Here is a 288,358-nt window from a genome sequence, read left to right on the forward strand (position 1 = left end):
ATACTATACATTTTATTATTTTCAAAGGGCTCTATTTCAGCAATTTCCAAGGAAAGAATGGATCATGAAAAATAGATCAATGGAATGAAAGAAAGAAAAATGAGCAACGAAGTTACTGTATCCTAATTTTGGCATTTCTAGATATCATCTGCTTTTAACATCCAGTAAAATAGTATCGTCAATAACGTTATTTTACGCGGTATCATCCCTACCTCGAGCATGCGTAAGAATATTTGATTCGGCGAAGACAAACCGTGTGGTACTCTGCTTGCCAATAATCCATTATGCAATCAAAATATCCCTCAAAGGAGCTATACTCTCAACTCCCAACTCGCAGCAATAAGGTTTAAACAGAACTGTCAAATCACACATAGATTTTATTCATTGTCAATGTCATTCATTGTATACAATTCGTTGTGCAAAAATTACAATGTAACTAGTAAATTTAGCTTTTATAGTTTGCTACTGAGTTATATTTATTTATTTATTTTTTAATAATTGACATAACAAGTTTTTGTAATTGTGACAATATTAAGAAAGCATTTAAACTACTGGGTGTAATTTATGTTCCAGGCTATATGCATTCCTAAGCTCACATTAACATTTTTTATATAAATCATTTACCCAGGAATTACGTTAAAACTATATGATCTTCCTCCAATGGGAAACAGGCAAGCTCCATAGCGAACCGTAATAGGCCGAGACCCCTATGCAGGTATATAAGTTGTTGTCACATGGTGTACACCGCAGACCCACAGAAAACTTCCAATATAGAACAGACAGTGAGCTACCATACAATCAACATGTACTTTTCAGCCGTGACCTGTCTCTGTTCTACCATTCTGTTCGGTGTCTGTCATGGATTTTTCGGAGATTTGTTCGGAATGGGAGGAGGAATGGGAGGAGGAATGGGAGCAGGGGGAGGAGGGATGGGAGGAGGGATGGGAGGAGGAATGGGGATGGGCGGTATGTTCAACATGATGGCGATGGGAGGAGGCGATAATTACAACTCCATGATGGGTAAGTAATGTTTATTTAAAAAAATATAATACTATTTATCTAATTAGCATAAGGATGTCAATGAATATTATTTTTATTTAAAGATGTTACATCTCCGACAAAGAGTAATTATAATCGATCGAAAACAACAATAGGCCATTGTATATTTCACACCATACCAAAAATTAATACTTCCTAATTTACCAACCTCCAAAATTTGAGCTTTGACAAAAATAATTTCATCCCGAAGAAATTACATTTAACATTTGGGACGTAACGTTTGTTTTTATTAGCGATCATTTCTATTTTAAACGTGGACATTTATGCAAAGAGTAATTAATGCTAAACATGCTAAGGCCATTCGGCTGTGAAAATTTCCCCATGCGTGTCATTTTATTGTGTGTGTGATATCTATAGAACAAGTGAAAAACAAAAACAAAACAAAACCGCGGAAATAACCCCGCATAGTTTACCTATCGAAATCGCGAAATTAAAGCCTCGCGAAAATACCCATGTTTACAGTATTAATTGTTTTCATTTGTTGGTGTTAATCAGATACATTTCTGTACCGTCTGCTGTCAGGTGTTGGTTTTTGTGTGTGTGGCAATTTGCTCTGCATTCTTGTATATAATTATATAACAATGTATTGCGCGGTTTATCTACCTTCTCCTTGTTCCTGCATTCCTTTATCAAATGTTCAGATTGTAAATGGAAGATTCAACATGAACAGATACCCTAGAATATACAAACGAATCATATCATATCCCATAATAACAACATACCTATCTACGGAAGAAGAGAAGTTATCATCTTTTAAAACTTGTATCTTATTCAATTTGTATTTTAGCATATAAAATATGTTTAAAGCAAATGTACGGATAATAAAACAACAAAGAATACAAAAGTAATCATTTAACTAAAAATTAAAATGTAGATTTACATTGAGACTCATGAAAAAATCCAAGGAGAATAAGAATATGTGTTCCGTGAGAGTAACCGTCTTCTCCACCACCATTAGTTAAAGTGGTGCCAACGGAACAACTCGCCATGTCATATCAAACACGTCTGACTTCATATCGCATAAGGAACTGGAATACTTCTAATGGAGATAAATAATTACGCGATGCATACAAGTATAACGTTCGTCGTTATAGAGTATAAATGAAAATAATCTAATCTTGCTTATAGGAAACGTTTTCATTGGCTTAAAATTGTATGTTATGAACCCGTAACGCAAAGTTATTGGCTGATAATGTAACGTAATATTTTTTTAGGAAAAATAGTTCATCAATATAAGTAGATTTCCAAAAGGACTGCCTACAATTTTAAGATAATATAGATAAAACAAAATACAAGAAATGGAGACAAATGAAGCGAATTAGACTTGCTACTGTACTGAAACTGGATATTACAGATGTTGCTGTTTTTGGACAAAGGAAGGACCGGTAATTTGGGACGATTATTATTTGTTTGATTAAAGATATTATTTGATCAGTTATTGCAGTTGAAAAACTTAGTCTTTGTGCTCAAGATGCAGCAGTATTTACTGTTTATACATGTATATTTACTTTTTATACATGTTGCGATTTCCCCCCTTTCTATTAAGATTTTTGTACCAGCTTTTATATTAGAAATATATTCAAAATATAAAACTTTTGTACCCGATAATCTACTAAATGTAACACTTTTAAATACTGTTAAACCTATCTCACACTAAAAGCAAGACTGATCCTAAATATTACATTTTGTTTCTGATTTTATTCTAGATATAAAACACAATGTTACCAGATTTTATGATGAATAATTCTTTGTCCGATTTATTCTGAATACTAAATATAAAACGCTTATACCTGGTTTTATACTCTTTCATACCTGGCATACTGACAGTGTGATATTTCTAAGTAACAGATATACCTCAACGTTCGGAAATGAAATGTTTGCATGAAGCACAAAGGAAGGCAATTTTCGATGGAATTTTTAATGGGGAAATATAGATGTTCACTTTTTTTTTAGGTTTGACCGAGAACTAGTTTTCTTGCCATTATCATCCTATTGGGGATGACTTATTTCATTGTGTAATTTGAACGTTGGACGTGTTCAATGCTGGTGTATATCCACAGGTGTGTATATCCACAATGCCTCCATTATCATTCCTCTGTTCTCATTTTAACAAAATACCATATTACAGATGTCACCGACCAAGCATAAGACGAACGTTCCAAAACACTATATTATTATCTAGTTACTGGAATATCTGTTTTGTGCTCGTTTTTCGTTTTTTTGTTACATTCAATACTCCATAACTTCTTTCATTTTGCTCATATTTTGCCTTTTAATTATATGTTAGCGAAATATCCTGTGTCGGGCGTTAGTGCATTAGGTTAGTAATAACTGGATCCTACCATAATGATATTTTACGCCACACCTTCCTCGCACCATATGCATGGACCAACCACCAATCATTACAGCTGTAGCTATTAACGTGACTCTCGAGACAGTTTTTCACATCAGTTAGTGTTGCTTAATTATATTACGTGTGATAATAATGATATGCTCTCACGAAAAAAAAAATTGCGAAATCTGTCATCTTAATTACTTCACTCTGTCTTTGCCACAGAAACACGTCATTTCCTGAAAACATGAATTAGCTAACATATCATCCAACTTAACAGCTACTGTTTGAGATCGTACTCGTTTGCCATAATACCAACCTAGTGTAAAGATCCTTTAAGCAAACAATCCCCCACCCCTTGGTTTTTTTTCTAGATTATTATTTCCTATGGGGTTACTGACGCTGTAGTATTTTTGTTGGCCTTTTTTGTTATAGATTTCTTTCTTGTTTATTTCCTTGTTTGTTTTTATTTTGTATTGACGCTTTGGCATAGCTTGGGTGTTGACAATGTAAATATTGTGCGGGCTGACGCTATGTTTGGTCTTATGTGTTGAATTTTTATGTTCTGATGCTGTGGTATATGTTGTGTGTAAAGGTTATGACATATCCTGTGTTATGTTTAGTGTATTAACACGGTGTATCGTTTAGTGTATTAACATGGTGTTATGTGGCTAAGTATGTTGTCTTGTTTAGTGTGTTAAAACGGTGTTATGTCTCTTATGTTAACACTGTGTTGTGGTGTGTTAACAAGATGTAATGTATAGTGTGTTAAAATGGTACTGGTTTTATCTACAGTAAAGCTGCTTCCCTCCAATACCATACCTTCTGACAGGAAAGACTCAACACTTGAATAACAATAATAGTATTTATCAACTCACGCGCACAGCTCAATTTTCTGATAACCCAACTAATTTCATTCGATACAAATTTTATTAATTGTAAATTTTCAACCAATCACCTAAATGAATATTATTTAGATATATGTATATTAAATTAAAAACAAAAACCCACGTGCACTGTCGGAGCGACTATCGCTGAATGACCAGAAAGTCACATATCACGTACACAAGCACGTGCGCTACTCGACCACGACGCCACCTATTCTAAAATATGACACTGAAGGAAAATAATTATCGGCTAATTCTGTTCCATCAAACTCCGATAATTATATTATATATCGCTGGATGGCGTGTTTCATCTTGTCTGGTTGCACGCTTAAATTCTTCCTTGGTAAATATTTTATATAAGAATATACATGTAGATGAGGTGGTTGGCAATGTCTACAAAGGGATATTATGTTGCGTCCTGTATTTACTCGTTGTCAGAAATCCTATTTCAAACTAGAAAGTGCGTTTTCATATTATTCCATGTCTGCAAGTACTCAATATGTACCTGTATTTAATTATTCCAGTATAATTCGTAACAGTAACTTACGATTTAGCAGGTATTTTGGGCACATTTATTCAGTTCTATAACGGCGATAACGTCGTATCCTGCCGATCCTTCTACTATCCTCCATAGAATTGCAAATGTAAGAATAGATGAAATGCATGCTTCGCCAACCGTCTGACATAATTCTGTCATATCTTGCACGGTCTGTCGCCTCCAACAAACACAAAGTTTCGTCTACAGAACAGGTGAGCAAAGCTCTAGCCTAGGTCAACAGTTCAATGGAAAAAGTGTTTTCTACCTTATTTAAATACAATGTCTGATCCAAACTTAAACACTTCAGATTTCATCCTTAAAACACATAACATTCTTTACAACTGTAAAATAAAAACAGCAATGAAAGTATATATGTATACTTCAATGCTGAGGCTTGAAAAAGGATTGTATTAAAATCACCAAAAATATTGGCACTTTCAGAATCACAGAATCACAGTCTTTTTTCACAGTCTTGGTGTCGTTGAAAGCTTGGTTTAAGCTTATTGTTGACACTTTTTCGTAATTTCTAAGGAGTAATGCTAACATCTCCATGCGTGGTTACATGCTGGTTGCGCATTGATTCATTAATTTTCCCAATACTTTTTTCGCATCAATAATATTGCACCTACTAGTTGTGGATGTATACATGTAAATTATATACAAATTGTCCTTTTTAGTTTTATATATGTCAAGTTCATTAATAAGTAATTTGCCCCATAACTTAGTAGATAAAAGGTGGATAATAAAGAAGGGGAAGTAACTCCTTGTAAATATACAATCAGCCTCCTTAGGGAATAAACACAGTTCAGTAAATGAAGAAACTGGGTAATCTTAAGTATATATTTAACGTTGTATTCGGTGATGCCTTGTTCCGCATCGAAGTGTGGCTCAGTGTATGATAAAAAATAATCCAATGAGCCATGATTAATCCTAAGGTGGAGTTACGTTTATTTTTTAGAATACTGAAAGATTGTATTGTCGGTGATCTTCAATAAAGCAAGTTCAATTATGAACGAATTGCATTCATCATTATATAAATGACACTACCGGTCCATAGTCCTCTTTATTAGCTGATGAGGTTAGTCACATCCCATTATGTTTTATTTGGGTCCATTTTGATTTCACTGACTTCACTTCTGAAATTGCACATTTTGGATCCATGGCGATACCAATAAGCATTATAATGTCATTTTATATTAAATGTTCAACATATGTTGTAACTTAAGATATAAACAACAAACATAAACACGATATCAACACCTTTCTAAACGAATTGGGAGTTAGATACACAGGAGTCGAAATGAATTAAACTGTACTATATATAGCCACGTCGGTAATGCTAAAGTCTAAATCGGAGGCGACCATAAAACTCGAAATAATTATATGGAAGAAATGTCAGAATTTGAATGTGGATATTTCATATTATCCAATATTAAATTCATATGATTTATATTCAAAGTTGATTTTTCCCTTCCTTTTTTTACAATCTTTCTTATATCTTACAACAGCTATGTTTTTAGTCACAGTTAATTTATTTTCGTTTTGATAGAGTTGCTTAGAACCTATATAAAAATGTGTCGCAATCATTCTTTTATTCAAACAGTACACTCCGAATAATAAAACACTTTACGTGAATGGTTAGAAACATCGCTTAACTACTATTAAACGACAGGAATTCCTTTTTTAATCTGCTACAGCGGCTACCGGTCAGAGACTCTGTCACAATAATACATATCTTTGGTATGAGGTTTTTATGGGACACGACTTTTGACTATTTAGATAGGACCTGTTAGACAATGAATGTCCAGAATTCTTTTTTTGTGACAAGAATAAATGTCAAAACACTTGTTTGAAGACGTAGATATTCAGACTGTATATCTAGCGCCTGGTTAGTCTGGAGATAACAAAATGTTTTATCGTAGATTCTTTCAATGGATTTTAATTCAACATAAAGTTACGTCTCTGATTTTACAAAGTTGTATATTGGGTACATTAATTATGTAAAAATATTAAAAAAAAAAAAAATAATAATAATAATATACAAATTATATATTTTTTAATAATCAATAAAATCTTATCATAATACGGTATGATATTATAATTCTGTTAACCTGATACACAATTGTCTATGCATTGTGATTCGAATTGTAGTGATTAATATGGTTTCATGATTGTATGAAAGAATTTCTCTGTTTTTGTAGAAAATAACCCGTCTCCCCAACCGTCATTCCAGAAGATTATTAGTATGTCATTGAGATTTTTTCAGCAAAAATACATGCAAAACTCATATAACAGAATAATTGGAGAATTCCATTGATATAGCAAAATAAGTGTAACAAACCTATATCACAGTATGTTCTCAATATTTGTCAAAAATACATCATTATGTGTATCAAAGCCATATTTCAGTATATTTTGAATATTGTAAGGATATTTTTAGAAATACATTTTTGTAAATATGTAAATATCATATTTAGTATCTGGGAAATTCCGTTTTTGAAAATATGAGTAAAAGGCCCCCACATCTCGCCCGGAAGGACGCCCATAGTTACCCATGTACAAATAAGACCCATGCTAATCATATACCACACACACAGTTATGATATAACCTCGGTAGTATTAATGATTCACCTCTTCTCTGACTTAGTTTATGATGGATTGTCCACTGACCGATGTCATACGCCGGGTTTGGTGGTCAGGCGAGATGAAACCTATATTTCCCTACCGCTTGGACACACACTTGTCAGATGAATAACACGGTCCACTTGTACATTAGATGTTCTCGTCATGCTTCAGTGACCATAGTATATATACGTGAAGGTCACCCTGAGGTAATGATAGTGAAGATACTCCCATAGTAAACAATACGGACATTGGTCATTGTCGTTTGATGCGGAAGTGCAATTTTTATTGTTATTTCAGTAATTATTGAAGTATTGTGTGTACCTTTTTTATTGTTTTTTTCTCTAGTAGTTATATAAGTATTGTGTGTACGTTTTTTATTGTTTTTTCCCTAGTAGTTATATAAGTATTGTGTGTACCATTTTTGTTGTTATTTTTTCAGTATAGAAGTATTGTGTGTACGTTGTACCATTTTTATCATTATTTCAGGAGTTAAAGAAGTACTGTGTACCATTTCTATTGATATTTCAGCTGTTATAGAAGTATTGTGTACCATTTTTATTGTTTTTTCAGTAGTTATAGAAATATTATGTACCATTTTTATCATTATTTCAGTAGTTATAGAAGTATTGTGTGTACCATTTTCATTGTTGATTCAGTAGTTATAGAAGTACATTTGTGTATTGTGTGAACCATTACATAGTTGTTTCAGTAGTTATAGAAGTATCGTGTACCATTTTTATTGATATTTCAGTAGTTACAGAAGTATTTAGTTATAGAAGTATTTTGTGTACCATTTTTATTGATATTTCAGGAGTTATAGAAGTATCGTGTACCATTTCTATTGATATTTCAGTAGTTACAGAAGTATTTAGTTATAGAAGTATTTTGTGTACCATTTTTATTGATATTTCAGTAGTTACAGAAGTATTTAGTTATAGAAGTATTTTGTGTACCATTTTTATTGATATTTCAGGAGTTATAGAAGTATCGTGTACCATTTCTATTGATATTTCAGTAGTTACAGAAGTATTTAGTTATAGAAGTATTCTGTGTACCGTTTTTATTGATATTTCAGTAGTTATAGAAGTATTGTGTACCATTTCTATTTTTATTTCAGTTGATATAGAAGTATTGTGTCTACATTTTTATCGATATTTCTGTAGTTATATAAGTATTGTGTACCATTTGTGTTGATATTTCAGTAGTTATAAAAGTATTGTGTGTATATTTTTATTGTTATTTCTTTAGTTATAGAAGTGTTGTGTATACAACTGTTTTTGTTATTTTAGTAATTATAGAAGTATTTATATACCATTTCGTAGTTATTCCGCTTGCTGTAGATCCTTCCATTGCGGTATAATGAGGTTACAACACGTTCAGAGAGACTATTACATTATTGGGTCACGTGACCACCATTATTAACTGATAGTGATAACACGGATTGATGTAATAATAACTTAACAAACTAGTAACAACCAAGTGACAGTAAACCAACACCAGTTACCATTGAATAACTTGGCTGTACTTCATTTAATGTAAACATATATAATCAATAAGTTTGACCAACGGTCCTACGCATCGCTATTGCTGACAAACTTGCAGGGCTTTGCAAATATGCCAGCAATATAAATATGTATAATAATTTCATACCACTATTTGGCAAAATGTATAGTTTGTAGTTGTACGTTATAGTTATATATCTGTGTATAGTTGTTATCAATGGTATAATTTTGGGTTTATCCTAGTGGCGTTTCCGCCTTTATTCTATATATTTGTTTAAGGATTGTGTGGCGGTAGACTGATTTATATATATGTTGTGTAGCGGTAGAATGATTTATATATATGTAATACATTATTATTTTAGAACCATCTAGTTGCCATATTTCAACGTATGCGTAAAACTTTTCAATGGAATATGATAGTTTACAAAATAACTGCTTTTGCGTAAATGTATATCTACTTCAGGATTCGATGGCGGTTTTTTCAGATTTGTACTCACAACAGTTTTTTTTTTTTACTACAAGTGACAGTTAATCAAATAAATAAAATGACTGCATGACACTAAATTTTGACGTCATCAACACTAATTATAGAAAAAAACCAATACACATCTGTTGTTATTTTCAAATTATTATAGAAAATCAGTAAATACTGAAAATGTAGTATTTTTCGAAGGAAGAAATTTTGGCGGTCTTACCGAAAGGTTGAATAATAGTGATAAAGACACGCACACTCTAGAGCCATAATCTAAATAAACTGCAACTTACAGCTTTTTTCGTCCTTCTATAACTCAGTGGTAAGTAATACAATACTTTTCAACACAAGCATATGTGTTTTTCTAGGAAAGTATGAAACTCCAAAGATTTTATTTCTAAATGTCGTTGATTTTTCCTTTTTTTTTTCTACCCCACATCAACAAGCAGTTAAGACCATTAATTTTGTAGTATTTTAATGTAGTTTTCTATTCTATCCTGTAAACGTGGGGGAAATCTGCGCTAACCACACATATGTCAGTTGTTCATGTAAGAGTTTATCACACGTACAATTATATAACATGTAACAAATAGCAAGAAGTAAGAATTCCCTGAAAATCACAGTCATGCATATGGTTTGGATTATGATAACGCAAAATTAACCCTCGCGTAAGATAACCACGTTTACACTTTACGAATGTCTTTACAACACAATGAATTGTACACTGTACCAATGGTAGATAGTGTGAATGATATAATGGAATATTTTTACCAAATGAAATATTTTCTGAACTTATTTAACCGTAGTTTTGAAGTAAGATTATCACCCTTTGTGAGTTGAGATAAAAACGTGTCATAAGTAAACGTGATGACAGACTGACCAGTCCTTCGTGCACCGCAATGTCACCTTGTATTTTGTTTAAATAAATCACATCATATACGACCCAGTGCAGCGTTATGGTGTGTGATCAAAGGTGATGACCTGGCAAGGTAACCGAGGGGACATCTGCCCAAACCTTGTAGCTTTATTTTGTTAAATTTCATATAGATACAATCTCGGGCTTAACGTGTTTTTTGGTCATTTGATTACTTGAAAAATATGAAAATAGATAAAAATCGTTAATTAAAAATAGATTAATAAACACATTCTTTTCAACTTATGTTTCTGTTGCTACTTGTTAACTTGCCCCCTAATATACAGTCCATTAATTTTGGTCTTTGATACTGCTGCGGAATAAGTGAGTGATTTATAAATACGACCACACATCTCATGACCTATAAGGATTGGCCATAACGTGCTGGTCAGTAAACGCCGTATGACACCGGTCAACTCAGCATCACTTTAACTCTGATAACGATGTCTCCGTTTGGACGTAGTTTTCTATGTGCCTTTGCGATTTTAATATCGCCCTGTCTAGGATTTTTCGATATGTATGACTATTACGACAGTTTCCAAGGTAGGTTACATCAATATTGGTTATATCTGTCCTACTGACTTTTGATAAAAAGGTTAATATGTTTGATATTGGATACATGTGCTTCCTACATCAATATAGATAGACAGGCCAGGTTGTCTTTTAATGGAAGCAAACGATATTTATCCTAGGGACTTGCCAAACACCAGGTAATCCTGATAATTACATCTATTATATCTTGATAAATGCTGAATTGTGGGTAATGTAATTTTTTTCAGACATTAAAATTTTTATCAATCTTGCCTTCGTGATATGAACGTTAACGTAAACGTACTAATCTTGGCGAAATTATAAATGAACGGAATACTAAAATGATATAACCGATCAATTTTGCATGTTTACAGAATACACCTTTCTGTAAATCATCAAAGTTGGATTAACTCGAAAATCATTTTAAGTCTTTAAGGACTGTTGAAAAGACTGAATGAAGACAAGAAATACGCTTTATAAAGATTTTTCTTATTGTAATACGAAAATCAGCTAACCGGACTACAGTAAATATGATACAACTGGTAGCATACAATTCTATGACTCAATTGCCGTCGACCATCTTGATTTACCATCTTAATGTTCTGTTAAATGTATTTAGTGTCGCTAAGAATCTATTCTGGGTGACATAACAAATGATGACGTCATATCGACACTAAAAGAATGTGAATCTATCAACCATCATTAGACATATTTGTATCTCATTTATATCTTGAATTTTCCTAAATCATAGTCTTCTGAACGAATGACGTAAAGCTATAGCGAGTGTTGTTTGAGGCGATGTGCAAAGCGTTGACCTAACATAGTTATGCATGGTGTTTGAATCGTTATCATCTGAATGATTTATCCTAGGGAGTAAAGTGTGCTATCTAAGACGATATGTAAGACGTTGACTTAACGTGGGTAAACATGGCATGGGGAATGAAGTCACCTTTAAGAACAGAAGACCGAAACGAAATATGTAATATTCGGTTTTTACAAAAAAAACCCAAAACGTACCAGCTTATACTTAGCTTAATTTGATATTGTTCGATAATGATCAATTTCGAGTGTTGGCAAACCTTGTCACTTTTGAATTCAGTAATCTTCTACTGTCGAAAGGTATAATAATACGCAAAATATATTAATGAGAAACACGGGAGACGATAAAAGGGGCGACAATAAAACAATGATAAATAAAGGGATCATTAAAAGGGGGAGATAATTAACACGCGAACTGATTAACAAGGAGTCAGAAATCACAACTGCATTTCAGTGAGTATTGATGACGAAATATAACTATTAATTAGTAACATTACATAGATATCATATTAGGATGTTCTGTCAAAATGGTTTTATTACAGGTAGATTCATGTTACTCCGCCGATTTGAAAGAAAAACTCTGAAATGATTAACAGTCGATAAAAACAAGAAACAGCTTATAACGTAACAAATTATAAATTATAAACCAGAGTGTACTTACGTCATCAACTGTTTTGCTGTTTATTTAGAGGAAAATAAGGTTTCGTCTCATGTCTCCATAACATAAGAAAGTTATAGCTTAATTTACACAATTCTTGTGAAAACTTTCTTTATTGAAGGAAACCTTTGTCTTAAAAATCAAACTGCCTCTGTATCAGCCAATCAAAAGCGACGTTACAAACAGTCATTCTTCACGTTAAGGGCTGATAATATAAAGCCAATATATAAGCCAATGGAAATGCTTGTTGCAAGCAAGATTAGATTATAAGCAAATCTATAAAGGACTTTTTCTTCTTAATAGTTACTTAAAGTTGTCATATGTTGTTACTAAATGATAAGTTTCCACATAAGATGACCATGAATCAAATAAAATTGTGACATTAATATACGTCTTGTGTCAAAGTATATAATGTCAGTAGTCATCATCTATAAAGGTCACTGCTGATGGACAGTTGGAGCTGTGTGAAGTAAGAATGGTAACAGTTCTCATAATGTTTAGTTTATAGAGTCGTTAGTGAGAAGTTAAAACACAATATCAATGTAATGGTCGTGGTTATAAAGTCGTTAGTGACAAGTTAAAATATCACCTTATTGTTTAGATCCTTGTTATAATATTAAATAGTTAGTGACAAGTTAAAATATAATCTTATTGTTTATATCCTGGTTATAATATTATATAGTTAGTGACAAGTTAAAATATCACATTATTGTTTAGATCCTGGTTATAAGTTAGTGACAAGTTAAAATATAACCTTATTGTTTATATCCTGGTTATAAGTTAGTGACAAGTTAAAATATCATCTTATTGTTTATATCCTGGTTATAATATTATATAGCTAGTGACAAGTTAAAATATAACCTTATTGTTTAGATCCTGGTTATAATATTATATAGTTAGTGACAAGTTAAAATATCATCTTATTGTTTATATCCTGGTTATAATATTATATAGTTATCGACGAGTTGAAATAGCATATTTATGCTTATAGATCGCGGTTGTATGGAAGTTAAAATTGCTAAATAATATATATATTTTAAACCTGTTTAAGATGTACATATTCTGGATATTTGATAAAAAAAAATAGCTTTAATGAAATCACTAAACAGTGCCAAATAAATGTATAAAATATCACGTTGATATTATGAATTGTTTTTGACTGTATACTTATAAGATTATACAAAACACCAATGGACAAGATCCAAGCTGATTTACAAGGAGTATTATACAGGTTATATGTAAAGTTGAAGAAACAGCTAATCGTCGGGAATGATATAAAAGTATCCGCAGAAATAGTAAATGACAGATTAAAAGTATAGTTCTTATGTGTATATTCATTAAAACTTATCAATAGTCTGTATTATCTATATTGATTCCAACAAATCATTTCATTTATCGTTATAATTCCAGAACAAAGATACGGTTGCCAAACAGAGGGAGGATATTGTTTAGATATGTACCCACCACCAGCATCCGCAGGTGGCGCCGGTGGTGAGCAACCAGAAGTTGAAATGGAAGGCGGAGCTCCGACCGCTCCACCTCAGCCAGCTCCTAGAGCCCATGGAGCCCGTGGACATCATGCTGGGGGTCACGGAGCACCGAAAACCCCTGGAAAACCCGGCGCGACCGCTCCTCCGGCCACCCCGGCACCACCCCGAAGAATGGTAGCAAATCCTATGCATTACATCCGCCAAAACTGTATGAACTTCGACTTTGATTATTTCAGCTGCGGTAGGACAGGAGGTGTGTGCTGTTACCAGAGGCCTTGATCATCATATTATCTTCACACATCAGGTACGGTTTACAAGTTCGGACAGATGTACAAAAGGACTGTACACTTTATATGGGCTGGTCGATCCAAACTTCTTACGTGGTTCATTATTGTAAATGTACATATTTTAGTGGTATTTTTTTTTTTTTTTAGAAATTTTCAGTTTTATTGCATTTTCAGTTTTTTATCAGATACTGATTGCTCTACATTCAGTCATGTTATTCCATCTAACATCGTATTACACACTGCGACAGAAATAACACCGTACTGCACGCTCGTGCGAATGTTGTGTGATGTCGCGTAATTTCAGCTAATCAGACACGTGTTCACCGAATTATGGGACAGTGCAATACGATATTTTGCCAATGATGCGTTATTTATGACTCTGTTGTGAATATTACGGAATAAGATACCATTGAATGGCATGGAATCATACATTTGACATTCGGTTCTCTGGTTTTGATACCGAAATGTAGTAAAACAGTTGTGTCACTTTGTTTCTATAGATATTATCAAAACAAAGTGCCATAATTCTATAAGATTTACATTGCCTATTTCTTTTAAGATATGTTGTATACATGTATATTCATTTTATGTTTTCAGTGCCATTTAACAGTTGATGAAACTGCTCACTTGGAACAACTGGAAATGTACTCCAAACACTCATTTTCATGAATATACTGGACGCCTTCGATATTTAAACACGTGACTCAAACGATACCTAAAGACGCATGCAGTGTTGTACACGATACATGGGGTGTCCAACGTATGATATTTAACTGTCAAATATGGAATAATAACTTGTATATATTAACAGACTATTGTTTGTTTTTTGTATGGATTTATCTTAATAAAGATTTGTATGATTATTCAACAGAATTATTAATCATCGGTCAGAGGTCCAGATATTTTGTAAGTAAATAGACACCCTGAGACACTTTTAACATACTTTTAATTCTAAAACATAATAACAACATCCAGACACCACTGTCAATACACATACTACATCAATACTAAGATTTGTTGTCATAGAGACAGACTATCATAATAGTATACTCATCATTGATGAATACTGAAATATATTTATATGACTGCCGCATCAGAACATCAGTTAACTTGACATAGCCAAGTCGTATGGATTATTGAATAATTCAATTATGTTGTAACAAACATTTCCATTGGTTTGTAAGTCACGTTTGATTGGCTGATACAACAGCGTGATAATTTCTAAGAGAAAAGAGTCCATCAATAAAAGTAGATTTTCACATGAATTACAAATTAAACATATGGACATTAGGTTGAAATTAAAAGATTTAACTTAAATACATTTTCAGTTATGGAGCCATTACACAAAAAATATCCGGAGGGTGCTCTCATAATCTGCAACTGCTTTCCGGTTTACTTAAAGTAAACTCCGTTAAACGCCACAAAATAAGAAGAATTATCAAGTTAATCCTTAATTATACTTTATCACAAGATTATTCCCTGTCGCTCTGTCATTTGATATAACACAATATGACGTCAGGATTAAGACAATATACGACACCATTTAAGAACAACAGACATATAGCAAACAACGTGTCATTAATGACGCTGGAGTCACTGAATATGAGAATCAGGAATCTTAACTTTGGAGTTGTTCAAAATAAGTTGGTTTGACGTTAATTTCCTCAATACAGTTTCGTACAAACTCTTTATAGCAAACTAAGGAATTTATCTTTTGGAGTTTTAGTTTACATTGTTCATTACTCAAATAGGAAACGTATATTTATATGGAAATAATCTGTAGTTCTATGAATATCGTTTGTCCTCCCAACAGAATGAAACAGACATTAAAGTCAGTTAACGCTAGCACGACATAGTGATATTGCTCTACTTCTTGCGAACACGTTTTATCTAACTAACTGAGTCTTTTTGATTGAACTCCTGACAACGTGGATTATAAATGTCTCTGAAAAATATCATGATCCTACAACAATCTATGGTCCTCTGGTAACAGTTCGCGAAAAAAAGAGAATTAGACAATCTGTGGGTTAGAAAACAGTTCTCTATTCTGCATACAAACATATGCAAGAGTAAGTAAATAAAGTCTACACAAATACCTATATAATGTTACATAAAACGACCAGTCCAGGACTCGAACCTTGAACCCCCGGAATCTAGAGGACGCTCCAATCATTTTATAAGCCTGACCATCGGTGTTTAGTCTAGTCCAGTTCAAACCAAACGTTAGTCGGCCAGTCAAATTTGCGATAAATTCAGCAAATTTTTTATACAAAAGTGTTTTGTCAATTACTGATCAACACCGGACATTTATTGATATCTTTAGCATTCCGTTTTTTTATTTGATGATACTGAATATTTATGTTGGCGTACTATATGGAGTACAAGTGTCATACTCTACCTTTAAGTTGAGGACGACATATATGCCAATGGAGTAGTACACTATATTCAGTCACCTTACGTATTATTTTTTGCAGATTATGACAACTCTTTCATGCTTATAATTCATTTGGAACATTTTAGGCGACAAATGTAACAGGAGAGGAAAAATACAACGACCAGACCTTGACTCGAACCCAAGCTCAAGTCCCGTTCTGCTACAATAATAACATATTCTAATGCTATTAAATCATATAAAGATGATTCATATTGAAATATACAATGTACGTTCAAATAATCTTACATCATAAATATTAAATAATAACCTGATAAAACATAATTCAATACAACCGGATCATAAATCTTAAACATGATAAAGTAATGTTATCTTCAATATACAATATCACCTTTCGAGCGAATATTGGTACACCAACATGACTATCCACATTTACTCTTAAACGAGTTACACAGTTACAAGATACTTGTCCTTGTAATGATTTTCTTCATAGTTTATGAAGTTATTGTTTGCAATAGAACATTTGACGGGGAAAAGACACCAGAAATATTTGTCCGATGTCCTTTCCAGTCAATACAAAACATCTTGCATAGCAACACATTTTGTAAACAAGAGGTTCATGGACCATAACATTCACCCTGAGTCATCTAAGAATGTATTTCAGTATCCTGGCTTCGCCCATGAACACCTGGGGGTTAGTCAAAAACTAATATGTGCATACCATCAAACTGCTTTTCCATACTGATAATTCTAAACAAGTTTGAATTATGTTCAATGGCAAATTAACAGATGATGCTCAAAATGTGAATTCCCTTTTATGAACTATAGTAAAATGTATCCCTTTCCGAGGGGCAAACGTGAGACTCCAAGGTCATGCAATTCACAATTATGGTAAAGCACTTTAAGATCATTCCATATATGAAGAGTATTTGATTCTACGACATCTAGGTATTGAGAATGTTTTGAATTTCAGTCAATTTTATACAAATCGTATACGATGCACAACTGACCATGGATGAATCAAAACGACGGACAAAATGGGATCAGAATAGGTAACCTCGTCTCAGGTGACCTAAAAAGTACTTGCTCATTGTTAGACTACCAGATATTGTTGCTAGTAGTGTTTTAGAGTCTATCAGATATATTCCATGGCGAGATCGTAGTTGTGGCATATACTTGGTAAAGAAGGGGACATTGATTTCCCCAAGAACGTACTATTTCATAACGTTCACAATTTTGCACAGGTTAATTTCAGAAGATGCTACTAGATCAGTCACTTTCATTTGCAAAGTAGTCCGTTTCTGCAACATCTTCGCTAGCCAAGGCTTCTGATTACGTTTCACTCCACGTGGAGTGAAACGTAATCAGAAGCCTTGGCTAGAGAAGATGTTTCTGCAATGGCAAGCCGTGATAAGTTTACAGCGTGACGTCATATATTCGCGCTAGCCTAAACACAGTGCTAGTGACGATCTGAATTAAATAAAGATTCATCAATAAGTGATTAATTCCTCGCCTTAAACAGTGACATTTGGTACTTAGATATATTCGTCCTTGCACGGAATCCAGGGTCAAGTTATCCTATTATGATTGATGATCAGTTTACAATCAAAAATTAAATATCGGTTCATCAAACGACAGCGGGTTCCGTTTACTACAAGACTCGCTCATGAACCTTCGTCGACTTCCACGTGAGAACCCCCTGGCCTTCGGGTCGTAACACTTTGGGTCAGATATCATCCGCTGGAACGTGCTGCGCCGGAACATTACACTTCTCATCCTGGTACTAGACTCGTCAAATATAATATCATTGTCAAATTCCATGAAAGCATTGTCTCCCTCTTCGTCTTCCTCAGACAATTCCTCCGACTTCTCCTCTTCGTCTGATTCAGATGTCCTAAACTCACTTACAGATTTCTCCACATATGGTCTGGCTAAAAGTGTCGACGCTATGGCCGATATAGTTTTCCAAGCAAACTCAATGTCGTTGTCATTAGCGTTCTCAGCACAAAGAGCAAAGCGAATGACGTAGTTCTTGTTGATCAAAGCAGGAACCATGTGTAGCTGACCAGATTCATTGATGAGTCTGTTTAACTTCTTTGTGAGTGAGTTGGGTCCCTTGAAATACAAAAAAAAAATTATAAATAAAAATTCAAAATAACAGCAGTTATAATATGACAGGGAGTTAGTAATCATGTTTGATGTTTGTATATGGTTGTATAACAATAATAGTTAATCCTGCCATTCGGTCAATACCTTCAGTCGGAAGCAAACAAGTCCCATATGAACAGGCGCCGATACTTCAAACCTGGCATCATTCTTCACATAAGTTTCAAACAGCTTAGCAAGTTTGATATGCTGCAACAGAAAGAAAAAACCTGGTAAACCTTATAGAAATATTGCTTTTCATATAAAGAAAATCACATTTACAGATTATTTTCTTGACAACCACATATTATATGAAAATTGGAGTATTATATATTTGTTTTGGTTCATATCCCCTTCCTTATAAATACTTGAAGTTATATACCTGTAGTACACAACTTGAAATCCATTACCGATTCATTATCCATACATACACTTGAAATTATGTAGCAAAGAGAACCTCTCGAGGATTTCAAACGGCAGAAAATATTAAAAATGGGCCTGAATATCGGCACTGCATCACAGATTACCTCTCTTTATATAACAGTATGTTCCTCAAATCTCGACATTACATTGTAGAGTCATGTGGTATAGACATTAGATTACAAATTCATTTTACTTAACTTCCTTTATAGACTTAGTGTTCTGTGGTACAAAACTTGGTTTTACATAACAGATTAAGTTTATCTACCTTCCTTATATATACCTGATACGCAATGTGGTACAGAACTTATCGTACCATAACATATTCATTTCTGTACCCTCTGGATATATACCTGATATTCTGTGGTACAAAATTGGTATTTACATTACAGATTAATATCGCATACCTTCCTGATATAGGCCTGAAGTCCTGTCACACCGTATGACCTGATCACAAACCAAAGTTTTAGAGCTCGGAATCTTCTACTTAATGGGATCCCCCAATGCTGGAATATAAACAACATGTCTAACCACACAGAGAATCGAACACTCGTTTACATTCCAAAATGTCTGTAGAATTTAATACTTGATTGCAAAATTAATAAACAAGTTAACAAATGATCCATCAATGAAAATAAACATAATTAATATTTCCTTGATATTTTAGACACTGTATTGTATATACATGTAGTATATATATTATGTTATATATATTGTATATAATACATTGTATGTTGTGTGTTGTATATAGTATGTTATATGTAGTTATAGTATATTGTATAATTATAATATGTTGTATATAGTATATTGTATATAGTATATTGTTTGTATATAGTATATAGTATGCTATTTATAGTATGTTGTATATAACATGTTCTATAAAGTATGTTATATGTACCAGATAATTGTAGTACTAGTTTATAGATCATCCATCACCTAAACATCATCTTCTCCCTCCATACTTCCAATCGAGGAAATTTCGGGTATCAGTTGATAAAACTGTATTAACATTATTGCTAAATATAGATATATTTTCATTTATTTATGATGAATGTGTGATATTATTTGGTCATATACATACCCGTAGATCTATAGTTTGGTCTGAAACAAAAACACGAACAATTAAGGTGCGGATTAACTAGTTGTAATCGCTAAATTATTGCCGTAATACACAGCTTTGACTGTCAGGTACTAAACTGGTTTGACAGATAAGAAACAATAGACATATGTTGACCGAGAAAGATATGTATGGTGTGACAGCTCTGTTCCGTTTATAGGTAAGGCTGAAAGCCTGACAGAGAAAAAACACTTTTCACTTTGATATCCGTATACATTCCTGGAAATTGTAACAAAAGAGTTTTTAAACCTTTTTCCGTTTTTCATAAAAATCAAGATACGAATGCTTGCGCCCTTAAAAAATTGATATCAAACGGAAATTAATCGACAATACTTTTTTGTATGATACACGTGTATATACGAACCCTCGTGTTTGTGTTGTAAATATAATGGATCTACAGTCATTGATGACGTCAGCAAAAGTCTATCTCGAACCCTGCAATGTACATTTTTAAAGTTTTCGTTTAAGAGGAGATAACTCGTGAAGACCTTGGCGTGTTCTATACAAAAAAATGGTCTCGTCCATTGGCAATTGGTGATTTTTACTAACATTCGTCATAATAATTGATATAATTATAATGCTATTTATGATACATTGAGTCACATTTAATAATATTAGTTACAATGTTTTGTTTCACATACAAATGGACATTTGCCTGTAATTTACTGAACAATATTTATCAAAATAGCGAACAGCTGAAGTTTACATATCTATAAATGATACTTGTATTTGGCCTTTTTGTTCAATATTTAACACAGTTACCACAGACAAATCTACATTGGTATTTGCATTCATTATGGAAATACTTATCATAGTAGTGATAGTTGGATTCGCGTTACTTTGATATTAGGCATTTGCATTCATTGGCAGATATTTACCATAGTAACGAACAGTCGAAGTTCATATATCTATTTTGACATTTGCTTGTCATTCAACTATCAGTACTTACCATAAAAGGGAGCAGTCGAAGTTCACAAGCATCCATTTGTTAGGGTTACAACTGAAAGATGTCAAATTCTGAAACAAACAAAACACAAGTTCATTTGATATAATCAAAAATATTAGTTTTGCACATGATAGATATCATAATACAAAACAATGCGTTGTATCAACTCTTAAACATTAGAATATATGTATTATTGTGTCACCATGTAGTGATATTTTGTTCCACCGAAGTATATAACAAGTGTGCTGAACTGATATAAAGACTGAATTTTGTTTTGTGGAGTTTATGGAGTGATGAACTGAGTTTATCTGAAGACAAACTTAACATAAACTGCCTTGAATTCGTCACAATACCATGACAGCAATAAAAGGCAAGATTCAATCCTTAAAATTAATCTTATTTGATATCATATTTTTATCTATAGTTCGCGTACCTCTGCTCCTTTTATTAGGTACTGGAACTCCGGACAGATGAGGGCGTTCCCAGCGTATGCTGCATCCACGTGCAGCCAGATGTTTTCTCGGACACACACCTCTCCCAGCTCGGCCACGTTGTCAAAGGAGCAGCAAGCAGTGGTGCCCAGGGTGGCACATACCTAACGAGAACAGAAACTGGACATTACCAGGCCATTCCGATATCACATCTTCAAATCACTATAAATAGAGCGTGTTGAATAAATTCTGAATCTGAGTAAGTGCAATATGATTGATATACATGTATATGATTTCTCGACATTTCAATGGTAATTTGAGTCTTAAATATGTGTATATTTGTTGTTTTGCAATTACTTCTTCTCAGGGATTTTCCAACTTAAAGATAAGATAATCCATTCACAAATTTATTTTGTAAAATCCTTCCATTTAGAGACTAATTTGTAAGATATTTCCATTCAGAACTTTTAATTCGTGTGTTCGAGCAGCAAAATATAAACGGTTTAATGTTAAAACTGTCTTTAGCACTGAATTGTAAATTAATTGTAATTAATTAAGGATACAGAATTGTAGAAAAATATATATACATATACTCGTTATCTTGAAGCCATTGGGGTCATGAGAAAAATCCAGCTACCCCCCCCCCCCAAAAAAAAAAAATCCCGAGGTAATCAATTATGATTATAACAAAAGTGTAGGAAATGAATAATTACTTCCAGTTAAGAGCTATCAGAGTTTAATACATTTAGTCAGAAATAATAGGTGTTACTCACGTAAAATGGAATGAATCCTAGTTTTTTGTCCTCCTGATTGATAAAAAGAACAAGATTTCATTAAACACCAAAATCAACATTAGAATATCATACGAAAAGAAAACGATCATTACAGGACAGTTAATGACATCAAACGTTTGGCATCAATGGGACCAATAAACTGGTATAAACAGTATTTTGATATGTACGTAGTAAGTGGGTTACTACTTAGGTGTTGCTTTGTTGCATAACGGGCTATTTCAGCGAGTGTAAAAATTAGCTTTTTGACATCAAAGTAAAAGGATTTAATTTCAGCGTGTTAATTCTCGCGGCTGTCCAACATGAAATTCTTATTTTAGCGGATACTTATGTTTAGTACCTTATTTTCATTAATAAGCAATAAAAGATGAAGAGAATGCAAATCTATTTTTAAAATTTCTAACATAAATTATGAATGATAAAAAAAAAGAGTAGCGGATGACCGATTTGCGAACATATCGGTCATTTTGGCATAATTTTGCCGCTCACCTTTGCTTTTTATATGTGTAATGATGTGTTTTTAAGTTCATTTTAAGAAAATAATATTGAAGTCCACCCACAGAGGTGAGCCCAAATATTTTGCCATGATTCTGTGTCATTGTCATCTGTACGTATATAAAGCAAAAAAAGCTCGCAGCATTTAAGGTATTATTTATACATTGTATGGAAAAGGAGTGGAGTAAGTTTTTCCTTGCCATGGGACACAGAGCAAAAAATACATATTTTTGATATCAGACAAAACAACAGTCAAAGCCAATCACTATACCATTTTGGTCGGGAAAGTGTTGGGTACCCACTCGTCAATTTGTGTATTCAGACTAAGTCAACCCCAAACAAGTAAGAACATTAAACACTCTATAGGTGGGGAAACATTTAGCTTTTCATATCCAAGCGTTTCAAAACTAGTTCTTAATAAGCTAAACTTTGCACCTCGCTAAAATAACCAGTTATACAGTATATGGACATGATGATAATACCACGTTCTACTCTTTAACAGAGACAGTAACTTACAAAAGTATGTGATATCTTATATCTGGAAGACGATTGTTGTTTAAAGACCAAATAAGAAATAGGTTTGCTTCTTTATTTCACAGCGTTAATGTTTGTAATTATATATGCCCATAATTATGATCATGTAATTGTGAAAAGTTTTCTAGACTTTCGTATGTAACCACGTGTATTGAATTTTATGTTTGACATTTTTGTAATCTATCGCTTTCGCCAGACAAATTAGTGTGAATAAATAAAAATAAAATAAATGATTGAAAATTGCAATAAAATCGACAGGTCTTTTCGGCTACACTCCTATAATTCAATACTGGTTGTGACATATGAAAATCATTTTACAATATTTACCATAATGTTTTATAATGATAATGAATTGTAATGATATAACATTATTAAAATAACAAAACACAATGACATGAGCTCATTGGATATTAAAACAGAGTCGAACAGTCCATTAAAATTAAAATACAAACTAACATGAGTTGTAGAATATAAGACTCTTTCATATGTGTATATGTAGGATAGGGACATTCCACCCGAGGGGTCACAAAATGTGGTGAAACCCGAGGCTTGCCGAGGGTTTTACCACATTTTGTGATCCCGAGGGTGGAATATCCCTATCCTACATACACACATAATGAAAGAGTCTTTTTCTCTCATATCATTACCGAATTTCTGGCGAAAGTGTCCCTCAGCCATCCATTTTCTTCAATTTTTTAATTTCTTTATTTGACGTTTTTACTAAATATACTTGTGATATTCTGAAAGATCATACCCTATTTTTAGCAAACAGTGTTTGCACACAAATTTCATTCATTTTGTGGTTAAGTGATGAACGAATGAACAATTCGCCGATAAAAATTACCGTAACTTGACCGACTTTTACGTGGCCGTGATCAAATTGTCAACATCCGAGAAAAAGAAGTTCTATCAACAATACTGAAAGCCAACGCTGAAATGAGTTTCCCAACTTCACATATAATTTGATTTGCACCTCGACATATTTAATCATTTCACAGAACACACTGTACTTTTAAATGTCAAGTCAAATTTTTTTTTATAAAATACTACGTCACTGCATGACGTCACGACTGTCATTGGAATTCCATTCATAGTTCAATGAGAGTGATGTCGATCTCGATCGCCATGACGCGGCGATGTTTCGTGGCTGGTAATTTTAAATTCACTGTGATTTTGGCAACTTCGTGTGTGAACCAGCGAACAGTGACTCTATACGAGTATTCGATCTTTTCTGTGACATAGGATTATATGTGTTTAACCGGTTGTCTTGATGGAATGACGAAGGTAGGTCAGTCGATAGGCTAACGATGATCATATTGAAAGGCTAGGGTGGCAGTTAGTTTTCATGGTTACTCTACACAAATATAGACTCTGAGTTACAATTGAAATAAATATTTTTTATATGAACATCGAGGGGTGTCATTTTTACCGAATGTTCGTTCATTTAAGAGCCAATTCCCAACTTCCAAATACACAGGTTACTGAGTAGGCCTAACAGTTACTGACAGTACCGTACAGTAGAGTAAACAAATTCCAGGGCCCCCTGCTGACGCAAACGGAACCATTTCATAGGTTGTGACGTTTGACATTTTCTTTTTTATATTTTTTTATGTATGGCTTTTATTTTACTTCCTGTCATTGCCAGGTGATTGTGTGTGTTTACATGTTTTTAATGACAAATGACAAATCTGTCGGGTAGGCAAGTCTGTATTGTACTGTAACTGTTACAACAGGCCTGTAACGTTAGGCGTAGTCTAACTGTTTGTTACAGTAACGGAGTTATATGTTCGCTCAGATGAAATGTCTAATCGTTTAACCGTGTAGCCCTATTGATTTACTGCTGATATGATATATATTTATCTAAGAATGTATGTATTTTTATAGTTAAGTCCAACGTTTCAAAACCGACACCGACGATAAGGACTGTCGGATGTGAACACAAGCAGACGACGTTGTGAGAGTTGTCCCCCTTGAACGCAGATTAATCCGCGCGCGTGAAATGCTATGTAAGATAGATTTATCTTACATAGCTATCTTACATGGGCAAACTCTATCCAACATGGCGAGATATGAGAGAATACTGTATAATATGTAATGATTGCGGCAATTAAATTTCGCTACATTCGCGGTCCTTAGATATAACACGAAAATAAATATCCAGCAAATATATATTTATAAAAACAAATTTATGGAAGTGTTTCATACAGAATGATCACAAGACGGTGATTTAGGAAATTTAATACCGCCGACAGGGGCAACTGCGAATATAAGTCTCGTGACAGGTTATACCTTACCTGTATAGCTGTCTCCAGGACACTGTCTCTCAGTGACAGGTTGTACCTTACCTGTATACCTGTCTCCGGGACACTGTCTCTCAGTGACAGGTTGTACCTTACCTTTATAGCTGTCTCCAGGACACTGCCTCTCAGTGACAGGTTATACCTTACCTTTATACCTGTCTCCAGGACACTGTCTCTCAGTGACAGGTTGTACCTTACCTGTATACCTGTCTCCGGGACACTGTCTCTCAGTGACAGGTTGTACCTTACCTTTATAGCTGTCTCCAGGACACTGTCTCTCAGTGACAGGTTATACCTTACCTTTATACCTGTCTCCAGGACACTGTCTCTCAGTGACAGGTTGTACCTTACCTGTATACCTGTCTCCGGGACACTGTGTCTCAGTGACAGGTTGTACCTTACCTGTATACCTGTCTCCGGGACACTGTCTCTCAGTGACAGGTTGTACCTTACCTGTATACCTGTCTCCGGGACACTGTCTCTCAGTGACAGGTTGTACCTTACCTTTATAGCTGTCTCCAGGACACTGTCTCTCAGTGACAGGTTATACCTTACCTTTATACCTGTCTCCAGGACACTGTCTCTCAGTGACAGGTTGTACCTTACCTGTATAGGAGTCTCCAGGACACTGTCTCTCAGTGACAGGTTGTACCTTACCTTTATATCTGTCTCCAGGACACTGTCTCTCAGTGAAAGGTTATACCTTACCTTGATACCTGTCTCCAGGACACTGTCTCTCAGTGACAGGTTGTACCTTACCTTTATAGCTGTCTCCAGGACACTGTCTCTCAGTGACAGGTTGTACCTTACCTGTATATCTGTCTCCAGGACACTGTCTCTCAGTGACAGGTAGTACCTTACCTTTATACCTGTCTCCAGGACACTGTCTCTCAGTGACAGGTTATACCTTACCTTTATAGCTGTCTCCAGGACACTGTCTCTCAGTGACAGGTAGTACCTTACCTGTATGGCTGTCTCCAGGACACTGTCTCAGTGACAGGTTGTACCTTACCTGTATAGCTATCTCCTGGACACTGTCTCTCAGTGACAGGTTGTACCTTACCTTTATAGCTATCTCCAGGACACTGTCTCTCAGTGAAAGGTTATACCTTACCTTTATACCTGTCTCCAGGACACTGTCTCTCAGTGACAGGTTGTACCTTACCTTTATACCTGTCTCCAGGACACTGTCTCTCAGTGACAGGTTATACCTTACCTTTATACCTGTCTCCAGGACACTGTCTCTCAGTGACAGGTTGTACCTTACCTGTATACCTGTCTCCGGGACACTGTCTCTCAGTGACAGGTTGTACCTTACCTTTATAGCTGTCTCCAGGACACTGTCTCTCAGTGACAGGTTATACCTTACCTTTATACCTGTCTCCAGGACACTGTCTCTCAGTGACAGGTTGTACCTTACCTGTATACCTGTCTCCGGGACACTGTGTCTCAGTGACAGGTTGTACCTTACCTGTATACCTGTCTCCGGGACACTGTCTCTCAGTGACAGGTTGTACCTTACCTGTATACCTGTCTCCGGGACACTGTCTCTCAGTGACAGGTTGTACCTTACCTTTATAGCTGTCTCCAGGACACTGTCTCTCAGTGACAGGTTATACCTTACCTTTATACCTGTCTCCAGGACACTGTCTCTCAGTGACAGGTTGTACCTTACCTGTATAGGAGTCTCCAGGACACTGTCTCTCAGTGACAGGTTGTACCTTACCTTTATATCTGTCTCCAGGACACTGTCTCTCAGTGAAAGGTTATACCTTACCTTGATACCTGTCTCCAGGACACTGTCTCTCAGTGACAGGTTGTACCTTACCTTTATAGCTGTCTCCAGGACACTGTCTCTCAGTGACAGGTTGTACCTTACCTGTATAGCTGTCTCCAGGACACCGTCTCTCAGTGACAGGTAGTACCTTACCTTTATAGCTGTCTCCAGGACACTGTCTCTCAGTGACAGGTTATACCTTACCTTTATAGCTGTCTCCAGGACACTGTCTCTCAGTGACAGGTAGTACCTTACCTGTATGGCTGTCTCCAGGACACTGTCTCAGTGACAGGTTGTACCTTACCTGTATAGCTATCTCCTGGACACTGTCTCTCAGTGACAGGTTGTACCTTACCTTTATAGCTATCTCCAGGACACTGTCTCTCAGTGAAAGGTTATACCTTACCTTTATACCTGTCTCCAGGACACTGTCTCTCAGTGACAGGTTATACCTTACCTTTATACCTGTCTCCAGGACACTGTCTCTCAGTGACAGGTTGTACCTTACCTTGATACATGTCTCCAGGACACTGTCTCTCAGTGAAAGGTAGTACCTTACCTTTATATCTGTCTCCAGGACACTGTCTCTCAGTGACAGGTTGTACCTTACCTTTATAGCTGTCTCCAGGACACTGTCTCTCAGTGATAGGTTGTACCTTACCTTTATAGCTGTCTCCAGGACACTGTCTCTCAGTGACAGGTTGTACCTTACCTTTATACCTGTCTCCAGGACACTGTCTGTCATTGACAGGTTGTACTTTACCTTTATAGCTGTCTCCAGGACACTGTCTCTCAGTGACAGGTTGTACCTTACCTTTATACCTGTCTCCAGGACACTGTCTCTCAGTGACAGGTTGTACCTTACCTGTATAGCTGCGTCCAGAACACTGCCTCTCAGTGACAGGTTGTCGTCGACGTCCAGTTGCCGTAAGTGTACAAACCCCAGCATCCCAGCTTTCTCCACACAGGAATGTGACTGAAACATAGTGTTACAATTTTCTCTTATTCGTAGATAAAGGTCCTAAAATTCCTTAAATTAAAAGTTTTAGGAAAGCATTAGAGAATTGAAAGGATGTTCCTTTTCTATGATTTTCCTAAACTCCAATTATGCTTCCCTATAGTAAATTTAAACTTAAAGAAATTCTCTAAATTAAGGGACGTTGGTGAAACCAGTCTTGTTTTGACTGGGATAATGAAATATTATATATGACATCTGGAATTCAACCAAACTTAAGATACTTAAATTACAGGTCCCGTATTTATGAAACCATTCTAATGCTTAAACATGAAATATAACCCAACTTACTTCAAACTCCCTTAAATCATGAAATAACAGTTTAAGAGAAAACCCGAAACAATGAAAATGATATTTAACTTGAGATCTTTCAAAAATTCCTTCCAATCATTGAACAAATATTAAATCAGATGCAAAATTCATTACCAGAAGTCTGAGCACAAAATGTATATTGGAGCATGTGCACGGGGTCCAGGTAACACACTCTCTCTATATATATCTAACACACTCTATATATATATATCTAACACACTCTATATATATATCTAACACACTCTCTATATATATATCTAACACACTCTCTATATATATATCTAACACACTCTCTATATATATATCTAACACACTCTCTCTATATATATCTAACACACTCTCTATATATATATCTAACACACTCTATATATATATATCTAACACACTCTATATATATATATCTAACACACTCTCTATATATATCTAACACACTCTATATATATATCTAACACACTCTCTATATATATATCTAACACACTCTATATATATATCTAACACACTCTCTATATATATATCTAACACACTCTATATATATATATCTAACACACTCTCTATATATATCTAACACACTCTCTATATATATCTAACACACTCTCTATATATATCTAACACACTCTCTCTATATATCTAACACACTTTCTATATATATATCTAACACACTCTCTATATATATATCTAACACACTCTCTATATATATATCTAACACACTCTCTATATATGTATCTAACACACTCTCTATATATATATCTATCACACTCTCTATATATATCTAACACACTCTCTCTATATATATATCTAACACACTCTATATATATATCTAACACACTCTATATATATATCTAACACACTCTCTATATATATACCTAACACACTCTCTATATATATCTAACACACTCTCTCTATATATATCTATCACACTCTCTATATATATATCTAACACACACTCTCTATATATATCTAACACACTCTCTATATATATATCTAACACACTCTCTATATATATACCTAACACACTCTCTATATATATCTAACACACTCTCTATATATATATCTAACACACTCTCTATATATATATCTAACACACTCTCTCTATATATATCTATCACACTCTCTATATATATATCTAACACACACTCTCTATATATATCTAACACACTCTCTCTATATATATCTATCACACTCTCTATATATATATCTAACACACTCTCTATATATATATCTAAGACACTCTCTATATATATATCTAACACACTCTCTATATATATATCTAACACACTCTCTATATATATATCTAACACACTCTCTATATATATATCTAACACACTCTCTATATATATATCTAACACACTCTCTATATATATATCTAACACACTCTCTCTATATATATCTAACACACTCTCTATATATATATCTAACACACTCTATATATATATATCTAACACACTCTCTATATATATCTAACACACTCTCTATATATATACCTAACACACTCTCTATATATACCTAACACACTCTATATATATATCTAACACACTCTCTATATATATCTAACACACTCTCTATATATATATCTAACACACTCTCTATATATATTCTCACCAAGAAGTCAACATTCCTTAGCAAAGCTGAAAGGAAGCGAAGGCCTAGAAGAGAGAAGTAAGGAGAGTCGCGCGGGGAAAGAAGGAGGAGATATGAGATGGAGACAAGTAGGTGGGAGGCGAGGTCAATGCGAATGGTGGAGCTACGTACATACAATGGACAAGGGGATATACATAGCGAGGGGAAGCCAATGAAAGAAGTGTGAGCGGAAAGGGAGTAGTGTAGTCGAACAGGTCGGAGATAGTCGGAGGCAAAAGGGAAAAAGTCAAAAGGAAGGGAGAGAGGGGGGTGAAGGACGAGAGGGGTAGAGGAAACAAAGCGATACACGCGAAGGTACTAGGTTATAAAAAGGTCACAACAAAGTGAAGTGAGTTTAACGAGAGTGAAGGTAGAGGGGAGTACAGATAGGAAGGAGAGGATAGCGAGTACGATGGAGAAAGAGAAAATGATAGGGAGAGGAACGCAGAGGCAAAGGGGAAATCGGAGGGGACAAGAGGGAGGCAAAGGACGGGACAGAATACACAAAAAAACAGATGGGGAAAAGGGAACACAAACGTTTGAACCATGGTCGGGTAAATGAACCGAAAGGGGACAACCGAGGTGTATGAGGAAGTTGGTATTAGGAGAGAGAAAGAAGGACTAAGTGAGGGACGGAGGTAGACGTTGCGAAAGCCGTCGGTGGAAGAGTAGGACGGGTAGGCGGGGAGACAGACGGGGTTAGAAAAAAAGACGGGGAACGAAAGACGCGCAGACAGGAGGAGACATGGGAAGTGACGAGACGGTGAATGGAAGAACGGAGAAGAAAGGAAAGTGGAAAAATCAAAGAAATAACGCATGAAGATTGGATGTGGTAGGCGAGAGAAGAAGCTATTGAGAGAGAGAACCGAGGGGAGGATGATAGGAAGTCACGGGGTAGAGGGAGGAGGAGGACAGAGGTGGCACGGGGGATGGGAAGGGGGGAGGCTGGAGGGAAAAGAGGGGGGCAACGGAGGAAGAGGGGATACGGAGGTAGCCAAAGGGGGTAGAAGAAAGTGAAATGCAAGGGCGGGCAGCGTGCCTAATAAAGGTGGAAATGTTATAAGGGGAGGGAAGGATGACGTCGAGCACGGGGGAGGAATGTTTAGCGGGGGAAGCAAGATGGTGTACGGGCGAAACAGTCGAAAGATGTCAAAACGAGGGTGGAAAGAGGGGTTAAGGTGGAGCTAAGACGAACTAAAAAGGGGGAGGAAGTTAGGGAGGGGTCGGCACACATAGTAGGTAAGAAGTCTCAGAATAAAGCGGGGGAAAGGATTACCCGTATGAAGGAGAATTTACCGATATGAACCAGGTAAATAAAGGACAAATCGGCATAGAGGAAGGTGGGTGACGATAGCAGGGGGGGAAAGCGTGGGAGAATGAGAGAAGCGTTGAGCTGTGAAAGAGCCACGAGGGGATCGCGAGTAGAGGGAAATGTGGAGGCACGTTTAACACACTCTATATATATCTAACACACTCTCTATATATATCTAACACACTCTCTATATATATATCTAACACACTCTCTCTATATATATCTAACACACTCTCTATATATATATCTAACACACTCTCTCTATATATATCTAACACTCTCTCTATATATATCTAACACACTCTCTATATATATATCTAACACACTCTCTCTATATATATCTAACACTCTCTCTATATATATCTAACACACTCTCTCTATATATATCTAACACACTCTCTATATATATATCTAACACACTCTCTCTATATATATATCTAACACACTCTCTCTATATATATCTAACACACTCTCTCTATATATATCTAACACACTGTCTATATATATATCTATCATTTTGCGTACACAGTTGAAAAATACTATACTGAATCTGTTTCTACTTCAGCCCTATGAATGTGAGTCCTTGAGAGTGTCGATAAAGAGGTGCGATTGCATAACAAGGGAGTGTGGTCCCAGAACTAGCTAAGTGACTACATTCCTTTATAATACCGCTATGTGTCGAGTCAAACTAACGGAGGAAACGCCACATCAAATAGTAAGACAAGCACTATAGATTGGTGAATTACAACGCTATCGAATATCACAGGATGAATTTCACATAAATATTATCGCAAAATAAAAAATAAATCAATACAAATTGCCATTGAAATATCTTTTGGATTTGGTATAATATCTTTAACCTTCGAAGATGAAAATAAAAACTAGATACAACAGCTGTACATACGAGTTTGGAACAATAGGCCACCAGCTTGGGGAGGTTAGTATCGTTTCGGATCAGTGGAGACATGCTCTCTCGCTCCTGTAAAGCGTGGTGTCTGGCCGCTAATAACGTCACTAGAATACATTCACTGGCCGAGCCCTGGAAGTAATAAGATGCTTGTCAATTAAACAGATTTACTCCCTCGCATCTGCCTCTTTACCTAAAACATAAATAAGTCTGTATATCAGTATAAGGAACAAAAAGAAGATTCCTTGAAATTTAATTTAATTGTTAATCTATCATATAATGATCGATTCATCTAGAGTTTACACGATATCACTCAGAGCAATGTTAAAGATGCAATACAGATGACAGGATATACTTTGCTTCTCACAAAAATGGCACCCATGGTATAGAAATATGACCAACATTGCCAATCAAACACAGACAACAAACAAGAAACAAAACAAAACATAAATAAATAAATAAATGAACAAATAGATAGATACATAAATAAATAAATAAATTAAAGTCCCCTAAATAATAACTTATAAGACAGAAATCTACAAAACAAATAAAAAGGTGGCGTACGGATTTTTTTCGGGATGCAATTAATTATCTTTTCACTTTAAAAGATACAAAGAAAATCTCAAACGTTTTGAGGGCTGTATTAACGGAAACAGCTGGTATAATATAAGATATGTAACAACCTTTCCTTACTTTCAATCAATCATAAATACTCTTTAGTATTCCCGAACTATACATTGATATTAAACAGGAAAACTGTAATATATATATCGTCTGATAAGAAGTTAACCTTTGTTTACTATTTTTCTCTCCAACGTGATTACAGCGAAAGTGGCGGGAGGAGAGAGGTTTAACGCTTGCGTACACATTAGCCCTACGATGAGGATGAACCCACACGAGAAAGGTACGATGTTACATCATAACCATAAAAACGAGCCCATCCTCCTGTATCGACCACACAGAAAACATATGTTTACATCGAATACTGGCGATAAAGAAAGTATCGGGATCCTACAGCACCTGTGAGATGAATGAGGCTGTGGGTAATTCCTTTGTCAGAGGCTACAAGTCGAAAGATTGTGAATGATAACGTGGGAAAGCATGCCTTCAACAGTATACCACAGCAGGTATGATCTTAAAAACCTGGACAAACATGTTTAGTTTGGTTCGTACACCTGTGATGGTAAGATATTTTACATTGATCCTTTGATACTGTATAGCAGAGGTGTGCAGTTTGTCATTATCATGTTTCATGTATATAATTTGGTGGAGATAAAAGTGGACAAATAGTGCAGAAAATTTAATCGACCCAGCCACCAGTTATCCGATTGTCCCAATACATAGCCTCGTTAATCCAGCCACCACTAATCCCAATGTCCTAATGCACAGCCTCAATAACCCAGTCACCAACAATACGATTGTCTCAATACACCACCTCGATAGTCCAGTCACCAACAATACGATTGTCCCAATACACCGCCACTATAACCCAGTCACCAACAATACGATTGTCCCAATACACAGCCTCTATAACCCAGTCACCAATAATACGATTGTCCCAATACACCACCTCTATAACCTTGTCACCAACAATACGATTGTCCCAATACACCGCCTCTATAACCCAGTCACCAACAATACGATTGTCCCAATACCCCGCCTCTATAACCCAGTCACCAATAATACGATTGTCCCAATACACCGCCTCGATAACCCAGTCACCAATAATACGATTGTCCCAATACACCGCCTCTATAACCCAGTCACCAATAATACGATTGTCCCAATACACCACCTCTATAACCCAGTCACCAATAATACGATTGTCCCAATACACCACCTCTATAACCCAGTCACCAATAATACGATTGTCCCAATACACCGCGTCTATAACCCAGTCACCAATAATACGATTGTCCCAATACACCGCGTCTATTACCCAGTCACCAACAATACGATTGTCCCAATACACCACCTCTATAACCCAGTCACCAATAATACGATTGTCCCAATACACCGCGTCTATAACCCAGTCACCAACAATACGATTGTCCCAATACACCACCTCTATAACCCAGTCACCAATAATACGATTGTCCCAATACACCACCTCTATAACCCAGTCACCAATAATACGATTGTCCCAATACACCACCTCTATAACCCAGTCACCAACAATACGATTGTCCCAATACACCACCTCTATAACCCAGTCACCAACAATACGATTGTCCCAATACACCACCTCTATAACCCAGTCACCAACAATACGATTGTCCCAATACACCACCTCTATAACCCAGTCACCAACAATACGATTGTCCCAATATACCACCTCTATAACCCAGTCACCAATAATACGATTGTCCCAATACACCACCTCTATAACCCAGTCACCAACAATACGATTGTCCCAATATACCACCTCTATAACCCAGTCACCAATAATACGATTGTCCCAATACACCACCTCTATAACCCAGTCACCAATAATACGATTGTCCCAATACACCACCTCTATAACCCAGTCACCAATAATACGATTGTCCCAATACACTACCTCTATAACCCAGTCACCAACAATATGATTGTCCCAATACACCGCCTCGATAGCCCAGTCACCAACAATACGATTGTCCCAATACACAGCCGCAATAACCCAGTCACCAACAATACGATTGTCCCAATACACCACCTCGATAACCCAGTCACCAACAATACGATTGTCCCAATACACCACCTCTATAACCCAGTCACCAATAATACGATTGTCCCAATACACCACCTCTATAACCCAGTCACCAACAATACGATTGTCGTCCCAATACACCGCCTCTATAACCCAGTCACCAATAATACGATTGTCCCAATACACCGCCTCGATAGCCCAGTCACCAACAATACGATTGTCCCAATACACCGCCTCTATAACCCAGTCACCAACAATACGATTGTCCAAATACACCGCCTCGATAACCTTGTCACCAATAATACGATTGTCTCAATACACCACCTCGATAACCCAGTCACCAACAATACGATTGTCCCAATACACCACCTCGATAAGCCAGTCACCAACAATAAGATTGTCCCAATACACCACCTCGATAAGCCAGTCACCAACAATACGATTGTCCCAATACACCACCTCGATAAGCCAGTCACCAACAATACGATTGTCCCAATACACCACCTCGATAACCCAGTCACCACCTATCCGAAAGTCCCAATTCCATATCTCGATAATCCAGACATTACTAATCCACATTTTCCCGTCCCCAGCCTCCATAACTAGCTAGTACTTATCTGAATGTACTATTACGCAGTCACCACTTCTCCGATGGTTCCGATACCAAGCCTAATGATTGAGTCGAATTACTGTGAACCTAATTAATACATATCAATTTTATCATTTTTAATGATATCAGCCTATTGGTAGATGTTACAATACCTGTATGACACCTCCACCTTCCCCAGATCCGTGGAGGAAAAATTTCGGAAGTCCCATCATTTTACCTGTAAAGGAAATATTTCTAATTCTCTACATATATTAACACAACAACCTGTACATTTCACCAACCAGAAACTGTCGCTGATATAGTATCAGTTAGTGATTCCTCCAGATAGTGGTCAGAACGAAATACGGATGATATAGTATCAGTTAGTGATTCCTCCAGATAGTGGTCAGAACGAAATACGGATGGCTGGTATAAAAGCAGGAATATTGCATTTTGACCTTATCTTGATATACACTCGAACTTTAATATTTCGAAGTAACTTTGGGTCGTTACTTCGAGACACCAGTATATTCATGAAGAATTTTACTGCAGGAACTGAATGTTTACTTCGACTTAATCAGGGTCTTTGAGCTATTAGAGTTCGAGATAATGAAGAAATTTGACTGTAATTTTAATGCATCAAAAATAATCAAGAACATATTTCAGGCGAATATTTGTTCTTTAGTGTTAACCGAGCGAATCCTACCTAACCAGTCCATGGTGATGGCCTCCAGTTCTGTACAGGCGGGGCTTGAGGCCTGCAATAAACAGTATGAAGGATTTAATTTACATAAGCATTAAATGATAAATATTGTGTGCAGTGTTTGTGCTGATAAATACATTCATTAAGATGCAAATACAAATAAATATAGAGGAAAACGAATTTCGGTGCTTCATTATGATTAATTATAACTAAAATTGGACGGTGCCAAAATAAGTACACAATAGACGAATATATCATATGACATAAAGTGACTTCAGTTAAGAACATATGTTGTGAAACCAGACCATCTTATCAACATGTTTTTTGTGATACAACTGTAATACTTCCATAATATTTTCTGCAACACATTCATTATGTTCAATGACAATGACGAAGTCAGTTCGCGTTAAAGTATTACAGATGTCGAGTAAACATGACATATTAAGAACTAATACGGGTGTAATTGGTGAATGTAATCAATTAATATCGATTGATGTTTTCAAACTTACCCATGAAAAACCGATACATCCAATAGCATCTGACAGCATATCTCCAAGGATCGACGGGTAGGAGTTTCCAGACGGGAAGTACGCGTGGAAATGTGGATGTTGCCAATGGGTTATCTGAAATAGGGTATATATCATAATAATAACGATAAGTTATCTGAAATAGGGTATACATCATAACAATAACAATAAGTTATGATGAATTAAAGGTGATATATCATTATGTGATATGCGATGTAATCAATTACTATAAAGAATTTAAAGATACTTGACAAGTAACATGTAGTCACGTGGTATAACAAAAAGTCATATAAAGACAACATGCAGACGACACTTTATAGGGACCAACCAACCAATTGTTTTCCCATAGACTTTAGTGTTAACGTTTTGGAGTATTTCATTCAAATTCTTGAATTCAATATGACAATCATGGTTTATAACAAAAGTTTAGGGTCTGATATAACGCCTAATGAAAAACAAAAGTTGGGTCCTTCAGCTCAAATTTTCTCCATGGTAGCCATTTTGAAAATAGGTGAATTTCGCAGTAAAAATTCTCAAAAATCTTAAATGCTTACCTGTTTATTATAATTACCTGAACGTCTGGGGGAAAAAATCAATCGGACTTACGAAATTTATATCAACATTTCTTATTGATAGTTACCTATCAGGCTACATATCTATTTTCTCACTTCATAACATACTGGCCAATCAGTGGCTGCCAGACATTTTATCCTTGGCTCAACTTTCTATACACAGGGGCTGTTTCAAAAATATATATTTTTTTTCAATCGGTTGGTTGTTCCCTCAAAAGTAGTCACGTGGTATTAGAAGAAGTCATATAAAGTCAACATGCAGACGACACGTCATACGTAGCCACGTGGTACAACAAAAAATCATATTAAGAGAGATAGAGAGACATATGACGACACTGTATATGTGATACGTGGTCAAATGACAAAATATATCACGTGTTACGTAAATAGTATGTGTATTGATGATGTACGACGGTAATTACTAATAAGTGATTGGTCTGTTATAAGTGTCCTGTCGCAGTGACGTACACTGACATCAGACAAGGATGTGTCAATCGACGAGATAAAGACCGTGTCTTTCCTGTTGTTCTCTTTAGTTGACCACAAATTGATACAATATCCAGGGACTAATTCTTACAAAAATGCATGAAATGGCACCCACGGTACAGGTTTATATGTAAATCATACCAAATCATGCTCTTGAAATGATTTCTTGCAATGCCGAAAATTACATAAAAATTGAAAGCGGAGCGCGACATAATATCTTCGGGATTCAATTAATTATTTATCCGTTTAAAATTTGAAAGATTATATAAGTAGCCTTAATTATAAAACTTTATCATAAATAGGGTCTAGTAAGTAATAACGACGGTATAAACCAATATAGGTACTGGATCCTAACAAACAAATGTTGGATGCGTATTACTAAAAATAGATAATTGTCAAGTAGTAATAACGTCAGTACAGACAAGTAAATCTGCCCCTTTATCAAAACACAGGTAAATTACATACGATCACATATAGACATAGAACATGGAACAGTTACACAAATATAGTAGTTATAAACAACAATAAATATCGTATATATATATACCAGCCAATTCTTGTTTTCAATTGTTCATGCTTACTCTTTCTTTCGTAAGTGATTCCTTTAACTTAAAACTTGCCATGGACAAAACATCATTAGGAGTAAGGGAAACACATAAGAAAGTTAAAGTTAAGTTCTGCGATGCCTTCCTATGAACATTTTAGTTAAGGAATTCTCTAAGTTAAAGAATGTTGCTGAAACTGGGGCCTGATTTGTTTTTATCATTTATTATGTTATGGTAACCATTACTTATATGTATATGTTTATTTAATTTTTAGTATATACATTTTTCTTAAATTTCCTTAATCGAATACGCGTGCATTATTAATTAGACATAGATCACATCATAAAAGAACGCTTACTTTGTAGTTTAGTCAAATTATGTTTTAAAAAATTATTTGCTTGAGTGATGGCAAAAGATGTTCTTTAGATAGCAACAGCGACCTTGTCTAAAAGAAGCCGTTAAGATTATAACGTTATTACAAGTGATTTGATTATCATTTTACAGCTTTGTGCTCAGCGTAACTTTATTATCTTATCTTCGATTAACGATTGTTTGAACATGAAACAATACAAAGGATATTTTACCTATTAAATAACAGGAAGATCAATTACAATATCATTTTTCTGAATCAATAGGCCATTAAGAATTTATTTTATCTTATGGCATCGATCTCCTTTTTAAAAGCGACCCAAACTGTGATGAATATTTTATGACAGGTAATTCAGTCAGCTTAATTTGTACTGAATTATTGAATGGCGTTGTGTTCCTTTTTGACAGATGTGCAGGTGATAATTTTACGCCACACGGACATCAACCTTGGGGGTTTTAGGTGAGGTATTCAGGGAGATTTGTGTACAATCATACAAATGAAAAACGAATAATACGAAGTTGACAAATCATCTGTACCCCTATCAATGTAATTAACGTTACACATTCGTTATATACTGTATAATTGTTAAATTTAACGGTGCTAATATTTCGTGGTTGTCCTAGTACGAACGGGTTCGGGGGTAATACATTTCGTGGTTGTCCTATTCGTTGAGTATATTTTTTCGTGTTTAGTGTAATGAATCATAAATTTCATAAAATGAAATCCCCCACAAATATTACCAACATGTATATATATATATTTCTAAACCAAAGCCTAATATGTTTTCACTTTTGTTTGTCTTGTAAAATCCCTCAAGTTAGTTGATGTGAAAGATTATTTTAAGTCCCGGTGGTTTACCGTTAAATCATATTGATTTTAAATTGTCTCTCCATATATTTGTTTTAAACATATATATATATATATATTTAGCTCCGTTTAGATTTTGATGTTTTCTCCTTAATTGCAACACGTTTGCTACTTTATTTTTACGATATAGTTTCAGTTATTATTTTGATATCAACTGAATATTCATTTGTTTGGCTTCTTTTTGGGCGACATGAAACTTCCTTTCTTCATATCTCTAGTAAGCTATTATTGTATTATATTGTATAGTTATGCATCAATTAATATCTTTAATTGTGTGAAATACGATACATACATTGCAAGTACCATTAAAAGGGAATGTGACGTCAAAGGTAAAACAATAAATTAGAAAAGTGTACACACGATACACAAGATATTATGACCCCGGAAACTGAGTATATGGAAGGATATGTAGGGTTCATTGAGTACTGACCCCAGGCATAATCGTTCGCTCTACGTCCTTCATGATGTCGTCGAAGCCCTCACTCATTTCCGGAGCTGTATCCGGTAAGAGGTCTTTTAGGTAGCCTGGTTCTACTTCCGGTATAACCCTGCGATTGTTAATGTTCTCCATGTAATCAGCTATGTAATCTACCATCTCCTTCCCCTTTTTTCGGAATTCACACGAATCCATTGTGGTCAGGTTTCTGCAATTACAATAATTAAATGATTTCTGTTCAGATATAAAACGGATATAAACCATATGTGTGCCGGATATCAGTGGAGAAAAGTATCAATATAAACTCATTTGACCCGACTACACACTATTAATAGATTACATTGTAGATATATTTCTATGATTAGCAATACACATCATATGGATACTGCGATATTGAACATTTAAAGAGCATTTGTTATGCTTGTAAAATGGCGTATCAAGTGTAAAATCTTCATTTCAGGTGGTTTTAAATGTCCAGCAAAACCTACCTGATGTTTTAAATAAAAAGTTAGTTTGATATATGATGTTATTAACTGGTTTAATTGAAACATGACACCAACATGAAGAAAAACCCTAAAAACATCAAACAAACAAACAAAAAACCACATGATAAAGACGTCATTTCTTCATTTCCAGTTTGTCCTAGCGTAGCCCTGTTGATGAGTGTGTGTTAAAGGTTAAATTAATCATGCATTTGTTAATGTTTCAACTGAATCAACATTGTTCAAAGTCATCAATCCATCGAATAAACATACTTGCCAATCTAAAGTACAATATAATTGATTCTTTGGGGATTGGTAGTTTCATTTATCAATGGTTGTTAAGATAATGAAAAAAACAATGGTTGTTAGGATGATGAAAAACAATAGTTGTTAAGATGATAAAAACAATGGTTGTAAAGACAATAAAAAAAATCTATTATCATTTATATGTGCAAAACAGCAAATTGTTTCCAGTTTTCTAAGAAGGGCAGTTTTTTTTAACTAATGTTGGCTTGAATCCAAAATTGCACCACTACTGTAAAGAGTATAACAATCCTGTCACTGGATTGTTTTTATGTATATTACATTTTATATCAACACGGATCTGATGACACTAGGTTGTTTTTATGTACATGTATATTACATTCTATATCAACACGGATCTGATGACACTGGGTTGTTTTTATGTATATTACATTCTATATCAACACGGCTCTGATGACACTGGGTTGTTTTTATGTATATTACATTTTATATCAACACGGATCTGATGACACTGGGTTGTTTTTATGTACATGTATATTACATTCTATATCAACACGGATCTGATGACACTAGGTTGTTTTATGTATATTACATTCTATATCAACACGGATCTGATGACACTGGGTTGTTTTTATGTATATTACATTCTATATCAACACGGCTCTGATGACACTGGGTTGTTTTTATGTATATTACATTCTATATCAACACGGCTCTGATGACACTGGGTTGTTTTTATGTATATTACATTTTATATCAACACGGCTCTAATGACACTAGGTTGTTTACATTGATATTAGAAGTCCTCATATTAAACACGCGCATAAACCACACGTGGGAATGAGGACACGTTATTGACACTGCCTTGATTAAAGATCTATGCATGTCATCACTTCATATCGTGACCGTCAAATCTGTGTCGATTCGTCTAAGCTTGAGTTAATATTTCGAATTTTGAAACCCCGTGACTTATTTTCATAAACAATTTTTGATTACATTACCGTATAATAGTTATCATTATTCAAATAAAACAATACATCAATATATCGCTTTTGGGCTGATTTGTTTTGAGGCATTTTTTTCAGGGTGGAATCAGAAATTAAATATGTTCAAATGACATTATAAAACGGTACGGAAAAGTCATATTATAGATATAAGGTGACCATTATGGTATATACTTTAGGTAAATATCATATTTAAGATGAAAGTTGATTTTTATTGTCATACTGGAGGTAACTTTATTATCATACTGTAGGTAAATATCATATATTAGATGAAAGGTGACCTTTATTGTCATACTTAAGGTAAATATCATATTTTAGACATAAGTGACCTTTATTGTCATACGTTAGGTAAATATCATATTTTAGACATAAGTGACCTTTATTGTCATACTTTAGGTAAATATCATATTTTAGAAGTAAAGTTACCTTTTTTGTCATACTGTAGGTAAATATCATATTTTTGATGTAAGGCTACCTTTATTGTCATACTGGAGGTGAATGACAAATTTTCGTCAAAAGATAACCACTATTGTCATACTATAGATGTATGCAATAATCTTGAATAAAAAAGTTACAATTAGTATCATAGTGTGTGTAAATGTCATATTCTAGTGGTAAAGTGATGATTATAAACATATACTGTAGGTAAATGTCATATCTGCATGTTATACGAAACTGACCATACTTGTCATACTATAGGTAAATGTAATGTCTGCATGTTATACAAAACTGATCATACTTGTCATACTATAGGTAAATGTCATGTCTACATGTTATACAAAATTGACCATACTCGTCATACTGTAGGTAAATGTCATGTCTACATGTTATACGAAACTGGCCATGATTTTCATGCTGTAGGTAAATGCTATATGCCCTACTGCAGGTAAATGACATTTTTTTGTTAATAAAGTTACCTATATTTGCCAACTGTTGATAGATATTAGTAAAGTTATCACTATTATCATATATAAGGTAAATGTCATTCTTTATTTGTAAGGCGACCATTATTGTCACACTGTAAGTAAATGTGTTTTATAATAAAGATTGGTTTTTGATAGGTTAATTTTTAGCAAACTCTGAAGTAAAAATTACGAAGTATATCCAGTATTCTTTGGTAATGAAACATTTTAAGGGAGTACTACATACCTTGATGCAGAATCTTTGATATCCAAACGTGTATTAGAGAATATCACTTCCAGTAAACCAAGAGTTCACACGAAATAGTGTAAAACCTATGTGCATGAGGTAACGTTTGGCAGGTTCTGTGATCCGTGCGGAGTGTAACGTATGTTGTAATAGACGTGCCTGAGACATCTTTTTATATATTCATACGGGAACAATTCTTATAATTAGAGTACATACGTATAGGTAATCACCTTGAACCTACCATCCAATAAAAGGAAACCGGAAGTGATACGCACATATGGTAGTAGTGTAATATATCGAAAGTGTACCTTCACCGGAAGTAATCACTTCCCACGGCACAACAGGCAGAGGATCGGCTTTATAGAAATGTAGAATAGACAATATTATTCTAGTCTTTAAAATACAATATGTCTACCTCGTTAGTCTGATTTTTTGTGTGCGTGAATGTTTGAGAGTTAATGTGTTGGATTAAGAACTCGATATTTTTGTGAATGTTTGAGAGTTAATGTGTTGGATTAAGAACTCGATATTTTTGTGAATGTTTGAGAGTTAATGTGTTGGATTAAGAACTCGATATTTTTGTGAATGTTTGAGGAAAGTTAGGTGTGGAGTTAAGAACTTGACATTTTTGTGAATGTATAGAGTTAATGTGTGGAGTTAAGAACTCGAAATTTTTGTGAGTGTTTAAGAGTTAGGGTATGGTATTAAGAACTCGACATTTTTGTTAATGTTTAAGGGGAGTTCGGGTTAGGAGATAGGAACTCGACATTTTTGTGAATGTTTAGAGTTAGGGTATGGGGTTAAGAACTCGACATTTTGTGAATGTTTAAGAGTTAGGGTACTCGACAGTTTTGTAGAAAATCATACTAGATACCAAGCGTAGTAACTTCAGTAATATCTATGATATCACACACACGTATGTAGTAATATCTATGATATCACACACACGTATGTGCTCGAAAATCAACTGTCTGATATGAATGATTATTTCGAGAGTGAAATAGAACGTCTTCCTTCTGTTAGACACGTTTAAAATATATCGATGTGCCTGAAAGGGTACTTACAAAAATTATTGAAAAAATATCATTACCCTGGCAAATGAATGATATTGTTAAATATACATACATAATAATAAATATTTGTTATATTCAGGAAATTTTATCTATAATGGATGAATCGGCAGGCATTAGGAGATGACTGTATGACACCCACCAGCTTATCAGAACGAACTCCAGATATCGTGTTATAAGTTAATCTTAAACAATAAGAGAAACATGATCCAGACAAGACTTCAAAAGAGTTAATTAACTCCTATCTGGTATATGTCATTCGTCTACCACCTTAGAATTACGACAGATGGTTTTAGTCAATTTTACAATGATATGTACCATACACTATGTATATCACTAACACATTAAAACATTGTTCGTGTAACAGAAACGCTTCTTTGTGTATTGTACATTCTAAATAAATTCAAACATTGACGTGAATATAAAAATTCAAATGTATTTATTGACAATCAATATTCCGTAATATTCTGTAATCTTTCTATGGAACAATAAAGAAAAAACATTTTCGATCTATTAATATAAATTCATAGTAGGATGTGGTTTATTTCCGGTAAAAACGTAATTTATCATTTAATGTGATAAGAGAAATATAATGAGGTAGTTCAATATTAACTAGAAGTTTACTCACGTAAAATGCACACCTGCTGTAACTGTATACTTACGATATGCTGTGTAAACGTTGTTCATATACCCGAACAGATTCATCTGTGTGTTGTTATAACACATTTTCCCCTTTATATATAAGCAGTAGGCGTAACATGGATGTAATGCTGCCTCCATTTGAGTGAATGAAGATTGTTTGTACTAAATTTAGATTTCACTGAGGAGGATGTTCTAACATAAATTATTTATCTGCAATTTTTGACGTAACAGGTATCACGTTTATAATTTGAACGTCTTTGATATGTTTTATTTATATGTGTAGGAAGACAAGACAATCAAGAATTGTAAACAAAGTAGTAATTTGAACTTAAAATCAATAATTGATATTTTATCTCAATACTATTAAGTTACGGAACTGGTAAGGAGATACAATTCGCATGTACCGCGCCTCATGCTAGAATAAAGTTGTGAAACAAATTGTATGGTAAAATGTTATAAATATACCCAATATGAAAAGGTATGACTTTTAAACGACAATTACAGACAAAGAACTTGTTTACGATAAGTATTTGTATAGTAAAACACTAGTGTAGGGTTGACTTATGAATGGACTCGTGTTGTTCGTAGATTGTATTCAGGGGACAGTAAAAAGGATTGGTGATAGTCCTCTCTCTATACCCTTATTGTACAGTCCTCGGCGTTAATTCGTATTCCGTTATCCATACATTAAGAACTCTCTTAAACGAATCTTTATCTTATAGCAGTGCGCGTAAGATGTACAGTAGACATTATTTTACTGTTTTCTCTTAAATTTTGGTTTATCTTACCTTTTTGTCGTATTAAGATTTTTTTCCTCTAAAACGCGACTATAACTATAGATTTTATACTCATTCAACGGTGATTTCTTCTTATGGATATTGGAATACAACGTTAAAAATATTCTATAAATATATTTTCACGGTTTAAAAACAATGTTTACCTTGGTTGATATATATAAACAGTGCTACACGGAGAGCATGTGACGAGACAGCACAGCGTTCTACTGTCGAGCGATAGCATGCATACTTGTAGGTCCTACCGAATTTTAATGTTATTGTTTTGCACTGATTTCATTAAAAAACATGGTAGCGGCCACTTTTGATTTTCGTTATTAAGTTTTTTGTTTTATGGTAATCATTCTTAAAATATTACGCCTGATAATATTTTCCAACAGTGATTTTTACAGTTAAAGTCACATTAAAATTTTTGTTATCCCCAGGTACCCAGAAGTAGATACCTCTTCTTTAAACAGTGTAAAACGCCCCCATATATTGTCTGTAAATGGTCGTTAAAGAGGAAAGTAAGTTTTAATTAATTTAATTCCTCTGGAATGCATCACCGAATGTTTCTTTAGCATTTAGCACCTTAAGATTTCAGAAATTCTGTGATATCGAATATATGGTATGACTATATATAAATGGTGAAATCATGCGAAAATATTTAGGATGAGAAACATAAGAGAGAGTGTTTGTCTACCTATAAATAGACAGATGAGGTGAGCAAGTTTATGTCAACCCACCTTTAGGACGATAAAGTATTGGAGGAAATAAGAAGGCATCTACAATTAAGAACGATAAAGTATTGGAGGAAATAAGCAGGTTACTACAATTGAGGATCATACAGTATTTTAGAAAATAAGCATGGAGCAAGATAAGCATGAAGCTACAATTAAATACTATATATATATTACCACCATATTCTACACTACGGTATAATTCTGTATTATCTTTAGTATACACGTTCTAAAATTGTACTTAACATTTTATATGCTACCCCCTTTTCTAAACCTGATAATAAATTGGATTTGTATCCGGATTTGAACACCTCATCTACATTCATCTATTGTAATGACGTCATCCGGTTACGAGTTGATGTTTATCGTGGTCCCCAGACACCCGGAGTAAGCTGATAGGCTGGGATAGATATCTTTGATTCAGTATATAGACCATTTAGGACAATAGGTAGCGGTGTCGGGGAACAAGTGGCAGGGATGTTAACATCCTCTCTGCAGGGATTGGTCTTAGAATCAGTCGGTGTACCCGGATATGGGACAGCCGTGGATTCACTGATTGGTTTCCATAAGTATGATTCACTGACTGGTTTCCATAAAATGAAATGAAATGTTGAAATGACAAAGTAAATTTTTCCTTCATAATTATATTTAATAAAGCTTAGACTAATCTATCGATGTATATCATTCTAGTAGACGTCATAGTCCTGTTTGTCCAAGTGTGTCACGTTTACCTATCATTCAATTAAAAGCTACGGAGTTACGTTCGTCACGGGTAGATAAGCAAGTCTAGGCGATCAACATCCCTCCAACTTACATATTCAACATATTTTGAAATGTTATTAAAAGAGACCTAAAATAATTTATTTAAGAGCTCATCACATTAACATTATCGTTGATTGATGATCGAATTAAACCTAATAGTGTTCACTTAACACGTGGTATACAGTATTGTCACGGAGGCCTGTCATCTAACTCGGAGACATCGGCAGTAACCGGATCCACCCGGAACACCAGCTGATGGTGGCGATATTGATAATGTTTTTTCTTATCTTTCTATCTTATTATTCCTCCCACAGTACAGCGTTTGATAGGTTAATCTGGTTTTGTGATGTCAATATCTCCTAAATAAGACAACTTGTCGAATATCAGGAGCATTTAACCGTGTAGTACATGTATATTTTTTTTACAGCTGAGTAAGATTATAACGCACTGTGTTACACCTGTATGACGTCAATACTTTAACAGATAACATTAAAAATGCAACATTTGAATAATTCTGAAAACCTAGAAATCAGCAAAACATATTTATTTAAGCATTAATGTCTTTTTTTTTTTAGTTTCATCGGGGTATGAAACAAATTTTGTTTGCAAACTTCTGTAAGAATCCGCTATGCGGATTCATACAGTTTGCAAACAGAATTCGTTTCATACCCCAATGAAACTAAAAAAAAAAAGACATCAATGCTTAAATGTAACAAATATTGTTCATTTTTAAGAAAATATTCAAAATAGTTATGCTATTCCTTATCGAGGTAATTATAATGACGTCAAAGGCTCTACAATAAGATATTATCTCAGTGCAGAAGAGACAAATATAAACTAATCTATGCAATTATTAATTCAGTATAAGTCTGACGCGAGTAAAACTATCAACCATCACTTTGTGAAACATCTTATACCTTTGATCGATAATTTGAATGTTCATTATTTAAAGCAAATGTAAGTACATGAGTAAACACGGAGTTTACCTGAGGCAAAATGGGGTTGTGGAGAACACAGAACTGAAAGGAATGCTGTTGGAAATAACCTCTGATCTACAGGGATCGGAGTTTGACGCAAGAAATAATTTGGTTAAAACTATTAAAAGTCTTGCCATTTCGAAAGTTAAAATTACATTGTATATTAGTCAAACCTTTTGGTCCTCCTATTTCCGGATATTCAGCATGATGTTCGTAATCTCGGATATTCCCTAGTTATTATGGTTTGTTCCATCCTACCTACATGTATGTCACTCCACTCATAAGAGTCTACGACTTGTTGATATTAATATTGTGATTGGTTCATATAATAAATATATCATTCTATTTAGTTCCAGGTTCCAACAAACCCTAATGTATGGCTTATGGATAAGAAACCTATAAAGTTCACGGAGCGACCAGATGAAGGATTTAATGAATGTGTTTAGCGGACAGTGAATGAATGTGTGGCTAGAATGTGTAATGCATTAATTTTGATTAGTATTAATCAAGTGTATTTAAAGATATATATAGAATAGATCGTTTATGAATAGTATATTCTAATGTAGCAACATTCATCTTACTCTTAGATCCCTAGATCTGTATTTCTTCCTTTGTGATATATATTTGTGGACAGGGCTTTTATAAGTTGTTAAAAACGTGTGCCCAATCCAATTTCGTTTAAACAATAAAATGCGTTTAATTCCAATTATCTAGTTTGTTTGGTCTCTAACCACAATAACTGATTATTCTCACGGTTAATCGAAAAATGATTGATAACATCTTTGCATCAATGTATAATGAGTTTTAAGTCATTTAAGTTTTGTATAAATCTGGTAATCCCTGGAAAAGGTAGATCGATCGCCTACACAAAATTAAAAAGTACCATAAGATACGTGTTACATAACATACTCGCCTACACAAAATTAAAAGTACCATAAGATACGTGTTACATATCATACTCGTCTACACAAAATCAAAAAGTAATATAAGATACGTGTTACATATCATACTCGTCTACACAAAATTAAAAAGTACCATAAGATACGTGTTACATATCATACTCGTCTACACAAAATTAAAAAGTACCATAAGATACGGGTTACATATCATACTCGCCTACACAAAATTAAAAAGTAATATAAGATACTTGTTACATAACATACTCGTCTACACAAAATTAAAAAGTAATATAAGATACTTGTTACATATCATACATGTATGTTGGTATACCCAACTAATGTTCTTAAAACAATAATACCGAAATGATAACGAAACCAGCTGAAATTCGATAAACTGAGGGCTTGTTTGTTTGTTTGTTTGTTTGTTTTTTGTTTAACGTCCTATTAACAGCCAGGGTCATTTAAGGACGTGCCAGGTTTGGAGGTGGAGGAAAGCTGGAGTACCCGGAGAAAAACCACCGGCCTACAGTCAGTACCTGGCAACTGCCCCATGTAGGTTTCGAACTCGCAACCCAGAGGTGGAGGGCTAGTGTTAAAATGTCGGGACACCTTAACCACTCGGTCACCGCGGCCCCAAAAACTGAGGGCAAAGGTATGAACAAATATAAATTTAGATTCGCATGGGGAATCCTAAAAAGGTCAAGGATAAGACCGGGTGTTTCGGAAGAGTAAGCGTCCTCTGCTTCGTCAACAACACCCGCCATACAAATATAGGTCACAGCGACACGCGTCATACAAATATAGAGGTCACAACGACAACCGCCATATGAATATAGGTCACAGCGACACCCGACATACAATATAGGTCACAGCGACACCCGACATACAAATATAGGTTACAGCGACACCCGTCATACAAATATAGAGGTCACAACGACAACCGTCATAAAAAGGTTAAATCAGGGTTTAAATGAGGGTGGTGCCAACGGAACCACTAGACATATCTATATCGCAAAAACAAAAAGAAATTTTCAAATGAGATCATGATGTCGACCACACCACTCTCTCGTAGTCTTCGTCAACCTACATTTTAGGTAAAATCCGGGTTACCTATATTCATATCACATGAGAAAAATCATTTCGAAATGAGATAATGAAATACTGTTAGTACAAAAGCCTACTGTTTTTGAGAGTTATCAACTTGAATCAATGCTCTGAGGATAAGCAACATTCACCATGATCACCATAACATTTGTGAAACATCTTATGATGATTCATATTTGTCATGATCACCATGACGTCTGTAACACATATTAACATCATTCACTTTTGTCTTATTACTGTAAACATATATATTTTAGCGTGAATATTATTTTTTGCAACTTGTTTCGTAATTGTTGTAAACTAAATGAAATTTACATTTGAAATGATTAATTGTAAATATGTATATACTATGTACATTAGTCACATGCTATATTTTATCGAAGCAAACTTAAACTAACTTCTAATAACGAAAATGACATGTTCTGAGGAATTTATGATATTGATTGATAATTAACTGGTACATGTATATTATTTAAGCAATCACTGGTAAGGTAATTAGGAGACATGTTTTCATTATTTTCTCCGCATTATTTAATGTTACTCCAACAATAAAAAGTTCATTTGCTCGACATTTCCCCCATTGACACAATGCTAAGAGGCAGCTACCACCATACGCATATAACACCCTGTGCCTCAGGCTATAACACCCAGCCGGTCATGTGACATTAAAACCCCCATAATTTGTTGTTGGTTCAGTTTTCAAAATTGACGAAAATAGGAAGGCAATGTAAATATAAGTATTGAACAATGGTCTTAATGTTGCTATAGTCGACATGGCAGCAAGATGTATGTTGGGCAAATGTCACCGTTCCTATGGCATTTGCTCACCATACATCTTTGCTGTCATATCGAGTATAACAACATTAAAACCACTGTTCATTGCTTAAATAAACTCCCATGACGTACCTTGAGTGTCCGTATCAATCTGATAATTCCACTTTCCTCTCAATTGTTCTGTTTAGTCTTTGTTCAGAATGAGAACCATCTCCTTACACAGCTACATATAACTACATATTATAACCATGATTATGGAATACTGAAGGTGTGACTACATACGAATCTCTCATTGGAGAGGAGCTGGAGAGGAGGGTTTACAGTCCATGACACTGGACCGGATCAACCTATATACCAGTCCTCAGGAAATGTTAAGATTGCAAGGCATTCCATTGAGTAATGTGTACTTCTATAATGCACATTTATATTACAGTAAATAGTCCCTGAATTCTGTTTGATGTTCTCTGCTATGATGCTGTGGTTTTATGTTGTTTTTGTTTTCTCATGAGCACGTATGTCTATACAAACATTGCTGGTGGCATGTATTTTACACAAGTGGAAATGTACTATTTTTTGCCTGTTTTACGAGGAAACGCATCACCACAAGTATGTGCGTTCCATCGGGATACTCGGATGAAGCAGCTAGCTAACCTCCCTCGGTACACGTCAACAACTTATGTTTTATCAACATATATTATATATACTGTTTTACTTACGTGGTTACTAGACTGTTCTTTGAATGTCATACTACCAATTATGTCACACTAATAAAGTGTCGTCACACTTACTTGTGAGGTCAAAAAACAGGTGCTTGAGGTAGCATATCTCTCCTATCCCTACCGATAACCAAAATGTAAAAACATATAAGTTTATATTATATATCTATTTTATTTTATTGTTATTATTATTTTTGTTTTCAAAATCCTTGTTAGCAGTGTACAGAAACAAGAAAGAATACCCACATACTAACTAAACCATAATTCAGGCTCAAAATCGATTAAACGAAGGCAAAATATAAACAAACGCGTATACATATAATGATATGGAGACCATGAAAACAGGACCAGGTGCTCCGGAAGGAAAAACGTCTTCTGCTTCATCGACGATACCCGCCATACAAATCTATGTCAAACTTGAGTTAGGTCACAATTTCAAATGAAAATTTTGGTTGTGACATTGGAAGCACTAGGCATATCAACAATCATCAAACACATCTGACGTCACATCGCATAAGGACATAGATTATTTGATCATGATGTAGACTATAAGACTTCCCTATGGTCTTCAGCAACCTGCCTCTCTCAAAACATTATGTTCTTTATTATTTCATGACCTATATACCGTATATAAATAAATTACTATGGATTTAAGTTACAGCTACAAGTGAGTATAGTACAACACTCGATAGTTATAAGGGAAATAGTCTGAATTAACTAGATATGGTTAAACTTTTTTCGATTCTCATTGGCTAAAACATGGTCACATGGAGGTAAATGATATACGATTATTGACTTTTGTAGAAGTGTACATGAGACTATACGGACCTGGTCAAGAGTTTTGTTCATCGAGGCCGAAGGCCAATATGGCCAACTAAAACAAAAGAATTAAAAAAATCCCAGACAGGCAGACTGAGCTTTGAAACTTAAATATGGCCGTTATAGTTTTGTTGCACTCGAAGTATTTTTCCGGGTGTTCAACAAGTCTTTTTTCTTCCAAATATCTTGTAAGTCCTCTTCGTTTATTGTAGCGAAACGTTGTTGGGGTATCTCGTCTGCCATATTATAAACAAAGTGATGCCGAACAATCGTTTGTTTCCAGCATTCTGATTGGCTGTTGTCCAAAGTAACACGTTGTGTGATTGGAGGCAAAGACTGCCGACCTGTTCGTGCTATGAATGTCCACAATGCCTGAGGAATTATCCAGCTGATATATTTCTAGCACAAACACGTCTACTCACTGATAAGGTCCTTGTGAGGGAAACAGGAAATAGGCCAATGAAATATAAGGAAACACTCTAACCATATTACAATTTGATTTGTAATACGCAAAGAAAAAAAAAACCATTAACGGCATTGGACAGTTGGCGTTGTAGAGCCGAAAAAAAATCGACATCGAAACTGAAAAAAAAAGTTTGCTCAGCGGGGAATTTGAAACATAGTATATGTCTGTTCGAAATGTCTTTTTATCTTTCTTCAGTCGCCTCCTTAATCTAATAACATCACTGGCGAGTTCTAGAAGGGCAAAACAGCCGTATGATGTCAATAACAGCACTGACGAGTCATGGAAAGGCGAAACAGGTGTATGATGTCCCTAACATCACTGACGAGTCCTAGAAAGGCGAAACAGGTGCAGGATGTCCCTAACATCACTGACGAGTCCTAGAAAGGCGAAACAGCTGTATGATGTCCCTGACATCACTGACGAGTCCTAGAAAGGCGAAACAGGTGTATGATGTCCCTAACATCACTGACGAGTCATAGAAAGGCGAAACAGGTGCAGGATGTCAATAACATCACTGACGAGTCCTAGAAAGGCGAAACAGCTGTATGATGTCCCTAACATCACTGACGAGTCATAGAAAGGCGAAACAGGTGCAGGATGTCCCTAACATCACTGATGAGTCATAGAAAGGCGAAAAGGTGTATGATGTCCCTAACATCACTGACGAGTCCTAGAAAGGCGAATCAAGTGTATGATGCCAATAACATCACTGACGAGTCATAGAAAGGCGAAACAGCTGTATGATATCCCTAACATCACTGACGAGGCGTAGAAGGGCGAAACAGCTGTAAAGTGCAGTTTTATTCATTGTTTCGTGTATGTTTTACCCTCTGTGTGTATTGATGGGTGCTAATAGCTTGTGCATCTTTTGTAAAATCTTTGGTTCGACTAACTGAAATCTGAAAATTTGTCGGATGTTTAGCGAAGCTAAGTGACAGTTCTCAAAATTCGATGGCTCCCTGAACAAACGTTTGTATAAAATGGATTTGTTTTATAGAAGTTTATTTTTGAGATTAAATAACTATGTACACATCCTAGGATTACACAACATAATGAATTGGTCTATCGATGATTACCTGGATAAACACAATGTACTCTTTTATTATCTTCAAATTGATTTTACGCTATTCAAACATTGAAGACAGTTTAAGATAACGCGCATGCGCATTTGGGCAATACTATTTGACTTATGCAATGATGAATCTAAAAAAATGATACGGATTATCAAGAGAATCAATCTAAAAAAATATATATATTTGCTATTTTAGGGTGAGGTAAACACGACGCGATTTCCTTGTTTACAGTCCTTGCAGCTGTGACGGCCAACTGCTGTACCTTTTTACACGCTAAGATGAACACGGAGTTATCGGATGTTACGTCTATCAAATTCCCATATGAAATGACATCATAATCAATAAGATCTAACATTGATAAGAGACATCAAGACCTCTCTGTAACATACTGCATGATAGCGACTCATCATCAGTATCATATACCGTATGGCGAGTCATGTTAATGAGTATAATTAAAATATTAGCGTTCAGGGCCCAGTTGATCAAAAGGTGATTAGCTTAATAACTTGATTAGTGAAAATCTCATTTCTACTTTACTTCAAATCATATACAGTGTATGTGTATATCCTTCAAAATCAGCAGGTCAAGAAGAGACTGGTAGGTGTTATAGTTTCAGAAAATTTTGTCAAAATAGTTTTACCAGAAATTATTTTATCAAGATTTTGATGCTGTTGTTAAACTGTGATTAGCCTAATACCTTTTGAACGACTGGGGCCTGAATTCAAGGGTAAACTAACGACTGGGGCCTGAATTCAAGGGTAAACTAATTCTAACAGGTTTAATTAATTTTAGCGATTAACCTACGTTAAATTCCAGTACATTTTTTGTACCTTATTTTCGTCAATGGCAGATGTGCCTTGTGTCCTGACATAAAATACATGTATCTCACATAGCAAAATCAAGATGTATCGTGCTATTAATAATATAGCCTCTATTAAATATTGGTGGGGAATATATATCTCACTGTAGTAAATTATGTACTAATAATTTTTGGAAGGACGTTTTTCATGCCTGGTATAAATTGACTAACTCTAAGGAAATTAAAGAACCCCAACAAAATTCATTTTTGACTAAGTGCATTTGGCATAATAAGGACATAACTGTTGCTGGTAAACCTGTGTTCTATAAATCATGGTATAAATCAGGAATACATACAATTGCAGACCTTCTAAAGAGTTCAGAGGACATAACTTTCTATTCATTTGAAGAACTTTCACAAAGATATCAATTACATACAAATTTTCTTCAGGTCCAAGGATTAATATCTGTAGTTCGGAAATGTCTGCCAGATCCTCTACCCCAAAATATCCCACCAGTTATTCGCCCTTTGCTACCTCCTAATATACAGTGTTTTCTCTCAAGTATCAGTGATTCAAAACTCTTTTATAATATTTTCAATAAAACAGACACTGTTGCTACTGGCAAATCAAAATGGAATGAACAGCTCTTATTTGAAGAAAGAGAATGGAGTAAAATATACAATATTCCACGTAAAGTAACAAAAAATACTAAACTTCAATGGCTTCAATATCGCATATCTCATTATATTCTTACCACCAATTCTAATTTGTTTAAATATGGCATAGTAAATAGCCCTATGTGCACTTTCTGTAACTCTGAAAGAGAAACAATAATTCACTTGATGTGGGAATGCCAGGAAGTGCAAAATCTATTACAAAATTTTGAATCACTGGTAGATGCACTCTATATTCCTTTTGCAATAAATAAACAGTCTTTTCTTTTTGGACTCACAAACAATAGTATTAATGCAACAGTTGATAATATAGTAATTCTTATCATCAAACAATACATTTATAGAACGAGGTGTCTTAATAAATCCTTAAATGTCAACGCATTGGCAAACAACATAAAAGATTACTACAATACGCAGAAATTCATATCAAACGGTCAGAATGATATTTTCAAAGCAAAATTCGCGAATACTTGGTGTAAATGGAAAAACCTTATTTGTCTTGATATTTAATAGCCAAAACTTATTCCTGACAGTTTACAAACACTATTATATTATATTTGTAACTAAACCTATGCCACTATGAATATTACTCCCCACATCTCTACCCTAAAGGAAACTCTTTTTAATTTCTATCTCTCTACAGAAATAAATAATTTTCTCTTTGTACATGTATCCAAATTAACCGCAACTATTCTCCTTGTTTCTATCACCACTTTTTTTCTTTTTTTTTCTCCTCCTTCCCTTCTTCCTTTCTCTTAAATATGTTATGTTTCAGTGTGAGAGTGGATATACTAGTATGTATGCATGGGTTTATGGGTGTAAATGAAACAATAAATGAATATGAATATTGATACAATGAATAAGTTTTAAAATGTTGTATGTGAGGATATATGTTTGTATGTAGGAATATATATTACGTACTCTATGAGTGAATGAGAATGCAATTGTAAAAATATGAACATTAATGTAATACTGTCGCTGTGTGTTATGTGTATGTGATTATACATGTATATGTATTATACACCATGATTTCAAAATAAAAAATGAATTATAAAAAAAAAATATAGCCTTTTCCTAAGTCTTTTATTTCATAAGATCTGGAAGCATCACTTAATTAGCAAGAAAAGTTATTATGTGTTGGTTTTAAGTTTATTTAAAGTAAGTGATTACTTAAAAAGCGGATTAATGGACAGATTATTTTGAGAGATTCTTGACAAGTAATAACAAGCTTGTACATGTACATCAAACGCATCCACTGGACAATGTCCTAGTTCACCTCTCGATAAACAAAAATCACTGCCTGTCTTCCTACTCCCAATGTTTTTTTACAAACAAATTAGGTGCACTTTCTCAAATGGCAATTTGTTGAAGGATACATACTCAGAATCAATTTATTCAACTTTTCTTTTCTTCTACCCCGGGTTTTTGTTTTGATAGAAGTGCGTATACCATATTGCAGAGCTACATGTAAGTATTGTTTCTAACTAACGATTCAAAAAGTTCTCAGTTCTAACGGAAAGATTGTCATATTTCCTGTTTAAATATGACGTCATTACCAAAAGCGATGGAAAAGGTTAGAAACAGATTTCGTGGGGTAAATGGTCTCGTCATTACATAATTACGATCTATTTTGGTGTACATGTCGTGAGAAACACAGCCGAGTTCTGACCGAAATATAATACGTTATAGTAAGTAGGACACGCATATACATGTAGTATCCTCTACTAAAAATGGTCGACTTTGGCGCTGGAACGTTTAAAAAATTCTGGTTTTCCTTTATAACTATACATACTGATAGGATGGTATCTATTTACTGTAAAAGCCCCGACTGGTTTCGGAAACAATAAAATTGTTGAAAAAGTGAAAGTTTCTGGAATATGGTAATTTTCCCTAACTGCTAGAGTTATTAACTTTGCCGTTATCACGCCTCTGGTGTCAAATTCAAAGGGATTTTAACAAATGAAATCAATTATTTTATAATATATACATGTATTCATATATTTTATATTAATCCTTTATATGGTTGAACAAGTTGATGTTTATTTACTCGCTCTTTGCATCAGATATACATGTACTGATATACTATCATACTGTCATACAAACGCCCGGACGATCCTCTCAACTGTATAAATCCACAACCCATTATTATACAACAATTAACAAATCGAACGAAAACAATGGTTCAAGATATGTTATTGGTTTATTGTATACGTACACCCCAGTCACTGGCGATCTAATCATTAGATATGGAAGCTTTACAGGAAGATTTGATTCAATGTAGTGTGTATTTCATTTGACATTTCATATACGAATTGTTATGAATATTAATACGCGTTGCTGTTGTTAACATACATAAAATCTACTGATTAATTCAGTGGAACGTCATTGATATCATTAGGCAATAGGGACTCGTAACTATGTTACTATGGTAACGCTTATGCTACATTTGCGATTGAGGTACTGATTCACATGGAAACACATGGTAATACTGATTAATAATCTCACATTAAGTTCAATAAAAACACGTCAAGTAGACATTAAAAAATCATCTAAAAATGTTCAAACACCAAATCAGTACCTTTTTAGACTTCAAACTTTATTTATTTTACACAAAATGCGAAGAAAACGTTACATGTATTTCAACTGATATCAGTCACTTTTGTTGGCCCGGATGGAAGCGCGCGAGGGAGTACGTCTTAATGTGGGAGGAAACCGGAGTATCCAGAGAAAAACCACGTGGTCGGTCAAATGACCGCTTACCTCTTCATCTCCGATCGAGGATTCGAACCCCGTTTTTCCTAATGACATCTGATCGATTAATCTAGGGTTAATATTGACTAAATAGGGTTGATACATTTCAGGTCGAAGTCTCCTTTTAACTCTATATATTATGTCTTGGCTGCATTCATGTGACTATGACTGAATTGTGTCAGTCACATGATAATAAGAACACATGTCATTTTCACTCTCTTTTGCTCTTTTCGATAGTTCAAATTTTAGTAGTTACAACAAAAGCTTGACGAAAATGCGGAGATTTTGAAAAAGTGATAATTTTCTAAATGTGTGTATTTATGAATTACTCGAAAACAGCGAATATTACCAGAGAGAATCTCTCGAAAATAACAACCTTTGCAATATCAAAGATAACATTTCACAAAAAGTTTGCACAAAAATGATGTACTCTTCGCCAAACTAAGGGAAACAAAGAGTAAGAATTAACACTGTGTTTCTAATTCTTCTGCGTTTTTAATTTTATGCATTCCTATAAAACAGTGAAAAATATCTGGTAAATTCCCACGAAAATAACAACCTCTACATTAATGAATATCTTAGAATACTATTCAACACAATGAAAAGAAAGATGCTTACCGTTGTAGTATGCTCAATGGTGTGTTCTTCCTATCACGTGCACACGCGCCACTTTATATGGAAAGTCCAAGACTGGAGGAGTTTGGCAGTCGAGAGTCTGAACCAACACTCTGCGGGTCGTCGTCACCTGAGGACGAAGTGGAATTTATGTGATTAAGTAGTTATGTCGGTGTAATGTCTCCACTTCGTTAGTTCGCCATGGAGATCTTTATCAATGATAAAGATTCCGGTAGCAATTACACACGTGTCCAGTCTCGTATAACCTACCATAAAATTTAATGCAGATCGGAAATACAGCGTGAAGAAGTACCGTGGTATTGACATATTAATTTACCAATCGTCTTTGTACTATCAATCAACATTACGTGGGCAATTGGGTATTAAATAAAACTAGAATTGAGTCCCATAAACGAGCGGTCGACAACATATGGCCGGTGTCGTGTGCAGAGGTTTATTGATGAATTCAAGCGAAAGGCTCTGTGACAGTTAGAAACACAACCCCTTACGTTAATCAGCCATGCCTCGTGTGGGTGTTGAGCAAATCTATGTCTCTTTTATAAAGAATTGTCCTGGAAATTCTTCCCTAATCTTAATACATAAAATATGTATAGCTATTTATATGGTATACTGTTTAATTGGTTTGTAGTCCTAGGTTACGATAACCCTGTATCTATAAAGGTAACAAAGAAATTAATTCGTGAACTAAAAATGATTCTAATATGATGGTCATACTGACATCCGAGCTGAACCAAGATTGTACCACAGGTGTAAATAAATAAAACGTCGATGATTAGCTATCTTACTGTGTACGTACACTCAATCAGACGTGATGTCACAACTGATGTTCGAGGAAATGTTATTTCCGTGTAACTTCCTGTGCTTTACTTACAAGTCGACACTACTTCCGGTGTTACTACTTCCGGTGTTCAATGACGATCGACACTACCTCCTGTCTGATATATGTTTTGTTCTATCCTTGATGCGGAATTAAGTGTATGTCATTTCACCGAAAACACCTTCCTTCGTCCAAATTTTAGATTCCGTTTGAATTTTGAAAACTTCATATCATAGTATTACAAGAAAAATACACGTTTATATTTTCTTTATATAACTATCGCCAGACCATACTTGATTCCGATATATCATAATCATCCATTTGCAGTATTATCACTCACAATAGCAGGCTGCTGGACTTCAGCATAGACTTGATTGTGACGTCATAATGGAAACAGCTGTATGACGTCACACAGATTCATACAATCAGTCAGACACCATACACACGGTGATATCGCGGTGCGGCTCCAGTTATCCGTCGTCTGTCTGCCATCTCTTCCTTACATGTTAAAAGTGACGAGGTTTGGAGTATTCCTGGTAAACGTGACGTAAGGCTTACTGGCGGAACCCAAAGTGGAAACAGGATTTACATCTTCTTTCAAAATCTCCCTAAATAGAAAAGCGTGACCTTATTTGGCATGGAGTATTCCAAAATCAAGGGTATGCACTCTGGTATCATGAATGTGTGCCTATCTTTTCCTTGGGACATAAGGATGTTTCCAAAAGTAATAAAGCAGATTTAAAACAGATTTCATTAGGTAAACGTTTTCAACGTTGCATGACAGCGATTTAATTTGGTACATATTTTGTGAGAAACACAACCAGGCTCTGACTGAAATGCAATACCTTATAATAAATGGCACACGTGTGTGTGTGTCTTCTACAACACAATCGTGTTCTATGCAAGCCTTTTATGTTTGTCTTTGTTTGTGTGTGTGTGTTTTTGTTTTTTATTTTTTGTTGTTTTTTGGTTATTTTTTGGGTTTTTTACAAGAATTTCTTTAAATTTGCATATAGCATAAATAAAACACATTTTAAAAATGAAATAACAGTTGATGACCACGTAAGGTCAGGAAAGCTACGTGTTTCCAATGGTATTGCAATAACTATCGTAATAGTATGCCACAATAATGACCAGCATGTATACCAATATATAGTTTGATTATTAAATTGATGGATGGGAAGTTTCCTTAACGTTATATCACAACGACATAAGCGACATCATTATCCGTGGTTATTGGGGTTTTAGCAAAAGTCAATGTCTTTCTTAACTTCCTGGAAAGCCTACAGCCGGAGCTGTCATTTCGTCAATAAAAGCTTACGCGCGACCTTTTTTTATAGCTGAGTCAACTGGAACACAGCAGAGTAAAGTATCTTTTTCAAGGATACAACACAGTGCCCGTGCCGGGATTCGAACTAGGGTTCCTTCAGTCACACTGCGTCCTGTCACTGGGTCACAGTACCTCCAATATACCATCATAACAAATATATCACGGCCCATTATGACGGGTGTCCGTCTAGAATGCAAAAGTAAAAGTAAAAGATTTAAGGATTGAATTAAGTTATGTTGAGGTGTATGGGGGTATAAACCTCAATAGATCTTGAGACAAATTTGTTATGAACTGCGAAACCTTATTTTTATATTTTTTTGATATTTTTGTACAATATTTTGTCCTTGACAAATAGGGACTTGTGCAAGTCTATCACAGAACCTACCGAAATGTACGTCATCACTCTTCGTCTACATATGGTCATTACTTTCAGGATTTCTTTTGTGAACAAACTTAATAACGAATTAAAACAAATATTATTTTTAATGTAATTTATTTCATATAAATATGATCACTTTTGAAAAGGTATTAAAAAATATAGTCCCCTACTTTTGGAATGACAAATGTATTCCTACGCCGGACTTGATATAGTTCATTGAAAAATGACTTGAGTCAACTGTGGTAGGTTCATTGAGTCTGAATTAAGTGGAAATATATAAATATTATGAATATGAATTGATTTTTGTGAGTGGTCAAAGATCAGATAGGTCACAGTATGGACGTTTAGGAGTAAATTCATCTAGCTACCCTCTTCTATGCAACTATGCATACTTATAACGTTATCAATTCATTTAATGCATATTCAGAATTAGTATTGTTAGATATATGCATTTCATTTATACACATGTTCCAATTCATCAGAGTGCTTACCCGTTAAAATTTGAGTGCGCATAAATTCCGCACGACAAAAAGAAACAACAAACACGTGTACAGTAAGGTAAAAAAAAAACAACAACAACACCTGTTTCCGATTAATTGCCACTTAGCATCCAGAATGTCCTTTTTAATTAGAACTGAAATTTGAAATTGAACATCAAACTCCATCCAAACCATCTGGGTACATCGCTTCATTTCATAATATGACTCGAGGCAGATTAAATCACCAAAACGTCAATTGAATTCATAATCAAATATGCAAAACAAAGTCATATGAATCTAAAAAAAACTGTAAGGATATCAGTTACATGTGTAACATCCTAGATAACGCGTCCAGTATTCATTTACCAAAGAGTCAATACCATTGTATAGTACGGCGGGGTATTAGGGCCTTTATAAAACTGTATGTATCTTGTACGTACAACTTAGTATATTGTACGTACAACTTAGTATATTGTATGTACCACTTAGTATATTGTACGTACAACTTAGTATCTTGTACGTACAACTTAGTATCTTGTATGTACCACTTAGTATATTGTACGTACAACTTAGTATATTGTATGTACCACTTAGTATCTTGTATGTACAACTTAGTATATTGTACGTACAACTTAGTATATTGTACGTACAACTTAGTATATTGTACGTACAACTTAGTATATTGTACGTACAACTTAGTATATTGTACGTACAACTTAGTATATTGTACGTACAACTTAGTATATTGTACGTACAACTTAGTATATATAGTACGTACAACTTAGTATATTGTACGTACAACTTAGTATATTGTACGTACAACTTAGTATATTGTACGTACAACTTAGTATATTGTATGTACAAACTTAGTATATTGTACGTACAACTTAGTATCTTGTACGTACAACTTAGTATATTGTACGTACAACTTAGTATATTGTACGTACAACTTAGTATATTGTACGTACAACTTAGTATATTGTATGTACAACTTAGTATATTGTACGTACAACTTAGTATAGTGTACGTACAACTTAGTATATTGTACGTACGACTTAGTATATTGTATGCACAACTTAGTATATTGTACGTACAACTTAGTATGTTGTATGTACAACTTAGTATATACAATGTAGTGTACGTACAACTAAGTATGTTGTATGCACAACTTAATATATACAATGTACTGTACGTACAATTAAGTATGCTGTATGCACAACTTAGTATATTGTACGTACAACTTAGTATCTTGCATGTACAACTTAGTATATTGTACGTACAACTTAGTATCGTATATGTTCAATTTGTATATGGTACGTACAACTTAGTATCTTGTATGTACAACTTAGTATAGTGTACATACAACTTAGTATATTGTACGTACAACTTAGTATGTTGTATGTACAACTTAGTGTCTTGTATGTACAACTTAGTATCTTGTATGTACCACTTAGTATATTGTACGTACAACTTAGTATATTGTACGTACAACTTAGTATCTTGTATGTACCACTTAGTATATTGCACGTACAACTTAGTATCTTGCACGTACAACTTAGTATCTTGTGTGTACCACTTAGTATATTGTACGTACAACTTAGTATCTTGTAGTATAGTGTGCGTGCATCTTAGTATAACATCAACTTGCCGAGTATATATTCGCATCGCCAGCTGTCAGACATGGAATTAGACATGTCAAATACTGTATAGTGTATAATACGGAGACCTTTACGTATAACTTGTGTTGATTCGACAAAATCAAACTAAACTTATTGTCATATAAATGTCGACATTATTAGGAGATATCACAACATTTTTAATTCATGACTAAATCATTCACAATGGCATTTAAACTTAATTTAGATCTTATCTTTCCTCTCTAAACATTTTCTCCTTTCTTTTTAATGTGTTCCTTGCCTCTAATTGAGCGTTCGACACTGTGAGGGAGGCTAGTTGAGCGTTCGATCCTGTGAGGGCGTCTTTGGGATCTGTTCTGTGGCCGAGCTTTAACAGAGCCTGTGAGGGCGTCTTTGGGATCTGTCTTCTGGCCGAGCTTTAACAGAGCCTGCGAGGGCGTCTTTGGGATCTGTCCTGTGGCCGAGCTTTAACAGAACCTGTGAGGGCGTCTTTGGGATCTGTCCTGTGGCCGAGCTTTAATAGAGCCTGTGAGGGCGTCTTTGGGATCTGTCCTGTGGCCGAGCTTTAACAGAGCCTGTGAGGGCGTCTTTGGGATCTGTCCTCTGGTCGAGCTTTAACAAAGTCTGTACCAATGGCAGTTGCTACTCCAGCTTAGCACTTGGCATTTCATGAGTAGGACGACTGGTTTGCCTGTTGTCAGTATAATGCGACCAGGCGGGGTGTCCTGTTAGGTGTACAACAGAATGCTTCGGTGAGGTAGCACTATAAAATCGGCATCAGCTCCACACTACCACAAAGAGACAAACACGAACATCCTGTAACCTCCAAAAATATTCATACACAGACACATTCACAACACACATGCATCTCGGACACATGGGAAATTGTTCTTAAATGACCACAGCTCTTGATAGATCGTCAAACAATACAAATCAAATAAAACTAATTTGTCGGAAATAAGCCCTTTGCTTAAAAAGGAGACAGAAGAGTTGTCTCGAGTTTGAACAGAGGTTTTCAGAAGATTAAACTCGTTGGAGAAAGTCAGAAACTCCAGTGATAGTTACATCAGAGATCCCCACAAAGATACATGTATTTGACATAATTTCAATGAACTTCCAATGGATTTGGTGGGGAAATGTCCCATCACACTCAGCCAATTTCCCAGCATATCCGACCACGTCCTGGATTTTAGATGGCACAGTGAGAATGAAGTAAGAACTTGTACAATATAGTAAGAACTTGTACAATATAGTAAGAACTTGTACAATATAGTAAGAACTTGTACAATATAGTAAGAACTTGTACAATATAGTAAGAACTTGTACAATATAGTAAGAACGCAGTAGAAACCGATTGTGGACGTACAGGGCATAGTCTTCACGGACCATAGTAACTTGAATGGTGTGTGGTACACCCGTGGTGAGCGCGTAGAACGTTATAAAAACGCATTCCATGGCACGTGGTACACGCATGATCATGCGCGTGGTAAAGTTTCTGTCACAACCGGCCGTACGTCCACTCCATTGGGTATGCACGGCAATAAAGGCCAATTGACCCAATGGTCTAGCATGGTCTAGCACCGCCCATAAGTACGTATGATAGATGTTTAGCTTACAAAAAAAACAAACTCTACAATATCCAAGTATCGCAAAGGAAGCACGTGTGTTGTGCTCGCAACGCAAGGGACACGCATGTGCAAAACAATCAATGCGACAGTTAAGCTGTGTCTACATGAGCATTGAAAGTAAGAGGTTCGTCAGGATAACACTAGGCGTCGTATGTCAACGAGCGTTCCTGACTACTCGTGTGTCGTTATTCAACGAGCGTTCCTTAATAATCGTGTGCCGTATGTCAACGAGCCTTCCTGACTACTCGTGTGTCGTATGTCAACGAGCGTTCCTTACTACTCGTGTGTCGTATGTCAACGAGCGTTCCTTACTACCCGTGTGTCGTATGTCAACGAGCGTTCCTGACTACTCGTGTGTCGTATGTCAACGAGCGTTCCTGACTACTCGTGTGTCCTATGTCAACGAGCGTTCCTGACTACTCGTGTGTCCTATGTCAACGAGCGTTCCTGACTACTCGTGTGTCGTATGTCAACGAGCGTTCCTTACTACCCGTGTGTCGTATGTCAACGAGCGTTCCTGACTACACGTGTGTCGTATGTCAACGAGCGTTCCTGACTACACGTGTGTCGTATGTCAACGAGCGTTCCTTACTACCCGTGTGTCGTATGTCAACGAGCGTTCCTTACTACCCGTGTGTCGTATGTCAACGAGCGTTCCTGACTACACGTGTGTCGTACATGTATGTCAACGAGCGTTCCTGACTACTCGTGTGTCATATGTCAACGAGCCTTCCTGACTACACGTGTGTCCTATGTCAACGAGCGTTCCTGACTAATCATGCGTCGTTATTCAACGAGTGTTCCTGACTACACATGTGTCGTATGTCAACGAGTGTTCCTGACTACTTGTGTGCCGTATGTCAACGGCGTTCCTTACTAATCGTGTGTCGTATATCAACGAGCGTTAACGACTACTTGTGTGTCGTATGTCAACGAGCGTTCCTGACTACACGTGTGTCGTATGTCAACGAGCGTTCCTTACTACACGTGTGTCGTATGTCAACGAGCGTTCCTTACTACATGTGTGTCGTATGTCAACGAGCGTCCCTTACTACACGTGTGTCGTATGTCAACGAGCGTTCATGACTACTCGTGTGTCGTATGCGCGTCTGTCGGACGTGTGTCGCAGACTGCCGCACGTTCTGCTTATCACCACTACTAAGTACGCTCATGCAAAATATCAGTATTGAGGCACACGACATACTTACGCCGTCCTAACCATTAACCAACCAACCTTCACAGGTACTCACCTTGTCTGTCAATTTACCCGAAATAATCATTGACAGATCTAGACGAGGCGATATATCTCATACATCCCAAATACACAACAAAAACCCACACAACAAATTTCACGGTTGAACAAACTTCGTCCATGATAGTCAAGTGTTGCATTAGGATGGCCATATGTTACATTTTAATAAGAACAATAGAAATGTTCTTGATATAACATTAGGTGGGTTCAGTAAGTGTAAATCATCCGATAGCCATAACGATTTAGGAGCGATATTTGTTTTAAGAAAACGAATGAAGCTCATGCAAAATTATATATATATATATATTATATGGAAATCATCTGTTTGATTACATCTGTATACGCTTCAAAATATAAAGGATACAATGTTGATTGTCGTGGTTTAATCATAATAATAACATGTTAATACAATATACCCGTAGTTACAGTGTAGTTTGTAGTGACAGTGTAGTTTGTAGTGACAGTGTAGTTTGTAGTTACAGTGTAGTTTGTAGTGACAGTGTAGTTTGTAGTGACAGTGTAGTTTGGAGGACAATGTAGTTTGTAGTGAGCGTAGGTTTTGTAGTGACAGTGTAGTTTTGTAGTGACAATGTAGTTTGTAAGGTTACAGTGTAAGTTTGTAGTGACAATGTAGTTTGTAGTGACCGTCGTAGTTTGTATTGACAATGTGTTTGTAGTTACAGCGTATTTGTAGTGACAGTGTTGTTTGTATTGGTTTGTAGTGACAGCGTAGTTTGTAGTGACAATGTAGTTTGTAGTGACAGTGTAGTTTGTAGTTACAGTGTAGTTTGTAGTGACAGTGTAGTTTGTAGTGACAGTGTAGTTTGTAGTGACAGTGTAGTTTGTAGTTACAGTGTAGTTTGTAGTGACAGTGTAGTTTGTAGTGACAGTGTAGTTTGTAGTTACAGTGTAGTTTGTAGTGACAGTGTAGTTTGTAGTGACAGTGTAGTTTGTAGTTACAGTGTAGTTTGTAGTGACAGTGTAGTTTGTAGTGACAGTGTAGTTTGTAGTGACAGTGTAGTTTGTAGTTACAGTGTAGTTTGTAGTGACAATGTAGTTTGTAGTTACAGTGTAGTTTGTAGTGACAGTGTAGTTTGTAGTGACAGTGTAGTTTGTAGTGACAGTGTAGTTTGTAGTTACAGTGTAGTTTGTAGTGACAGTGTAGTTTGTAGTTACAGTGTAGTTTGTAGTGACAGTGTAGTTTAGGTAAGTTGTAGTAACAGTGTAGTTTGTAGTGACAGTGTAGTTTGTAGTTACAGTGTAGTTTGTAGTTACAGTGTAGTTTGTAGTTATAGTGTAGTTTGTAGTGACAGTGTAGTTAAATACAGTGTAGTTTGTAGTGACAGTGTAGTTTGTAGTTACAGTGTAGTTTGTAGTTACAGTGTAGTTTGTAGTGACAGTGTAGTTTGTAGTGACAGTGTAGTTTGTAGTGACAGTGTAGTTTGTAGTTACAGTGTAGTTTGTAGTGACAGTGTAGTTTGTAGTTACAGTGTAGTTTGTAGTGACAGTGTAGTTTGTAGTTACAGTGTAGTTTGTAGTGACAGTGTAGTTTGTAGTTACAGTGTAGTTTTGTAGTTACAGTGTAGTTTGTAGTGTACAGTGTAGTTAGTTACAGTGTAGTTTGTAGTTACAGTGTAGTTTGTAGTGTACAGTGTAGTTGTAGTTACAGGTAGTTTGTAGTTACAGTGTAGTTTGTAGTGACAGTGTAGTTGTAGTTACAGTGTAGTTTGTAGTTACAGTTTAGTTGTAGTGACAGTGTAGTTTGTAGTTACAGTGTAGTTTGTAGTTACAGTGTAGTTTGTAGTTACAGTGTAGTTTGTAGTGACAGTGTAGTTTGTAGTTACAGTGTAGTTTGTAGTTACAGTGTAGTTTGTAGTTACAGTGTAGTTTGTAGTGACAGTGTAGTTTGTAGTTACAGTGTAGTTTGTAGTGACAGTGTAGTTTGTAGTGACAGTGTAGTTTGTAGTTACAGTGTAGTTTGTAGTTACAGTGTAGTTTGTAGTTACAGTGTAGTTATAATGTAGTTTGTAGTTACAGTGTAGTTTGTAGTTATAGTGTAGTTTGTAGTTACAGTGTAGTTTGTAGTTACAGTGTAGTTTGTAGTTACAGTGTAGTTTGTAGTGACAGTTTAGTTTGTAGTTACAGTGTAGTTTGTAGTTACAGTGTAGTTTGTAGTGACAGTGTAGTTTGTAGTTACAGTGTAGTTTGTAGTGACAGTGTAGTTTGTAGTTACAGTGTAGTTTGTAGTTACAGTGTAGTTTGTAGTTACAGTGTAGTTTGTAGTTACAGTGTAGTTTGTAGTTACAGTGTAGTTTGTAGTTACAGTGTAGTTTGTAGTTACAGTGTAGTTTTGTAGTTACAGTGTAGTTTGTAGTTACAGTGTAGTTTGTAGTGACAGTGTAGTTTGTAGTTACAGTGTAGTTTGTAGTTACAGTGTAGTTTGTAGTTACAGTGTAGTTGTAGTTATAGTGTAGTTTGTAGTTACAGTGTAGTTTGTAGTTACAGTGTAGTTTGTAGTTACAGTGTAGTTTGTAGTTATAGTGTAGTTTGTAGTTACAGTGTAGTTTGTAGTTATAGTGTAGTTTGTAGTTACAGTGTAGTTGTAGTGACAGTGTAGTTTGTAGTGACAGTGTAGTTTGTAGTTACAGTGTAGTTGTAGTTACATTGTAGTTTGTAGTGACAGTGTAGTTTGTAGTTACAGTGTAGTTTGTAGTTACAGTGTAGTTTGTAGTTACAGTGTAGTTTGTAGTGATAGTGTAGTTTGTAGTGACAGTGTAGTTTGTAGTTACAGTGTAGTTTGTAGTTACAGTGTAGTTTGTAGTTACAGTGTAGTTTGTAGTTACAGTGTAGTTTGTAGTTACAGTGTAGTTTGTAGTTACAGTGTAGTTTGTAGTTACAGTGTAGTTTGTAGTTATAGTGTAGTTTGTAGTTACAGTGTAGTTTGTAGTTACAGTGTAGTTTGTAGTTACAGTGTAGTTTGTAGTGACAGTGTAGTTTGTAGTGACAGTGTAGTTTGTAGTTACAGTGTAGTTTGTAGTTACAGTGTAGTTTGTAGTTACAGTGTAGTTTGTAGTGACAGTGTAGTTTGTAGTTACAGTGTAGTTTGTAGTTACAGTGTAGTTTGTAGTTACAGTGTAGTTTGTAGTTACAGTTGTAGTTTGTAGGTTATAGTGTAGTTTGTAGTTACAGTGTAGTTTGTAGTTAGAGTGTAGTTTTGTAGTTATAGTGTAGTTTTGTAGTTGACAGTGTAGTTTGTAGTACTAAGTGTAGTTTTGTAGTGACAGTGTAGTTTGTAGTTACAGTGTAGTTTGTAGTTACAGTGTAGTTTGTAGTTACATGTGAGTTTGTAGTTACAGTGTAGTTTGTAGTTACAGTGTAGTTTGTAGTTACAGTGTAGTTTGTAGTTATAGTGTAGTTTGTAGTGACAGTGTAGTTTGTAGTTACAGTGTAGTTTGTAGTGACAGTGTAGTTTGTAGTTACAGTGTAGTTTGTAGTTATAGTGTAGTTTGTAGTTACAGTGTAGTTTGTAGTTACAGTGTAGTTTGTAGTTACAGTGTAGTTTGTAGTGACAGTGTAGTTTGTAGTGACAGTGTAGTTTGTAGTGACAGTGTAGTTTGTAGTTATAGTGTAGTTTGTAGTTACAGTGTAGTTTGTAGTTACAGTGTAGTTTGTAGTTACAGTGTAGTTTGTAGTTACAGTGTAGTTTGTAGTTTACAGTGTAGTTTGTAGTTACAGTGTAGTTTGTAGTGACAGTGTAGTTTGTAGTTACAGTGTAGTTTGTAGTGACAGTGTAGTTTGTAGTTACAGTGTAGTTTGTAGTTACAGTGTAGTTTGTAGTTACAGTGTAGTTTGTAGTTACAGTGTAGTTTGTAGTTATAGTGTAGTTTGTAGTGACAGTGTAGTTTGTAGTTACAGTGTAGTTTGTAGTTATAGTGTAGTTTGTAGTTACAGTGTAGTTTGTAGTTATATTGTAGTTTGTAGTTACAGTGTAGTTTGTAGTTATAGTGTAGTTTGTAGTTATAGTGTAGTTTGTAGTTACATTGTAGTTTGTAGTTATAGTGTAGTTTGTAGTTATAGTGTAGTTTGTAGTTATAGTGTAGTTTGTAGTTATAGTGTAGTTTGTAGTTACAGTGTAGTTTGTAGTGACAGTGTAGTTTGTAGTTACAGTGTAGTTTGTAGTGAATTGTAGTTTTGTAGTTACAGTGTAGTTTTGTAGTTATAGTGTAGTTTGTAGTTACAGTGTAGTTTGTAGTGACATTGTAGTTTGTAGTTATAGTGTAGTTTGTAGTTACAGTGTAGTTTGTAGTTATAGTGTAGTTTGTAGTTACAGTGTAGTTTTGTAGTGTAAATTGGTAGGTTGTAGTGACAGTGTAGTTTGTAGTACAGTGTAGTTTGTAGTTATAGTGTAGTTTGTAGTTACTAGTGTAGTTTGTAGTTATAGTGTAGTTTGTAGTTACAGTGTAGTTTGTAGTATAGTGTAGTTTGTAGTTACAGTGTAGTTTTAGTTACAGTGTAGGTTGTAGTGCAGTGTAGTTTGTAGTTAACGGTGTAGTTTGTAGTGACAGTGTAGTTGGTAGTACTAGTGTAGTTTGTAGTACAGTGTAGTTTGTAGTGATAAGTGTAGTTGTGTAGGTTTGTGTAAGTGTCAGTTGAGTTAGTGTAGTTGATCAGTTTTAGTAAGTGTAGTTTGTAGTTACAGTGTAGTTTTAGTAAAGTGTATATGAGTTTGTATAAGTGTAGTTGTAGTTACAGTGTAGTTTGTAGTTATAGTGTGTAGTTTGTAGTTATAAGTGTAGTTTGTAGTACAGTGTAGTTTGTAGTTACAGTGTAAGTGTAGTTTGTATGACAGTGGTTAGCGTTTTGTAGTTACAGTGTAGTTTGTAGTGACAGTGTAGTTTGTAGTTAAGTGTAGTTTTGTTAGTTAGTGTAGTTTGTAGTACTAGTGTAGTTTGTAGTTATAGTGTAGTTTGTAGTGACAGTGTAGTTTGTAGTTAAGTGTAGTTTGTAGTAATGTGAGTAGTTTGTAGTATAGTGTAGTTTGTAGTTACAGTGTAGTTTTGTATAGTTGTATTGTGTTAGTGATTGTATACAGTGTAGTTTGTAGTACAGTGTAGTTTGTAGTACAGTGTAGTTGTAGTTATGTAGTTAGTATGTAGTTTGTAGTACAGTGTAGTTTTGTAGTACAGTGTAGTTTGTAGTTATAGTGTAGTTTGTAGTTATAGGTAGTTTGGTATGTAGTTGTAGTACAGTGTAGTTGTAGTTAGTGTAGTTTGTAGTTATAGTAGTAGTTTAGTAAGTGTAGTTTGTATTAGTGACGAGTGTAGTTTGTAGTGTAAGTGTATTGTAGTAAGTGTTTGTAGTTACAGTGTAGTTTGGTTTAGTGTATTGATAGTGTAGTTTGTAGTTACAGTGTGTTTATTGTAGTTGTAACAGTGTAGTTTGTAGTTACAGTGTAGTTTGTAGTGACAGTGTAGTTTGTAGTTACAGTGTAGTTTGTAGTTATAGGTGTCGTGTTTGTAGTTAACTAGTGTAGTGTGTAGTTACTAGTGTAGTTTGTAGTTATTAGTGTAGTTTCGTAGAGTGACCAGTGTAGTTTGTAGTTGATACGTGTAGTTTGTAGTGACAGTGTAGTTTGTAGTAGTGTAGTTTGATCAGTGTAGTTTGTAGTACAGTGTAGTTTGTAGTTAGTCTAGTTGTAGTTTTGTAGTTAAGTGTAGTTTTTGTACAGTGTAGTTTGTAGTTGTTAGTAGTGTAGTTGTATAGTGTAGTTTGTAGTTATAGTGTAGTTTTGTAGTTATTAGTTTGTACTGTGTTGTAGTTACAGTGTAGTTTGTAGTGACAGTATGTAGTTTTGTGTAGTTTAGTGTAGTTTGTAGTACAGTGTAGTTTGTAGTACAGTGAGTTGTATAAGTGTTTGTAGTTACAGTTGTAGTTTGTTAGTTACAGTGTAGTTTGTAGTTACAGTGTAGTTGTGTACAGTTTGTAGTTTGTAGTTACAGTGTAGTTTGTAGTTAGTGTAGTTTGTAGTTATATGATTGTAGTTTGTTTGTAGTTACAGGTAGTTTGTAAGTTATTTGTAGTTACAGTGTAGTTTGTAGTGACAGTGTAGTTTGTGTTAGTGTAGTTTGTAGTTACAGTGTAGTTTGTAGTTACAGTGTAGTTTGTAGTATATGTAGTTTGTAGTTACAGTGTAGTTTGTAGTTATAAGTGTAGTTTTGTAGTTACAGTGTACGTTTTGTAGTTATAGTGTAGTACAGTGTAGTTGTAGTGACAGTGTAGTTTGAGTGACAGTGTAGTTTGTAGTGACAGTGTAGTTTGTAGTGACAGTGTAGTTTGTAGTTACAGTGTAGTTTGTAGTTACAGTGTAGTTTGTAGTTACAGTGTAGTTTGTAGTTACATGTAGTTTTGTAGTTACAGTGTAGTTTGTAGTATAATGTAGTTTGTAGTTACAGTGTAGTTTGTAGTGACAGTGTAGTTTGTAGTTTGTAGTTATAGTGTAGTTTGTAGTGACAGTGTAGTTTTTAGTGACAGTGTAGTTTGTAGTTACAGTGTAGTTTGTAGTTACAGTGTAGTTTGTAGTTACAGTGTAGTTTGTAGTTATAGTGGTAGTTAGTGTAATTGGTAGTTACAGTGTAGTTTGTAGTTACAGTGTAGTTTGTAGTTACAGTGTAGTTTGTAGTGACAGTGTAGTTTGTAGTTACAGTGTAGTTTGTAGTGACAGTGTAGTTTGTAGTGACAGTGTAGTTTGTAGTGACAGTGTAGTTTGTAGTGACAGTGTAGTTTGTAGTGACAGTGTAGTTTGTAGTTACAGTGTAGTTTGTAGTGACAGTGTAGTTTGTAGTTACAGTGTAGTTTGTAGTGACAGTGTAGTTTGTAGTTACAGTGTAGTTTGTAGTGACAGTGTAGTTTGTAGTTACAGTGTAGTTTTGTAGTGACAGTGTAGTTTGTAGTGACAGTGTAGTTTGTAGTTACAGTGTAGTTTGTAGTTACAGTGTAGTTTGTAGTTACAGTGTAGTTTGTAGTGACAGTGTAGTTTGTAGTTACAGTGTAGTTTGTAGTTACAGTGTAGTTTGTAGTTACAGTGTAGTTTGTAGTTACAGTGTAGTTTGTAGTTACAGTGTAGTTTGTAGTGACAGTGTAGTTTGTAGTTACAGTGTAGTTTGTAGTTACAGTGTAGTTTGTAGTTATAGTGTAGTTTGTAGTTACAGTGTAGTTTGCAGTGACAGTGTAGTTTGTAGTTATAGTGTAGTTTGTAGTTACAGTGTAGTTTGTAGTTACAGTGTAGTTTGTAGTTATAGTGTAGTTTGTAGTTACAGTGTAGTTTTGCTAGTGACAGTGTGAGTTTTGTAGTTATAGTGTAGTTTGGTAGTTACAGTATAGTTTGTAGTTCCAGTGTAGTTTGTAGTTATAGTGTAGTTGTAGTTTATAGTGTAGTTCCTGTAGTTACAGGGTAGTAGTTTGCAGTGACAGTGTAGTTTGTAGATTATAGTGTAGTTTGTTAGTTTACAGTGTAGTTTGTTAGTTTACAGTGTAGTTTGTAGTTACAGTGTAGTTTCTAGTTTATAGTGTAGTTTGTAGTGGACAGTGTATTTGTAGGCAGTGAGTTTGTAGTTACAGTGTAGTTTGTAGTGACAGTGTAGTTTGTAGTTACAGTGTGGTTTGTAGTTACAGTGTGGTTTGTAGTTACAGTGTAGTTTGTAGTTATCGTGTAGTTTGTAGTTACAGTGTAGTTTGTAGTTACAGTGTAGTTTGTAGTTACAGTGTAGTTTGTAGTGGCAATGTAGTTTGTAGTTATAGTGCAGTTTGTAGTGACAGTGTAGTTTGTAGTTACAGTGTAGTTTGTAGTGACAGTGTAGTTTGTAGTGACAGTGTAGTTTGTAGTTATAGTGTAGTTTGTAGTTACAGTGTAGTTTGTAGTTACAGTGTAGTTTGTAGTGACAGTGTAGTTTGTAGTTATAATGTAGTTTGTAGTTACAGTGTAGTTTGTAGTGACAGTGTAGTTTGTAGTTACAGTGTAGTTTGTAGTTACAGTGTGGTTTGTAGTTACAGTGTAGTTTGTAGTTACAGTGTAGTTTGTAGTTACAGTGTAGTTTGTAGTTACAGTGTAGTTTGTAGTTACAGTGTAGTTTGTAGTTATAGTGTAGTTTGTAGTTACAGTGTAGTTTGTAGTTACAGTGTAGTTTGTAGTGACAGTGTAGTTTGTAGTTATAGTGTAGTTTGTAGTTATAGTGTAGTTTGTAGTTACAGTGTAGTTTGTAGTTATAGTGTAGTTTGTAGTTATAGTGTAGTTTGTAGTTACAGTGTAGTTTGTAGTTATAGTGTAGTTTGTAGTTACAGTGTAGTTTGTAGTTATAGTGTAGTTTGTAGTTACAGTGTAGTTTGTAGTTACATTGTAGTTTGTAGTTGCAGTGTAGTTTGTAGTTATAGTGTAGTTTGTAGTTGCAGTGTAGTTTGTAGTTATAGTGTAGTTTGTAGTTATAATGTAGTTTGTAGTTGCAGTGTAGTTTGTAGTTATAGTGTAGTTTGTAGTGACAGTGTAGTTTGTAGTTATAATGTAGTTTGTAGTTATAGTGTAGTTTGTAGTTATAATGTAGTTTGTAGTTACAGTGTAGTTTGTAGTTACAGTGTAGTTTGTAGTTATAGTGTAGTTTGTAGTTACAGTGTAGTTTGTAGTTGCAGTGTAGTTTGTAGTTATAGTGTAGTTTGTAGTGACAGTGTAGTTTGTAGTTATAATGTAGTTTGTAGTTATAGTGTAGTTTGTAGTTATAATGTAGTTTGTAGTTGCAGTGTAGTTTGTAGTTACAGTGTAGTTTGTAGTTATGATGTAGTTTGTAGTTATAGTGTAGTTTGTAGTTATAATGTAGTTTGTAGTTACAGTGTAGTTTGTAGTTATAGTGTAGTTTGTAGTGACAGTGTAGTCTGTAGTTACAGTGTAGTTTGTAGTTACATATATTTCTCTATTCAACTTATATGCAAAACCAGGTCAAAGACCTTAGAGATGTCACAGAATACCATAAATATATGGTTTTTTTCTGTTCAAGCAATGTTCCAATGACTTGATATCCAGTAGCACAATGATCATGCATAAAACCAGAGTGACATTTCTATGCGATAATTATATCAATGTTAGAAAATTACTCTCTAAAAACAGCAGATAAATAGGAGATCGGCCGATCGTTACAGGGGGGATGCCTGTCACCTTTATTAAACAGTGGCATGACTTTTGTTATTTTCCAGGGGGGTGGAAAGACATCTGTTGATAAGGATAGATATAAAATAATGTCTAGTGGAGTACGAACAGTCTGTGAGGTATTTCTTAGCATATGATGACTTATTCCATCCTAACCCGGGTCTTTTCTGAGATTCGTTACTTGAAAAAAAACCTCCCAAATATCATAACTATTTACTCTAATATCATTAAAAATAAAATTTTGTCAGACTTTGGTGCAACAATAGGAACCTCAGTGTCACTGTGTACAAAAACAGTCATTTACATTTAATTAGTTAGCTTGATATCCGTCATAAGTGATAACATTGTCAGTATGTGGATCTACAAGAACAGTCATCTACATTTAATTAGTTAGCTTGATCTCCGTCATTAGTGATAAAATTGTTAGTATGTGGATCTACAAGAACAGTCATTTAATTAGTTAGCTTGATTTCCGCCATTAGTGATAACATTGTCAGTATGTGGATCTACAATAACAGGTATAGATTGTGTAGTTCCAGATGACTTCAGCAACTTTTTGATAAGTTTCCAATTTCTTCGTCGAAGTTAAACGTTAATGTTTATTTATGCCATTAATATTCTCAAATTTTGTGAACACTTTGTATGTTTTTCTAATACATGTATCACTACGCTTACCTCGTGTATGTCAATGATATATTTGGTATCAAAATAACTGCAAACTGATACACAGTAAACTTATAATTGATTTTCAAAAATATATACATTAGCTTGTGAAAATAACCATTTCATTAGGGTACCCCCTTCACTCAACCTGGTGTTATGCAAGGAGGAAGACTTATCATTTATGTGGTTATGGTTCATTTCATGCATCTACAAATGTTGACTCCACATTTAGGAAAACATCAGTAAAACGTTCACAAGCTATATCAACTGAGTTGCAGTTTCGAAAAGGTCGTTCCAGTTAGTGTTAGAGGTAAGATAATTAAACATAGGAAAGTCAACACAACGCTTACATGTAAATCTAAGAGCATGGATGATAAAGATGATGATGATGATGATGATGATTATGATGATGATGATGATGATGATGATGATGATAATGATGTTGTAGATGTATCTGGATGATGATGAGGATGATGATGAGGATGATGATGAGGATGATGATGATGGGGATGATGATGATAGGATTATGATAATGTAGAAGATTCATATCCTGATGATGATGATGATGATGATGATGATGATGATGATGATGATGGAGATTGATGATGAGGATGATGATGATGGAGATTGATGATGATATACTTTAATTATGATGCTGAAGATGATGATTATCATACATGGATGATGATGAAATCAAGGTGATATTTTGATTGTATACATAATGTTGATGGTGTGTATGTGTGTGTGTGAGAGATTGTATGTATTTTTTGTTTATATGCAAAAAATGGTGAAAAATAAAAAATTACAAAAAAAATCAATCTAAGAGCACAATGAATATTAATACACACAGTACAACTACATGTTGTATTATGATCACTGAAGGTCAACCAACTGGTGTTACAGAAGCATCAATAAAGGAAATAATGTCCTATTATGAGCTGACTGGGCTCAGCGATAGACCACGTGACAATAAATGACGTGTGAAAAAATTTATCTTAAAACTCATCCTAAATCTGTATTAAAATTATTAGCAGTTACGTTATTTTCATGCATTCTTACGTACATAGATTTACAATATATACATATTTAGTAGATATTTGAGCTTACTCATTTTCTAATCAGTTTAATTTCAATCTTTTTCTTTTTAATTATAATTGAAAATTATTTAAAAATGTAATATGGTTTCTGCATAATACATTGAATTTTTCATTTATTTCATTTTCATTTCATTTAAGTTCAATAATATGTCGCCTATTCGATGAAACATTCTTGATTTAAGCTAAAATTGTATTAATTAACCGACGCGAAACATGGAAATGTTCTAGTATTTTTATTAACCTACAGAATGTATGCAAAGTATGAATATCTCTGTGTCATGGAAGCATGCCAACCTAATTAAAATCATATCTCTCATATTACACTATGTTATGGATGAGTGAAATGAGAGATATAATTTCAATTCGATTGGAAGTATGCATATTTTTGAAATTATCCGACGCGAAAAATTGGTATTAATGCATATTGGTGATTTAAACCGGCATGAAACATAAAAATTGTTCATATCTCAATGTCTTAAAATTAATATACATTTGTGTAGATCAATAATTATATTGTATGAGGAAGAATCACGCATTCATTTCATGACGTCGGACAGTGAATCTATAGCATCATCTCTCGTGTCGCTTTACTATAGAAATGGTTGACATGTCTCCTGATCAGTTATCTTTGACAGATAATTCACAGGAAATCGTGCCGTATACTCAAGTTTCATTTAATTTTCTCAGAAGCAAGAACAAATAACTTTTCGGTATAAGGGAGGTAACTCGTACTAAACGGGCACCTGCACAATGGGAGCGTACCGAATTCTTAAAATTCCTGAAGTGGGTATGTGTACAGATATAAATTGACATCCTTGATATGTGAGGCACTTACGTATAAACTTAACTGGAAACCAGTATTACAAGAGAAGGCACTTCGAGAACATCCGCAGGGGAGAGATTGACCGGATCTGACGTCACACATCCTTGCGTGCCATAAAAGGAATTTGTTTGCATCGGGGAAAGTGACAGTACACAGCCACCGTGACATTTGTGAGTTTCCCTTGGGAGAGGACGAACCCCTGCTTGTCAGCACCCCTCCCTTGATATAGTGTGAGTATTGACACGGACTGAAAAACTGACTCCTGTATGTGAATAATTGTGTTGAAATCGGGAGTGAATCATAAGAATAGACTTTGTTGTAGCACATGTATGTGTACATGTACAGTAGATTTAGAGTGTTATGATGTACAACTCCTGGGGGTGTGGCGGTGGCCGTGTCTGTAGTCACCTTTGTAGAGTGGTTTGTGTGTTGTCGGTCATTTTCGTTTGGCCTGTACTTTAAGTAAACATCCACTGTATTGTTATAAGCCCTTGATCGCATCGTGTCAGATAGGATTAACTTAGTATTTAACGCATCTATAATACTAATTCACGCCAAACGTTTCATTAGAAAGTGGCCATTATACACCTAGTCCGAGTTTCCTCCGGCCCTTACACCAGACAGGGACATTTTGACCAATAAATGTCTGTCGAACAGTCTGTAAGATGCATTGAATTTATAGGTGTCTGCTGTATACTATATATAGGGCCCCTACACCAGACATCTGTCTGTCAGATTGTCCAAGTCTGGTGTCAGGGCCCCTACACCAGACATCTATCTGTCAGAAGGTCCAAGTCTGGTGTCAGAGCCCCTACACCAGACATCTATCTGTCAGAATGTCCAAGTCAGGTGTCAGGGCCCCTACACCAGACATCTATCTATCAGAATGTCCAAGTCTAGTGTCAGAGCCCGTACACCAGACATCTATCTGTCAGAATGTCCAAGTCTGGTGTCAGGGTCCCCTACACCAGACATCTATCTGTCAGATTGTCCAAGTCTGGTGTCAGGGCCCCTACACCAGACATCTATCTGTCAGATTGTCCAAGTCTGGTGTCAGGGCCCCTACACCAGACATCTATCTGTCAGAATGTCCAAGTCTGGTGTCAGGGTCCCCTACACCAGACATCTATCTGTCAGAAGGTCCAAGTCTGGTGTCAGGGCCTCTACACCAGACATCTATCTGTCAGAATGTCCAAGTCCAGTGTCAGGGCCTCTACACCAGACATCTATCTGTCAGATTGTCCAAGTCTGGTGTCAGGGCCTCTACACCAGACATCTATCTGTCAGATTGTCCAAGTCTGGTGTCAGGGCCCCTACACCAGACATCTATCTGTCAGATTGTCCAAGTCTGGTGTCAGGGCCTCTACACCAGACATCTATCTGTCAGATTGTCCAAGTCTGGTGTCAGGGCCCCTACACCAGACATCTATCTGTCAGATTGTCCAAGTCTGGTGTCAGGGCCCCTACACCAGACATCTATCTGTCAGAATGTCCAAGTCTGGTGTCAGGGCCCCTACACCAGACATCTATCTGTCAGAATGTCCAAGTCTGGTGTCGGGGTCCCTACACCAGACATCTATCTGTTAGAATGTCCAAGTCTGGTGTCGGGGTCCCTACACCAGACATCTATCTGTTAGAATGTCCAAGTCTGTTGTCAGGGCCCCTACACCAGACATCTATCTGTCAGAATGTCCAAGTCCAGTGTCAGGGCCCCTACACCTGACATCTGTCTGTCAGATTGTCCAAGTCTGGTGTCAGGGCCTCTACACCAGACATCTATCTGTCAGAATGTCCAAGTCTGGTGTCAGGGCCCGTACACCAGACATATATCTGTCAGAATGTCCAAGTTGGTGTCAGGGCCCGTACACCAGACATCTATCTGTCAGAATGTCCAAGTCTGGTGTCAGGGCCCCTACACCAGACATCTATCTATCAGAATGTCCAAGTCCGGTGTTATGACCGGGTCCACGGGAAACTCTGGCTACAGTAAGCTACATTTCCCCTCCGGGAGATGTGGTAAAATGTGCTCTGAAATTTCTGAGTCAGGTTAAACAGGTTGAGTACATTCATTGTTTGTAACTGGGTATACTGTACCCCGTCTCAGTGTTTGTAAATGGGTATACTGCCCCCCTTCTCATAAACAGTGACACACATATGACTTACTTGTGCTGGGATACCTGACACATATACAGGGAATTGTGCAGATTTACACACATTAATGCCATGTTGTACGGTACAGGTGAGGGATAGCTGTAAACCCATATGCAGGACAATTGTCCATTTATGAGAATTTATGCATAATCTGTTTTTACAGCTATTGTCAAAATTTCCTGTATCTCCTCATATGATGAGGACATAAGACTAATAGAGGTTTTGTTATTTCCAATAATGCCTCTACTTTGGCTCATGCTCAGGACCTATGGCTATCTACAGCCTGTGGAGCTCCCTATCACTGTCGATAGGACAAGTCTAATCACAATGACACGATTTCGGTTATTCAACAGTTCAACAATTAAGTTGATTATATCATCAAAATTATTTTCAACCTGACAACCTATACCCAGCTGTTTTGAAGTTGCAACCCAAAACAATTGTTAGCCTTAAACAATCACACAATTGTGTAATTGTCATAAATTTTGTTGCACATACTATGTACCATCAATAATGTTGTGATGAACCTGTGTGACGGGGTTATTACAACTCATTGTTCATATTAGGATGGTCACATTGGTGTTCATGTGGGAAGAAAATCATCTATTATGTGTGTATCTTTGTGTGATGTAGACAGAGAAATCCTAATCGTCAAAGTCATGCATGTCAATTCTACGTTTGGCTACCTATATCTCTTTGGGAGAATAAACAGATCATCATATCAAGCTTATTTATTAGTTACAATGTTGATAAAGTTTTCATCTTGAAGTCAATTTAAACATGTTTCATAAAATATCATCTGGATTGAAGCTACTTGTTGATTTTATATACAATTCAACCAGTAGGACTACAATAATGGAAGGTTAGTTCAGAGACCTACGTACATAACCCATATTTTCCTTAAATTCAGGAAAATTTGTGTTGATTTTTCTTCAGTTTGGGAAAATAACACAAAATTGGTTAGGAGAAACGGCCTGCTTTTAGCTCATGGTAAGGATGTGGGAGTATATTTTTGTAATGTTTATGGTTATATGGAAAATATGTGGCTTAAAATGCAAGCACATTCCATGGGCATGTAATAAATTAGTGATACATTATGTGTGTTGTAGTGTGTCTCTGGGAAAATGTTTGATTGGGAATTATGGTGCATGCCATCATAAATGTTAAAAAGGCAGATTCTGCTCATTAAACATTTCATAGATCGACGACCAGTGCTGCTCATTTTTATAGATCGACAACCACTGCTGGAGGAAGTAAAATTTTCCTGCATACAAATCCATAAACAATAGTCCTATGTGTACCTACAGCAACGTCTGAATGAAATTTGTTGCCTCATTAAGTTTTGTGTAAGTTACATCACAATAGAATACATTTATATGTACTTCACATGCAGTTGATAGTTAGTGTTTGACGATTATGTTTCAAGTGTTCTGTACATTCTAATGCGGTAGTTATAATGCTGAAACTCCCACCGAACATTACTGCAACGTTGCCATTGTCTGGATGTAATACAATCATGTGTCACATTATTTATAATTAATGCGACTCCTGTCCTCCAGTACACTGTATATGTAAAATAGATACTGTTGAACCCGTAGGCCTGACTCTTTTAGGAGCCCCCATATCCAATTTAAGATATTTGATATCTTATGAAGAATTCCCAAAATTTGCAGTTTACTCTTGCAAATTTCCTTCTCAATTCCCTTTTTTTCTGAAATGACACAAAATTTAAATGGACCCATTGATCCAAGACAAAAGAGAATCTGGAAGCAGACTGAGGATTTATAAAAAAAAAAAGGAAATGGGTCGAAAAAATCTAACGTTTACCCTCACTAACTTAGGTTAATATACCTGCAAAATGATACCATATTTTGCCTGCAAAATGATAACATATTATTGGTATGTGATTTAGAATACATGGAATGTATTTACAGTCATATATTTACCATTGTATGGCACTGCCACTATATAACCCTACCAATTCAGTTGCGAGTTCACCAGCTTATGAACTGCCAACTGAAATTTGAATTTGAAAATTAAAAAAAAAAATCGCACAACAAATAAAAAATCGCAGATGGTAAATATAAGCATAGCGCGCTTCATGTTGAATTTGCCTCTGTCCAGTTGGCATTCATATTGACTATGAATGCCAACTGAAAGCCGTTCAATGCTTAAATGAATGTAGTCTTGATTATTAACATTTAACTAATGAGAGAAGGCAAAATGTAAACAACAAACCATGTTATATAATAGAAACCAATAAATGTCATTAGGATAAATATATATTATGTCTGGTTGTCTCAATACCTCACCAATTAACTTGAAAGTCGATATGTTACAAAATTAGAAAGATGTATATATATATAGTGTTTATATTTGGCTCTAAGAAGATGTGGAAATCTTGTAAGATTTGATTGACAGGACGTAGATATGTGATCTTTATGTAACAGTGATTCTCACTTTAATGTGTGTGTGTAGATATCAGATACCTATACACCAGCACATCTCTTAATTGACTTCAAGTTAGTTGGCAACAGCTTCATCTCCTTGGCAAGCATGCGCAGGAAGGTCTAAAGTTCACCAAGCTACAGCCAATTACGTGATACAATGTTTATATATTATATAACTTGGTTAGTACTAGTGTTTTCAATGAAAGTAACTTTTTTTTTATTTGATGTTGTCTTTGCCACCCACATGTTTGTTTATAGTAAGATTATAAATTAATCCCCCCACCGTCCTAAATGACCGAAGCCGTTGATGGGCCATTAAACCAAAACAAACAAATAATTGAAATGTATAGGTCTGTTCATGTGTTTGCTGCCTAAACTTCATTTTAAACTGTTATCAGTATAAACAGGTATTTTTTTTATTGGTTATGTAATTTAATTGCTATGTAATGGAAAATTTTTTATAGAATATTTTTTCTGACATCATGTTGGTAATTTCATATCAAATAATTTTGGCTACTGAGGGTACTTAGTTACCTGGTAAGTCTTTGGTAGCATTGGAGTCATCTGAGAGTCCTCTCACTTATGTTCTCATTCAGATATCCCTCATATCACATATATTCATGTACCCGTAATGCTTTGGTTTATTTTTGTAAAGTTCTTAAAATTTGACAATTTAAAAAACCTTCAAGTGTAAAAAATATTTTTCATATTAAAATAAAAAATGAAGGATGTTAAGGCTTTCAGAATATATTTTAAAGAAAAAGAAAGTTGGCAGTAACTCGTGAATATATTCATCTGCGCAATAAACTTGTGCTTTCTGATTCATAAGAAAAACACAAGTGTGGTCTTGCATATTTATATGGAGTAATGCCTGTGTCCATGAAAGTCTTACCAAAAAAAAATCAGCAAAGAATCCACCCACATTTATATATTTCTGTGTATTGTAGGTATAACATTACAGTAGCTGATGTTACAGCATTGCTCCATTAAAGCGCCAGCCATATTACCTCAGATGAAGATCAGAGGCGCATGGTTCAGCACTCCCTACCTATGTCAGTTTAATGTTTCGTGGGAAGCTGAAAAACGGGGAGGTCTCTGCCATCATGGTTGTGTCCTTGGACAAGACCTTACCCTAATTGTTCTGGATGGCATGTGATGGGTCTCTCGTATGTTGTCCAGTGAGTTGAGGTAGTCACTAACTACTACAAGGAGACTCCACCACAAAATGATCGTGACTGTTCATGGGGTGATAATCCCGTCCATTAAGGAAGTGAAAAGTTATGAAACATTATCAATAATAACAATTAAGGCATTATATTATGTGTTTCAGATTGACTAACAAAATGCACCAGGAACTTGAATATAACTTTGGCCAGATGGGTTTGTATGAGCAGTCATCTACCAGGAAGATGCCGCCAGCTGTCGCCCCCAAACCTCGCAGGAACAATGACGCACCAGCTCCATTCAGACCCGGTATTTCACTTACGTTACCAATAAACTTTTATCTGGTTAAAAAAGATGTTTCAAAATCATCTTGATAGCATGAAAATTGCCTTCAACTGTTAATATTTTCTGTTGTTTTTATTACAATTAATGATGTACTGTTTAAGTGAACCATATAATTTAACTTCAATATTTATACTATCTATACAAGTATTTATAATGATTACATCAAATCAACATTTTCTCATCTTTTTCTTCAGGAGCCAGTGCATACAGACAGTTTAATCCACCTGATGACGATTTTCCTCCACCTCCCCCACCTCAGACAGCCTACTCCGATGACATCCAGGGTTACCCTCCTCCACCTCCTCCCCCTCCGGACACTGCTAAAGATTACGACAGTCAAGAAGATTACATGCCACCCCCTCCCCAGGTCCCTCAGTCTCAGACTGGCATGTACGGACGTCAGTCCCCAGCCAATGTAGGATACAGTAGTGGAACTTCTCCTGGTAATACAGGATACAGTTCCGTGTCTTCCCCTGGATACAGTGGCCAGACTTCTCCAAGGTATGGTGGCCACACAGCACCTAGATATGCTCCCCAGTCACCTGACCGGTCGTCGGGACGTACATCATCGCCTGCCTACAACACCTCATATAGCCCTCCTAACAGGGAGGGACAGACTGAATACACCCAAGTGTTTCAGGGAGGTAGACAGTCCCCTAAACCCTACACCCTAAGGTCCACCTCCCCAGCCGGACGCACATCACCTTATGGCTCAAGTAACTATGCCAACCTGCCAGGATACTCCTCGGTAGGGCCCCCACAGCAACAGGAACCAGCTATCTATGCCAGACCTATCAGTACCAGCTCAGAGGGTTTCACACCATCCTACCACCAGGTATAGAACTAGGACAACGTCCAAAGAAATGTTCATGTACAGTCAAACTTTGTTTTCTCAAACTCTTCTAACTGGAAAACCTTGCTTAACTGGATGTAAAAATTCAGTCCCAATGATAGAAATTATGATAGGATATATATAAGTTAGTGAAGTTCGACTACTGGGTATATAAAATCGTGCTGAGATGAAGACCTATGAAATTTGTTTAAATGACTAACCTTGATGAAATTTTAAGGTTACAGGATTTGTTTCTTAATGTCAAAATCTGATGGCTATGCTTTTTCACATGTATCAATTTCTGAAAAGAAAGATGAATAAATTTGGATTGAAGACTTTACTTGACAAGTTGCAGACCTGCTGAGCGATAGAGGCCTGATGGTGTGGTATCATTTCCATGGAATAGTGAATATTGCAATTTGAATTGAATTTAAATTTGAATTCTGTAGCAGTGTATATATGTATACAGGGCATCCAGTAGACCTTGAGAGTATGTTTTTGACTCCTATAAAAGATATTGAACTCTTGGGTTTTAACGGACATGTGTATTTGCCATGTGTATTTGCCATGTTTCAACTCTTCAGATTTCTAAGAAATAGTTATTTGACTTCTGACATTACTGAAAATCAAGGTCAACTGGATGTCTTGGTAGAGTATATAATGGGAAATAAAAAAAAGTTCATTATAGATTTTACAGGGTCCTGTATAGACAAGAAAAGATGCATATGTTTATGTAGCTTTTGTATGACAGGTTGTCGTGGAAGATGACCGACCACTGCCCGGCCCTCAGGTCCCAGCAGGCAAGAGCTCACCTGTCAGCCCTACTCAACCTTCAAGTGGAAAAGAAGCTGAAGTTGATGCATTGACCAATCTTCTTATGGCTAACATGGAGTCTACGAAGGAACCAGATTACTTTGGTAGGCTGCATCTAATTATAGTATATCAGGGTATCATGTTTAATGACAGGTGTAAAGTTTGCTAAAATAAATTTTTGGCTAAATAAAGTTACTTGTTTCCTTTTCTATTTAGTGTTTTAGTGCAGATTGATTGAAAGATGATCATTCTTGAATTATCTTTTTCAAATAATGTTATGTCAGGAATATTTTAAGTGGATTATCTGAATAGATGTTTATAAATGAAAAACATCTTGTTTATAGATATCCTTTTATGTTCATGAAATGTAAATCACTTTTCCAAATCAGTGGATTATGCAAAACAAAAAACAAAAAAACCTAGATTGAGTCTCTTTTTCTGAATTTATTAAAATATTTATAACAGTGCCATTTTTCCTACAAGAAAAATATTCTGTTGCTTATATTAATTGTTCTTTTGATTTGAGTTAAAAGTGTTAAGTATCCCAAAACAGGATAACGATGAATGTAGTTTAACCCTAGTGACATTTTATAATGCGTGGCCAATCCACTGAACATTATACAGGCAAAGAGACCTTTGTATGGTAAGTAAATATCTTACCCCATACCTGGTTATGGGTAGTTTGGATGGGATACACAGTGGTAAACATCTTTTATATTGACTCTATTGATATGTTTGATGTTGTAGGAATGTGCAGTAGGTGTAGTAAGAAGGTGATGGGTGAGAACAATGCCTGTACAACCAACGACCAGGTGTATCACATCGCTTGTTTTACCTGTCTTGGTTGTGGTGAGTATTTGTCTGGAGTTATGTCCCCTTGACCAGGAACACCAGGGGGGGTCTTCATTTATGCATTGCCTGTTTTCAAATGTAGTATATATTGACTGACCTACAGATTTTAATGCTGACATTGAAAGTCTTTATCATGGCTTGTCTGAAAAAAACATAAAATCTACAACTGAATTCTTATTTTATAAACGAATAATTTTGGTTCATCCGGTCCAACTGTTTGGACAACGATAACGAAAACTGCCCCGGACTTGTCTCTGGCTGCTTAGCAGCAGTGTACTAATTAGTATAATTAATTATTAATTTGTCAGATCTTAGCCTAAAGAGTTTTGATGAGGATTATAATAAAAAAGTATATATTGTAGTTCTATTGTTTATAGCAAAACAGGGTTACTATAATACAATTAGAAGTCTTACTTTAATGTAAGGTCAGTTTGTCTCGCACTTTGTGATCATTAGCTTTATCTTGGTTTTAGCAAATCTCCTTAGATCTGTTTTTTTTTACACATATTTGAGTATGTTTTGATGATATTGTGTATATTTTTAAATCAAATTTGTTTTGATAATTTACGTTTGACAGGGACAATGCTGAGAGGGAAATCCTTCTACTCTATGGACAGTAAACCCTACTGTGAAACCTGTTACCTGGTAGGTCAGAACTCTTATTACCATATTTATCCTCAAATAAGCCCCCTATCTTAGTGTTAAAGTTTGCCATATTTATCCTCAAATAAGCCCTCTCCCTTTGTGTTAAAGTTTGCCATATTTATCCTCAAATAAGCCCCCTCCCTTAGTGTTAAAGTTTGCCATATTTATCCTCAAATAAGCCCTCTCCCTTTGTGTTAAAGTTTGCCATATTTATCCTCAAATAAGCCCCCTATCTTAGTGTTAAAGTTTGCCATATTTATCCTCAAATAAGCCCCCTCCCTTAGTGTTAAAGTTTGCCATATTTATCCTCAAATAAGCCCCCCTCCTTTAGTGTTAAAGTTTGCCATATTTATCCTCAAATAAGCCCCCTCCCTTAGTGTTAAAGTTTGCCATATTTATCCTCAAATAAGCCCCCTCCCTTTGTGTTAAATTTGCCATATTTATCCTCAAATAAGCCCCCTCCCTTAGTGTTAAAGTTTGCCATATTTATCCTCAATTACAATATTTTGTAAGCCCCCTCTGCTTTGATTTCACCTGAATCTATGAGACTGAACATTTTTGTCACTCTGTAAATGAAATATTCTACCACAAAACTTTGTTGATGTAAAAGTTAAGTATTCAAGATTGAGGATGTATAAAACACATTTAGCTTGTGTTTTTGAGATTGATGATTCTGCAAAAGGAAATAGGGAGATTATTTGATGGAGGGGGCTTGCCGTTTATTTGCAGATTAAGTATAGCCTCAGTACTTATGTTATGGCCAAAACATCTAACAGCTTACCAGGTGTGTCAGTAATGGCCATAGTTAATTGAGTGTGAACTGATTGATTTTCACCAGAATCTTTGAGACTGGAAAATTTGTGTAACTCTACAAATGTAATAAACTACCACAAAACTGATAATCTTTATTAAACACATTTATTTCAGAATACATTAGAGAGATGTTCTGTATGTTCCAAGCCAGTCACAGACCGTGTAAGTAACCTTGTTAAATCTACAGGTAATGGGTATTTACATGTTTCAATGCCATCATGACAGGAGAATATTACTCAAGTTTTTCAAAGAATTTTTTTCAAGGGGTCTTATAGGTTGCGTCCCTGTCCCTCTATCTGTCCGTCCACTCAGTTTTCTGCATTTGTCTCAGCCATGCTTCAAGTTATGTTAGTGAAAGTTGGTATGTAGCATAAGTATGAGTAGCTACAGATCATGTTCCAGTTTCAGGGTTTTGGGGTCAAGGTCAAAGTCATTATTACTATTTTTAACATGGGCCGCTTTAACAACACCCAGCTTGTTAATAACAAAGCTCATAAAAGACTGCTTTGTTTCAGATACTGATTTGATATTAATAAAATTCAAAATTTATGGAAAATTAAATCTCAACACTTTTAAGTAATTTGATACCATAATAATGGTGATAGAATTTATGTTACAGCTGCTGAGAGCTACGGGTAAACCCTATCACCCTGGCTGTTTTACCTGTGTCGTTTGTGGAAAGAGTCTAGATGGAATACCATTTACTGTGGACGCCACCAACCAAATTCACTGCATAGAGGACTTCCACAAGTAAGTTAACATTGATCCACAAGTAAGTTAATATTGATCCACAACTCAGTTAACATGGATCCACGATTAAGTTAACATTGATCCACAACTCAGTTAACATTGATCCACAAGTAAGTTAACATTGATCCACAAGTAAGTTATCATTGATCCACAACTCAGTTAACATTGATCCACAAGTCAGTTAACATCGATCCACAAGTAAGTTAACATTGATCCACAAGTAAGTTAACATTGATCCACAAGTAAGTTAACATTGATCCACAAGTTAGTTAACATTGATCCACAACTCAGTTAACATTGATCCACAAGTTAGTTAACATTGATCCACAACTCAGTTTACATTGATCCACAAGTAAGTTCACATTGATCCACAAGTAAGTTAACATTGATCCACAAGTAAGTTCATATCGATCCACAAGTAAGTTAACATTGATCCACAAGTAAGTTAACATTGATCCACAAGTAAGTTAACATTGATCCACAAGTTAGTTAACATTGATCCACAACTCAGTTAACATTGATCCACAAGTTAGTTAACATTGATCCACAACTCAGTTTACATTGATCCACAAGTAAGTTCACATTGATCCACAAGTAAGTTAACATTGATCCACAAGTAAGTTCATATCGATCCACAAGTAAGTTAACATTGATCCACAAGTAAGTTAACATTGATCATCAAGTAAGGTAACATTGATCCACAAGTAAGTTAACATTGATCCACAAGTAAGTTAACATTGATCCACGAGTAAGTTAACATTGATCCACAACTCAGTTAACATGGATCCACGATTAAGTTAACATTGATCCACAACTCAGTTAACATTGATCCACAAGTGAGTTCACATTGATCCACAAGTAAGTTATCATTGATCCACAACTCAGTTAACATTGATCCACAAGTCAGTTAACATCGATCCACAAGTAAGTTAACATTGATCCACAAGTAAGTTAACATTGATCCACAAGTAAGTTAACATTGATCCACAAGTTAGTTAACATTGATCCACAACTCAGTTAACATTGATCCACAAGTTAGTTAACATTGATCCACAAGTAAGTTCACATTGATCCACAAGTAAGTTAACATTGATCCACAAGTAAGTTCATATCGATCCACAAGTAAGTTAACATTGATCCACAAGTAAGTTCATATCGATCCACAAGTAAGTTAACATTGATCCACAAGTAAGTTAACATTGATCCTCAAGTAAGGTAACATTGATCCACAAGTAAGTTAACATTGATCCACAAGTAAGTTAACATTGATCCACAAGTAAGTTAACATTGATCCACAATAAGTTAACATTGATCCACAAGTAAGTTCATATCGATCCACAAGTAAGTTAACATTGATCCACTAGTTAGTTAACATTGATCCACAAGTAAGTTAACATTGATCCACAAGTAAGTTAACATTGATCCACAAGTAAGTTAACATTGATCCACAAGAAAGTTAACATTGATCCACAAGTGAGTTAACATTGATCCACAAGTAAGTTAACATTGATCCACAACTCAGTTAACATTGATCCACAATAAGTTAACATTGATCCACAAGTAAGTTAACATTGATCCACAAGTGAGTTCACATCGATCCACAAGTGAGTTAACATTGATCCACAAGTAAGTTAACATTGATCCACAAGTAAGTTAACATTGATCTAAAGTATGTTTATCAATGTTGTGGGCAATTCTTTTGCTGTTTTTTCCCCCTCGAACAGTCAGTCATTTTTTCGGTGCAGTCTCTTTGTAGTAGCTGGTGGCTATCTAAGTGATTATCTCATGAGAGGCCTTTTGCCTGCTATCCAGAGCAATTGTGGTACAATATTTTGTCTAAGGACACAACCACAATAGCACAAGACAATCCAATAACATCAGCTTCTGTTAGAAACTTGATCATTGTGTTCATATTTGTATGCTGTTGGAATATGCGATGCCTGGCTTGCATCTATCACATACTACATACTCTATTAGATGACAACTTCCTATTGAAACATAACATTCCTTATCTTGTTCATATACATGTATATAACAGAGGAGATTCAGATGATTTGTCTGATCTATCATTAGTATTCAAATAAACGATTTGTAGATAAAAATTTCCAAATATTCAATTATTGTGGTTCCTTTTTCCAGAAAATTTGCTCCACGCTGCTGTGTGTGTCAGCTGCCTATTATGCCAGATGTAGGACTGGAGGAGACTGTGAGAGTGGTCGCTATGGACAGGAGTTTCCATGTCCAATGTTATCGTTGTGAGGTAGGTAGTGGTCACTATGGTTTCCATGTCCAATGTTATCGTTGTGAGGTAGGTAGTGGTCGCTATGGACAGGAGTTTCCATGTCCAATGTTATCATTGTGAGGTAGGTAGTGGTCACTATGGTTTCCATGTCCAATGTTATCGTTGTGAGGTAGGTAGTAGTCGCTATGGACAGGAGTCTCCATGTCCAATGTTATCGTTGTGAGGTAGGTAGTAGTCGCTATGGACAGGAGTTTCCATGTCCAATGATATGATTGTGAGGTAGGTAGTGGTCGCTATGGACAGGAGTTTCCATGTCCAATGATATGATTGTGAGGTAGGTAGTGGTCGCTATGGACAGACGTTTCCATGTCCAATGATATGATTGTGAGGTAGGTAGTAGTCGCTATGGACAGGAGTTTCCATGTCCAATGATATGATTGTGTGGTAGGTAGAAGTCGCTATGGACAGACGTTTCTTTGTCCAATGTTATGGTTGTGATTTAGGTAGTGGTCACTATGGACAGATGTTTCTTTGTCCAATGATATCCTTGTAAGGTAGGTAGTGGTCGCTATTGACAGAAATCTCCATGTCCAATGTTACAAAATCTTTCACCCCTTGGAAGAGGGAGAAGATTCTTAAGTTGACAAACACCAGGCCAGATTTCCAGAGTAGTTGGCAGATTAAGAATCTTACCCCAAAGTTTGTGAATATTTCTCTGATCTAAAGGACATCTGTCCATATTTTATTGACATTTCCTTGTTTGTAGGACTGTGGTTTGCTGTTGTCATCTGAGGCAGAGGGTCGGGGATGCTACCCACTTGATGAACACATACTGTGCAAGAACTGCAATGCCAAACGGATACAGAACATGACAACTAAGATGACCACAGAGTTATAACTGGCTGGACATCTGATGACCACAGACTTATAACTGGCTGGACATCTGATGACCACAGACTTATAACCGGCTGGACATCTGATGACCACAGACTTATAACCGGCTGGACATCTGATAACCACAGACTTATAACCGGCTGGACATCTGATGACTTACAAAGAATATCTATGAGAAATGGACAAAAATCATGAGTGCATGAACAAAATTGATGTAAATGGACTTTGTCCTTTTGTCACCTTGACGGCATATGTGTAATATATTCTATTGTGACAGCAAACAAACAATATTTTTTTCATAATGGGAAGAAGGACTGAGGTCACAATGATAAAAATTTAACAATATTATGACAAAGTTTTGTAGAGTTATGTTAGAAGTTAATGGTAAATATACTCATGATGCCATGTGTTGAACACATCTATAATACGCAAAGTTGTAATAAGAATTTGTCACTGGAAAGTCATGGCAGTGTATTTTTCTAACATACCGTTAACAACTGTACAGTATACTGTAAAAGTGGAAATATTCGCGGTGTGGAAATTTTCCCTTATTTCGCTATCAGTAAATCTCCGCGAAAATTTCCACACGCGAATATATTAACACATAAAAATACTAAATATAAAAGATACAAGTTAGCGCAAAAATATCTTGACGGCGCGAAAATATCCCCTCTTTTGTATCTATTCCTGTTAATGCAGTTAATGGCGAGTGTCTTACACCAGGGTTCAAGATGTTAATATTTACACTGATCTAGTTAAAGATTATATTTATCATGAATCAAAAACTTAAACAAGATATTGATATTTACACTGATCTAGTTAAAGATTCTATTTATCATGAAACAAAAATTTAAACAAGATATTGATATTTACACTGATCTAGTTCAAGATTCTATTTGTCTTGAAACAAAAACTTAAACAAGATATTGATATTTACGCTGATTTAATTTAAGATTCTATTTATCATTAAACAAAAATTTAAACAAGATATTGATATTAACACTGATCTAGTTTAGAATTCTATTTATCATATGAGACAAAAACTTAAACAGGATATTGAAATTTACACTAGTTTCAGATTCTATTTATTATATGAAACAAACATTTAAACAAGACATCGTATTGGTATTTGCACTAGTTGAAGATTCTATATATGATCTGAATATTGAAACAAGTTTCTTCTGTTCCGAATATACACTTTTTCAGTACAGTATTCCAATTATTCCATAAGACAATCCTTCAGATTTACTTCAGATTTGAAAAGAATATACGTCATTTGAAGATCTCAAAAACTAATAATTTAAAATGAACTACTGTAAAGATAACCAAATACCCAATAGTGCTACATTTGTCAAAAAGTAGTTAGATAATATTGGCCATAATAGCGGGCTCCGGTTGCCTGTTTTTCATGTGACCAGTCAGAAGTTTTTGTAGACTAGTCAAAAATCTGCCACTTTAATGTACAACTACTGCTTTCTTCAGTATGCGATAATGGCAGTGTTCTACTAGCTGTGCAGACTCTGCTCCATTTTTATTTTTCTTTGCATTTATTTTTGTGTATTTTTTTTAGATGGTACCATTTTGCTTTTGTTAATGTACTCACTGCAATTTAATTTTACCTTATTTATAGTGCTTTTCTTAATCCTTCATATTAGCTCACCTGTTTTAGGAATCAGAGGTTGGGATTGCCATAAGTTTTACGTTGAACCTGACTTCACCGACACTGTATGGGACAGAGTGGATGTGACAGATATGATAGTGTGTCGATAAAGTCAGTGGTCGGTAAAGTCAGTGTTGGCAGTAATATTAGGGCATGTCACCGTTCTGGTGGACAGGGTCAGATATTACAGGATGTTGGTAAAGTAAGTATTGGCAGTAATAGTAGGGCATGTCACCGTTCTGGTGGACAGGGTCAGATGTTACAAGATGTTGGTAAAGTCTATGTTGGCAATGACAGTGGAATCGTGTCACCGTTCTGGTGGATAGGGTCAGATGTTACAGGATATCAGTAAAGTCAGGCTCGACAAGGACATTGGAGAATATTACCGATTTGATGGATATTGTTGGATGTTAGAGGATGTCATTTAAGTCAGTGGTCGGTAAAGACAGGTTTCATTGTATATGTTATTGGGAGCAAGCATTGTATTTCCTTCTGTATTTGTACTAATATGCTGAATGGTGGTGATTGTGGATCCCTGGGGCTCCAATATTAATGCAGTACAATCAGAATTTTTTTGTTTTATTCTGTGAAATCTCTTAATTAAATTACTGAAATCTATGACTGTCATTTCAGTATTTGTAATATAATACTTTTATTTCACATGGAGGTTCCTGCATGAGAATAAAATATTGTTGGAAAGAGTTCAAAAGGACATGTTTTCCTTTCAAATTATGATGAATTTTAGATTTTTTCTGGCAAATTTTCCAGGTTGATATCTCAGAGCAGATAATCAATTTATCTACTACATGTAAGAGAATCATGGAGATTTCTGGGGTCCTTTTGGATATTGCTACTTTCCTTTTTTTCTTTAAATAGGTGAGCTATATATTTATCTGTTGTTGTTCTACAACTCTCGTTATTTATTGCAATTGTATTCTGATCTGTTGAATTTTTGTATCACTCTGTATCTGTACTTATTTGTTCTTTGTTAATATATCTGTATTATTTGACAAGGTTTCTTTAACTACAATTATGCATTTATGTTGAGCAATATACTATATTCTATACAAATGTATAACCTGTGTAGCGTTTGGATTTATACAGAATAGGCAGGTGCCCTTTTTATACAGGTTTACATATATGTTATTCACTGTCTATGTCCAATGTACTAAATAATTGTAAATGCACCAAATTGTCACACAGTTGTGCATTAGGAATATATGTACAGTATTACAAAATAATAAAACAAAGCTTTAATTAATCAACACATCATAATTTAGCAATGTTTGAAGTGGAAACAATTTCAACATTTACATTGTATAGGATATTGAGTTAAGGACTGGTTTATGTTTCTGAATTATATTCTAGAAATCATTCTCCTAGGGTACTAAGTATTTCATTTCATCAGTGATGATCTTAAATATCAAAACAAAGAAACCTGTTAAATATGGAAGTGTTCGTCTTGAGAAATGATTCTCCTAGGGTACTAAGTATTTCATTTCATCAGTGATAATCTTAAATATCAAAACAAAGAAACCTGTTAAATATGAAAGTGTTAGTCTTGAGAACTGAGACCAGTACCAGGTAATTGAGAATTGAGATTTTCAAATGATAATAGATTGTATTGCAATAACTAGTAAGAGAAAGCCTAATCCTTTTTGCTCTGACATCTTCCTCATTATTATCCCCAACTGGTGAAACTGGACAGGCTACAGGTTTCCTCTCCCTTCACTTGTATTTACGCACCTAATGTCAAAATTTGTCGGCACTCTATGGGCTTCATTCCTTAAGGGATGTTGATCAAACTTTACACAATTGTAAAGGACCACATTTTCTTGGACAAGTTCGAGTTACAGGGTTTTTGGGTCAAGGTCACAACAACTGTTTTTAGCGGGGGCCAGTAGGGGACATGTATTGCTTTAGCAATACCCAGTACGCTTGTTTATTTTGTTGTATTTGAATTTCAGTTTGTTTGGTTTTTTTTCATTCTGGTTACTTTTTTCTTACAAATTTTCAAGTACATTAACATTGATAAATTAACAGGAATTGCATACGTTCCATACAATGTAATGTTTGTATATGTGGCTCCTTGTAGAATTTGCTCTGTTGTTCCATGACGCCAGAAATGAAATTGGTGCAGGTGAAAATATTGGATTTTTAAAATTAAATGTATATTGGTACACCTGCAAGATCAATTTTACCAGCAAGACTGGGTATATACTGATTGAAAGGCTGCAGGACAATTAAGACTAAATTATTCTATCTTGTACATCAATATATATTAAGTAAATTATTTGTAAAATAACAAAACAAAAACAAAAATATTTCATTTATATGAAAAAAGAAACAAAAATAGAAAAAAGTTTTTGTATTTTATAAATATGATCAACTGGAAATAGATCTGAGTATTGATATTGCCCCTCTGTCACCTGATTTGATTAGATTTCAGGAAATAGAATTGGTCCAACATCAAGTCATCTCTGTCACCATCTGTTGTAAACGTTATCCTCAGTTACCTCCCCTTCCTTCCTTATAAAGTAGAGAAATTCTTGACTTGTTGTGTTAGTTGTTCCAATGAAACCATTCCAATCACAGTCGAAAATGGCATAAGTAACTGAGTATCTGAGAGAAGCTTGACATTACATTGATCACAATATAGTAGTTGGTTATAGGATGTGGTAGTGAGCAGAGCGTATGTGTTTGGTGGGAGGGGAGTGATGGAGGGAGGGGGACCATAAATTTTGGAGAAATGAGGCCACAAGCTCTGTACTCTCCCATGTTTAGTAATGTTAACCTTCTTATGACTCGGAGTGTTTCACAGCAACTCGAGAAATAATTTGGGATCAGTTAGCAACAAATATTAACGTAAAGGTGGTCAGTATACACAGGTAGCAATATGAAATTATAGAAGAAGAAAAATAACCCAGGGTACCGGGGATTTTATAAATGCGGTATTTTTGTATAGGTTCAATGGACTTCCTTTATGGGGGGTACTTTTCAATTTCTTTGATTCGAAAAGTTATGGGGATCCTTTTCAATTTTCATGCTTCAAAAGGTATGCTAGGGACAGCTTCAATGCAAACTTTGCAAATGCAATATAGGATGTTAATTGTATTCCAGACAGATAGCTTTGTTAGACAGAGTTATATCTCTGTATGAGGTTGGCTTACCGTCACATTACAACACGTAATCTGAGAGTATCTGCTACAACGAGCTGTTTATGTTGTCAATAAATAGTGTAATCATATCACTGTCTTGTTTTACTTGTATCATTCTTCTGTTGAAAGATATTAAACTTACTTTACAGCAGTGATGAAACTAGTGCTATCACATAACTGCCTCGATCTACCATGTACATGTAACAAGGCCACGTGACAAATATGACACATGTAATGACACTATTGTGATGTCACAAAATAATTTATGGCGTCACAATTGCAAGATTGAGTCGATTGAGAGAAAAACATACTGTCCAAGTCTTATTTTGCTGGTCTTATATAGCAATTAATTTTGAAAGTTTTCACTTCTACTCTCATAAATACAAGTTATGTGATCAACAGATTCTTACACTCGTCATGTCATATGGAATTTATCTTGTTCAAAAGTTTTATATTTAAGAGTCTTGGCATATAATATTATTCAGCTTGTTTAATAATTTCCTGATGACATCGCCATTCATGTAACATGCTCTATATAAAACATATTAGCACTGGTCCTTTTTGGGGCCGCGGTGGCAGAGTAGTTAAGGTGTCCCGACACTTTATCACTAGCCCTCCACCCCCGCAGTGGCAGAGTAGTTCAGGTGTCCCAACACTTTATCACTAGCCCTCCACCCCCGCAGTGGCAGAGTAGTTAAGGTGTCCCGACACTTTATCACTAGCCCTCCACCCCCGCAGTGGCAGAGTAGTTAAGGTGTCCCGACACTTTATCACTAGCCCTCCACCCCCGCAGTGGCAGAGTAGTTAAGGTGTCCCAACACTTTATCACTAGCCCTCTACCTCTGGGTTGCGAGTTCGAAACCTACTTGGGCAGTTGCCAGGTATTGACCGTAGGCCGGTGGTTTTTCCCTGCATACTCCGGCTTTCCTCCACCTCCAAAACCTGGCACGTCCTTAAATGACCCTGGCTGTTAATAGGACAATAAACAAAATAAACCAAACCATTTTTAGCTCACCAGGATGCAGTCCAGGGGAAATATTGATATACCCATGTGTCAGCATCCCTATACAGCTAGATAAGGATACAGCTTTCAGCATCCCTATACAGCTAGATTAAAGTTTATATAAAACAGTGTTGTGTCATTACTGATAAGGATACAGCTTAGGTATTTGACCAGTGTGTTTCTTGTGACAAGACATTTCCATTGCTACTGTATTTGTAGACCTGCTGACCTTGGCCGTGACCTTTGACCTACTTTCAAATAACTTCAACCTTGGTCACAGTTTATTTACCACTGGTCACAGTTTATTTACCATATGAGATAGGATTTTCATATTTGAGGTGTGTTCCCCATCACAAGACTTTTCCATTGGTACTTGCAGACCTGCTGTTCTTGACTGTGACTTTTGACCTACTTTTAAAAAACTTAAACCTTGGCCACAGTATATTAACTGTACAAGGCAGAGATTTCATAGGTGTGTCTTTGTTACAAGACCATTCTGTAAATGGTATTATATTTGTGGACCTGCTGACCTTAACTGATTTTTAAAAAATACTTCTAAATTTTCAACCCATTTGGTGAGCTGTATTGTCTTCTGACAAGTCTGATGGCGATATAAGACCCACCTGCGTGGTAAAATCTGAATGTGATATCCGCTGTCATTTGACCACCCCAATGATGGTAATCTTGCTGAAAGATAATACATAAGTCAAGAGGTTTGTATTGTCTGTTCTTTTATGCAGACAAACTGGTTTGTCTGTTTTTAATGTGATATGCAGATCTTGAGAATCATCGTCACGGCTTGTCTGAAAACAACATAAAATCACCAGGCCTATCCTTATTTCATAAAGGAAGAACTCTGGTCCAATAGTTTGTACCATGATAAATGAAAACAACCCTGGTTCAAAGGATGGGTGAGCCTACCAGGTATGCTATGAACACCTCTACTTATCTAGTATGGCTCGGTTGGTTTTTATCAAATTTGGTACAAAGCTTCCTTGAGGGATGAGAAATCAAACTTCATATAAACAGTGGTGAGGGCCTGAGGAGTAGGGGCCATATTGTAGAGAGCATTGTGATCCCAACCCCTGGAGTATCGAGGATGCATAAGTTGGTCTTGCTGTGAAATATCCACCAGAAGTCTACTTTAACCTGCATTTGCCTGATTATGTTAATTGGTAAAATATAACTGTGAAATTTTCTTTAAAGTCGGAAAGATATTCATGATATTTTTTCCTTTATTTTTGGGAAAATAACTCGCTTTCATGCTAGAGGAAACTTGTTGTAAACAGCATTAAAACAGGGCAATAAAAATCGGTGTTAGTTAATGTTCAGGTGATGTCAAATTGTTTAAATCATATGTTGATCTGCAATCCCATTCAATAAGCTACACGTGCTTGATGTAACAGAGTGTAGCTTACGGAAGGGAAGTGCAAAGATATGAATTTTATCATATTGAGACGATTTAATTTTGTATTGATAATTACACAAAATAGACATCAAAATCATGAGTATCGTATCGTTTTTAATAATAAATCTGTAAGCATATAAAAATATTTTTCATAGAATTTATATTAGACCATCTTTAGATATAATGCATTATTTGTATATAAATAATTATAAAGTAGTACTATTCAAATCGAAATCAGCCAATTGTATAGGAAAATAAATTTAAGTTTTCATATATTTCTCATGAATATGAGTTGCATGATAAATAGAATCTAATACTTGAGTCAATGAAATATAGAATTAATTAGACTTGTTAAATAAATTTATAAGTCACTTGTTTAAGCTTCTGACATAAAAAAATATTGAACTTGTTTCTCATTTAAAACAGATAGTGAGAGAATTAGATCATAAAGTCGCACAACACAACTTCTTTAATTTCCTGTGTTTGAAAGTCATCTCCTTGACTGCCATACCAGTAACAGTGACCAGTAACAGTGACCTTGATTGCCATACCAGTAACTGTGACCTTGACTGCCATACCAGAAACAGTGACCTTGACCTGATAATATGTCTTCTCAGGAGACGGTTTGATGTAGACGAGTCATAATCAGCTGTAGAAGAGTTTGGAGAACATGGTATCATGCGTGTTCTGGAAGACGTCCACCAGGGGATAAAGTAGACAGGCATCATCCGTACTGCGACTCATGTGTCTGTAGGATAAAACAGATAAAGTATTTTACTTGTAACATTAAACAAAAGACAATATCTTAGAGAAAAGTAATCTTTAAAAACACTCAACACCTGAAATTTGTACTGTCCCTGTATATGTACTGTTTTATAAACAATAATCAAATTATATTTTTCAACGAAATTGACTCTAGTGATCCTGACTTAACTTATTGTATTGATTTCAATAAATTTGTGAGCAAAATAAAATCTTGATATTCAATATCATTTACACCTTACTTACCATATTTACTTTGTACTTCAACCAACTACAGTAAAGGGGTCGGCTTATTACAACTAGGCCAAATGAACAGCATTTTATTCATGTTTTTTCCTAGTACTATTAAATGTGGAATATTCAATAGCTTTATTTTCAAGATTTTTGTATGTACCTTGTTATGATTTAGATAGGAAAAGTGAAGAAATATCCTCTCTACAGATCTAAGGATGGTAAATATTGACTAGTATAGGCTCCTTAGTAAATAGCAGTTTAGTTATTCAAAGATTTACCGTTCAAGGATTTCTGGAATTCTTGACTGAAGTTCTGTTTGTACAACTTGTGCCTGAAATAAGTACATAAATACAAGTACATAAAGAATTGATGACGTCACAATTGTCTCTGTAGAGAAACACATTCTGTCCAAATCAAAACATGTCTTGTACAGAAATTAATATGGAATATATTTCAAGGACAGATAAGAAAGGATATATCACAGGTACCAAACAGACAACTGAATCAAAAGAATTACCTGTAGATGACACACCGACAATAAACAACAAATGTGGATCACACACCAATAACAAACAACACATGTAGATCACACACCAATAACAAACAACACATGTAGATCACACACCAATAACAAACAACACACGCAGATCATGCACCAATAAGAAACAACACATGTAGATCATGCATCAATAAGAAACAACACATGTAGACCACGCACCAATAATAAACAACACATGTAGATCACACACAAATAATAAACAACATATGTAGATCACACACCAATAATAAACAACACATGTAGATCACACACCAATAATAAACAACACATGTGGATCACGCACCGATAATAAACAACAAATGTGGATCACACACCAATAATAAACAACACATGTAGATCACACACCAATAACAAACAACACATGTAGATCACACACCAATAACAAACAACACATGTAGATCACACACCAATAATAAACAACACATGTAGATCACGCACCAATAATAAACACATGTAGATCACACACCAATAATAAACAACACATGTAGATCACACACCAATAACAAACAACACATGTAGATCACACACCAATAACAAACAACACATGTTGATCATGCACCAATAATAAACAACACATGTAGATCACACACCGATAATAAACAACACATGTCAATCAAGGTTTTGACACTTTAAATATCTATTCTGCTGAGTTTTTTTTCTTCACCTCCTAACACTTCAGGACTTTAGCACCACTGATATGTACATTTTGTACTAGATAAATGAAACAGCTGTATGATGCAGTTAAATTATTTTTGGCTCAACTTATATGTCTCTCAATTTGTATCAAATGGTGCTAAATTCTGAAAGATCTTTTGTCAATTTTTTCATTAGGAACTGGAATACTGTATATAGTATATATAGAGGTTACACAATGAGTGGTTGTTGGATATGGAATTTATTTCACACAAGTAAGTTTTTTTTTAAAAGTAACAAAAGACACAAGCTTTAAAAAATAACTTACGAGTGTGAAATAAGTTCCATATCAAAAAATCGCAAGTCGTGTGACCTGTTTCTACCACAATAATATCTGCTTGAATCAAAGGGAAAAGTGGCCAAGTCTTATTTCGAAAATGCAAATAAGATGTACATGTGACAGACGTGACCCCATGATCAGATGTGACGTCATTCAATTATTGATGACATCAATAACAATTGCAGCTCGAGTCAAAGTTCAAATTATTGACCAATCAAAAGACCAGAAGGTCATATTCCACTGGTAGAATATAACTTATATTTCTACCACAATACCCTGTGTTATTCAACTCTCAGACCATCAGTTAATCATTACAGCTGTTGATTAACAATTTGTTTATACCACACGTGGTATAAACTCTGTACGCATTTTGATTGGCTAACACGGTGAACATTGACCAAAGCTGCAATTGTTATTGACGTCATCAACAATCTAATGACGTCACATCACCGGGTCCCGGACGTCACCGGTACACTTTATTTGCATACGCGAAATTATACTTGGTCACGTTTCCCTTTGATTCAAGCTGATATTATTGTGGTAGAAACAGGTCACACGACTCGAAATTGTTGGATATGGAATTTATTTCAGACTCGTAAGTTATTTTTTAAAAGTTGCAAAAAAACACTCGCTAAAGCTTGTGTCTTTTGTAACTTTAAAAAAATAACTTACTCGTGTGAAATAAATTCCATATCCAACAACCACTCGTGGTGTAACCTCTATATATCCAATAGTCGGCACATTTATACAATGGCTTGAGAGTGGAATAACACAGCGTATTGTGGTAGAAATATATCATATTGTATCATTACCTTGATTGCTCCAATCTGGTCTAGTCTGACAGCTGCAGCAATGACAGTGCGTAGAGAGTTAAAGAGGTAGGTTGTGAGTGTGGTGAGTAGGTCGATCCCCATGGCTCCACACACACAGCCAAACACCACAGGATGATGACAGTACTCGAGTGACCCCTTCAACTCCAGGATTTGTTCCACACGAAATGCCTGGCTACTGGTGTCCAGTAGTGACCGTCCCTGAGGTCAAGAGGTTAAGGAAATCATAAATGTACAGGGAAATTAGCTTCTTCAAAATAAGTTTTTCCCTTTAACCTGAGGTTATATTTTCCACAGAAAGCATTGCTTGGTTAATGTGTCAGGAGGACACATGTCCCACAGCCTTATAGAAATATTCTACATCATAACTTTTCTCAGATTAAAAACCTGAAAATTTCCACAACCAAAAAGATCTTCAGCAGTTTCCCCACTTAACTCTCACCCTGTAGCTACAAAAGGTTTGTGAATATTTTCTCACCTGTCCGACACTCACTCTGTTAGCTACACATGGTTCTCACCTGTCTGACACTCACTCTGTTAGCTACACATGGTTCTCACCTGTCTGACACTCACCCCGTTAGCTATACATGGTTCTCACCTGTCTGACACTCGCCCTGTTAGCTATACATGGTTCTCACCTGTCTGACCATTACCCTGTTAGTTATACATGGTTCCCACCTGTCTGACACTCACCCTGTTAGCTATACATGGTTCCCACCTGTCTGACACTCGCCCTGTTAGCTACACATGGTTCTCACCTGTCTGACACTCGCCCTGTTAGCTATACATGGTTCTCACCTGTCTGACACTCGCCCTGTTAGCTATACATGGTTCCCACCTGCCTGACACTCGCCCTGTTAACTATACATGGTTCTCACCTGTATGACACTCGCCCTGTTAGCTATACATGGTTCCCACCTGTCTGACACTCGCCCTGTTAGCTATACATGGTTCTCACCTGTCTGACACTCTCCCTGTTAGCTATACATGGTTCTCACCTGTCCGACACTCACCCTGTTAGCTATACATGGTTCTCACCTGTCCAACACTCACCCTGTTAGCTATACATGATTCTCACCTGTCTGACACTCTCCCTGTTAGCTACATGGTTCTCACCTGTCTGACACTCGCCCTGTTAACTATACATAGTTCTCACCTGTCCGACACTCTCCCTGTTAGCTATACATGGTTCTCACCTGTCCGACACTCTCCCTGTTAGCTATACATGGTTCTCACCTGTCTGACACTCGCCCTGTTAGCCAAACATGGTTCTCACCTGTCTGACACTCTCCCTGTTAGCTATACATGGTTCTCACCTGTCTGACAATTACCCTGTTAGCTACACATGCTTCTCACCTGTCTGACACTCACCCTGTTAGCTACACATGCTTCTCACCTGTCTGACACTCACCCTGTTAGCTATACATGGTTCTCACCTGTCTGACAACCACCCTGTAAGCTACACATGGTTCTCATCTGTCTGACAACCACCCTGTTAGCTATACATGGTTCTCACCTGTCTGACACTCGCCCTGTTAGCTACATGGTTTGTGGTGCAGGCTTCACACAAATTGTCAAGTTCTATCAATTTTTCTTTGTCCCAGCAAACATCATGAGCCTCTCTTACAAATGGCAGGCAAAACGATCCTATAAAATAAATATTTAACTGGTATATATATAATTATACATGTATAATTCAGTATGAAATTAAATAATAATTTTCATTAAACATAAATATTCAAAAAAAAAATATAAAGTGATAAAAAATGTGATGATATATTAGAAAAAAAACTTGGATACCAGCTAGAAAAAGTCAATGTTATTTTAGTTGGAATCTATAACTTGAATGGAATGTAATGTCAACTTACCAGAGTTTTCCAAGGAACCCAGTATATAATCTCTAAGTTCTTCTGTAAGTATAGAAAAAACAGACCTAATTTTGAGTAAAAAGTTTTCATAATCAACCGTGACCAAGTTTAAGATATAATATGCACATGAATTTATTAAATATTATTATACTAAACTTTTTAAACTTTTTAACAATTGGTCTTCAGATTTCAACTGTAAACCTAGTATATCTGAAATGAGGAAAGTGCTAATGATTAAAATAATAAATTGATCATTTACCACTGAAATTATAATTATTTTGTCATTTTTGAAGTAATACCCCTTTCATAAAATGATTATAATTCAAATTTGATAGTAACATGCTTTTTCATTGATATCAATGACAGACTACAAAGTAAAACACGTTCTGATGACATAATAAAATAACAACTGGATTTCATTAATCTTCTTAATTGAGGAAGAGAAATTAATTATTGAAATTTGATTACTTTGAAGAGTGAAGTTATTGTGTTCAGTTTTGGTAAAGCTATTAGACTTGCAACACTTTTCAGTGATCACCTTTGCCTGTTTTAATGTGGCGGCCCGCCACCCTTAGCTGGGTACCGCCACGCTTACACAGCCAAATTCATTCGAACTGCCACGCATGTAATTGTTACCTAACACCCTGTTGTTTAGATAATGCTATGAAAATCACCGCATTTACATTTCCTTACAATGTCAATACAGTAGAGATCAGACATAAATTAAAATCACACATTGCTATAAATCAAGGACTGTATAAATAAAGGGGGAGTAATTAAGAAAAATACCTGGTGTCTTCAATATTTTCTGTCTTACAGCTGTTTCTAGTCCCAAACTATGAGCAAATCCACCTGTCGGAAAAACTGGTGAAAAAGAAATAGTTAAAGATTGTTAACATAAATCAATCAATACCAAAATTTAGTGTATTACAAATTGAACAGTGACTTATATACCAGCAACAACTTATTTTGTCCATAGTCAATACTAAGGAAATAAGTTTAATTATTCATTTTCTAGAGATATTTTGAATTTAATATGAAAATATTAAATACCTCTCACTATGCCATTTTAATGCAATATACATTTCTCTCACTGATAGTAAATGCAATATTTGGAAACAAAACTAAACAATTAATTATCTTTCTCGGTCAGACTCATATAGCTGATAGTCTTTAGTACTTCTCAGGAAATAACGAAAACAAACTTACCAGTCAAAATCCAAGATGGCTGCCTGTTGGCCATTTTGTTGATTTGATCAGTCTAATTAAAACTTCTCAAAAAATATAGCAATCTAGGATTGGTTATATACTGATGACATACTTACTACAGACGAAGGGCCTCCTTGGCAAATTGGAGGAAAATTGCAAAGAAATCATCTTAATGGTGATTGATACAGGCCCACTAAACCTCTTTTGGTGTTGATACTTTATCCTAATTCTCACGCCCCTGTGATAAGACACACTGATGGCACATAGATTCGGGTTTACCATTTCCTTTCCACAGAGGCGTATAGAACTATTTAAACAAACAAAAAACTCTCATCTGGTCACCTACAGGCTACATGTAAGCCACGAGGTCAGTCTGCAACGTTACGTTACTGTCGTTAGCTGGCCTGCATGCAACAGACAACCGCCGGTATTTATATGACACTTTCCCTCTCTCTATTCTGAAGTATGGCCATTCTACTCACCAGTGTCGGAAACTTGCAGCACTGTTAGTAATGTAGATGTCGATAAACTCATCTTTCTCAGGTCCAGATAACTAGTTTAGTCGTTTTGATCGAATGGCTTGACCTATAAACTATACTATCAATTTTTTTCGTGACACTGCGGCATGAAGGTAGCGTGGCCGAGCGGTCTAAGGCGCTGGTTTAAGGCACCAGTCTCTTCGGAGGCGTGGGTTCGAATCCCACCGCTGCCACTGATATTTTTTCATAATATTTTTTTTTGTGAATTTTATCAAAACAATTAGACAAAATCTGAGTGTATATGACCACAAGTACCTGTCACGGTTTATTTGATTTAATTCATATGAATTATGATTCGGTTCTTCAATTTCTCCTTGAACGCGAGATATCAAAATATATATAGTAATTATGCAGCGCCGACCGCATAAATTGTATTCTCTGGGAACTGTGACTAACATATTACCGTTGAATTTAATGGCCTAGTACATGCACGGGCGTCTGCTTCTGGCTAGTATTAATAGGGGAAAGCAACATTAGCTACTATTCCTACAGCTAGGTGTCTAGAGGAAAACAACATTAGCCCCTATTCCTACCATATCAGCAAGGTTGATTATGATAGGAACAGGGACTGATGTTGTCGAGTAGGGGCTAATATTTTTTTCTATTTATTCTAACCAGTAGACGCCTCTTGGAGTTGAGGTTGATTATGATAGGAACAGGGACTGATGTTGTCGAGTAGGGGCAAGTATTTTTTTCTATTAATAATAACCAGAAGCAGACGTCTGTTGTACATGCATGTTATTTCAGACAAAGTTTAATTTCTAGTCGCGTAAGTTTGACACTTCCGACGATGGTTTGACACTTTTTAAAACTTAAGTAATGCCATAATTGTGTCTTTTCAATTTATAAAAACGCAAAGTAGATTACGATAAGTAGATTGTCACTCACTACTAAATACTAGATCTGTTGGATAAACAATAGTGTACAATGCATGTTTAAAATCCTCTCCACCTCTGTAAAACCAAGTTAACACACGTTATTCGGTCAGACCGCAGGGACAGGCAGAAATACTTTAATATCTGGCTACATTTTTCATGACAAGTGGTCAGCCTACACGGTGTCCCGGATAGCATGATACTCTCAAAATTAGCTTTTGGAGTAAAATTCTCTCAACAGACTGCCATGGTAGAAGCCTTGCGTTGACCTTAATGCTACATGTTCAGGACCCTGTTTTAAAAACACCTGCTGAAAGTGTTTCTGGTGTTTTACTATCGTCTGTAGCGTCCACACCGTTGAACATCAATGTAATAACAAAATAAGAAGAAAGAAGGGGAGCGAAATAAGTTGTCAAGTATGAGATATACAACTTGAAACAGTAATTTCAGCGCCATAGCAACGTCATTAGCGACACTTGAGTGAGAACATTACTTTAATTAAAGGAAGAAAAGTGAAAAAAGGAATTGTCTTTTTTGCTTTGTTGCACGCGCGACGTTGACTCGGTCGCGTATATGACGAAAACGCGAATTCGTTTGACGAAAGTCGAAATATAAAACTGGAGAATGAATTGACAGACACTCTTGGTCATGTCATACATGTATGTGACAACTGGCCAAAGGTCAGGGTCACTTATTAGAATTATTGGACCTTTATCTCCGCATACTACTGACATAATAGCATGACCACCTTGGTTATTGAGAGAGGTCGTTCAAAGGTTTTAACACACATGTGACCTTGAAAGGAGGTCAGGGTCATTCTATTTAACAAACTTGATAGTTCTTTATCCCACCATGTTACTTGCCAAATACCTTGTTTTATATGGCGCGGGAAGGATGTCATAATTAAATATTTTTGCCTAGGCTAAAATAAAATATTGCCTAGGCAAAAATAAAGTATTGCATAGGAAAACATATTTCTGCCTAAGCAAAACTAATTTTGCCTGTGCATAATTCGATTTCTGCTTAGGCAAAATTCGATTTCTGACAAGGCAAAAATCATTTTTTGCCTTGGCAAAATTCGATTTCTGCCAAGGCAATATTTTATTTTTGCCTAGGCAATATTTTATTTTAGCCTAGGCAAAAATATTTAATTATGACATCCTTCCCGCGCCATAGTTTTAATGAGAAGAACATCGTTGAAATAGTTCAACAGTACATCATGTAGGCCAAGGACACGTGCATGTATGAACAAACTATGTAGCCCTTCATCCCAGCATGCTTTTGGTCCTGCATGACATGGACGGACGCCACACCACGGCATTGGGGCAAGTGAAGTGAGCTGATGCAAGACGTAAAATATTCCGAGTTCACAAGCGCCTGTGGGTGTTTACAAGCACGCGACTGACGTTGACTTCCTGTTTGTGTGGTAATGTGTACTTTGCTACGTGTGAAGGTAAAACTAAAGGTAAATTAGAATAATGCGTGTTCATCACAAGACATACTGACAAGAGAAACCCATAACAGTGTACAACACATGCTCTGAAGCCAACGAATAGGACGCACAAGTGTTCATTCCTCGCCATTCTGTTATGATAACAACATTGAACATAGGGCTAACCAGATGGCAGATAGATCTAGTACATGTAGCTGCGATCTAAATCCATAGAAGCCCTGACCATATGCCTATAGGTTGGTGTCTGGGCTCGAATACACTTATACCTGATATTGTACTGAGTGTTAATCAAGTTCAAGTGGGGACAATGTCCAGTGAAAATAGTATAATAGTACTGTACTGACAGTATGTATGTTGAAACATTCGGGGCAGGCGTCACTATACTCCAACAATGTTAGAGGTTTTACACGGCGAGATACTTTTGACTAGCGCAGTCGGCAAAATAATATCCGATAGAAAAAGAGCCGACCAGCGGCCTCTTATGTTATAGGAGTAGCGTCACTAAAAACATGGACTTGAAATCCATATGGACAATACTGTAATCTAACAAAAGATTTTAATCAACCAATGCAGGAGTGGGGAAAGAATATACCTGCTGTATCTCACTGTAATTATTGTGGCGACCCCTGCTGAGTTTGGGGTGGTTTCTCTCAATTTTGTCTTTTGGGAATGAGACATTTAAGAGAATCCAAGAATAAGGCCCATTGTATCTCACTGCATGTTGATCATAGGAGGGGAATAAGAGTGATCCCCTGAAGAATTGGGGATTTTCTTCTATGTCTCATATTTAGGGGACATTAAAGGCACCAAAATAGATCTTCTGCCCCATCGCAACACTAGAAATCTTACATCTGTCCTTTCTTTCTGCACCGCTGTCTTTATGTGCTTTGTTTTCTTACTCAAGGTGTCTCTTTGACACTCGTCCTCATATGACCCTGGATGTTAAACCCCAACAACAAAATGCAAGAATTTAATCTGTTTACTGATTTCTAATTAGATGTATAGAGAAATATGTTCAGACATTAAGGTACGTTGTCTCGATACAGGAGATGTTGACACAGAAGACAAATACTAAATACTGCAACATATGATATAATGAAATACAATAAAACAAAATAAAAAAATGCAATGGATTACACCCTGTATAAAACCTGGTATATTAACTTTTGAAAAGAAAAACTTTCTGTTAAAAAGTATTATTCCTGATCTTTTACAGGAGAACTAAAGAAATGGCTGATATGACCAGGATCTGATAATGATGTTTGAAGCAGGACTATCCAATCATCTTACAAGAGTCATAATTTAACATAGATCCAAAAGAAGGCAATATGACCTAGAGAGTCAGGAATACTTACGACTCCAGATATTGCAGAAAATCTGATCTGAGAAATCTCTATAAAAACTACAAATATGAGGAGTTCAAGTGCACAGAGACTGGAGAGGAAGTTGAACAAACACGCTGTGACAATTCTGATTGGAGGGATATTTCTTTCCTTTAGCTCACTCATGTTTTTGTCTTTCTGCCACATGCCATGTGAGGATCGAACATATGCTGTTGCTCACGAAAGTTTGAAGGAGGCTCAGAATGATGCCTACTGGAGCGGCAACCTGCTGTCCCCAAGACGAGATATTTCTGTTTTCCTTGCAGTTGTTATTCCATCTGCTCCAGGGAATGCTAGACAGAGAGATGTTGTTCGTGAAACCTGGGGTAATGATCTAGGCCAGGATTCCATTCTGAGATTTATGATAGGCACTGGCAATGTTAGTTTGACAGTTGAGAAGGAGCTGGAGAGAGAAAACTTACTCCACAAAGATCTTGTGCTTCTTAAGTTAAATGATTCTTTTGTAGCTTTAACAAAGAAAATTTTAGAATCTATGAAATGGTTGGATAGTAAAATAGATTTTAAGTTCATGCTGAAAGTGGATGAAGATACTTTTGTTCAAGTTGAAAAATTCAAATCGGAATTAAAATTAAAACCAAAGAAAAGGCTTTATTGGGGATTTTTCGATGGACGTGCATCTGTTAAAAAATCAGGGAAATGGCCAGAGAGAGATTGGAAACTTTGTGATAGATATTTACCCTATGCTTTAGGGGGAGGCTATGTTTTATCAAGTGACTTGGTCCATTACATTTCATCAAACTCAAAAATGTTAAAACTTTTTAACAATGAAGATGTATCTGTAGGTGCTTGGCTCGGCCCTCTGGACATTCTTCGTCAACATGATCCAAGATTTGATACAGAATACATATCTAGAGGATGTAAAAATGTTTATCTTGTAACGCACAAACACACTAATATGCAATTGCGAGAATTTAAACAAAATATGAAAAGTACTGGGAAATTGTGTACAAAAGAATACCAGCACAGGGTATCATATATTTACGACTGGAATGAAATGCCATCCCGGTGTTGCCTAAGAACAGATAAATCCATTCCATAAACATCTACAAATTTACCTTAAATATTAAAATTTTTGAAATCTGGACATTTATACACGGGTACTAAAAGTGCTTGCTATTCTTTTTTACACATTTTCCCTACATTATGCCCAGGGTGACATCACAAACCTAAAACTGAGAGATTGACTTATTACAGGTCAACAGATAGCATTAATTAGGAATTCTGCTAAGCAGCAATAATAAATGATTGGGTCGGCTTATTAGTACTAGAGTTTGCTTAAGTGCCTAATAACTGTTAAACATACAATGTCACGTATACTGTGTTGACTACAATGTCATGTATACTGTGTTAACTACAATGTCATGTATATATAGTGTGTTAACTACAATGTCATGTGTACTGTGTTAACTACAATGTCATGTGTACTGTGTTAACTACAATGTCATGTACACTGTGTTAACTACAATGTCATGTATACTGTGTTAACTACAATGTCACGTATACTGTTAACTACAATGTTATGTATACTGTGTTGACTACAATGTCATGTATAGTGTGTTAACTACAATGTCATGTATACTGTGTTAACTACAATGTCATGTACACTGTGTTAACTACAATGTCATGTATAGTGTGTTAACTACAATGTCATGTATACTGTGTTAACTACAATGTCATGTATACTGTGTTAACTACAATGTCATGTATACTGTGTTAACTACAATGTCATGTACACTGTGTTAACTACAATGTCATGTATACTGTGTTAACTACAATGTCATGTATACTGTGTTAACTACAATGTCATGTATACTGTGTAGACTACAATGTCATGTATACTGTGTTGACTACAATGTCATGTATACTGTGTTAACTACAATGTCATGTATACTGTGTTAACTACAATGTCATGTATAGTGTGTTAACTACAATGTCATGTTTACTGTGTTAACTACAATGTCATGTATACTGTGTTAACTACAATGTCATGTATACTGTGTTAACTACAATGTCATGTATACTGTGTTAACTACAATGTCATGTTTACTGTGTTAACTACAATGTCATGTATACTGTGTTAACTACAATGTCCCGTATACTGTGTTAACTACAATGTCATGTATACTGTGTTAACTACAATGTCATGTATACTATGTTGACTACAATGTCATGTACACTGTTAACTACAATGTCACGTATACTGTGTTAACTACAATGTCATGTACACTGTGTTAACTACAATGTCATGTATACTGTGTTAACTACAATGTCATGTTTACTGTGTTAACTACAATGTCATGTTTACTGTGTTAACTACAATGTCATGTATAGTGTGTTGACTACAATGTCATGTATACTGTGTTGACTACAATGTCATGTATACTGTGTTTATTACAATGTCATGTATACTGTGTTTATTACAATGTCATGTATACTGTGTTAACTACAATGTCATGTATACTGTGTTAACTACAATGTCATGTATACTGTGTTAACTACAATGTCATGTATAGTGTGTTAACTACAATGTCATGTATACTGTGTTAACTACAATGGCATGTATACTGTGTTAACTACAATGTCATGTACACTGTGTTAACTACAATGTCATGTATACTGTGTTAACTACAATGTCATGTTTACTGTGTTAACTACAATGTCATGTATACTGTGTTAACTACAATGTCATGTATAGTGTGTTGACTACAATGTCATGTATAGTGTGTTGACTACAATGTCATGTATACTGTGTTAACTACAATGTCATGTATACTGTGTTAACTACAATGTCATGTATAGTGTGTTGACTACAATGTCATGTATACTGTGTTAACTACAATGTCATGTATACTGTGTTAACTACAATGGCATGTATACTGTGTTAACTACAATGTCATGTACACTGTGTTAACTACAATGTCATGTATACTGTGTTAACTACAATGTCATGTATACTGTGTTAACTACAATGTCATGTATACTGTGTTAACTACAATGTCATGTACACTGTGTTAACTACAATGTCATGTTTACTGTGTTAACTACAATGTCATGTACACTGTGTTAACTACAATGTCATGTATACTGTGTTAACTACAATGTCATGTTTACTGTGTTAACTACAATGTCATGTATACTGTGTTAACTACAATGTCATGTATAGTGTGTTGACTACAATGTCATGTATACTGTGTTAACTACAATGTCATGTATAGTGTGTTGACTACAATGTCATGTATACTGTGTTAACTACAATGTCATGTATAGTGTGTTGACTACAATGTCATGTATAGTGTGTTAACTACAATATCATGTACACTGTTAACTACAATATCATGTACACTGTGTTAACTACAATGTCATGTATACTGTGTTAACTACAATGTCATGTATACTGTGTTGACTACAATGTCATGTATACTGTGTTAACTACAATGGCATGTATACTGTGTTAACTACAATGTCATGTACACTGTGTTAACTACAATGTCATGTACACTGTTAACTACAATGTCATATATAGTGTGTTAACTACAATGTCATGTATACTGTGTTAACTACAATGTCATGTATAGTGTGTTGACTACAATGTCATGTATACTGTGTTAACTACAATGTCATGTATATATAGTGTGTTAACTACAATGTCATGTGTACTGTGTTAACTACAATGTCATGTGTACTGTGTTAACTACAATGTCATGTACACTGTGTTAACTACAATGTCATGTATACTGTGTTAACTACAATGTCATGTGTACTGTGTTAACTACAATGTCATGTACACTGTGTTAACTACAATGTCATGTATAGTGTGTTGACTACAATGTCATGTATACTGTGTTAACTACAATGTCATGTATATATAGTGTGTTAACTACAATGTCATGTGTACTGTGTTAACTACAATGTCATGTGTACTGTGTTAACTACAATGTCATGTACACTGTGTTAACTACAATGTCATGTATACTGTGTTAACTACAATGTCACGTATACTGTTAACTACAATGTTATGTATACTGTGTTAACTACAATGTCATGTATAGTGTGTTGACTACAATGTCATGTATACTGTGTTAACTACAATGTCATGTATACTGTGTTAACTACAATGTCATGTATACTGTGTTAACTACAATGTCATGTATACTGTGTTAACTACAATGTCATGTATACTGTGATAACTACAATGTCATGTACACTGTGTTAACTGTCATTGTATAGTTTTCCCTACACCTGGAACTATAGGGATACCAGAGTGTATACATTAATTACATATATGGGAAAATCTTGGTTTCTTAATGTCTTGTTATATTTCACTAGTGATTATTTTGAAGGTTTTTTGCATGTAAAACTTTTAAGTACTAAGTTTATTAACAGTTCCTGTTAACCTTCAAGTTTTGGTGACCATCTTATTTTCAAACTTTTTGTTTTTACAAATATGCACTGATTTATGCCTTTGCTTATTGCTTCTCTTTTTTTTTAAGCTATGGTTACCACTCTCACACAGCACTGTGCATGGGCATCAGGACCATGACTTTCCAACAATTGTAATTTTGAGATATGAGCTTTTGACCAGATAATATTCCTTACCCTACAAAGATTTATTGAGACAAGAAATAATGTACCTGAATAGATTATCTGTCTCCTGCCCAAAAAAAAGTGAAAATTTCGCGACAAGGCGAGCTGTATTTCGATGTCAAAAGTCAAATATTGAGATTGTTGTGACATCTGAATCTGTTTGTTATTGTCCTTACTTATTTATCTCTGGTTGGTTTAATGTGAAAATAGCAATTGTTTAGATCTCTTTATTCTCTATTTAAATCGAGATATCTTTAATTGAAATAGATAAGTAACTATTATTTGATTACAGATATCTCTATTTCTTTATATCATTTACAATTTTATATACATATAACTATATCATTTTCTCCAATCATTACCTCCATTTTTGGTCATGTTTAATTTGAATTTATACACAAACAACATCCAGGAATGAAGGACTGAAAAGCAAAGTGGGAAGCTGCAGCATATATCTTGTAACAAAAGTTCACTATAAATTTTTAAAACTTATGACTTAAATTGCTTTTGGGGGGTTTAAGGTATGCATTGTATAACCTATGCTTTACTGATGATTAATATTCTGTGTACAAATTAGTGGTTGGCTTTAATTTAATTTGTAAAAAATTTGAAAAGGTCATTCACTTAAAACAATGTATACCAATGTAGGCTTCTTAACTTTGATGATAATCCTCACGTTTGTTTTAAGCCAATTTCCAAATGTACTATTAGATATTGATCCTTTTGTAACAATTTTTCTCAGAACATTTTCTAAAACCACACTAATTGTTTAGACCTCTCTTTTTGCTGAGAAACATTTGAAACTTTAAATGTTTTTACCAAGTTAGCATAACCAACTAATGGTTTTCTGTATAATCCATATTCATCTAAAAGTCATGAAATGTCATTATACTGAAGGATTTTAAGAAATCCATGTCAAATTATTGAATTAAGAGGTTAATCACGCAGGCCTATTGTGCCTCTTTCATTATCAGGTTGAATACAGTCAGACTTTGTAATCCCAAACTCTGATAAATCAAAGACTCTGCTTAACTCAAAAGTAAAAATTCAGTTTCAACTATAGAAATTCTTAAATATGAAATATTGACATATGAAGTTAAAACTTGTTATATCAAAGTCAGTCAGGTCATGAAAAACCTTTGGAAATATATTTAAAGTATAATCTTTTTGTTGAATATTCAGTTATCATAATTTGTAAACCTGGAATTTTTACTTTACACATTGTTCATTACAATATTCTATTACAAAATATACCAGTAACCAATTAATGAATGCAATTTGGCGAGACCAAATTTTGACTGTTTGATTTGGCAAGACCAAATTTTGACTATTTGATTTGGCAAGACCAACTGAGCAATGTGAATTAGAAACATGCTAGATAATTGAAAATGATACTTTAGACTATTTTATCATTTACAATATATATTGACTTTTGTTATATTTACAAATTGTTGATTTTATACAAAATAAAAATATACCCTATTTTGGCGGTGAAGATAAAACTTTATGGAGTTGACTTTTTTATTTTGAACTAATAAATGATGAACTGTTTATACAAATTGATGTATGCTTTTCATATGATGATACAACAAGGTAAGAGTTGTGTGGATTTTCAGTTGACACGCCATCCATCTTTGGTATGATCGGATTTTCAGTTGTCACGCCGTCCATCTTTGATATGATCGGATTTTTAGTTGTCACACCGTCCATCTTCGGTATGATTGGATTTTCAGTTGTCACGCCGTCCATCTTTGATATGATCAGATTTTCAGTTGTCACTCCATCCATCTTTGGTATGATCGGATTTTCAGTTGACACACCATCCATCTTTCGTATGATCAGATTTTTAGTTGTCACGCCGTCCATCTTTGGTATGATCGGATTTTCAGTTGTCACGCCGTCCATCTTTGGTATGATCGGATTTTCAGTTGTCACGCCGCCCATCTTTGGTATGATCGGATTTTCAGTTGTCACGCCGACCGTCTTTGGTATGATCGGATTTTCAGTTGTCACGCCGTCCATCTTTGGTATGATCGTATTGTGTCCTTGTGATTGTTATATCTTGCAAAGTACAGGCAAGATTGTTCTTGTCCTAAGTTGTGTATGATTAAATTTCACACTGATGGAATGAACAAAATAGCCAACAGGCTTTTCGATTTTAACAGCTGAAGTTCATTATCACTATTCCTCAATTTATTTGGGTCTTCTTTTTCTCCAGTTGTGTATGGTCAGTTTTGGGACTAATCAGAAGAAGAAAAGAGAATTCTTTGTCTCCAGTTGTGAATGTTCAACTCTGGAAAAGCATGATTACACACAGTGGTGAACCTTTGAAATAGTTTATGACACAGTGTTGAACCTTTGAAATAGTTATGTCACAGTGGGAACCTGTGAAATAGTTTTGTCACAGTGTTGAACCTTTGAAATAGTGTCACAGTGGTGAACCTTTGAAATAGTTATGGCACAGTGTTGAACCTTAAAAATAGTTATGTCACAGTGGTGAACCTTAAAAAATAGTTATGTCACAGTTCTGAACCTTTGAAATAGTTATGTCACAGTGGTGAACATTTGAAATAGTTTATGACACAGTGTTGAACCTGTAAAATAGTTATGACAGTGGTGAACCTTAAAAATAGTTATGTCACAGTTCTGGACCTTTGAAATAGTCATAACACAGTGGTGAACATTTGAAATAGTTTATGACACAGTGGTGAACCTTTGAAATAGTTATGTCACAGTAGAGAACCTTTCAGTGTTAAATAGTTATGACAGTGTTGAACTTGTCAGTGTGAAATAGTTTTGACAAAGTGGTGAACCTGTAAAATAGTTCTGAGTGTTGAACTTGTCAGTGTGAATAGTTTTGACAAAGTGGTGAACCTGTGAAATAGTTATGTTACCGTGATAATATAGTTATGACACAGTGGTGAAATAGTTGACACAGAGGTGAACCTTTGAAATAGTTAAGACACAGTGGTGGACCTTTGAAATAGTTATGACACAGTGGTGAACCTTTTAAATAGGTATGACACAGTGTTGAACCTGTGAAATAGTTATGACACAGTGGAGAACCTTTTAAATAGTTATGACACAGTGTTGAACCTGTCAGTGTGAAATAGTTTTGACACAGTGTTGAACCTGTAAAATAATTATGGCACAGTGGTGAACCTGTGAATGAGTTCGGACACAGTGGTGAACCTGTCGGTGTGAAATAGTTATGTCGCAGTGTTGAACCTGTGAAATAGTTATGACAAGGTGGAGAACCTGTAAAAAAGTTATGACACAGTGGTTAACCTGTGAAATAGTTATGACACAGTGGTAACCTGTGAAATTGTTATGACACAGTGGTTAACCTGTGAAATATTTATGACACAGTGTTGAACCTGTGAAATAGTTATGACAGTGTTGAACCTGTGAAATAGTTATGACAGTGTTGAACCTGTGAAATAGTTATGACACAGTGGTTAACTTGTGAAATAGTTATGTCACAGTGTTGAACCTGTGAAATAGTTATGACACAGTGGTTAACCTGTGAAATAGTTATGACACAGTGGTTAACCTGTGAAATAGTTATGACACAGTGTTGAACCTGTAAAATAGTTATGACAAGGTGGAGAACCTGTCGGTGAAATAGTTATGACACAGTGGTGAACCTGTGAAATAGTTACAACACAGTTGTTCAGAAAGTCATCCATTGCATTACAGGGTTAGGGTTAGGTGCCTGGAATAGCTGTTTTTAGTTTTGGAAATAGATGAAAGTCTGATGGAGCGAGATCAGGTGAATAAGACAGATGCTCAAACAATTTAAAGCCACTATTGTGAATTGCAGCCATGGCAATGACAGACTTTTTCACCCTAATCCTAACCGATTTTAAGCTGCATGTCTTGTTTACTTTTGAGTGCTACCATATCGATATAAACTAACCAAACGAGACCAGTCCTTGGGTACACGGCCCTATCTAGTCAGAAAATAGTAGGACTTAGAAAAGAACATCCTCGAGTACATCCCTCAACACGAGGCTCAAAACATATCAATCAACCCTTGTAAGTTGGCATGGTTCTGTTCATAGGTAAATGTGTATGTCTGGTTAAGTTCCATGATGAGGTGCGATGATTGTCGCATTTGCCAAATATTCCGTTTATCAGTCAGCAAGTTTTTGTGTGCTATCTTGGCAGCTTTAGCGTTCAAGTCAGTATTTTAATGAGTACCTTGCCTTCAGTGAGACAAAGCATCACATTGGTTATAGTGATGTGATAATGTTATGACATGGAGTGGTCATTGTCATGTCTGGAGATTAACATCCACGTCACATTAAAGACGACAAGAGAGCTCAGTAGCACTCCTTTTCAACTTTCAATCACACTATAACCTGGAAACAAACAGAATACAAGTCTTTACCATGACAACACTAGAGAGCACTTGTTGAGAACTCTTAACACACAACCCGACTCTTTGAATGGTGGACTAGGACTGACTTTTATTATCGAAGATATTAGAAAGTCCAAGGGTAATTGTTGTGTCCTACTAGATACATCAACTCTTTACCATGACACCACTAGGGAACAATGTGTATCCTACTAGATACACCAACTCTTTACCATGACACCACTAGGGAACAATGTCCACGGGTAACTTGTGTCCTACTAGATACACCAACTCTTTACCATGACACCACTAGGGAACAATGTCCACGGGTAACTTGTGTCCTACTAAATATACCACCTCTTTACCATGACACCACTAGGGAACAATGTGTATCCAACTAGATATACCAACTCTTTACCATGACACCACTAGGGAAAAATGTCCACGGGTAATTGTTGTATCCTACTAGATACACCAACTCTTTACCATGACACCACTAGGGAACAATGTGTATCCTTCTAGATACACAAACTCTTTACCATGACACCACTAGGGAACAATGTGTATCCTACTAGATAGTAGATACATCAACTCTTTACCATGACACCACTAGGGAAATTGTTGTATCCTACTAGATACACCAACTCTTTACCATGACACCACTAGGGAACAATGTGTATCATACTAGATACACCACCTCTTTACCATGACACCACTAGGGAACAATGTCCAAGGGTAATTGTTGTATCCTACTAGATACACCAACTCTTTACCATGACACCACTAGGGAACAATGTCCAAGGGTAATTGTTGTATCTATATTGTATCATATTATTATTAATAGCCAATAGCCATTTACATTTCCTTTGCTGTAGACTGAGCAAAATCTCGATATCAAATCAAAAATATCCAATCTTTTTTAATTGAAAAAAGAACCTCAATCCAAAATAAGCTATGTACACAGATGGCTTTATTTCCTCAATACAGATCCATTACAGAAACAGTGGAAACATTCTGGTGAGTACTAATACAATAACTTGGAATCACAAGATCTTAACAGAACCATAACACACAAAAATCACCTTTTACACAGCCTCGGTAGGCTTTAGTTAGTGGCCGAGAATTCACAATGTACAAGTGTATATACATCATAACGTAAATTTAAACTTGAAGAGGACTGATCATCCAAGACAGAATGGTTTATTCGTTTCGGTTAACTTAATCCTCTATTGAATATTGGGATTTGTCAACCCAAAGAATTGCTCAAATCCCAACAATTCTTGAATTTGTGAATTTTCAGCAAACATGTATCAGGCATATTAAAGATCACATAAATAAAATATACAAGATAATTACATTATAAATATACCCACATGGTATGTCATTAAATAACATTTTGGTCGAGTATGAACATTCACCAATCACATGTCTGCAAAATATTTTGACACAATTATAATTTTCATTTACAGTTAAGTTCCTCATACACATATATAGTTATTCAATATTTTGCGATCTTCACAAAGTTAATATTCCTTTCATGTTTTTTTGTCCTTTTAAGCAATAGTTTAAAAGCTCAACAATGTTGTATAACTAGGTTGCTTGGTAACAGGTTAAACAGCAGACTTGTTTTGTTTTGTAGTAATTATATAATACATTTATTATGTTTATGACTGACTCAAACTTAACATGGTAGAAAGTATAAAGAAAGACTGATGTATGTCCAAATAAACTTAGTTATTTATAACTTAGATTACGACCATTGGAATGACCAATTCAAGGGTACGTCAACAATTCAATAGTGCACTATCTCTCTCACGAGTGGCCTAAGATTCATTACACATATATGATCCCTAACTCACAATGACTTAACACTTTACACTGCATCAACAAGATTCTTATATATACATAACTAAATAGAATATTATATATACACACATATATAAATATGTGTTGATTAATATCAACAAATTCAAAAAAAAAAATAGATTTGAAAACAATTTGCATGATGGGAGAGAGAAGCTTCTACGGAACGTCTGGCTAGCTAGGGTCATCACTCCAGCAGAAATGTTATCGGAGTACACACAGTTGATCATACAGGCAGCTAATATTGCACAATGACTTCAACACAGCAGGGAGAAGCTGTTTAAAAATAATCCATGGATTTTTATTTTGTGACCAGGAGAATACAGGTAGGCCATCTTTATGTAGAACCACTACTGACCAGTGTACACGTCTATTTTGGCAATTTTGTTTTAAATCATATTAATGAGAATTTTTCAATTTCATTATCCTTATTACATTTTTGTATTTCATTTTCTTTATAAAAGATGGAATAAATAGAAATAAATACAAAATAACTCCAACTGATCGGAGAATCTTAAAATATCACCAGCTTATGGCAGATTTGGAGAAAGATTGGATATTTGGGATGTGCTGTAGGATTGTCAGGGTTTTCTTGAGTTCCCAAACTATTCAATGTGAATAGGTTTACCTCAGCTACTCATTATATCATAGATTTGTTTACTTAAGGTTTTTTTGTAATAAAAGAAAATCTAAAATTAATGAACAACTTCCACTTTAACGATATCTGTTGTCATAAACAACAGAAATAAGATTCACTGGTGTTGTGTGAAGGTGACTTTATAGGTAACAAGTCCTAACATGGAGAAAATGTCACCTGGTACTTAACTTTAGCTTTGGAATGTTCCACCAAATACAGGTAAAATCTTCAGGCTGAGCATCAGCATAACAGTAACATAACACTTGCTCCCTATTGATTGCAATTTCACTTGAGTTCAAATCCCTATTAACATACAACTTACATGAGTTAAAATTTGCCCTTATAACCAAAATCTGGAGAGAGTCAGTTGGATACTTACAAATCCTCAGCTATATGAGGTATACACTATCCAATGGGTTTAATTTATCAACCTTATACACATAATGATGATGCAATGACTTGATGGACTAACTAAACCAACATTTAACTTTGGAATGCATTATCTTTGTGTCCGACACAGATTCTCTGTGAGGAACATCATCATCCTTGTTAAACATCCTTGTTAAACAGACTTTACCAACTCCAGATAAAATCTCACACATCGGTGTAGTCCTATAACCCGTCAACTTTCCAATTTTCTATCTGAACAATTTGTGCATGGAATACATTAATACATATAGGAAGGTATCAAAGCTTTATCTAACATAACAGCCTCTATTACAAAAAAGACATTATCCACACAAAACATTAACGGTGAACGGGACTAAAACAATGGGTCATTGTCACAGGAAACATAACTACAGATCATCATAACTTTTACATAGGAACATCATTGCCAACAAAATCTAATGAAAATTTATCAACAGCAGCTGGAAAAATCATTTACCTAGGTTTTCTTACAAACTCCAGGAGTTAACATCTTATTGTATAGAGTATGTAGATACCCCTGTATTCCAAGAAGTCATGACTCTGAAGCAGGGAAATTATTTAAAATGTATATAGCCTAGTCTTTTGTAAATATCGGGACATAAAGCTGTATGGAATTCATGAATTTCACTTTGACATGGTAAATGACAGGTACCTTGTTTTAAGCTAAATGGAATAAAAGTATATTAAACAATGTTCCCTCAGAATCGGGACTTTTAACCTTTCTTTCTTGTAAAACCTAAAACATGCATGGTTACTGTAATTGAATAACAGTATGATGGAGATTCTGCTCTGTATCTACAATTAAAAGGGTGAAAAATGCAAGAATGATATCTTAAAACATCTATATTTGCGTATGGTTATTAGCTAAATGTACATATGATACTATTGTATGTTGTAGGATTTAAAAGCTTCACATGACCTTTGACCCATAACATCACAACCATATTAATCAGTCTACCTGTATATTTGTAACTGAAGCTTGATCTAGAAATCATTGGCCAAATGATATATATAGCTGTGATCGGATTCTGTAACATATAACATATTATCTCAAACTCACGCCAAAGTTCATTCGGTTTCATATTTTCAATACAATTTCAAGACATTACCCATGCTTATCACACAAATATGAATTTTAGGAAATAATCTCAATTTCACTACAACTTTCATCAAATTTCACTTTTTTCAATGTAATCAAAAATCAGAAAAATTGTGAACTTAAGTCTCAAAGACTGCAGTAATGATATCCTAGAATTAAACCTCTGCCTTGCAGTAAACCACAATTCCAAATCAAGGTTACACAGTAACGAAAGAAAGACTGAGAGCGATGTTTTTTTTTTACTTAAATTTCAGTGCCTGATAAATTATCAGTGTTAATGAGCACGTATGCTAACACAACAACAGTGCTTTCAGGATTGTTCTCATTCAATGATATATACAGTATAACAATAAATATGACTGAAATGTACTAATTCTCACTCTACACCATACACCCAACAACTGTGGCATCTATCTAGTTGTCTCCCCTCACTGCTATGGGAGTCCTTAGAACATATGCTACACCCTATAGGGGGCAGTACATGTCCTCCCTCTACTATACTATTACACATTTATATTGTATATACTAATTTTATGTCAAGATCAATGGAAACACTTCAACTTTTTTTCAAGAAAATTTGTTACAGTTATCAATGACAGTAAAAAACAAACATGTCCACGACACTGATGTTAGAAAGAGCATCCCAATGACATAGATGTAACAACAGATATGTCAAAGTTTGGTTTGGTTTGGTTTGTTTTTGTTTAACGTCCTATATGTCAAAGACACTGAATAATAACAAGCATGTCAATAACACAGATATTACAGGAAACATGTCTATGACTTAGATGAAATACCAAACATGCCAATGACATAATAACCAAGCATGTCAATGACACAGATGATACAGCAAACATGTCAATGACACAGACACCATACACACCAAAGATACGGTCAAATGTCAATACAATGTATTTGTTAGTGACATATGTTCCTGAGGGATGTCAACCCAGCTTAGAAATATATATCAACAACAAAAAAACAGATTGACACGTGTCAAACACACATGAATTTTGCAAATGACACAAATCTTAAATTAATAGGAAGTGTTTCCATTGTTCTAATGAAGAGGAAAAGGTTTCACTGGTCAGCCTGTCCCACTGACCAGCGAGAGAGTTTATAGTGTTTGCACCAGAGGTCTGCAGTCCAGAAGATCAAGGTTTAGAAGTGGTATTTGATGGATTCCCTTGTTGACTTGTTGCCACCCAAACTGTAACAGAATACAAGCTATGTCAACAAAATACATGTACATGAATATTTTTCAAGAATCAAGATATCAAATAAATAAGCAGTGAAATAAATACACCTAAACAAAAAATGTCTTTAACTATTAAATGTTACTATGTGCTATTTTTTTAAAACAAATTCCTATAAATAGTAGGGGCATACATTTCCTCAATGACTACATGTATCACCACATTCAAGGCCTTATTACACTGACACTTAACACAACATCTGATTAAGATATAGAGCTGCAATATGACTAGGTCCATTGACAACTTTCTATAAATATATACGGTATGAGGTATCCTCATACTTGAACTTTGTATGAAATCTGACAAAATCTTCTGAGAAATGAAATGGGATGAAATAACACTATAAAATCTATCCTTTGAACAATTTTGTTTTAAATGATACCAAATCCTAAGATGTAATGCTGAAATGAAGAAATATTTGAATCATTAACATTTCAAACGTGAAGTTAATTATCAATAAAACATCTATGGATAATGCTAACTTCAGCTGATAACATTAACCAGGGCTATGGGTCCAACTACAGATAGTGGTTAAAGTAGTCGATAATTAAGGTGTAGGGTGTAAAACTGATGTATATAAACAAAGGGCATGTAACATTACAAGTCGTCGACATGCTGCAGTCAAAGTATAACAGTATATCAAACTACATGACTTTCAATTCATTTCTACTACTGCTACATATACATAAAATAGAAAACTACAAATGCTATGTATTACAAGAGAATTTGGAATGAAAGAGGATTTTAACAGTTTATCAAAGTGGTATTTAATGACTCTTATTGCTGTTGGCCATAGAATTGTTTGAAACTCATTCACAAACCCATTCCCCTTTTTAAAATATTCCAACATAATAAACATGTATATCCCTAAAATCCTTATATTATATCTTAATCCCAAATGATCACAATTTCAACTGATGAAAAAACTTTTTTCATCAAACGACATGCTTAATTAGTAATATTAACTAATTACTACATATTCAAATGTTTACTAATTAAGTGCAACTACCATAACAAGGTGAAGAAACTACATAAAGTAAGAGGAATAACTGTCAGGTGTTGTTCATCCTGGTACTATACATTTGTATGTATACTCAAGTAATGTACCAGTCTGAAAGTTCAGTTGAAACCATCAAAACTTTTGACTTCTGGAAATGGCCCCATTGACAAAATTGGATGAGCTAACATCAAATGGTATACATATGTATTGGAAAATACAGTATGATATAATGAATACCTTTTTTTTAAAAAAACAATATGAATACCATTTTTTATTTTTTTTACTAAGGTCATATGAAGGTCATATGTCAAAAAATAATCCGTGACCTACCCTGATAAATACACGTATCATGAATCTGTGATGCACAACTAATTAGTGGTTCAAGTCAGGGGGAGACTTCACAATGGTAAGACAAAATAGGTTAAACTACAGGAATTATCAAAAACCGATGTCACTGTGTGATTCTGGGTTCAATTTTCTAACCATCAAATTGAACAGCTTGTTAAAAGTTAAAAAAAAAAAAAGGAAGTAAAATCAGTGGACATGATGAATTGACATCACATGTTACAGTACTTTCTACTGAATAATCCTGAGCATGCAGGTGATATCTGTTGATAAAAACAACAAAACTAGATCAAAAGATCACAAGGTCAATACGAAATCGCAGAGGACAACAAATGACCACATTGCACATACAAGAGAAAAGTCATGCCAAAAATGAGGTGCCGGCACTGGTGTCAGAGGAATAGAGGCTCACCAGTGTTAGCCGGCGTATTTGGAGTAAGCCCAAACTGTATGCAGCATAGGAGAAAGACAGAAACATTAATTTCATATCACAACAAAATGCCACAACCATCTACAATGTTAAAACATTTTGGTGCAGCCATTGTTAAGGGTCATCAATTCTATGGTCATAATCTCAGTCTATTTTGAAGTGAAAGTCGTCTGAATTATGATGGTTGTCAATTTTTCTTTATAATAAGAATTTGTGAAGTCATATCTATTTTTGTGAATGTGGTATGTTTTTGTGATGGTCAATCAGCTTTTCACTACCTTCATCTATACAAGGTAACAGGGACGTTTAACCAATATTACAACTTATGTATTCACAAGGTCTCACCAACAATCAAGATAATGTGTGCCTAAAAACATTGAGATTCATTCAATGGAATCATCGTGTAAAGATCACCATTTTTACGCACATAAATTACCACAGTTTCTTTTCTCTTGAAATGCAAAATGCAGCAATACATCGCTTCAGAGTGAAAATACACCTTACAATGTATACAAGATTACTTGAAAGAGAAGGTAAAGAAAATCTCAATCATGATATCCCTATCTACACTGCAGAAACGCAGTGGCAGTTACACGTCAGCAAGTCCATAAAGTGTTCTCAGTCCTCACTTAACAGTAACAGAACCTTCAAACATCAAAGTCTGTAATCTTCATCTTCTTTATATAATCACGGTCAGAAACCCATGAGACTCTACTTTGCTGTTTTACTCAAAACTATAGAGCAAAGTATAGTGGGTTTAAGGCACTGTCCTTGAAAACTCCCTAGGTCGGTGACCCTATTACATGGCTGTACACCTCAGTCTTACATTGTAGGTTGTGACACTGATAAAAGCAATGGCCAAGTGCAATGATATATGGAGGAGATGGCTTCATACATGTACGCTGCACAGAAAAAGATCTGAAATCTTCCAAACTCGAAGTCGTATCATGCATCACAGGCAGTGATACTTATCATAATTATTGATCCACAACCATCTTATTGACATCCAGGAGGAGTTAATATTAGTAGTAACACTGAAACCTGTGCTCGATAGCTTTTAAATTACACTCCGTAATATCACCAGACTGGAGAAACAGGGTCTTGTACTTCTATAGACATAGGAGAAACAGAACATTGTACTCTGTAGACTGGAAAGAGATGGCTGAAACTGACCTGCTACTCCAGCTTTTATTTACTACATACATGTATATAATGTATACACAGTGGTAGGAATATATATATATATAAGGATCCTTAATTAACATCCATGGCAGTTACGTTTTTTATCATTTCAAGGAAATTGTCTACATGTTTTGATAATTTTACATTACACCTTGCCATGATAAAAATTGCCACAGCCATGGATGCCGAGGATTTTCCCCCCTAATTTTATGTTTTCCACATCGTCAGGATTTTTACTGAATACCACATGGTATCCACCCAGGAGCAGCACCTCTGTTCAATACCTTAGTAGTGTTGGTTCTTTTGTTTTAGTTTCTACATAATATTATACAATGGAACAATAGCATACACTTATATAGCAGCAATCAACAGATAAGTTAATATTAGTACAGTATAGGTTAAAAACTCTTTCAAAGAAAGTTAAGAAACAAATCAATTCTGATATACCATAGGGCATCCCATTAAAATTTTTATTATTTTAAGGAGGAGTTATTTTACAAGAAACAGTATAAACATGCTGTACCTATGATACACAATATATGTTAAACCTGAAATCTAGATCTCAATCTCCAAGTAAATGACAATCTAACAAATGACTTCCATTAACTGAGAGTAAGAAAATATTTGACATGATTTTCAATATTTGGAAAGCAAACACATATACAAAATTTACTGTTAAATGTAAATGCTAATTGCCACTAAACATTATTTAAATTATGTTTCAGAAATTGTCTACTACTCTGGCAAATATGCATTGTCCCATTAGAAGAACTGAAAAGTATGACCATGGTTAATTGTCAATTGTAACTTATATTGATTAGTGTATGGCATTTTTTAAATCTATACCTGCCCAGTATATTTTTTTCTTTCAAAATTTGCTTTTTTATCTTTTGTTTTTTATTAAATCAATAAGCATACTTCCTAGTGCGTAGAATATGATATTACTTATCTCTTTAATATGATCGAACTATATATTAAATCCCATCAGAACAATAATGTTATCTTGTTGACTAATTAAATCATTATTCATTATCATCACATTATATTCCAGAAAATTTTAACATGTATCCCTGTCACCCATAGACTGATTACAATCATGTACATTCTGACTTGGTTATGCTCATATAACATGCATGTCACCATGATGATGTTGTCAGAATCAACATCTTATTTGAGCAAGACGTTTTATATTATTCAAGGAAATGGATTGTCTCTATCTGGTGCCGCTTCATTTTTGTACCCAAAAGATATATGTGATGTATTTTTTGAAAACTCAGCATTTCATTCAATTATCTAGTAATCACAGTTATATCAATTTCAATCATAACTTAAAAATCTGTCACAATATTGCAACATTATTCACAGGTCAATTTGAAGTCATTACACAAAATATGAACTTTAATGCTAAAGGCAACATCAGAAACAGATTATGACCTTGACCTTTTTCCTTCTTTAACACCGATGACCTAGAACAAAACATCTAAATATACGTCAGATACCAAGGGAGACAACCATTTAGTATACACAACTATTCACACCAACATATATACAACTGTACATGATACGCTGTGTACTGAACATGTTTGTGTGTAAACAGAAACCATACAGATACTTAGATGTGTGAGGTGATGCTACCTTCTATATATAATGCTGAAGTTGTCCTCGATTCATATTAGAGTTATCTCCCTTATTAGGTAGCCTTCCTTATAGACCAACTCATTTTATATTAGAGTTATCTCCCTTAATTGTTTAGATACAATTTATATATTAACTCTGAGAGTTATTAATCGTATATGCACCCATATGTGACATAAACTTGATTCTACATCATACATCTTAACTTTAATCATAGTTACGGTTATTTGTTACCTAGAAAACACATCATGATCAGATCATATACCTGTGATCATATGTAAGAGTTAAATATTACAATACAATATAATTCTAACCTGTGACCTGTGATGTAAGAGTTAAATATTACAATACGATATAATTCTATGTGGACAAGACAAATATGCTACCATCACACACAGTATACCTGTAGTTATTGCCATTTTGAAATCTTTCATCATCAGATAAAGTTCAAAATAACCCGCGCATTGAAACTATAGGTCCATGTTCAAAAATAGATGAAGTTTGTTAGATTGACAGGATTGACAGGTAGCAGCCCACACATCTACGTATCCCCAGTCACAACAAATATACCAGTATACCTAATCCACCAAACCATACCCCACACAGGACCCGACTGGCCCAGTGTACAGGGGTATAGAGGGGTCACTAAGGTATTAATCCAGGTACGAACTGCACTCCAGTTACTGTAATTCCCATTTAAAGCAAGCTGCCTTTTGATAGGCAGCACAATTTGGACTGGTGCAAGTATGACAGATTTACATCAGATTCAGACAGTTAAACCAATATGCCAAATACATAAACTGGGAGTACATATGACATCCTATATAACTACACACACTGATCTATATATTACACAATGATCAACACATTGAACTTACCACACCACCAATCAAATATATATACAATGCATGAATATATATGATTTTTATTTTTTATGGTCACCATAATTTTTCCAAAATATAAGATATATTTAATATATTTAAAATATATTTTCCGAACAATGACATACCATCAGTCCTGTACACCAGTTATTTACCCCTTACCCTCTCTTTGATGGAAATGGAGTTTTAAAAAGCTGGTCTAACAAAAGCTTCAACATATGAAATTTGACAAAAAACTATTTTTGCTTGTAAATTTTCACCTATAAATGGTCAAAAGGATAGAAATTTGTGATATATTTCTGAATTTTACAATAAAACATCGATCTAATTATTAAAGCATATGAAATATAATTATTGTTGTTCACAAGTGTTTGACTTAAACCTAAGTCTAACGCAAACGAACAATAGACCAACTCAGTGAATTCTAAATGCCCCATTTCATGACAGGGGTATGCAAATAAAATAAATATATCCAATTACCGGTATTCCTGCTGTTCAGGATTCAGAAGAGTGATAGATAAAGATTACTGTTGTGGCCCTAGCCAAATACTGACCCATTTGGTGTTACAAAATGGTACACTTTGGTATATGGACCACCATGAGTGGCACTTGGACATCAACACTTGGGATACTAAAGTACTATGTTATGTCTTTGGCATATTGGTAGATAAACATGTAAAATGAAAATTTTTGCCTCTATATCTGCTATACATATAATCCCATTTTAAAACATCAAAGCAAGTTTAGTGCATGAAAAGAATTACGATAGAAATAATGCATTTCAAAAGAACGGCAGTAAAAAATTGACAGGGCAAAAATTTACAATTTACAGATGATATTCAACAAGCAGGGATTTATAGACAGGGAACCATCTAATTCACATCTATCTTACTTCTCGCTTAACTATAGGATGTTCCCACCCACACTGTAACAGAACAGGAAAATGAAGCGATTAGTTACACACTCACCTGTACCAAACAAAACATCCAGTCACATTCATAGTATTAGTTAAACAAGCATGACATTTTACTTTGCTCCATCACATGTAATTATGACAAGGTTTTGACATTTCTAAAAACCCTCAATCTATATTCTTGTCGCTATAAATACAATTTTTCTGTGCTATTTTTGTTCTATCTAATACTAAGTTTTTTTGCAAATGTTCGTTTAAAAACCATGGAATGAAGATGTAGAAAAGTTAATTTTCATTAAATCTTTAAATCCCAAAACTTACTTTAGAAGAAAAGATATTTTTATTTCTATTCATAAAGTGTATACTCTGAATGACGTTCATACATTTGGTAACAATACAAATACATATACGTATATGTCAAAACACCTTATGGCTTGGATGGGGCAAAGGGTTAATGACGCATATAACAAATGGAAACAAACACTTTTTGAAAAACATATACTACAGTATATAAAACTATATCCACTTAACAGAAGTGTATGCTTATCATATTAATAACTATACTGGTGTAATATATGAAACACAAAAATATTTGTACTTTGACCAACCTACAAGGGAGATAACTGATATCAAACCTCCACAGAGCAGATTCTTGAGACCTGGACTCAACTTTTGGGCGTGCACTCTACAATATCTTACATACTTTACAATGATGAAAAACAAGATACAACTTAAGCGCCAGATGTCGAATGTTTTGCCTAAAATTGGCTCAGTAAAAATCTATGTAAACTTTTCATATATAATTATCTAGTATATAATGTACATAATAATTCAGATTTGTACTTTTAGCCACTTACCTGCACATCGTTAGCATTAAACAAGCATAGTTTATATCAATGCTATCAGCTATATCACCAGCCATACTGACATATCATCAGTTGTGTTTAAATGGTAACTCATGCAATCTAACCTCAACCGAAAGCTGGATTACCTCCCTTGATCAAATTGAGACTACACGATTAACTCCCTTCACATCATAAGGACATTTCATACTTGACTACAAAGACTGATTGTCAGATATCTTGTACTATTCTCATCAAAATAACAACATTAATATGTTAACTGATGAAAACATCTGAAAATGATGTACTAGGAAATCTTCACTACAGTCAACTAAAAGACAACTGAAGGCAAGCCGATTAGTTTGTTTAATAACCATTAATGCATAAACTCGTCTTAACCATCGTGTTAGGAAAACTGTTTGGGTTAATTAATCACACACAAGTATGCATTATTTAAATGTTAGATCTTTCCCTGCAATATAAGTCATGCAATATTTATCCAAATCCAAAGACATATTTCTACCCCAGAACTTATATAGTAGCCCTAGACATGTTGAATAACATCTAATCTGGAATTATATGAAGCTTTTATTTTCTAAATACGAGCTCTCTTTATTAAGACTAAAATTCCAGAAGCAAAATATTATTCTACTGTTATAGTTTGAAATTTAAGAATTTCCTCATCAATCTGAAAAATTAGAGTTCCCCAATGATGATATCAACAGTACCGTTGGGCTATAGAGTTCCCCAATGATGATATCAACATTACCGTTGGGCTATAGCCTAAGTGCCTGAGGTAGAGGTCCTGGTATGGAATGTACGGATGGGAAATCTCCACATTAACTTACCAGCAATAATGATGATTATTACCACAATAACACCTATCAGTATCAACCACATCTGAAAGGGACAACATCAAAATGCAAACAAAAAATACAGAAATAAATGACAAAATATGCCATATCTTAACAATGACAAACCCATTATGACAATTAAGGTTCTTTATGATCTGAATCTGTAATCAAAAGTGGGCATATTCAATTGTATTATTCTATAACAAACTTGTTCTTAAATCTGTTTAATAAATCAATGATAATAGGAAGAGTCAAATCTGTTCCGTATTAATATTAGTGGATGAGAAAATATTTGGGGTCATAATTTTTTTTCCCTGAGATTTTGAAGAAATTGAATGTGATTTTCATATGTATTGCGCATTCTGAAAATTTCAAGGGGATTTTTTATTGAAAATATGGGTTAAATTCCTCAAATCTCCGCCCAATGTTATCCCAGTTGGATACAGAGGGGATATATAGAGGTGACTTGACTGTACAAGGTAAAACTCAAGCTCCCTTGATGATATCACAGGTAAGATATGGCAATGGCAAATTATACAAGTAAGCATTCACAATACAATCTAATCTAAAACAACACTTATAGAAATGAAAAGAGAAGTTTACAAGAAAAGTTAACTCAGACATGTAAGAAAAATCGTTTGTAATAATTATCAGAAATGTACCAGTGGTTATGAAGTTGGTATATTACCTTGATAGAGAAAATTACTGTATGATCATTCAGACTATTCCATTAGAAAGTTTTGTATAAACATTCACTGCCAATGTGGAATCGATACTAATTCATACAATATTATCTAAACCTGCATTTTGTCATTACCAAAAAGTTATTACGAATCTAAGACTAGGGTAGTGTTTTGATGATTTTCGTTGATGACAAAATATTCAAAATGGTTTATTAGTACATCTGGTGCATGTACTCTGCTATCAGATTACTAAACAATCTTTAGTACTTTTAAGTTGTATTGTACTTTAAGTATCGACATAATATGGGTGAAATATTGCAATAAATCATTCTATGTAAACTACAGTACTGCTTGACTTTATTTTTAACCTATTTGTTTTCAACAGAATGTTATGACTTTCACTGGTGACAATGTTTTCTTCTAAGCTAATTTAGAATAAGTTATCTACAGATTGCCTATTCTTATTTAAATACATATCATATTCTTTCACATGGGATGAAAACAAGAATGATCAGCCTTATCTATTTCTATATCCAGGAAAACACTGGCATTAGAAATATCTAATGACTATAAGGTAGGACTTTTAATTTATTTTTTAAATGAAGAGCTTCGTTGAACAAAATATCCTTTTCTGATTAAAACAAAATTTAATCATTATTTTTCTCAAAATTTTAAATTCTAAAATTTGGATTGTCAAAAACTAATTCTAGATAAAAAGAAATAAATCATAAGAAAAAAAAATTGTAACTTCAACTTAAATGTCTAAAAAATATCACAAAACAATATTCAGGTGCCATACAAAGCTTGTGTACATTAATTTTACAACAGTCATTTGACACTCACCAGCAATTATAATTACTATTACAGCAATTATACTTCCAAGTATTATCATCATCTGTAAATTAGTACAGAGTTATCCCCCTTGTAACTCATACCACAATATCTAGTGCTTGTAATTTATCTTACCAATTATGGTTGCACCTCTTCAAATTTGTCACAATCGGTCATCTTATCAATCACGACTAAAACGTTAGCTGTCTGGTAGTTTCAATACCATATTCTCTTAGTTTCATCTAACTTCGAGAAATATGCATGATTTGCAGTTTCACAAATAAAAGTAAATGTTATCATAACTTTCCAAAATTCTATTATATCTAGCTCTGTTATACAAAAGTGAATTCTTTATGGCTACTGTTGAAAGTTTTTTGTTTTGTTTTTTAATTTTGCAATAATTATGGTCTCTTCTAATCTTTATGTATCTTGAAAAGAGCAAGTTATGTGCTTACCAAGTACTTATTGCATTGTTAAACTGATGGATAACTAACTATTTATATGTATTATCTTCTAATTTTTTAATTTTAAGGAGGTTCTAAATCTATAAAAGCATCATATGATACAAATAGTTACAGGTAAACTGAAAACTTTCATTACAGAAGTATGCAAGAGATTTCTCAAAATATTTCTAATAAATCTCTATGTCTTGGACCTACCTTGCAATTCTTCCACCAGAACTTTCTTTTCAGCTTGCCAGCACTTGCCTCAAATTGAGAGGCACCTGCCTGTAGAGCATCTATAGCAAATAAATTAAACTCCATTAGTACTGGCAAATAAATTAAACCCCATTAGTACTGGCAAATAAATTAAACCCCATTAGTACTGGCAAATAAATTAAACCCCATTAGTACTGGCAAATAAATTAAACTCCATTAGTACTGGCAAATAAATTAAACTCCATTAGTACTGGCAAATAAATTAAACTCCATTAGTACTGGCAAATAAATTAAACCCCATTAGTACTGGCAAATAAATTAAACTCCATTAGTACTGGCAAATAAATTAAACCCCATTAGTACTGGCAAATAAATTAAACTCCATTAGTACTGGCAAATAAATTAAACTCCATTAGTACTGGCAAATAAATTAAACTCCATTAGTACTGGCAAATAAATTAAACTCCATTAGTACTGGCAAATAAATTAAACTCCATTAGTACTGGCAAATAAATTAAACTCCATTAGTACTGGCAAATAAATTAAACTCCATTAGTACTGGCAAATAAATTAAACTCCATTAGTACTGGCAAATAAATTAAACTCCATTAGTACTGGCAAATAAATTAAACTCCATTAGTACTGGCAAATAAATTAAACTCCATTAGTACTGGCAAATAAATTAAACTCCATTAGTACTGGCAAATAAATTAAACTTCATTAGTACTGGCAAATAAATTAAACTTCATTAGTACTGGCAAATAAATTAAACTTCATTAGTACTGGCAAATAAATTAAACCCCATTAGTACTGGCAAATAAATTAAACCCCATTAGTACTGGCAAATAAATTAAACTTCATTAGTACTGGCAAATAAATTAAACTCCATTAGTACTGGCAAATAAATTAAACTCCATTAGTACTGGCAAATAAATTAAACTCCATTAGTACTGGCAAATAAATTAAACTCCATTAGTACTGGCATTCCCAAACATGTCTGGACATCGGATAAACATACCAAGTTTATCCCTATACACTACTGACGAAGGACTGCATTGTAAACCAGTGTCTAGTTTAGCAGATGTTTTTGGACTTTTTATCTATTTATTCATCAATATATATCTACAAATTCCTCTGATACATATAACCCAGGTAACATAAAAACGTATCTAAAAAGTTTTGCTTAGTAAAACTTCTGTAATATAAATGATGTGTCTTTAAGTTTATATGAGTAGATCCATTAGTTACCAGCTCTGTCGTCGAGTTCTGATATTTTCTGATCTCTCTCCAACACCTTGTCAACATTCACTCTCATGATGTCCACAACCTAAAAAACATTAATATTCTGGTTCAGAGTACAACAAAATATCCTATATATAGTAAGTTTTAGAATATTGTACCTGTATTTGAATAGTTATAAATTGTAAATAAGATTATTATAATTACAAACTCCTCTTTTCTCATTCTATATTTTCCCATGTTGATCTAAGTTAAAGTCACATTCTCAAAATGATAACTAGGGTGGTAAATAGAACCATTTGGCATCAAACATGTCTGCCTTCACATGAGGAAATAGAATATTTCCTAACAAGATACTATTCAACCTGAACTTTCAAACGTATGTCCTATATGACACTAGATTTTATGTCACACACCACTGTATGACATTAGTTATGACACACACCACTGTATGACATTAGTCATGTCACACACCACTGTATGACATTAATTATGACACACACCACTGTATGACATTAGTTATGTCACACACCACTGTATGACGTTAGTTATTACACACACCACTGTATGACATTAGTTATAACACACACCACTGTATGACATTAGTTATGTCACACACCACTGTATGACATTAGCTATGACACACACCACTGTATGACATTAGTTATGACACATACCACTGTATGACATTAGTTATGACACACACCACTGTATGACATTAGTTATGACACACACCGCTGTATGACATTAGTTATGACACACACCACTGTATGACATTAGTCATGTTACACACCACTGTATGACATTAGTTATGACACACACCACTGTATGACATTAGTTTGTATTGAAGGTTGATGTTGAATCTTTCATTGATTACCAATATCACCAATATGCATCTGTCCATTTTGAAGGGTTATTTTATTGAAATCTTTCCTAAAGAATTATTTCTTTATGAACAAACTAATGTGAGGATTTACAGGGACTCAATCTTATAAGCACAATGTAGCCTTCAAAATGCAAGAGCCATACTCTTAAAACCATTCACATAAAAGTTTCTGATCCATGCAAAACATAATTGATAAACTATATTTTAAATACACTGTATATCATATTTTTAACCGTTGGAACTCAATTTTAACATCAAGTTTGACTATATCACCAGAGATAAATCATATGATTACTGCTTTAATAGGATGTATTATACTCTTTTTCATTACCTCATCAACTTGTGCCTGTGTTTGCTGTAGACGTTTGCTGGGCTGGGCTGGTGCTGGGGCATTGGGGGGTCCCCCGGGACCTCCAACCGCTGACCTGTAATGGAAGACATGTCATCAGGTACAACAAACTGAATCATTTATATCGTAAGACACAGGTGTAATAACACTATTGTAACATCATAATAAATATGTAACGTAGCATGGTTGTCTGGGTGTAATAACACTATTGTAACATCATAATAAATATGTAACGTCGCATGATTGTCTGGGTGTAATAACACTATTGTAACATCATAATAAATATGTAATGTAGCATGGTTGTCTGGGTGTAATAACACTATTGTAACATCATAATAAATATGTAACGTCGCATGATTGTCTGGGTAGATGGAAACGTCCCATCTGAGCCGGATGTCGTCTGTCTTTTACAGAAACAAAAATTGAAAGTTTTTTTGCTTATATTCTCATAATTAGAAGTTATGTGATAAATAGAACTTAACCTTACACTTGTGTCTATGTCATATGATAGTCACTGAACTCATTTAACAAATTCTGTATGGTATAATTATATAACCACTCATGTAAGATCCTCTAGATACAATTTGTGTATATATCTAATGAGATCAATATACTTATACCATATTATATTATGTGAATTACTATGAACAATATTGCCGTTATATATTTCACATTCATCATTAAGTTATATGCAGGGAGAACATTTCTGGAAATACTTAAAATTAATATTGTGGGAGTTCACATCGTTTTGAATATAAATTGAAGATTGATCACCGATTTATACATATTGCAGACTGAAAATTATACAGTCCCTCCTGTTATATGTAAACAATAATCACAACCGAAACTAATGAAAGAAAAATCCATAAATGATCAATGATTACAAAACCAAGCAATTGAATAGGCAGAATCATACAGGCAGTAATCCAGTAACTAATAAAACGGAGAATAAAAAACATATACCCGATAAACATTGTCTTATTACGATGATAAAGTACAGTGATAAACCTGCATGCAAGTCCTGAGTCCTGTGTACTTGTATACTCGTATAGAATTTTGATGAGACTTACAGAATTTCTAGAAAAACTTAATTTGACATTGTGGGACTTATTGTTTTTAGTAATACAGTTGAAAAGGAATAATGAAAATGAATAGTAGATTGATAACTGAAAGAATTCCAATGCATCAAGAAGCTTTTCTGATGTGGTGAAATTCCATAATTCTACCGGTTAACAATTGATGTGGTGAAATTCCATAATTCTACCGGTTAACAATTGATGTGGTGAAATTCCATAATTCTACCGGTTAACAATTGATGAAGTGAAATTCCATTATTCTACCGGTTAACAATTGATGTGGTGAAATTCCATAATTCTACTGGTTAACAATTGATGTGGTGAAATTCCATTATTCTACCGGTTAACAATTGATGTGGTGAAATTCCATAATTCTACTGGTTAACAATTGATGTGGTGAAATTCCATAATTCTACCGGTTAACAATTGATGAAGTGAAATTCCATTATTCTACCGGTTAACAATTGATGTGGTGAAATTCCATAATTCTACTGGTTAACAATTGATGTGGTGAAATTCCATTATTCTACCGGTTAACAATTGATGTGGTGAAATTCCATAATTCTACCGGTTAACAATTGATGTGGTGAAATTCCATTATTCTACCAGTGAACAATTGATGAGGTGAAATTCCATTATCCTACATGTTAATAAAGAAATTCCATTACATGTATTTGGAAAAGAATAGTATCATTAAACATTAATTAAGTAAAGAAATATTTCTGTAATTAAAAGGCATTTACCAGTATATCAAAAAGTGTTGTATAAAGTTTTAAAACCAATTAAGAGGATGGTCGAAAAGTGTTTTTTGGGGGGTGATCAGGAAGTTCCCAAATGTTCGTTTTAAAAATCTTATCCAAGCCGGATTACTTTTTTCTTTCAATATGTACCGTGTGGTATTTTAAATATTCACATTCCTTTCCTCTATAAACAGAACTGAATGTAATAATACTTCTCCTGGTTCTCAAACATTGAATAACATTCATATAATTATTTTCTCTGATCTTTTCCTCCCTAAAACATCAATGACAATATCTAATTCACAATCTGCAACTAAAGCTCCGATTATGTTTCTCAAGGAATAAAAATGTGATGGGTATATCCAGTAGATAACATTGTAATAAATCATGCAATGATCATGTATATGCATACTAAATGCTAAAAATTGTATGTCAAAAGAAACAACAATGGGGCATACTATCATTTACAGACATCAGCAAGTTTTATCATGTGCTGGCCACAGGTGCCTGACTCGTTTTATAAAATAATAACATAAGAGTACATATCTCATGTATATGTACTCTTACTGGGTATATGTTATTATTTTATCAAACGAGTCAGGCACCTGTGTGCTGACAAATTTAATTGACTTATAGAATCATGACTCATGAGATCAACTTCCATTGTAATTAGATCTATATATAGCTATTCATCCTTTTCCCAGTTGTCATATCATTACACTTTTGTAACTTACCACGTATCAGGCAAATTATGTTACATGCTTAAGCTATCATGTCCTTTTTTAACATCTTCAACAGAATTACATTCCTATCTATATACATTATATCATTATAATTCAGCCAGCTGGAGCTTTTAATATATAGCTGACAAGGCAGGAAGAGAAACATCAGGACTGATGCACATGAACGGTTAATTATATATAAGTGGCACAGCGATAGGGATTACATAATATATCAGGACAATTTAATACACAATATACATGTGCTTTTATAATTTTATACAGTTTAATATACAGAAACAGCACAACATTGATCCAGCTCTGTTCAAAATAACATCCTGGTCTGCAAAATGTACTGTATAGTTGTTAAATGGGTGTGAAAAAATTCCCAATTTTCTGCATGGAAATTATTCATGGGGGGTTTAATTTTGCAGATTCCTAAATTTAGTCCGTCTCTTTGTTTATTACTTGATATAATTATATTTTTGTTATTCAGATTTTTTTTTTTAGGTTTAACCACCAACTCATAAAGGCGCATTTGTTCTCGGACAGCGTCATTTCATATAGCAATGGCGACATGTTATGATGAGAAACCTAGGGATGTCCAAGATTTGCACAAAATTCATAAGGTGTTAAACTTTGTGAAGTTTGATGCTTTCCCAAATTTAACTGAATTAAAATCCTCAAGAATATAAGCAACAGTAAATTACAAGAATATAAGCAACAGTAAATAAAACCACACCCAGCTATGTATAATGTAAATAATGTACAAGACAACGTCCAATCTGCAAAATGTAAATAAAGCATGTGCCAACATGTGATCAGTAAATGTGAATAAATAAACCACCTCCAATTCTATATATATATAACATAAATAAAATATACAAGACAACATCCATCTGCAAAATGTAAATAAGACAACATCCAGCACTGTAAAAGAAATAGAAGACAAAAATAAATTGTTGACAACAACACGTAATGCACATTTGTGTATAACTTACGGTGGTCCACCAGGACCAGCCTGGGGATTCTGGGGATTCGGTTGTGCAGCCCTGTTGAACAGGATTTATATGTAAGTTCAAGTAACATTTACTGTAATTGATAATAAATTAATAAGGCAATCAAATCTAACAGTAAACCAGGATATATATGGTAATGAGCAAGACATGTACATGTGAAAACTAGCTTTTATATGTGACTATTTAATTTGTCCTCTTTGTGCTAACATTGTGTAACAAACTGGCCCAGATGGTCTTCATCACTCACCTGGATATTTCAGTAAATATTGCAAAATACTCTGATTTAAGATATATATAAAATATTTTCCTACTTTTGAACTGTCTCTCCTTAAAATGGTTCAAATTACAGGTGAACTAAATCATGTCATTCTTGAAAAAGAAAAATTATTTTAAAGTTGGTTTTTTTTTGCTATTATATTTTCCCTATTGGGTTCCCTTTCTCCTGCCCCAAGTGATTCACATCCTTTATCTATGCAACATACAATATTAATGCCAAATAATTCAAATTTCATCAAAATCCATTTAGTTGTTCAAAATATATATATATCAATGTATGTATTTGCAATTGGTTATAATAATTAAAACAAGTAGGGAACAATGCAAGGTTAAATTTTATTTCATTGACGTTTATTCAGAATTCAACTATTACCTTTACATACCAAGGTAATTGAACAATAATTTTTGTAGGTGAAGTCTTATCTTATTCAGAGAGTTGTCAAATCAACAGAAATATTTTTTTGTGAGAGTTGTCAATGCAAATCACCAGAAATATTTTTCAATAAACCTGTATGAATACATACATAAACTACCCACAGGCACTTCACATCAGCCTTCTACATCAAGGCATATCATATTTGGTGAAATGATCGGCAAAAAGGATGCATGGCAATGATAGATTCTGATTAAGATAGATTTCTACTGTTAACAAATGAGCCATTATAAACATGATACATTACACACGAACATATGTCAACACCAGAGTAGTGGATTTATCAGATACATTACACACGAACATATGTCAACACCAGAGTAGTGGATTTATCAATCAAGTGTGAACATGTACTACACTAGACTGACTAGTACAACCACCTCTGGCCAAATACAGGTACTACAGTTAGTTGTGTGTACATGTAAATATCTCAGTACATGTACATTGATAACTGTATATAAATATATATATACATGTTGTCCATTAATCACAATGGTAACAGTGATCATGACCACCCTTTCAATTCACTTTACCGGTATGTAACACTGAACTGTTTATACCAGGAGCTATTAATATTCTTTACTGTCAAATTGTTTCAATCATTATCAAACATTTGATACATGTTAATGTCATTATATAATTAAAGTCATGAATACAAAATTTAAATCCAAAGACAAAATATTAAACGAAAAGTTTTGTTTTTATCTACCATGCTGAGACCAATGTGGTGAAAAAAGCTGGTATAATACTCTATAAATACATTTATAAATGTACTGCCAAAGCTTGTGAAATTTGTATGGCAGGATTTTAAACAAAATTTATTTGAAGATATCTATATAATAAATTATGATTTAAGATTTTCACAGGACTAATGTCATATATAAACTTATCTCTGACTAGAAGTTGGGATTCCTTACAAGACTGGCTAGATTAATGATGGAAGTCATGTATGACTCTCCCACCAGATGTTGGTCCTACAAAAGATTACAGAATCTGTCTAAAGGATCAATAGCATGTCTTACCAGGTAATACCGATTGGTTTGTACCAACAATATGTTACTTGTCCAATGATAAACAACAACATGTATACATAACACAGTAGATACAAGGAAATTATAAATTATGCAGGATGCCCATTTGAGAATATTACACTTGGTTCAGCAAGATATAATTTAAATGTAGCTGGAGTCTATCATGAGAGATGTCAACCCACAGACCGGAAAATTTCTTTTATATAATTGAAAAACCAAATATAAACTTGTCAAATACATAAACTTTTTTTTATTTAACCATAGATCTCAAAGTACTGAAAAAAAGTTGTTTTTGCAAAAAATTAACACAAACACATACGGCAATTTTCCCCCCCAAAAATACATAATTCATGCGGTACTGAAAACTTGTAGTAGAATTAACCACTGTTTGGCAGTGAGTTGCCACTTATGAAGCCCTTTCATTCTGCTGATCAGTGTCTTGGGTTGTAACAATTACTTATAACTGTACACGACCAGATGTAGGTCATGTTACACAGTACTCTGCAAACCAGTATACATGCATAGATATAACTGACAATTATCGAGACGTATTTGATAGTTCATTAACATATATGTATGTGTGTTTAATAGTACACTTGTGAATTGATTATATTAATTTCATTTAGTGTTTAGTAGGGATAATATCTAGACCAATTGAGACTGAATATGGAATAACAATATTAATTGCTCTTGACTGATAATGTCTTGTTCTTCCAACCCAAAGATGTGGTTGGAAATTATTCAATCAAGGCCTAGAGGTTTTGGCAAGGTGTGAGACTGGCATATCAAGATAAGAAACATAATCCTATACTAAATGGCACAGGGATCTTAGTTTTATGCAAGAGGAGGGAGCTGGGGCTGGGCTGGTTGGTGTACATATATATACCATGTACTGAGAATGAGATTTTGTCAATTTAGATTCCATTTCAATATTATATTCATGACCAAGCAATGGAATGCATGGTCGTGAAAATGGAAGAAAACCACATAAAATCTCCGATCTGACCTGAAATCATGATATCAAATATATTTTTTAATAAATTCAAAACCATTCAGAGGTAAATAAGTGACTTTCTTAATACTTGCATGGTGATCTATAACTAATTATAAAAATATATAGTTTATGGTATATGGAAAGTTAAGAATAACTGGAAACATCACTTCTCAAGAGAAAATATACATGTAATGTTTGAACAAACATTGTTACATATTTGGTATACCCATAATGACAATGACTGAGTTTTTCATACACATTATTGCCTTATATAGATTCAATGACCAATAAAGACAAATGGAAACATATTATTAATATAAACATGTAGATTATATGAAATATATTCACATCTAAAGCATTAAAAAAACAATTACTCTTTTATATTTAGAAATTCTGCCTTTGTAACAATACGTAATAAATATGTCGCTTGCATACTTGAAGAAAACATTAATGTCACAAGTCCTTGACACCAATAAATAAGCCATTTACAGATTAGGTATCTGCAAACAGAAGTACACAGTTCAAATATCCAAATACAAGTACTGGACAATATTCAGAACCTTGTTCTTTAAAAAGAATTTAACAATTTTAACAATATCTTATTTGCAAAAGTGTATAGAATCATCGCACTCCACTAACATAATCATGAAGCCGGCTTCTCGTATAAATTATTGTTGCGTGGGAGTAGATGCGGGGGGGGGGGGGGGGGGGGGGGGGGGGGGGTATTACATTTATCATGTATGCATTTTAATTAAATATCTATTGGTCTGATTTCTAAGAGACTCATACTGAGGATGTATCACACCAACCGAGCACAGGTGAATTTCATATATTTGTGTTAAACCGTGTTTGTCCGTCATCTGATTGTCATAACGTTATATACTGTCAGTGACACATTAGCCTATTCCGACATGTAAACCCCGAGTGAGTGCTTTGCCACATTTTCCGGATGAGAGACATATACCTATCTGACTATAATATATAGAATATAGGTTGTTAAGTAGTATAACTTGGTGCATGCATATGACTCCTATCTAGGGTAGAGACACAGAGCTGTCATTTCTCCCACGATCATATGAAATGTCAAGAAATCTGGAAATCGATAAACACTGGTTCCCGACATAAATTAATTCCCAACAATCGGCCAATTTAGTGCAAATAAACCCAATATTGCATACTTACATTATGTTTGTTTATAGTATACACGCTTTTAGCTCAAATGGATAGTTTGTCCTCTCTACTTTGCGACAACCGATCAACCCTGGCTGCAAAAATGTAAATTTACAGGAAATATGGCGGATGAGGCAGAATTGACGTCATTATCCGGGAACTTGAATCGGGATCACCAGAACTCTTGTATGACACTGCTTTGCTGTGCATGATCATGATCAATAATCATGTCTAAATCTGGAATGATAATAATGGGCACGTGAGGATTAGAATTTTGTTAGTAATCTCCTTCCGACTTGATAGATTCTAGCTGGTGATAGTCTGTTTTACATTTTTTTTTATAAATGAAAAGGAGGTGGTGCATAGGAGGGCTAAATCGGCCAACGGCGATTTTTTTCCCGGAAACATATTTTTGTCAAAAGCATAATATCCCCGATTATGTGGGAGGAATTAATTTCCATTCCTCAATGTATATATTCTTTTTTGGTGATTTCATTATTTCCCCATCAAACTGCATAAGAAGCTAATGTTTTGACCACTAATTATTATAGAACACATTTTTATTTCCTATTTGTGAAACAAATTCACCCCATTTGTTTAAGGTTTAATTTTGTATATGAATCATCACGCTCCGTGACACTAAAATTAAATTTCAGCCTAATTTGATGTCTTCTTTTGAAAATCATTGTTTTTAACTTTTCATTTAAAGTCTAATACGACAAAGTTATTAATGGAGTACTATCAAAATTTCCGGTTAAGAAATAATCTATGGATATTCATAAACATTTAATGAAACAAATTTATTTTGTGAATTACTGGATATGCCAAGATTTTATTATGTTAAATGCATACACCCCAAATTTTGGACAACATATCAAAGTACCGAAAGTACTGAAAAATAGAGGCAAATGCTACAAAAGGTACATCAAAACGTTCGATTAAACATTATTTTACTGCTTTACTGCTTGTGTCAGACAGGGTGCTCCTTTTGAATACAATTTACTTCATGACCTTTCTTTGTATGCAAAAATCTTTTGTTATCCAGTAATTTTTGATGATTTTTTTTTGGTTGTGTATTAAGATTAATATGCAAACATGTTTTTTAAAAGCAAAATTTGATAGTACTCCAACGATTATTACATTTTATCTACTTAACAAATAAAAGAAAATTTCAAGAAGGTAAATTTTTTACTGATAATTTTGTTAAAAAAGCTGTAATTACACTTTCTATTATACAAATTCATACTAAACACACATGTTTTTATAAAATATAACATCACATGAGTCTATCAGTGCAATATGAAATTTATCGAGTACTTTTGTACGAGAAATATATTGAATTTAAAAGGGAGGGTACACATTTTGTACAGAAATCATGTTAGGTGGCGCTGCGTATACAGCATTTGCCAATTTTCGTTTTAGTGTCTAAAATGACATGTATTTGGTAAAAGTCTATCATAATAGCATGCATAAAATAAGATTCGGCCGTGGGCCGCCATGCACCACCTCCTTTCAAAATGTTCATATTTATTTATTTACACCTTTTTTTTATTTTTACTGTTTTTGCCTATTCTATTGACGTATTTTGTATTTTCACTTCCTAATACATGTATTAATAAAAATATATTCTTTTCATACACTTTTTTTCTATATATAGATGTAATCCAAATTTAATTTAAGGCTATAAACAATTTTTCCTTCTCCGAAAAGGACACCACCCAAACATCCCCCGTCCCCCCACCCCCTTATTTGTCCTATAGACTGATGGAAATCTGGGGAAAGTTATCGCCCCTTATGTGTACTATTATAATACACAATGTACTCATCTTCTTTACAATACAATATACTTAATGCCACTACTAAAAGTAAAGTGTACAGTAGGCTCAAGTCTATATCGAAGCTACATGAAACATACTTGAAAATTCATTGTAGTGGAAAATAACTAGTGTAAGGACCTCTGGACTTTTGTAAATTTGGAGTAGTTATCTCCCTTTATACTGTATGTAGAGATCATTTAGGGACAATATGGCTAACTATTTTTACAGTGACATATATATAGTGTAATTGTCATAAAAAAACCCAACAATATCCTTTAATACATGTAATTGGCAATACGCACCACATAGATAAGTCTGGAAAGTTCCACAGCTTAATATATATAATATGGTTTGTAAAATACAATGTACAAAATGTATGTGTAAAAAGTATTAAGCTCCTATTTATCTCCGAACATCATACTTACCTGCTAGGTGATAGTACTACAATAGGCTTTCTCTCCTTACTTTCATTTCGACCCGCCGAGATAAATAAAAGAAAAAGACCGCCCCCCGACTTACCAATGACTAGTCCCATGCGCATCACCAATCTTTTACGAGGTAAAAGGGTTATCTATGGCACGCCATTCTATCCTAAAATACTCAAAACACTTAAGGTCAAATCTTTTTACCTTCAGGTCAAAAGATTTTTTTAACCTTAAGGTAAATAAACTTTAAGTTGCTATTATGGCCATAATGTCAAAAGTTTATTTACCTTAAGGTCAACAGATTTTATTAACCTTAAGATCAAAAGATTTTTTTTAACCTTAAGGTAAATAAACTTTTTTGCCATTACATAGGCTCTGGTCAATAGCTGTCAAAATATTCTCTTTCTGAGAATCCTTAGGATGTAAATCAGACTTACTACGTGTGGACTTACTACCCTGTCCTTACTGGACTGAACAAATGTACATGTATGTAGTAACAGCTGCATCTACATCGGGAACCCTCCCATATGTCTCAAAATCTGACTCTGGCCAACGATACTGTGGCTGATGTCGACTTTTAAATGCAGCCATCTTAGGAAAAGACTTTTCTAAACTATTCCAAGATGAGACCAAAAAGCCTTCAGCTGGAAGGACAGGTCCTGAAACTTTAGGAGTATTAGGCAGATCAGAAAAGGATTCTGCTAATAGAGAGGATCTTGACTCTTTATGTTCCTCAACACAGGAAATTTTAAGCAATTCCTCCTGAACCCCAGTGATCAAATTATTCCAAGATGGAGGCACGGAATCTTTATCAGAGTTAACTTCTGCAACGTCTCCATCCTCAGAGGAGGGTAACACAGACTGAGTTTCCATCTGTGTCCCGTTGATTAACGTAGATTTATTGGTATATTGAGGCAAAATATTCGACCCAACATTAGAAATATTATTCTGTTTCTCGGCTACCCAAGAACGTTTATTTGTGAGAGCACCGTCCCCACACAACGAGGACTCGTCATCTATCTCCGAATGAAGGACAATGTCCACGGGCGAACTTGATTCTAGCTTGCCGTTTGTGCTGTTTGCCGGTTTTGAGCTTGCCGACGGCAAGTACATTCAGGCAAAGCGGCCCACTTGCAATATGGCCGACATAGAACAAAACATATTTACTTTTATTTATTTTATATATATATTTATATACATGTATATAAATAAACACATTTCAAAAGCATTGTAAACATTGCACGCTGCAGAACATTCAAGACATTCAACATTCTACTGCAGTAAAACGCCTACAGGAGCATGTGAAGACTATTATTAATAACCCCATCTCACAACTTTCATCATCTGCATCAGACCACCACCATCATGAACTTACACCCTCCCCTATAGATTCGAGGAATATTTCAACCGATACCGCCAAATGCCTTAAATGTAACAAGAATTGTAAAACCAGAGCTGCTTTTTGTGAAACTGGCTAGCATTGGATTCATTATAGGTGTGACAAACTCCTCGACGAAATCATTAAACGCTTAGAAGACAATGACGATCCTTATCGCTATTCATGTCAACGATGTTTACCAACCAAGATCTTACCAGCGATTCATGCCTCCAGATCCAGTATCTCAGCTCGTATATTAGAGGAGAATGCTGACGAAAGGGAAGATACGTCTGATCATTGTCACGTCTGTGAAGGAGAGATGACCTCTGAACTTGATGTTTGCGAGAACTGCAAGCAGAACTGCCACACCTCCTGTATGGAAAACACTGCTAAAGAAAACTCAACAATATGTCTTGCATGCAAGGCTATCAGGGGTCAGCTGGAATCTACATCTCACAACCTTGACGTATCTAACTTAAATAATATCTCTATTCTATTCTGAACAACCCCCATTTACACTGAGCAAATCCAGCTTGATCCCATTCCAAATGACAACCTCCCAGGGCCCAGTGGGATTTATACAGATGCGCGTAGACCACCTAACTCATCCACCTCTAATCCTAAACCATCAAGAAGGAAAGTCACCGTCCCTAAAAGAACTAATGATAGCACCAATGCTGGAAAAGAAACCATACAGCTGAGAGCTTATATAGCAGAGTTAGAAGCTACAAACGAAGAATTTAACAGGTCCAACAGGATACTGAGACGTAAGTGTATGAGGAAGTCCCGCTTGGCAGTAATATGCAACACTCTGAATCGTACAGTCATAATAGTGCAAAACTACTTGCAAGTTTTCAGGAGAGAATTTCTTAACTTCATCCTTAGCAAAGTGGATCGTGAAATTGCGGACATGGAACGCTCCCAAGAGATGAACACCTCAGTCCGTACGCGGATTATACAGAATGAACCTGATAGTAGGTCCCCCCATCAATCAAAGATGATTACCAGCAATGGTAGTTCGACCTCATCCACAGACAACAACTATCACCATACCTCCTACATACCCGAAACATCCTCAACCTCTGCTACCTGCGAACCAGGGCTGCATAGACAGTTGCAACCAACTGCTCCATTGCTAAACTCCAACTCTGTTAACCCTGTTATATATCATGACCAAACACTTGGACAGATACATCACACACCTCCGCCATGCACCTACCGATACTTATGAGATTCCTCAGCAGATTCCTATGGAAAGGACACATCAGGTACCTCCACAGAATCCTATGCAAAGGACACATCAGATACCTCCACAGAATCCTATAGTAAGGACGCATCAGATACCTCCACAGAATCCTATATTAAGGACGCATCAGATCCCTCTGCAGAATCCTATAGAAAGGACACATTATATACCTCCACTGAATCAAATAGAAATAAAAACACATCAGATACCTCCGCTGAATCATATGGGAAGGACACTATATCATCAGGTGATCCCTACTATAGTCTCCCATCCACGCCAACCTGTACCTCAGGTGAATCAACCACATTCCACGATACCTCCCATCCACCAAACAGCTAGAGCTCCTCCTCCGATACGTTTTCAACAAGTTCATGGTTCAACACCATCTCAGGCTTCTTTTTTTTTATGGAAAGACCGTGTATTCCACCACCAAAGATACAGAATGTAGAGATCACAAGGTCCGACTATTAGAGGATGGGGAAAACCGTATCCAATGTGCTGAAGTATCCTCTACCGGACTGAAGTATCTCATAGCCTCCGTATATATGCCATCGAAGTGAAGATCAGACATGATCGATGAGTTCACAGAAGTACTTGAGCAGCGCCATGAGATGATTCTCAAATACCAGAATTCACATACCTTAATCATCGGGGGAGACTTCAATGAACATCTTCACCCTAAGACCACCAGCAGGAGGATGTCTGCATTGAGAGATCTGCAACGGGAATGATTCTACAGCTATAGCTTATTTCCTATACCACTCAGACAACGACATGATTCGGAAAATATACCCCATCAGTGATTTACCATCAAACACTTCCGATCACTAACCAGAGTAATAACGGTGAGAGGAGAACTGGCGAAACACAAGTCAGCTGACTCCCTGGTTAGTAAGAAAACGCGGTGGAAGAAAATTGATACTGAATAATATAGAGACCTGGTTACAACTGATATGAAGAAGGTGGAAACATCGTCAACCAACCGGTTCTCAGTCAAGAAGGCTCTCAAGGACATGAGCGACATCCTGAATAACGCGGCCAAAGTCTCTACTATCGGGGCTCCACGTCCACGTCGCAGAAAAACTAATACTCTTGCTGTGTGGTATAAAGATATTGCAACTGCAATACGAGTATCACGGAGATCCCAGTGGGAATGGAAAAGTCATGGTAGACCTGATCACCCCACCAACACCTTTGTGAAAACCCGGAAGACTGTCAGACAAGACCTGCGAAAACAGATCAGGATTGCCTATGCTCAGAAGCGCCTGCATGACAGGGAAGAGATAATGGAGGCAAGGCTACAGACACAGGACGTCTCTACAAGCTGATAAGCAAATATCGGGGCATGCTTGGAGCATGTATCTCTGAACTTAATGTGGGAGACAATTTTTCAGTAGTCAAGAAGTCTTTGAAGGATGGAAACAACACTTTCACATCCTTGCCCAGCCGGTCAACAACACCACCATTATCAAAGTATATGCTGATCTAGTCCAAGCAGATATAGACAACATACTAGCATAACTCTTACTAGAGAAGAGGTTGCAAAGGCTATCCAATCCCTGAACAACAATAAGGCAGAGGATATATATAGACTAGCATCTGAACATCTGGAGTATGCGGGGGAAGGAATGCTGGATGTCTTAACTTGGATTGTAAACACCATAGTATCGAATGGACACGTACCTCCTGCAATGAAATGTGGAACCATTGTTCCCGTCTTCAAAACCATTACAGGGTATCACCTTGACCCTGTGGTAACTAAAGTCCGTGAAGTTCTGCTACTAAAGACAATAAGACAACATAAAGATGAGATCCAGAATCCACTACAGAGAGAATTTACATCCAATGCATCACCTCTAATGGCCGCTACCATTCTTGAGGAGGCTATAAGGAACTCCAGAGATGACAGCAAAGCTGTGTACTCTACATACCTTGATGCAAAATCAGCCTTTGACGTTGTAAGCCATAATAGTCTTCTCAGGAAATTATACATCGCTGGAGTGAGAGGCAAAACCTGGAAAGTCATTCAAGACCTCCATTACAGAACAACCAGCTGCATAAAGTGGAATGGCCAACTCTCAGATAACTTTCAGAATCTACAAGGAGCCGGACAAGGCGGGATTTTGAGTACTGAGCTATACAAAGTCTACGTTAATGATCTCCTTAACCGGTTACAGAACACAGGTCTTGGGATCAAGATTGGATTAACAGACTGCAGTGTTCCTACATGTGCGGATGATGTTGCTCCCCTCGCAGATAACTCAACATCACTACAAAACCTGCTGGATGTAGCAGTAGACTACAGCAATAGAGAGAAATATGTCTTACAACCTGCCAAGAGTGCTGTTCTGATTTCCCATCCTCCAACCGTGCAAGAAGGCGCACTGAGACCTCGACGTTTTCTATTGGCTCGCAGCCCATTGATGTCACCAACACAATTTATTACTTGGGAATGCAGAGACATTAAATCAACGCACCTAGTGATGGTCTAAGTTCTACCCACTCTGTTGTATGGTCTGGAAATTTCCGTCCCTAAAAGTCAACATCTGAAACGAATCGAAGTCTTTCCGAAGAAGATTCTCAAACAGATATTATCACTTACCGTAACCACTGCCGATGCAGTGTACATCTTGATAGGGATACTCCCAGCAGAAGCCCAAATCCATCAAAGGATTCTGATCCATTATGGAGTCATATATCGATTACCATTTAACAGTATTGAAATATCTATAGCCTATAGACAGCTCCAAGTGAAGGACAGCTCATCCGTTAGCTGGTTTGTGGAAGCAAAGAGAATATGTGGAATGTATGACCTCCATAATCCACTTTCAATCCTCGACGATCCTCCATTTGCAAGGATGTGGAGACAGAATGTTAAAAGGGCAATCGATGCTTACTGGAATGACCCAATCTGCCAGAAAGCACTCAAATATAGCAGTCTCAGTCACCTAAACATCACCCCATTCTGAACACAACCCCTGGTAACTCCAGGGATGTCTCAAGGCTACAAACACGATTACTATGGCAAGCCGTTTTAACATTTAATCCCATTTCCTTTTAAGGGGATGTTTTTTTCACTTAAGTGAAAAAAGAATTTCACTTAAGTGAAAAAAACATAATGCAAATAATTTATTCACCTTAAGGTGAAAAGAATTTCACTTAAGTGAAATAAAACAATGCAAATAAATGTTAATATCCCTTAAGACAAAAAGAATTTCACTTAAGTGAAAAAAAATTATGTGCAGACATAATGCAAAATACTTGTCCCTTAAGTGAAATTCTTTTCATCTTAAGGTAAATAAAACTGACCATATGTCCATAAAGTCACTCTGTCCTCCTATCCACCCCATGGTATAATGGAATGAACCCTCCCCTTGGACCTGTCAACTAAGAAACAGCGTGAGTAAACTTTAACTTTGACACGTTCTTATCACTTATCATAATGGAAATAAATAAAACATATATTTAATGGAAATAAAACGTAAGTGAAAGTAAATCATATGGGAAATAGTATTGATTTTACTGACAACAAATGAAGTAGAGAAAAGGTCTCGAATTGGTCAGAAATTAAACACCCAATGCTTGGTCAATAGATGGACTAGTCCATATGATTCATGAGAGTGGGTGTCCGATTTACTCCACAGTAGCATTTGCATTATGTTTTATTTCACTTAAGTGAAAAAGATTTTCCCTTAAGATGAATAAAATTTATTTCACTTAAGTGAAATTCTTTTTTACTTAAGTGAAATAAAACATAATGCAAAAAAAGTCTTTTAACCTTAAGGTAAAAAGTATTTCACTTAAGTGAAATAAATTTGAAGCATATTTTACCTTAAGAGGAAATGGGATTAAATGTTAAAACGGCTTGCCATAGATTACTCTTGGCCACCGGTACCTACATTCTCCAAACTAACCGGAGTGCATTTAATCAGAATGATGTCAAATCCACCTGTTTTTTGTGTGAAGAGCAAGATGAAACAAAAGAGCATTTTCTCATAAAATGCAAGTCTACGCAAACTGTCAGACAACTCTTTACCAACAGACTTGGTGCAGATCATCATAGATCGTAGCCGTGTGTTCAAGAAAGTAAAAAAAAAATGATGGGGCTCGCAACCGGGTGAACTTTCATGCTAAAAGGCTATGCTATTCTTTACACGTGAAATGGTATGCTCTACTTAGTCAGATACCACGCAGGCGTTATCGCTAACTAAGTGCGGGAACTGTCATCCTATGTATATGATATTATATATTTACTCTATATATAGACTTTTCTACTTATATCTCCTTGAATGGACTCCTGATATTATACCGACTGGGGGGGGGGGGGGGGGGGGGGGGGGGGAGCGGTTATTTTTTTTTTGCTTATCTCGTCGGGTCTAAATAATGAAAGTAAGGAGAGAAAGCCTATTGTAGTATTATCACCTAGCAGGTAAGTATGATGTGAAGGAGATAATACCTATTTTATCCAGACCGCCATCTGATATACAAGTGTATAACAATGTGTAAATAAATACCTACTGTACTCCCCCCCCCCCCCCCCCACTCTATTTCTCCTAGTGGCCCACTCTCCATACAACATTGGATCTACTTCGCCCAATAATACTCCAGACCAAATTTCATCAATTCCATTCAGGTGTTCTTGACTTGTAGTGCTATATATAGGAAATGTTGATGGACGACACAAAGACAGACAGTGGACGCTACACCATAGCGTATGCTACACCATAGCGTAAGCTCACCAGCCCTTTGGGCAAATGGTAGATTGGGCTATTGATCAGGTCTAAAAAGTTCATACACATAGTGACTAGACTTGTCATGCATAAAATAACTACTCAACAAATCTTAATTTTATGTCGTTTTTTATTCATCTTTAAATCCATAAAAAACATCAAGGGGATGGGAATTTTTTCTACATTTTCACCATGGTGTATATTGACACCCTTTCACCAGCATCATCTCTCATACATAATCACTGAGTATCCTCAGTAAACCTCATTACCAGACATGACAATATATAATAGAAAACATATTGATGATCTGTGAATTGATTGGATATTGCAAATATAAAAAGATGCCCATTAAGCAACAGTAATGATACAATATTACATTTAACAGTGTTGGCAACAGGTACCAGTATATACTTCAAAGCTATAAACTGTCCTTGATCACCGTCATCTTGTACAGAGGTTGGTTTTCAAGTTCCTCATTTTCAACGTTTAGGACAGCCCTTCTTCCAACTGTTTTTGATCAAATATAATGACACCCTGACTTATGGTGGTAAATGATTTACTGAAGGATTTTAATATATTTGATTGAAAACATTGAAAGAAGGCAAATGTTATTTCAAATCTTTGATATTCATCCTGGCCAATTGTTGACCAAACCTACCAAAAAATAATCTAATGAAAGCTGAGAATAAGTACAACTGTGAATGGGACAGCCCAACCGTCCTCAATGGAATAACCCAATCCTCCCCGTAACACTGTCATTGTGATGACCCAACCCTCCCAACAACACTGTCAATGTGATGACCCAATCCTTCCCACAACACTGTCAATGGGACAACCCAACCCCCTCCAACACACTACCAATGGGATGACCCAACCCTACTGACAACACAATTAATGGGATGACCCAACCTTCCCTACAAATGAATGTGGTATCTGTCTTCAGACCAACATGCAATATTCCACATGGAACTCAGCACCCACCATCAATGAAATTTTAATGGTTCCATGCAAGATAAATTTTTCATTTATCTTATCATCAATCATCTTATCATGTTTGTATTGACATTTCCGTAATCTGTTCTAACATAGTATTGTACTTACTTTGTAAGAAATTGCCCTTAAATGTAAGAATATCCATGTATCTCTTGAGCAGAATAGTAAAGTGTCAATTTGTCAAAATCCAAAACAACCACTGGTGGCCATTTTGATTATTCAATCAGATTAAAGATGTGGAATGAATAACTGAGAACCATACTTCACATTCAAGAACATTATTTCAATATTGCTTGAGAAGTAGCAATAACAAACTTCTAATGTCAAATTTTAATCCAACATGGCTGCTGACACATTTGTGTGAGCTGGTTAAAAATGTTGCATGAACAACAAAGACTTGTACCAAACATGTCAATAAAGTTTAAAGAAGATTTCATCAGTAGTTTTAAAAGGAAAATGCAGTAACAAGAATCAGACTTGAAGGATGGGCATTGATATGAAATCATCTTTATAAAATATATTAGATGGAGAGCTAAATATGAACAACTTTTATAATCAACAACTTTTATTGCCAACAACACGAAGTTTATGTTGTATATTGTTGGCTGGCCAGAATTGTTGATGAAATATACAACCAATTAAAATAAGTTACAATATGGAAAAAAAATATAACTTAGCAGGGGAGGTATCTCCCACTGAATATAAATAAATTACAATAACACACAACATACAGTTACTTTAGGAAAAATTCTTGGTTTTTTTTATCGTTTACTAGTGTAAACAGCAATTTTTTACAGATATCTTTTTTTACAAGTACTTTCAAGTATGAGACACAGCTTGCAATCAGATTACATGTAGCTCCACTGGCAAATAGAGTCAAAAGTTGTCCCATGAAAATATTTGTGCAGAAATGCAACCAATGGGAGACACACAAACAGCTCCTTCTGTCTTTGTTTCTGAATATATAGCCCTGGCTAGTGCAGCTAGTCAACTAGTTTCAAAGGTATGTGCATGAAATTTGGTGTCCACAGCTACAAGTGAGGAACTACACATTTCTCAAATTTAGCATACAATTTTATATTACTACAGATTTTGGTGATCACGAGGCAAAACTTTAAGGATTTCATAATATACTACAGGCATAAACAAACTCAAATGCCCATAACCCTATACATGTATAAGATATCCATAAAATTTGGAAATGCTCCTCAAATTGTCTGTCAAAAGAAAATATCAACCAATAACAGTATGTCTGTGTTTATGGGTTTATAGGCTCCAAATTTAGCCCACAAGACTGTTCATGAACTGTGGAAGGACATAAATGGAAATGAAAGTGAGAGGTCATGACGTCACGCACCGAGAGGTCACGACGTCACGCAACATAGGTAATTGCAATATAGCAGGCATAAACAAAAAATTGATTTTCTTACTTCTACAATTTTCAGAACTAATACATTATCACTCCCCTACTCAAACCTACCCTACACTCAAATGATACTAACCAATATTTCCATATGAGTTTTAGAGTAAAAACTGTAGTCCTGGAATTACTTCTTTTTTTCTTTCTTTCTGGAATTTCTTCTAATATTAAACTGAATAACACAACAGATTATATCACTTGACCTTAAAGACTCTAAAAAGAAACTTAACAAATGTCTATATATTACTTTCTGTCTTTAGGAGATTTATAAACCAATTTACCTAAGCGGTCATGCAAATCTCTGTCACTTCTTTTCTTAAGAAGGTGTATAAACTTGGGTTTGGTATATCATATGGCTTTAAATATTTCAGCCTCATACAAAAAATATAACCTAAAAATTCATTTCAGTCAAGTAGTTCAGAAGGTGTGCTAATTGTGTCAGTCAAGTAGTTCAGGAAGGTGTGCTAATTGTGTCAGTCAAGTAGTTCAGGAAGGTGTGCTAAATGTTTCAGTCAAGTAGTTCAGGAAGGTTTGCTAAATGGTTTCAGTCAATATTTCAAGAAGATGTGCTAATAGGGTCAGTCAGAGTTTGGGAAGATGTGTTAAATGGTTTCAGTGAAGAAGTTCAGGAAGGCATATATGCACGCTCATTCAATTCAGTCAAGAAGTTCAGGAAAGTATTCTTAATGGTTTCTGCCACAAACAGAAGTAATTTATGTGTTTTATTTTAACAAGGTCAGTGATTTTAACACTACCTGTACCATATCAGAGGTCAGTGATTTTAACACTACCTGTACCATATCAGAGGTCAGTGATTTTAACACTACCTGTACCATATCAGAGGTCAGTGATTTTAACACTACCTGTACCATATCAGAGGTCAATGTTTTAGTCCAGAATTGTATCACTGTTACTGCTCATAGTGTGAACAGAGCTGTGAGGTACAGACATCGGCAATGTTATGTAGGGTACAGGAACTGTACCGGGCTCAACAGGGAACATATACCTCACCAGTTTCTCAGCAATTAAGTCCGAGGTTTGGTGTGCACCTGTGGAGTGCCTCATTTGTGAGCATTGTCCATGTTCAGATTCAGATGAAGGACCACTTTGAGGAAAGGGTAAAGAATCAGGAACTTTCAGGTAAGCATTCTGCTGTTTTTCTGATAATGATTTCAGAAAAGTACTTCCTGCAGGTCCTTGAAATTGTGACAGATTGTTATCATCAATGAAAGTGTTTAACTGTTCAATGACCAAATCTGTTTGTGGCATATCCTGAAGTTTCTGTCTATCTGCAGCCAATGAATTTTCAACAGGTTTCGGTGTAAAACAATACTGCATGTTCGTATAGAAATTAACAACAGCATTCGTCATCCATGGGGGTCCATCTACTTTGGAGTCAGCAAAATGAATGGGAATTGGAGCAAAAAACTTTTTGAACCTGAAATCCATTGATTTTAAAGGACATTCAGACAGCATTTTTGATCCAAAAACTTTTGCAGTACACCCAACATCAGATTCGTCTGACTCCTTGAGGGAGCTGTCTGCTTCTTCCACACTACGTTCATCACTTGGAGTAATACCGCTACACTTTGAGGAACAAGAGTCGTCATCTACCAGCGATTCTCTATCTGACGATCTTTGCGCATCGTCTTCACTCCTGGAAAATGACTCTTCTGATTTCTGTTGTTTAGTTTGAATGTCTTCTTTCAACTTTTGGTTACTTTCATTGAGGTGTGTTCTCAAGTTCTCCTTTGTAAGAGTTTCTGATTTATTTGAACTATTATAATTTTGGTCATCAAAAGTTGATAATGTCGGCTCATTGAAGTCTGTATCCGGAAACATCAAGAATGAGTCATCCTGTAAATGATAAAATGTATATTTATTATAACAATTTTGAATAAAAAACAAGAACTTTGCTATCTAGACTTACATCTGCGTAGGAATTGACAAAATTGGCAAATACATGTGCATGCTTTTTTTTGGAGGTGAGTGCATGTTAATATTTTTTGGGAAAATATGTAAAACAATAATATCAAATATCAACAAAAGACAGTTGAGACCAGACTATATATATGCAGTTGAATGATGCTTCTAAGCAATAGTGATCTTTCTCTTCTTTTACCTTCTTTCTTCTTCATCATATTAAACAAGGCAACTTACATATGGAATCTAAGGAAGATCTAACAAGAGCGTTCTAGAGTAAGAAATATTGAAAAAAAATAAAATAAAATTAAGATGACTGTCTGTCAAACATTTTGTTTTTTCAATCACTTCTAATATTGCAAAGTCAAAATAAAGGACAAAAGGAAACCTTAAAACTAAGTTTGAGAATTACATCGATCAGAAAACAGCTATGTTAAATTTCAAATATCAAAATAAAAGATGGCCGAAATCAGCTGTTTTGTTTTCCCAATCCGAATCAAAATCGAAAGTGCAAAACTATAGACCAAAAGGAACTTACATGCATATTAAGTTTGAGAAAAAAAATCTTCAGTATTTCTGAAGAAATATCAATAACAAACTTTAATTGCAAAATTGGAATATGACTGCCTGTTGGCCATCTTGTATTTTAAAGAATACTTTTTGAGAATAGCAATAACAAGGATTGTTATGGATAGATGAGAAACATATCACAGACCACAGGCAAAGGGCAATTTGAATAGTCCACCATCTGATGACGGTAGGCTAGAAATTAAACAGTACATCTTAAATAAAGTTGAGCTTTTTTCCAAGTACTGTATTCTGTTTGTTCTACAGGCAAACTTCTATGATTGCATGTCCTGAACTGAGTGCACTTACTTGAAACATGTCAAAAACAGGGTTGGCCTGGTTCAAGTCTTCCTCAAACATTGCCATCTGACTTAACAATAGGTCTGGTTGTGTAACTTTACTCAGGGCCTCTCTGTCTTCCTTCAGGATAATACTGGCTTTCTTTTTTGGCAGAGTGTAACGTTTACGGACTAAGGGAGACCAATTAATACCATTGAGCCAGGGTGGCGCCTCCTTCCTCCTGGGTTTAGGAACATCCTTCAATTCAACAGGAAATATAAGATATTTATTTCAGTGTTAGAATACTAAAACATATCACAGAACACAACAAATATGTGAACGTTCATTAAAAGTCAATAGAAAAACTAATGTACAGCTTAGCTATAGCAGACTTCAGTCTGCTGGATAAGGGAATATTCTTTTTTAATATTGAAGAAAACTATAAGTGCGTCTATAAGACAAAAAATAAAATGCCCCCTACTCAAACTTGACACCCAGAAACAGTTGGTGAGGATCGCATCAGCAGTCATGAGATTAGCTAGTTACATTGCATTGGAACTGGACGGATTGGGATGTGATGAGATGGGACGGACATGGGTAACATTATAGCCCTCCTCCCCCCATTTCCTGGCAGGGGCATAATAAAAGACATACCCGTACCCTATTCAATAAGTGGTAAAGTGCAACATTTCACCTTATAAGCAATAAGCATTAATCAGTTGTTGAACTAGACGTGGTTTCTCTCAGGAGTTTGCGATACATCTTTCCCACAAGCATTGCACAGACAGACACATGGGCACACAAGCAAAGTGATCACTAATATAAGCCAACCCCTATACCAGGTGAGAGTATAACTGTTAACTGTTTTACAGAAATTGAGAAACAAGCAAGTTATATAAAGAATTGGATCACACAGAAGTTCCCGAAGAAACGTGGGTGGGCAGTTTATAGTATGGTAAAATCACAACTATTGCAATATAGAAGCATTGGACATAATAAGAAAATACTACAGTTGCAAAATTGTAAGAGTCACATTAAGTTGTTTTACTGCTTAATAAATGGCCCATTTAATTTAGTTTTCAAACGATCCCAACCAAGGACTAAAACAAAGGTTCAACGATTCCAAACAAGGACTAAGACCGAGGTTCAATGATCCCAAACAAGGACTAAGACCGAGGTTCAATAATCCCAAACAAGGAGTAAGATTGAGGTTCTATGATCCCAAACAAGGAGTAAGATTGAGGTTCAATGATCCCAACCAATGAGTAAGACTGAGGTTCAATAATCCCAACCAAGGAGTAAGATTGAGGTTCAATAATCCCAAACAAGGAGTAAGATTGAGGTTCAATGATCCCAAACAAGGAGTAAGATTGAGGTTCAATAATCCCAAACAAGGAGTAAGACTGAAGTTCAATAATCCCAACCAAGCAGTAAGACTGAGGTTCAATAATCCCAACCAAGGAGTAAGATTGAGGTTCAATAATCCCAACCAAGGAGTAAGACTGAGGTTTAATGATCCCAACCAAGGAGTAAGACTGAGGTTTAATGATCCCAAACAAGGAGTAAGAATGAGGTTAAACGATCCCAAACAAGGAGTAAGATTGAGGTTCAATAATCCCAACCAAGGAGTAAGACAGAGGTTAAACGATCTCAACCAAGGAGTAAGACTGAGGTTCAATAATCCCAACCAAGGAGTAAGACTGAGGTTTAATGATCCCAAACAAGGACTAAGATTGAGGTTCAATAATCCCAACCAAGGAGTAAGATTGAGGTTCAATAATCCCAACCAAGGAGTAAGACTGAGGTTCAATAATCCCAACCAAGGAGTAAGACTGAGGTTTAATGATCCCAAACAAGGACTAAGATTGAGGTTCAATAATCCCAAACAAGGAGTAAGACTGAGGTTCAATGATCCCAAACAAGGAGTAAGACTGAAGTTCAATAATCCCAACCAAGGAGTAAGACTGAGGTTCAATAATCCCAACCAAGGAGTAAGACTGAGGTTTAATGATCCCAACCAAGGAGTAAGACTGAGGTTCAATAATCCCAACCAAGGAGTAAGACTGAGGTTTAATGATCCCAAACAAGGAGTAAGACTGAGGTTCAATAATCCCAACCAAGGAGTAAGATTGAGGTTCAATAATCCCAACCAAGGAGTAAGATTGAGGTTCAATGATCCCAAACAAGGAGTAAGACTGAGGTTCAATGATCCCAAACAAGGACTAAGGCTGAGGTTCAATGATCCCAAACAAGGAGTAAGACTGAGGTTCAATGATCCCAAACAAGGAGTAAGACTGAGGTTCAATGATCCCAAACAAGGACTAAGACTGAGGTTCAATGATTCTAAACAAGGACTAAGACCGAGGTTCAATGATTCCAAACAAGGAGTAAGACTGAGGTTTAATGATTCCAAACAAGGAGTAAGACTGAGGTTCTATGATCCCAACCAAGGAGTAAGGCTGAGGTTTAATGATCCCAACCAAGGAGTAAGATTGAGGTTCAATGATCCCAAACAAGGAGTAAGACTGAGGTTCAATGATCCCAAACAAGGAGTAAGACTGAGGTTCAATGATCCCAAACAAGGAGTAAGATTGAGGTTCTATGATCCCAACCCAAGGAGTAAGATTGAGGTTCAATGATCCCAAACAAGGAGTAAGACTGAGGTTCTATGATCCCAACCAAGGAGTAAGATTGAGGTTCTATGATCCCAAACAAGGACTAAGATTGAGGTTCTATGATCCCAACCAAGGACTAAGGCTGAGGTTCAATGATCCCAACCAAGGACTAAGGCTGAGGTTCAATGATCCCAAACAAGGAGTAAGACTGAGGTTTAATGATCCCAAACAAGGAGTAAGATTGAGGTTCTATGATCCCAACCAAGGACTAAGGCTGAGGTTCAATGATCCCAACCAAGGAGTAAGATTGAGGTTCAATGATCCCAACCAAGGAGTAAGGCTGAGGTTCTATGATCCCAACCAAGGAGTAAGATTGAGGTTCAATGATCCCAACCAAGGAGTAAGGCTGAGGTGCAATGATCCCAAACAAGGACTAAGACTGAGGTTCTATGATCCCAAACAAGGACTAAGACTGAGGTTCAATGATCCCAACCAAGGAGTAAGGCTGAGGTTCAATGATCCCAAACAAGGAGTAAGGCTGAGGTGCAATGATCCCAAACAAGGACTAAGACTGAGGTTCTATGATCCCAAACAAGGACTAAGACTGAGGTTCAATGATCCCAAACAAGGAGTAAGACTGAGGTTCTATGATCCCAACCAAGGAGTAAGGCTGAGGTTCAATGATCCCAAACAAGGAGTAAGATTGAGGTTCTATGATCCCAACCAAGGACTAAGGCTGAGGTTCTATGATCCCAACCCAAGGAGTAAGATTGAGGTTCAATGATCCCAAACAAGGAGTAAGAATGAGGTTAAACGATCTCAACCAAGGACTAAGGCTGAGGTTCAATGATCCCAAACAAGGAGTAAGATTGAGGTTCTATGATCCCAACCAAGGACTAAGGCTGAGGTTCAATGATCCCAACCAAGGAGTAAGATTGAGGTTCAATGATCCCAACCAAGGAGTAAGATTGAGGTTCAATGATCCCAAACAAGGAGTAAGACCGAGGTTCAATAATCCCAACCAAGGACTAAACACTTTTAGTCCTTGGCTGCGCACTCGTGAAAAATATCAAAATATTAGCCCCACTCGTGAAATATATTTGGTATTACTGAAGACACTGTTAGATATCCTCTATATATCATCATGAAAAAGTTTTAAAGTTTCAATACAGATTATAAGTTTTTAATGATTTTAAAATGTGTTCAGTTTCAAATTAAAACAATAATGAATAATTTTATTTAAACAATGAAGTTTCTGGAACTAATTAAGTGACACAGAGGGCTTCTAACCTGTAGGTAAGGTTAATCTTATCAATTATTATATAATATTGGAAAGATAACATTTATATTTTTTGGACTGGTTATGTTTTAAAGGAAATGTGGATGGACAACTTGCATCATGAAATAAGCTCACTGCTTATATCAAGGAATCTGATGTGGGTTAGCCCTGTTTTTGGCCATTACATACCTCCATGCTGATAATGCTACGGTTTGGACTACCATACTCCAACATGTACAAGAGTGAAGAGCTTGTCTCCTCAAGGGAGGAAGAATGAGATGACGAAAAACTACTTCTAACTGCAGCAGTCGGTGTGCTTGTGAAGACTTTGGTCTGGGAAAAACAAGAAACTTTATCATATAATCATATTAAGTGAATTGTTAGTAAATCTGGAGTTTAATTAAGTAGTGGGAGAGGTGGCATGAAGACTTAAATAATATTTCAGCTTTACTGACCTATTTCCTGTTGATACATATAAATGGGTTACAGGTATAATTTGACGTATTTTCCAGCTAGACTGCCATACTTATTCAGACCTGTTGAAAATGGAGAATCCAGAGGATATTACCTGTTGGATGATGTCACTCTTCTTGGGTATAGGGACACGGATGTAGGGAGGTGACAGCCCTATAGGCGATACGTTTGGTACAGAACATGGCACATTTTTGGACATTGGCACTTGCAGATTCTGCTTATTGATTGGTTGGAAAGCTCCAGTCCCTGGCTGAAAGAAGCCTTCCATCACTTGGGGGATGAAGGAAATACCTGCTCAATTAAAATTGAAGAAAATTGCAAAATATTATTCAAATTACACATTTTTTAATACTTTTTTTTTATTTCAAAATTACTGCAACAGGTAAAAACCACAACATATAAAAGCTTAACTTCAATAGTCTCTAGGATCTCAACACAGAATTGCTTTGTAAAATAAATCCATTCATGACCTCCATTCATACCATATACTCATATAAGCCCCCTCCCCAAGTGTAAAAGTTTAGTACTGTATTTAACCTCATATAAGCTATTTCCCTAGTGTAAATGCTCAGTATTAAATTTGAGGGGAGCACTTATTTGTGAATCACTTTAGCTTACTCTTCTTGAATTGACAATTCCGCAAAAATTAAAGAGGTTTTGTCTGTAGTTAATGACTCATTTGCGGATGAATACAGTGAATGAAACCAGTAACAAGTTGTATTTGGCCTGGTCTACTCTGGTATTTACCTGACTGTGGGTAATATGGCCAGTGCATGCTGTTGGATGTTGACGGGGGGGCAACAGTTGTTGTGGGAGTTGCAATATTAGCCTTGAAAGAGTCATTAGGCAGATCCATCGGTACATACTGCATCCCTGTGGACTGATACAGACCCATAGCACTGTTTATAGGCATAAACATTGGGTTGCGGAACGGAACAGAAACTGGTTCTTCTGGGTCAGTTTTTCCTTCACTTTTCTGCGACTGTTTCTCGGCTGTCTGCTTTTTTCGTACCTTAACAGTCTTGGTTACGTCCCTTCTATTGTCACTGCTTGGGTCAAGGGAATGTAAACGCTTCCCGTTCAGTTTGAATGACATCAGACCATTCTCCTCTTTAGCTTGTTCAATGAACAGTGTCTCCTCCCTACATGTGTGATTCCATAGGGCCTCCTGTGTGAGGGACATTCGGGAGACGTGACTCTTATCCTGCTGAAATGCCCTTGTCTCGGCCTCCTTACTGGCAGCATGACCTGGGGAGCTCGGTGTAGAGCTCTGCTGCACAGTTGGAGTTGAGCTCTGTTGTATAGTTGGAGTTGAGCTCTGTTGTATAGTTGGAGTTGAGCTCTGTTGTAAAGTTGTGATGTTCTTAGGCTGTACAGTAGTATCACACTCCATCTGATTGAATGCAGCTAGACCACTTTCCTCACGCTCCTGTTCTGATACCAACACCTATAATAGAGAAATCAACAATATTGTAAAGAATGCCTTTAATATTAATGTGTACTGGACCCTCATCCTTGTTAAACAAGGCTCCCACAATGACTGGCAAGCATTAAAGTAAAATTCTTTAATTAGGGAAATGAAAAACTTTGCATTTCTAAAACAATTTTATCTTACTACTCCTATCTTTTTTATACAGGGGAAATGAAGATAACTAGCAAACCTATTTCTATAACATTTTGATATTAGGTTCTTTTTTTTTCTTTTTTTCAAAAAAGGGGGTAAATGAAAATCTTAAGCAAGTTTTTTCCCCCAAAACTAGATTTATTTTTGTGAACAAAAACATTAATCACCTCCTCTTGCTTTAAACAGAATGGATGAACGTGGTAGGTTGTAAGTTTACTCAGTATAAAGAGATGGTAGGTTGTAAGTTTACTCAGTATAAAGAAGTGGTAGGTTTTAAGTTTACTCAGTATAAAGAGGCGGAGGGTTTTAAGTTTACTCAGTATAAAGAGGCGGTAGGTTGTAATTTTACTCAGTATAAAGAAGTGGTAGGTTTTAAGTTTACTCAGTATAAAGAGGCGGAAGGTTTTAAGTTTACTCAGTATAAAGAGGCAGTAGGTTTTAAGTTTACTCAGTATAAAGAGGCGGAAGGTTTTAAGTTTACTCAGTATAAAGAGGCGGTAGGTTTTAAGTTTACTCAGTATAAAGAGGCGGTAGGTTTTAAGTTTACTCAGTATAAAGAGGCGGTAGGTTTTAAGTTTACTCAGTATAAAGAGGCGGTAGGTTTTAAGTTTACTCAGTATAAAGAGGCGGTAGGTTTTAAGTTTACTCAGTATAAAGAGGCGGAAGGTTTTAAGTTTACTCAGTATAAAGAGGCAGTAGGTTTTAAGTTTACTCAGTATAAAGTGGCAGTAGGTTTTAAGTTTACTCAGTATAAAGAGGCGGAAGATTATAAGTTTACTCAGTATAAAGAGGTGTTTGGTTATCAGTTTACAGAGCTAAATTCTAGTGATTTAGTGGAGATTCTAGTGGGGAGATTTTAGTTTTATTATGAGAGAGGATAAGCGTCCAATGTTACTCGGAAAATTTGTTGTTAGATCCTCGGTTTACTTCAGACATTCTTACTTTGGTGCTGCTGCCAAAACTTGGAGGCATGGGAATGGAAATGTCCACCTCCAACAAAGAATCACATGATGAGACTTCCGGTATATCCTCATCAGTAGAACTCTTCTTGTCAGAAAATGGAGAGAACATTGTGTTCTTCTGACTAAACAGGAATCTGTGAAAATCAAAGACATTTGTCTGGAATAGTACAAATATACAAGTACATAGCAGTGGTCAGATGTTGAAGTTTAAATCACATTTGCCTTTCACCAGGGCGACGGGAGTTCAATCCCCTAGTCCAGTGTGATAGGGTTATATATCTATATATATAAGCATTCAGAGGTTTCTCCGGCTACTCTGGCTCTCTTGATTAATATGACTGAACTATAACTGTAAAGTAAAAGGTAAATCCACCAAATGCCAAACAGGTAAAATTGCTCGTTAATTTATATCAATGTGGTATTATACTATTCATTTGCATATCACATAACATACTATTGTGTTAAATGTCAATTTAAAGATCATCATAGATCAAATTTCAAATTGTTCACATAAATTTTCACCCATATTGCTTACTTTCTCTATCATGTCTTTTTCCTATCTTATATTGTTAAGTTATGCCAAAGATCAATATTGGTACATTTGTATACAAATTCCTTTGAAAAGTTACTGGCCTCGAGCTCCAAGAAAATAGTGGTAGCCAAATATTCCTAACTGCTTGGGACCCCTAACAGCTACCCTTGCTACAATATGTAAATAGTAAGATATCTATACTAAGTTAGCAGTGAGACTTCTGGTCTGAGATCCCATCTGTAATTTGTACAGGGCATCTTCAATGCAATGTACAAAATTTTAAAAGATTTACAAAACACAAAGGGAACCTTAATTTGAAATTTCAGACAGGTCCACACAATTCCTTTTAGTGATAACAAAAGTTAACTGTAAAAATTCAGAATTATCTGTTAGGTATTTTGTGTTTCAATCAACCTCAAAATTGTTGATGCATAAGTAGGGACCAACGAGGGACCAGCGTGAACTGGCTTGTGAAATTTGAGAAATTACAGACCATCCATGTACTTCTCAAGAATAGAGATAGCAAAGACGGTGGACCAGGGTCGAAGGACAATATGAGCAGCCCACCATCTGATGATGATAGGATAATAATACTTACCTCTTGATGTTACTGGTATAATTCAAGTGATCATAGGTGAGGGTTTCTTTATTTGTGGACACAGAATTGCTAGCCTGTGAAATAGAACAATATTTGGGAAACATCAGTATAACATATGGCCATGTACATAGATGGTATACACACGAAGAATGACAATCGCTTATATTTATATTTTATTATATTCATTTATCTAAATTTATTGTGTGAGCTTGACATACAATCTTGAACTTATAGCCATGACTTGTGACTTTGACCTTGTGACTTTGACCTTGTGACCTTGGCAGAAGGCTGTGGTACTCTAGCAGGTCTATTTACTGTAACTTTATTGCATTAAACAAACCTGTGTTATGAATTCAGGGATATTCCAGTACCTACTGGTGAAATTTGCTAATCCTATATTTTTCAGTTTTAAATGACCACTGATATTGCCATAAATCCATGAAAAGACCATGATACATATCGGTACTTTAACTCATCAAATTGGCCCTTGATTTTATATTCTTTTCCATTAATTTCCCATAAGACATATATTAAGAACATTAATTTTTTTTCAACCAACTCATTACTAAATCATCATTGAATTTGCATAATTAACCATTAATTTATACCTATATTTATGGGGTGTTTTAGTAAGTTTTATGGCAGCTTATTGGGTATTTCATGGTATGTATATACATTTTTAGTCCAACAATAAAATAAAGTTACTCACATTGGAATCATTGGCATACGCAATGGAGTGCTGGTCCTGCATGGGATCCTCAGACTCCGTCCAAGGAACATCTTCTGTAAACCAAACAGCAATGTGTTATGATTTTACATCTCAGGAAGGAATTCAGAACAGGGATGGCAAAGGGAATTAAAAGATTATAGAGATGTATACAGAGATGGAAAAGGGTATTCAGAGAAAATAGAAATGGAAAATGTACATAAACTTAATTTCCCATAAGACACCTGTGAATAGGTGTTTCCCTATATCAAGGTTTAGTGACATTTTCTGTGTCTATACAAAAACTTACCTATTAATCAGTGTTTCCCTATATCAAGGTTTGGTGACATTTTCTGTGTCTATACATAAACTTACCTGTGAATCAGTGTTTCCCTATATCAAGGTTTGGTGACATTATTTGTGAATATAAATAAACTTACCTCGGAATCGGTGTTTCCCTATACTAAGGTTCGGTGTTGCTATCTGAACCTGTACCAAAGGCTGAAAAAGCAAAGTCAAAAGAAAAGTTATAAGTATTCTTACTATACAATTATAATTAATTCTCCATTTCATTGTTCGTATACAGAATGAGTTTTTCTTCTCATATCTCTATAAAAAATATTTAAATAACTGTAAAAACCTAAATCTAATGAGATGTAGACATGTATGGCGTGATTCTATGGTGTGAATATGAATTAAATCTGTACAGGGGTTCATCATATTTAATGTATTCAGATTTATCATGGACAGATGGACACAGAGAGAAAAAGATATACCCCCTTACTTAAGTGGAGGGTATAATTTAAAGGGAGGAATGAGGCATACATGTTATTATATGAACCTCTAAAAATACACTTAAGTACACTGGAGAATCTCTTAGGAAATCTATGTACTGAGGAGATATCTCTCAATTCAAATCGAATGACTGGGGAAATCTACCTGAATACTGTGACAACAAAGGAGATATCTCTCTAAACAATTCCCCTGATGATATCTCTCTCAAATTTACAGCTATAGAGTAGATCGCTCTCTACAAAAATATGCGTATCTCTTTCTATAGAAATTTCCACAAGACATTCCTCTATACAAATCTTTGAGATCTCTCTATAGAATTCTACACAGTATCTCTCTCTGTATACAAAGGTCTACCCAGTAGATCCCTCTCTAATCAAATTTACAGAGCTATATTTATGTATAATGTTATCGCACCTTTAGAAGTAGGTCTCTTATCATTTGCTTAAGCCTGGCAAGATTGTCTGACAAGCTGACATTCATTTCTTCATTCAGCATTGGACTAAATATGTCCCTCCTGGATGGTCCCCTGTAACAATATGTATGGTCAAGTTAAAACTTGGTTAAAATAATGAATCTGAAACCATTAATATGGGTTATGGTCTGAATGATAAATTTGATAACTTTATTCCAGCAAATGGTCTGAATGATGACTTTATACCGACTAATGGTTTGAATGATGAATTTACTTCATTTGATGCTAGAATTATGAACATATTTGATGACCTATGCCAGCCACTCTGGTTGAGATATCCCTGTCCACAGAACAAAACCATGTTAGATTCTATTAATCTCAATGCCAGCCAATGGCCAGACTAAAGGACTTACTTGATAACTTTATGCTGTCCAATGACAAACTCCAGCCTGTGTGACCAAGGGTTCACAAATCTTGACCATTCTGTCCTTACATACACCCAATCTCCATTACGCACCCGTAATCGAAACGGAGGACTTTCAAAGGGAACAGTCTCCGTGTTCACAACTGTAACATAATTTATAACATTTACAATTCTTCACACCCTACACCTAGTATATAGTTGGTAATATTTGCAGGGGGATTTGATCGTTATATTCGCAGTCATAAAATACAAAGCAAAAATAAATCCCAGCGAATATTTATATTGTGAATTATAAATATTCCTACCACAATACGCTGTGTCCTTCCACTCTCAAGCCATTGTATAAATGTGCCGACTGTTGGATATACATTTTTAATATGTTATATTCCATTAGTGGAATATGACCTTCCGGTCTTTTGATTGGTGAAGAATACAAACTTTGACCCGAGCTGCAATTGTTATTTACGTCATCAATAATCGAATGACGTCACATCATCGGGTCTCGGCTGTGCCCTGTACACATTATTTGCATGCACGAAATAAGACTTGGCCTCGTTTCCCTTTGATTCAACCCAATGTTATTGTGGTAGAAACAAGTCACACGACTCGTGATTTTCGGATATGAAATTTATTTCACACTCTCAAGTTATTTTTTTTTAAAATCAACTTACTCATTTGAAATAAATTCCATATCCAACAACCACTTGTTGTGTAACCTCTATATATATAATACACAAAAATTAGTTCCTACTGGGTCAACCGTGAAAACATATTGGCCCTGTGAAATTAAACAACTATACAGTATACTGAACATTGTATACAAATTTGTACCAATGAACTTTAAACTTCCTGTCTGTGAGTTTCTAACATCATTTCAGAGAAAAACTTATGAGCTTACCTTGCTGATAAATGCCATACAGCAGTTCAATATCATCTGGGTGATAAAAGTCAAAGATGGACATTCCAACGATGTCCTGTGGGAGGAACCCCAACAAAGGTATGGACCTGGAAATATCAAACATCAGATCATATAGGAAATTATGAACGATTCGAGATTCCAGAGAAAGTTAGCTCACAATTTAGGAAATTATGGACGATGTGAGATTCCAGAGAAATTAAGCTCACAATATCACTAAGTCCTGTTGGATTATTGGGTTACTACATTAACTTCTAAAGTTACTGTTGCCCTATTTTGCTAAGAGGAGACTAATTTAGGATCCCTACAGTATGTGTCTGTGAGAGTCATCAATTTTGTGATCATCTTGCTCCGCCATCTTATAAAGACCATTCTCTAACGGATCCACACCAGTTGAAATCATTACTGAACAGTTTCCAATATGACAGAGTGTGATCCATATTTTGTCTTTACTCTGATATTTGCCCTGTCGAACTATACACATCTGGTAAGCCTATTGTAAGTATCATGTTTAGGAGTAAAGCTACAGTGTCCATGTTAGGATATTTCACTGGGATTACCCTTTCATGTAACCAAGTCATATGTGGACTACTATAACTGTTGAATTCTACACAGCTGTACTTACTTGGAGTCAATGTGACTGTAGCTACAAAATAAACTGTGTCTGGTGGAGAAGGTCATATTCTGCAGCTGCTCATCAACTGAAAAAACAACATGAGCCAATATTTACAGGTTCTTTTTTTTCTTGTATTTTTTTTAAGAGAAGAAAACTGGTGAATTGAAAAAGGCATTGTTTAGGAGCAAACGACAAATTTTGGGAAATTGGCTGAGCTCTTTTCATACTTTGCCTTCTTTCAAGTGATCATAGGCAGAAGAGGGAGCACTTACTGGTATTGACTTAATTGGTAGAAAAGAGTTATAATTTAAATATGAAATATTTTTAATCAATAATCTGAATCATAATGGGACCTAATTATTGCCCCCCCCCCCCCCCCCCCCAGTGGTCAGTGCTCTGATTTCACTCAAAGAAGTAAAGTCTGCTGTCTGAAACCATCGCTATGACTATGGCCAGGCCCAGCAAGGCAAGCCTGGCTAATTAACAGGAAATTGAAATATGAATTTTCAAAGTAACTTTACATATTTGTGAAAGTTTACCTTCATATGCTGGTACCACTGGCACACATCGCAAAACAATTGACAATTTGCTTTTCTTCATGCGTTTGAGATCAACACCAGGGGATTGCTGGGCAACTGTGGCTTGGAATGTCAGAAATTCTGTTTCCTTTGAAGCAAGTCTAAATCCACATGGCAATGCCTTGTATTTTCTGTGACAAAGACAAGTTTACAATGTTCCAACATCAGTATAAATTATTGTGCATCTTTTGGTAATGTATGGACCAGTATTGATCATTGTAAACATTATGTATGACTATAAATTGAATCCATTTTGGTGAAAGAGATAATGTGTTTTTACAACTATTAAACTAGAGACGCTGTTTCACTGCATATATAAACAGGTCAACTTACCTTAGCCTGAAGTAAAAGAGCTTTTTCTGAATTTGGAACTTGTCTCGATCTTCACCTGTAAAATAAATAGCCATGGGATTACATTATAATTAATAAATATCTTAGATGGTACAAAAAATATATACATTATGTTGTACTCATATGTTATTCATTATTATGATACATAATATGCTGTTTGTATGCAAAGCTATGTCATTCACAACGACTATAAATATTAAAGCCAAGCAGTTTACTAAATAAACTAGTGGTCAGAGTACTTTCTGTGGTCAAGGTACTTACAGCAGGGTTGTCCCCCCTTAAAGATGTCATATGGGAGATAACTCCCACCCAGGATTTGTTCAAAGTGGGAGATTTATAGTGCAACAACATTTGAACGACGTAAAATTGTTTTTGCCAAGTAATTTTCATCATAAAGTACCCAAAATTGTTTTGTTAGTCTAACAGAATAAAGAATTAAATATTTTAAAATACACATCTAGATACCATATGGTAAGTGATATTAAGGGAAAAGTAATTGTTTTTAATGATCAGTAAAATATTGTCTTAAAATATATGAGTAAATTCAAGCAAATTAAGAAATGCTTATTCAAACAATGAGTCAAAACAGTTACATATACATTTATTTATTATATCTAATATAACAAGTTGTTTTTTTTAATTTTTTGGTTTTAGTAAAAAAAACTTACGATTTTTCAATCATTTTATCTATTTCAATTTCTCAATGCATGTATAATCAACTCCGGATCCCTCTATTTAAACATGATATAAAAAATCTTACCCTTCTTTTATTATTACCCAATCGAAGATGGCAGTAAGTACAAATGTTTTGTTACTGTCATTACGATGTTTCCACATTCATATCATTTTCATGTGAGTAAATCATTGCCAATCATAAGTGTTTGTTTTTGTAGTGAAGGCCATTACTTCTTATCACAAGCATTATCAATTAACTGTGCCATTGCTTAAATGACCAGAGGATCCCACACTTGAAGCATGGCTGATCCAAGCCAACCTAGTGGTCAAGAGTACTTACTGTGGTCAGTGTACTTACTGTGGTTAGAGTACTTACTATATGGTCAGTGTACTTACTGTGGTCAGTGTCCTTACTGTGGTCAGTGTACTTACTGTGGTCAGAGTACTTACTGTGGTCAGAGTACTTACTGTGGTCAGAGTACTTACTGTGGTCAGAGTACTTACTATGGGCAGAGTACTTACTATGGGCAGAGTACTTACTGTGGTCAGTTCATTTCTTGTGGTCAGTGTACTTACTGTGGTCAGAGTACTTACTGTGGTCAGTTCATTTCTTGTGGTCAGTGTACTTACAGTGGTCAGTATACTTACAGTGGTCAGTGTACTTACTAAGGTCTACTTACTAAGGTCAGTATACTTACTCTGCGCATTAACTAGGCTGTCTTCGTCATTCATCTGATGAACGGACATACTACTGTTCATGGTAACAATGTCTTTCTTGTGGACAAAGTTACAAAGATCCCTTCCAACTAGATAGTTTGGCTGCAAAACATCACAAATAAGAACATCAATATCTAGTTATATACCATCCCATATCTTGTAAATAAATCTTACTATATTTTTTCTTTAATAAGCTGTGCGAGCCAAAATAAAAAGCACAAAGTCCAATTGGACTTTACATGTATATTGGTGGGAAACATAAAGAGAGCATTGCTCCCGAATTACAATAACATGAAAGTATTACCAGACATTGGCATATTGTCAAATAAATTTAGTATTTCATATTTTACAACAAATACTAAATAAGATTGTTTAAAAATGTATTGTTTAAAAAATGCATTCTATCATGATCATTAAGGACAACAGCTCTGCAGGAAAGCAAAGATCAAGTAGAGACAAAAAGAAAATAAAGTACTGTTCTAATATTTCCAATCAAAATATTATCTTTAGATAAGTATTCATATCCAACTCAGACCCTTACCTCAGGATAACCCAACACATCTGTGATGTTTTTGGATACTGCAGCAATGTTAAGGTCTGGGTATCTCAGAGTGAAGAACAATGCTTCCTGCAACAAAAGATATATCAATTTAATGAACATAATCACTTTTACTGTACTTTTTACACTCCTGTTTCTTCACAACTGAAATTGTTATTCCTCTAAAGCAGAGACAATAGCTTTGCAAAATAATGTAACTGCTGTTACAGTAGTACCTGTTACTGAGAACCTGGGTGGATTTTGTGATGAATACATGATGCCCAGATGGCCTGAATCCCTCACATGGCCAATTAGGAATTATGGCAAAATTGCTATTTTCAATTTTCTTGTTTACCATAATTATATGATATATTAGTGATGTTTAAGGAAATGGTAGGCAATATTTCTAACTGAGGTGATATGATTTACTGATGGAATGGTGAATGCTTACATTGGATTTTGCAAAGGTGCATTGTCCATGGCCTTGTGTGTATATGCAACATGTGGAATTAGCAACATCATTGTTAGCCTCTTTAAAACATAACCATATCTTAGACCATGCATGCCGCATGTTCACTTTATGACAAATATCTTGGATAATTTTTTAGTCAGACTGACAGAGACTCGTAAAAAAGAGCATACAATGCTCATGTTTCAAACGTTTTTGCAATCTGCAACAAAATGAAAGTAGAAGCTATTTTTGGATACTCGTATTGATACAGCTGAAGTTTATGCATGGACATACCGAAACATCTGGCTATATGGAGACATAACGGTTTATCTGTATATAGATCCACCACTAGTACTAGCTGTAGAAAACAATGACAATGGCTGTAATTCAGTGGAATGCTTTCATCACGTAGAGTATTACAGTACTTCTATCCTGAGTTACAGTATTTAATTACATTATAAAAATCTTGTAATCGCTCTAACGTTTACCTGCTGATTCAGACACAATGAATTCAAATCATCCTGTTCATCAAATGGTAGGTTAAACTCTTCTTCCTTCTTTGCGAGTTTAGATGAAGATTCTTTTTCCTCTGGAATAGAAATAATGTCAGTGTAAGGACACAAGTCTTTTAAAACCGTTTCATTTTTAAATACTGTCAAATGATATAATTTTTTTTAAATTGAAACTAGAAAATGTCTGTAAGACATAAATGTCCCTGATGCCAATATTAATTGACATCCAGAAGGCGAAACATAGTTTGGTGAGGATCGCACCAGTAGTTTCTGAGATTAGCAAGTTACAAAAATGTATATTACATTAGGGCAGCATATAAGCTGCAGGTGTTTCTGGCTAGGCAATTGGGTGCCATAGATTGTGAGTTTGAGGCCTGATCAGGGCACGAGTAATAAAGTTGTCTTCCTTAGTCATATGCAATAGGTGTTGTTGATCCGAAGGTATAAAGATTTGAATTTCCTGTCATAGTTGCACTGTGATGATTAAATTTTTTAATGGATCCTGGGGTTTTTTATTCCTAAGATATCCAGTTTTATTACATAATTTGCAGTGAAATACTAAGAAATACCCTTCTGAAAAGTTCAATTGTGTATTGGAGAGAGGGTCTTACCTTTTATCTGTTTGAATGTGTCGACAACCTGCTGGAGAGCAGAAAGAGTCCCTATATTGCCCTGAGGTTGAACAACAAGACCTTTCAACTCTTTCAGGTAGCGCTTTACTTGCTCCTTACGACTTTTCTTCAGTGCCAACTTCGTAGTGTAAGGCTGTTCACTACTGCAAAGTGCCCAAACACACAAAGTGTTAGTACAAAATATGGCATTCTTAGATACATATCCATAACAATTGCAGGTGATCTACTCTTATAATAAAGCTGTAATTTATAATGACAGTCAGGAGAGTGACATTAATTTGTACAAGCTTAAGAGGCCCAATGGTGTTGTGTCTCTCACTAGCATTAATTAATTGTATTTGAAAGATTTATTTCATGTGAATTTCAAAGTTGATTTTTGCCATGAAGGTAAAACCCAAATTCATACTCATTCCTTTTTAGTTATTGGTACTTAAATCACAACCCTATAATTATAGTAGTTAGGAACACTTATTTCAAGATTTTACTTCATTTGATTCCTGTTGGATTTATTTTTATGTTACTTCACAAGGAGAGTCGTACGCAAATTCAAATCCCTCGCAAATATTTGTATAAAAATGACAAGAATGAGTGACGTCCATTTTGAATCTATTGTAAGGGCCTAGCTAATGCTTAGTCTGTTAACAGATGGGGCCATAAAAGTAATAAGCCCTTCATCTCAGTATCATGCATACCATGCCACTGACCAAATATATATGACCATGAACCTCTTGTTTGCTCAATCTTGTCAGTCTTAGAAGGGCAATTACAAGCTCCAATGCCTATAGTCCATCTGGACCATTTAGCAATTTAAAGTATACTTAGCTCAGAATAAATAAATAGAATATGGACAGTAAACAAAAAAATAAAAGCCAGTGTACAAACCTGCAACCGCTGGTGGACGGCTGATCTTCCACAAGGTCACTCTCGATTAAAGACATACTGAGACTGCTAGTGCTGCTCTGGACAGTACTGAAAATGTATAGAAGTTTTAACATAATTACAAGTGTCCACTTAGGCTAGCCTTTGTGAGATACTTTTTATCACATAACACAGACATTCTGAAAGGTTTTAAAGTCAAAATATGGAGGGCAAAATCAAACGAAGGCAGCCATTGTGTTGCACCATGTACAATTCATGATTTAACATCATTGTCTATATCATGATGTCACAACTGATTTTTCACTGGTGCACTAAATGAAAAACTCTCCAGGGTACTAGTACCATACAAAAAATATTACACTACCAAATTACTATACTACTTATACTAGTGTTCCTGGGTTTCTGAGGGCTTTGGGGGCCCATAAAATAAATACCATTTTTAAGCCAAATTCCCAAAATTTGAAGTTTACTCCAGGTAACCTTCTTCATTCACCAATTACAAAAAGGTCCCATTCCAATCCAGTGAAAAATAGCCCTGTGTTCTTATCAGAAGTCTGATGCAGATCAAAAGAATCTGCTATTCATAAATTTTACATTTTTAATTACTTTATCAAATATACAAATGATTCCTAATGTAGACTACGTTTTAGCATATAACCTGCCATATATTATATCAATCCTACTTTTGTGTGCAAATTAAGAAAAAATAAAGATAGGTGTACATGTAAAAATAACATGTTCAAATTAAATTTATCTGGAGCATTGTTATTTGATCAACAACAATAGTCTGGTAAGTATAAAGAAGAAACATTTTTATAATTATCATTATAACAGGCTGAGGGTCTCTCCAGAAAAATTTGAACACAAAAACGATTTTAAAAAATCATGCAACATGCGTGTCAAAACCTTTGTATATTTGTCCACAGATCATAAAACATCCATCATTGGCGTTGTGGTACTGCTTAAATTATTCTACATGTACGTAGTCTGTCAGGTAAAATATGTAATCAGGATGAGAATACACTGTCCCCTAACAATTTAATTAATAATCACACAAGTATTGTATTTCTGCCTTCTGCACCAAACATGACGCGTTTAGTACATTTAAAATAAATTATTATGGAATATTGACATCATATTCTTACCTCGATTGCCAGCATATATATATATATTGTTATATGCTGATTAAATTTTTCGTCGTAAATTAAAGTTTGAAGATAAAGTTCTGCTACCTGATCATAATTCATTGTTTAATGTTCTAAAATGAGTGTTATGCAGTAAACGTGTCATGTACATCAATAATGTGTCATCATTAATTTGTCGTGAGGTGGCGGCCTCCCATGTTTGTATATTTCCGTCTTTGCCAAATTAAGAACAGGCCATATAATGGTTAAGTGCAACAACTGTCAACCACACATATCCATAATCATTTATCTTAATATAGCCGCAGAAACCTGTCACTTCGATTGTCAACACCTTGCTGAGATCCCTTACATTAAAAGTCTAGACTACAAATAGCAACCCTGGGCAACAACAAGAATGATCACTTGTGTTTGATTTATAGGCTGTTTATTATAACTTTTCACCTCAATGAAAATGGTACTTGGACATTAATAGTGGCAATGTTGAAAGTTTTGTCAAGGCAATTAAAAGTTTACAGTATATATCCCCTACAGGCACATTGTATCGTTCCAAATACCATTTTTGATAGATTTCTTCATCTTAATTACTGAAATACACATGTACAGCCTGTTGATAATGATGTTGCATTCTAGTAAATGTATTTGACCTATTTAAGTAAAATTTTGAATTTACATATTGATCTATTTCTGATCTATACCTGTTTGAAGCAAATGTTTTGATGTAAGCCATATTGGATTGAACACTGATCATGAAGTAGTATTATAGATGGCGTAGTCTCCATATAAGGAAATAACGCCCATTCTCCTCCCGGATTCTAATAAACAAACATTAATATTTGTTTAAAAACAGTCACAGAATTATATTTATACTAAATGCACAGAGTCAACATATTGTGTGTCTGTATTAAAACACTATCAGATAAACAAGATAACGAAATTTATCAGTATTAATATTACGTAATGTAAACATATTCAGGTCTCAGGTGTATTAGGTATTTTAGCTAGTAAAGAGCTGATAATCAGGCTTATCTACTTCTTTGCTTGTCAGTACATGTATAGTCTATAAACATGTACAATTTGTTTACAAAATATGAATAAAACACTGTGACTATTCACCCTAATAAGATAGCAGGGGGCATTGAAACATCATGTGCAAGTCATATCACTAGCAAGCCACAGGCTAGTATATATATGGCTGCAATTTTTACTAGACCAAGCTGAAAATTTGATAGATCCGAATGTCGGACTAATGGATTTTTACATCCCTTATGTTACCTTCTAATTTTATATATGATAGCAACAATATACATCTACACAACAGCTAATAGAGATCTTACCTTAAACAATATGAACCATAATTTGAATCTGGTTCACCAGCCATGGTAGCATTGATGATGGTTTTTTTCTTCACGTACAAAATCTAGAGAAAAAAAGAAGCACCCAACATCATATATATACCTGTAAGTAAAACATTTCATGAACAAATTCAATTTATTTATCATTAAAAACAAATGTGAGTACATTTCCCAGTTTTATAGAAATTACAATAGTGAATACTCTACATGTTTACAATATATCTATCCTCAAATAAGCCCCTCCCTAATTGTAAAAGGTATTTGTGAAATACTTCTTCTGTAAAAGTGATAAAGGGGGCTTTATTATGTGCAGATCAAATATCATGGTATACTTTTTCATAAACAAACCGACCCCAGCTGTCTTTTTAGAATTAAAGAAGCTTATGGTATTAAAATGGTGTATAGTGGCCCATTGTTATATGCATGTAATAATAGGTTCGCCTTGCACCTAGCTACAGGTTTCCAAAAATTTATCACATACAGAGGTCAGATAGGTATATCTTTTTGTGGTAGTTATATAATTAAGTCTCTTTTGTAGACCATATTTACTTGAGGAGCAGAGGCTGATAATTCAGGGCTTTTTCTGCAGGCTTTTTGGGGCCGTTAATGGCCCCATTCCCAATTCACCATTTTTTTTCTCAAAATGAGACATAAGGCCTTATCCCAAACCAGTAATTAAGACAACCCTGTAAATTTGTATGATGCATATACAATGTTTCCTTCAATTAAGCCATGCAACCACATGCATTTGTCATAAATTTATTTTATCATCAAGTTTAAAGACCTCTATATATATATTACTTAATATACTGGGTATTTTATTATTATTATTCATTTTGTATCAGGAGATCTAGAGTGAGTAGTGTCCATATGCCTGCTACCAAGCCCAAGGTTCAATATTCAATTCTATTCTTTTATTAACATTACCAACATAGAGGCATACAATCTTCTATATTTTTCACTAAATTTGTGGTCAATGACCAAACACAAAATTTGAATCAGTATGCCTCCACCAGGGATAGAACAACCCTCAGGAAATTCCATGTAGTACGAAACTAGATGGTGATCTATGCACTATGTACACTGAGTATTTACAATCAAAAACCTACAACAAATTTATAATGTTCTAACCACCCACCCCCACAAAAAAATAATACATATTACAATTACACCCTACCCCCCCCCCCCCCCCCCCCCCCCCCACACACACACACAAACACGAGACATCAATATTTAAATATATACTTACAAATGTTGAGGCAAAGATGCACAAGGTTCATTATCGTTCAAAATCAAACCAAAATAATCAACAAAATTTAGTCACTGATGTTAATCATGACACTCGTTTGGTAAATGTCCTTTTCCAATGTATTCCTATTGTCACGTTCTAATATATGTACCTATACAGGCCTACTACATAGATATATTCCGGTCAGAAATCTGAAAAATATCCATTTTCAAATAGGCGCAGGTTCTGTACAGTGCAACAACACAGATCCCGTTTCTTAAAACGTGTAGCGTGTTTTGCCACGTGATTTATTCGGAATAACCTCATTCTTTCGGAATGCCTCGTGGGTCATTATTACTTATAGAGGGAATGGGTGTACGTGTCCGTGTCAGTAAAACTTAGGAGAGAAACTTAATTTGAAATAATTTGACCAAAGCTAGGAGATAGGTCTAGACGAGGAATCAAAGGGTTAAAAAAACACCACCAAAACCTTCTTTAAAGCAGAGACTAACGTTACTGGATCCTAACAAACAGATGTTCGCTGGATGACATGAAACAATATTACACAAGTTTAGAAGATAAACACGGACATTCTACACGGGTACACAGACACGAACAACAATATACATTTAAATGGTTAGGCCTACCGGAATACAAAATAGGTAGACTAGATCACGGGCGCTTGGATAGAAAATGTGAATTTAAAAAAATGATATGGCAGTGGTAACGTGTACTGTGGAAATCACACTTTTACACAGTACACATACCCACTGATATCATTTTTAATTCTCATTTGCTATGCAAGCGCCTGCGGACTACTTCCTGTGATGTGATATATCGGGTCCAATAGAAGTACTGGACCTAATCATAACGAACATGTTCGTTGGATGCGAATTACTAGAAATAGATAATTGGCATGTACATGTAGTAATAACGACAGTACAGAAAAGTAAATTGTCGAATTTTCGAGACAATATGCCCTCCAGTGTTCCATGATCTATGTCTATAAATATTATGTGACCGTTTGTAATTTACTTGTGTCTTGATAAAGGAGCAAGTTACTTGCCAATATACTGTCGTTATCACTGCATGAACAATTAGCCTATATATATATATATATATATATGGGGCAAAGAAGTAATTCAAACAGTGTAAACAATAAGGTTTGTTAAATTTTCGAGGCAATCCGCCCCTTTATCAAAACACAAAAAATCACAAATACAATCACATAATATATATAAGAAGTACTGGAAATACAATAAAATACAATAAGAATAATGTTTTAGTAACTGGAGAAACCACAATGAACCCTTCGGCAAACGTGGGCCGAAGGCGGATACTAGCGTGACTGCATCATGTTCAAACACTAGAACGCTATGCGACCAACGGCAGAGATATTTTGAATTCCCCCGCACGTGAAAGTATTCCGAAGAGTTCAAAGACGATTCGTCCCTAAAGACTGCTAGTGGACGACATTGCATTTATATAAAAAATGTTGCATTATCGTCTCTACAGTGATTGTTAAATATCGTGTACAAAGTCTGAAAAACTTTAGAAAAATATGTGTTAGATCATAAGAATTATAGAGAGTGGTGTGAAAAAACTGCTACGAATATTTATCAAGACTGAAAATATAAGAAATACGAATGCCGAAGTGTCCCTACAGGACGCTACGGGAAACAGACGATTCGGACCAACTCGGACCAAGATGCTGTTGCATGATGGCGGGAGGCGACTAAATGTGAGTCTCAAGATGCTGTTGCATGATGGCGGGAGGCGACTAAATGTGAGTCTCAAAGAGCAACAGCAATTATGAAAAATTTAACAAATTGAATAATTAACTACATGAATAGTTAGATATAATGGTCAGATGGAGAGTATATCCAGAAGACGTCTTTAACGTTCGTTCATACCCCGAGGGTAGCAGGTTTGGAGCAGAGAGAAATGCATAAAATGTTAAAATACTTTTACTAAAACATCCTAGTTTCATACAATTGTAAAAGTGGAGAGTAGCAGGTCATCTTACAACCTCAGACACGCGAGGACTTTCCCTTTCGCCTATAGTGGTAGGATGTTTGCCGTGAGAGCGAAAGGTCGCTATAGTTCGAAGACCGACACGGACAGAGTATTTTTCATTACTCCTTCCTATTACATTTACATGATAAAGGATTAATCAACTGTCCTGACACCCACCATATTTATACACTTGGCACGAATTGTCATCCCACAGACGGTTATATGTAACAGGAGAGGGAAAATGCAATGACCAGACCGGGACTCGAACCCGGGACCTCCGAACTCTAAACAGACGCTTTAACCGTTTGGGAAACTTGCCACCGGCGTTCAGCCCAGTCCAGTTCCACAACATATCATTCGACCGTGAGTAGGAAATTCGCGAAATTGGTACCCACGACACTCAGAGACCTATATTAGTTATTTTAATAGCTGTCTTAGTCAATAAAATGTCACATGACAGCTCTGCATACACAATTAATGAGAACATATCTTTGTATCCGACACTTACATAGATAAGACTGCTATGTTGATCCAACAGAAAAAAATATAATATAAAATATGTACACAGATATAGTTATGATCATTTTAGCGACACAAGATAACCAAGCTATCTTACGTCAATAGCATGGGTCAGCCCAATGGTCAGTCTTCTAAACACACTGTATATAATGCCATTACATATCAATCTAATTGGTTCACATTAATTGTGACTGTATAGATATTGCAGTCGGGCTTAACACGCCAAGGTCAGTCGTACCATCTAGAATAATAAACAGTCCTCTTTATCAGACACAGAAGGTAGAAAGAACCACTAGGCCGATCTGACATAAATAAAAATACTAAATGGTACACATCAATACAATACTCAATATACCGACATTATACCATATGCATGCACACACACCGTCCGAATAGCCCGACTAGTTTGATCAATGTATTAAATAAAACAATGTTGAAATCCCAAACCAACTTCAATTCCTGTACATCCAACACAACAATGTGTATAATATAAATATGCAGCCATCTTTCCTATTTCTACACCACACATACCATTTATCTCACATTTCCTGACCATTTCACTCGAGCCCCGATTAATTCTCTATACTCTGCTCTACTCTATCCTCCCATTTTTACCTACTGTATCCTACCCCTTATACCTACTGTATCCTACCTCTTATACCTACTGTATCCTACCCCTTATACCTACTGTATCGTACCCATTATACCTACTGTATCCTACCCCTTATACTTACTCTATCCTATCCCTTATACCTACTGTATCCTCCCCTTATACCTACTGTATCCTACCCCTTATACCTACTGTATCCTACCCTTATACCTACTGTATCCTACCCTTATACCTACTGTATCCTACCCCTTATACCTACTGTATCCTACCCCTTATACCTACTGTATCCTACCCCTTATACTTACTCTATACTATCCCTTATACCTACTGTATCCTCCCCTTATACCTACTGTATCCTACCCCTTATACCTACTGTATCCTACCCTTATACCTACTGTATCCTCCCCTTATACCTACTGTATCCTCCCCTTATACCTACTGTATCCTCCCCCTTATACCTACTCTATCCTACCCCTTATACCTACTGTATCCTACCCCTTATACCTACTGTATCCTCCCCTTATACCTACTGTATCCTACCCCTTATACCTACTGTATCCTCCCCGTATACCTACTCTATCCTACCCTTATACCTACTGTATCCTCCCCTTATACCTACTCTATCCTCCCCTTATACCTACTGTATCCTCCCCGTATACCTACTCTATCCTACCCTTATACCTACTGTATCCTACCCTTATACCTACTCTATCCTACCCTTATACCTACTGTATCCTCCCCCTTAAACCTACTGTATCCTATACCCCTTATACCTACTGTATCCTCCCCTTATACCTACTGTATCCTACCCCTTATACCTACTGTATCCTCTCCCTTATACCTACTGTATCCTACCCCTTATACCTACTCTATCCTACCACTATATCTACTGTATCCTACCCTTTATACCTACCGTATCCTACCCCTTATACCTACTGTATCCTACCCCTTATACCTACTGTATCCTACCCTTTATACCTACTGTATCCTACCCCTTATACCTACTGTATCCTACCCCTTATACCTACTGTATCCTACCCCTTATACCTACTGTATCCTACCCCTTATACCTACTATATCCTACCCCTTATACCTACTGTATCCTACCCTTATACCTACTGTATCCTACCCTTATACCTACTGTATCCTACCCCTTATACCTACATATCCTACTTATATCCTACCCTTATACCTACTTTATCCTACCCCTTATACCTACTGTATCCTACCCTTATACCACTTATCCTACCCTTATACTCTGTATCCTACTGTATCCTACCCCTTATACCTACTGTATCCTACACCTTATACCTACTCTATCCTACACCTTATACCTACTCTATCCTACCCCTTATACCTACTGTATCCTCCCCTTATACCTACTCTATTCTACCCCTTATACCTACTGTATCCTCCCCTTATACCTACTGTATCCTCCCCTTATACCTACTGTATCCTACCCTTATACCTACTCTATCCTACCCCTTATACATACTGTATCTTACCCCTTATACCTACTCTATCCTACACCTTATACCTACTGTATCCTACCCTTATACTTACTGTATCCTACCCTTATACCTACTGTATCTTACCCCTTATAACTACTGTATCTTACCCCTTATACCCACTCTATCCTACCCTTATACCTACTGTATCCTACCCCTTATACCTACTGTATCCTACCCCTTATACCTACTGTATCCTACCCCTTATACCTACTGTATCCTACCCCTTATACCTACTGTATCCTACCCTTATACCTACTCTATCCTACACCTTATACCTACTGTATCCTACCCCTTATACCTACTGTATCCTACCCCTTATACCTACTGTATCATACCCCTTATACCTACTCTATCCTACACCTTATACCTACTCTATCCTACACCTTATACCTACTGTATCCTACCCCTTATACCTACTGTATCCTACCCCTTATACCTACTGTATCATACCCTTATACCTACTGTATCCTACCCCTTATACCTACTCTATCCTACACCTTATACCTACTGTATCATACCCCTTATACCAACTCTATCCTACCCTTATACCTACTGTATCATACCCTTATACCTACTGTATCCTACCCTTATACCTACTGTATCCTACCCTTATACCTACTGTATCCTACCCTTATACCTACTCTATCCTACCCCTTATACCTACTGTATCCTACCCTTATACCTACTGTATCCTACCCCTTATACCTACTGTATCCTACCCCTTATACCTACTGTATCCTCCCCCTATACCTACTCTATCCTACCCCTTATACCTACTGTATCCTACCCTTATACCTACTCTATCCTACCCCTTATACCTACTGTATCCTACCCTTATACCTACTCTATCCTACCCTTATACCTACTGTATCCTACCCTTATACCTACTCTATCCTACCCCTTATACCTACTGTATCCTACCCTTATACCTACTCTATCCTCCCCTTATACCTACTGTATCCAACCCTTATACCTACTGTATCCTACCCCTTATACCTACTGTATCATACCCCTTATACCTACTGTATCATACCCCTTATACCTACTGTATCATACCCCTTATACCTACTGTATCCTACCCCTTATTCCTACTGTATCCTACCCCTTATACCTACTATATCCTACCCCTTATACCTACTGCATCCTACCCCTTATACCTACTATATCCTACCCCTTATACCTACTGTATCCTCCCCTTATACCTACTGTATCCTACCCCTTATACCTACTATATCCTACCCTTATACCTACTGTATCCTACCCTTATACCTACTGTATCCTCCCCTTATACCTACTGTATCCTACCCTTATACCTACTGTATCCTACCCCTTATACCTACTGTATCCTACCCTTATACCTACTGTATCCTACCCCTTATACCTACTGTATCCTACCCTTATACCTACTCTATCCTCCCCTTATACCTACTGTATCCTACCCTTATACCTACTGTATCCTACCCTTATACCTACTGTATCCTACCCTTATACCTACTGTATCCTCCCCTTATACCTACTGTATCCTGCCCTTATACCTACTCTATCCTACCCTTATACCTACTGTATCCTCCCCTTATACCTACTGTATCCTCCCCTTATACCTACTGTATCCTCCCCTTATACCTACTGTATCCTCCCCTTATACCTACTGTATCCTCCCCTTATACCTACTGTATCCTCCCCCTTATACCTACTCTATCCTACCCATTATACCTACTGTATCCTATCCTTATACCTACTGTATCCTCCCCTTATACCTACTGTATCCTACCCCTTATACATACTGTATCCTCCCCTTATACCTACTCTATCCTCCCCTTATACCTACTCTATCCTCCCCTTATACCTACTGTATCCTACCCCTTATACCTACTGTATCCTCCCCTTATACCTACTCTATCCTCCCCTTATACCTACTCTATCCTCCCCTTATACCTACTGTATCCTACCCCTTATACATACTGTATCCAACCCTTATACCTACTGTATCATACCCCTTATACCTACTGTATCATACCCCTTATACCTACTGTATCTTACCCCTTATATCTACTGTATCCTACCCCTTATACCTACTGTATCCTCCCCCTTATACCTACTATATCCTACCCCTTATACATACTGTATCCTACCACTTATACCTACTGTATCCTCCCCTTATACCTACTGTATCCTACCCCTTATACCTACTCTATCCTACCCCTTATACCTACTGTATCCTACCCCTTATTCCTACTCTATCCTACCCATTATACCTACTGTATCCTACCCTTATACCTACTGTATCCTACCCCTTATACCTACTGTATCCAACCCCTTATACCTACTGTATCCTACCCCTTATACCTACTCTATCCTCCCCTTATACCTACTATATCCTACCCCTTATACATACTGTATCCTACCACTTATACCTACTGTATCCTACCCTTATACCTACTGTATCCTCCCCTTATACCTACTGTATCCTACCCCTTATACCTACTCTATCCTACCCCTTATACCTACTGTATCCTACCCCTTATACCTACTCTATCCTACCCCTTATACCTACTCTATCCTACCCTTATACCTACTCTATCCTACCCCTTATACCTACTCTATCCTACCCCTTATACCTACTCTATCCTACCCCCTTATACCTACTGTATCCTACCCTTATACCTACTGTATCCTACCCTTATACCTACTGTATCCTACCCCTTATACCTACTGTATCCTACACCTTATACCTACTCTATCCTACCCCTTATACCTACTGTATCCTACCCCTTATACCTACTCTATCCTACACCTTATACCTACTCTATCCTACCCCTTATACCTACTGTATCCTACACCTTATACCTACTCTATCCTACACCTTATACCTACTCTATCCTACCCCTTATACCTACTGTATCCTACCCCCTTATACCTACTCTATCCTACCCTTATACCTACTGTATCCTACCCTTATACCTACTCTATCCTACCCCTTATACCTACTGTATCCTACACCTTATACCTACTCTATCCTACCCCTTATACCTACTGTATCCTACCCCTTATACCTACTGTATCCTACCCCTTATTCCTACTCTATCCTACCTTTACACTTACTCTATCCTACCCTTTATACCTACTATATAACACCAATTACCAATTATCCTGTGGTAAAGATAGATAAGTTTTACAAGCCTGGAAACTACGGAATTGTTTTAAAATTACAAAAACGGGCGATAAAAACAAGAGTTAATGCACATTTGCTTTGGCAGTGTTGACTCCATACACATTTTCTCGCCCCGACAGAACACTTGAAAGGGTTATTATGTCTTAATGTCAAAATGGGGTTTTGGAAGGGTGCACAGAAGGGTTAGTAAAATTTTTACTTTTGTTTTAATTTTGTTATTTGTTTGTTCGGGTTTTGAATGGCTGAAGGATACCAGATGTGATAGACCTAGTGTTGGTTGACTTGTGTGCTTGTCTTGTTCTAAAGGCGGGGGATGTGGATGATTTTCCTCTAGTCTATGGCTACGGTAAATGATTTGTAGTGTATTCGTGTTAGCAGTGACGACCAATTTAGGTTGTCTAACATGTCTTGTACTGAACGTATTGTGCTGCTCTGCATTGTATGTTTAGTATCTGGTTAATTCGGGTTGTGTTGTGGGGGTTCCATATGGAAGAGCAGTATTCCAATTTGGGTCTGACAACGACCTTGTATGCGTGTTCTTTGATGTGTTGAGATTTGATTTTTAGGTTTGGTTTTTAAAATCCTAGTGATTTGTTTGCGTTAGACATGATGTTGTTTATATGCGTGCCCTGTTTAAGTTTTTTTTAGCGTAATGGCTAAGTTTTTGCTTGTGACTACTTGTTGTAATGTGTAGTTGTGGAGTTTTTATAAGATGTAGATACTGTATGTCATTAGCCAGTCTTGTTTCCATTTGCCTGCTGAGTCTATGTCGTGTTATATTTTGATTGCGTCATTCTTGTTGTGTATTGTTTTGTATACATTTTCCTTGAGGTACCCCTGATGTAACTAGGATATTGGCTAAGTGTTTCCTTGATCGAGTACTACTGTTAGGGCGCAGTGCGTTAATAAGTCTGTTATCCATGTGAGTGTGTTCCCTATCATCCCATAGTGTTTGAGTTTGTACTGCAGTCTTTTGTGTGGGACTTTGTCCAAGGCTTTGGCAAAGTCCATTATGATAATATCTGTTTGCGTGTTTGTATTGGCATTTTGTGCAAGGTCATGGATGAATGTAGTGAGTTGTGTTTCACAAGATCTTGGAAGAACGGAATCCGTGTTGTATGCTATATAGAATGTTATTGCTTTCAGTGTGTGTTTCATTATTGCGCTCTTAACAATGGCGTGTTCCATGAATGCATGTACACAAAATGCAGGTGTGCGGTATGGGCGGTAGTTTGTGGGGGTATGCGTATGGGCGGTAGTTTGTGGGGGTGTGCGGTATGGGCGATAGTTTGTGGGGGTGTGCGGTATAGGCGGTAGTTTGTGGGGTGTGCGGTATGGGCGGTAGTTTGTGGGGGTGTGCGGTATGGGCGGTAGTTTGTGGGGGTGTTCGGTATAGGCGGTAGTTTTGGGGGGTGTGCGGTATGGGCGGTAGTTTGTGGGGGTGTGCGGTATGGGCGGTAGTTTGTGGGGTGTTCGGTATGGGCGGTAGTTTGTGCGGATGTTCGGTATGGACGGTAGTTTGTGGGGATGTGCGGTATGGGCGGTAGTTTGTGGTGGTGTGCGGTATGGGCGGTAGTTTGTGGGGTGTTCGGTATTGGCGGTAGTTTGTGGGGGGGGGGGGGGGTGCGGTATGGGCGGTAGTTTGTGGGTGTGTGTGTGTGGGGGGGGGGGGGGGGGGTATGCGGTATGGGCGGTAGTTTGTGGGGGGGGTGCGGTATGGGCGGTAGTTTGTGGGGATGTGCGGTATGGGCGGTAGTTTGTGGTGGTGTGCGGTATGGGCGGTAGTTTGTGGGGGTGTGCGGTATGGGCGGTAGTTTGTGGGGTGTTCGGTATGGGCGGTAGTTTGTGGGGGTGTTCGGTATGGGCGGTAGTTTGTGGGGGTGTGCGGTATGGGCGGTAGTTTGCGGGGGTGTGCGGTATGGGCGGTAGTTTGTGGGGGTTTGCGATATGGACGGTAGTTTGTGGGGTGTGCGGTATGGGCGGTAGTTTGTGGGGGTGTTCGGTATAGGCGGTAGTTTGTAGGTGTGTGCGGTATGGGCGGTAGTTTTTGGGGGTGTTCGGTATGGGCGGTAGTTTTTGGGGGTGTGGGGTATGGGCGGTAGTTTGTGGGGGTGTGCGGTATGGGCGGTAGTTTGTGGGGATGTTCGGTATGGGCGGTAGTTTGTGGTGGTGTTCGGTATGGGCGGTAGTTTTTGGGGGTGTTCGGTATGGGCGGTAGTTTTTGGGGGTGTGGGGTATGGGCGGTAGTTTGTGGGGGTGTGCGGTATGGGCGGTAGTTTGTGGGGGTGTTCGGTATGGGCGGTAGTTTGTGGTGGTGTTCGGTATGGGCGGTAGTTTTTGGGGGTGTTCGGTATGGGCGGTAGTTTTTGGGGGTGTGGGGTATGGGCGGTAGTTTGTGGGGGTGTGCGGTATGGGCGGTAGTTTGTGGGGTGTGCGGTATGGGCGGTAGTTTGTGGGGGTGTTCGGTATGGGCGGTAGTTTTTGGGGGTGTGGGGTATGGGCGGTAGTTTGTGGGGGTGTGCGGTATGGGCGGTAGTTTGTGGGCGTGTGCGGTATGGGCGGTAGTATGTGGGGGTTTGCGATATGGACGGTAGTTTGTGGGGTGTGCGGTATGGGCGGTAGTTTGTGGGGGTGTTCGGTATAGGCGGTAGTTTTTGGGTGTGTGCGGTATGGGCGGTAGTTTGTGGGGGTGTGCGGTATGGGCGGTAGTTTGTGGGGGGGTGCGGTATGGGCGGTAGTTTGTGGGGGTGTGCGGTATGGGCGGTAGTTTGTGGGGGTGTGCGGTATGGGCGGTAATTTGTGGGGGTGTGCGGTATGGGCGGTATGGGCGGTAGTTTGTGAGGGTGTGCGGTATGGGCGGTAGTTTGTTGTGGTGTGCGGTATGGGCGGTAGTTTGTGGTGGTGTGCGGTATGGGCGGTAGTTTGGGGGGGGGGGGGGGGTGCGGTATGGGCGGTAGTTTGTGGTGGTGTGCGGTATTGGCGGTAGTTTGTGGTGGTGTTCGGTATGGGCGGTAGTTTGTGGTGGTGTGCGGTATGGGCGGTAGTTTGTGGTGGTGTGCGGTATGGGCGGTAGTTTGTGGTGGTGTGCGGTATGGGCGGTAGTTTGGGGGGGGGGGGGGGGGGGGGGGGATGCGGTATGGGCGGTAGTTTGTGGGGGTGTTCGGTATGGGCGGTAGTTTGTGGGGGTGTTCGGTATGGGCGGTATTTTGTGGGGATTTGCGGTATGGGCGGTAATTTGTGGGTTGTGCGGTATGGGCGGTAGTTTGTGGTGGTGTTCGGTATGGGCGGTAGTTTGTGGTGGTGTGCGGTATGGGCGGTAGTTTGTGGGGGTGTGCGGTATGGGCGGTAGTTTGTGGTGGTGTGCGGTATGGGCGGTAGTTTGTGGGGGGGGGGGGGGTGCGGTATGGGCGGTAGTGTTGTGAGGGTATGCGGTATGGGTGGTAGTTTGTGGTGGTGTGCGGTATGGGCGGTAGTTTGTGGGGGTGCGGTATGGGTGGTAGTTTGTGGTGGTGTGCGGTATGGGCGGTAGTTTGTGGGGGTGTTCGGTATAGGCGGTAGTTTTGGGGTGTGTGCGGTATGGGCGGTAGTTTGTGGTGGTGTGCGGTATGGGCGGTAGTTTGTGTGTGTGTGGGGGGGGGGGGGGGGGGGGGGGGTGCGGTATGGGCGGTAGTTTGTGGTGGTGTGCGGTATGGGCGGTAGTTTGTGGTGGTGTGCGGTATGGGCGATAGTTTGTGGGGGTGTGCGGTATGGGCGATAGTTTGTGGGGGTGTGCGGTATGGGCGATAGTTTGTGGGGGTGTGCGGTATGGGCGGTAGTTTGTGGGGGTGTGCGGTATGGGCGGTAGTTTGTGGGGGTATGCGTATGGGCGATAGTTTGTGGGGGTGTGCGGTATGGGCGGTAGTTTGTGGGAGTGTGCGGTATGGGCGGTAGTTTGTGGGAGTGTGCGGTATGGGCGGTAGTTTGTGGGGTGTATTTGTCTCCTTTTTTTTTTTTAGACGAGGCTGACATTTGCGTGTTTCCATTCATCGCGTAACGTGTTTGTGTTGAGGGATGTGTTGCCAATTTCAGTAAGAATGGGTGATATGGGGTAGTTTAAGAAGTTTTCCGTCGATTTGGTCTGGTCCAAATGCTTTGTAGGAGTTTATATTGTTCATTAATAGTTCGATACTATTGCAGGTGAGTTGTATTTCTGGCATGATAGGGTTTTGTGAGGGTCCTTTGCCTGCAATATCTTTGTTCTGTTCTGTGGTGAAGGAACATTGAAATAACTTAGAATGTTTGCCTTTGCGGTAGTGTCTGTATAGTGAGTTGTCCTTCTTTGCGGAGTGTAGGGATGGCAGTGTTGTCAGTTTACGTGGCCGCTATTTGAACCATTATAGATAGTTATATACGACTCCCCGGTACACACGTGGCAATTCAGTAATTAACTACGTTTATAACTAACAAATGGTTTATACCTGTGATGGTTTGTGTATCAGCATAGTCCAATAGCTAGCTTTTGTGGCTGTGCGGTTGAGTGTCGTGTCTTTATATCAAAGTTAAAGCTACATACTCCCAAACAACCTAAAATTCAAGTTGCACACGTGTATTAAAGGCAATCCAAGATGCTTGACCACTGGCCTAGACGTCAATGTATAAAAGCGAGCCGAGAACGAGGCTATAACAATGTGTACTGCACATAAACTATACACATGGCTGTTGTATACATATATCGAGCATACGTGAACTTTGCCTAATAATGCTTTCATTTAAACATATTAACAGAATATTCGCGTAATATCCAGGTAACTGAACAAAATAAACAAACATAGTTTACATTTAAATACTTAATTTTAAAATGTAGCAATATACATACAACAAAACACCGATCAAATTTTAGATCGGTGAAGTTGACAATGTTCGAAAGCTAACCAGCAATCCAATAGACGTCCGGAAAAATCGGAATTCGAGTCTATTCCCTTTTCTTCTATCGTTAAGTTCCAGCGAACCATTTCCGTTCGTAATGAAATACTCGGGTTTTGCCGATTCCACTCTCTTTTGTGTCCTGTTTTTTTTCAGAATCTGCAATTTTGTATGGACAGTAAAACCAGCCGTTGCATTGTGGGACTAATTTTCAGAGAAACTTTGTCCGGCAGCCACAGTTATTATTTTTGGGAATTCCCCGTATACTTTCATAAATACACATTTTCTTTCAGTTTCTGATTCACGATAATCTGTTAGGTATGTATAAAGTCCGAAAACTGTAAAAAGCTCAAACATTGATTTTAAGTAAAATCGGCCGTGTTGCACGTTGCATACAAAGTAGAATTTCTTTTGATTTCAAGATAGACAACTTGTTGAATGCATTTCAAGACGCAGATTTTCTAAATTTTCAAGGGAAAAATCAAGTTGAAATAGAAAAAGGTGATATATATTGTAGTCGCAATCCGAATGGAAAATGATACCCAAGCAGGGGAATATGACGCGGTTGTATGACGCATGCAGTTATCACCCAGGCGCCCTACAATCTATATTGAAAATACGCAGCATTTCCCCCCCCCCCCCCCCCCATAGATATATTTAAACTCAATATATCATGATTTGATGAAGCGTTCCTTTCTTTCTTTATGTTTTTTTTAATAAACCATTTTAGCAATGCATCTCTCTTCACGCTCCTGTACATGCACCCACTAAGTTATGATAGTAATCTAAAAGAAGAATGATTAACTATAGGACTTCCCAAGTTCTGTTTTAATATATTAATTTCTTTTTATAACGTACACTCTCAAATTGTTGAATTCACAAGAAAATAATTGACGTTTAACAATTCTAGAGCTGGATATAGACTTATAATCTATTTCCATTATAAAATTTAAAAAAGAAGAAGATAATTATCAGCCGTCACTGCCTTTCCCTAGACAGCGATTACGTCACAAGAATAGTTTGCGATAAACATTTGCTAAAACTGACTGACTACTTTAAATTTAAATTTCCTTTGTACTTTATCTATACACTATAGTATACTATGCAAACCCTTGTTTGGCAATTTACGAATCTCTCCCCTCGTGTTGAGATCTTCCTATCCTCTTAACTTGGACAGGGATACCGCAGTTTTACTCCTTTACCTAGGGAAAAGACCATTAATGGGGGGGGGGGGGGGGGGGGGGGGGGGGGGGGGGGGGGGGGGGGGGTTCCCCCCTATCTCACCCAAAAAAAAGGGGGTGGAGGTAATATAATACACACATGTACACCCCTATCTCACCCAAAAAAAAGGGGTGAAATATTATATTACCTTTCTTTGACCTGACCTGACCTGACCTGACCGGGGGGGGGGGGGGGGGGGGGGTGTCCCCCTATCTCACCCAAAAAAAGGGGATGGAGGTAATATAATACACACATGTACACTTTTTGGGGGTGAGATACTTTCTTTGGCCTGACAACCGCGGCATAATCCTGTGAAGTATGAGAGAAGTCCCTGTCCACGAAACTTTTTACCCAATTTACCCTTTTATGGATGTTAACAGAACGTGGATGAATTGTCTATATAATACGTGACGTCATGATATTGTTGGCGTGACGACATACAATTATTGAGAACGTCCCCCTATCTCACCCCAAAAGGGGTGAAATATTATATTACCTTTGACCTGACAATCGCGGCATAATCCTGTGAAGTATGAGATGAGTCCCTGTCCACGAAACTTTTACCCAATTTACCCTTGTATGGATGTTAACAGAACGTGAATGAATTGTCGATATTGTTGGCGTGACGACATGCAATTGTTGAGAACGTGCAAAGAGCATGTGTAGCCCTGTCCAGGGTAAGATTTAATATATAATCTAACATGGGTCTGTTCCGTGGACAAGGATATCTCAACCCGTATGGCGCAAGGAAGGATGTCATAATTAAATATTTTTGCCTAGGCAATATTTTATTTTTGCCTAGGCAAAATTCGATTTCTGCCTAGGCAAAAATATTTAATTATGACATCCTTCCCGCGCCATAAACCCGAGTGTAAGAGTTTGGCCAGTCAGCATGAGGCTAGCGAGTGCTAGCCACAACGGCGTGAAATATCATATTAACCCAATCCATATCAACCACGGGATCTGTGAAGTATGTAAAATTTAGTAAAAAAAAATATACATAATTTCCCATCTTGGTTAACCTTATATATATAGACATTCTATGTATATAAACCTGTCATTGAACAAATTCTTTTTGTAATTGGCGGTAGCGATATACAACATATTACTATATTTCACAACAGTGCCTCCCTCTGGTGCAAGACTGTTTTACGTGTTGCGCATGCGTAACAAATCCTTTTTCTATTCCATTCGGGGGAACACGTGAGTTTTAAAATTATTGCCCATTCTGTAGTTGATATGGTCATTGTCTTTTCACTTAAACTTAATATTCTATTGTCAGAAAACATAACTAGGCTTTTAGCGCTCTAACTAAGAACGGAAATGGAGTTTGGTTACTATATCTCTTCAATATGCTAGTAGGGCTAGTGCATTCCAGCATGGCGATTCATCTCGCCATCTCTAACAAAAATGTACATTACAACCGTATCGTTCTAATCATCCCGAGTATCCGCTTTCAGTTCGTTTTAATTTATTGTCATTGATGTAACACGTTGATGTGATGTTTACCCTGTATTTACTTTGTAAGTGTAATGTGAGTCTACACCGGCCGGGCCTATATTTGTGAAGTTGCCAGGTGTCCAGACCGACGTCAACCTGCCCGAGTTGAATAGTTTCGGCATGTTATAAAGCGGACGGTTTCTGATTTTTTACTCTTATTCGAGATGTTTTATCTTGTCTTTGAATCGATTAATGTGATATCGGAATGATCGATTAGCCCCCCTCCATCCAACAGTCTGATGTGATGATGGGGCCCCTTGCGTTGCAAGTTTTTGTACGAAGACCCGGATGTCCACCATCATGGTGATGCGGTTCTCTCGGGACTCTTTCATAGTGATAAGTTGTACTTACTTTGTCAACATGACCTCTGTTTGGTGCAAACGCTTGAGCTTCAAGCAGCAGTTTTTGGTCAGAAAATAAGACTTATTGTATTTTCAGTGGTGTTGATAGAGAGTAATGTTATTTTGGAGTGAAAATTATATGGTTGCTTCTCTAGATATAAAGCTGTGTACAAATTTGACATATCAAGATCACTGAGGTTGAGGTTGCATCATGAGGTTGTCCTCAAGCTCTTCTGTTAGGCTTGGGAGCCTCTCTGAGCCATTTGTTTGTCTTGTTTTGTTTGGTCCAGCAGAGAAGCAGTTGGGCATGTATTTGATGGTTAGTCCTTTCCAGTGTTCTTTAAGTCTAGATATAAAGGATTTCAATGTATCGCCACACATGTTATGATGATCACCAATAAGTTATGCTTAAATGTGGTAAAAGCTGGTAATTAACAAGAAACTATGGCGAAAGAAATGCCTTAATGACACTACACTTGATAAGCAGTCCAAAGTTATTTATATTGTGGAACAGCACTGTATTTTAAGTACTGCTCTGAGGATACAGGGTAGTTATCCTTCGAAAGGCCTCATACCTTTACATTACCCTTGTTTTAGCCCTCGGTTATAGGTTAGACATCATCAGAACAATACATATATATTTTATCAATTGAGCTTACACAACCTTATTCGAGCACTTGGTCTTTGGAATACCACTATTTTATACCATTTCCAAAAAGTAAACATGGTTAACATGAAAATTGGAACTGGTGACTTTGCCATAATTTGTAACTGGCCATGTAGACGATTCAGAGCCTGTGGGCCTCTTGTAGTAATTGTGTTCACTTTTTGGGATGGTGTGAAGTAAAACAGTATGAGTAGTGGTATATGCATAAGCCATACGAATAAAAACTTATTTGATATCTAGGATATTTAAAAGTTATTCTTTACTTTTTGATTTCAGAAATTTATAGTCTTCAAAATGAGTGACCATGAAGATATTAATAGCGACTTCCAAGGTACAGAATCAGGAGCTGCCAAATTTTTTCCACAGCAGTGCTCTGCATTGAGGAAGAACGGCCATGTTCTGATTAAGAATAGGCCTTGCAAAATTGTGGAAATGTCTACATCCAAAACAGGAAAACATGGTCATGCTAAGGTAAGCATACATCTTGGATATCAATGATCTGTATCCCTAGCCCTCTCGCTTTCAATTTGACTAATTGAATGAAATGAAATAGAAAATCATAGACATATAATGAGTTCCAGAGATCACAATTTTCTTGGTAAAATGTGATACATTGGCCCATTTTTATCCCCCGCATTTAACATTTATTGTAAATTGACACATTGTATTTAAAATTGACCCCTCATTTTTTGTCCAGAGGGGCCACTTAACCCACTCACCTGAAACAAGCTGAGGCTCTGGTTTTAAGACTTGCACTACTCCTATACGTATATGAGGTCTTATTCCACCTGATTACATTGGTGGATATTACGACCTCATATTAGATCAGCCTGTGTTTCTTGAAGCTGCCAGCGCCCAATCCAGGGGCACAAAAAGTGTCATAAACCATATGATATTTTACAACTATGTGTACGCTTACTTGTTGATGAAGTATTAATCGATTTATGCACAAACTATTGATTAACATTTTAATTATAATTCTGTTCAAATTCTGGTTCACTCAAACAAGATTATGTTTGCGGTTGGTATAAAATACGGAACGCAAATGGAACATCATTAAACTTTTACATCATTTTGTTTGTTTCGTCTATTTCAACTCCCAAATTGGATAAACCGGAAATAACCCAGAGAGGTCACAATCAAAACAAGTATTGCAGTATATTTAAGTGGGACCTATGCTTAAAAGACAAGAAAGGATAATAATCACTGGATTTAGGATACAGATCTGGGTATCGTTTCACAAAGCTTTGTTACTTACGAACATTCGTAAGTTATGCATAACTTTACGCCATATCCACCCTGTCCTAACTTATGAAAACAATTTAAAATTGTGCGCAATCATGTCCTTTTGAACAGAAAAAGATGTACTCAATTACAAATTAGCATAAGAGAACGACCATGCCTTGTTAGCAATTGTTTCGAGGTGGAAACCTGGTTTTAAATTTCAAGGAGGGATGCCAGCGAAATACACCTTGTCATGAAACTAATTGTACGCATATTTACAGACTATGCCATCAGTTAGTCTATTTTAGAACATTACGTATATATATGAGCATTAAGCAAAATCTGTGAAAATTGCATTGTTACTGTTTGTTATACCGCATGATAAACAAAATAAAATTGGAATTTTATAGAAAATTTTATCTTCTATGAATAATACAGTTGTTTTGATAGAACAAAATAAAGTTCAGTCTATGTACGGGACTCGGGAATACGACTGGAATGGGACCGGCATACTATTTTCACCTCAAAAGTGTCATCTTTTTTTACCTCCAAGTAAGAGAGTGTTATTAACGCCAGGATGCTTTTGGCACCCGCTGTTATAGTCGTGGTGGGTAAATTTTGTTAGTTTACACTTTTGTTTCCGGCTAACAACTTCTCTTTTCTGTAATACAATGATATACATCCGCAGCTTAATATAGTTCCTATTTGGCAGTAATTATTGACACGATTTAACTCATGGTTCCTGTGTTTACTGCAATTATTTAAAATCAAATATGAATGTTTAGTGTTCTAGACTATTTTAGATTATAAATATAACATTTTTCTCACCAGTATATGTAATTTTGTTGGCCTAGGATTACGTAGTTCTGTCTCAATCCTGCCTTGAAAACGAAAGTAAAAAATTCAGTTTGATCATCGTGTGTCCATAGAGAAACTATCAACATGTCTTAGATTCGTATGTTCATCTAGAGTTCATATGCAGGAACATTTCATATAAGCCTAAAACCAACTGTGTTTACGTTGTCAAATGTTTACAATTCTATAAATAGCTTTGCAGCCAAACATTCCACGGGATACTTCAGCTGTCACGTGATCATCACTAATCGGCCAAAATGGTGGTCATGTCTTAATGTAACTAAACCATAGCCAGCGACAGTTCGCAGTTTCAAATTTGCATGTCGCTAGAATACACAAGAAATTTCAACAGGAATTGAAGGCAAGTTTTAACAAACTACATTGCCGTTTTTCATAAGGATTTTATTAAAGAAGATTATTATTTGTTTATTTGAAAAGAATCTTAACGATTATGATCCGTGACTGGCGTCTTGTTTGTTAAAACTGTTGGCCTATATATATTTGTCTCGTCGGACAGCGTGACAGAGGAGGAAAAATATTTGCATTTTCGATGTTACTATGGGTCATAAATACATGTTTGCTAGGCCTAATTAACGTCTTATAGTATAAAAAAAAACTAAGGCTGTGTACATCTTGGATTTTATCTCTGGTTGTACATGTGACTGTTAGACCGAATTGTCCTTCAGTTGATTTTTTTTCAAAGTTTACAAGCAGCTTTACTGATTCAGAAGTATATCAATAATCTTCCACAAATGTTAAAGAAATAGAGACAGAACTATACTCAGCTATTGGAAAGTTGTCAGCAGATAAATACATGTTTTCTAGAATATATATAGAATAGGAATAACCAGATTAAGACATTTCATCTGATACAAATGTAGCTGTCTGACTATAAAATCCAATTTAAAGTTTCTTATTATATGACCTCAGACCCTGACGTTTCTCAGGGCCTTTGGCCCTTTGATATATTTTTAGGGAGAGCGTACAAGTTTTACATTTATTATAAGTAACGAAGCTTTGTGAAACGATATACCATGGACATCAATTTTGTAACTGTGTATTTATCATAGCTAAAAAGAAAAAGGTAGGTACACACCTACATAATATGTATAAGAATGTAATTAAAATCATTTAAAAGTTAACATTCTCACATTTCTTACGATGTGTAATAAATTTGAGAATGATGACTTTTAAACGATTTTAAATAGGTGTGTCACAGCAACAGGTCCTACGTCTGATGGTAATTAAGAGTATCCTGTCGTGTCAACCTTTAATGTTATTGGAGTACACTCGCACAAGAAATATGAAATTTATACATTGAAATTTCTTGTTAAAGTAAAATTGAAATTTTAGACCTGTGTAAATGTCGGACAGTATTTTACATGTTGAAATCATTTAATGCCTTGGGTTTCATTTTCAGGTTCATATGGTTGGTATAGACATTTTCACTGGCAAAAAATATGAAGATATTTGTCCATCTACACACAACATGTCTGTTCCTCTTGTTAAAAGAACCGATTATCAGGTAAGTCCATGTGATATGTTGAAGATTACCAGGTAAGTGGCATGAATATCTAAATGCATACTTGCCAAAAACCTTTGTATTTTGAGACTCTATATTTTGGATCCGAGATTTAAAATTAGGGACCAATCTAGTTCTGTTTTCCTGCTATGTTATGGCACAAAACTCTCACAAAAATGGACAAAAATTCCCCCCCTTTTACACCATGGTTGGAGATCAAAGGTGTATGATGCTTCCTACCAGTGGCATTTGTGTTTCTCTGGTTGCTGAGAAACTTATCGTCTCTTGACAGATTTGACTAATTATTAGCTCACTGATTATGATTAACCGTGAGCTAATGCTGTATCTCCAGCGTTGGCATCCCTAACCAACTGAAGAAAGTTTTTGTCAAGTCCAAAAAGATGCACCTTACACCTTTCTTATTTGGGTTATATGTTCATTAGAGGTCCAGGAGTGATGTTATTGCAAAATCATTTAGAAAAAAAAAAGTTTTTTTTTTTTTCACATTTCACCATTTTGTGGACTTCATTTTTTGGCACCAAAACTCGCTTTAAAGTTTTTGGGGTAAGTTTTTGGAAAGCTTGTAAGTCCACACCCTTATTTGGTTTATACATCCATTAAAGGTCTTGGAGTGATTTTATTTGACATACAATCTTAAAATGACATGCTTATACATTAGAGCTGAAACGAATGTTCGAATGGTCGCGAATGAATACCAATTCCCCGAATATTCGAATACGATTCCACTATTCGAATATTCGGGGAATACAATATTAACTTCCCTTTAGTCCTTTGATCTGAAACATGTACAAACGTTTCATTTGAGTTTGTGAGCATTTCCAGCTAAATTCCAATAAATCTTAAGCAGAATGTAAGCTATGCTTAGAAGTTTTAACGTACAAACGTACTATACATCCTACATAGCGAATCATCCCCTGGCCAAACTCTTTAACGTGTTAAAACGTCAGATTTCCGTTCCAATCCAGGATTCATTTTAACATAAAAATACATGTAACCACAAATATTTTGACACGAATAGGTTCCAAAACTCGTGAATGAAAAGATATAAACATTTTTCTGACATGACATCGTAAATAAGGTACAGTGCTGCTGTCTTTTATATCCGTACTATGTACAGAACTGTCAACCATGTGGTGCGCCATATGCATTACGTTAGTGTCAATAAAACGCTTCGAAACAATAGCGACATTCCCGGTTACAAGCGCCCAACCGACAGAGGAAAATTTACCATGTGGACAGTTCGCGGTCGTTTTATTTCATGTTATTTTGCCAGTATATTGAATGTAGAACATTTACATATGGACCCAATGTAGTGAACGTTGATTTTTTTATTATCTATTGGTCTTATAATGCAAATATTCCTTCTTTTGACATTAACAATATGACAGACACAAGCTCGTCAATCAGGTAGCTATATATATAGGCCAGCCATGTTTAAGTTGTCGTCAATAGGTGAACTTGGCAATTTTTTACGATTATTAAAGTGAGCTTCCAACTTTTTTCTAGCCATTCTTCAGTTGTATATATCACTGTTACTTATTTAAAGCTTTTCAGTCATCTATCAAGCTTAGTAAATCAGAAATAATTACGTTTTCTTAAGTGTTGACTGTACACTCCCGAATATTCGAATACTATTTGAATATACTAAACGAATATTCGAATTAACTAATCATTATATTATGTGTATGTATTGCAGGTAGCAGTCATCCTTTTATTGAGTAGTAATAAAGCCATCTTGACAAAGGAAGGTGTTGATCTTCATTTATGACTGCTACCTTGTCCAAACATTTCAGTTCCTCCACCGGAAAAACGGTTTTCGAACACTTTGCACACTGTTTGCTCATGATTGCGTCCTTGTTAATTTCCAATAAGCGAATCAATTATAAACGAAATTATGACTGTAAGAATCCACTTCTGTACATGTATTCTCATCGAAACACACTCCGCTATCTCCGCCCGTTCGAAGGTTGGCTTACCCCCATGCTAACTGCAGAGCTGAGTTAGCCGTAAAGACGGTGAAACGTATGCTCATGGATAACATCTCACCCACAGGGTCTCTTGATGTGGATACATTCCAGCGAGAACTACTGATGTACAGGAATTCTATCGACCCAGAGACCAAGGCATCACCAGCGTTAGTTTTGTTTGGACGACCTATTCGGGATGCAATCCCTATCCCAATGGGTAGATACTCACCGCATGAGACATGGAGAGAGATCCTAACCCACCGTGAAATGGCCCTGGCCAAACGTCATTCAAGGGAACATGAACGTTGGAGCGAGCACACTCACCTTTTGCCATCACTGAAAGTTGGTGATCATGTGTATTTGCAAAACTTGATGGGAAACCACCCTAGGCGATGGGACCGGACTGGTGCAGTAGTGGAGGTACGGCAATACCACCAGTATGTAATTCGCGTGGATGGCACAGGACGTGTCACTATCAGGAACCGTCAGCACCTCCGGAAGTTTACACCTTTTCAAAGTAATCCAACAGGCATACAGGCAACGGATACACCAACTCAGTCCCAACTGCCCACTACTCCGTCAAGCCAGACACATTTAGGCAAGCCTGTGTCAACATGAAAAGTCTACGCTGATAATCCAGTCTGCACTTCCGGAGTACCGATTGATCGACCTCCTTCAGTCAGTTCTCAACTAACAGATGCTAGCCCAGTTGCGCCAGCCTGTCTGCCAGCTGTGGAGCTCAATGATGCTGTGACACCTAGAAAAGTACAGGAACCTTCCACCCGGACACATACCCCAACGCCACATATTGACTCTCCAGATCAGCCTATTCAGCCCCACATATGATGCTGTTTCAACTCCGAAATTGCCTCGTGCCCTTGCACGTCTTCAGCCATACAATCAGGCTGGACAGAAGGAGATGCTGAGATCAGGACGTCGTCAATCACCTCTTACGAACACCTCTAGTGATGGATGAAGTCGCTCAAGGCTAACTTGTGTATTGCTACTCCATTGTGAAGGGACAGTAATTGCTCTTTGGTTCTTAATGTGTGTTGGACACAGCCTTTGGATGAGATATGACTCTTCACTTTTGTGTTCTTATTCCATGTTTATTATTGTTTCGGAGAGTTTGTCACGCACTAATTCTGGACACTGATCGTCATTCCTCTTTACCTCTGCGATGGACGCTCTCTTGTGTTAGTTTTTCTGCTACCCATAAAAAACCTGTCCCTGGGGGAGGAGATAACTAATCATTATATTATGTGTATGTATTGCAGGTAGCAGTCATCCTTTGATTGAGTAGTAATAAAGCCATCTTGACAAAGGAAGGTGTTGATAATCTGCTATTCGTTTCAGCTCTATTATACATACATACAAAAATGTGCTAATGTGATTGCTGCTGCTGGCAGTGAGCTTCGCAATCGTTAAGGGTGCAGACTTACTTTTCCTGTTGCTTGTTATGCATCCATGCATAAGCTGCATAGTATTTATATCTTAAAGATACCAGGGCATCAGGTCAAATCATCATTTTAAACAATTCTCTATTTAACAGAAAATTGAATGGTCAAAATATAGTCAAATGAACAAATGAACTTGTTAATTTCGAGGTGAAATTTGATCTGAAAGTAAAATATATTCTCTCAAGGGTCTAAATTCCTGCATGCTATATCATTGAAAGTTTTACATCATTTACAGAGATTCTCGCAAAAATACATTAATTAGCTATATTAAGTATGTAACTTTTGGTGTTGTATATAAAAATAAATAAAACAGCTTAATCTTATTTTCAATTCTTCATATACTTTTTGTCAGCAATTTAGCACATTTAGATATTCAAAAATTGTTTTCTATTTTAGTTGATTGACATCACTGATGATTATGCCTCTTTAATGGACGATGGTGGTGAGATCAGGTCTGATTTGATCGTTCCAAAAAATGAAACTGGAGAGGAATTAAGACAGAAGTTCAAGTCTGATGAAGGCGTTAATGTGAGTTAACTTAGTGTGGTGGCAATGATTACTTCTAAAAATTATGGAATGTTTTAATCAATGAATTTATGTGTATATGACTGACAGCAAGTTAGTTAAATTAAAATTAATCCACTTTCCATTTACTCTCGACAAAAAACAAGAAGAGAAAAATCCACTTTCCATTTACTCTTGATGAATATAAAACAGGAAAAAATGGTCATTCAGTATATCATCATGACTATGGAACTAAGGTTTTATTCTGTTTCACCTATACTTTGCAAATATTCAGCATTGTTTTACCATTATCACGCTTAAAACGACATTCAGTCCTTACTCATATGCTGCTGATAATCATGGCATATTCCCTACTTGTGAAGCCGAGAGAATGTACCATCTGTTGCCGGTTACAAATATTTGAAACTTATCTTAAATCTGGGTCTTATTTGAACTTGTTATTCAAAGGGGGTTTATGTATGTAAAACTTATAAAAACTGATAACTGAACAGGTAATGAGTGTGATGGCCTTAGTGATATCATTGATATGTTTATTAATTCTGGCTGGGAAAATGATAAATTTGGTAAATTTGTTCTTTTGGATGTTATAAAAAGGTAATCCTGTTGAATGTTTGGCAAATTGAAATGACACAATCCCCAAAATATTGTAACCTTTTGGCCAATACAGAAATATGTGGGGAGTAGCAGTGGTCAATCTAGACTGCCCCATTGTGCCAATTATCCCTTATATTTCAATTGTCACAATATTTAGCTTGCCTCTAGAAGAAATGGAAGCCTATATATATAAAATCAGCTTGACATGTTGTCCTCAGTATTTGTTTCTGAATGGTAAGTTTTGTTGCAGGTGTTTGAGTGGTTTCTTTTAGTATACTCCTATCAATTGTATAAGGGTACTGATTTTGGTTTTAGGGTTGCTATCTGAAGTTTGGATGAACACTTTTAGGTGGAAAAGTCCTTTTTTTTAAGCGCACCTACCCAAAGGTCAAGTGAACTCATGCCATGGTGCAGCGTCCCTGTTTTTCTGTTAGTCCAGTCTCAACTTCCCATTAAACAACTTTTCTTAATAACCATTAGGCCCAGAGACGCGATATTAAGCTTGTAGCATACTAGGTTGAAGGGCTATCAATTTATTAGCTTACATGGCACAAAATCTGTTATCCATCCATCGTCTGTCAATATTTAACTTCTCAATACCCATAAGCTACTGAGTACTGATGTTTGACCAGGATGTACAGTTAAACCTGTTATAAAGGACACCTCTGTATAAAGGACACTTGTTTTTAAAGGACTGATTCATCAGACCCACTCCTTCCAATTTACTATATAATCAACCTCTGTATAAAAGACACTTGATCCGCCCCTTTGATGTCCTTTATAGACAGGTTTGACTGTACATAGGGAAGAGTACATTAAAGTTCTTCATATAGACAGCTTATATGGAAATCTAAAGGACCCACACTGTTCATCTTTGGCCAGAGGGTTCCAGCTATGGAGTGCTATGAAATTTTCTCATAAATGACTGACCTATATTAATCCCTGTTTTTTTTCTGTTTAGGTCACAGTCCTTAATTCCATGGATGAAGAAGTTATAATTGGTATCAAGCCGGGAACAAAATAGACAAACTAATTGAACCGGAAGTAGATATTTTGCGATATTTGGCTCCTTAAAATTTGGACTGATCATTGTTTGGCTCAATATTATCACAGAGATGGTTATGCAATGATCTTTATATAACCATTGAAGAGTTCAGGGAGTGGAGTGAAGAACTGAGAAAGGATTTCTTTTGGAGGGAATATTGACTTATAATCACAAAATATCCATTAAGATGAAATAGAAGAGTGAATGTGATAAATTTATCTAAATCAGGCCTTGGCTTTTAAATCCTCTACAAGGAACCTTCAATATTTTTCATTCTATCTGGATTTGTTACATAGGCATTTAATATATAACTTTGCTAATTGCTCCTGGCTGATCAAGATGTAAAAGCCTTTGACTGAATTTCAGTCTGTCTGGAAAAATCCTTAGAATTCACATATGTAGTGGAGGAAATTTACTACTACTACATAGTGATGATTAAGTTTTCCAAAATGAAATCTCCAGTGACAATGAAATCATGAGCAATATTCATTTTCTTTGTTGTAGTCGTTAAAATAGTTCCAAGCAATCGTTACTATGTTTGATAGCTTTTTAAATTTCTCAAAAAGTTTATTATTACTGTCTAAGAGAAATCCAAGGAAAAATCCTTGGATTTGATAACCTGGAAAAGTCTTATGAACCATGTTGCTGTATAATACCTTTTGAAGAAAAAAAAGCCTAATGCAATTTTATCTATGCGACATCTTATGACGATATTTCAGTAAATTGCTAATTTGCAGTTTTATGACTGCATCAAAGTAACACATGACATCACTTCAGGACTGAGCTGTGGTTCAATGTATGTGTGATGAAATTGTCATAGTGCAGTTAAATTTTATGAGTGTATGACAACATCTTGGTGTTGGGTGACATATTGGGACTGAACTCAGTTTTATGTTGTATGAAAGCATCATGGGGTGGGGTCACATATTGAAACTGAAATTCATGTTTTATGAGCATATGACTACCTTTCATAGTTGGTAATACAACTGTCAACTGGACTTGCTTCAGTTTTTATGGTTGTATGATAGCTTTTTAAGACCAATTTTTTCTTTGGTTGTTTAAACAAATTAATTTGGCTACCTTCACAAAGCTAGATTGCAATTGTGTCAATTGCCATAAGTACATATTCTGCTACTTCATTTTGGTATCAAATTGATGTCTTTCTGCTGTAAAGTGCTATTTATAATTGGAAGGTTTCATTGAATTTTCAAGAGTTGAATTGAATTTGTCCAAATGCAAAATAAATTAATCATGACCACTATATTGAGATTTTTTAGTTGTTTTTTTAAAAGAAATATATACAAGTCAATATCAGAAATTGTCAAATTTCAGATCTAATTTTTTTCAAAAATAGCTTGAGCAGATTTTAAGCCGACTAGGCACTAAGTGCAAAGAGAGCTAATGAATGATTGGGTGCCCATCCAGGAGTCTGTCTGTCAACTTTCAACTTCTAGTATAGTATAAGCGACAGAGAACTGATATTTTGGCCAAGAGAGATTATTATAAGAAATTGTATATTGAATTTTTCTTGTGTAAATTACCTTTACTTTTAAAGCCCACCATCAGCAGCCATCATTAGATGGTGGGCTATTCAAATCACATGGATGAACGTTTTCAGTATTAATAACAAATTCAGTATTTTGGAAATATGTTCTCCCATATACAGTAATTTCAGTATTTTGACATTCTGACACTTTCATCCATGAAATCGCCCTGCATCTGTGGTCCATCATCCCTCGATAAACAATGCTCGTTAATCACTATTTCTCAGAAAGTACTGAAGTTTCATATGCAAGTTCCCCTTTGTCCCTAGTTATGTATATTGCATTTTGGGACTGGTAAAAAAAAACCCAACAGGCAGCCATCTTGGATTTTAACAAATGAAGTCTTATCACTATTTCTCAGAAAGTACTAAAGGGATCTTTGTCATAATTCTTATGCAAGTTCCCCTTTGTCCCTAGTTATGCATATTGCATTTTGGGACTAATAAAAAAAACAACAGGCAGCCATCTTGGATTTTGACAAATGAAGTCTTATCGCTACTAAAGGGATCTTTGTCATAATATTGCAAGTTCCGCTTGGTCCCTAACTATGAAGACCTGGGAACTTCTAAGGATTGTCTGCAATTGCTACACAATTTACTTTTGAAATACAGACTACAGATTGACAATTAGATGCTACGGAAATAAAAAAAATGTTATTTTCTTCTTGTTCTTATGTTTAAATTAAATGTATTTATTAATTAATAATATAAACGAAAAAATGCATTGTTACGTTTATTTCATGTTCAATTTCTTAATTGAATTCCTGCATAAATTTCATGATTCGTTGTCAATCTGTTTTCTGAATCTACGAGCATTCCACTAAATGCATTCAAATAAACGTTTTAACATACCTCGGTCGGAATCGAGCATTTCAAAGATTTTGCATACGCTTAGACATGATGTGATCAAAATGGGCCGTTGAAAATGTGGAAACACATTGATGAAGCAGTAGGATTGCCTGTTCAGTCACCATACATGAAACGAACAAAGCCAAACAGCAATGACAGTTACCAATTGGAATGGACATGTCTGGGGAGCTGATCTGGAGGTTACATTTGTATACTGTTTCGTGTGTAGATTTTCCTGTGCAGTGCTCAAGCAGATCGACATGGTTATCTACAGCAAGTTAACTCTAAACAACACAAAAGATTTTGTCTCTTAGGTCGTTGTTATTGGTGTCAATGATTTTCCCTCGCACAACTGCTTTAAAATTATCTCTACACAACTACAAAGGCAAAACTGAGCTTTCTCCTGACTTGGGCATGTGATCCCGCATTTGCTACTGACAACGGCTCAAAACTACTGACAGCCAGCTTTGAAACTACTGACAGGCACTGGAAAGGGCTCCCAAGGGTTCCCAGGTCTGGTTATGCATATTGCATTTTGGGACAAATCGAAAAACAGCATGGCTGTAGGTGGCCATCTTGGATTTTGACAATTTAAGTTTTTTATAGTTATTTCTCAGAAAGTGCAGAAGGGATTTTTCTCAAATTTCATATGTAAGTTTCCCTTGGTCTGTAGTTGTGCATATTGCATTTTGGGACGATCAGAAAACAGCAGTCTGATTGAAAGTACTAAATGGATGGCAAAGAGTATGGTCATCTTGGATTTTGAGAATTGCAGGTTGCTCCTGCTACATAGTGTTGTATAAAGCTGTTTAATGTTTTGAAGGAAGAGTGAAAATAGGGAATAAAGAAAAGATTAGTCTTTTATTGGACTTGTATGAATCATACAATGGTGGGCCCCACTGGGATCTCTTGTTGAGCTCACCTGGTCCAAAGGACCAAGTTGAGCTTATGCTAAACTATAGCGTTGAACATGCTAACTTCAGTAAATATCAACTAAGTATGATGAATGCAGTCGGCTATCAATAAGATCTCGGACAAGTTCGAACATGGGAATTATTCGACATTAACTTGCAGAGTTATTGCCCTTTTTAGGTCATCTGACCCATGCTTCGTCCGTCGTCTTGTGCCGTCAGCCGTCCGTAAACTTTTCAACTTCTCAAGTTCCACCAGTGGGATTGAGCTGTAACTTGCCAGAAATGATCCTGAGATGGTCCTGACCAAGTGTTGTTATTTTTCGGGTTGATCAGAAATCCAAGATGGCCACCATAGCAGCCATCTTGAAAACACATTTTAAACTTCTCAAGTTTTACCAGTGCTATTGAGCTGAAACTTTCCAGAAATGATCCTGAGATGGTCCTGACCAAGTGTTGTTATTTCTTGGGCAAATTAAAAATCGAAGATGGCCGCCAGCTTGAAAAACACATTTTAAGCTTCTCAAGTTCTACCAGTGGGATTGAGCTGAAACATTCCAGAAATGATACTGAGATGGTCCTGACAAAGTTTTGTTATTTCTTGGGCCGATTAAAAATCCAAGATTGCCGCCATCTTGAAAAACACATTTTAATCTTTTTCTCAAGTTCCACCAGTTCTATTGAGCTGAAACTTGCCTGAAGTGATCCTGAGATGATCCTGACCAAGTGTTGTTATTTCTTGGGCAGATTAAAAATCCAAGATGGCCGCCATAGCCGCTATCTTGAAAACACATTTTAAACTTCTCAAGTTCTACCAGTGGGATTGAGCTGAAACATTCCAGAAATGATACTGAGATGATCCTGACCAAGTGTTGTTATTTCTTGGGCAGATTAAAAATCCAAGATGGCCGCCATCTTGAAAAACACATTTTAATTTTCTTCTCCAGTTCCACTGGTGGCATTGAGTTGGAAACTGGTGAGAATGTTAAGGAAGGATAGCCAACAAAGTGTTGTTATTTTTCGGCCTCGTAAAAACTTTGACATTACAGCCACGGCGGCCATTTTGTAGCATGATTGCGCAATTATGGTTTTCCTGAACAACACCTATTTCAAACTTCTCAAATTCCACCACTGGGTTTCAGCTCTAACTTTCTAGAAATGATCCTGAGATGGTCCAGATCAAGTGTTGTTATTTATCAGGTTGGTCAGAAATCCAAGATGGTCACCATGGCAGCAATCTTGAAAAACACATTTTAAACTTCGTCTCCAGGTCCACTGGTGCCATTGAGCTGGAAATTGGTTAGGATGTTAAGGAAGGAGAGCCAACAAAGTGTTGTTATTTTTCGGCCTCGTAAAAACTTTGACATTGCAGCCACAGCAGCCATTTTGTAACATGATTGCGCAATCATGGTTTTCCTGAACAACACCTTTCAAACTTCTTCCCAATTTCCACCAGTGGGATTCAGCTCTAATTTACCAGAAATGATGCTGAGATCAAGTGTTGTTATTTTTCGGGTTGATCAAAATTTGAAGATGGCCACCATGGCCAACAGTGCCACTATACTCTCTTCAGAGAATGCATACTACATTGTACAATAGTATAAGGGTCTTTAATTTAGAGTCAGATGACCGTTAAGGCCATTGTGTCTCTTGTTCTGACTTCTTCATAACCGCTGATCGGAATCCCCCCCCCCCCCCCCCCCCCCCCCCCCCCTCTCCCCCTCCCTTGGAACTGAGGGACGAGGCCCAAAAGGGTCAATTTGGCTAAATTTATATAAACAACTTCTCTGAAAAAGCTATGGATATCGCTCATATTTGACTGGTAGCATATGCATCGTTTCGGGCTGCCCCCCACGGGGCCTAAGGGGCGGGCCAAAAGGGGTCCATTTGGCTATATTGATATTAATTACTTCTTCTCTAGAACTAAGCAATGTATGACATCGATGATTTCAGGACGCTGGGATTCAAATTAATAATAGTGCTGACACCCTCTAACCCCCACCACCTGGAGTCTTGGGATTTTCCCCACCAATGAAGACTTTTTTCCTTGATTTAATCTTTGAAACCATTCAGATTCCCACCCCATAATCATGTACTATACCATTGCTTGGCATCAAGAGATGAACAAAATCCTGATGTAAAAAAAGGCCCAGGGGTCTTTCCCCACCAAAGGGACTTATTCGCTCACCTGGTCTAAAATCCTAACTAAGGACAAACCATATAACATTCTAAACTAACTATAACTAATTTGATGAAGGAATAAATATTCTGATAAAAACTCAATTGTTCTCTGGTCACTTTCCCTCACACTGACCGCTATACTGTTCTTATCTTCGACCTGCTCTCCTTATCTCTGACCTGCGCATACATCACTTGCTCTCCAACCTATTGACTAACTAGTTGTTGAAATCCTCTACTATAGAAATTTTAAATCGTTACTAGTCCTGAACAAGTGAATGGATTTTGACGAAATTTCGCCTGGAGCAGTATTATTGAGTAAATGAGATCTAATTTTGTATAATTATAGGACGTGACACTCTTCCGACAGGAAAAAGGGGATCTAATAGAAAAAAATATAACAAAACCAAAAAAATACTTTTTATTTTTGAAGACAGGATTTAGTCCACCTGTGGTTTGAACAATTGTTGGGAGAGCTAGTCCAAAAGTAGAAAAATACGTGGGCAGATTGATATGTTGTGAGCCTCATATTGAAGGATTTGAACTTTGCTGGACATATTGTATTATTTTTCAACATTATCCCCTTCAGTATCTATACACTTTCACCAGCGGTGTTTAGGGCCTCAATATCACTTTTATAGAACTCCTTTACTTGGCTGTTCAGAAAGTCATCCACTGCATATATGACGTCATCATCGGACTGAAAGTGGGTGCCAAAATAGCTGTTTTCAGGTTTGGAAATAGATGAAAGTCTGATGAAGCGAGATCAGATGAATAAGGCGGATGCCCAATTAATTTAAAGCCACAATCGTGAATGGCAGCCATGGCAATGCCAAACTTGTGAACAGGAGCATTATCCATTATGGCATTACATACTTTTAGTGAGCTTTCCGCGGCGTTTTTTTAGTTTAATATTTTCCCGTAACTGTCTCAGAAGTGAAGCATAGTATTTGCCATTTGATTGTTTATCGCTTTTGGGAGATACTCTATCAGCAGAATACCATCTACATCCTAGAAAGCTGATGGAACAGTCTTTGGCTTCTTTGGCAGGGGAGTGCCAGGGTGCTCCATTGTTTCGATTGTTGCCTCTGGGGTAAAATGTTGGACCCATGTTTTATCCATAGTGACAAATCTCTGAAGAAAGCTGGCAGGATAATCCTCAAAAAAGTTAAGATTAGCACGCGATAATGTGCGCCTGATGTGCTTCCGATCAAATGTCAGAAGTCTGGGTACCCATCAAGCCGAAAGCTTTGTCATTGCAAGATCCTCGATCAGAATGGAATGTACTCTTTCCTGTGAAATGACAACTTAACTGGCCATATATCTTTATGTGACTCGTCTCTGTCATAACAATATCATGAACTTTATTAACCGTTTCTGGGGTTGCAACATCGACAGGCCTTTCAGGACGGAGGTAATCCTCAAGGCTCTGTCGACCGTGCTTAAATTCCGTCACCCATCTTTTCACTGTAGCATATGAAGGGGCATTTCCCCCTAGTGTTGTTACCATATCATTATGGATATCCTTAGGTGTTAAACTTTTTTTATGCAAATATTGGACCACTGTTCATTGATCATCAATATTGATATGTCATTATAGCGGAAAATCTATTTTGCATTGAAGTATTGTAAATTGAACTGAAATAAAATGTTTATGCTTGGTTTTATTAGTGCACTTGGACTGACATTTACAATAATAACCCATTATAGGGAAAATTTCCACTTTCAAAATGGCCGTCATGTTCCCTGAATTCTACACATTTAACCACATAATTTGGAATCCAATATGGCTTCCTCGTCCTGGAATCTGATTGGCCATGTCGGTGTTTGTCAGCATCATAATTCTTAATGTCAAAGTCAAACATACATAATTTCTGAAATATGACGGTTGGTAGCTAAATTTACAATACTTCAGGTTTGTCTTAAAACTTTTGGATGAAAAGGCTTATTGTTTTCCAAATGCATTTAGTATCCTAAATAATATATGATACCGGTGTAACGTTGAAAATGGACCCCCGTGGAAAATGGAATCCAACGTTGAAAATGGAACCGGATTCTATTTTCCACGGGGGGTCCATTTTCAACGTTACACCGGCAACGTGGCCACATACCCCCATGGTTCTCTGACAAGTAAGACACTGTCAGTAATAATTCTTTGTGGAAGGATCCAAACATTGTACTTTAAATTTACGCTGTTCTTATACCTCAAGTGGCTCTGACATCGTACAATATCCTATGAGCACCGATAGATTAGGATATCGTAGGGTAAACTAACCTAATTCCAGCCCCATTGTAGTGGTTTGGAAGCTATATATATTTTGACAAATTGAAGATAGTAAATTTCCTTTTAAACATTTCTATATTATAATAGAATCAGAAAGCACGAAGTGAGATATGAATAAATTCTCAAAAATTACCTTTGAAATCTGACCTTGCACAGCCAAGGAAAGCAGCATTCAAAAATCCCCGCCTTATAAACTTGAATATCATTAAGGCCACTTACAACATTGCAAAAAGAAGAAATTTAAGCCCCCTACATCATTAGAAATCATATTGAAGAGCATTTGGTACTAGGTAAATAGCTTATTTTTTTTCAAGTAAAAAAGTTCCTGGAATTAGGTAATAGGCTGGAATTAGGTTAGTTTATGCCACAGGATATTATCCAAAGGTACTCCTATTTAATCTTTGGACGTCACAATTATCCGCAGTCGTATCTAGTTTGACTAATAGTGACTTTTTAGTAAGATATGGCTCGTCATTTACACGCTGTTGTGAACAATAAGGCGCACTTTCATTTTGTCAGCCAGCGCTCTTTCCTTTGCCGTCTCGGATATAGGTCCCCGGTTTTTATTAAGACAGGCTGTTACTATTCTAACGAGCGTTTCGATCGATGATTTCAATAAAATAATTGAAGGCAAGTTATGTTTTGAAAAACATAACTTGTGTATCTATGAGTTTGAAATCAATGACAATTCAATAGATTCAGGAACCAAGGAACTATGAGATAATCAAACTTCGTGATCTTGGACTAGTATAAATAGAGTAACCTGCTTAATCCGCAGGAGGAATTTAGTTCTAACAGTAAAACATATTTACAGTGTGTGTATGCATATTGAGATTGAAACAAAAATAGACAAAATTCATAGATAGACAGACTTTTATTGTCTAACATAATGCTTCGTATTACACTATTTTGGATGATGGTATTGACGAAGGTCTTCTATTTTGTTCAGATTTGCTTGAGGTAGTATTTTTTCAATGAAATATAAATGTCACATTATTATAAATGTAATCAAACGATAACTTTGAATTCGATTGAAAATTGCATACATGCATATCTAATAAATTTTCATTTTGTTCTTTTTTCATATTTTCCACATATCCACGATGGCATTGGTGATAGGAGAGAAAATCCAGGTATAGTTAAACGACCGATCCAGGTAATATTATCCATAATGCGTGACGTCATCTCCAGTATCCAAGTCAGCCTATGACTGTAAAATATGATGCTTAAGTGAGGGCAATATCACATGTACGGCTAGAAAGGTGTACTATAAGGGTCACTACGTCACATGTACGGCTATAAAGGTGTACTATAAGGGCCACTTCGTCACATGTACGGCTATAAAGGTGTACTATAATGGTCACTACGTCACATGTACGGCTATAAAAGTGTACTACTAGTATAAGGGTCACTACGTCACATGTATGGCTATAAAGGTGTACTATAAGGGCCACTACGTCACATGTACGGCTATAAAGGTGTACTATAATGGTCACTACGTCACATGTACGGCTATAAAAGTGTACTACTAGTATAAGGGTCACTACGTCACATGTATGGCTATAAAGGTGTACTATAAGGGCCACTACGTCACATGTACGGCTATAAAGATGTACTATAAGGGCCACTACGTCACATGTACTGCTATAAAGGTGTACTACTAGTATAAGGGTCACTACGTTACATGTACGGCTACAAAGGTGTACTATAAGGGTCACTACGTCAAATGTACGGCTATAAAGGTGTGCTATAAGGGTCACTATGTCACATGTGCAGGCTTTATGTGTATACTACAAACACTTTATGGTTCAGACCTCAAGTGACAATCATTGTATTGATAAAAAGTAACATGTACCGTATTATATCATACAAAATTGCGACAGGTAGTTTACATGATTAACTTTTGGATCAGTAACAATTTACTGTATATTTTATTATGATGACAATTAATATGCATATGTAGCTGTATATAATAGTAAATACAAATACGTACATGCATATACTAATTAAGATCGATATGTATCTGTAAAGGATATCTAACATGGTAAGTACGTGTATATCATAGTTAAAATGGATACGTATCTGTATAGAATATTTAACATGGATACGTACCTGTATAGAATAGTTAACACGGATACGTACGTGTATATTATAGTTAACATGGATACGTACCTGTATAGAATAGTTAACACGGATACGTACGTGTATATTATAGTTAACATGGATACGTACCTGTATAGAATAGTTAACACGGATACGTACGTGTATATTATAGTTAACATGGATACGTACCTGTATAGAATAGTTAACATGGATACGTACGTGTATATTATAGTTAACATGGATACGTACCTGTATATAATAGTTAACATGGATACGTACGTGTATATTATAGTTAACATGGATACGTACCTGTATAGAATAGTTAACACGGATACGTACGTGTATATTATAGTTAACATGGATACGTACGTGTATATAATATTTAACATGGATACGTACGTGTATATTATAGTTAACATGGATACGTACCTGTATAGAATAGTTAACACGGATACGTACGTGTATATTATAGTTAACATGGATACGTACCTGTATAGAATAGTTAACATGGATACGTACGTGTATATTATAGTTAACATGGATACGTACCTGTATAGAATAGTTAACACGGATACGTACGTGTATATTATAGTTAACATGGATACGTACGTGTATATTATAGTTAACATGGATACGTACCTGTATAGAATAGTTAACACGGATACGTACGTGTATATTATAGTTAACATGGATACGTACCTGTATAGAATAGTTAACACGGATACGTACGTGTATATTATAGTTAACATGGATACGTACCTGTATAGAATAGTTAACATGGATACGTATCTGTATAGAATATTTAACATGGATACGTACGTGTATATTATAGTTAACATGGATACGTACCTGTATAGAATAGTTAACACGGATACGTACGTGTATATTATAGTTAACATGGATACGTACCTGTATAGAATAGTTAACATGGATACGTACGTGTATATTATAGTTAACATGGATACGTACCTGTATAGAATAGTTAACACGGATACGTACGTGTATATTATAGTTAACATGGATACGTACGTGTATATTATAGTTAACATGGATACGTACCTGTATAGAATAGTTAACATGGATACGTACCTGTATAGAATAGTTATCATGGATACGTATCTGTATAGAATAGTTATCATGGATACGTATCTGTATAGAATATTTAACATGGATACGTACGTGTATATTATAGTTAATACGGATACGTACCTGTATAGAATAGTTAACATGGATACGTACCTGTATAGAATAGTTATCATGGATACGTATCTGTATAGAATATTTAACATGGATACGTACGTGTATATTATAGTTAATACGGATACGTACCTGTATAGAATAGTTAACATGGATACGTACCTGTATAGAATAGTTGTCATGGATACGTATCTGTATAGAATATTTAACATGGATACGTACCTGTATAGAATAGTTATCATGGATACGTACGTGTATATTATAGTTAATACGTACCTGTATATAATAATCAATATGAATACGTACCCGTATATAATAATTGATATGAATACTTATATGTAAATGATAGGTAATACTGATACGTACCTATATCTAATAATTAATTTGGATACATACCTGTATATGCTCATTAATTTGTAATACGTACCACTTCCACCACCGAAAACGAACCAGTGACCAGCTATACAGGAATAACGTAAGATAGAAACGCTTTATTAACCAAAGGGACACATTTTCTTCCAATCGATAATATCAATGATATTAAATATGTAGGTGAATAAGAAAGGTTTGTCAGAGCTGAAGACTTACATGATATGTATAGAAACAAATGAATGACTGAAATTTCTACAGCGCAAACTTAACGTATACCAATTTGTATTGATTCATCCTTTACATAACAATAAATGGTTTACAATTTTGGTCGACATTTGACTGATCGCATGTTCGTTAAATTGTCAAAAGAGTTTAATATCTACACATCTGTCTAGTTTGTCATATGGTTTTAAGTCTGATTTATGTTCTCACTTGTTGTCTTTTTTGATGTTGTTGTTGTCGTCGTTGTTGATGATGACGACAATGTTGTTGCTGTTGACGTTGTTGACGGCGTTGATGTTGTTGACAACGGTGTTGTTGTTGTAAGTGGTACTGTTGTTGATGATGGCGTTGTTGTTGATGGCTTTGTTGTTGATGACGTTATAGCTAAAAGAAACATTTTAGTTAAAAAAAGAAAAACAACTTTTTATCAAAATTACATTTTGCCTGATTAAAGTTAGGGAAGCGGTACCAGCAATAATAACGATAGCCCTGCTGATTACAAAATGAACTTTCACCTTGACATATGACCCCGGCGTCCTCGGAGTGGTCACAGTCACCGTGACCATAGGGGACGAAGTGACACTGACCGAGGTTAGTCTCCTGACCACTACATTGGGTCTCGTCCAGCCAGATAGGGCCTTGACCACTGCCATACCTAGCCTTCGACGTGTGGGTAGCCTGGACGCTAAAATACAAAAGTCAAATATAGCATACTAACATAAATGTACAGTTTATATAATAATCAAAGAGGAAACCGCAGTCAATCATGATAATTATTTATTTCTATCATTAGCCTGACAATTCTTTAATTTCTTTTAACGTTTAAAAACAAAGTATAAAATGGCTTTCCCTCTATAATTAACGCTATCGATTTTTACAAACATAAACTCACGTGCTATAACCAAGCATGCGGCAGGTGACTTTGGCGTCATCATCATCCCAGTTGTCATCACACACAGTGCCCCAGACGCCGTTGTGGAGAACCTCCACTCGACCTTCACTGGCACTTGGCCCGTCCACAAGACGAACCTTCAAAATTTCTTTGAGAAAAGAATATTATGACATATAGCGCACTATCTATTTGCAAAATTATTCTAAAGCGCATAATATGATAATACATTTAATTTCATGTATAACACAAAAACTGATTTTCGACTCACGCAATTATAATATAATGTTTACAGGACGTCTGCAAAAGACTCTAAAAGCAGATTAAATAGGTAAGTTTTAACCCTTTTTTTGAATTTGGCAAAGGTTTTCGACTTTCTGGTAACTAATGGTAAGCTCTTCCACAGAGTGGCCACTACCTTTCCATAGTAACGTTTCGATACGAGCTTTTGGAACTCATAACAAGTAGTGATCGTGACAGCTGGTAGAGAGCGACAACCTCCTGTAAATATTCCAGAGCTGTTCCATTTATTGCCTTGTATGTGTACATCGAAAACGTGTACTGTGTCCTGAACCACACAGGTATTAAATGCAACTAAAAAAGCACTGGTGTGATGTGCTCCATATTTCGAGTAAATGAAACCAGGCGTCCTGCAGTGTTCCAGACTCTGTGCCAATCAGTGCATCAGATACACAAAAAGTGCCAAGCATTACCATAGTCTTATCGAGAGGTAACAAGCGAATGTACCAACGTCTTGCATGCATCTGTGGTGATAAGTTGCCGAATACACCTAATGTTTCTTATTTGATGAAAGTGTTCAGGGAGCTATCAACGGGTACACCGCGCTTTCTGACAGCTTGGACTTTCTCAGTAGTTTGGAGACCAAATTTTAGCTGGATACCTTTAGTGTGCTGATACTTATAGGAAAAGGACTATCAGTTCTGTCGTTTCCTTATTAAGTTTGAGCATATTGGAGTTTTTCAGGTACTGATGTCATTGACACAGGTTTCTACACTTGCTGTTATTGTGACCCAGTTGTCTTCCTGTCTGGTGACCATGTTGATTTATGTGTCGTCGGCAGGAATAAATATGGTATCGAAAGCTATGAAGACAAAACTCCCCGATTAGTCCAGAATAAAGACAGTATTTTCATGGCCCCAGTACGTAATCCTGAGGAACCCTGAAGTCTAAGATTTTCGTCGTCCGAATCAGTTGATCCAAGGGCCACCCACTGTTGTCGTCGTTCTCTCAAGTAGGATTGGATCCAGCGTAGTGCATCACCGGTCATCCAATACGAGTACTCCAGACATTTGAAATGTATGCCATGGTCAATGACATCAAATGCAGGAGAGAGATGAAGCATGATAAAAACCGCTCTACACTTGTTATCAAGGCCGGGGCTATATCACTGTAGACACGAGGCAGAGCTATCTCAGTGGAATGTTTGGTTTGGTTTGTTTTTGTTTAACGTCCTATTAACAGCCAGGGTCATTTAAGGACGTGCCAGGTTTTGGAGATGGAGGAAAGCCGGAGTACCCGGAGAAAAACCACCGACCTACGGTCAGTACCTGGCAACTGCCCCACGTAGGTTTCGAACTCGCAACCCAGAGGTGGAGGGCTAGTGATAAAGTGTCGGTACACCTTAACCACTCGGCCACCGCGGCCCCCTACAGTGGAATGTTCCGTGTGGTTGGCTATGTAAGTGGTCATATAGACTGTTTGCATGGAGACGAGTCTCTTAACACTTGGGGACAATCTTCTGAAGATCTTGGGTAGGTCAGATTAAATTAATACTGGGCGGTATTTCTTCAATTTCTTCTTGTCCATTCCAGGATTCTTCCACATATGCCTTCTTTAAACACAAGGTAAACATTGACTCATCTAATCATTTGTTTATGATTGAGGTTATAAAGGGGAGCCGTGTTTCAAGACATTAGCTAAGTAAAATTGTGGGGAGAAGATCCAGTTCACAGTATTTCGATTACGAGATTGTAATAATCTTGCGCAACTTATATTCGGTTGTTGGTGTGAACTATATCAAAGGTTCGCCACCGAGATGGATATTATCAGCCATGACAGAGATATTGGTGTCAGAAGATCAATCCTGTGTCTGAGTTTGTTGATTTTATCCCGAAAAAAAAATCGTGAACTTGTTGAACAAAGCTTTATCAGAAGAAAAGCTCGGTAAGACTATTTCACCATTGTGCCCCATTAGGTTTCAAGTGAGCCTAAAAAGCTCTCTGTGATTAATCCTGTATCTTACATTGAATGAGAAATGAACTGACTGACCGACATTCCTCCCTGTATAGCTGCCGATTGACGCTTAATTTGTTTTTGCCATTGTTTTGTCGCCTTTCTTCGTATATGTTTTGCATCACAAAATTGTTTATTTGGTCTCGCAGTAACGACTTTGTCTGAAGACATGTTTCTCGACTAGAGCATCAATACCAGATTTATTTGCTTCAACAGTCATCTCCATCGTCAGTAGACCGTGGGACCGAAGAAGTCGGTCGAGATTTTGCGGAATAAGAAGCAATATGATCACAAGATGGTTTCTCTTAGCATCGCTCAGACACATTCTGCCACTAAACCTTCTTCGTGGATAACAGAAGTCTTCCCTTTGTTTGGCCATTTTCATAGGTAGCTTGCATGAAAGGATGTGAAGAGCTAGCGGAAACTTCAAAATAAGACGACACAGTGTAGACTGTATACTAGACATGTATTTTGTAGCATACATGTCGACAACAATTTAAGGGGGAATCAATAGCAGATATACTGACAAGGTGTAGATATTCCAATACTATTTTACAAATACAATGTACATAGTTCTAGTATTATTCCGTCACCACGTTATAAATAAGAATTGATATAGAATACCTCGTGGTACTGCTGTTGTTGTTGTCATTGTAGTAGTTGGCAATGCTATCAAATAAATCAATAGAAATTGATCTCAACCATGAACAATATATTAAAAAATCACCTTATATAAAATCAAATAAGGCTGCTTCTTTCAAAATGTTGTTTATAATTTTCATTGTGATACACATAATATATAATTACATTATGTGTAAAATGTATAAATCATTTCTGGTCGTTATATAATCTATATTATGCAATTACTTGATAAAGTACATGATCGACATTTAGGAAATGTAGTTGTATGGATAAACTGACCTTGACATATGACCCCGGCGTCCTCGGAATGGTCACAGTCACCGTGACCATAGGGTTCCATTGAACACTGACCGAGGTTAGTCTCTTGACCACTACATTGGGTCTCGTCCAGCCAGATAGGGCCGTGACCACTGCCATACCTAGCCTTTGAGGTGTGGACAGCCTGGGCACTATAAACACAGGTACCATGATGGGTGTAGTAATATTATTAAGCTAGGTAGGCTAGATTTAGCAGTGTCCTAGGAAAACGAAAGGGCTCTATGATGTAGTCTAATTTATTTTGGCTCTCTTACTTTCTCTCTATTGAACCTTACTCTCTCCTTATCTAACTCTCCACTGTATCTAACTCTCTACTGTATCTAACTCTCCACTTATCTAACTCTCTACTGTATCTAACTCTCCACTTATCTAACTCTCTACTGTATCAAACCTCTACTGTATCTAAATCTTTACTGTATCTAACTCTCTACTGTATCTAACCCTCTACTGTATCTAACTCTCTACTGTATCTAACCCTCTACTGTATCTAACTCTGTACTGAATCGAACTCTCTATTGTACCTAACTCTCTACTGTATCTAATTCTCTACTGTATCTAATTGTCTACTGTATCTAACTCTCTACTGCATCTAACCCTCTACTGTATCTAACTATCTAGTGAATCGAACTCTCTATTGTATCTTAATCTCTACTGTATCCAACTCTCTACTGTATCTAAATATCTCGTACTGTATCTACCTGTACCTCTCAACTGTATCTAAGTCGCTTCTGCATCTAACTCTATACTGTATCTTAATCTCCATTGTATTTAACTCTCTACTGTATCTTTCTCTTTACTGAATCGAACTCTCTATTGTATCTAGCTCTCTACTGTATCTTACTCTACTGTATCTAACTCTCTACTGTATCTAACTCTCTACTGTATCTTAATCTCCATTGTATTTAACTCTCTACTGTATCTTTCTCTTTACTGAATCGAACTCTCTATTGTATCTACTCTGTACTGTATCCAACTCTCTACTGTATCCTAATCTCTATTGTATCTAACTCTTTACTTTATCTAACTCTCTACTGTATCTAACTCTCTACTGTATCTAACCCTCTACTGTATCTTAATCTCCATTGTATTTAACTCTCTACTGTATCTTTCTCTTTACTGAATCGAACTCTCTATTGTATCTATCTCTGTACTGTATCCAACTCTCTACTGTATCCTAATCTCTATTGTATCTAACTCTTTACTTTATCTAACTCTCTACTGTATCTAACTCTACTGTATCTAACTCTCTACTGTATCTAACTTTTTACTGTATCTAGCTCTCTACTGTATCTATCTCTTTACTGTATCTAACTCTCTACTGTATCTAACTCTCTACTGTATCTAACTCTCTACGGTATCTAACTCTCTCTACTGTATCTAACTCTCTACTGTATCTAACTCTCTACTGTATCTAACTCTCTACTGTATCTAACTCTCTACTGTATCTAACTGTCTACTGTATCTAACTCTCTACTGTATCTAACTCTACTGTATCTAACTCTCTACTGTATCTACCTCTCTACTGTATCTAACTCTACTGTATCTAACTCTATTGTATCTCACTCTCTGCTGTATCTAACTCTCTACTGTATCTAACTCTCTATTGTATCTAACTCTACTGTATCTTACTCTCTATAGTATCTCACTCTCTACTGTATCTACCTCTCAACTGTATCCAAGTCGCTACTGAATCGAACTCTATACTGTATCTAACTCATTACTGTATCTAACTTTCTACTGTATCTAACTCTACTGTATCTAACTCTACTGTATCTAACTCTCTACTGTATCTTACTCTATACTCTAACTCTCAACTTGTTTTGAATGGTGCTGATATATTGTGTGTCTATAGCAATATAACTATCCTTTCTGAACTCATAGACTGACAACTCCTGACAGCACTTATAAATTCCTAAGAAGAAACTACTTTAGATGCCATTTTAACTCCATTATATAGTATATACTATATCTATTATCAAATCAATATTTCAACTTGTACATTTTTGTATATCTCTTTTGTGTGCGTTTTTTTCACAAGTTTTTAATTTCGTTTCCTTTTTACACACACACACACACACACACACACTCACACCCACACACACACACACACACACACACTTAATTACGAAACACGTGACGGGCAGTGGAGCAGTTGGAGAAGACAAACCCGTTAATGTTTTCTCACCCAGAGTATCCAAGCATGCGACAAACAACACTCGCATCGTCATCGTCCCAGTTATCGTCACAAACGGTACCCCATCTACCATCATAGAATACCTCCACGCGACCCTCTGAGGCATTCGGGCCGTCGACCAGACGTACTTTTAGGGTTGCTGTAGAACAAGAGTATGAGCATTACATATATTTGATAAGGTGTATTATATATTAATCAAAATCAAATGTAAATATGGCATGCAAAGCTAACAACGTTTGCTACAATTATTCAATCAGGAAAGTATGTCATTGCCATGGCTGCCATTCACTGTTGGCTTTAAATTGATTGAGCATTCGCCTTATTCTCGCTCCATCAGGCTTTCATCTATTTCCAAAACTGAAAACAGCTGGATGACTTTCTGAACAGCCAAGAGAAGGAGTTCTATAAAAGTGGCATCGAGGCCCTTAAACACCGCTGGCAAAAGTGTATAGATACTGAAGGGGATAATGTGAAAAAATAATACATATTCCGGCAAAATTCAAATCCTTCAATAAATGGCTCAAAACATATCAATAAGCCTCGTATATTCCTAGATCTTTGATGTAAAACAAGATGGCTGAATCAATATTTGGTGCACAATGCCGAAGTTTGTAAGTTCTCGGGTTCACGATACCATTTTGGTATTTCCTTTTGGGCAATGTTGTTGACCTTGTGTCTCGTCCTTGATATTGTCTAGTTACAGAACATCAATAGGTCGCTGGCCAGGAATAGAAATCACGTGATAAATACTATAATACAATTAACCTTAACGTTTACCTAACAATAGGGTATGTTGCAGCATGGTTTTGTTGTTTTATACTCGTAGAGGGCGCTGTAGTTTAAACGAATGCTTGACATGTCTAACCGGATGTGTAAATAGTGATCACGGTAGGTCGTGTAGAGGGCGCTGTAGTATAAACACATGTTTGACATGTGTATGTATTTAGGGATAACGGTAGGTCGTGTAAACGCGCTGTAGTATTAACGAATGTTCGACATGTCTAACCGGATATATATGTATACCCGGATACGTATGTATAACCGGATATGTATGTATAAAGTGATCACTCTAGGTAGTATAGAGGGCGCTGTAGCATAAAATGACGTTTGCTTGTTTGGCATGTCTCACCGGATGTGGATGTGGATGTGATGACGGGTTTTAACGTTGTAGTGTAAACTGACAAACTCATTGACTGTATTAACTATTATATTATAGTGCATACACATTGATGCACTCTGTATATATGGACTATGAATGTCCCTTTGGCGTTTGTGGTATAAACAGACGTTTGCCAATACTAACCTGGGGCTGTAGATGTAACCACAGGCGTAGTTGTAGGCGATAAAGAATAGGTTGCTGCAGGTAGTTGATTTGGTGATACTGCAATGGAATGTCTTGAAATAAAGTCAATATTTAAATTTAATTAAAAACAATCACAGTATGAGATAGCTTCATAGATCATGGACGTCAATAGATTACTGAGAAACCGTCCGTGGTATTGATTAACCTGATTGATATAAAACATCACAAATCATTGAAGGTGTATAACAGCAAAAATTTAATGTCTCTGATGATCAATCCAGAAACAAACTGCAAAAGGGTGTTTTAAAAAAAAAATCAAATTAACACTTTCATTTTCTGGCATATTAACAAAAGAAATGGCTAGGGTGCGGTAAATATGATGTCGTAGTGTCTGAGTTTATCAGTATATAGATAGTGAGATAGATAAGACAGTCGTTTGATATAGTAAACATGAGACTCACGGTTACAACAATTATTTTCGCATCGTAAACTATCCGACAAAGCCCACATTTCCTGTAAACAAAAAATGAAATAAAATTGTGATTATTACTTAATTATAATGTTGTGTCTCATAACACCCACTTTATAAGTTATCTCATAAACATACGTGTTATAACACCAACTACATAAGTTATCTTACGCGTTATAGCAACCACTACATAAGTTATCTTATAAACATATTTTTTCATGTATTGTGTGCAGGGAGTGAAAATAATGTCATTTCAGATTTGTTATCAATGCTATCAAAGAAGTCACGGGAATTTCCATACATTATTAGTTATTTGATAAAATGTATCATACATCCGCGTTCATTTCACATGTCACTGATGGATTTTGTCATCTTTATTTTGTCACATCTGGGACTCGGTAAAGAAAACTTCCAGGACTTGTTACTTACAAGTAAATCTCATGTCAAAAGGAACATATGAACGTACCTCAACGCATTACTCAAATTGCTTTAATTTGATGATAACATTATTTTCTCGAATTCAATTTCCTGTTCCAGGATCAAGATGAAAAACTTTCAAATAAAATAAGATTTGGATAAAAACAATCTCTATGGAGCCCCCTTTTGTGAAACCTTTTAAAAATTGGGCACCGGAAATTGATATTAACTCGGAATTTGTAAATATTGAATGTTGGCCCTTTTTGATAGACTAGACTCAAGGTGAAGTTAATTTTTCAATTCAAATGAAACTTGATGTATATATATTCCTGGTGGAACCCCCTTAATGTGGAACCTTTCAAAAGTTGGTTCCCACCGTCTACATTTATGTAATATGTTTACGAATGAGGGGTTACAAATGCTTGTCAAGACCAGAGGTAAAAAAATACAATAGGGATATCATAAATAAGAACCGGAAACTGAAATGTAGTATTAAAACACTTACCCGTGAATGTTTGTATTCCACCCTCAGGTAAGTGCTACCAAAGATAGGGTATGTCTCTCCTAAATATGGAACACATTTAGGAACATCAAAATCACATGGGTCCATCGAGTATGATATATGGATGCATAGATTCCAGTTGTCGCCATGGTGATGCTGATGGGGTTGGCTTGTAGTAGGATAAGCTAGTGGACAAACCATGCACTGACTTGCCCGCCGTTCTGGTTGCTCCTGATTTACACGTGTAGCTTCTAACCTGTCCAGGCTAGCGGTGCATACTTGTAATAGGAGGAGACAGCAAGCCGCGATCTCAAAACAAACAAAATAAACATTGTCAAATCAACATTGTCAACTAAACATTGCATGAACAGAAGGTATATTTCACGCGTGAGTAGATAAATATTTTCATGTGTGAAGAAATGAAGTACCTACCAGTTAAAAAAATAAATAATTCGGAGTGTAACAAGTATGAATTACTCTTTCGACAACGTAAACGGGCAGTGTACTTTGAATCAAAATGTAGTAATAGTTTTACAAAACAAAGCTATACATTTTTAGTAACGTGTAGAAAAACAAAGAGTAGAATTCGTAACTGAGGAGAAAATTTACAATATCTTATCATCAAATGAGCAAATTTACAATGATATCATAATTATTATCAAATAAACAGTAAATTTAAAATAAAGACAGATATTGTTGTCACAAGGTTGCATATTACAGCAGACACGTGCTGTTATGAAATTGTAGAAATAATTTTACAGCAAAAACAAACATTTATCAAAGTGCAGAATTTTCACAAACATATATCAATTGTTATCAAAAGGTAGCATTTTACAGCAAAGCCACAATGATAACAACAATTATATCAAAGTAGATTTTTACAAAGAATGAACAAAGTATAGATTGTTACAACAAAGATGTACATTTTAATCATAGTATAGAATTTTGCAACAAAGATGCACATTATTATCATAGTGAGTATGAAATTTTGCAACAAAGATGTACATTATTATCATAATGAGTGTAAAATTTTAAAATAAAGAAATACATTATTATGATAGTGAGTGTGAAATTTTGCAATAAAGATGTACATTATTATCATAATGAGTGTAAAATTTTACAACAAAGATGTACATTATTATCAAAGTGAGTGTGAAATTTTACAATAAAGAGATACATTATTATGATTTAGTGAATGTGAAATTTTACAACAAAGATGTACATTATTATCAAATAATGAGTGTAAAGTTTTACAATAAAGAGATACATTATTATGAAAGTGAGTGTGAAATTTTGCAACAAAGATGTACATTATTATCATAATGAGTGTAAAATTTTACAACAAAGATGTACATTATTATCATAATGAGTGTAACATTTTACAACAAAGATGTACATTATTATCAAAGTGAGTGTGAAATTTTGCACAAAGATGTACATTATTATGATAGTGAGTTTAAAATTTTACAATGAAGACATACATTATTACGATAGTGAGTGTAAAATTTTACAACAAAGATGTACATTATTATCATAATGAGTGTGAAATTTTGCAACAAAGATGTACATTATTATCATGATGAGTGTAAAATTTTACAACAAAGATGTACATTATTATCAAAGTGAGTGTGAAATTTTACAATAAAGAGATACATTATTATGATAGTGAATGTGAAATTTTGCAACAAAGATGTAAATTATTATCAAATAATGAGTGTAAAGTTTTACAATAAAGAGATACATTATTATGAAAGTGAGTGTGAAATTTTGCAACAAAGATGTACATAATTATCATAATGAGTGTAAAATTTTACAACAAAGCTGTACATTATTATCATAATGAGTGTAAAATTTTACAACAAAGATGTACATTATTATCAAAATGAGTGTGAAATTTTACAATAAAGAGATACATTATTATCAAAGTGAGTGTGAAATTTTGCACAAAGATGTACATTATTATGATAGTGAGTGTAAAATTTTACAATGAAGACATACATTATTATGATAGAGTGTAAAATTTTACAACAAAGATGTACATTATTATCATAATGAGTGTAAAATTTTACAATAAAGAGATACATTATTATGATAGTGAGTGTAAAATTTTACAAAGATGTTCATTATTATCGTAGTGAGTGTAAAATTTTACAACAAACATGTAATTATTATCAAATTCTTCACGAAAGATATACATTATCATTAAAATGTAGTACAAAGACGTAAATCTACAAAATAAAAGTAACGTTCTTAACAACGACTGCGTAGAAATGGAGGTACACTAATGCAATGATTTGCTATTATGTAGTTTTACAGAACATAATTTACATGATTCCCCTACTATCATAAGAATTTGGACTTGACAAAGGAAAATCTGAAATTGCTACTTGTTGATTTCAGTTAAAAAAGAATGCATAATCATGTATGGATTAGATTCAACGGTTTCCGAGTACTTACCATTTTCAGGTCTAGGGTCGTGTGAATCACGTCTATTTCAGAGATAAGTACGTGACCTCTGTTCAGGTACAATAATAGGTTAGCACGTTTTAGTAACATGATAATATAATATGTTAATATTTCGGCTTATATTCAGTTCGAAACAGGAAGAACAACATTCTGACTATTTATAGTTACAGAATATTCAGTATGATATACTGTATGATTATATATTAATTGATAGCGTTATTTGAAATCAATGGACTTTTTTCTATCTTTTTTTTTCTATTTTCCTTTACCCTGATATAAAATATATAGAAAAAAATTAGCCCAAACTCCGACTCGATATAGTTTGAGTAGGGGCTAATGTTTTTTCTTCTATTCATACTAACCAGAAACGTCTATACTAAACAGAAGCTGACGCCTGTGGATAGGAGATGGGGATATTTCAAAAGGTCTTACGCCATTTCTGCCAATAATTATCCCCCATTTTTGCTGCTTCTTGATAATAAACATGGATATGGATTAAACGTAACTGATATATTTGGATTTTAATTAATAAATGTCCAGGTTTATGATATTTCGTCCTTTGGTTGCAGTTAGGTGTGTTAAAGGGCAGCAGAAACCAAACTACAAGCTCTGACCAGGGTCAAGCTGACATAAAATGTCACTCCGGAAGGAAACATATTCCAATATAGCTTTGTAAAATTATTTCGTTGTGCTTTTTCAGTGTTTTAGCTTAAAAAAATATTCCTTTAATGATCTAAACTTTGGATGAAGCTAAGACATGTTAAGGATTTTGATGAAAGCAGTTATGAGTGATGATCTATGTGTTTCCTCTGATACTGTAGAGCTGTTTAATGTTGAGGATATAATATTTCGCGGTTGTCTGGGTAGGAACTAGTCCACTATTATTAAATTTCGTGCCATAACGCCTTGTTAACATTGTGCAGTAAACATTTCCGTGCAACAAGGCATTTATTTTCGCGCTGCATTTATGCCCATTAATATAGCGAAATTTAACCGATCGCTAATATTACCAACTATAAAGTACAGTACAGAGATTATTAGAATGAAACCAGAGCATTATGTAAAATACGAACATATGCAAGTGCTATTTTGTTTATTTGCGTCCAAAGTGTTTGCAATTCATGTAATAGTATTTGTTGATTGAATAACACCATGTAACGATAAACAGTTTTTTTTATTGAATAATAAAAAATCTGCAAAGTAGGAAGTATTGCAACTCCATTTTTTCAGTTACTTTCCTTGCACATATAGCATACCAGTAATAGACTAGTGTTATAAGTGGGTTTGTTAAAGAAATATTCATTAACAAACCATAACGTGTAGTGGACAAAACAGATACTATGCAGATGTATGTCTGGTTAATGTTTTCTCTAAGATATTACAGTTACGTCTACTATGCAAATATTTGTGAAACATAAAATACATTCATGTCTACACTAGCTGAAGACTACTTAATATTGATATTGAAGGGAAATGAGAATGAATAGCCAGGGTCATTTAAGGACGGGCCCGGTTTTGGAGGTGGAGGAAAGCCGGAGTACCGGAGAACTCCGGCTTTCCTCCACCTCCAAAACCTGGCACGTCCTTAAATGACCCTGGCTGTTAATAGGACGTTAAACAAAGACAAAGCAAACCAAAATTTAAATTGACATAACAAAACTACAATACAAACTAACTAGACATAATGTGATTTATATGACTGTAAATGCCATCCAGCGTGTTCTCGATATGACATCATTCATAAAGGCATGGTGAAAATAGGCTGGATGGCCTGTCGTAGTTTTTCTTATCTTCGCTTGGCTTCGCTCAGAAAATCCGACAGGTCAGATATATCGATCCTGTCATTTTCATTCGCTATTATTTACTTTCCAAAATGGCATCTAAGAATTTTCGCGGAAAAGAAATCGAATCGTTGCTATCTCTTATAACATTGACTCCTCAATAGTTAACAACATTACTTGTGTGTCCATGAAAAACAGTTATACATAATGTTGGATGTATATTTTCTCTACAAATCATAGTTGTTTCAAGTAAATGCTCATTGTGTCCGTTACTTTCAACATCAAGGCAACGTTGAATACTGCGATCTGCTATTTAAAACGCCACACATAGCCGTTGTTTAGAAATATAACGTTTTAACACTGATTTCAATATCCTTAACTACCTTCTCTTGATTTAACCAGATCAGCCTATTCGAAAGAAATGTTACTAAGGCAGACAATCCAGTCTATGATGGAGACGCCAGTTCGTCGTTTAAATGACTGTCCCATCTAAAGCTGTAGTAGGAAAGAATATAACTACGTTGCTCTGGCCAAAAAAACTATGTTTCCCTGCAAAGCTATGTTAGTTCTATCGACTATAAACACCATAGAAAGACCGTTCGATCCTAAGAAACTCCGACTGTTGTGTACTAGCGCTGTCTAGGGGGGTTTCCGTTAAGCCTAGTGGTAGGATGTTTGCTTTGAGAGCAAGAGTTCGCTAATTCGAGCCCCAGCGCGGCGGGCAGGATATTTTCACTACTCCCTCCTATTACAGTTGTGTCAAACTAAGCATCAACACAATGTATTTAAGTCCTTAAGTAACTTCCATAATCAAACGGATGTCTCACTGGACACCCTGTTACTCCGACCTATGAAGGGTACAAGTTTATCGTGGCTCTGTTTCCGGACTCGACTGGGCCTGCGCATCTGTGATTGTCTCACCTGGACCATATCCGGTTTACCAACCTGTACCCTAAAATCGAGTATTTCCTTGGACAGTTTTGATAGGTCAGCTAACATGATTATCCCGAAACACGTGCAAAGTATGGTAGTGCCAACTAACCCGAAGGCCTTTGCCGAGACACGATGGTCAACGGCACTCTCCTTCCGACGCCTTGTCGATGACAGTTCTGTTTTATTTACAACCAGTTGTTTCTTGAGTTCCTGTAACTGTTTCTCTAACATCTGTCTTTGGACTGGATCGCTGGTATTGATAGGTAAAACTGCAGAGTCACAGAGGTAGGTACACATACCTACTACATACGTATACGGTCCTGAAATATAAGATTATCTGGAATAAGCATCAACTATTTGTTACTCTAAAGATTATTATTTTGATGGTTCATTTTACATGGTTTACCAGATATCATAGGCAAAAGGATGTATTTTCATTAAGGATACTTTCAAAGCACATACATGTGTATATAATCACGATTTTGTTCTTTCCATGAGAAACCATAGAAAATGCTAATGAAGATAGATTATAATACCAGAGTATATGTACTTACTATAAAGTGTGGATGTGGTGGGGATATAAAGCGTCTTTGATGGGTTTAACACAGAAGATGGTGACAGAATTTGCAGTTCAGTTGTCGTTGCTGAGTTAGTTTGTGCCGGGGTCGATGTCGGAGAAACCTGTAAAAAGATAGTCAATTTAATCGGTATGTTGGAATAATTCAATGGTGAATGATATGTATATTCTAACCGTCTTGTATCCTTGATGTAAATATTTTTCGATACTCAACGGGTTAGATTCACCTGTTAACTCTTCACAACTGGTTTATGTCATTATAACAACGACGGCTCAGCCAGTGCCATCTAGTGGATAAAACAAGAATTAGTCGCTAAGTTTACCGATGACCAAGTCGTTTTCCTAAACTCAATTCAACAGCTAGCCGTGTGCCTTTAAGAGGAACCTATATGAAAAGTGAAGAAAATATTTTTCTCACATACTTCATAGGTCCAGTGATTGCTAGGGATTAGATAAATCGATATCAGACAGGATAGAGAAAGACATTTGGCACGTGCCATGATGTTGCTCACAATGGGCGTAACGTCATATTTACATGTATGGTAACCACGTCGCAAATTGATAACGTCATAAATTTCTACGCATATTTTCATGACGGTGTGATGAAAACGATTCATACACATTGCAATCTATTTTTGTAAGTATAGTATGTAGAAAAATAATCAAACATAGGCCTACATCGTGGACAGAGACATCACAACACTTGTATACGAGTTTGGTTAAACTCTTACACGAGGGTTGAAACATCCAACTCTTACAAGAGGGTTGAGATATTTGGGTCGATTTTGCCGTGATATATGCCATGGAGGTAGAGAATGAACATGAACGTAACAGCTTGAGTATCGAGGATAACAGTATGTTCACGAACACATGTGTCACTCCAGTTTGATTTCATCTAGCGTGCACTTATCACTTGATAAAGATGGATCATTTTTATTTTGATATAAACCTGGAGTTGTATAATGGTTTTATAACGATTATATCGAGGTTATTTACTTTTGTTGAGAGAATATTTCCGCTATATCTCTTTAGAGGTGGTTAATTGTGTTCTTCCTGATGCAGGATCGTTGAATGATACATTTTACAGCGTACACAATTTCTATTATTAGATTTGTAGTAAATATATACAAAAATGTATCTACATATGTTATTCAAATGTCTGTATTTAGAACAATAACTTGACACACATAAACATGTATTTGTTTATCATTATAACGTTATACTACATCTACCAACTGTTTGTTGGACCTGTTTTTGTTTGTTTACACCTTATACCAGTTTGACCAGTAACCTGATTAGATAAATACCTTAATATGCATGCCACATTTTTTTTAAATACTGGGACGTACGTCGGTTCAGATTATGCAAATCATATGCTTAACATTGTTTTTTTTTTCAAAATTGAAAATAATGAAAAGTGGGGTTTCGAAATGGTCTATCTTTTTTTTGGAAAATGCTACATATCAATTCTTCATTTTTTGGAGAAAACTAAACATTAACATGCTGATAATAATATGTTAGATATAATATATGCAAATCAAGAAGCTACCAATTTGAATACATGTACTTTAGATACAAAAGATAAAATGTGATTGATTTTGAGAAAGAGTATGCTCTTTTTACACTAAGCAACATTTTCAAAAGGTCAAAAATACAACTTCCTATTGCAGTTCATTCGTAATTATGTGCTAAAAACATCTCCAAATAGTATAAAATGAATTGCCCAAAAATAGTGATAGGAGTTTTGGGCAAAGTAACAAAATTGATTGACAATTTTGTTATGTAATTTTCAAAAGAAAAATGAGCATAGGTGAAAATCTGTTTTTCATTGAAATATTGTAAAGTGAACAGAAATAAAAGGTTTATACTGGGTTTTATTAGTAAACAGGGACTGACACCTACGATAATAAAATCACTAAAGTGAGATTCCACCTTCAAAATGGCCGCCATGTGCCCTGATAAACGCAAATATCAAATGTTCTGTCATATACTGAATCATTTTTCTGACAAGAACGTTATATGATAGATTTATGCTGGTTTACACATTACACAACCTAATCTGGAATCCAATATGGCGTCCTCGCCGTAGAATATCATTGGCCATGTCAGTGTTGGTTTACACCGTAGCTCTAATTGTCCAAGTCGACCATTCCTAATACCCGGAAGATGACTGTTGGTATAGCGAAATGTACATTGCTTGAGTTTTGTTTTAAACCTTTCGATTTTTGGATGAAATGTCTTACTGGTTTCCAAATGCATGTAGAATCCTAAATAATATAGGATGCTGGCTACGTGGCAACTTACCTCCATGGTTTGGACACCGGCAATAATAATTCCTTATGAATTAATGGTGTCGAAGCTGTCATGCTGGATCCAAACATTGTACTTACCATTACGTATATGCCTCGCGTGGATTTCCAATGTTCCGTGAGTGCCGATGGATTCTGTTTTCATAGTCACCATCATCACTGAGGTACGCACTGCTATAGCAAGCTTTCAGTGATATTTGGTATGTACTAAAGGATGTTGACCGAAGGTATTTCATGTCTAATTTTGGAATGTCGAATTATTCTCAGTCACATCTAGTTTGGCCCTTCTGGTAAGATCTGGCTCATCTTACTCACGCTGAGCTAAGGTGTACATATCGTGAACACTAAGGTGTTTTCCTTTTGTCAGCCAGCACCCTATCCTTTGTATCTCAGTCTGGTGTTCTAAGATATACAGGTCCTTTAATTCCATCAAGATAGGATGTTAATATTCTAAAGAGTGTCCTCGATAACATCGATGAAATAGCTGGAGGCAAATTGTGTTTAGAAAAAAAAAAAAAAAAAAAAAAAAAATCCATTGCTTGAATCGTCCGTGATATGGCTCAATTACCCATCTATATTTCGTTATAGATTTGTAAAAGTAAGCTTGAAGGTCGCCAGGTTGATTCCACCCCGGTTTTAGATAATACGGCATCTTTGTTGTCAAACCACTTGATTACGAATCTGGCAAAACATCCTTAAACCCTCGATAAACAATGACATTGTCATCTTTCTCCATCCAGAGACTATCCATGATGGCGTTTGTAATCTTCGCATCATTATCTCTTTCAGGGAAAGATCCTTCTGCGTCCAGAATGTAACCATTAGGCAGAGCTATGCTCATGAACTTCAAATAGTTGCGCTTCTACTGGCCATAGTAGGAGATTTTCTGGAACTTGTTATCAGAACTCAGGAATAAAAATATATGTCGCTTTGTTGCAGAAAAAGTTATAGCTTTTATAATGCGTTAAACCGACTAAAATACCGACCAATCAAATTCGTTGTTAAATCGTATATTCGTGTCACCCATTTTCATTTCACTGTTATTAGTCTAGGACTATCATAAATGCAAACGTTTGTAATCTAGTGCCATTAACATGGCAGCATATAAATAACAAAATAATGTGACATGTAATACATAGGCCTATATATCCAGTTAACTTATTGAATATATAATCTGTACCATGAAAAACCGCAGGACAAATCCGCCAATCTTTGTCATTATCAGGTCAAAAAAAAAAAAAGGTTGTACAAATACTGTCATCAACGTAGGCACGACAGCCGAACACTATTGACGAAATACTGACAAGTAATGGAAGTTGGAGTAATACATACATAGTCGCTACTTGTCGTTTTCTATAAACTGCATTTATAATTTGGTATTGTGTGTGATGTTGTATTATCTCACCAATTTTCAAAGATGAAAAGCCTGGCCAATCACTGAACAAACTGCAAAAACTGCAAACATCTTTGGTTCATTGCACTAATTATACTGCTGAATTAAGCTGAGAAAAAACAAACCAATCGCCGAAATCGGGATTTACACATCATAGTTATATGTCGAGTCTTCATATTTTTGGACAGACAACCATTGTGAAATACTTGCCCGCTGACGAGATCGTCAAAGGGAGGAGATTGTATGAACCTCTCTCTTCGAAACCTCCAAATGTCCGCTTCCATGGATAACGTTCAACCGATTGCCGATAAACAACTGATTGGTTAATCGGTTAAAATAATTATGAATCGATAAAACCGTATTTGAAGCGTTAAATGGTAACTTCATTCAACGCATTAAATGTAAAAAAAAAATCAACGCCTTTAAATGTTAAGTAAACATTAAACGCGTTAAATGCTAACGCGTTAAAACTTGTTTTAACGCGCTAACTTATATGATTAACGTGTTAAAATCTCGTTTTGGTCATGAGTGATCTTTCATTAGAACTGACATAATAACAAGCGTTGAACACTATTTCCAGGATATGTTCGTCTTCACTTTTACCCAGAACAACAGCAGAGGTCGAACAAGGTGAAAGAATTTCTAAAATCTGGGCTCTTGTCCAGCCTATCCAGGCTTCACAATATGCATCTTCCAGAGAGGAGAAACGCTGAGTAAAGGAAGATTCGTGCATTGTTCATCTTAGATATCTCCAAAACATCATTGATGGTTTCCTTTGATCTGGAAAGTAGCCAAGAAGTCAACAATTCTCTTTCATCAGTGCGAAATTCAACGATAGGGTGAAGATCTTTCCCGATTAGATGATGTTAATAAATACGTGAGGACCATGAACACCACAGTTTGCAATGAAAAAAAATGAGTTGGTGTATTGCGCGCTTCGGGAAATAGGTCGAGTTTTGATCCTTTTAATTCATAGTGTGTATTTGGCGTGAGAAGACTGGCCGTAACGTAGATCTTCTATGGATAATAATACCTCCATCAACACCAACGTTTTGATCTTCAGGTTACGGCTTTTGTTTCTGAAATACTTCTTGAAACACTTTGCACAGATGTCAATCTCTTGATCATCGGTAAAATCATTGGCATTTGATTTTAAAACATCAAGCAGCCAATTGCACTGGGGATGTCTTATGTTTCTAGCAGATGGCTTGGTTTTATTGTCTCTCCTAAAGACAACTTCATAACCCGCATCTACACGCCTATCTCTCATTGTCAGAACGGTACTGTATTAGGTGTTTAAAGTCTCCGTCATATTTGATTTTATAGATAGGATAGCTTGGTTTGGTTTATTTTGTTTGACGTTCTATTGACAGCTGTGCTCATTTAAGGACGTGTCAGGTTTTGAAGGTGGAGGAAAGCCGGAGTACCAGGAGAAAAGCCACTGGCCTGCGGTCAATACCAGGCAACTGCCCCACATGGGTTTCGAACTTGCAACCAAGAGCTGGAGGGCTAGTGATAAAGTGTCGGGACACCTTAATTACTCTGCCACTGCGGCACCAGAGATAGGATTGAAACGCGTTAATGTAATATTGTAAATTTTACCACCTAATTATGATTTACAGCGTGGCCTATAGATGTGGACATTACCTGTATGTGTGCTACGAATTGTTATATTTTAGGAAGGGCGCATTTGAACAGTAAAGTTTGGAGTGTACCTGGGTGATTTGTTATGTCCACTAAGTCATTAGGGTGAGAATCATCAAAGCCAAAAATCAGAGCTTAGCAAAAATGGTTAAGTTTTGATTTTTTTCTTACAAAATGCTTAAAAAATAAATATTTTCGGCAGTATACTTACAGTTTTGATATTTTGGCGTTTTGGTATTTTAATATGTTTTTTTTTTTTAAATAAATAATTATTTCTTATCTGTTTTGTGACAATCTTCTTTTTCATTTAGTAATCTAGTTACGTGATTAGTTAATTAGGCAAGTGCATCATCGATTAATTTGGTTTAAATGTATAGCCAAGGGGCCAACTTTCATGGCACAAGGCAATGCATCGGGGAGTGGTCTCTAAGTGTAAAACAATCTTAAGGCCGACCTCTATTTGAAATTAACATTGCTTGAAACCCCACCTTTATCTAATTATGGTCTTATTTCACCTCCTGATTTTTCTGTCGACCCATTTCAAGTTACTTCCATGTCCTTCTTTGTAAATCAACACTTAAGGCCACAAAAGACGCACACGAATTACTAATTAATAAAGGTATGAAACAGTTGCATGATGTATTTTAATTCCGTTTTTCTTGTTGTGTATAACGCTTAATTTGAATTGCGAGTTAACAAAGGAATGTCAATTTTGTAAAATCATTGAGGATTAGTAACATTTGATAATAGTAAATAAGATTTTCTCCATGACCTTCCTTAATGCTTAAATGGAGATTCTTTGTGGATTCGTTTATTTTGCTCTAACATTCAATAGCTGATCTGATTGTCATGTACCAGTTACTGCGTGATGTGTAACGACTCACCTTCATTGGTATTACGTGATGTGTAACGACTCACCTTCATCAGTATTACGTCATGTGTAACGACTCACCTTCATTGGTATTACGTGATGTGTAACGACTCACCTTCATCAGTATTACGTCATGTGTAACGACTCACCTTCATCGGTTTTCTGTACCAGTTATTACGTGATGTATAACGACTCACCTTTATCTGTATTACGTGATGTGTAACGACCCACCTTCATCCGTTTTCTGTGCCAGTTATTACGTGATATGTAACGACTCACCTTCATCAGTTTCCTGTAGGTAAATGCTGCCTTGTTAAACGTGTAGTTGTTATACCGTTCCGCTTCATGAGATGTTAGTAGGGAGCCAGAAACGTTACTCCACTGCACTATCAACAAATAGTATGTTAAGTTTTCGTTAAAGCCATTAATATAGGTATTCCAATCTGATGGTACATGGTCCCAGTCAGTCACACTGGTCATAGCTAAATAACGATCCAAAGGTTGTTTTGACAAGCTTTTCATAAGAAGTGTAAGATATTGCGAGGGGGGAGGTAGGGACGTGGCCGAAGGTAGTGGAACTAGCTGGAGTAGGCCACGAGTCCCTCGCACACTGTCCACTACACATAACACAGTGACCGCATCGTTACTGATTATGTACGTTTCGGACAACTGCTCTTGTGTTCCCGTCACCACGATCATTTCTAATGTTTTAGACATCGTATAGGTTTGCTGGACATTTGTCATATTCAATGGCATTGTTTCTATCGTTGGTTTAAAACCAGAACCTGCATTGGTGATACTTATTTTGGTAGTTTTAATATTGATGACAATGCATTTACATGACTTCAAGTAGCATTCTGTTAGAAGAAGAAACCTGGTCCCAGAAACTTCATGGAAAGGCTTCAGATCATATGTCAGTGGAGTATTGTCTTGCGGAAGAAATATAGATATGTTTGCTTCATGGCACTGTAAATTGAAGGGGTACAAATGTAAATCGTTGGAGTACCTATATGACTCAGCAGTTTGAATTTTCGTGGGACAAATAGGGTTACGATTGATGGCATCAATGTGATAGGTCAGTGTATGGTTTGTCCGTCTGAATGAAGACAGCCCAAAGCAATTCTTGTGAAGTGCGTCTTTTCCACAAACTCCAACATACTGATCTGCAATAATAACACCGACACAGCGCATTTAATACAAAAATAGTGTAGTTTTAAGAGTACAATATTCAATGATTTCACAAAATACATCATTACAAACATTTTCATTGGGATTGATAACAATCTTAGATCAGTTCTCTCTCACACATATTGTACAGTTTGAGGCTTATCTCTAACTTAAAACATAGCAACCCTTTATGTTACGAGGGTTGATTGATATATGTTGTAAGCCTCATGTTGAAGGATTTGAATTTTGCCGGACATATTATATAATCTTTAAACATAATCCCCTTCAGTATCTATACACTTTTGCCAGCGGTATTTAAGGGCCTCAATGCCACTTTTATAGAACTCATTTTCTTCGCTGTTCAGAAAGTCATCCACTGCATGTATGACGTCATCACCGGTCTGAAAGTGGGTGCCTGAAATAGCTGTTCTCACATTTTGGAATAGAGGAAAATCTGAGGGAGCGATATCAGGTGAATAAGGCTAATGTTCAATAAATTTAAAGCCACAATCGTGATTGACAGCCATGGCAATGACAGACTTGTTGACAGGACCATTGTCCTGATGGAATAACACACCTTTAGTGAGCTTTCCGCGGCGCTTAAGATTAATATGTTCTATAATTGCCTCAGAAGTGAAGCATACTATGTGCCATTGATTGTTTGTCCCTTTGGAGATTATCTATCAGCAGAATACCATGTGCATCCCAGAAAACCGAGGCCATAACCTTCCCAGCTGATGGAACAGTCTTTGCCTTATTTAGCGAGGGAGAGTCATGGTGATTCCATTATCTCGATTGTTGGTTTGCCTCTCGGGTAAAATGATGGACCCATGTTTCATCCATAGTGACAAATCTCTGAAGAATGCTGACAGGATCTTCCTCAAAAAGGTTAAGATTAGTACGTGATAATGTGCGCCTGGTGTGCTTCTGGTCAGCTGTCAGAAGTCTTAGTAACCATCGGGCCCATAGCTTGATCGGAAGATCCTCGGTCAGAATGGAATGTACTCTTTCCTGTGAAATGCCTACTCTGCTGGCTATATATCTTTCTGTGACTCGTCTGTCAGTCATAACAATATCATGAACTTTATTGACCATTTCTGGGGTTGTAGCATTGATAGGCCTTTTAGGAAAGTGGTCATCCACAAGGCTCTGTCGGCCGCGCTTAAATTCCGCCACCCACCTTTTCACTGTAGCATATGAAGGGGCATCTTTCCCTAGTGTTGTTACCATATCATCATGGATATCCTTAGGTATTAAACCTTTTTATGCAAATATTGGATCACTGATCTTTCAACGATTTTTCCATTTTGCAACTGCAGCTTGTCTTGTTTACTTTAGATTGCTACCTCGTCGATATAAACTAACCAAATGAGACCATACCTTGGGTACACAGTCAAAGAATAGTGACATCCTTGAGTACCTCCTTCAATACGAGGCTCAAGACATATCAATCATCCCTCGTAATATAATTTTTTTTTTTTTATATAAACCAGATTTGTAGCTTTTTGTCTTTGAACTCCACATCCACGTGTGTGCGTCCAACCATACCAATGTCATTCATTACATACCATACAGACAAAGGTAACATATCGGATAGCATTACCTTGTCCTCTGTTATATGTGATGAATAGCATTGATAAACTGAATGCATGAAGCATGCTTTTGGAGTGCACAGTTCAGTTCTGGAAATTCAATTTCACCATGTCATCCGACAGTGATGCAGGAATTGTTTTCAACTCAAACCAAGACGTTGGGTTGTGATCCTGGATTTTGTAAGGACACAGACAATGTTTTAAGTGATGTTTTATCATTAGAAGAGCTTGAAAATATACCAAAACTGGATTTCACGCTAAAAAGTGAGATGTTTTCTGATATTTCGGAAAACGAAATGCAGGAAATAACACAGAAAAAGAACAAGTTAGAAGAAAAACAGATAACAAGATTTCTAGCCCCAATACAGTTAAGCAAAAAAAAAACGCTCTTGGAAAATAGATGAGGATGGAGAGAAATGTTTGAAGTACCGCGAAGATGTATCCAAGACTAATGCTAGGGGATTTTTTTTATTGAAAGCTGACACCAAAAGTCACCAGGTGTCACTGGAATACACGTTTTCCAGAAAGATGCCCAATCAGGATTTATCAGCGGTACATTAGCCTAAGGTAAGTTTTGATAAATGCTTTCTGCAAGTTACCTGTCTTATGCATAGATGTTAAACGAAATTATGTTTTAGGTATGTTTGGTTCTTAAGTTTACGATTGATATAATATGGTTGGCGAGTCTATGTAATAAAATTTTTTAATAAAATAAGTATCAAAATAAATGAAAAAAAAATTAGATTAAATGAAATTCATTTTTTCTGTACTTGTCAATAGACATAATTGTATTATGGTACACTTGTTTTACATTTATAGACCAAAAAATGGGAAGTGCGTTGCACTATATCTGCGGCCGAGGATACTCAGATTCTCCTGTTGGAATCCATCAGCTACAACAGACAGTATTACGACTCTGCAAGACGGCAGGATTTACTGGATTTTACACCAATCATTTCCATCGTGCAAATGCAGCAACAAGATTGATTGCTGCTTAGGTGGATAAGCAGCTAGTGGCCGAACAAAATGGTCATGGATCATCAGCCATAAGGTCATACAAACGTACCTGTAATGACCAGCTAGTGATTGTAAGTTCAGTAGTGGAAGGAGGTTTGAACTCCGCATCAGTGTTCCAGATGGCTGTGTGAAGTTAGCTCAACATACGACATACGACATTCAAAACTTTGAATGTCGTATGTCGTATGTTGAGCTAACTTCACACAGCCGCTCCAGATACGTGTTTCACGTTAAAATTCCATAACAAAACCTTGGAACATACTCGGAATATATGTAGATCTATTTTGTGCCAGTTGACAAATTGTCTTGGATTAATGACACTTTGTTCTAATTTATTCATTTCTTTCTCTTGATGTCAATTAAGCAAAAGATGACTGTGTGCATTGCTTTATATTGTGTGTCTACATGATAGATAATGGATACATTACCAGTAACTCCCCCTAAGTCACCTACAACTGTCTTATATGAAACTGTCTTAACAGAGTCATATATGAAACAGTAAAAGGTAACATATAGGACAGTTACAGATTATTGTCCAAGACTTCCGTAGTTAAAGCAAAGAAAGAACAATAGATGACAACACAGCTAAAACAAAAGATACATGTGCATTGTAGAAATTTAAAGGTTACGAACAGAAGTATTGATGAAGTACACTAACCTTCATGTACAGCGCTCTGAAGCGCTACTTCCATCAGTAAAAAGAATAGGCAACAGGACAGCATTGCTGTAACGGAAAACAATCAAATGAAGACATTCCTTAGTATTTAGATCCTACCAGAGAATAGTGACGTAATTTCTAATGACAACCTTAACTTGTTTTTTCTTTAAAATATGATGTTTCAAAGCTCTATGTACAGCTTTAAATGAAAATATACATTGATAGACAATTCAAAACAATAAAACCTCCACGGACCTGTCTTTGGAAGACAGGGTCAGGTTTAATCTACCCATCGGGAGCAGTTTCATTTATAAAACGTGTCATTTCTAACGCGATATAAAGTCTGACTGGCTAGAGGTGTTCCTAAGACGTCACTGCTCTTTTATACAACTATTTTGGAGCATCTACTACAACTAATGTGAAGTTTAACAGCCAATCATTGACAAGTATACAACTGCTAACTCATGTGGAACACCTATTACAGCTAATGTGAAGTTTAACAGCCAATCATTGACAAGTATACAACTGCTAACTCATGTGGAACACCTATTACAGCTAATGTGAAGTTTAACAGCCAATCATTGACAAGTATACAACTGCTAACTCATGTGGAACACCTATTACAGCTAATGTGAAGTTTAACAGCCAATCTTTGACTGATGTGAATTTTAGCAGAAATAATGTGAATGTGTCCCAAAGGAGCATCGTAAATGCGAATGGGAGGCAGTTTCGCCGGTGTTTTCTGTTATAAGGAAAATCACGAAGAAACCGATAATATACCTGTTGGCTCCATTATTATGGTGGACATAATTAAAGGATGTATTTCGTGTTTTCTTCTTAAGTGACATTACAGAAACCAATCTCAATCTGTTGTCCACATTACTATATTTTGGACTATGTGTTCTCCTTCTCCTATGGCACTGCCCTTTGTAGCCATCTTATCAATGTCTCTCCATCATCGGAACCCCACGAGACCCTGTTCTGTTGTTTGAATGAACCCCACGAGACCATGTTCTGTTGTTTGAATGAAACCCACGCGATTCTGTTTTGTCATTTAAATGAAACCCATGAGACTATATTTTGTCGTTTAATGACATCTCCACGAACCTCTATTCACGTTTGAATGAAATGGGATTCTGCTCTGTTGCTTGAATGAAACCCACGAGACCATATCCTTTCATTTGAATGAAATCTCAATGAGTCTCTGTTCTCGTTAAAATGAAATCCACGAGACTGCTTTCAGAAAACGGTACCTCCCTCTACGCGTGTCTTCATGAAACTCTCTGATGCGAGGACGTTATACCCCGATCAGAGCAAGTTTAACCATCGTAATATAAATTAATTTGAACGTTTATTGTCATAATGATAAAAACAAATAATGTACTTACCTCTCAAATCAAGAAATGTACACGTCTGGGAGAAATCTAGTACTCTACCTTTGAACGCAGCTCTACTGAGTAACGGAACAGTGTTTATCACTCGTGCTAACATTTTGTGTAGGTAGGTAAAATCCAAATTATATAGCTTTATTCCGGATAGGATCGATGGATTTGTGTACATTCCTCTACAGCATAGCAAGTGTCCAAGTGTTTCTGGATAACTAATTAAAGGCAATGCACTGAATATAGTTCGCGCTGGGTACCAAAAATATTATATACTCAGGTTCATATCGAAGGACCAATAAAAACAAAGCCTTCGACAATATAACCTCGTCAGATTTATATCGACACATGCCGCACTCGTGTATCACCACTTCAAACACAAGTTAATTAAAGTTAATCAATTAATTTAAAAATCAGTGTAAATACAAATAAAAGTTCCTGCTGTTTAATGTAAGTTTGAAAATGTATTAAATGGCAGTAAGATAATCACGTCAACCAAACATCGATAATTAAAGTTAAATTAACAACTTTACCTGACAACCACATTAAAAACCTCTATATCCCTCTATCAGAATGTTTAATTGTCAATAGACAAACTAGACTGTATAATTATGTATAGTATAACCACTTTGATATCTAAAAAACATAGAATTATATAGTATGTGTCTTATTAAGCATTGAAGCGGATTCTTACAGAAGTTTGCAAACAAAATTTGTTTCATACCCCGAAGAAACTAAAAAAAAATTGACATCAACGCTTATAATTAATTTTTGAAAATGACTTTCTAATTTAAAACATGTTTTATGTACAATTTTACTGGTTTTAAATGGGATTCTTTTTCTCAAATCAATACGCAACGTCAATTGTCGTATTGTGACGTCACATTTTTCGGGCCATTCTCGGAATTTCTTTCATAGAAGAATGAAAAGAATTTTTCGACCAATCACATTTGAGTATTTACCATGAAAACAAAGAAAAATTAATTATTAGAATATATAAGAAAGAGAGAATGGTTTGGTTTGATAGTAATGTTTAACGTCCTATCGACAGCTAAAGTCATTTAATGACGGCTTCTCCTTGGTGAGGGATGCAGTTGTGGCGTATATGCGTGTGTCGTTTGGGGGGCTGTGGTATGTTTGTGTTTGTCTCCTTGTTTTTTATTGTTTAAAGCTGATGAGCTGTATCATAAGCGTGATGAATTCAGTTTCCTAAGTTGTTAATTTTCATTTCTAGATAGTTTCATTCCGGCTCCCCCCATATTACAGTGTTTGTATGTACCAGGTGGGTGATATTCAAATACTTGTTAACATTACCAAGATTTTTCTGACAGATGTTGACTGCTGACAGAAAAACCAACACATGTTGTCATGAGTTGCAGATTGAAGAAGATTATGCTAAAGTCTTATGGTCAACACTATGATCCGGGAAACATTCCATTTCTTTGTGATATGAAGTCATGTTTGATGCTTGTTTGTAAGTAGTAAGACATGTCTGATACTTGTTGATATGACGTCAGACGTGACCGATACTTGTTGATATGAAGTCAGACGTGTGTGATGTTTGTTGGTATGACGTCAGACGTGTGTGGTGTTTGTTGGTATGAAGTCAGACGTGTGTGATGTTTGTTGGTATGACGTCAGACGTGTATGATGTTTGTTGATATGACGTCAGACGTGTGTGATGTTTGTTGATATGAAGTCAGACGTGTATGATGTTTGTTGATATGAAGTCAGACGTGTATGATGTTTGTTTATATGAAGTCAGACATGTTTGATACTTGTTGATATGAAGTCAGACGTCTGTGATGTTTGTTGGTATGAAGTCAGTCGTGTATGATGTTTGTTGATATGACGTCAGACGTGTATGATGTTTGTTGATATGACGTCAGACGTGTGTGATGTTTGTTGATATGAAGTCAGACGTGTGTGCTGTTTGTTGGTATGAAGTCGTGTCTGATACTTGTTGATATGAAGTAAGACGTGACCGATACTTGTTGATATGAAGTCAGACGTGTGTGATACTTATTGATATGAAGTCAGACGTGTGTGATACTTGTTGGTATGAAGTCAGACGTGTGTGATGTTTGTTGGTATGACGTCAGACATGTCTGATACTTGTTGATATGAAGTAAGACATGTCTGATACTTATTGATATGAAGTAAGACGTGTGTGATACTTGTTGATATGAAGTCAGACGTGTGTGATACTTATTGATATGAAGTCAGACGTGTGTGATACTTGTTGGTATGAAGTCAGACGTGTCTGATACTTGTTGATATGAAGTCAGACGTGTTTGATACTTGTAGGTATGAAGTCAGACGTGTCTGATACTTGTTGATATGAAGTCAGACGTGTTTGATACTTGTTGATATGAAGTCAGACGTGTCTGATACTTGTTGATATGAAGTCAGACATGTCTGCTACTTGTTGGTATGAAGTCAGACGTGTGTGATACTTGTTGGTATGAAGTCAGACGTGTGTGATACTTGTTGATATGAAGTCAGACGTGTGTGATACTTGTTGGTATGAAGTCAGACGTGTGTGATACTTGTTGATACACCTGGTGGGTTACCTTTCACCACTCTAGTTCTAACCCGGATTTGACATAAATTTACATAACAGATGTCTTTGAAGAAGCAGAAGACGGTTACCTTGAGGAACATCTGGTCTTTTCCGCTATGAACTTTTTCAGGGGTACACATGTCAATAGTTATTTTGTTGATATTTCGCCCAGGTTTTATCGAGTCGGAGTTTCGTTTACATTTCAGCCTTGTTTTCTTGGCCTTAGTAATAAATACATATCTTCAGAAACACTGAATAACACAATGCGGTGGTAGTTTAAATAGTTTATTAAACGATTGTATTACATGAAATCGAATGTACGCCATTGGTTATATGGAATGATTAAAACAACCTTGGATAAAGTCTTAAACAACAATTCATCTAAAAATAACAGAAGTTTTTCCTAGATTCAACAAATTCACTCAACATTTGATTAAAAAAAAAAAATAACCATGTACAAATAAAACATGTCACGATATAATGCTAGAGAATTATAGCCACGTAAAAAAAATAAAAGTGCTAGTCCTAAACAAAAGAAATATGGCTAGAATGTTGGTAAACAAGTAAATAAACAAGTAAATAAAATGAAGTAAACAATAATAAAACAATTTAAAAACAAAAATAAAAAATGAATATAAACATAAATCTAACATTAGGTGTGTCATAGATTAACATTTAATCGAGCATTACACACCAGAGGATTTTGTAACTGCTCAGCTGAAGTCTAATACTAGATTGTCTCCCCCTAATTTGAAAATTGGGAGACAGGGGTGGGGGTGCCGGTGGGGGCAGTCTAATAATACCTTATGAATGTATTGTATACTGTGTCAATGTATATAATGTACATATCATAAACATAATAAATACATATCATATACTCCAAATACTAAATATGAGTATTTCACACAAAACAAGTACATTGACTATACATGTATATACATCATGTTCAATGAAAGATCACCAATGGGCCTGTATCACTCACCTACTAAGCAGACTTCTATGGACTTATCAAATTTTCAAAATTGCACCTTCAATATCTAGAAAACATTTGAAGGTTATACTCAAGTGCATGTACCTCTTTGACCCAGCCCCTCCATAGCTCTCTTTGGACCAGGGGCCATTCAAATCACAACTTTGGTACATATTTGGGCAAGGAAGGTTTCATCAAATTATTACTGAACTTGGTGCAGGGCTTTATGAGAAAATTGAAAATATCAGTTAATGGACGGATGATACACAACGCATGACATCATGCAGACAGCCAATTAGAATAGGTCACTTCGAGAATTCCGGTGACCTAAGCTGGGGCCAGAAGGACAGATGACGGATGACACACCACTTCTTAAACTCACTTGCGAGTTGGAAATGTGATTTGAAAATGGACAATTTCTAGGATCAATTGTATCCTGTCACACTATTATACAAGAGATCCCAGAGGGATCTTGGCGCCCACCATTGAATGTTCTTCATAGGTTCCATGTCAGATTGATCTTTTCCCTACTTTTCTCTTCTTCTAAGTCTTACTAATCTGTGTAAATTCAGAAGAAGCCTCTAGTACTTTTCAAACAAGGGAAACCTATATATAAAATTTAAGATTTAGGCACCAAGGGGGACCTATACATGGAATTTGAGAAAGATTCCTTCAGTACTTTCTGAGAAATAGCGATAACAAACTTCAATTGTCAAAATCCAAGATGGCTGCCTGTCGGCCATGTTGTTTTCCGATTTGTCTCAAAATGCAATATGCATAACTAGGCACCAAGGGGAACCTACATATGAAATTTCAAAAAGATCCCTTCAATACTATCTTAGAAATAGCGATAACAAACTTCAATTGTCAAAATCCAAGATGGCTACCTGTCGGCCATGTTGTTTTCCGATTGGTCTCAAAATGCAATATGCATAACTAGACATCGAGGGGAACCTACATATGAAATTTCAGGAAGATCCCTTCATCAGTTTCTTAGAAATAGCGATAACAAGTTTCAATTTTCGAAATCCAAGATGGCTGCCTGTCGGCCATGTTGTTTTCCGATTACTCTCAAAATACAATATGCATAACTAGGCACCAAGGGGAACCTACATATGAAATTTCAGGAAGATCCCTTCAATACTATCTTAGAAATAGCAATAACAAACTTCAACTGTCAAAATCCAAGATGGCTACCTGTCGGCCATGTTGTTTTCCGATTGGTCTCAAAATGCAATATGCATAACTAGACACCGAGGGGAACCTACATATGAAATTTCAGGAAGATCCCTTCATCAGTTTTTTAGAAATAGCGATAACAAGTTTCAATTTTCGAAATCCAAGATGGCTGCCTGTCGGCCATGTTGTTTTCCGATTAGTCTCAAAATACAATATGCATAACTAGGCACCAAGGGGAACCTACATATGAAATTTCAGGAAGATCCCTTCAATACTTTCTTAGAAATAGCGATAACAAACTTCAATTGTCGAAATCCAAGATGGCTACCTGTCAGCCATGTTGTTTTCCGATTGGTCTCAAAATGCAATATGCATAACTAGACACCGAGGGGAACCTACATATGAAATTTGAGGAAGATCCCTTCATTATTTTCTTAGAAATAGCGATAACAAACTTCCAATTGTCAAAATCCAAGATGGCTGCCTGTCGGCCATGTTGTTTTCTGATTAGTCTCAAAATGCAATATGCATAACTAAGCATCAAGGGAAACCTACATATGAAATTTGAGAAAAATCCCTTCAGTACTTTCTACGAAATAGCGATAACAAACTTCAATTGTCAAAATCCAAGTTGGCTGCCTGTCGGCCATGTTGTTTTTCCGATTAGTCTCAAAATGCAATATGCATAACTAAGCATCAAGGGGAACCTACATATTAAATTTGAGAAAGATCCCTTCAGTATTTTCTGAGAAATAGCGATAACAAACTTCAATTGTCACAAGAGATCCCAGAGGGATCTTGGCGCCCACCATTGAATGATCTTTATAGGTTCCATGTCAGATTGATCTTTTCTCTACTTTTCCCTTCCTCTAAGTCTTACTAATCTGTGTAAATTCAGAAACAGCCCTCTAGTACTTTTCAAACAAGGGGAACCTATATATAAAATTTAAGATTTAGCGATAATGGCTGTCTGTTGTTTTCGGATTGGTCCCAAAATGCAACACCAGGGACCAAGGGGAACCTACATATGAAATTTGAGAAAGATCCCTTCATTACCTTCTGTAAAATAGCGATAACAAACTTCAATTGTCAAAATACAAGATGGCTGCCTGTCGGGCAGGTTGTTTTCTGACTGGTCTCAAAATCCAATATGCATAACTAGGCACAGAGGGCAACCTACAAATGAAATTTCACAAAGATCCCTTCAGCAATTTCTGATAAATAGCGATAACAAACTTCAATTGTCAAAATCAAAGATGGCTGCCTGTCGGCCATGTTGTTTTCCTATTAGTCCCAAGAATTAGATGCAATATGCAGAACTACAGACCAAGGAGAACTTGCAAAAATGTTTGAGAAAGATCCCTTCAGTACTTTCTGAGAAATAGCGATAACAATCTTCAATTGTCAAAATCCAAGATGGCTGCCTGTTGGCCATGTTGTTTTCCGATAGGTCTCAAAATGCAATATGCATAACTAGGCACAAAGGGGAACCTACATATGAAATTTGAGAAAGATCCCTTCAGTACTTTCTCAGAAATAGCGATAACAAACTTCAATTGTCAAAATCCAAGATGGCTGCCTGTCGGCCATGTTGTTTTCCGATTGGTCTCAAAATGCAATATGCATAACTAGGCACCAAGGGGAATCTACATATGAAATTTGAGAAAGATCCCTTCAGTACTTTCTCAGAAATAGCGATAACAAACTTCAATTATCAAAATCCAAGATGGCTGCCTGTCGGCCATGTTGTTTTCCGATTGGTCTCAAAATGCAATATGCATAACTAGGCACCAAGGGAAACCTACATATGAAATTTGAGAAAGATCCCTTCAGTACTTTCTCAGAAATAGCGATAACAAACTTCAATTGTCAAAATCCAAGATGGCTGCCTGTCGGCCATGTTGTTTTCCGATTGGTCTCAAAATGCAATATGCATAACTAGGCACCAAGAGAAACCCACATATGAAATTTGAGAAAGATCCCTTCAGTACTTTCTGAGGATTAGCGATAACAAGAATTGTTTACGGACGGACGGAGGGACGGACGGACGGAGGGACGGACGGACGGAGGGACGGACGGACGGACGGACGGACGACGGACCACGGACGCAGGGCGATTTGAATAGCCCACCATCATCAATAAATAGACATAAAAATTACCGGGTATGATGAATATCAGGTGTCCATCATGGTGCTTTGTCCATCTAGATTTATATATATGTACATTGTAGATACATCCTTGATATGGACTTCATGTACATGCATGTATATATACTCAGAGACCTATATACTATATAGGTCTCTGATATACTTGATTTAAATTGTTTCCTCTTATAATTTGCTTCCTGGTATAGATTCGTCCATTTTCATTTAATATCGGTGGGATGGACATAAGCAATGCCATACTCTATGTTTTTTCAACATAAAAGATGTTGCAGAGATGTTGACTTAAAAGAAAATAGCCTAGCTTAAATACATTGTCATTGTTGTTCCCAAGTAGTAAGTCATTATAATCAAGACATGAAATCTATAATTGTATAATGTTCGAATTTTATAACCCATGATCATTGAAGATTTTATTCTATAATGACATAGCTTATAAAATTCATATACTATACACGTATATATACATGTATGTACAAATACAATAATTAATAATGAGGATGGAACATCTGGATTCCGTAGTTGGATCCTGATGGAGGTCTAGCCAATACTGTTTGATATCCATAGAAGATTCCTATAATGTACCGTTACCGTCTTACTACAACCAGGATGTTGGTTCTCTCACCCTAATTCAGGGAACTTTATTAAATACAATAATTGTAATTATAGTAAGAAGATATGTTAGCATGGTTGCATTCCTTTTTACGGAGTCTACCGGTACCATCATACATAGGTCAAAAAGTAGTTTATATATGCTGTCTGTTTCATTATACATAATATCTGATAAAAAAATCGTAAGCGACACAATTATAATACTTATAAATTGTGACATAATAAACATTGTGCGTCGATGTGTATAAAATCTCCTGCACTATTTACATGGTGACCTCAGAACATAGATACAAACAACTGTATGTTTAAATCTGGACACTAACACATCAGAACATCCTAAACTCTATTAACTAATATACCTTCAGAATGTCTGGTAGTACAACATCAACACAAAATGAGTTACATGTAGTCACACATTTTATCAAATCTAAATACTGATATTATTAGGCTTATTTCAAAACTGGGACAAGCTGTGAATGGACAGCCACATTCTCTGTTGAAAAGGTCACTGTACACAAAATGTGCAAAAATTTCAAAATACATTAAAAAGAAATGGCCCATGGTTCACCTACTCTGCAGTTTATGCAGTGAAGAGAAATACATGTGAATTTCAAAGCTGATAGTAGTGGAACTTGAATTCATTCCTTATCTAATCAGTAACTATCACATGTCTGACAACATATAACCTTCAAATTTTTGTATCTCAGCATGCTACTAGCCAAATAACATGACCCTGGGCCTCGTGATTATTGCAGCAAATAATTCAGATAGACTTACACATTTGACCTGTTACAAGTACATGTAAGTCAAGGACATTCAATTGACCAAACTTGGTAACTTATCATCCAAACAATCTGATTAAAATCAGCTGTTACATGGCTATGTTTACAACGTACTACGCCTAAAAAACCGTAGCAATGCGACCGCTGGTTTTAACCAGACTGTCATCCCAGCATACAACTGGCACATTATTAAGACCCGTGACCTCTTGGATATTGAGAACCTGTTTAAAGATCTGAAGAGGTCTGTGACCTTTAAGATAATGTGACCCTAGGCCTTTTGATTATTGAGAAAAAGTCATTAATAGGGAAAAGTTGATGCTCCAGGATGGAAAACCAACACCACACCATGGCACAAATTACCAGCCCAATGAGTTAAAAATCACGGACCAACAAAACATTGATTGTATAGATTTTGATGGCTTCAATGCAGATGTTTTCTGTGATGCTAAATTTGACCTTAAGCTTAAGCTTGTCAGTGTATTAGTTATCCAAATCCAAGATGGTTGCCTGTCAGTCATTTTTTTTTTATCAGGCTAAAAATTACAAATTCTTAACAAGGGCCAAGGGCAAATTGAACAGCCCCTATCAGATGATATCTGATATCAGACTAAAAAGTGGATGATGGTATAAAAAAATCTATGATGTGGCTGTACCTCACTCTAAAAAAACACTTAAAATTTCCCATTTGTTAATGGTAAATAAGCTCTTCATGAAGATCTGAGGCTTGCAGATAAGTTCAATCAATTGTAATGACTTCATTTACATATATCTAACTAACATTTTAAGAAAAAAATATACTTACCGACACTAGATTAGTTGTTACTATATATATATTTGACATCAATAAAGGTGTAAGTGGTTTTAATTGAAATTTCATGAAAAACAGTTTTACAGTATTATTGTACATTATTGATGGAAAAAGCATACAATAATCAACCATACTATGAAATGTGGACACAAGGTTATAGAGAGAATACATCAGTGTGAAGAGCTATAGTGGAGTGTATCAAACCGTGGTATATTCTACAGAAGTACTATCTAAATGTGATTTATATTTATAAAATGTTTCGGTGAAAAACACCAAATTGTCGATGATGAAAATATCAACCTAACAACCGGAAGCTTTAGTTCCTCACCAATCACTATCCCACTTTAAAACAATGTAAATATTGCTGTAACAAGTGATGTAAAATTCTTCCTCATCGTGAACTGTGATGCTTTCCTGGACAATTACTAACACACATGATTACTGATATGCTTTTGTATGTATTGCTCATATAAAACATTATGTGTCTGAAATCACTTAATTCCCTATAACAGAAATATTAGAGATTTTGAAGCAATGCCTTAAGATTAAATTCCAAATTGGACTTCTTATGAAATGGACTGCATTGGAATAAAAAAAAAATCATTTGAATGTGTAAATACATGCATGTATCTTCTTTTTGAAAGTGATAAAAAGAGTTCAAAGTTATGCATGCAAATCAGAGACGTATATCTCTGTGCAAATCAAATTATATAACTGCCTGATTTTCCACATAATGGATAAAGACACCCATCATAAATTATTTTTACTGGTTTTATATAAGTCTGAGCAATAAGAACACACACTGAATTTCAAGAATATCCCTTCAGTAGCTCCCAAGAAAAAGTGGGAACAAACTTCAAATACCAAAATCCAAAATGGCAGATAGTGGCCATCATGAAAATCCACTTCATCTTATAATTTGCCATGTAAAACTATATTAGAAAACATGTACATCAAGATTCAAATTTACAAGATGGACATTCTGACAAACCACAAAGGAAAGGAGATGTGAAAAATCCACAATATGACGATGGTGGCTACAAATATTGAGGACCATGGCTATTTTTATGAATGAGATAATCAGAATCAAGGCTTACTTCAAAGTTAATTCTGGAGTTATTTAACCTGTAAACTATGAACATTTTAATTTGAAGTGTTTTATTTCGATAAACACTCTTAAAATCCAGTGTTGTTTGGCTTGAAATGATTAAAATGTTGATAGGCCATATAACAATAAAATTCCATACAATACATGATCTAAACTGTAATATAATATAATATAATATAATATAACATACTGTTTATTAGTATCTATGGGAATGTTATTAGAAATTGATATATTCTTAATTTCCTACCACCTTATATACCCATGTAAAGGAATAAAATCATATAACAGTACATTGTACTGGAATTTCCACTTTTTTTTTGACAATTGATCTATTTAATACATTAATTTCATTTCTAGATCGAGTCTAAAAAATGAAGTCATCGAAATTCATAGAAAATTTGTCAAAATGCCTGAATTATAAAGTAAAAATATGTCATGATCTCATAATTTTGGCATGTCACTGTAGTTAAATGATCAGATTGTAAACTTGAAACTAATTCTCAGATTGTACAAGACAAACTAGAAACTAATTCTCAGATTGTACAAGACAAACTAGAAACTAATTCTCAGATTGTACAAGACAAATTAGAAACTAATTCTCAGATTGTACAAGACAAACTAGAAACTAATTCTCAGATTGTACAAGACAAACTAGAAACTGATTCTCAGATTGTACAAGACAACTAGAAACTAATTCTCAGATTGTACAAGACAAACTAGAAACTAATTCTCAGATTGTACAAGACAAACTAGAAACTAATTCTCAGATTGTACAAGACAAACTAGAAACTGATTCTCAGATTGTACAAGACAAACTAGAAACTAATTCTCAGATTGTACAAGACAAACTAGAAACTAATTCTCAGATTGTACAAGACAAACTAGAAACTGATTCTCAGATTGTACAAGACAAACTAGAAACTAATTCTCAGATTGTACAAGACAAACTATAACTGATTCTCAGATTGTACAAGACAAACTAGAAACTAATTCTCAGATTGTACAAGACAAACTAGAAACTGATTCTCAGATTGTACAAGACAAACTAGAAACTAATTCTCAGATTGTACAAGACAAACTAGAAACTGATTCTCAGATTGTACAAGACAAACTAGAAACTAATTCTCAGATTGTACAAGACAAACTAGAAACTAATTCTCAGATTGTACAAGATTAATAGAATCTAACATGGGTCTGTTCCGTGGACAGGGATATCTCAACTCTCGTGTAAGAATTTGGCCAGTCAGCACGAGGCTTGTCGAGTGCTGGCCAGCCAAACTCTTACATGAGGGTTGATATATCCTTGTTCACGGAACAGACCCATGTTTTATTATTTTTCTCACATACTTGAAAGCCAATGTAAGCTTTTATGAAAGTTTTTTCATTGCACCATCTGCAACGCTCCTTGGAATGTGTATCAAAATTAATGACGTCATCATTTAAAACATAGTTACTCATGGTAAATGATGATGCTATGTTATTCTGAGCAGCGTCATAAAACGCAGGCCAGCTGTCTTTACCCTCCTGTGTGAGAGCAATTTATCTTTTCCCTTGTAATCGCAGCTCTCATGTTCTACATGTCAAACTTGAAACTATTTCTCATTTTATGCAAATCAAACCCAAAGCTATTTCTCAGATTGGACAAACCAAACCTGAAGCTATTTCTCAGATTGGACAAACCAAACCTGAAGCTATTTCTCAGATTGGACAAACCAAACCAGAAGCTATTTCTCAGATTGGACAAACCAAACCTGAAGCTATTTCTCATTTCATACTAACAAAAACTGAAAACTATTTACCAGATTGCACAGGGCAATTTTGAGAGTGAAAGTTATCCGATGATAAAATTAATCAGTTTTTACAATCTAAGTACTAGATGTTATACTGGGAACTAGTTAACTGTTAGAGTAAGAAATAATGATCCTATAATCAGAGACATTAATAATCCCAAGTTGCCTTCCTGTGCTATCTGTGCCCGTCCAAACACTGTAGGATCAAAGTCAAAGCAGTTATCTCCCTCTACCACATGGAAGTTCTGGGCCTCACAGAAATCTGTTCCGTTACGATAGTTTGCTCCTGAAACAATAAATACAGTGATCAATTTAATATAATTACTCTGCTATATATTTTTCACTGTCTGGCCCAAGTTTCACAAATGTTCCTTAACTAAAGGAAATTTCTTAACTTAAAATATTTTATAAGAATGCATAAATGGATTTAAGGGAAAAAAATCTTATTTGAGGAACCTTCCTTCAACTTTGAAAGGCTTAAAGTTTCCTATTTAAAATTTCAAAACAACAATTTCTTTTAGGTGACACTGGACCTGGTCTTTTGAAAACTAGAAACATGTTTGTGTAACAAAAACTGTATTTTGATTGACACACATTATCTTGATTAACGTTAACCTATATTGCTGCAGCAGGCAGACAGACAGACAGACAGACAGGCAGACAGACAGACAGACAGACGGTTGGAATGTTGAACAGAATTGTGGTGAAACAGTATGTCCCAAACTGGGGGCATAAAAATCATTTTGCAAACAAAAGCATAGATTGCCATTCAGATTCCAAGTGTTGACAAGTAGAAATAAATCTCATCCATAGTTTTAAGCAAGTCCCAATTCAATATCATATATATCAAGAGAATAACACAGTGTCAAAATACATTTTTTCTTTTGTATTCTACAAGTGAAAATCAATTATCATGCCGAAATAGTATTGGTGTTTTCTGTTTTATTAGTGAATTTAAATAATATATAGGATAGTAAACAGGAAATTAATAATTTTCCTTTTAATGTTAATTTTTAAAGGCACAAATTAGTAAAAAATCTGTGTTAAGCAAATGAGTCATTATCATTATCTTTGCATCTCTTTCTTATGATGTTACACATGGTAACAGAAGAGAGTGCCATTTTGAATGGGCTGCTCATTGATGTGATATCAGCACTTTTCTGTTGTTGCAGCTAGAATTGCAGGTAACTTTTGAATACTGTACCAAAGAATAATGACTGTAGCTGTTGATAGAACATTAAACAATACAAAAATAAACCAATTGAAACTTCTATCAAATGTTTATTTGATTTAAAACTGCAGTATATGAAAGATACAGGAAAACAGCCATTTTAAGGGGTACATACAAAGTAAGCATCTAACATATTTATTGGCAGATTTCAACGCAGTGAATACCAAGCTAATTCCTAGAATTGATATCACCCGCTCCCCCCCCCCCCCCCCCCCCCCCCTTTCGTGAGGCGGTGATCTGATAATATTTGTTACCGTTAATGCATGGAAACATCCAAAAATTATATTTTTCTTTAATCAAGGGGCCATAACTCAGTCAAATAACGTCTGTGAAAAGCCGTGATCGAACTTGGCCAAGCTATTTAGTCATTTAATGTTGTTACCAAGTTTGAAGAAAATCTGATAATATTTGGTCAATTTTTGGTGTTGCACGGAAACGAAGTGTGACAGACAGACGGAAAAACCCAAATCAATATCCTCTGTTTCTGTGAAAGTGGAGGATAAAAAGCACCATCTAATTAATAATATTTCCTTGGTACAGAGATCACAGAAGTAGCATGGTTCTGATAGATAATCTTCTGCTTAACCAAGCTTTCTTCAGGAATAACCTGTGTGTGAGGAGGTGGGGGATTCGAAGGTATACCCAACTAATGGAAACATACCAATAGTTTTGCCATCATATTTTGCATCCTTGCAGTGATCAAATACAGCTCTGCAAAAGTCAGCACAAACGTGGGCCTTGCTGTAAAAAAGAAGATAGGTACACTTTTACAATTGAAATAGAGTAAAATTATACGTAGTTATAAGTGTCAGGGCCCAACCAAAGCTAGGGAAACAGGTACAGGGCACACAGAGGCCAATTACATACCGATCAGAGTTCATGTTACAGAGGCCAGTTATATGTATGTACATAAACCATTGATACTGGTCTACAGGTCAAGGTCACAAAGTCAGTGATACAAATCACGGTCAATTAAGCTGATCATGGTTAATTTGTTACAGAAGCTGGTTATACCCAGGTAAATGTCTTATACATGTTATGATGTAGGTCAGCTACATCAGTGGTACAGGTCAAGGTCGCGGAGGTCAGTGGTACAGGTCAAAGTCATGGAGGTCAGTGGTACAGGTCTGGGTCAGAGTGGTCAGTGGTACAGGTCAAGGTCACAGAGGTCAGTGATACAGATCTGCGTCAGAGAGGTCAGTTTAGTAATTGATGCTGGTCAAACAAGGTCACAAAGCTTTAGTTATATGGCAGGGAATCTGGTCTAGGTCAACAGAAGTCACTGATACAAGTCAAGGTAAAAGACACCCTAGTACAATATAGTTAAGTGTGACAGGCCGGTCATATACACTGTTTACACAGATAAAAGTCATATAAGGTCAGGGTCATATAGGTCATTGATGCAGGGCTGGCATGGTACGAGACATGCACAGGGGACAGTTTTGAAGTATAGATCAACCACACTGGTCATTTATGCTAGGGAGGATCACAGGGGGCAGTATACAGATAAAGGTATAAGGGCTACAAAGTTTGATTTTTACTAGTTGTATTAATTACCTAATACCAAACAGAAGTGTGAGAATAATTCTTCTACCTTTTGTACCAGCGATACTGGTCTGGGTCACAGAAGTAACACATGAGATAGTTCATGTGATTTTTACAGTTTTTGGTGGCTCCATACAAGGAAAACATGTCGGAAAAAACTGACGTCACTTCAGTCCGCTTACAGCATGTCTTCTGTGCATACCATGAACAATTTACTAGGCCATCATTTCTGGTTGTGAATCGATTGCTCTCTACAAATATAAAAAAATTAGTTTAAGATATTAAAGGGTGTAAAAATAATGTGATGCTCTGACATATGCAGCACTGGTGAGATTGGAATTAAAAGTTAATAATCGTAATACATATAACTTAGTGTATAGCAGCACACATTCACACTACTACATTAGCAAAGTTAACTCTAGTGAAATGTATAATGATATGTTCCAACTTGTTTTAAATATCAAATTCATATGAAAAAAAAAACCTACCTTTTAAATAAGTTCAAATAATATTGCGCAATTTCTTTTTAACTATGAAATGAATTCAAAATTTCTGTTCTGATGCCGTAGTTTCAGTCTCGGACCGTTTCTTCAAGAACATTCAATAAATCAATACAGACATTACCCATTACACATTAAGATCTTTACCAATATTATACCTTTAATTGTAACTTACCAAGTCCATAGTATGGACACGGTACCCTCTGATCAATAGTATGGTACTCCACCGTGTTTTCTACAACCACAAACAAGCATGCGGCAAGTATACCACACAAACAGAGGTACCTGTTCACACTCATATTTTTACCGTTTTCTCAGCAGCAGCAACAATCGTTTCGGGCGATCTAGAGTTTATGTTACAAACGATCAAAACCCTAGAAAGGTAACGAATGACCCGGAAGTACTGGTCACATGATCATTCAAAATGGCAGCTCCCAGAGGAACGACGTGGAAAAGATTCAGAGAAATATTTTCTCTGCAATATTGGACAAAATTCGTTTTCGACCCAGGTCATTCGTTTCTTGCGATGATTTGCTTACTAGCTGCTGAAGTTGTTATCAATTTATTGGTGATACAACGCATTAAATGTAAGTACTGGAAGCAATCGTAACTTTCATGGAGCAGAGCCGACAGCTTCGTGTTGACATGTGGTTCAATATCGGAGCGTCAATATTGACAAATTAGTTTATAAGTTATCGATGAAATCATTTTATAATAGTTATTAATGAGAGACGGTTAATTTACCAGTGGAAACAATTTAAGCATTATTTCTTCTGCCTATGCTCTTTTATCATCACCAACAAAATACAATCAAGGGGAACAACTCAAACTAAATGTAAATCATTCTTTTTCACTTTCAATGCTATAGGCTTGTCTAGTACGCTCATTTAGTGTAGAGCACACTCGTCTATGTAAACTGGGGTCATCAAAAAGTCTTGTTCCATGAGTATTGATGTTATTCTAGAGAGGAGAGTGCCACATACATTGATATCAAGTGATAGCTGAACTTGACTGAGTCGATCATCAGAGCATATGGCTAATGTTAGGAGGTCCTGGGTTGGAACCCTGGTTGGCTGCTACATTTTCTCTTCCTGTTACATAATTGTCGAGCTTGTCTATCCTTGTTTAAAGCATTGGGATCATACTTAGCAAGGGGATCAGAACTTGTGGTCTTTGTCGGTGAAAACTTGAAAAAAGGAGGGAGGAATGTAGCTGAACTGGAATGAATCATCATCTGCAACCAGATAGCTCAATTGGTAGAGCTTTTGGGTAGTGTTCGGAGGTCCCGGGTTCGAACCCCGGTCTGGCTGCTACATTTTCCCGTTCTCCTGTTACACAAGTATCAATTTGGTTAGAGAGATTTTCATTTAAGATTCAGTTTAGTGTTATGCTAGTAAGCCGGAGGTTCTGGATTTGATCTCTAGTAGAGGAGGCATTAAAAGCACATTTGTGCATTATGACTTTTATAGACACAATGTATGAGTAATAGCGACAAAGTTAATTACTGTATACCTGGTCATTTTTGCCCCTGTTTAATTTTCACCATTTTAGCCCTTTGAAGATAGGGCAAATTTAAGATGTAGGCGAATTTCAAGCTGAATTAAAGGTTTTGTAAACCATAGTACATGGGCCAAATGTAGTCGGATCAAAAACATACCCTCTTACTTTTCAACTGTAAAATCACGTACTAGGCTTAGTATTTGCAATTAAAAAAAACCCGATACATACTAAGTAATTTTAAAAATCATGTCACTGAACATGAAACAAAGTTACAGTATGCAAAGAATAATATAAATTATAGATAGTTAAGTTTGTAAAAGGAAGGATCAAGTGATAAAAAATACCCTGCTGCAATGGGCTCAAACTAGTGACCTCTGGGCCGCCCTCTTAGCAGACATCACTGGTAACCCCAATACCTTTACCGGTAATTTCCTAGCCCAAGTATTAAGTTTTTAAATGTAAGTGAACGTTTTTAATGTTGCATGAGTATATTATAATTGTAAGTGAGGGAATTTATAACGCTCACTTACATTTGAAAATCAATACTCGCTCGTGGAAATTAAAGGTTTTGGGGTTACCTGGGGCATCCTGCCACTTGACTAAAGGGAAATTCTTGCTAGCTTGAGCTTGTTATGTGAACTTATAACCCCCCCCCCCCCCAATGACAACCACAATCCAATTTCTTTAGCTTCAGGGAAGCCTCTTCATCTACTATAATATAGCTTAAACTTGGAGTGGTCAGTGGAACCAACTCTGTAATAGGAAGTTTAAGGAGTAATAGAACAATACCTTGTTTGCACTGGTCCTCGAACTAGCAACATTTTACTGTCAGAATGGGCATATCAGCATCATACCAGTGAGTTTTAATTGTGTTTTAATTAATTGTCATGTGTACTTTGACATTTGTGTTTCATGTACATTACGATGATATATACTTTGTGTTTATTAATTGCAGATGAAAACAAGCCCATCGTTTCAGCAGAGATGACACCTAGAAATGACTAATTTGTATTTATCTGAGGAACACTAAAACAAGGACATAATGATATCATTCTTGTTTGACAGATACAGAAATAGATTGGGTTGCCTACATGCAGGAAGTCGGTGGAGTGGTAAATGGATCATATGACTACACGACACTTAAAGGTGACACAGGACCATTGGTGTAAGTTTTTAAGTGGTAAACATATGTGTATGATGTAACTATTATCTAATATTTTCCAAATTCTTGCAAACACATTGAGCATAATGAATATAGGTGGGCTAAAGAGATTTTGCTGAAAATACTTGGCATCCCTAAAATTTGCCGGGATAAAATTAAATTTGAAAAAAAAAACCCAAAAAACCCCCAATTTTTATGCAATTTCTAACCAATGGAGTTGATTGAGATGGTGCTGGTTAATTGCAATAGGACTGTAGAAATATCCCAGGGCCAGATTCAAATAAAAGATCTCTTAACTCCTATGTAATTTGTGTATGTTTTATGTGATCATATCTGTATATATAATCATATGTATTTGTGTATGTTTCATGAAATATTCTGTGATTTTTTTTATAAGATATCCTGTTATTTGAGATATCCTGTTATTTGAGATACCCTGTGTTATTTGAGATATGCTGTGTAATATGATATGACTTATTTCCTAGGTACCCTGCAGGCTTTGTCTATATATTCCTGGGGCTGTACCACATCACAGAAAGGGGTGTGAACATTGTATTGGCTCAGTACATCTTTGCAGCCTTGTATGTCCTCTCCCTAATGGTCATATTTGATATATACAGACAAGTGAAACAGGTATGTAAATTAACACCTCTAACATATCTAACAAGTATTTAAAAAGATTCATAAGAATTAGTAAGATGTTTCTTACAGCTGACTGCTGTCAAATCTCAGGTTATTACGCATGCTAAAGATCAGCTTAAAATGGCTGAAAAAAGATTCAATGAATGTACATACCGAAAAAAAAGAAAAAAAAAAAATCTCAAGAATGAGGAAGCAATTTTAGAAGTTAAATAAAACCGCTAATAGGTCAAAAAGATAAGAGTCAAAGCTAATTGTAGGGAGTGAGTCACCCCTGTTTAAGTGTTTGACAATATTCCTGAGTTTGTAACCATTCATGCATGTATATCCGTTTTTCTGAAATATTTGAAAAAAAAAAAAAATAATAAAGTCTAGAACAACATCACTTCATCAAAACACAATGATAGTTCTATTTCCATTTTACCAGCTTCAGTGTTTCATTCAATCTAGACTTCTCTATTGTGACTTTCACTCAGAAATCCACTGTTCCCCTTGGTAAACATAAATGCATAGTGTAAGGCAGAGCCCAAAATGTTGAAATATTTATGAAAGTACAAGTATTTTGCCAGAATGTTGAATTTTCTACATAAATGATGTAGTGTACTTTCGTTTTTGCTCATTTAAGTTCACTTTGTTTTTACAGATGCCTCCATACGTACTTTTCTTTATGTGCTGTGCTTCATATCGTATCCACTCCATATATATCCTGAGGTTATTTAATGATCCAGTGGCCATGTTGTTTCTGTATTTGGCGGTAGACATGTTCCTCCGTGACAAGTGGAGTTTAGGATGTCTTCTATTCAGGTAACCAGATATACTCACACATATTCCTTCCTCGGAGTCTGTTATCATGTTTTACTGGTATATAATATCATCCTTTATTTATAAGGGTGTAACTCTGGGGAGATGGTAGCAAAATGCCAAAATGTTAATTTGAACAGAATTACCTCCCTTCCCAATAAACGTGCATTGTGCAAGATCACAAGAAACCAGAGCCCCTGTGTGTTTGTATTTTAGATACATCAGTTTAATTCCTGAATAAGTATCAACAATTTGCAGAATTATTTTAGATTTAGGTAACAATTTGACACATACATTCAAATCAGAACTGTTTGCTACAAGAGCGAGTGGCATGTCTTTACAAAGGTCACAATTTCACATTTTATATACTAATGCAATCTGCTTTCTGCATTTTGTCACCAGAATTACATTTTTAGGAAATCTACGAAGAACCTGTTATACTGTATCTTTGTTTCAGACTGGTCTAGAATAGCAAGTTCTTCTTCCACAGATTAGATTTGTCTTGATTTGGATATTTACTTGAGCTTGGATTTTTTTGTCAGTTAAGAATACACAGCGAGTAGCCAATAGCCATACATATTCACTATATGTTGTGTCTTTATGATAAGCAAATCTATCTAATTCTTTCCTTAATTTTTTGTTTATATTTCAATTATGTATTGGTCGTGCCTGTATTATCTGAATAAATAAGGGAAATGAAAGAAATGAACAGCACCTTATTTTTATTACAGGAGACAAATACCTTACAAAACACACCATTCAAAAGTTATATCAAAACCAGTTATTATTTCCTGAAAAACTAACAAGGTCCAAATGCCTCTGCCAATTAGCAAATATTTCATCAAATCACTGTGGGATATCAACATTTCTCATGATGATTTGTCAACAAATGATTTTAGATTGTGTCAAATGTATTATCAATTTGAAAGTTATCAAGTAAAGATGTCATTTTATGTAATATTGTTTTTCATTTTACCTTTATATGATATATTGTGAGTTGAACTCCCTTTGTGATATCATTTTACAGTGTAAATCTTATCTGAAATAAAGTTTCTTAATAATTGTCTCGGCCAAGTTTAATGAAAGTTTGTTTACATCATCAGTGATAAAAGTTAGCTGTGGACTTGTGTTGTATTGTTTAACTGGATGATTGTTTTGGGAGTTAATTCCCTTTTGTAACATCCCAATATGAAAATTCTCCATGATTGATAAGATTTGGTGTAGATTTATATTAACTTTTTCTGTTGATATCATATTCATGTTGCTATCTCTACAGTTTTGGTGTTGGAGTGAAGATGAATGTCCTGCTGTTTGCTCCAGCTTTACTGATGCTCTTGGTTGTGAGACATGGAACAATCGGTTCTTTCAAATATCTGACAATCTGTGCCTCTTCACAGGTATGTACTATATATATAGTCCCCATCATACCTATATTTATTGAACATGTACATGTATGTACCAGATACTTATAGCAATTTGCATCTATATCAAATTCATATCAGAATACAGTAATCCTTCTCATAACATGTACATAGTAGTCATGGTCATCCTGTAAATTGTAACCGCATAACTAATTTTTGGATTTGCAAATTTGTCCTATATAACATCCTCTGATTGGCTGAAAGGAGAGGTTTAATTTCGACCAATAAATCCATTTGTTATATTCTTCCATTTAAAATGTTTTCTAAAATAACAGGTTTGGGATTGATTTCAGCCTGAGCTTCCTCTTGCCCTAACACCATGTCTGGGCTAGAGGAAACTCTGGCTAGGATTGATTTGTGATGTTGTTGATGTTTTCTCAGTATTGCCCAGTCTACCCAGGTACTGACCTTATCTCGGACTCCTGTCTAGACTTTTTATACAAATTTGATAGAGTTGTTTCAAATATTTTCAACCACAATTTGTGGTTTGGTTTTTGTGATGAAAATCATTTGCGTGTATTGTGTGATTCCACATTAACTGATATTTACATTGACATGGCAACGTCATGATAAAAACAAAGTAGAAAGAAGAATGTGCCCATTATGATGTCATAAATGTAGCCATGGAGACTGAAATAGTTCGCTCTCAAAATGGCTTTTCCATCTATTTCATCAGTGGATCCCTTTCTGTAATGAATAACTTATCTATGTTTAGATCTAATTTGAATCAAAAATAAAACAGCCAAAGTTGCAGGAAATGTAAATTTAAGATTGGAAGTGGCTGGTTATATTGTAGTTGTTAGACATAATAGTATATATTGAAGGCAAATAAAATACATACATGCAATGCGATAGTGTACAATGTGGGGCTTGTCTGCAAAGCTCTTACATTTATATTGATCATATGATACCAATTAAATCAAACTACAACAGTTACAATGTTTTCATATTCCTTCAGTATACGTCTAATGGAAGAGACCAAAATAGATGTATTGCCCTTTGAAACCTATAGAATATTCAATGTATGTTTTTTACTTTCTTTTCTGTCTGCTCTTTCGTTCTGTATTTTGCTATTGTCTCCTTAGTTGACAATCATCCTAATATGACCCTGGGAGTTGTGAGGATGTTAAACCATGTATGGAATGTGTTTTCCATTCCTCTGAGTAAATACTGTAAACCTACATATTTCAATGGTAATCTTATTTTGATGGTAATCTTATTTTGATGGTAATCTTAAGTGGTAATCTTATTTTAGCGGGATCCTTATTTTAGAGGTACAGTAATCTTATTTTAGCAGGATCCTTATTTTAGTGGTAATCTTATTTTAATGGTAATCTTATTTTAATGATAATCTTATTTTAGCGGTTATCTTAATAAAGTGGTAATCGTTTTTATAGCAGTAATCTTATTTTAGCGATAATTTTAATTTATTGGTACATGTACATTATTTTAATGATAATCATATTTTAGCGATAATCTAATGTTAGTGATGATCTTACATTCTGCTAAATTATGATTTCAATGTGTAGTTTTCTATAAGTATTATTAGTGTACCAATTCACCATTGTGCCTATCTGTTTAAATTTGGTTTTGTGCTAAAGGAAGAATGGTTGTTTTCCACTTACTTAACCTAGCCCATGTACATGATAGTCGACTCTAAAAATGCAGTGACCCAGTGATACTCACAGTACCAAAATAGATCATCATGGTCCATTGTCTCGCTGTGCATTGTGAACGGATTATGTAGTCAATAAGTATCATTTTTTTTGACATATTAGATAGCAATTTTACACTACCCATCCATGTATGTCTCTTGTCGACATGGTATACATAGTTTGTTAATATTTTACTTTTCTCTCTCAACATTTTTATCACTGAATCACTGAATCACTGGAAGACATTGATATAAGTCTTATTTGACTTCTTATCTTTATACTGAATATTTTATATTAAGTATGCTTTTGATGTTGAAACTATATTTCAAATACCATCAAGAAAAAAAAAAAATGGTATTAATATATTTCATTAACTACGTTTTTTTCAATTTTGCAAAACCAGTTGGTACATAAAATGAAATTAGACGTTGTGAAAGTTGTTCGTTCGATACACTCAATACACCAAATGATTTGAATGCGGGAAAATCCCATCACAAATTACAAATAACACGATGATGCAACCTCACGACCATTTTATGAAATATCCATTGCAATTTTTCGCCAATAAGAATATTTTTATGTTATAGATTTAATGTTTGAATTTAAAAACTCAGTTTTTAATAGTTATTTTTTGATTTTGAAAACGGTCACCGTTAGGTCGAGACAGGCCAATATGCGCCATACCTTTTTGGGTACGACAAGATAATTACGTTTACAGTAATCATGGAATCTCCTTCTCTGTTGCAGGTTATAATGGGATTGCCATTCCTTCTAGTGAATCCTGTAGGTTACATAGTGAGATCATTCAATTTAGGACGGCAGTTTTTCTTTAAATGGACAGTCAACTGGAGATTTTTATCAGAAGAGATGTTCCTCAATCGCTACTTCCATCTACTGTTACTAGCCACACACGTGATAGTTCTCTTATTCTTCTTCTGGTTTAAATGGAGAAGGTAAGAAACTCGTTAATCATTTACATTTGTACATGTAATTAAGAAGTGACACATTTCTGTCAGATACAATGTTTAGAATTTATAAATGATAAACTTTCACAAAGTTGTGTTAAATATTTAAATCTGAAATCTCCATGGTTACGTACTGTATAGCCGGTTATTTACTCGGGTCAAAATGTTTGTTATTTTCCTTTAAAACAAAAGAATTAGATTTACACGAATTAAAAGTTCGCGATCTGGTTATAAGAGAATATCTAATTTTCACGAATATTGCTCCAGATGTTGAATTACAAATTGATCAGCACTTGATTGTTGATATAGTATATCACAATCAGTAAGAAGAATTATTATTGTCAAAATAACCTTGGTTGATTGGAGGTTTCCAAGTCGTCTAACGACGGCACATAATGACGATAGTCTTACCTGCAGTATATTTCCAGTGTCTTATTATTTAACAAATTAATTTTTTGTGACCACGTGAATGGGCGAGCGAAAATATCCTACGAAAATAAGCGGCTATACGGTATTATGTAATAGACATTTCACTACTGAAGTTCATGATACATTTTTCAAGATTTACCCTACTTCGCTGTTACTTTGCATCGTCTTGAAATAAATCTCAATATTACTTTGATATCTTTGATGTAATGTTACAGATTATTTCCTGGGACATCATTCCAACTCTGGATGAAGCCATCCCAATCACCTTTGTCGCCAACTCATATCCTTGATTAAGTGTCCTAAATAATAGAAAGGGGAATCGGTGCTCAAGGGTGCTATATGTTTCCTCTATAATGCTTTAGTTGTCAGTGCTCTAGTGGTTTTATTCCTTCAGGGATTTTGATCAAACTTCACATAATGATAAAGGACCATAATATATCGTACAAACTCGAGTTTCAGGGTTTTTTGGTCAAGGTTGTTGTTACTATTTTTAATTTAACGGGGGCCGGTAGGGGCGTTTTGCTTTAGCAAGTATACTTGTTATAATTCAGAAAGCTACTGACATTTGACAATTAAGATCTACCCATATTTTTGCTTCAGTATATCACCAACATTTTGATATCTATTTGTGATGAGTCGCTCTCTGCTCTACCAATTCTCACTTCTTTACCTACCAGATTGTATGGAGTACATGCGTATTGAAAAAATGGCTGATCTAATTGAAGGTTTTCTATGTATTCCATGTTGGGGATGTGGAACCTACCTTTTGGTTTCTTCTTAAGAATCTCATGGCGGGATTTCTTTTTGTAACTCTTCTTTCATTCAGTACATGTGTGTCCCATTTCAAGTTACAAAGGATTTTATGGCATGAAGGTCTGACATCATGTACGTTGGAGAATCTGGCTGTGTGTAGATTTAAAGGGAGCCCTGTTAATGATTAATGACTTGACGTTGTAAATGCTCTGATGGAATAACATCTTCCAGGTCTGCCTGCTGCCGTTTGTCAACGGAATGTCCCTTGAAATATTTATCAAGGCACTCGAGTATGGGTCGAACAGATGATTTAGGATTGTAGTAAAAGCAGTATGTATTGAATATTTTTTTCTGCAGTTTATTAATGTGATATATTTGGTCAGTTTGCACTCTCGGAAACCTTCCTTAACACAGAAATACAGATCGTGCTGCCATTATTCACGTCAAACTTTATCGGAATGTGCTTTAGCCGGTCTCTGCATTATCAGTTCTACGTATGGTATTTCCATACACTTCACTACCTATTATGGTCCACGCCCCTACCTGTCATAGTACGGTAAGTAAACAACACTAGCTCCGACTGCCTAGAACAGCTCTTTTGTGGATACATACACAGTGTGGCTATTATCATTCAAGCTTTCAACGATTGCCAAGCTTTATATTACTGTCATTTTTTCGTAGTTTATCATTGCTTTTATTTTTTATCAACGTTTTTTTTTGAAAGATGAAAGATTTTATGGTTAAAATCGAAAACAAATATGCCAGGTTCTGGAACATTTTTGGACATTTTTGAAAATAGATACTTTCCCTGCTTCTCCCTATAGCCTCAAAGGCTGTTTATTATAACTGTTGTGAAAACCATTAATCTCAATAAATGGCGATAGATTTAATTTTCTTTCAAAGATGCTACACCGCTGACAGTATAATGCATAAAACGACACCTACATATGTATGGTATGGAGGTGAATTGTATATAATTTATGTAACACCAACAACTAAAAAAACCCCAACACAATTGCTTATTACGCAGACAATTACGTTACAAATATATAGACGGAGCAGTAATGGTATTTTTCGGGATGCAATTAATCATTCATTCACTTTCAATAAGATTTTACTTTCAATAAGATTTTACTTTCAATAAGATAAGCTCAAACTTTTGGAGAGTATTCAAATTAAACTTTCGGTATTGTTTTCACAAATATTCAGTTTCTTCTTGTTTTTATTCTATTATCGATGCTCTCTGATGGAGATGAATATTTCGGGGGCAATGAACATACCCGTTTGCTTATACAGGGTGTATACTTGAAACGCGTTTTGTCATTATAATATAAATATTTATTACATGAACATTACCGAAGTGACCTTTGACCTTTCAGGTTGTTGTTGCTAGGGATGATAGAGATGTCGTGGAATACCTACCCCTCCACCGACTTCAGTAGTTCGGCCCTTCACGTGTGTCATTTCGTCGCCCTTATCGGACTGTGGACCAGTCCGGCATACACGCCTGTAACGCAAACTGTGAGAGCGGCAAAGTTAGAATGATATCAACTTGGACCTTTCATTATCACAAACTTTATAGAGTAATTTATTATAGACCGTTGTGATCTATCACAAACTTTATAGAGTAATTTATTATAGACCGTTGTGATCTATCACAAACTTTATAGAGTAATTTATTATAGACTGTTGTGATCTATCACAAACTTTATAGAGTAATTTATTATAGACTGTTGTGATCTTGAGCCATGGCTACCCTCATGTACTATGCTTTAAGGCCAAATCCGACACCACGATACTGTAAAACAATTTATTTTCGCGTGCGATTAATTTTCGCATATTTCGCGTGCAATGAATACGAAAATCAATTGCTGTGAAATAGTTTCCATCACATGCACAGTTTGCCTTTTATGTTCGTAAATCACAAAATTGATGTCCGTAAATCACAAAATTAAATCTCCGCGAAAAAGTTGTTGGACATAATTAAGCGAAATTAAGTCGCCTCGAAAATAAGTTGGTTTACAGTATCAAACTTCCTGATTTTGTTGGAGGTTACACTACCATACCGTAAAAGTAACGATTGGAAACCCTTTTAAGTTCTGACCTTCTGAGCTGCGCATTATTATATACCCCGGATATGTTTTACCACCCAAGGTGTTTATTATTGTTACCTTGTTTTGATCTGTGTTGATTTTGTATTGAAATAATAAAAAAAACTAGTAAACATGAATAGACTTTTTTTCATGCACACAGAGCCAAGAGGTTATGACTATCAGTCAAACAAAACTAGCCACAGTCTATAGTGATCTCGACTCTTTACAATTCTGACAATTTATACAATACACAACATGCTTCATGCTTATTTTCATTACTATTTCTTTACGCACTCGCTTACATGCTCATACATTCAAACAGAATAGATTTTCCTTCAAAAAGTCTTTTGTAAAACGACTTACCAACTGCATCAGCCAACAAAAGGGTAATGTCATTGTGATACGAATAAGTAAATATTTCCTGTTTTATTTCTCTTCAGTCACATACATATGGATGTTAAAAACTATATCGGACAAAGCAAACAAATGCCTTATCAGGTAAATAGGTTTACAATGAGTTTGTGGATAATATTGAACATTTCTTTAATCAGATAAACCGAAATATCTTGGACAGTGCGATTTGTTTTTACGGAGTTTAATGGCATCGTACCATTAAGGTTGGTCCAAAATTAGTTATATTTCGTTATATAGATTTGATAGGAAGGCAGGTACTGACCGGAGGCCGGTGGTTTTTCTCCGGGTACTCCGGCTGTCCTCCACCTCCAAAACCTGGCACGTCCTTAAATGACCCTAGCTGTTAATAGGACGTCAAACAAAAACAAACCAAACAAACCAAATGATAGGAAGGAATTTTGAAGAAACACAAATAGGAAAAAACAGGATACAGAGATTGCAACCAGGCAGCAGGTCTAAGTTGGTTTTTGTAAGAATGCCCCGCCACTGTTTACTACAAGCAGTCTGACACGGCAAAAACATTCCATCGCGTTCCTTTATAGGGTTGGCAGGCTAACGAAAATACTGGAGTCAATTAGAGTTTACATGTCTTTTATCGGGTAGATAACCAGCCAAACTCTTTTATACGAGGGTTGAGATGTCTCCGTCCACGGAACAGAACCATGTTTGATTATTTTTCTCAAGTACTTACAACTGTACGAATCCCAGTTAGAATAAACATCCTTTTTTGTTCAATCAAAAAAACAACAACAAAAAAACAAAAAAAACCCATCGTCATTAAAGCGTCACACTATGTGTCAACTGTCTTTCCCTACTCCGGATGTTAAAGAGTGGTCTCTTCCCTAGCAATCACGGACTCACCCTGTGAAGTATGTGGTATTTGAAATATATTGCCTTGTATATGGGAAACAGTTCATGCCGACGGCGATACAGTTCCTTCGCAGTCTATTGCTAACATATTGCATTTAACATGTGAAAATAGTGAAGGATTGTGCAAAAGACACAAAGATATAAGCACCATGCAGTACAAATAAAGGGTTGGACATAATTGATCCGAATTTACTTGAATTGCATCATACAGCTGTTAAGTCCTTGTATGACTCGCTAGTTAGGGACACCATACGGCTGTTTAGTCCTTCTAGGAGTCGTAAGTAGTGTTAGGTACACCATACGGCTGTTTAGTCCTTCTAGGAGTCGTAAGTAGTGTTAGGTACACCATACGGCTGTTTAGTCCTTCTAGGAGTCGTAAGTAGTGTTAGGGACACCATACGGCTGTTTAGTCCTTCTAGGAGTCGTAAGTAGTGTTAGGTACACCATACGGCTGTTTAGTCCTTCTAGGAGTCGTAAGTAGTGTTAGGTACACCATACGGCTGTTTAGTCCTTCTAGGAGTCGTAAGTAGTGTTAGGGACACCATACGGCTGTTTAGTCCTTCTAGGAGTCGTAAGTAGTGTTAGGGACACCATACGACTGTTTAGTCCTTCTAGGAGTCGTAAGTAGTGTTAGGGACACCATACGGCTGTTTAGTCCTTCTAGGAGTCGTAAGTAGTGTTAGGTACACCATACGGCTGTTTAGTCCTTCTAGGAGTCGTAAGTAGTGTTAGGGACACCATAAGGGGGTTTAGTCCTTCTAGGACTCGTCAGTGATGTCAGGAACATCATGCAGCTGTTTCGTCTTTTTATGACTTGTTAGTGGTGGAAGGGGCATCATACAGCTGTTTCGTTCTCCCAAAACTCGACTGTGATGCTAGGGACATCTGAAAGCTGTTTCATCCTTTTAGGACTCGTCAGTGATATTAAAGACATCATACAACTGTTTCGGCCTTCTAGGACTTGCCAGTGGTGGTAGAGATACCATACAGCTGTTTCGTCCCTCTGGGACTCGTTAGTGATGCTAGGGACATCGTACAGCGGTTTTGTGAATCTAAGACTCGTCAGTGATGCTAAGGGAATCGTACAGCTGTTTCGTCAGTGATGCTTATGTCCTAATGTGAAAGTCCAAAAGATCGAAGACAGTCAAAAGTCAACTCAACAACAACAACCAGGGAATAATTGCCATAATGATATATTCGTAATTCTGAGTCTGATAGAGTCAATTCAGAACAAAACTAAATCAGTTCAATGAACAGTGCCATGTATAAACCGTATAGCGATTTAGAGAAATGTGTTTTCTCCTATATAACACAGTTGTGCCTTAACACAATAATAACTCAACAATCATATAAATTGCAAGGCGGGACCACGCCCGGACTGAGTTTATTAACATTATGATATACATGTATATACAAACACTGCCCTCACTCATACCTTAATGTACCACACCAATATGTCCTTGAAACGTACCACTCCCCTCTCATACCACAAAGCCTAACCTTGTAAAAAAAATTATCCAAATTTCGAAAAATTTATACGTGTTGACCGTATAACGTGGTCGCTCTGAATGACCATACCGTGCTACAGCACGTGCAAATGCAGACTACAGCCGCGCCACCTAGCGGCACGCATTAGCCATAGGAGAAAATAATTTCATTCTGATTCGTCCCTCAAACGATTGAAATAATATTTACAGAACAGTTACATATACGAGTTGTCTTTCTTGTTTCGTGAATTGGGTGAGTATTCTACCTTTCATGCGGAAGTGCCTCGACAGTATTGGAAAGTGCATTAAATACAATTATTGGATGTCGTGTACCTCCTCTGGCCCCGGTTTCGTCAACCTTCCCAAACTTAATGTAATTGCTTAACATGAATTTCCCCAAGGAAAGGCATTTCTGGATTAAAGGAAAATTAATGATTAAGGAAAGTTCTTAAAGTTATGTAATGTTTTCCTTTGGAATAAAAAAGCTAAATTATTTTCCTTAGGTTAACTAGCAATAGCTGCATGAGAAGACTGTTTTTATTGTCATTAAGATAAAGTTATGAAAGTCTCTGGTGACCTACGGAATCGAATTTGGATATTTGGATAGCTACTGGTAATGAAGCCATATAAATTATACTTTGTAAAACTACTGATGATGGAAAGTATGTACAGATGTACTTCATCAAACTACTGATGATGGTAAGGATGTACAGATGTACTTCATCAAACTACTGATGATGGAATGGATGTACAGATGTACTTCATCAAACTACTGATGATGACACGGATGTACAGATGTACTTCATCAAACTACTGATGATGGAAAGAATGTACAGATGTACTTCATCAAACTACTGATGATGGAAATAATGTACAGATGTACTTCATCAAACTACTGATGATGAAACGGATGTACAGATGTACTTCATCAAACTACTGATGATGGAAAGGATGTACAGATGTACTTCATCAAACTACTGATGATGAAACGGATGTACAGATGTACTTCATTAAACAACTGATGATGACACGGATGTACAGATGTACTTCATCAACCTACTGATGATGGAACGAATGTACAAATGTACTTCATCAAACTAATGATGATGGAAAGGATGTACAGATGTACTTCATCAAACTACTGATGATGACACGGATGGACAGATGTACTTCATCAAACTAATGATGATGGAAAGGATGTACAGATGTACTTCATCAAACTACTGATGATGGAACGGATGTACAGATGTACTTCATCAAACAACTGATGATGACACGGATGTACAGATGTACTTCATCAAACTACTGATGATGGAACGGATGTACAGATGTACTTCATCAAACAACTGATGATGACACGGATGTACAGATGTACTTCATCAAACTACTGATGATGGAAAGGATGTACAGATGTACTTCATCAAACTACTGATGATGGAACGGATGTACAGATGTACTTCATCAAACAACTGATGATGACACGGATGTACAGATGTACTTCATCAAACTACTGATGATGGAAAGGATGTACAGATGTACTTCATCAAACTACTGATGATGGAACGGATGTACAGATGTACTTCATCAAACAACTGATGATGACACGGATGTACAGATGTACTTCATCAAACTACTGATGATGGAAAGGATGTACAGATGTACTTCATCAAACTACTGATGATGAAGCACATATACAAATCAGACTTCTGATGATGAAACCTATATACAAATGTACTTCATCTCACTGCTGCTGATAAATGGCATATGATTTATAAAACTACCGATGTCGAAGCGTATAGATTGAAATATGTACTCATCATATAAAGTCGTTTGTTCTGATATTAGCAGTAACTGAATATCACACGAAAGTTGAATTCGTCGACAAGGAGTTATATATCACTGTCGTCCGTCGAAGCTATAGTACACCAATCCCCTCTTAAGTTATTGAAGTCCATTGATTCTCGGCTTTTCAATCATAATAATACGCCGTACCATCTTGTACACCGCTCCATATGGTATCACTCCTGTGTTTGACATGGGGTCACGACCCAATATCGACACGGTGCAATCAACGTGAGGCTCGTTGTTGTTCTAAATAGTATCATTGTTATCAAAACTATCATCATACGGAACCACGAGATATCTAAGGAATCTGGTACGAATCACAATAAAGTGCACTGAAGCAGCACATTTCAATGCAAATTGAGAGTTACATACAGTGGAGCAAAAACGGGAACAAACCTAAGTTTTTGTAGATTTCCTAAACATCAGGAACAAAATACAATATCACACTTTGGTCCGATTCTATTAATATTACTCAACTTAACCACTCCTTAACTTATAATTTTACATGGGAAACCATTACTCGATTTAAGAGGTGTATGTGTGAGGATCTATATCAAGGAACTCTCCATAAAGATCTGTAATGCAGTCCAATGGGAAATTTTAGGTTGAGGAATTTCTTTAAGATAATTTGATGAAACTGGACCCTGGTCTCACCTTGTGTGTTTTTTCCAATGGTGTCTATGTCATTCTGTATGTGGTTCGGATTCGTTTGCATGTCGGTATTGTCTGTGGTTTTTGTAAACATTTTTATGTGAAGGGTTTTAACATGCAGCAACAAACCTTTAACTAAGAAATGACAATGAATTATGCGATGGATGAATTTTTTTTCAAGTCCAAGAGCTCTTATGTTCACCAATACAAACTTCAAAATAGTCGACATTGTGTATAGCTACGGCTGTCTGTTTCATCAAGGTGAGTGGCTGCAAGAGAAGATAAGCGAACTTACCTTTTGTACTCATAATTCTTTCCGCCTACTTTTTTCTTTCTTAAAATGGAAGTGTGGCGTTACACAAAGTGATATATATACTACGAAAATAATTCCTTGATCAGTAGTATGTTTAATTCTGTATCCCCATATACTTCCTATCAAATCATTCATCTGTGATGTTTACATGTCCCTGTTGGTTCGATATTTAAGGTCTTGTTCCCAACATCACGATACCAGTGACATGTCCACTACAGACGGAGAATCAACCAGACACTTCAAAATGCTGGTTGGTGAGTACGATATGAAAGCTTCATGGTCGACATGGTATAATTTTTGAATCCTACATTTCCTTTCGCGACATGATATAATTTTTGAATCCTACATTTTCTTTTGTGACCTGAAGTCAGACGTGTTTGGTGCTTGTTACTATATCTAGCGGGTTCCATTGTAACCACCCAAACTCTCTTTTGAGAATATGACTTAACCCTGATGGGACCTACATTAGTATGACAGGATATGCTTACTCTTCCGGAGAACCTTGTATCATTTGCCTTGTACCGTGCAAATCTATTTTAATTTACCCTCGTCGGGATTCTTTGTAGTCTCTGGCGATATGAGTACTAGCAGAGACGTGTATATCACGTGATATATAATCTCTGGTATTAGTAATGTAGAGCTGTGAGAACTTCTACACAGGCCATGTAGTATAGACAGACTCCTATCTATTATGTGAGTCCCATGATAACTAATGGATACTCAGAAAGAACACACCAAGTAATAGGCTCATAGTAACAAGAGTACGCTGATAGGATGTACAATGTACTTTTAATGTGTTCATTACCAGATTAGAATCAAAATCGGAACAAAAATATGTTTCATGACGATGATGTCCAAAACACAAAGTAATTTGCACAGTAAGTACGGAATTGTATTGCAGGCAAAGCATGTCTTGTTTGGAAACTATGCACGATTTCAGTGATAGACAAACAATGTACTGCTTTGCAAATCAATGAAACGAAGACAGCATACTTAAGAAGGTAAGTCAATGCATTTCTGAAGGCTGTTGTTTTTTGCTTTGATAACAACTCCCAGCATGTCAACGCAGTTCAAGTCCGAGTAATGTCACGTTACCTAAACGATATCTGGGGTAGTAATAATGGAGCCGTCAGATATTTTAACGAGCATCGAACGCGACCATCTTCATACCACAAGAGAATTGAATTATATCCATCGGGATCTTGTCTGGTACCTTAAAACTTCCCATCAACCTGTAGCTATGATTTCCCCCCATATAAATACAAAGGAAGCATAGCATAACCAGAACACGCTCACAAGTACGATTTTAGAAATATTTTGTTTAACATGCTATCAACAGCTATGGTGATTTAAGAATGACCTCCCCTCTGTGCGAGAAGCAGGAGGATACTAGTACCCCATCCGATCATACTATAGTGGCAACGTGGCAACAAGTTGTCGTTCAACCCTCAAAATGCTGACCGCTAAGCAGAAATAGAAACTACTACTTTTAGATATTCTGATATATCTCGGCCAGGGGACAGAGCCCAAAACCTTCCTCACATGGGCGAACGCTCCACTAAAATCCAAAATATTACTGTGTCAATGGAGACATTAGGATAAGATTCCAAATTTAGTCGCCTCTTACGACCATTCAATGGGACAGCAGGTGCAATTCTTACGTACTATTTGCAGGGCAATCACGAGTACTTACAATACAGATTAATGGGGAACGTTTGATGGCCGACATTTCTTATATTTCATATACCTGGTGTTACATCACCTGGATTTGACCTAGTTTTAGGTGCTCTCATTGCCTCTGTGTAAATCTTTGTTTATTGTTTCTCTCGTATAACTAGAATCCTTCTACGTAGGCTATGCCCTGCAGGTAGGGCGTGAGAATTGTACCTGCTGCCCCCATTGCATGATCGTAAGAGGCGACTAAATTTGGGATCTTATCTTTTCTCTTCTTAGGTAGCAGTGTACAGTAAAAATGCCAAATTCTGAAAAATATGGCACATGCTTTAGATATGTAAACATTGCCAGTTAACCTTACATATAACCTCTAATAAAGTATATATATTTGAAATCTGTACAACATTTGCAATTTTAATAGAGCTCTGAAGGATAAGTAAACTGATATTTTCTGTGATTTTTAGAGCTGTGAATACCATGGTAACAGCTTAAAAAATTCTCAAAAATTGCAAAATATTATGATATTTGACCCAAAATGGCACAATTCTCTACACAATTTTTTTTCTGAAACCTATTTAAAATCAAATATCTCTATCCCAAAGACAGAATTAATCTTGTTTGGACATATGTTGTAAATTAAGTTTTTCCGCTATCTTACCTTTTCTGTGGGCTTCCATTTTGCGCTGTAGGCAAAACTAAATTTCCTGTGTAAACACACGTTCGGAAAATCCGGATATTTAAAATCCGGAACCAATTTATTGATTTTTGTTTTAATAAATGTGAAGCCTGTATGTACTACTTCATACTGGATATACCAATTATAGTGTACATTTATTTTTTCATTTTTTATACATATCATAATACAGGAGTTATTTGCTTAACAAAAAAATTGCACCATGGCCAGGCTGTCTTACTGTGGTGTGCTACCTTAACAACTATCTTCTTCCTAATGTCTCCCTTGACAATGCCTCACTTTTGGCCTTTACTTGAGCGTTCGCCCCTGTGAGGAAGGCTTTGGGTTCTGTCCCCTGGCCGAGACATACCAGAGTCTTTAAGAATGGTAGTTGCTGCTCCTGCGAAGCGCTCAGCATACACGGAGTGGGACGACTGGTTCGCCCGTTGTCAGTATAATGTGACCGGGTGGGGTGTCCTGCTGGGTGTCTCCGGCAGGATGCTTCAGTGAGGAAGCACTATAAATCGGCAAAAGTTCCGGCCTATCACAAGGAGACTTAACACGAACATACCACAGCCTCCCAAAACACACATACGCACTCAACACACGCATCCATGTCGCACACACGGGAGGCCGTCCTTAGATGACCTTAGCTGTTAATAGGACGTTAAACAAAATAAACCAAACCAAACCAATCTACATAGGCTATCGATAGATCTATGCCGATTAATGAGGTGTATTGAAAAATTCAATAGTCTCCAGCGTGGTCTACCGATATATATTTCCTTGGGAGAAGTTCAAGTAGTTAATAATCTGGAAGAAACGATGTGTAATTATTCATTGCTGTCAATGTTTTATCATTCGTTTTTATGTTTTCCTTAATGTAACGGTTTTAAGATCGAGTTACTGTATAGATGAAAAATTAATCACCCGCGAATATTACTGACTGTGCAGGACAGTTTGTATTCCATATGGGTATGCTTAGTTCTGAGATATGAATACTGACATCATTTAAATATAGCTTTGAAATCTGAGCTGAATTACGTCTCGAGGCAAAAGTAATTTAGGACATTTGTGTCAATGTTTCAATTGTATTCATCAATGTGATGAGACCACCGGGACGTGACAAATTCTTTAAATTGTTCTCGGAATGTAAATGTTTCTAGTGGGGAAGGTATAAAATTATTAAAGAAGGTGTGAAATCTGGGTATCAATTTATCAGTGCTTAACCGATAAAACACCGGATGTAATTAGTTTTCAAATTTGCAAGGCTCGTAACAATTAATTTGGGATTGGAAAAGATATTAAATCTTCAGATCACGTGCTGTGCGCCAGATATTACAGAAGCCGTTTTATATGGTAGACCTGACGAAATCCACTTATTTATAATATAAGAAGGGAAATTTTCTATAATTCGTTTCTGAAGTATTGATACCAGCGGGTAGTAGTGGAGTCGGCGGAGATATTAGAACTGTCTGAGAGATGACAATACTCGGTCTGTTATTGATTTCGTCACCTGACCTAGACGAAGGCAAACCATCTGTGACAGGGCAATATGTTACATCATTATACACAGAACGTACATTGACAGTTACATTACATCTACACTTCAAACTTTTGTATTCGTCCAATTGGCAACACATCTAGACTTCAAACCATTGTATTCGTCCAATTGGCAACACATCTACACTTCAAACTATTGTATTCGTCCCACTGACGACAACACATCTACACTTCAAACTATTGTATTCGTCCAATTGACAATACACATACACTTCAAACTATTGTATTCGTCCAATTGACAATACATCAACATTTCAAACTATTGTATTCGTCCTGTTGACAATACACATACACTTCAAACTATTGTATTCGTCCAATTGGCAACACATCTACACTTCAAACTATTGTATTCGTCCCACTGACGACAACACATCTACACTTCAAACTATTGTATTCGTCCAATTGACAATACATCAACATTTCAAAATATTTTATCTGTCACACAACTTAATTCATGTCATCTAAAAGTGATGATAGAATCTCCTTACCTACGACGAAGAGAGAGAGAGAGAGAGAGAGAGAGAGAGAGAGAGAGAGAGAGAGAGAGAGAGAGAGAGAGAGAGAGAGAGAGAGAGAGAGACAGAGAGAGAGAGAGAGAGAGATGCATGACGTCATCAGACTATGAGTTAAATTATTCGGTGTAGCACGAATGAATGTTCAGAGTATGGAATATCATGAAATAGATTAAGTTTTTATTTGGTATTGGAGACTATCGTAAATATTAAGCCTTTTCCTCTCCTTTTAAAGTATTATTAGTAACTGAGAATTGAGGTTGAGGTGGGTTACTGTACTGATTAAACATTTCAATAACCATCCATGATAATAACTATTTTATAAATATATAATTACTTTAAATAACGGCAATGGTCTGTACCATACAATCACTAGTGATGACAATGACAATACTAACTAGCGCCATATTAGGGGAATACAAAGCCTTCATTATGCTATTTTCACATGTATCGGCTTTTGTAGCTTTCACAGACAATCTAATAAAATCTGTTTGACGTCATCATTCCACTAACTTAAATAGACTAATATAATTTACAAGCTGCAAACATGAACCTATTACATGGGTAATACAACTGATGTCAAAACATGATTGTGATGTAGCTACAGTGCATAAAATGACAACACAATTCCTTGTTAGGTAAGACCAATAAGTGTTTTCCTTCCTAAAACGAGAATATACCTGTGACTTGTAGGGAAATGATCAATGTCCTTGGATCTGTTTGTGAGCACTTGCTGTCAGTAAATGTTAAAACGACTTAAACGTCAGACATAATTCATGGGGACAGCGACAGGCCAGACATTTTACAGAGAACATGACGGTAATTATTTCACGTCCGTAATATACCATATACGGCACCATAAACAAAGAACAGTTCGTGTCCATAACAATACTAAATTAGGGCTAGCATTGTGATCACGTGTCCGGTCACCGCGCCTCGTAACTAATGGATACTTGGCTTCACTTAGTTCGCGAGTATTTATGGCACTGAACAGGAAGTAGGTTGTAACGAAACCGTTGCCATTGGTATTTCACATCGACTCAACTTCCGGTTCCTGTCAGGGCGAATCATTCTGAAACAATCATTCTTCACAGTAGAAGTTGTCGGTAATACAATGCCGTTAAATGTTTCTTTCCACAATAAGTATGTTATTGTAGGTCACTATGTAGTTATGGTTATTTTATGAAGCGGTGAAAAAACAGGAAAACATTAAAAACATCAATGATACCGAATTGTTATAGCAATATGTAATATCATAATGGATGAAATTAGTATGAAGTTTGAACTAGCAAAAGCTTAACATGATGACCAGGTAAAAGAACTCATTTTATAACAATCCAAGAGTTCGATACGATAGAGCAAATATTAATAAAACTGCATTATGTAACTGGTTTTCTGGGACTCGTTAGGGATTCGTAATTAATGCAGAGGAGGCGATCAAAACACTCGAAATAGGTTAAAAGGAAAAGGCGAAATCTGGATTGGAGCTTCAAAAGAAGTCAATAAATTGATATCTTTCAATATAAGACTTAAAATGAACGTTATGTACATGTAAAGGTATTGATTAAATCCAGGCGCTTCAGTAAGGCTCTCCACAATGATACAAACATCTTCAACCCTAATTTTGTATAAAATAGTGTAAATGATAAATCAATGTATAGTTATCTGTCACTATTCGACAGCCATCACCGCAATTATCCTGACATTAGGGGAAAACCCCTAGGATACCAAATCAACACGGATTTGAATATGCCAATACCGTAGTTGGAGAAGCAAGTTCAGGAATTTACAAGATCCAATCTTTCGTAATTTTATATCTATTTTGACCATCAATTTAAATTTGGACATTTCAGAAATTTTAATGGTTGCGCGACCTTGTCATCGTTGTAATCATAAACACGAAGCTAGGACGCAATTTTACATTTGCGTGCAGAATCCTATCATTTAAGGTCGTTAGACGTGTTATTTCTATCTGCGACCTCCTTTTGACCTGGATAGTGTTAACATACCTGTAGACTCAATCTAGATAAAATGACAATCGTATGACGTTACCTTTGACCTATGTTACATCAAGGTTTAAGTCTAAACAGATAATGGATATAACATTTTTTGTATCAATCACAACAACAGAAAAAGAAATTCAAATCAAAGAACAGTAATTGATGTATTACGTCACAATATGAATGTAATCTATCTACCATTTAATGGTTAAATACCGTAATTTGTCATTCATAAAAATGAAATCTCTAATAACCGATTGCCCCAGATTGGTTATAAGTATGTTATAAAAGAACACACAAGTAAAAAAATGCAAATGTTCTAAAGAAAAGAATTCCTCTTTTCATTGTAAGCACATCTACAGTATACAGTACCACATCACAAGATCATATAATTATGCATGGTTGTAGGGATAACAGCTTGGACAACTGTAAGGATGATTTGGAAGTTGATGAATTCCATGCAAAAGATTGAGGCTGTATCATTGCAATTCAAAGATAACTGGAAATGTTATATATATTACAAAAGTGTTGGCAGCTAATGTTTCGTCTACTGGAATGTCTTGGTGTTCCTCCAATACTAGTTCCTAACAAACAGGGAATGCAATGACGTCTAGAGACAGGCGAATGTCGGAAGCTTTGATTAGGGATGTGGTTTGGAAATCGAGACAAAGGCCGACCCCGATTGGTTTCAAACTGTTCTCCTATTTGATGATGAATCTGATGTATTTGTTACCATGGTAAATACTAGCGGAGGTAGTGATTTAAATTTGATTAATCATGTGCTCTGTTACATATTAAACCCTCTCTGGAGTTAATCTACTTCAACACGCTATAGAAGAATACGATGAATGATGAAGTCTTCTATGATCATCTAGTTCAGCCTCTGCAGCATTTGCCTGATGTTGTCAGAGCAATTGGGTGGAAAATATGTAAGGAATGATTTGTGTGTTCTTTTATCAGAATTACTTTTTCACAGAATGCATTGTATTTGACGAAATTATTGTATATGATATAGTTGATGATAATTATATAAAATCTATGGTTTGTATATTGTTCCTGTAATACAATAGCTATAGTTTTGTGACGAATTACAATATCACTGCAATACATACATACTGTATATATATATGTATTATTAATACATATACAGTATGAAGGTCGGAGGAACGGTGGTCAAGTGGTAGGAGACAGGTCTACCTGGGGTCGCTAGTTCGAGCCCAGGGAGAGGTATGGTGTTGTATCCCCGAACAAAACACTTCATTCCGTTGTGTTCCAGTCGATTAAGCTATAAATGAGTACTTAGTAGGGCAGTGTCGTATATAAAAAGTTTGTTTGCGCCGAAATGGCAGCTCCGAATGTATGCTCCCCAGGAAGTTGAGAAAGCTATTGGTTGCTTGTTAAAGGTCCAATTATCACAGATAATATTTTGTGAATCGCTTTAAGGCGGGTATATTGTTTTGCTATAATGCTATATAGAAACTGATTAATCATTAATTATTCTCTCATGCCGTAAGGGTGTAATATTACTTTGTCTCATGCAATAAACTTGCGCTTTCTCTGGCTCTATTATTTGGCTGGCAATGTAAGAAAGCCTCGTGATTGATAATGGCGTAACAACAAAGGAAAATGACGTGACGTCATGGCTTAAACAAACAAAATGGCCGCCTTCCCGTTAAAAATGAACATCACTCTCTGAAACCAAGCTGGTATGAACTTCGAAAATTTTGTGCAACCTTCGGTTATCTTTTCCGATTATAGACAATTATCTTACGGGTTTCTTGAAAAAAAACCCCAAACTTTTAACAGTAGAGCTTTTTCAAAGGAAGGAAGTTTTTAATGTAGGATAGGGACAAATTGCGCTAGAAAAGACAGTTTTTTATTGGGTTGAGTTACTCTTTCATCTGTGGGTATGAAGAATATGGATGTTATACTTTTGGGATCACAAAATGTGGTAAAATTCGGCAAATCTGGGGTTTTACCACATTTTGTGACCCCTTGGGTAGTATATTTATATCGGTCATACCCGCATATCAAAGTGTCTAATATTATTATTCTTTTGGCGATACGGTAAATCCAAACCAAGACCCCTTTCACTATTTCAATGATTATGCAATGTTAGAAAACTTAAATGTAAATTGAAAAGTTCATGTGTATTTCCAGGCGCTAAAAAATATTTCTTTATGCAGAATATCTATGATATAATTAAATTGAAGTTGCACAAGGACCTTAAGTCCGTTGACTACTTATTAATGTAATCGGTAAAAGCTCGGCATATGCTTCTAAGTAACAGTAGACATATCTGACACATATATGCGGCCTGAGTTTGTAAGCTATGCTTAGCTATTCTCCGTGATAAACAAACAGTTTTTGTCGTTGGTGAGCCACGTGAAGGACAGTGACCGTTCGATGGTGTGAGGATCCTCGTTTGTAATCAATGTCCAATCACCAGCTATCCGCTGGATCATTGGAAGCTTTGATAGTTAATGAGAGAGCTGTATGTCCCTACTTTGACCAGCTATTATTGGAACCTTTCCTGCGCATCAAAACTCTTACAAATGATCGGAAATTAGGCGACATTCCTGACGGGATCAATGATATCGTATCTGTCAGACCAACTCGTTGGATTAAGAAGGAAGATTGTTTTCATTGATGAAAGGTGCGCCTACAAATGATCGGTATTAACTTAAGGGTGACTGTAATGGAGGTGTTGTAAGGAGATGGTTATTCTAGGGGAAGCAGTTCACGTGGATGAGTTTTGCTCTTCTGCTAAATCGCCTTCATCCACATGAAAAAGTAAAACAATGTGCCCCACGGAGAATAAATCAGTATTTCAAGTCGATAGTGAAGACAGTAACGCAAGTAACGGATGTATGACAAAAGCAAAAGGAAAGGCATACTAGCTCTTACAATCACTAGGTAGTTTGAAACGACACCTTCAAAACACAGAGAAGATAAAATGTTGCTAAAAACACACGCAATATTAGATGACGCTTTAATTGAAAACGTTAATAGACACGTTTGGATGTCAGTTTTATGATATATTGTAAATAGAGTGACGCTCCAATATCACAACGAAAAATTGAATGACACCCGCAAAACACAACGAAAGATTGAATTTCACCCAAAAAACACAACGAAAGATTGAATGACACCAATAAAACACAAGGAAAGATTGAATGACACAAATAAAACACAACGAAAGATTGAATGACACCAATAAAACCAAAAGAAAATTGAATGAAACCCACAAAACACAAGGAAAGATTGAATGATACCCATAAAACACAACGAAAGATTGAACGATACCCACAAAACCAAAAGAAAATTGAATGAAACCCACAAAACACAACGAAAGATTGAATGATACCCACAAAACCAAAAGAAATTGAATGAAACCCACAAAACACAACGGAAGATTGAATGATACCCACAAAACCAAAAGAAAATTGAATGAAACTCACAAAACAAAGCAAAAAGGTTTCTTATTAATTATTTTTCTATTTAATGTATTCCAAAAGTAATGATAGTTATATCCAATGTAAATCCACGTGCACACTCAATGTTACAAATCGGCGTGCCTGCTTTTATGCGTATGGCTATCATAATACTCTTATGAAAGAGCACACCTCTCAACTGAATATGATTACACTTAGTTATGTATATAGTCTCTCAAATGTAAGTTTAATTATTTATGTCATGTATTCATTATTGCTAATCTCTTTACTCAAAAGGAATTATCTGACCCATTGTTTGATACTTTGAAAATAATACAATCTAACTGTACTGAACAGTAAATGGTAAGTAAACTGAAACTTAGTTAAGTGTTTGAGAGACTATGATGAGAATATATGATCGTGATCACTAGAGTGCTTTCACGTGGTCTGTATATAAATAGTTGTACGTTTTGTTTACAGTTTTTTTGAAGATGTCCATCCATGTAAATAGCGGGATGTCTTATATGATTTTTCATCCATGTATGGTAATTACTTGTATATATGTATTACTTTTGTGGACTTTGCCCACAAATCGCTTATTTTTTCACATTTTGTTTTATTATAACAATTTTAAGACTTGCCCAGTCTCAATGTATACATTTTCACTCGTACAGGTACATACAAATACCAGCTGTATCACATGCCCTATCAAATATATTATAAAGATATGGTTATTTGATAATGACTAGTAGAGTAATATACTTGTTCTATGATAGGGCATGTAGATTCACTGGGGGCAACGTGTACTTATTTGTGTTTAATTATAAATTAACTGTACAAAGTATTGCATACAATATAGCATATTATCTACCCGTGTATTCTACACCAATAGTTAACAACTTAATTTTTGTTCTATATATCATTGGTATGTTAATAATAATTAGTTGTGAACTAAATCCAGGTCCCTTACACAACCTTTATATTTCCCACCTAAACATAAGATCACTAAGACATAAAATAGATATTATTGAAGCTGAATTATATGATAGTGACATTATCTGTCTAACGGAAACACATCTCACTCCTGCAATACCTGATTCTGAACTAATGATTCAATCTTATTCTGAAAATATTCACAGACTAGACAGGAAAACTGGCCCCGGTGGTGGAGTTTTAATATATCATAAAGATAATATTGTTACTAAAAGAAGACATGATCTTGAACAAGATGAAGTTGAAATGTTATGGGTAGAGGTCCACATTGAATCTCGGAAATTTTTATTGGCTTGTTTATATCGACCGGAATCACCAGTTAGATATTGGGACATTCTGGACACCATCATTGAAAAAGCCATTAACACAAACCTTGACATAGTGATAACTGGTGATATCAATGTTAACATGCTTAATCTTCAACCTCATTCAGATCTGGCTAGAATGATGACTAAATTTAATCTTTCAAATCTCATAAAGGACCCTACTCGTATCACCCCAACTTCATCAACTTCAATTGATATTGTTTTTACTAATAATACAAGTCTGATTAAAAATGCATCCGTACTTCCTCCAATATGTAGTGACCATTCACTGGTTCAATTCACTATCTCTTATTCAGTTTTCAAAAAACAATCTTATTGTAAAAAAATCTTTATATATCAAGATGCTGATTTTGATAAGATGAACAGACATATTTTAGAGAAGGATTGGGATAATTTAATCAATATACATGATACGAATGAATTTAATAATATTTTATGTAATACTGTAAATGATTTAATC

At 35.9% G+C, this 288,358-nt stretch overlaps 11 protein-coding genes, 1 long non-coding RNA gene and 1 other non-coding gene across 31 annotated transcripts; 7 read left to right on the forward strand and 6 right to left on the reverse strand.

Moving 5' to 3' along the window:
• The first annotated feature begins 719 nt into the window (after positions 1-719).
• LOC117344580 (keratin, type II cytoskeletal I-like) lies at positions 720-14,923 on the forward strand. The gene is made up of 3 exons (XM_033907371.1): positions 720-1,020; positions 13,747-14,130; positions 14,711-14,923. Exons 1-2 carry the CDS (start codon positions 735-737, stop codon positions 14,103-14,105), a joined length of 645 nt encoding a protein of 214 aa, XP_033763262.1. The 5' UTR covers positions 720-734; the 3' UTR covers positions 14,106-14,130; positions 14,711-14,923.
• A 119-nt stretch (positions 14,924-15,042) lies between these two features.
• Positions 15,043-59,418, reverse strand: LOC117344578 (aromatic-L-amino-acid decarboxylase-like). Of its 3 annotated transcripts, XM_033907369.1 has the most exons (16): positions 59,233-59,418; positions 58,966-59,092; positions 40,403-40,616; positions 37,115-37,228; positions 36,609-36,660; positions 36,076-36,140; positions 32,622-32,756; positions 28,327-28,437; positions 22,338-22,370; positions 21,567-21,728; positions 21,137-21,204; positions 20,552-20,622; positions 20,152-20,171; positions 19,478-19,576; positions 18,759-18,860; positions 15,043-18,620 (listed from the first exon to the last, which is right to left on the reverse strand). In XM_033907369.1, exons 3-16 carry the CDS (start codon positions 40,601-40,603, stop codon positions 18,111-18,113), a joined length of 1,743 nt encoding a protein of 580 aa, XP_033763260.1. In that variant the 5' UTR covers positions 40,604-40,616; positions 58,966-59,092; positions 59,233-59,418; the 3' UTR covers positions 15,043-18,110. The 3 variants fall into 3 exon arrangements, with proteins under 3 accessions (XP_033763260.1, XP_033763261.1, XP_033763259.1); XM_033907370.1 differs by lacking the exons at positions 58,966-59,092; positions 59,233-59,418 and adding an exon at positions 51,181-51,281; XM_033907368.1 differs by lacking the exons at positions 58,966-59,092; positions 59,233-59,418 and adding an exon at positions 43,308-43,520.
• An 18,855-nt stretch (positions 59,419-78,273) lies between these two features.
• Positions 78,274-92,626, forward strand: LOC117344581 (lipoma-preferred partner homolog). 2 transcript variants are annotated; one of them, XR_004536216.1, is made up of 11 exons: positions 78,274-78,508; positions 84,210-84,352; positions 84,583-85,223; positions 85,972-86,137; positions 86,781-86,882; positions 87,463-87,530; positions 88,458-88,505; positions 88,963-89,093; positions 91,233-91,353; positions 92,102-92,309; positions 92,376-92,626. XR_004536216.1 is itself a non-coding variant. In XM_033907372.1 (10 exons), exons 2-10 carry the CDS (start codon positions 84,223-84,225, stop codon positions 92,231-92,233), a joined length of 1,539 nt encoding a protein of 512 aa, XP_033763263.1. In that variant the 5' UTR covers positions 78,274-78,508; positions 84,210-84,222; the 3' UTR covers positions 92,234-92,626. The 2 variants fall into 2 exon arrangements, 1 of the variants encoding a protein (XP_033763263.1); XM_033907372.1 differs by having other exon boundaries at positions 92,102-92,626.
• Positions 92,627-92,898: 272 nt separating this feature from the next.
• LOC117344582 lies at positions 92,899-97,136 on the forward strand. Its single transcript, XR_004536217.1, has 2 exons — positions 92,899-94,328; positions 94,368-97,136. It is a non-coding gene; the product is annotated as an uncharacterized LOC117344582 (long non-coding RNA).
• A 2,416-nt stretch (positions 97,137-99,552) lies between these two features.
• LOC117344583 (urease accessory protein F-like) lies at positions 99,553-106,536 on the reverse strand. Of its 4 annotated transcripts, XR_004536218.1 has the most exons (8): positions 106,010-106,269; positions 105,474-105,548; positions 104,685-104,726; positions 104,333-104,463; positions 102,799-103,017; positions 100,733-100,785; positions 99,996-100,206; positions 99,553-99,955 (listed from the first exon to the last, which is right to left on the reverse strand). XR_004536218.1 is itself a non-coding variant. In XM_033907375.1 (7 exons), exons 1-7 carry the CDS (start codon positions 106,425-106,427, stop codon positions 100,104-100,106), a joined length of 675 nt encoding a protein of 224 aa, XP_033763266.1. In that variant the 5' UTR covers positions 106,428-106,536; the 3' UTR covers positions 99,553-100,103. The 4 variants fall into 4 exon arrangements, 3 of the variants coding, with proteins under 3 accessions (XP_033763266.1, XP_033763267.1, XP_033763265.1); XM_033907375.1 differs by lacking the exon at positions 106,010-106,269 and adding an exon at positions 106,376-106,536 and having other exon boundaries at positions 99,553-100,206; XM_033907376.1 differs by having other exon boundaries at positions 99,553-100,206; positions 105,894-106,292.
• Trnal-aag lies at positions 106,524-106,605 on the forward strand. The gene has a single exon. It is a non-coding gene; the product is annotated as a tRNA-Leu (tRNA).
• Positions 106,606-108,697: 2,092 nt separating this feature from the next.
• LOC117344584 (beta-1,3-galactosyltransferase 6-like) lies at positions 108,698-111,546 on the forward strand. Its single transcript, XM_033907377.1, has 2 exons — positions 108,698-108,772; positions 109,977-111,546. The coding sequence occupies exon 2, from the start codon at positions 110,171-110,173 to the stop codon at positions 111,200-111,202; it is 1,032 nt and encodes a 343-aa protein (XP_033763268.1). The 5' UTR covers positions 108,698-108,772; positions 109,977-110,170; the 3' UTR covers positions 111,203-111,546.
• An 8,509-nt stretch (positions 111,547-120,055) lies between these two features.
• LOC117344585 (synaptobrevin-like) lies at positions 120,056-144,757 on the reverse strand. Of its 8 annotated transcripts, none has more exons than XM_033907384.1 (9): positions 144,591-144,757; positions 140,657-140,707; positions 137,103-137,196; positions 135,895-135,973; positions 134,647-134,726; positions 134,000-134,051; positions 130,757-130,789; positions 126,149-126,182; positions 124,266-124,345 (listed from the first exon to the last, which is right to left on the reverse strand). In XM_033907384.1, coding segments are annotated over exons 1-7 (384 nt in total). In that variant the 5' UTR covers positions 144,593-144,757; the 3' UTR covers positions 124,266-124,345; positions 126,149-126,182; positions 130,757-130,763. The 8 variants fall into 8 exon arrangements, with proteins under 8 accessions (XP_033763270.1, XP_033763269.1, XP_033763278.1 ...); XM_033907382.1 differs by lacking the exon at positions 134,000-134,051 and adding an exon at positions 132,468-132,519 and having other exon boundaries at positions 144,591-144,756; XM_033907383.1 differs by lacking the exon at positions 126,149-126,182 and having other exon boundaries at positions 124,231-124,345.
• A 9,529-nt stretch (positions 144,758-154,286) lies between these two features.
• On the reverse strand, positions 154,287-180,649 carry LOC117344996 (period circadian protein homolog 2-like). 2 transcript variants are annotated; one of them, XM_033907909.1, is made up of 23 exons: positions 180,389-180,649; positions 179,122-179,204; positions 176,646-176,732; positions 175,743-175,906; positions 175,108-175,208; positions 174,172-174,258; positions 173,612-173,732; positions 172,221-172,275; positions 171,849-172,018; positions 171,319-171,394; positions 170,676-170,782; positions 169,767-169,920; positions 169,356-169,467; positions 168,587-168,647; positions 168,150-168,223; positions 167,441-167,514; positions 166,291-166,444; positions 164,472-165,171; positions 163,819-164,015; positions 163,440-163,583; positions 159,387-159,614; positions 157,451-158,444; positions 154,287-157,414 (listed from the first exon to the last, which is right to left on the reverse strand). In XM_033907909.1, exons 2-22 carry the CDS (start codon positions 179,163-179,165, stop codon positions 157,476-157,478), a joined length of 3,879 nt encoding a protein of 1,292 aa, XP_033763800.1. In that variant the 5' UTR covers positions 179,166-179,204; positions 180,389-180,649; the 3' UTR covers positions 154,287-157,414; positions 157,451-157,475. The 2 variants fall into 2 exon arrangements, with proteins under 2 accessions (XP_033763800.1, XP_033763799.1); XM_033907908.1 differs by having other exon boundaries at positions 154,287-158,444.
• Positions 180,650-188,517: 7,868 nt separating this feature from the next.
• LOC117344997 (eukaryotic translation initiation factor 5A-1-like) lies at positions 188,518-207,302 on the forward strand. Of its 5 annotated transcripts, none has more exons than XM_033907913.1 (5): positions 188,518-188,541; positions 197,103-197,297; positions 200,326-200,430; positions 204,272-204,403; positions 205,956-206,266. In XM_033907913.1, the coding sequence occupies exons 1-5, from the start codon at positions 188,533-188,535 to the stop codon at positions 206,016-206,018; spliced, it is 504 nt and encodes a 167-aa protein (XP_033763804.1). In that variant the 5' UTR covers positions 188,518-188,532; the 3' UTR covers positions 206,019-206,266. The 5 variants fall into 5 exon arrangements, with proteins under 5 accessions (XP_033763804.1, XP_033763805.1, XP_033763803.1 ...); XM_033907914.1 differs by lacking the exon at positions 188,518-188,541 and adding an exon at positions 195,454-195,521; XM_033907912.1 differs by lacking the exon at positions 188,518-188,541 and adding an exon at positions 195,683-195,730.
• Positions 207,303-214,663: 7,361 nt separating this feature from the next.
• LOC117344998 (soluble scavenger receptor cysteine-rich domain-containing protein SSC5D-like) lies at positions 214,664-229,211 on the reverse strand. Its single transcript, XM_033907915.1, has 12 exons — positions 229,143-229,211; positions 226,689-226,994; positions 225,759-225,810; positions 225,298-225,375; positions 223,986-224,133; positions 221,762-221,931; positions 221,465-221,509; positions 218,591-218,738; positions 218,214-218,383; positions 217,909-218,082; positions 217,532-217,564; positions 214,664-215,014 (listed from the first exon to the last, which is right to left on the reverse strand). The coding sequence occupies exons 1-12, from the start codon at positions 229,143-229,145 to the stop codon at positions 215,004-215,006; spliced, it is 1,338 nt and encodes a 445-aa protein (XP_033763806.1). The 5' UTR covers positions 229,146-229,211; the 3' UTR covers positions 214,664-215,003.
• A 22,120-nt stretch (positions 229,212-251,331) lies between these two features.
• Positions 251,332-260,056, reverse strand: LOC117345000. The gene is made up of 4 exons (XM_033907916.1): positions 259,901-260,056; positions 259,275-259,476; positions 258,342-258,421; positions 251,332-256,735 (listed from the first exon to the last, which is right to left on the reverse strand). Exons 1-4 carry the CDS (start codon positions 260,022-260,024, stop codon positions 256,551-256,553), a joined length of 591 nt encoding a protein of 196 aa, XP_033763807.1. The 5' UTR covers positions 260,025-260,056; the 3' UTR covers positions 251,332-256,550.
• A 92-nt stretch (positions 260,057-260,148) lies between these two features.
• LOC117345390 (dol-P-Man:Man(5)GlcNAc(2)-PP-Dol alpha-1,3-mannosyltransferase-like) lies at positions 260,149-271,280 on the forward strand. The gene is made up of 9 exons (XM_033908464.1): positions 260,149-260,312; positions 262,291-262,390; positions 262,873-263,020; positions 263,670-263,830; positions 265,104-265,224; positions 267,651-267,856; positions 268,513-268,577; positions 269,471-269,606; positions 270,430-271,280. The coding sequence occupies exons 1-9, from the start codon at positions 260,150-260,152 to the stop codon at positions 270,593-270,595; spliced, it is 1,266 nt and encodes a 421-aa protein (XP_033764355.1). The 5' UTR covers position 260,149; the 3' UTR covers positions 270,596-271,280.
• Positions 271,281-288,358: the final 17,078 nt, after the last annotated feature.

This window comes from Pecten maximus, chromosome 16 (assembly GCF_902652985.1).
Source record: "Pecten maximus chromosome 16, xPecMax1.1, whole genome shotgun sequence".
Taxonomy (NCBI): Eukaryota; Metazoa; Mollusca; class Bivalvia; order Pectinida; family Pectinidae; genus Pecten; species Pecten maximus.

Coding starts and splice junctions, on each gene's coding strand:
- LOC117344580 (XM_033907371.1), top strand. CDS start 735: ATGGTGTACACCGCAGACCCACAGAAAACTTCCAATATAGAACAGACA. Junction 1,021..13,746: donor TAATTACAACTCCATGATGG/GTAAGTAATGTT, acceptor TTATAATTCCAG/AACAAAGATACGGTTGCCAA.
- LOC117344578 (XM_033907369.1), bottom strand. CDS start 40,603: ATGGATTCGTGTGAATTCCGAAAAAAGGGGAAGGAGATGGTAGATTAC. Junction 32,757..36,075: donor AAGGTGGAGGTGTCATACAG/GTATTGTAACAT, acceptor TATTACTTCCAG/GGCTCGGCCAGTGAATGTAT. Junction 28,438..32,621: donor TGGCCTATTGTTCCAAACTC/GTATGTACAGCT, acceptor ACTATGTTTCAG/TCACATTCCTGTGTGGAGAA.
- LOC117344581 (XM_033907372.1), top strand. CDS start 84,223: ATGCACCAGGAACTTGAATATAACTTTGGCCAGATGGGTTTGTATGAG. Junction 87,531..88,457: donor ACTGTGAAACCTGTTACCTG/GTAGGTCAGAAC, acceptor CATTTATTTCAG/AATACATTAGAGAGATGTTC. Junction 88,506..88,962: donor CCAAGCCAGTCACAGACCGT/GTAAGTAACCTT, acceptor TTTATGTTACAG/CTGCTGAGAGCTACGGGTAA.
- LOC117344583 (XM_033907374.1), bottom strand. CDS start 106,175: ATGGTAAACCCGAATCTATGTGCCATCAGTGTGTCTTATCACAGGGGC. Junction 105,549..106,009: donor AAGGAGGCCCTTCGTCTGTA/GTAAGTATGTCA, acceptor CTTTTTCACCAG/TTTTTCCGACAGGTGGATTT. Junction 103,018..104,332: donor ACAGGGCGAGTGTCAGACAG/GTGAGAACCATG, acceptor TCTTGACCTCAG/GGACGGTCACTACTGGACAC.
- LOC117344584 (XM_033907377.1), top strand. CDS start 110,171: ATGAGGAGTTCAAGTGCACAGAGACTGGAGAGGAAGTTGAACAAACAC.
- LOC117344585 (XM_033907379.1), bottom strand. Junction 135,974..137,102: donor CACAGGCACAAGTTGATGAG/GTAATGAAAAAG, acceptor AATGTTTTTTAG/GTTGTGGACATCATGAGAGT. Junction 124,346..133,999: donor AATAGTAATTATAATTGCTG/GTGAGTGTCAAA, acceptor ATTCTGTTACAG/TTTGGGTGGCAACAAGTCAA.
- LOC117344996 (XM_033907909.1), bottom strand. CDS start 179,165: ATGGCTGGTGAACCAGATTCAAATTATGGTTCATATTGTTTAAG. Junction 164,016..164,471: donor GCCATATTACCCACAGTCAG/GTAAATACCAGA, acceptor TTAATTGAGCAG/GTATTTCCTTCATCCCCCAA. Junction 159,615..163,439: donor GTAGCATTATCAGCATGGAG/GTATGTAATGGC, acceptor GTTGAATTGAAG/GATGTTCCTAAACCCAGGAG.
- LOC117344997 (XM_033907910.1), top strand. CDS start 196,107: ATGTCCACCATCATGGTGATGCGGTTCTCTCGGGACTCTTTCATAGTG. Junction 200,431..204,271: donor TTAAAAGAACCGATTATCAG/GTAAGTCCATGT, acceptor TTTCTATTTTAG/TTGATTGACATCACTGATGA. Junction 204,404..205,955: donor AGTCTGATGAAGGCGTTAAT/GTGAGTTAACTT, acceptor TTTTCTGTTTAG/GTCACAGTCCTTAATTCCAT.
- LOC117344998 (XM_033907915.1), bottom strand. Junction 218,384..218,590: donor CGCATGCTTGGTTATAGCAC/GTGAGTTTATGT, acceptor TTTGTATTTTAG/CGTCCAGGCTACCCACACGT. Junction 218,083..218,213: donor CGCCGGGGTCATATGTCAAG/GTGAAAGTTCAT, acceptor TGTTTCTTTTAG/CTATAACGTCATCAACAACA.
- LOC117345000 (XM_033907916.1), bottom strand. CDS start 260,024: ATGAGTGTGAACAGGTACCTCTGTTTGTGTGGTATACTTGCCGCATGC. Junction 259,477..259,900: donor GTGTCCATACTATGGACTTG/GTAAGTTACAAT, acceptor TTATATTTGTAG/AGAGCAATCGATTCACAACC. Junction 256,736..258,341: donor ATATGATGGCAAAACTATTG/GTATGTTTCCAT, acceptor TTATTGTTTCAG/GAGCAAACTATCGTAACGGA.
- LOC117345390 (XM_033908464.1), top strand. CDS start 260,150: ATGGCAGCTCCCAGAGGAACGACGTGGAAAAGATTCAGAGAAATATTT. Junction 263,021..263,669: donor TATACAGACAAGTGAAACAG/GTATGTAAATTA, acceptor TTGTTTTTACAG/ATGCCTCCATACGTACTTTT. Junction 269,607..270,429: donor CCCCTACCTGTCATAGTACG/GTAAGTAAACAA, acceptor TTGACCTTTCAG/GTTGTTGTTGCTAGGGATGA.